At 37.1% G+C, this 288,358-nt stretch overlaps 2 protein-coding genes, 2 long non-coding RNA genes and 5 pseudogenes across 11 annotated transcripts; 5 read left to right on the top strand and 4 right to left on the bottom strand.

Annotated features, from left to right (window-relative positions):
* Positions 1 to 4,444: 4,444 nt before the first annotated feature.
* On the top strand, positions 4,445 to 51,997 carry LOC131150260 (F-box protein At1g67340-like; annotated as a pseudogene).
* LOC131161654 (F-box protein At1g67340-like) lies at positions 6,553 to 7,823 on the bottom strand (annotated as a pseudogene).
* LOC131159254 (uncharacterized) lies at positions 15,397 to 18,949 on the top strand. The gene is made up of 2 exons (XR_009137763.1): positions 15,397 to 18,711; positions 18,801 to 18,949. It is a non-coding gene; the product is annotated as an uncharacterized LOC131159254 (long non-coding RNA).
* LOC131159244 (ATP-dependent zinc metalloprotease FTSH 2, chloroplastic-like) lies at positions 44,956 to 64,144 on the top strand (annotated as a pseudogene).
* Positions 49,806 to 51,260, bottom strand: LOC131161644 (F-box protein At1g67340-like; annotated as a pseudogene).
* A 43,691-nt stretch (positions 64,145 to 107,835) lies between the features above and the next one.
* LOC131150241 (urease-like) lies at positions 107,836 to 111,916 on the bottom strand (annotated as a pseudogene).
* Positions 111,917 to 112,610: 694 nt separating this feature from the next.
* On the bottom strand, positions 112,611 to 141,549 carry LOC131168567 (uncharacterized). Its single transcript, XR_009140348.1, has 7 exons — positions 137,248 to 141,549; positions 132,556 to 132,717; positions 132,081 to 132,454; positions 131,886 to 131,994; positions 115,185 to 115,256; positions 114,629 to 115,047; positions 112,611 to 112,927 (listed from the first exon to the last, which is right to left on the bottom strand). It is a non-coding gene; the product is annotated as an uncharacterized LOC131168567 (long non-coding RNA).
* Positions 141,550 to 152,342: 10,793 nt separating this feature from the next.
* LOC131150232 (uncharacterized) lies at positions 152,343 to 153,107 on the top strand. The gene has a single exon (XM_058100840.1). It carries the CDS (start codon positions 152,343 to 152,345, stop codon positions 153,105 to 153,107), a length of 765 nt encoding a protein of 254 aa, XP_057956823.1.
* Positions 153,108 to 170,376: 17,269 nt separating this feature from the next.
* On the top strand, positions 170,377 to 280,715 carry LOC131168533 (peroxisome biogenesis protein 5). 8 transcript variants are annotated; one of them, XM_058128038.1, is made up of 15 exons: positions 170,377 to 170,789; positions 171,384 to 171,515; positions 171,606 to 171,786; positions 190,813 to 191,006; positions 191,679 to 191,930; positions 200,336 to 200,449; positions 211,432 to 211,605; positions 215,152 to 215,345; positions 239,388 to 239,634; positions 275,129 to 275,213; positions 275,468 to 275,577; positions 278,252 to 278,476; positions 279,505 to 279,570; positions 280,120 to 280,214; positions 280,294 to 280,715. In XM_058128038.1, the coding sequence occupies exons 1-15, from the start codon at positions 170,670 to 170,672 to the stop codon at positions 280,370 to 280,372; spliced, it is 2,268 nt and encodes a 755-aa protein (XP_057984021.1). In that variant the 5' UTR covers positions 170,377 to 170,669; the 3' UTR covers positions 280,373 to 280,715. The 8 variants fall into 8 exon arrangements, with proteins under 8 accessions (XP_057984021.1, XP_057984030.1, XP_057984036.1 ...); XM_058128047.1 differs by having other exon boundaries at positions 170,448 to 170,789; positions 211,432 to 211,599; XM_058128053.1 differs by having other exon boundaries at positions 170,448 to 170,789; positions 190,813 to 191,045; positions 191,724 to 191,930.
* The last annotated feature ends 7,643 nt before the right edge of the window (positions 280,716 to 288,358 follow it).

The raw sequence follows: 288,358 nt of genomic DNA, 5'->3' as shown, positions 1-288,358 counted from the left end.
ATTCAAAAATGGATTCAAAGATAAAAGCTTGAGAATCATGAGAGCATGAGGATTAAAGAAAACTTGATGAAAGATCAAAGAAAGATGAAGCAAGCATAAAGACCTCAAAGAATTCAAGAATTGAAAATTCGAAAGAGTCTATAGGAAATTTCATTTAAGTACTTCAAATAATTTCAATATGAATACATGAAACTTTTAGGTTAATTTATTGGACCTAGATACCTTTTAGCATATTTGGAAAATATTTTTATAAGGTCACAAATTATTTAAAAAATGTTCGAATCATTTTTGGAATGAAAAGCACCAAAAAGAGGATTTTCCAAATGTTGTTAATTTTTCTATATACGCATTAAGGTGCATTTTTCTTTATAAAAAAATATTTATTTTGAAAAGTGTTCAACATAAAAGTTGTAGGCGTTTCTCTTAGCTTTCATTTTACACCAAGATCATCAAATTTGGAGTTACACAGAAAACGTTACGACTGAAACACTGAAGGGTACTTGAAGCTGACCACAGCTTGACAGCAACCTGACAGCAGCCTGGGTGGTCAAGCCAGGCGACTGGCTATGTCCTGGTAGGTGACTACCACCCTATTGCCCTTGCTACCCCTTTAAAAAAAACATGGCAGGCGACTGCCCCGAACAGAATTTTAAAAACAACCTCAACAGAAACATTTTTTAAATGGTTTGCTTGGGGCTCAAACTTTGTGAAAACGTAGGGGATACTCCAAGTCACTTAGGGACCAAGTTACATACCTTTTAAAGTCTATAAATAAGCCTCAAAGATCATTGAATCAATGCACCAAGAATTCAAATTCAGCAAAAATTCAAAATTTCTCTCAATTGCTCTTAAATTCTCATGGCTCGCTCTTGCTCTCACTTGCACAAATTCAACTAAGTTTTTGCTGATCTTCTTCCATAAGAATTGTGCTACAAATTCTAAATCTTTTAATCATTGAAAGAATTAATTAGAGATATACTTTATTGAGCTTCAAGTTAATTTCCATATTGTTATTTACTTTGAAGTATATTATAGTTTTGAATTGTTGTACTAATCAGCTCTTTTAGGAGCAAATTCTTTGCACACAAATATTTGATTTGTATCTTGTAGAATGATGATTCCAAGGGTTGTTTGGATTGTTGGCTAAGTAAGGGGATATTGTTTAGAGAGGCGGGCTCTAGCCTAGTTAACGAGTGACCGAATGAGAGGACATCGTTTGGAGAAGGCGGGCTCTAGCCTTAACCAAGGAGTGTTGTAAAGGTTTATTCCGCCCATTAAAGGAACATGTTTAGTGAATCCTTTGGTGGTTTGCCAAAGGCGAGGACGTAGGCTGGGTATAAGCCGAACCTCGTAAAAATCTCCGTCTCACTCTCTCTTTCCCTTACTCTTTATTTTCAGTATATTTAAATTGCGTGGATGGTTTAATTGATAATCATATATACTACATAATATGGAAATCAAGTAAACTTGAAGTCTAATTTTAATTTGGGTTGCGAAAACTGAAAGGGAGTACATTGGTTATACCATACCTTGCGGAAACCACATGGGAGTAGGTTACTTGGTTAACAGCCCAAGGATAAATTAACTGAGAGTTTAGTTGCATTCTGAATATTGAGAAGAGTGTAGATATTGTGTTTGGATTTTATATTACACATCATGTTAAAGAGACAAATTCATTCACTACAGGGCTTAATTCAATTTTATATCCAGGACTGATAACATAAGCTATATTGTGATTAAATGGTTTAAAGTTTGATATTGAGTGGTTTGTGTTTATCTTCCAAAGAGTGTTGAATCTTCCATTATTCAAATAGTGTTGTGGTTAACTTATACTTGACAAATCATTTGGTTGTTTGGTTTAAACATTGTGCTTGATTGATTTGGTTGAATGATTGATTACTTGTTTGGCTAAGCAATAGTGTTGTTGATTAGATAAAAGAATCTAAGTTTTTTGTGATTAAAGAGTTAAACAAACAAGTCAAGAATTGTTTAAAAGAAATAAAAGAAGTTTAAGAATTCTCAAAAGGAATTAAAAGAAAGTTTTAAAATCCAATTCACCCCCCCCCCCCTCTTGGGACTACACCTTACTTTTCAATTGGTATTAGAGCGGGGTTATAGAAAATCTTAATTAGTAGTTATAAAAAGATCTAAATGGCTCAATTAGGCGTAGCTCCCTTTGGAGAGGGACAATCTTCAACTAGGCCACCAATCTTTTGTGGTTTAAACTACACCTTCTGAAAAAAGAGAATGCAAATATATCTTCAAGTTATGAATTGGAAAGCTTGGGAGGTTGTTATGGATGGTGACCAAACTCCCCTTAAATTAGTTGATGGAAAACAAGTTCCTAAGGAGAAAATTGATATGACAAACTTAGACTATAGGATGCTGCAAGTAAATTCTAGTACCATGAATGCTCTACATTGTGCTTTAGATGCCAATGAATTTAATAAAATAATGGCTTGCAAATCAGGTAAGGAGATATGATACAAACTAGAAGTAGCATATGAAGGCACTATAGATGTTAGGGATAATACGATTGATATGCTTACAAGTGAATATGAAGTGTTTAGAGTGAACCCGGATGAATCCATAAGTAATATGTTTACTAGGTTCACTCATAAAATCAATTCCCTAAATGCACTAGGAAAAACCTACACTACTTGTGAGATGATAAGGAAAATTCTTAGAGGGCTGCCACCTAAATGGGAACCAAAAGCCACTGTTATAACGGAAGGAAGAAATTTGAAAACCATTTCCTTAGATGAACTTATAGGTTCTTTACTCACATACGAAATGACAATGAATGAAAACAGTGGTAAAATCCAAGAGTCATCAAAGCCTCAAAAGAGAACTTAAGTAGTGAAGAAGAAATGGATGAAGATGAAGTAGCCTTTATATCTAAAAAACTAGCATAAATTCTAAGAAGGAAAAATAAATTCAAAAGAAAATCCAATTCTAAATCAAGATGAAGAAGAAAGAAGAAGTTAGTAAGAAATCAAAGAATAAAACTCCTACGTGTTACAATTGCAACAAAGCTGGACATATTAAACCAGAATAGTCCACTACTAAAGAAATATTTAAGAAGAAAAAGAAAAAGGTCATGAAAGCCACTACTTGGGACATGATGAGTACAAGTAGTTTAGAGAATGAATCAAGTGACCAAGAGGTTGCTTATACGTGCTTTATGGCTTGAGACAATGAGGAAAGCTCCTCATCTAAATCTTTAAACAATTCTTGTAGTGATGAATCCGATGATGAGAGCATGCCATCTTATGAAGAACTTCTAAATAATTTATTCAAAGTTCACAAGATGCTAATTAAAGTAACTAAACAAAATACTTCATTGAAAAATATGAATGAATGAACAATGAAAGAGTTAGAATTCCTTAAGGCTACAGAAAGAGAAAAGAATTCTAGAATCAAGAAAATAAAAAGTAAGAATGAAGCTACAATAAAGTAGTTAGAAGCTAAAAATCTTGGTGAAAATGAAAAAGATTTGAAAATTAAAGAATTATAAAGCAAGAATGAAAAGATGATAGAAGACTTTGATCCCTATACTCTATAGAGTATAAGAAATATATATATATATATATATATATATATATATTTCTAAATTAGAGGATAAGATAAGAAAATTATCTCTAGAATAAGAAAAATCACTAAAGAAGGTTGACAACAAGAAAGAGATAGAGTTAAATGATCTCAAAAATTAGATTAAAGATAAAGAAAAAAAACATTTATAACTTTACAAAAGGAAAAGCAAACTTTGACAAAATGGTAGGCTCCCAAAGAATGTATCTAAACAAAGAAGGCATTCGATTTAATGAATTTGAAAATATAAAAAAAAAAATGAATCTTTACATGGATTATTTCTCAAAATCCTCCAAAGATAATGCAAGCACATCCTTTAATGCTTACATGAACACCATATGCTATCAATGTAAGAAAAAGGGGCATATAAATTTTGAATGTCCATTTAAGAGAAAATGTGTGAAAACTAAACAAATATGGAAAGTTAAAGAAACATCCTTTATGAAACCAACCGGACCTAAGAAAGTATGGGTATCGAGATGATAGACTAGTTTATAAGTGAAAAACTCCATGGATTAAATCATTCCCCTTTAGAAATTGAGAAAGTAACTTAATTCATGATCAACAATTGAACTAGTTGAAATATAAGAACTTAAAGATGAGTTTAAGATGAGTTTGAGAATGAATGCCTATACAAGATGCTATATGCTACATGATTACATGCCTATATGATATGCTATATGCTACATATATGACTTGACTTGACTTATATTGATAATTTATGGCTCACTATGTTGAAAATTTGAGTATGAGATTATTGAGCATAAGCATGAATTCTAATATGAGATTAATTCTTGATCATGTATGCTATGTCGAGTTGCTCTATATGGGCATTCTTGCCGAGCTGCTCTATATGGGCATTCTTGTCGAGCTGCTCTACATGGGCATTCTTGTCGAGCTACTCTACATGGGGATTCTTGTCGAGCTACTTTACATGGGCATTCTTGCCGAATCGCTCTTCATGTGCATTCTTGTCAAACTGCTCTTCATGGACATTCTTGTCGAGCTGCTTTACATGGACATTCTTACCGAGCGGCTCTACGTAGACATTCTTGCCGAACTGTTGAGTCGCTCTTCATGGGTATTTTTGTCGAGCTGTCTCTCGTGAGGAATTCTTTTGAGCTGCACTTCTGGTGGCATTTTTGCCGAACCACCGAGTTGCAAAGCTGCTCTTTTGGTGGTATTTTTTATAAAATTATTAAAATTTTTATCAAAATTATTTCACTTTTTATAACCTTTGAATTATCGAAATGATTGATTTTTTTTTCTAAAGTTCAAATTTTATTTATTTATTTATTAAAAAATTAGTAATATTAAAGCAATATTTATTTCATAATATTTTATTTAAGAAATAAAATAAAATACACACACACACACACAGATAGATATATATATATATATATATATATTAAAAGAAAGAGAACTACAGTGAGTAGTGGAACTTTCGTCCACTCTATTTTTGTTTTTTTGGCAATTTATTATTTTGACGAAACTTGCTTTTCAATTTTGTTGGTATACAATGGAATTTTTTTTGGAATACAATGGAATTTCGCCTTTTATTTCTTAAATATATAATTGTTAGTTTTGTAATGTGTGTCTTTCTTTTTTGTGAACTTTTATTTTATTTTTTGTTATTTAATTTTTTCAAAAATTTAGTTTAAATATCGCTGGATGGTCCAGCGAAATTCGAGAAAATGTCATAGGACCATCTAGCGATATTTTCTCGTGATGTGTCAAAACTCGAAATGCCCTGACCCTTTAAATCTCGCTAGACCATCGACGAGATTAGGTAAGCATTAAAATGAGAAATGTTTTCCGAATCAAACTATTATTTAATATTCAATTAAAAAATAAAATTAAAATTGAAAAAAACTCTAATAAAGTCAGTCTTCTCGGGACTAATTAATTCTCTAACACGCATATTTATTGATTTTACATGTCGGCCTCCGTCGCTGTTCTTGTTACCTTAATGTGCTCTTTTGTATAAGTTCTCACTTCGCTTTTCTTCTCTCTGCGTTGCTTTCTCAAATCTCTCGGAAATTGGACGAGAACAAGGAGAGGCTTTTTTCTTTTGTTATCTAGAGAAAGTACCCATGTATAAGAGAAGAGCGGATATCACCGGCAATTCTTTGTACTGCTGGGAACGCCTACCGATCATCTCCTTCCTTGGCGATGGCGGAGACAGAGGCTCTGACTTTTTTGACGGCTTGCCGGACGATCTCGTCATTCTTATTCTCTCCAAGCTCAGCTCCACAGCAGGGTGCCCCTCCGATTTCGTCAGCATCCTGATGACGTACATCGTGTTTCCTTTTCTGGGTCGTCGGGAACTGGAAGATATCGGCCATCTCGCCGGGTTTTTCAATTTGGGGGGTTGAGGTTGTGGTCTTCGTGCCCACTGATTGGGGGTTATTTTTGGTTGTGCATAGGGTTGTTGCAAATAACTGTAAATCTGGTTTTTTTTTTTTTTTTTTTTCAAAACTTGAGCGAAAATAAAAGAGGGAGAATTTTTCTTTATCTTTTTTTTTTTTTTTTGAAAAATTGTGGTGCTGAAACGGATAAGATGCTCTCTATGTGTATCATTTGAATCTGATGTTGTTGATTATTGTAATAGATGTAAGAGATTGAACGAATTGGGTCTCCATTCGCTAGTACTGTCTGAGGCATCTCCGAAATCTTTCCCTTTGAAAGCCAAAAACTGGTCGGATTCCGCTCACAGGTTCTTGAAGCTCTGTGCCAATGCTGGCAACGTCGAAGCCTGTTACACTCTCGACATGGTAAATTACACTTCAATTTCATCAAGGCGAATTAAAATTTAAGTAAAATTTCAGCACTTTTTATGATTCTATGATCTTATGATTTTGTTCACAGATTTGTTTCTACTGTTTGCAAAACCGCGGGAGCGGAGCTTCAATGATGGGTAAGGCGGCGTTTGGTTAGCACTCGCACGCGCCGTTAATACAGTTAAACGGTAGCGACGCCTCCAAGACAGAGGAGCGCCTCCATGTCAGCTTCACTCTCTGCGAACGCACCGCTTTCCTCGACCACGTGGACGCCCTTCGAGAGCTTAGCCACTGCCTCAAGGACGGCGTAGGCATCCGACAGAACGTCATCAAGGGCAACTTTTTCCTCGCCTAGGCCAACGCGCACAAGATATTTGTCATGCTCTCTGACAAAGATCTCGCGCACGTCAGCCTAGGAAAGGAAAAAGTTTCCCTTGACGACGTTCTGCCGGATGCCTACACCGTCCTTGAGGCAGTGGCCAAGCTCCCAGAGGGTGTCCACGTGGCCAAGGAAAGCGGCGCGTTCGCAGAGAAAGAAGCTGACATAGAGGCGCTCCTTTGTCTTGGAGGCGCCGCTACCGTTTAACTATACTACGGCAAGTGAGTACAGCGACGGCGCGTGTGAGTGCTAACCAAACGCCGCCTTGCCCATCATTAAAGCTCCACTCCCGCGGTTTTGCAAACAATATAAACGAATCTGTGAACAAAATCATAAGATCATAGAATCATAAAAAGTGCTGAAATTTTACTTAAATTTTAATTCGCCCTGATGAAATTGAAGTGTAATTTACCATGCCAAGAGTGTAGCAGGCTTCGACGTTGCCAACGTTGGCACAGAGCTTCAAGAATCAGTGAGCGGAATCCGACCAGTTTTTGGCTTTCAAAGGGAACGATTTCGGGGATGCCTCGGACAGTACTAGCGAATGGAGACCCAATTCGTTCAATCTCTTGCATCTGTTACAATAATCAACAACATCAGATTCAAACGATACACATAGAGAGCATCTTATCTATTTCAGCACCATAATTTTTCAAAAGAAAAAAAAAAAGATAAAGAAAAATTCTCCCTTTTCTATTTTCGCTCAAAACAACCCAGATTTACAGTTATTCGCAACAACCCTATGCACAACCAAAAAAAACCCCCAATCAGTGGGCACGAAGACCACAACCTCAACCCCCCAAATTGAAAAACCCGGCGAGATGGCCAATATCTTCCAGTTCCCGACAACCCAGAAAAGGAAACACGACGTACGTCATCAAGATGCTGACGAAATCGGAGGGGTACCCTGCTGTGGAGCTGAGTTTGGAGAGAATAAGAATGACGAGATCGTCCGGCAAGCCGTCGAAAAAGTTGGAGCCTCCGTCTCCGCCATCGCTGAAGGAAGGAGATGACCGGCGACGTTCCCAGCAGTACAAAGAATCGTCGGTGATATCCGCTCTTCTCTTATACATGGGTACTTTCTCAAGATAACAATAGCAAAAGCCTCTCCTCGTTCTCGTCTAATCTCCGAGAGATTTGAGAAAGCAACGCAGAGAGAAGAAAAGCGAAGTGAGAACTTATATAAAAGAGCACATTAAGGCAACAAGAACAGCAACGGAGGCCGACATGTAAAATCAATAAATATGCGTGTTAGAGAATTAATTAGTCCCGAGAAGACCGACTTTATTAGAGTTTTTTTTTTATTTTTTTTTTTTAATAGAATATGTCGCGACGTCTCGACGTGCGGGTGCCCCGGGCGGCGAAATAAAAAATGGGGTTTAATATTTTCAAGGAAAAATAATAGGAATATTGGAGTCACCACTAACCTTTTAGTGTGGTTAGAACACATGATTACTACCCCGTTAAGGATAGAGTGGGTCTACATTACCAGAGTTAGGTTGGGAGTTCAGTTACGCGAGGGGAAAGTACGAGCACCCCCTACGCACCCGTTCTTACGAACGGTACCTAACTAATTTGAAATTATCCCTAAGTTAACTTAAAAATTCTTTAAAATTACTTCTCTAGTGAATTTACTAATACACATGCAAAATGAACAAATAAATGAATAAATAAATAAATAATACAAAAATATACATAATATATAAATATTTACATATTCCCTTAAAACTAAAGGTACGTGAAGACCGAAGGCTCATACCCCCCGCATAAAAATCATAGGGATAAAATTCAAAAATATTTAATAACAAAAATATAATAAAAATAAAAATAATAATAATAATAATAATAATAATAATAATAATAATGATGATGATGATGATGATTATGATAATAAACATAATAATAATAAATAACAATAGTAAAAATAATAATAATAATAATATTAATATTAATAGTAGTAATTCCATAATGATAATAATAAATAATATTAATAGTAACAATATGCACACATTAACAATAACTACATATTCTGAATATCATAATAGTAACCTAATAATTTCACACATGCTAATAATAATAATACCTAACATACACTATAATAGTAACAAAAGGTGATAATAATAATTTTCCTAATGATACACACCTCTAATATCCTATAAATACCTTTACACCCATATGGAAATAATTAATAAAGGAAATAAAACCAAATTTAGAATTAAAACATGGAAACCAATGTAAAGGTAAAGAAATAATAAAATTATGGAAACAAGATATTGCTGAAAATAATATATACCGATGCAGCACGGTCACCAAAATTAATATACACCTCTAAACATATAAATGTTAAACATTAAACATATATCATAATAACAAACACCCTAAATATATACCCCAAAAATAATGTATCCTAACATATATTCATCATTTAACATACATAGTCAGTACCCTAAAAATAAAAAACCTGAATAAATATTATCACCGAAAGAAGAAAAAACCTACAATAAAAAAAACAAATTGACGTTAGACATATATATAAAACCTAAATAAAAATTATTACAAAAAGGAAGAAAATACTGCAAAAAAACAAATTGATGTCAGATAAACATAAAAAAAAAAAACACTGATTAAAAATTCACCCTTTACAACTCAAATAAAATCAAAATAAATAAATATGTATATGTATGTATATGTATATAAACATAGACTTACCTTGAGTTGCCTGGGCAGAAGTGAGTGTTCGGCAACGGTGGTCTGATGCAGCAGTCGGCTGGGTGGAAGTCCTCAATGGTGGCTGCTGGTAGGAGATGCTCGGAAGGTCGCTGTGCTGGGTCTGGGATTTGTGGCGACAGCAGCAGCTTCGGAAGACTTCAATGGTGATTGCTGGTGTGGACTGTTGCAGAGGACCTGGAGGAAGAAGAAACTGAGGATGCTGGAGGCTCGGGCTGTTGCTGTAGGAGGTAGATTGGGGTGACGGCAGTGGCTGGAAGCTCTCGGTTGTTGCAGACGGAATAGGGGCTACTGTGGGTTGATGTTCAGGCCATGGTGACGTTGGGTTCGGAGCAGCGGCTGGGGAAGGGAGATTCAGATGGCCATGGAGTAGGGAGGTTCACTGCGGAGTAGCTCGGGGACGGTGCAGGAGTTGAGCGTGGACCAACCGTGGGGTGGAGCAACTGGTGGCTAGCCTGGAGTCATGGAGTCCTGTGGTGGCTGCCGGAGCTGCAGAGAGGCTTGCCGGAGAGAGAGAGAGAGAGAGACAGTGAGGGTGATGGGGGAGAGCAGGCTGGCCAAGAGAGGCTGCGGGGGCTTCCAGAGAGAATCAGAGAATGAAAGAGGGCCGGAGATGAGGTAGAAGAAGAGCAGAGGGAGGCTGGGGAGAGACAAAGGCGCAGAAGAGAGTCGAGGGACAGGGTTTTCTTTTTGTTTGTGTTTCCGTGTTCCGCCCCCTTTGGCTGTGGGACGGAGCCTTTAAATAGGCTCCAACCCCAAAACTTTAAGCCAAAATAATAATAATAATAATAATAATAATAATAATATTTCAAAATAATGACAATATTGGGCCTATGTAAAAATGAGATATCTACAGAATATTAAATAATAGTTTGATTCGGAAAACATTTCCCATTTTAATGCTTACCTAATCTCGCCGATGGTCTAGCGAGATTTAAAGGGTTAGGGCATTTCGAGTTTTGACACATGACGAGAAAATCTCGCTAGATGGTCTAGTGAGATTTTCTCGAATTTCGATGGACCATCCAGCGATATTTAAACTAATTTTTTGAAAAAAGTAAATAACAAAAAATAAAATAAAAGTTCACAAAAAAGAAAGACACTCATTACAAAACTAACAATTATATATTTAAGAAATAAAAGGCGAAATTCCATTGTATACCAAAAAAAATTCCACTGTATACCAATGAAATTGAAAAGCAAGTTTCGTCAAAATAATAAATTGCAAAAAAAACAAAAATAGAGGGGACGAAAGTTTCACTACTCACTGCGCAGTTCTCTTTTTTTTAATATATCTATATATATATATATATGTGTGTGTGTGTGTGTGTGTGTGTGTGTATTTTATTTTTTTCTTAAATAAAATATTATGAAATAAATATTGCTTTAATATTACTATTTTTTTTTTTAATAAAATTTGACTTTAGAAAAAAAATCAATCATTTCTATAATTCAAAGGTTATAAAAAGTGAAATAATTTTGATAAAAATTTTAATAATTTTATAAAAAAATGCCACCAAAAGAGCAGCTTTGCAACTCGGCGGTTTGGTAAAATGTCACCAGAAGAGCAGCTCGGAAGAATTCGCCACGAGGGACAGCTCGACAAAAATGCTCACGAAGAGCGGCTCGGTAGTTCGGCAAGAATGTCCACGTAGAGTCGCTCGGTAAGAATGTCCATGTAAAGCAGCTCACTAAGAATGTCCATGTAAAGCAGCTCGGTAAGAATGTCCATGAAGAGCTCGGCAAGGATGCCCATGTAGAGTGGTTCGGCAAGAATGCCCATGTAGAACAGTTCGACAAGAATGTTCGTGTAGAGCAGTTCGGCAAGAATGCCCATCTAGAGCAATTCAGCAAGAATGCTCATATAGAGTAGCTCAACAAGAATATCCATGTAAAGCAGTTCAGCAAGAATTTCCATGAATGGCAGTTCGGTAAGAATGCCCATGTAAAGCAGTTTGGTAAGAATACCCATGAAGAGTAACTCGGCAAGAATGTCCATGTAAAGCACGCTCGGCGAGAATTTCCATAAAGGGCAGCTCGGCAAGAATGTCCATGTAAAGCAGTTTGGCAAGAATGGCAATTAAAAGCAGTTCGGCAAGAATGCACATGAAGAGCGGCTCGGTAAGAATGCACATGAAGAGTGGCTCGGCAAGAATGCACATGAAAAGCGGCTTGGCAAGAATGTCCATGTAGAGCTGCTCGGCAATAAACACCATAAAGAGCAGCTCGACAAGAATCACCATGAAGAGCAACTCAGCAAGAATGCCAATAAGGAGCAGCTTGACAAGAATGCCCATGAGGAGTAGCTCAGTAGCTCGACAGAATTCCTATGAGGAGCAGCTTGGCAAGAATGCCCATGAGGAGTAGCTCAACAACTCGGCAGAATTTCCATAAGTAGCAGCTTGACAGCACAGCAAGAATGCCCCATGAAGAGCAACTCGACGGCTCGACACGAATACCCCACGAAGAGCTACTCGGCAAGAATGCCCCACAATGAGCTGCTCGACACAAATGCTTTATGGAGATCTGCTCAGCACAAAATGCTCAATGAAGACCTACTTGACATGTCGGCTCAGGTGAGCCAAAAAAACCCCACTCGGCATGACTCACACACAAAAGCATCGGCTCAGATGAGCCAGTATGTTAGTACATTTGGTTCGACAAGCTACACCCAAATCTGTCTCGGCAAAGTCGTGTACGCCTACACATCGGCTTGGACTAGCTGACTCCCCCTCGAGTTCGGATCGACAAAGCCAAAAGCGCCACAAGATAAACTCGGGTAAGCCGAGCACGCCCCAAATCCAACTCGGTACTAAGCCTGAGTAAGAAATCTTTCATTAAGAAACCACGCATCATTACTTTGGATCGATTCATCACCCAAATCAAACACAACTAGGCTCCACAAAAGCCTAACATGAACAACTTTCGAACTATGGGAACATGGTTCAAAACTTTGAAATTAAGGGGAGACAACTGATACACCCCAAATATATCACCTACCCTAAAAAGAAGACGTGTACCCAACATTAAAGGGGGAAATCACCTACAAAGTTAATCACTCTACTAGAGCCATTAACGTTGGCCATATATTGACCAAAGTGATCCATGCTCACGCTATAATGATCAGCGTGATCCATAACAAGCGCTATAAATGACATATCTGCCAGGGTTAAACCTGGTCAGTATAAAAAAGGTACTATAGAAAGGCTAAGGTATCTCATTCTAAACTCATCTTTACTGTTACTTACAACCTCTCTGAAGCAATCTCTTACTTAAGCATCGAAGTGATCCCCCGGAGTACACTACGGGTCCTCCAAGCTACGTTTATTTTCTTCCTTTTTAGGTGATCGGGATCGAAAAGCTCGTCGGAGGTTAGATCAACATTGTTGGCAGCAACAACAGATTATTTAAAGGCAAATTAATGCATAAGTGATGCCATGAATTGTGCTTTTGAGTTAAAAATTCAAATTTAAAAGGCACAATTCATGGCATTAATTATGCATTAATTTATTTTTAAATAATCTATAATTTATTTCCTCAAATCTCATTGGACCATTCAGCGAGAAAACCATGTGTCAACACCTGAATTGCCCTAACCCTTTAAATCTTGTTGGATGGTCCAGTGAGATTACTTATGTAACGCCTCAACCCTCTAAGTGGGCCCAGAGTGCTACTAATCCATTCATTTACCTACTAACCGACCTAATAGTATCATTTATGCAATGGAAAACATAAATATATTCCTCAACCAATATAATAACAGAGTTTTCTAAATCTATCTACACACCATAATAAATCATGTATCCACCTGTATCCACATATACATATATCTCCAAAAATATCTACAACTTCCAGTATTCACAGTCATCTATTTCTCAGAAGATTTGAAACATAAAACATAAAACATAAAATATTTACATCCCAAAATATTATCAAAATTATACCATTTTCTTTCTATAACCCAAAAATGCTATAACTGTTGACCTCATAGGTCACACTCGGTTTTGATAATGACAAATACTATGATTTAATGACTTTCAAGTTTGTGTACAGGATCATACTAACTGGATTATATTGATAGCATGCGACAACTTGAAGAAAATTGAAGACCCCAACATATTTGTTTATTGTAATTTATATTTATCATTTTGGATCTATAATAATTTATGTCGATCTACAATAATCTTTACATGTAATGCATGTAGGTAATTGTAAGCTCAAAATGACTGTAAACTGACTATAGGAACCGAACGTCATTAGGGCACCTTTCGGTCGACCTTCGGTCTATCGACGCCGGATTTTTTCAGTGTCCTCAGTTGACCTTAGTGAGACATTAGGTCCCAACACTTATAAAAAAATAAGTCCCCACTATCATTCACAATCAGGGGATCAAAATTGAAATAAACTGAACTTAATTGGAAACTTTGTGAGAGGTCGGGCGACCGAACCTGGGGTGTTCAAAGCACCTCGGGTGCCCAAACCATTGGGAAGTCAATGAGTTAACCGGGTTTCAGGCGACCAAACTAGAAATGAGCATATCATCTTCGGGCGACCAAACCCTTGAAAGGCAACTTTTCACCAACTTAGGCCACCGAAGGTTTTAGTTCAAAATAGGCCCCAGGCGACCGAACACTTGAATTTGGTTAACCAAACTTAGCTTCGGGCACCCGAACCACGGACAGAAAGTTTCTAACTTTTGTTCAGCCAACCGAGCTTGAACTCGAGCACCCGAACCTTAAAAGATGGCTTTTTTAGCTGAGTCTATTCGGGCGACTGAACCATAGTTTAGTCACCCGAAACCTTTCGGGTTACTTAATATTTTACCGTGGTTAAAAGGGTTAAACAGGGTTAATTTGTCTAAATTGATTTAAAACAAATCTAATAATGCCCTATATGTCCTAAACGATCATAATTTGTCCTTGGTCTATATATATGAACTCATTTTTGAGGATTAGCAAAAATCATTAGCAAAAATCCTCTTTATTTTCAAAATCCTATTTTATCCAAATACTCTCATTTCTTCATTCCCTTGATACGTTTTAGCATTGTGAGAGTTCCTTTGATTATGCTAGTGCTTATTAGACATTGCTAACACTCTCATTGCTTTGGTTGATTATTGATATTGATTTTGGGGCGTTTAGTTAAATTTATCCCACAGATTTGAATATAGTAAATCTTGTGTTGGGATATACACACAAGCTTAAGGATTTTTGCATTGTCATTGTAAGATTCCTATAACTTTATTTTTTATGTGTAAATAATTTTTTACAAACTATAATATTTTCAAACTTCTCTTGTGCTTGTTTCATTGAAGGAAAATATTTTGAGTTGGTTTGAATATTTGATTAGCATCTTTGAAACTCTAATTTGTTATTGAGATTTGATATAACTTGTTTCAAAGATATAACTTGATTAAAACACTCTTAAGCATATTAGTTGTCGCGACATCCCGGAACCTAACCCAAGTGTGGGTTCTCGGCTAGCGAACATTGGGAAAATGGGTGTAATGTGTGTGATTTTGAAAAAGATATTTTCGTGAGAAAACAATGTGAGATTGAGTCGACCCTAACCTTTTAAAGTACGGTTAGAACACTTGATTGCTACCACATTATGGGTAGAATCGATCTGCACAACCAGAGTCGAGTTTGGGAGTACGATTACGCGAGGGAAAGGTATTAGCACCCCCTACGCGTCCGTTCTTACGAACGATACCAAATTAATCAATAATTATCCCAAAATAAATTGAATAAGCCTCTTTAAAATTACTCCCTTTCAAAAAATCAAAAGAAGGAAAATACAATATAGGTATTCCCTCATAACCCGGGCAAGCCAATACTCCGAAGAGTCCATACTCTTTGTTTCAATCATTAGGAAGGAAAATCGAAATAGAGTACAAAATACTCTCCCGGGGGTTTTTGAAATCCGTAGGTTTTTCTATATAGGAAAATACTATTCCGGGAGGTTTTCAAAATTTGTTTGGGATGAAAATGATTTTTTTTTTTTTTTTGTTCCTAAAACAATATTTATGTGATTTTTCCTAATTGTGAAAGTATTTTTGTGATTTTTTGTGATTTTTCCCGAATTTCAAAAATAACACAAATAAGATCAATTGAAATCAAAGTACGAAAATGTTTTTGAGATTTTTGAAAATTTTGTGATTTTTATGAATTTTCTAAATATCAATAAGAAGAATATGAAATGGAGAGAACCGATGTGAACCGGTTTGGGAGAGGACGAATCGATCAAACGTTGACCGATCTGGGGAAAACCAGTTTAAGGTCTTGATCGAGACCAATTTTGTAGGTTTTTTTAATATCTCAAAATTTTGAGGCAAAAACCAAAAAGTTTCGAGCTTGAAGACATGACTTGAAATTTAAAACTTATTTGTGAAATTTTTGAATGTAAGAAAACAACTCCAATTTTGAAAAACATTTTGAAAATTTTACTATATTTTCTTCACAAATTTTCAAGTGAAATCAAGTTTCAAAGCTTTAATATTTTTTGAATTTTTCTGAGAAATTTTCCTCAATTTTTTTGTCCTTTATGAATATTTTATGATTTTTATGGATTTTGCTGAATTTATTGGAAATTATTTGTGAATTATTGAGGTTAAACCGGTTATCTACCGGTTCAACGGACCCAACCAGTTCGGGAATCCGAACCAGCCAGCTCGAGTCAACCCGGTTTAAGGCCTGGGGCAAGGCCAGATTGCCATGTGGCGCGTCGTGAACTGGGCAAGTTATAGTGGCACGGATTAGGGACATGGCGCAATCCACACCATCCCTAAGAAACACGCATTGTGTGGTCTAGAATCGTCCACATGAGGCCTTGAACCCGCGGAGGAGAGAGCGCCACGTGTTGCGCTCTGACAAAGTCATCATACAAAAACCAAAAATTTCCCTTCTCGTCCATTTTGTTCTTTCATTTTTCTTCCCCTCTGAAACGTCCATGTTCCTCTCCATCGCTCTGCTCTTTGCATCCTGCCGCCGAACGAGCCTCCCATCATTACATGTCCGCTTGATCACATCGTTTTGGTTGCAGATCTTCTGTTGGTCGTCATCCTCGCGCTACACCTCCGGCCACCACCGTCTTGGAATCTCACGACATACACGGCGATCCGAGCCCTCGATCACTCTCTGCCTCTCCCTATGACCATCCTGGCTATTCTACGAGCTTAAGCCCCAAGATCCTGCCTTCAGATTTTCCTCGTTCTTCAACAACTGATAATCACCATGACCGCCGTCAAGCTCAAACGCTGCAACTCCACGGCCGCCTATCACGCCTGCTCTCCAGCTCCACGCCCTCGCTCTCGCCGTTTCTCTCCATGCGCCGGTGTTCCTTTCGTTGGCCTCAAGATCAGCTCCCGTCGCGTCACCAGAGCCGTCGTGCCCGCCTTGGTTCTCGCGGTGATGTGTCGATCGCTACACGCGGAACCGATGCCGCGACTTCAACCGCCGCCCCGGAATCGACCGCTGCATTTCTCCGTGGCCGAAGCTTTTCACTTTGTTCTTTTCTAGTCCACGCATTTTCGCTTCTCCGATTTTACCAGAGGAAACGGCGAGGACGGGAATGCTGTGTAGTGGCAGCGACGGTGATGGCGGTGGAGTAGGGAGCGGAGAAGGAGTGGTTAGGGGGAGACAGGAGATCTATTCTGTGCTTCGACGACTACCCAGATGAGTTTCCTTGCTCTTTTTTATATTTGTGATTTCTGCAGACCGAGGTGGGTGAGTGAGGTGTGTGTGTGGGCGAGTGTTGTGAGATCGGTGAGTGGGTGAGGCTGTGTGTGGAGGTGAGTGCTTGTGAAATTGGCTTGATTGAATCTAAGGTTCGGAAGATGTAAGTGTTGTGTGTGTGAACCTGCTGAAGTTAGGGCTGCGGGGGTTTGGGGGGGCGAGGTGGGAGACGGGTGAACCCGTCTCAACTCAATGAGTTGGATCTGAGTCAGGTTTTGAACGTTCAGTGGGCTACGTGGTGATTTTGGTGGGCCTTTGGTGCTCTCTTGAGTTAGGCTTTATTCAAAAATTCAAAATGGGCTTTGGACCTAGGACTCAGACTGGGCTTGGGGCTTTGCAATTGAAATAGGGGTAGTGGGTTTTCAAGGTGGCTTGGTGAATTTTGAAAACAAAAGCCGGGCTCTAAGGTTTGTTCGTCAAAAATGGGCCGGATGGTTTTCAAAGTGAGAGTGGGCCTCATTTTACAATGGTAGTGGGCGGGCCTATGCTTGTTGAAAATGAACCTGGCCTCGTTTTAAAACATGAGTGGGCTGGGGTTGTTTAAAATGGGAGTTGGGTTGGTTTTTTTTTAAATGGGTTCTGTGTGGATGGAGTGCGTGGCTTTGGGTTAAGAATTGAAAATGGGGGCTCGGGGAAATGCCTTGGAATGGGTTAACTACTCGAACCTGAACTCAGATTCGGGTATGTGATTCAAACATGGGGGGTTCAATTTGGGTTAGATCGGGAACTCGTGTATGAAAGTGTAAACAAATCAAGATTCGGAGGATCCGAATTCGAGCTCGAGTTTGGGTCGGCATCGGCCATGGGGTGAGTTAGAATCCATGTTCGGGTGAGAACCTGAAGCTCCCAAAGAATGGTACCTGCATCTATTGCTCACATATAGTCACTTATGTATTGAGACAAGTTCAGAAAGAGGATTTAGGAATTTACCCTCCCTTGTACTCCTCCGGTCTTCTTTTCCTGTCTGTGCGTGTCCGATTGGTCTGGTAGTCTGAATCTGAATGAGCTTCCGAGCTCTACCTTTTGCTTTCTCTTATAAACTGGTAGAACCTTCGCCACTGCTCTCTGTTTCCAGACAGTCCTCTCTCTAAATCAATCTTTTTTGGAGCAGCACCTCCCCTCTTTTCTTTCTCTCAATTCTCATGAAATGTTTATGTGCTCTCCCTTTTTTAGAAAAATAGGCAGAACCTCCCCTCTTTTCTAACTTCCATCTCTTTCTCTCTCTCCCCCAATTCTTGCAGGGTTTCCCTTCGATCTCTCCCCCATCTCTTCTACAGTGCGAGCCTCCCTATTTATAGGGAGGCCGTGGGTGTGTTTTGGCGCCAATTCTCTCTGCTAACTGATTTCCCCAATAACAAACTGTGTCAGGGAATAATTTTCTGGCACGCGTGACTGATTTCCTTTTTGATTCCCGGCTAACAAATTCCTCCCCTTCCGTGCAGGTGACTTTTGAGGGTCTACGTGGCGAACGGGAAATGGAGGGCATTTTGAGTGTCTCCTGGTGGGCATGGTTTCTCTTATTTGATTTTATTTTTGTAATTCCTTTTTCTGCTGCTAACCAATTTCCCTCGGTTTTGCTGGGTGATCCAGGTGGCAGTGTAGGAGAGGACTCGGAATATATATTTTGTGTTTTCCTTTTTTCGTAATTTCCCTCTTATTTTTACTTTTGTAACCTCAGTATGTACCTCCGGGAATTCTCTCCCTCAACATTTAACTTGTATATTTTATTAACTTGTATATTTTACCTGGGATTCACACATGCACACACTCCTTGTGGCATTTTTCATCTTATGTTTTGACTTTGATTCATTTAGTTGGCCCAATTTGCCCAAGAAACACCTGGCAATAAAGTATGATTTTAAAATCCAATCAATAGACTCGATTTTGACAACTAAAATTTTGAAGAACTCAATTAAAACTTGACTTAAATTTTGAAGGGCTCACCTCAATATTTTAGGACTCAAACTCAAATTAAGGAACTTGATCCCCATTTTGAAATTCGACAGAAAGCTTTTGAATTTTGGCAATTACACTTGCAAGGAACTCAGACTGTAGAACAAAATCAAATCCAACAATTAGAACTTGAAAGAATTAGGAGACCCTGTTCATGATTTAGAAACCTCAATTGGAAAGACTCAATTTTTAATATGGCTTCGCCTAATTTGAAATTTGACTTGGGAATCGTCATTCAAATTTAAGATCATGGTAAAAAATGACTTTCAAAATTTCAAAAGCTCTCTTGAGATAAATAGGATTTCATAATAGGACTCCAGTTGCAAATAAAAATCGAGGGCTCAATTAGGGTTAAAATTAACTTTATTACATCAAGTCTTTCCAAAAAGGTTTCGTAAAAATTAAGGTGTCTACGTTAGTTTTCACATCTTGCTGAGTGTTGCTTACATAAAGATACATATCACTAAGCTTACATTTATTGATATAGTTTATGTGCATTTGATTGATTACATTTGGTACATATCTGTTTGACTGAAAAGCATAATTACTATACCTTGTTATATTGTGAAAAATGCTGTTGTATTCCAGGCGTGACTTCAGGGGGCGGTATTCCAGCCTGGTAAAGATTTGTTGTAAAAGTTGAAGTTAGTCTTATGTTAATTGACTTGGTTGTAAAGGTTGAGATTAGCCCTATGTGCTAATTGACCTGATTGTTTAGGTGTCGCTCCACCCGTTAAGTGAGCTTATAGTGGTAATACTTGTGCTTGTTAGCCAAGTTATGGACATAGGCAGTTTGTCGAATCTCAATAATATTTTTGGGTGTCATCTCTATTTATCGCTTTGTTGTACATGCTTAGTGTCATGGACCCCCAAAATGGGACTCAAGTAAGGGCCGTGTGGCACTCGTTGAGAGCTCTCCCTCGACAAGTTAGCCAAGTCTCACACGTTCAAGCCTGCAATCATGAGCACCTAGTGAGTCTCAATACTTAAGAAAACCAAGGAACCATAGGATATCACACGAGCAATATATTCTTATACACCGAATAAGACTATAACAATCAGAGACAACACAATCCAAGGTAACAAAACACCACAATCAAAGGGACTACTTATATTATTCAACAACAAGAGAATAATCATACAAACGATCACATAAATAATCATATATTCATTCCAAATCCCTGAAAAATACAATTATAACAGTATCTCACTCCCTTTTTTCCCCATTACATTGTCATACCCTAACACCCTCCCCCACTCATTTTATCGACGTCCTCGTCGATGTGTTGTAGAAGGCCTTCTCACTCTTCTGATGTCGAAGTAGATGTCGTTGACTACAAATTTCTGAAATCTTCAATCTTCTATATGGTATGCTGAAGGTTGTCTGCTATTTCCCAACTATTCTCTTCTTCCCCCAGTCCTAACCACTGAACCAGAAATTGTTGTTGTTGATGACCTTCTAGATTGACGATTCTGTCTGCAATGATCTCCTAGATTTCTTTGGTGTCAGGCTGCCTTCTGGAAATTGTGGATCTTTTTAATTATTGTCGGTGCAGATCTGCTTCATCTGTGTGGAATGACTTTAAATTGCTTACATGAAACACGGAATGGATTGGACGTCTCTGGCTTTTCATCCACACGGGTTGCTCAAGCTGATAAGATGCATGTCCCACCTTTTTTATTACTCTGATTGGACCTTCGTAATGACGTAACAGCCTTTTAGTCGCAGAAGATTTCATAGAATTAAAACAGAATAGTGTCGTGTCCAGTAAAGTAACCCAATTCTTCTGATTGGAGTGAACAAAATGTCGCAAGTATTCTTCCAGCATCCCATTAAAACGCCCGGTTTGACCATCTGTCTGTAGGTGATAGCTCATGGAAAGATTAAGGTTTGAACCTATCAAACGAAAGAGTTCACCCCAAAATCCCCCCGTGAATCTTACATCTCTATCACTAATTAAGTTTTATGGAATACCCCAATATTTCACCACATGCTTGAAGAATAACTGAGCTATCTTCTCTACTGAACACGGCTTCAAGACTGGTACGAAAGTTGCATACTTTGAGAACCGGTCAATCACCACCAAAATTGTGTCAAACTCCTCTACTTTTGGCAACGAGGAAATGAAATCCAAAGAGACACTCTCCCATGGCCTGGAAGGAACTAGCAATGGCTCCAATAAACCTGAGGTCTTCTTTCTTTCTACCTTGTCTTGTTGACAGATCAAGCACGTTTTTGTATAACTCATCACATCATCTTGCATATTCGGCCAACAATACCCCTGTGTAATCAAAGCATAAGTTCTTCTCCATCTCGGATAACCAGCCCACAACGTATCATGACACTCTTTCAATAAGGTTTTCCTTAAGTTTCCAACTTTGGGCACATAGACTCTCCTGCCTTTAGTCATTATCAGTCCATCTTCTACTCATAATTTTCGTGTCTTCCCTTCTTCTATTAGTTTGGTTAGTGACTGCGCCTGTTGGTCTATACTTAAATGTTCCTTGATAAGATTCTTCAAAGGTAGCGCCACCCTACTAGTTGATAGATGACTGATGATTTTCAATGCTGCCAATTCTGTTGTTCTTTTGGGGCAGTTTTTGGGGCTTCGATTTCCCCTCGAAGGGCCTTTATAGCATTCAAAGCCTTACGTTCAGGGCACTCTGCCACTCGATGCGGACCCATGCAAAGAAAACATGAGATCAGCACTTAACGCTCTCCACCCCCCGTTCGTCCGCCCCTCCACTCCCCATTCATAGGTGCTCTTTTATCTTTCCAAGAACTATTTGTCTCCCCATCCCTTCCCCCATTTGTGGGCTTATACACTTTACTGGAACGAGAATCAGTATTGGCGGATGTAGGGAAATTTTGCTTCCCAAAATTGTCTGAAAAGTCATCCAACCGTTCAGCAGCAGCGAGGGCAGAAGAGAGATCACCAGCACCTTGCCGACGTATTTCATTTCTTGGTCATGTCTTTAAACCCCGAAGAAAATGAATCAGTTTATCCGATTCAGTCATGTCTACAATGTCCAACATCAAGGCTTGGTATTCCCTTACATAACTCCTTAATGAGCTCGTCTGTTGCAATTCCATTACTTTGCACTTTGCTATATACTCCACATTTTTCTGGATAGAATTGGGTCTTCAAAGTCTGTTTCAACCCCTCCCATGTGTTAATGACACATCTATTGTGCTGAATATCATTCCATTTAGTTCTCCACCACAATTTTGCATCCCCAACCAGGTATACCGTTGCCATATTGACCTGGTCCACTTCTAAATCCACTCGAGAGCACGTGAAGTAGTGTTCCATATCAAAGAAGAAATTGTCCAGCTCCTTTGCATCTCGTGTACCCCCAAAACTTTTAGGTTCCGGTACCTTCCATTGAGAACTCTCATTTGGATTTGCAACTGGCCATCGGGCTAACTGTGCCACTGCATTCACTTTCGTAGTGATCTCTTGTAAATCCCTCTAGACTTGGACCACCGCACTTTGGACATTGCCCATTTCCTTCAAATCTTCCTTCAAAGCAGTAATGGATACTTTAACATCTTCTGCAAGAAAATCAAGATTATCAGTTAGCTCCTGTAAGGAGGCCTCAAGCTCTATTGGCTCTCCCCGTTGGGACGAAAGAGATGGCAATATGCCCTCAATATGTTGTAGCCTGCTCTCAAAGGTTTCTAACTACTCGATACTCTTCTGGAAGGCCTCAAGCTCTCTTGGCCGTTTCTCCAGGGATTTCACACTTGGAATGAATTTTGCAAGTTCCTCAAGTCTCTCTACCACTTTTGATACCCCATAGAGATTTTCTCTAGGGTTTTCTTCGGCGGCCTCAAGCTCTGTTGGCACGCCTTTCTCTTTTATCAATGTTGCCACCAACCCTTGGAGGTCACCGCACGTTGTCTCCAGGGTTACAAGTTTTGTCTCAAGCGCCTCAATGCGCTTCACTCTTTCTGACTTATTTCTCATATTCCCACGCATGGTGCTCGCACACACTGTGCTCTGATACCAACTGTCACCGACCCCCAAAATGGGACTCAAGTAAGGACCGTGTGGCACTCGTTGAGAGCTCTCCCTCGACAAGTCAGCCAAGTCTCACACGTTCAAGCCTGCAATCACGAGCACCTGGTGAGTCTTAATACTTAAGAAAACCAAGGAACCATAGGATATCACACGAGCAATATATTCTTATACACCGAATAAGACTACAACAATCAGAAACAACACAATCCAAGGCAACAAAACACCACAATCAAAGGGACTACTTATATTATTCAACAACAAGAGAATAATCATACAAATGATCACATAGATAATCATATATTCATTCCAAATCCCTGAAGAATACAATTATAACAGTATCTCACTCCCCCTTTTCCCCATTACATTGTCACACCCTAACACTTAGCTAAATTATTTGTGCAGTTTAATTTTCGCTATATATTTAAATTCATTTACTTATCTGCACTAGATTGACCCTAGCGTTGTGTAATATTGCTGTTAGTTATTTGACTTAGGGGAGAAACTTTTAGAATACCAATTAACCCCCCCCCCCCCTTTTGGGATTACACCAACACTAACAATGGGTATCAAAGCCTCGTTGTACTAGGTTTAATAGCTTTTGTAAAGATCGCAATTGCTCAAATTAGTGTATCCCAATCGTGTGGGAGTAGATTTTTTGCAAGCCCCCCCAATGTTTTCTGGTGAAAATTTTTTTGTTTGGAAATTTAGAATGATTATCTTTATAAAATCATTGAGTTGAAGGACTTGGAGAGTTATTTCTTAAGGGGATATCGTGCCTATGAAAACTCTCAATAATGTTGATATTCCTAAATCTGAAATTGAGATGAATGAGAATGACATGAATTGCTTACAAATAAATTTTGACGCCATGAATATTCTATTTTATGCCCTAGATGCTCATATTTTTTGTGAAGTAAGGGCATGTAAAAACGCTAAAGAGATATGGGAGGAACTCGAAAAGAAACACGGAGTCACTAAGCAAGAAAAGGTGATCACTTCTTGTGACTCAAGCTCTACAGATCTTGAAGGAGGTAAACCGTGCTTCATAGCTTTAACCGACAATGAGGTAATCTCGTCTCCTACGCTATTAGATAACCTTGGTGATGATTCATGTGATGATTTGAATGATGCATTTGATACTGAATCATGTGATAGTTCTAATAGTGAAAGCATGCCTACTTATGAAGAACTGCAAATTGAATATGTTAAAATTCATAAGTCACTTGTTAAAGCTAACAAAAGATATATCGCTTTGAAAAATAAGTATAAGACATCCATGAAAGAATGTGAGTCAAAAGTTCTTGTTGAAAGGGAAAATTATTTCAAAATCAAGAAGTTACTAAACAAGAATGAAAAGTTGGAACAAGAGTTAAATGTATTAAGATCTCAAACTTCGAGTGATAATAAGAAAGATTTTCTCGTTTTAGAACTAGAATGTAAAGCAAACAATATGACTAAAGAGTTTATGAATCTTCAAAATGTTTGCAAAGGTTTAGAGAACTTAAAAATTCAAGATCTAGAAAAGAAAATAGAAGACCAGTCTAAGATCATCCATACATTCACTAAAGGTAAAGAAAACTTTGACAAGCTCTTAGGATCACAAAAGATGACCTTAGATGAGGAAGGTATAGATTTTAATGGAATTGAAACTAGGAAAAGGAAGAACCTATACATGGGATACTTTGTAAGAGAACCTAAACATTATGCTAGTACCTCCTTGAGTCTATACACTCACACCACATGCATCTTATGTAAAAAAAAATGGGGCATATAAAATTTGATTGCCCATTTAAAAGAAAAGGTGTGAAACCCAAACGGGTCTGGAGAGTCAAAGAACCATATTATCCTAACCCATCAAGAATCAAAGGTAGAAAAATGGTATGAGTTGTCAAAAAGGGAAACTCCTTAGGACTTAAGGATGAACAAATTCAAATTGGAATTACATAAATGCTTTCCTTAGGTTCTAGGTTTTGGAGGAGTATGTCTATTAGCCTACAAAGTGGTCTGTTCCTAAAATGTCAAATCTTAGCATATTCATTCCACCTTTGGTATACTAAGATAATTTGAGAATCAAGTCAATCTGCAAATCCAAGCATATAACCAATCTGAACTTAATGCATATACCGTCTTCTGCTGTTAGGTTGTATAAATGAAATGACTTTTTACCTGGTACCCAATGCGGGTCGAGTCATATGAGTGGTAACAGGGTTGTTGATGTGGCCGATTGGCGAATATTGTTGGTGATGAGTGAATATTTATCATTGTTTATAAAAAAAAAAAATTGAATGAAAATTGAGGCGTCACAGTTTGGCATCAAAGCCTAGGTTGCTAGGTTCTGTAGATTTTAATAGACAACGGAATACAATTCTAGAGTATAGGAGTGGATTTTGAGGGAAATCGGAGATGGGTAGATTGAAATGTGAGTTAGTGATTGTTAGATGATGAGGTGAGAATTTAGGGTTCTATCTTGCGGCCTAGAGATACGAGTACCGGGGTTGTTTCTGTGTTTTCCCTGTGGTGATGATTTCAGAAAAACCATGGATACTATTGTGGGTCTTGTTTCTAAGTGGTAGGGTTGAATCCTAAATGAGGGTTAAGGATGTGGAGATAAATGGTCATAGAAGAGTAATTTATGAATTATAGCAGTGTATTGGTTGGATGATAGTAATTGTATGCTGAGATTAGTTGCTCCCTTTGCATAATGGATCAGGGAAACAGTAACACGAGTGCGGGAGGTGATGGAGTAAAACCTTCCAGTATGGGTGGCAGAGACCTTGACGCAATATTGTGTAGCGTCACCCAGTAAGTGATGGCGGAGATGGCCAGGAGTTCGGGGGAGTGGAGCTGCATAATCGAGCAATTCACGCGTATGCGACCCCCATCTTTTGTTGAAGGAGCGGACCCACTAGTAGCAAAGAACTGTGTTCAGAACATAGAGAACATATTGGTAGTTCTCTTATGTACAGACAGGCAGAGGGTGTTATTTGCCACATTTAAGTTAACTAGGGAAGCAAAGCGCTGGTGGAGGTCGATGAGATTATTGGAGGAGTAAAGGCCTGACCCTATAGCGATGATGTGGAGTCGTTTCAGGGAAATTTTCTTCGAGCGGTACTTTCCTGCTATAGTCAGGAGTGCAAAGGCACATAATTTTTGTATCTGACACAAGGGCCTTTGATGGTGTAGCAATATGCAACGAGATTCATTGAGCCATCCCGATTCGCCCCGTATTTGGTGTCAAATGAGGAGAGGAAGGTAAGGAAGTTTGAGGAGGGCCTAAGGCAAAACCTGTATGAGAAGGTGGTAGGTTTTCGAGCTCAGACCTTCTTAGAGATAGTAAACAAAGCTGTAGTGATTGAGAGTGACCTACAGAAAGGCGCAGCAAAACAGAGCCAGAGGAAGAGGCTTGTGCCTTCTGATTTTTAGGCAGGGTCTAGTCGAGGGCCGTGGAGGAGATATGATAGCAGAGGGGGACGATGACAGGGAGGAGGAGATCGAGCAGTACAGCGCAGACAAATGCCCCCTCCTTGTCCCAGATGTTTTAGGAGACACCTAGGAGAGTGTCGAGTGGGGGAGGTTGTTTGCTATCAGTGCCACCAGCCTGAACATATCCTGAGAAACTGTCAGGCACCGCCAGCAATAGCGGCTGCTCCTTAACCATGTAAAGGAGGCTATCAAGCACCTCGAGGCAGATAGCAGAGGAATACTGCTCCAACATAAGTTTATGCACTGACGCCGAGAGATGCTGAGGCTGTAGGAGATGTGGTGACAAGTACTGTTTCAATATTGTCATTTAAAGCTACTACCTTATTTGATTCATGGGCGACTCATTCTTTTGTCGCTCGGGAATATGTTAAGTTGTGTGGGTTTGAACCTCAACAGTTAGATATTAGTCTATCTGTTGGTACGCCGACTGTGGCTGTAGGGATATGCATAAAGGTACTCATAGATTGTCCAGTGGGTATTTAGGGGAAATCTTTGTCAGCTAATCTAGTGGTTTTAGATATGCATGGGTTTGAGGTAATCTTGGGAATGGACTGGCTAGCTGCCCACTATGCTAGCATTGATTGCCATCAGAAAGAGGTAGTATTCAGACCCCCATGAGGACAAAAGTACAGATTCATGTGATCATGTGTGCGCACTCCACCTTAGTTACTATTTGCTATTCAAGCGTGTAGATTGCTATTAAAAAACTATTAGGGATATTTAGCCTATGTGAAGGCAGTATCAGAAGGGAAGCTGAGGGTGGAGAAGATCCCAATGGTGAGGGATTTTCCTTATGTATTCCCCGAGGATTTGTCGGGACTACCTCCTGATCGTGAGGTAGAGTTTGTTATTGATCTGGTTCCTAGGACAGCGCTAATTTCGAAGTCACCGTATAGAATGGCACCGATAGAGCTGAAAGAGTTGAAAGAACAGTTGCAAGAATTGTTAGAAAAAGGGTTTATTCGGACCAGTGTGTCACCATGGGGAGCATCGATTTTGTTTGTGAGGAAGAAAGATGGGTCGATGAGGTTGTTCATTGACTACAGGGAAATAAATAAAGTAACTGTTAAGAATAAATATCCGCTCTCACATATTGATGATTTGTTTGACCAGTTAGAGGGGACACGGATCTTTTCGAAGATAGACTTACGCTCTGGGTACCATCAAGTGAAAGTCAGGGCGGAAGATGTTCCGAAGACGACATTTAGAACACGGTATGGACACTATGAATTTCTGGTTATGTCGTTTAGGTTGACGAATGCTCCTGCATTATTTATGGATTTGATGAACATGGTCTTTCACTAGTATTTGGATCAGTTTGTGGTAGTATTTATTGATGATATACTGGTGTATTCGAAGACCCTGGAGGAGCATGAGGAGCATCTGAATATAGTGCTTCACATGTTGCGAGAGAAGAAGCTATATGCGAAGCTCAAGAAGTGTGAGTTTTGGCTGGAATATGTTACCTTCCTTGGACACATTATATCCAGCGGTGGTATTTTTGTTGATCCGAATAAGATTGAGGCGGTAGTAAACTAGGTGAGACAAAGAATGTGCACGAGATCAAAAGTTTCTTGGGATTGGCTGGATACTACTGCAAGTTTGTTGAGGGTTTCTCTAAATTGTCAGACCCATTGACCAGATTGACCAGAAAGGGAGTGAAGTTTGAGTGGTCTAATGAATGTGAACAGAGCTTCCAAGAGTTGAAGCAACGACTCATCTCTGCGTTTGTGTTGACTATTCCTTCCAGGAAAAGGGGTTCATAATTTACAGTGATGCGTCCCATAAAGGGCTTGGATGCGTGTTGATGCAGCGAGGGAGAGTGATAGCCTATGCCTCACGACAGTTGAAAGAATATGAGAAGAACTTCCCTAGCAATGATCTAGAATTGGTAGCAGTGGTTTACACGCAGAAGATTTGGAGGCACTATCTATATGGGGGTAGATGTGAGATATTTACTAACCATAAGAGCTTAAAGTATTTCTTCAGATGAAATTAAATATGAGGCAGAAAAGATGGCTGGAGCTAATAAAGGATTACGACTGCACTATCAGCTACCACCCAAGAATGGTTAACGTGGTCGTTGATGCTTTGAGCCGAAAATCAGTGGATTCATTTGTGTCTACAGTGGAGATTCAGCATTCGATTCAAATGGATTTAGAGAGGCTCGGTGTGGAGTTGGTAGAGGGTGATCACCAGACATTTATTGCTAACTTGGTTTTGCGGCCAACTCTATAAGAGAGAATTAAAGTAGCTCAGAGGAATGATGAATAACTAGTAGAGCTTACCGTGAAGGTACAAGATGCTTAGGAAACAGAGTTCAGCATCTCAGATGATGGAGCCTTGAGGTTCCGTACCAGGTTATGCGTTCTTTCCGATCTTGAGATCAAGAAGGTTATTCTGGAGGAAGCACATCGGTCCTTGTATATTGTACATCCAGGTAGCACTAAAATGTACAGAGATCTTCGAGAGTCCTTCTGGTGGAGCAACATGAAGAGGGAGATAACCCAGTATGTGGATCAGTATTTCACATGCAATCAAGTGAAAGCTAAGCATAAGAGACCGATGGGATCATTGTAGCCACTCCACATTCCTGAGTGGAAGTGGGAGTGTAATAACCCAAGAAAAAAAAAATGAATAATAATAATAATAGTTAGTATTAAAAAAAAAGAAAGTGTTTCTCTGTTAGGATCCTTGATTCCATGTTTGATGCCTAAGAAAGACCTTGTCTAAGCGAGTGCTCAGAGACCATTGCGGCTCAGTCGCTCCCTGGAGGTCGGCCTTGTCAAAATGGAATTTCATAGGATAAACAGGGTAGACACTGTTTATATACGTAAATAAGTACATAAAATAATGTTTTGACTGACATAATTTGTAGAAATATATGATAAAATAATAATAATGTAAGTATCATATGCGGGGCCCACAAGACTGTGTGGGGCCCACATGAGTCCCGAAGCCGTATGGAGGTTTACACGAGTCTCAAAGCTATTTAGGATGCATAAAATCGTATAAGAATTATTCGAGTTACGTTGGATCCATTCGGGTCTCGAAGTTGTGTGGGGCCCACATGAGTTTTCAAAATTCAAATTTAATTCTTGTTCAAAAATAAATAATAAAATAAATAAATACTCAAAATAGTTTAAAAGTAATAACAATGATAATAATAATGATAATAATGATTAAGAAAAATAATAAAATAATAAAATAATTAATTAACTAATTGATTAATTAATTAGGTAAGTGATTAATTAAAAATTTATTTAATGGGAATGGTGGCAAGCACTCTCACATGGCCTCCATCCCCATCCCATACTCAACCCATACCTTGCCCATCCCTTGCCCATTCTTTAATTTTAAAAAAATTATAATTTCACCCATCTCCCCACACTTTTATAAATTCCATTTCTTCCCCAAAATTTTCCTATAAATAGGGAGCTCTCAACCTTCATTTTTCACAACAATTTTCTAAGGAAGAGAAGGATTAGTGAGTGAAAGAATTTGTGGTGGAGTGAGAATTTTGAGTAAGTTCTCACTCACCCACTCTTTCCGATCTCATATCTTAAAGATAGTTATTGTGTTCGTAGCACACGGTAAAAGAAGAAGGTAAGTAAATTTTGATTATATTAGTTTCTTTTTATTTTAAATTCATGCCCGAGTTTATTTTGTACGTAAATTTTAATTATGTCAATTAGTTCTACAAAATTTTCATGAGTTTATTTTCACGCATATTTAATTATACCAGTTCTATCTTTAATATACTTGCATCTATTTTTGGGTTAAGAAATGTTCCAATCCCCTCGGGTAAATTTTCAGCATTTCTTTCTATTCAAAAATAAAATTATATATATATTTTTAACACAAAAATTGTGTGGCATGAGTTTATTTCTACGTTACATTTTTTTATGTAAATATGAGTAAAGATGAGATTTTCACGATGTTATTTTAAATTGCATAAATGATAATAAGATGATTTTCAAACCCCTTATGGCAACGAAAGTTCAAAGTTACAGATGCTCGGTACCGCAGCTTAAAGTTTATACAGATCAGAGTGCACCCACACTGTTTACAGAGTGGTTATTTATGTTAGTGGATTTCTCCTGAGTGCACACCTGGTTCCGGACCAGAACTTAATAAGGAAAATCTCACTTAAAGTTTACGTACGTTGATTTAGTTTGGTCGGCCAGCCAGCTAAGTCCAGTCTTCGGACCGCACAACCCAGTCATAGGGGTAAACATGACTTACGGCAAACAGGCCTAAGGGTGGTTTTTTTTTAATATATGTTTATACATTTAATTACGTGTACAAAGTTACTGATGATTTGAAGGAAAAGTGTAAGTTTACGTGAAAAGACTCATTTTGGTGCTTAAATGACGATCTAAGGAAAACGTATAAAGAAAAGTATATGTGTGTTTATCATTAAATATTTTTACAGTTAAAAGTTTAATTTAACAGTTATAGTATATGATTGTAAAAATTTACTGCTGAAATTGATGACAAAAGTTTTATGCAGAAATTTTTAAACTTATGTTTATTCTAAAAGCAGTCTTGAAGTTATAGTATTAAATATTGTGTTACGAAATTCTTTAAAAGCTCATTTTGGCCACACACTAATAATAATCTTATTTACTTACTGAGCGTTGTCTCACCCCAATCATATTTTATTTCAGATAATTCTGAAGGACATGTCGGAAATCAGGCTTAGCAAGCATGCGGGTGGGGATTAGAAAAATAAAGATTGATTAGAAATATTAGTATGGTTTCAATATTTATGTTTGTGTAATTTTTCTTCTTTTGAAATAAATGATTGTAATATGGATGATTAGCGCTCTGGTTTAATAAAAGTTGAATTTATTTGCTTCCGCTGTAAATTAGTAGTAAAAAGTTAATATCCCAGGCCCCTCGGGGTCGGGGTGTTACAGGGAGCATATAGTGATGGATTTCATCACAGGATTACCACCGGCATTGCATGGATAGGACACTATTTGAGTGGTGGTGGATCGACTGACAAAGATTGACCACTTTTTTCCGATCAGAGTTAGCTATTCCATGGAAAAATTGGCTGAATTATATATCCAGGAGATAGTTAGGCTCCATGGCATCCCAGTGTCCATAGTTTCCTGACAGAGACTCATGGTTCACATCTCGTTTTTGGAAGAGTCTACAAGGGGCCATGGGTTCTCAGTTGTCGTTCAGCACAACTTTTCATCCTCAGACAGATGGGCAGACGAAGTGGACAATATAGATTCTAGAGGATATGTTGTAAGCTTGTGTTCTGAACTTTGGAGGTCATTAGATATAGTATTTGCCACTAGTCGAGTTTGCATATAACAACAGCTACCAGGCTAGCATTGGGATGACACCGTATGAGGCGCTGTATGGCAGGAGGTGCCAATCCCCTTTATACTGAGATGAGATTGGGGAGAGACAGATATTGGGGCCAAAGCTGATACAGCAGACTCATTAGAGATAGGATCAGGACAACACAGAGCCGACAGAAGAGTTATGCAGATGCTCACCGGCAAGAATTGAAGTTTGACGCAGGAGATCACCTGTTCCTGAAGGTGGCACCGATGAAAGGGGTTATGAGGTTCGGGAGGAAGGGTAAGCTGAGCTCTAGGTATATTGGGTCATTTGAGATTCTTGAAAGAGTGGGTCCAGTTGCCTATTGATTGGCATTACCACCAGTCCTATCTAGGTTCCATGACGTATTCCACGTTTCTATGTTGAGAAAATGTGTCTCAAACCCCTCCCATGCGATCAACTATGAAGCACTGGAGTTGGGTGATACTTTAGCTTATGAGGAAGTGCTAGTGCAGATTCTTGACTAGAAGGAACAGGAGTTACGCACGAAGAAGATTCCACGAGTAAAATTTTTATGGTGCAATCATGCCGTTGAGGAGGCTTCTTGGGAATTAGATGATCAAATGCGCCAGAGATACCCACACTTATTCAGTAGAGTTTAGAGTTGAGTCAGTCAAAATAAAGGGATTAATACTGTGTATTTTGATTTGTATAGTGTAACGTAGGACAGACAAAATTTTAGTTTTGGAACGTGAATGGCTTTGGGAGAATTTTTAATAGTTGTAATCACTCAGAACCCTCGTTGTAACCACGGTGTTCCTCTGCCGTAAATGAGGGTAATTAATAAAATTGGAAGTATTTTCTTTAAGGATAAAAAGGTGATGAATAGCAAATTTCGAGGACGAAATTTTTATGAGGGGAGAATGTAATAACCCAAAAAATGGCTATACAAGATTAGTGGGGTGAAAACCAATTTAAGGTCTTGGTCGAGACCAAGGAGTCAACACGTGTTGCCTTACGCGTGGACTGTGTGTGTTCGAGTGTAGGTTAGAGCGCACGAATGATATACGGTGCATGAATGCCTACATACGCGTGTTTGTGCGAAATGACACGCATGCATATGCATGACCACGTGAATGTGAATGTGTATATATGTGTGAACGCCCGCATACATGCGCGGGAACATGAGTGGTGCGCCTATGTGAAATTGCATGCATATGTATACGTGCACATGGATGGTGTGGGTGCGAGTTCACGAATGAATGTAGCATGCATGTGCATAAGCGTGTGAACGTGTATGACATGCACGTGTATCAATGTGTACATGCATGAAGTGTGTGAATGAGTATATGCATGCATGTGTACACGTGAAAGTGGGCATGCATGTGTGTATGTGTACGTGAGAAATTAAGTGCATGCACGTACATGTGAGGGTACATGAATGCATGCGCGAATGTGTATATGAGGAGTGGCATGCGTGCGTATGCATGCATGTGAAGGTGTGTGTACATGTGTATATGTATGAGTGCGTGAGTGAATGCATGTGAGTGCATACAAATATGCATGCATGTATGTGGGAAATTTTAAATTAAAGGGTAGTGGTGTATGTGTTGGTGTGTGGCAGGACTGCAGGTGCTTTATTGCGCAGGGGTGTGTGCATGAGTTGTCAAAGCCGGTCACGTGCATGTGTGTATATCAGTGACACTATTGTTAGCGGGTGTGAATGGTGTGTGTAGCAGTGAGTGTAAATGTAAGTGTATTAACAGAGTGTGTGTGAGGGTGTATTAACGGTGTGTTCAGGTGTGCGTATGTCTGTGTGCGTATGGGAGCAGTGTGTATGTGTTTCTATGGGTGAGTATTCTTGTGTGTGTGGGTTACTGTGTGTATAGAAAATAAGAAACTCCAATATATAAACAATATATATATATATATATATATATGTGACAAAACAGAACAATATGAACAAGCAAAAATGTAAACAGACCAAATGTATATATACTTATATACACATATGAATATGTGTGTGTGTGTGTGTATGGGTGTGTGTGCTCGGGGAAATCACAGTAGAGAGGGAGAGATACCGACGAGTGCAGGTGCAGGTCGAGGTGTTGTTGGACTGAGGGACTACAGTGGTGAGAAGAGAGGCAGTCTGCTGGTGTTGGGGTTGTGCAGCAAAGGTCTCAGCAAAGTGGCTGAAATCAAGGCGATTTTCCAACCTACTTGAGGTTTGGTCACTTGACTCTAAGTTCGGTCTGCCGAACTTGTCAGTTTGATCGCCCGAGGGTATTTTAAACATGAAGTTCGGGTGCCCAGATAGTTGGAAAAGTTCTTAGTATAAGTTCGATCGACCAAGAACACTCAGTTCATTTTGGTTCGTTTGCCCGACCTTCAGTTAACAATTTGACTTTTTCTAAGTTCAGTCGACCGAGGCATTTTCAACGCCAAGGTTTGGTCACCAGAATCCCTTACAATTTTAAGCTAAGGTCCAGATTTTATTTTAAATACATCCTTGATGACATGTGAGTTTATGGGGAATCTGTGCAATTAATGTGTAGGGACATAAGGGTCTTTCTAAGGTCTAGACTTTTTAATTTTAGCCTAAAAACTTGGCATCGGTTGACCATCTTATCTAAGGTTTTTGAGCATTTAAACCCTATCATGCATACAGTTGCATTATTACAGACCATATTAAATATTACAGACCCAAAAGAATAAATGCAAATACAATAAGCAAATGGTTTTCATTCTTTTGGTTCCTCATTCTCTTTGCTCTTCAAATGTCATATGTGATGTGATCTTTGCGTTCCTTATGACTTCCTTGTGTTCCTACCCTCAGTGCATGCAAAGGATGATCCTGTTTCAAGAGCTCAGTGCACAAGTAAGAACCATTGGATTTGTTATAATCAAAACAAGAAGGACTCATAGAGTCAACATTCGCCCCCTTAGCAAAATTGGGTACCTTGGGGAAATGTTTGAACTTTTAAAATCTTTAACATTCTCATCATGCATATTGTAAGGGGGGGCTTTCTTGGTTGTACCCACTTTTGCATGATGTATATGTCATCATCAAAAACGGGGAGAATGTTGACCTTATAGGTCATACCATGTTTTGATTATGACAAATACTCTAGTATTTAATGTCTATCAAGTTTGTATGCAGGATCATATTAGCGAGATTATATGACGGTATGCGGTGACTTGAAAAAAATGCAGACCCAACATATTTATGTGTTGTAATTTATACTAATTTTATTTTGGGTTTGTAATATTTAAATTAGAATCGGACTGTAATAATTGGTTCACATCATGCATATAGGAACCGTAAGCTCAAAAATGACCTTAGAAAGACCCTAGGTCCTTGCACTTGTGCTTAGGGAAGTCCTCATTATCACATATGCTATCAAGGGAACTTTTGATTTTATACCTAGGAAGAAATAATTTTAAATTTCCAATTCACTTCCCCTCTTGAGAATAGACCAAAGTCAACAATTGGTATCAGAGCCTCGTAGCATTGACTTAAACGTTTTTGCAAAAGATTGAGATGGCTCATTTTGGTATATCCCCATTCGGCGAGGGATAGTCACCTTCTAGGCCTTTTGTATTTTGTGGTGTTGATTTCACCACCTGGAAAATAAGGATGAGCTTATTTATAAAATCTATAGACTGGAGGACCTGACTAGTGACTGCTAAAGGAAGATGTGCACAAATAAATGAAAATGATCTTAATATGATTAATTCAAACGCCATGGATATACTATACTGTGCTTTAGAGTCTAATATTTTTCTTGAGATTGTGGCATGTGAAAGTGCATAGGAAATCTGGGAAGAACTTGAAAAGAAATATGGTGAATCCCAGGAAAAGATGACCACATTCCCAAAAATGTCAAGCTCAAATGATCTGGATATGGTAAATCATAAAGAAATTGCATTAACAGTAAAGGAGGTATATGATTCTCACTCTAGTTCAATTAATGATTCTTGTGTCAAATGTTGTGTTATATCATATGAATCATCTATTGAGTTTTGTGATAAATCTGTTAATGATGCATGTGACGATTCTCGTGAAAAATATTGCGATATATCCTTTAATGAATCATCTGATATTCCTTGTGATAAATTTGTCGGCAAAGCATGTAATGATCTACATAATAATTGTTTTAAATCTAATAATGAATCATGTGCTAAAATGAATAACGCTAGCATGTCTTCTTGTAACAGACTAGAAACTTAATCATTTAAAAAGCATAAAATTCTAGTCGTGTTGTCTAAAAGGAAACCATTTCTAAAAAATAAAACTAAATCACCAAAAGGCACTATTCAAAGAAATTCATGCTCTTTACTCAAGCCTGGACATGATCTCTAGCACGGAATTATCTTGAAAAATGTCCTCCTTCACCAAAATACTCCTTTGAACATAATAGAAATTTAATCTTTAAGAGTATTCATCCTATGCTTCTTTCACAAGCTCTCAAACCTCAAGACAAATGCTTTAGAGCTTTATATCTTAAGTGAAGTTGAATGGCTAAACTAATTGCACTAGGTTTCAAATTAAAAGAAAATTCATATTCCAAAAGAAACCTATGCACATATTGAAATTCATAACGCAATCTGATTCTTATTTTCAATGAGTTTTTTGTACAGTGGGGAGTCTTCATGTTTAACCTCGGCCTCACAAAGACTTGACCCTTTCAAGTAGATTTGTTTAACCCATTTGGACTAGAGAGAGTCTTTTTAGAGTGGATATTCCAAAGGGTTTTTGTGAGCAAGGAAAGATTCCTGGCTTTCAAATCCATCACCCCCAAACCACCTTCTATTTTTGGTAGACACACTTCCTTCCAACCAACCAAAGGCTTCTTCCTCCCACCCCAAATAAAGGCCCTGCATAATTTAACAACATGCTCCAAAACTTTATTAGGGATTGGGAAAATTGATAACCAAAAGCATTCAACACCCTGAATGACAGACTTAATTAACTCTAGTTTCCGTGCATAAGATAAAGTGAAACCAGGCCAACCCTTGAACAAATTAGCAATCTTATTTATCAGAAGGGAATAATGACTTGAGTTCAGTCTGGATGTAGTCAAATGGATCCCAAGGTATCAAAAAGGGAAAGATCCAACATTGAAGCCTATAGCCTATTTGATGCACTCAAGGTCGTATTCTTTTATATCTGCATGAAATTTGTTAGATTTCATACAGTTAGCTATCAATCCAGAACAATTTGAGAATCCCTCCAAACAGTCCATAAGGGCTTTAACCGATGCAACATCCCCCCTAGAAAAGAGTATCAAGTCATCAGCGAAGGCCAGGTGATTGATCTTGAGGCTTTTACATCTAGGATGGAATTTAAAATCAGGATTAACCTCCAAGGATTTCAGCATCCTTGAGAAATATTCAAAACAGATCACAAATAGCAATGGGGACAAAGGATCACCTTGGCGAAGACCCTTACCCCCTTTAAAGAATCCAAATATACTCCCATTAATGGATATATAGTAGGAGGTGGTGGAGACACATTCCATAATCCAATTCACCATAGTAGGAGGGAAGTTCAGATGAGTCAGCATTTCTTTAAGGAAGCTCCATGAAATAGAGTTATATGCCTTTTTAATATCTATCTTCAGCAAACATCTTGGAGAGATCCTTTTCCTTGCATATTTCCTTACTAGTTCCTGGACAATATATATGTTTTCAACCATGCTTCTTTTCTCAATAAATGCTAATTGTGCATAGTTTATAATTCCTTCCAATGCAGGCTTGATTCTTGAAGCAATGATTTTAGCTATTACCTTGTAAAAGACATTGCAGCAGGCAATTGGTCTATAGTCACCCACATAATTAGCATGGTTGGATTTAGGGATCAAAGCAATCACAGTGTGATTCACTTGTTTCAATAGCTTTCCAATGGTAAAAAATTCCTTTACTACACTTGTGAAATCATTCCCCACTATGTTCCAAACTTTTTTGAAGAAGCATCCCGAGAAGCCATCAGGACTGTGAAGAAAGTACTTACTGTGAACATGCGTTGTAAATGAATTGGTGGGTCACTACATTAAGATCTATATAGCTAAAAACATTAAAGTTTCACTAAATTCACCAAATTATAGAAGTTAGCTACAAGTTTATGGAGTAATTTTATACGAAACTTGTTAAATAAACCCCCTTCCCCCCCCCCCCCCCAAAACAAAAAAATAGGTTTAACTTAATTTCATTTAATAAACTTATCTCAAGATGTACTAAATATCCCTTTCATATTTGAATGCACGACATTGTAACTCATATTCAAATTTATTATCCGCTTGAAACACATATATGCAAGTGAGTAAGAGGTTTTGCTTGAACTCTCTCACTATGTAGTATCATATTTTGAGTTAGTGCATATCTTGATATTATACAATACTTACTTGTAATTGGGCTCGTGCATGAAACATATCATTTAAATTCTCAAGAAAATATCATTTTCTTAAATTAAACACGAAGTATAATGCTTAAATCCTATTATATGTATAATTGGACACTCAAATACATTCATTGTCTAGTTAGATACTTAGAATTTATTTTTTCCTCCTTTCCTCTAAAAAATGGTGAAGCTCAACATATTTTTATAATTTTCAACTGCTCATTTTTTTTTTTTTTATAGATTGCTATATTTCTTGTGTGTAGAGACCTGAAGAAATAAGTAAATAAAAGAAAGGAGAGGAAAGGAGTTTTCAAAAGGGACTCAATAGGGTCTCGTCGACGAACGCAGAGCGCTCGTCGACGAGTAGCCTTCTTGGTCTCGTTAACATAGACTCGTGTCTCATCGATGAGAACTTACCGAGAGGGGTTTAGCGGAGCCTGAATTTCATCGACGAGGGTTACGAGTTCGTCGACGAACTCCCTTCATGGACTCGTTGACAAGGTGACGTGTCTCGTCAACGAATTCGTGCCTTATAAATATGATGAACTCGGGGTTTTGCGAGAAATCTCATGCAAACTTCCTCTCTCTCTCTCTAAACCTCGTCTCTCCCTCCTTCTCTCTAGATTTACGCCTTTGTCCTTCACCAGTTTGACGATCGGAAGCCAACACGCTACTTCTAGGAAGATTCTTTACAAGTCTGCTGGAGTAGTTTATTGGTTAGGCCAACTTGGACACCATCCCAAAATCTGGGTAAGTTGGTTATTTTGAGTTTTATAAGATATTTGGTATTTCTGGACTGAGAAAAGTGTAGTAGATGGAATAATACTGAAGTTTTGTTGGGAAAAATGTAAATTTTAGGGTGTTGAGCTAGGAACACCACGAGTGTAGATTTGGGTTTAACTGTGAGCTCTCAGTAAGCCAGGTAAAGGGATAAATTAAGTCAGCATTTTCCATGAAATTATTTATTGTCATTCAACATTCATTTTCAGAAAAATACATATTTTATAGAATTATGTTTGGGAATACTATTGTTGAACATGGAAGTGGTTTTAACACATTTTATAAGAAAGTATGATTCAGAACAAATTATGAGTTTAGTAGGCTACTTACATTTGTGTGGCATGAGTATAATATTTCCATAAAAATTATGTTATATTAAATATTATTGTGTTTTCCAGAATAAGCATGTTATGACATTTCAGGAAAACCATTAAAATAGTACATGAACTATGGTTTTAGAATATTATGTTAAATAGTGTAAGAATTTCATGATTTTTACATTATGAAATATGCCGAAGTAAATTTCGTGATTTTTATGTTATGAATTATGTAGGCGTAAATGTCGTGATTTTTACTTTATGAATTATGCTGGTGTAAATGTCGTTATTTTTTTGTTATGATTTGTGTTGGCGTAGACGTCGTGATTATGTATGTTATGTCAGAATTATGAAAATATGATTATATCAAATATTACTCTGAAATACAAAACAACTATGTTTAATATTATGAAATGTATATGTTATCAGAACCCATATGACATAGTTTAGTTTTACGAAACACGGTACCGTAGCTATATGATTACAATTATGTTTATGTTAGTGCTACCACACATCTTAAATAGAGTGTGGGAGATAGTAGTCGATGTGGCTTTATAGGAGTGTCGTAGTTCCCCTAATAGTCTGACATAGGTGAAACAGGTCCATCGTACTTACACACCTATGTTGACTTACCATGGTCAGCCAGCCATTGTTAGGTCTCACCTACGGGCCGCACAACCCTGTCATGTGGGAGGTAAGACATGACAACAACTAACTATCTATCATAGGTAATATTTCAGTATGGTATGGTTATATAAGATGATTTTCCTATACAAAAATTTAGTATGTTAACCTATGTTATGACAAATCATGTTTTATTCAGATATGATACGAAATTTTTTTACCAGATATGGACTATGTACTGTTTATATGTATAACCCAAAATACTCATGTTGCCACACACTGATATTAGTTTATCTCCCTTACTGAGAGGTGTCTTACTCTAGCCATACAAACATTTCAGGAAATCCAGGTAGAAGGGCGGATACAGCTCCGTAGCAGTAGGAGTTGACCAAACTACCCTGTTAGAAGGGTAAATAGGTGAGATAGGGTCAGATGGATATTTGTGATTATGACCCTATGATACTTTTTGGGTTTTTTTGTGGATGACTGTATATATATGACAAATTTAGCAGAACTTTGGTATGATTTCTAGTATTGTATGACATGTATGTAATTTTATGTTTTCTACTGTTTAGGTATTAGAGTTGTATGATAGATATATCCTTGGTACCCATAGGTTCAGGTTGATCACGACTATGAAAGTTTAGTAGGATTTTATGTATGTTATTATGTGAAATATATATATATATATATATATATATATGAAAAAATAGGTAGGTCGTTACATGTTGACTTTTTGAGTCTGATCCCTGTTTTGATGCTAAAAAAACATTTGTATCTCATGTGTGCATTTAGTGTGTGAACAGGTCTATATCTTTACATGTACATGAGGTAAAGGAAAAATGGAAGCCAGAAGGACCTCAAGATCATACATCTTGGCGTATTCCATGAAGTATGAAGAGTAAAGAAGAAGACGTGTTCATCTCTATTTGTATTGCATTTAATCTTTGAGTTTGTAATAATTTAAATGGTCTGTAATAATGCTCTGCATGCATAATAGGGATGAATGTTCAATGACCATAGATTGACCCATAGGAACCAATACTCTTAAGATAAAATGTCACAGCTTATTCACACAGGGTTAAAAAAGTTAAAGGGCCAAGGTCAACCGACGCCAGATTTTTTGGGCTTAATTTAAAAGCTTAGGCCTTTGACTGACCTTAGGTCCCCAAGAACTTCATGAAAAATCTCCTATAAACTCAAAAGTAATACCTATGTGAATAGGGGTGTCTTTCTAATCAAAATTAGGATCTAACTTAACTTTGAAAGAGATTCGGGCGACCAACCAGAGGGTGTTATAAATGTCCTGGTTGACAAAAGTGGTAAAAAGTCAATTCTTTAACTTGGCTCGGGCGATCGACCCATATTTGAACTAAATGTCCACGGTCGACCGAACCTTATTACAGTCTCTTTTTACCAGCCCTGATCGACCAAACCTCTAGGTTAAAATCACCCAGGCGACTGAATAGCAAGAATCGGCAGACCGAATCCTAGATCGGGTGACCAAACCTACGAAGGTTTGATTTTTTGCCTTGGCTTGCCCAACCGGTTCTATTTTCAACCAACCGAACCCAATATGAGCTTTGTGTTTGTTCGGGCAACCGACCCTATGAACCGGGCGATCGAACCTCTCAGGTTCACTTAAAATAACTGCGGTAATTAGGGTTAAAACTTAATTAAACTTTTTCTAAAATACCAAATGAGTCCCCAACAGTTATATTTTGTGGAGTACCTATATATACCACTTCATTTGCTTTAATTAGGCATGAGATTAGCAAAATAAATTAAGAAAAGTCTCTCAAATTTTTCATACTTCCATTTCTCATACTCCATATTTTGCAAGCATATTTGTTCATACTCTCTCATTTTCTTACTAGATAAAATCATTTTCAAAAGGAAGAGAGTATCATTTTCTTATTCTCCTTTTTTGCAAGTTTAATTGCAAGATTGAAGAGTAATTTCTATATTGCTGCGTGTATTTCCATACACTACTTTTAAGCTTATACTCTCAAATTTCTATACTCATTTGAAAAATCATTTTTTAGAGTTTGCTTGGTAATTTTCCCATATTATTTTCTGATTGATTTGCATTGATTGGGAAAATTATTTTGTTTGTTTATGAGTTTTGCATACTGATTGCAAGACTTGAAAGCTTGCTTTCCATATTTGATAAATCTTTTTCAAACTTAAACCTTGAACATATATTGTGCTACATCTTTGAAAATTATTATTGAGATATCTACTTAGGGTTGTTGAGATTCTGTGATTGATTATATTGTGAATACACTTTCTAGAATCAAAGACCATACTCACTCACACGTATACATATTGATATACATATTATTGTGAGTTGATATATTGATTAACCTAATGTCACTTGAGCATTAATTCCTTATCATACTTGAGTATATTTCTGAGCATATTGTTGTACACATCTGTTTTTAAGAAGCTTCCTGATTGTACAAAAAATATTTCATTTGAATATTTGTTGTATTCCTAACGTGTGGTCGGAAGTGGGAAACTAGCCCTGTGAATAGTCTCGAACTTGCTCAAACTTCGTTAGGAGTGTACCGAACTGGTTCAGAACCGGTTAGGAGAATTAGGTGCACCATCTTGATAAGGTGTTGTAAACGGTGTCGCTCTATCCACAAGTGAGCAACTTAGTGAAATCCTCTTACTTGTGAGCTTGAGGCGGGGACGTAGGCAGTATTGACCGAGTCTCGATAACATTTTTTGTGCTTGATTTTAATTTTCACAATTTATTTTCCGCACTTGAATGTTTATGTTTTTATTATTGTGAATGATTGAAAAATACAAAGATTGCTTTAATTGTTTAAATATTTGCTCAGTTAATTACCAATGTGATTGAGATTACATAGACAGATCCTAAGTTGCGTAATACTATTGTCATCTGATTTAACCTAGGCATAAATTTTTAAATACATAATTCACCCTTCCTTGGGAATACACCAATTCCAACATTTCCCATAATTTCCTCCTTATTTCTTAATATTCTCTCAAAGATGTCCCCTCTACTACATTGGTTTTGATGGAATCTAACATTAACAATAATTTTTTATATTTCAAAAAATATATTTTATCCAAAAAAAAAAACAACTCTTGCTCTTAAACAAGTACTAGTAGCAAAATATGTAAAATTGCTTAAATAATTAATAATTTGTTATTACTATGAAAATTTAGATTCTAATAAGTTTTTTACACACATTATAAATTGTCATGCTTGTTCAAATGAATTCATACAACTTCAAATGTCTTTAGGGATGATTATTATTTTACTATTTAGAGATAATTATATTAGTTGTTAACATTGGAGTTTGTAGACACCGGAAAATGTGGGTGTACGTATTACTTAGGTGATACTAGGTAGAAAAATTAAGGAGAATATATTATGTCAAATATGGAAAGTGGAAAATAAAATATACATACAAATGATATAAGACGAAAAGTGTGAAGTGACTAAGACAAATATAATTTGTTCATATGAGACTAAATAATGGGAAAAATGATAAATAGACATATCAAAACAAAAAAATATCTCCATGCTTAAAATTCCTAATGCTAAAAAAAATATGGCTACATTATCATTCATCGGGTTTCAATGCATTTACATAACAGTTGCAAACAGTAAAAAAAAAAAAGAGCCTAAACCTTTTCTTCCCTCCTATAAGCCCACACCTCACTGCACAATAGTTTAATTACCATCAAAATTAGAACATTGTTAGGTTACTGGTTGTAAAGTGTTTTTTCATAATTTGGGCGGGGGAAAATTAATTACATTGACCAAACAAAAATGATAATTGATTTGGAGAGGATGTTGTTAAGGGGCTCCGCTAATCATTTACATGATGGATCCAAATCATTTGAAGCCTAAAAAAAATATACAATACATGTTGCCCAGAAACCAAATAAGGAAATATTTACATGACTGAAGTTGCTAAGGAGAGAACCTCAAACTGTGAAGAAAACAAACCCGAAATATTTGGAGTTATTTATGGTTAATAACTTTTAAAAGAAATGATTAATAACTTTCTGGTGTCATATAAAATTTTAAAAATTCTTCTGATTTTACTATTTTAGCCTTTAATTAAACCCAAAAATTCACCAACGGACCAACCGTGCATATATTGAGCTCGAAAGTATCAGAATGCCCAAAATCAAGAAGTTGGAAAAAAACCCTTCATTGTAAATACTCAAGGAAAGGAGGGTATATTCGAAATTATACTTCACCAAATAGTCTTGTGCCTAGAAATCTTGAACATACACCGTCGGATCAACATGGTGATCAATCCGACGGTTCTAATGAGCCGTTGGACTGATGTACAAATTGAGGCGGGAATGATAAGGACTTTAACCAAGGAAAAATCAAAAATCAAAACCAAAAAGGACATCTGCAGAGCTAGAGAGAGAAAGTGGAGAGGCGTTTACGTTGAACCATGATTCTATCCATGTATAATTTCATTATTTTTTTAAGACCTGATAAAGTGAATAAAAATCCGTTTATCCGAACCGTATTCAACCCGTTTTAATCGACTTATAATCAACCGCTTGCTAAATGAGTCGAATATGATTTTCCATTTTCATATCCGCCTCTTTAACGGATCGGGTAGGGTTTATCTGGCGGGGATCCGCCAAACTGCTTAAAAGCCTATTAGTAATTAACTCATAGAAGCCCAACAACCCACTGCCCAAGTGCCAAGGCCAAAGCCCAGTGCCCACACGGCCCGTAGGCCATACAGACACAACTGACAGCTCCCAGCCCCGCGCGGCCCCTCCCACTCCCAGCCCAAGGCCAGCCCAGTCCCACTGATCCTCAAATAGCCAGGCTACATAGCCCAGGACGAAACCCTTCTTCTTCAACCCTATTCCCGCACGAAACCCTTCGTCTTCCACACTTCGAACCAGCATGAGCCCTTCGCCGCTTCATGAGTTCGTCAGGAGCTTACCCTTCGAACTAGCAGCAGGAGCTTCGTGAGTTGGTCTTCCACACTGCGATCTAGCAGGAGCCCTTCGCGAGTTCGTCAGGAGCTTCGTGAGTTCGTCGTCGACATTTCGAACCAAAAGGAGCTCTTCGCCAGCTCGTCTTCAAGTCTTCGTGAGTTCATCTGCTTCGAAGTTTGAACTCGTAAGTTTCTTCTTCTTCTTCTTCTTCTTCTTCTGCAGCTCTGCTTCTCCCGCTTCGCTGTTATTGCATATTAGGACATTACATATTTCTACATAATTTTCTGCTTCTACACAAACAAGAAGGTAGGGCAATGAAAATTAATTTTTGTGAGAAGGAAAAAAAGAAAAAAAATACTTCTGTATTTTGTTACTGTTGTGTGTTTTACTTTCCACTACGGTATTCCTGTGCAATTGCGTGCAGCTGGTAGCTTACATCCCTTGAGCAACAGATAGAGAAGCCTTTGACTTGTGCTTGGATGTCCCAATTAATAGAGTAATTATTATGATTTTTAGTTTAACTGTTGAAGCTTCATATCAATTTTGTTTTGATTTGGTGTTTATTGGTTGTCGGCTTTTGAGTTCAACCTAGTTGTCAGGTGATTTTATTTACCCTTGGGTGTGGGGGCTTTTGTTGAATTCTCTCTAGTCAATTTGATTATGATGTGGAAAAATAAGGAATCATCTGTAGTTTAGATCTTGAAATTATTTATGTATTTAAAAAAAATTATAAAAATTGAAATTTAAGTCATGAAATTCATGTTTCACCCAAAACCGTGCAAGGCGTTCGATCATCTGCCTCAAGTCCACAGTTGGGCTTGGGTGTCAATAGTTTTGCCTCATTGCCCATCATTTGTCAGTAGTTTTGCCCCCGCTTCGGCACTTTAGACTTCCTGACCAAACCAAGACACTCATTTTCTATTTCCCATTTGAAATTCTTTTTGGGGTTACCTATTGACTGCTACTGTTTAATGTAAATTATTTATGTTTAAAAAAGTTTTGGTTAAACTCATTTTACCTGCCATTATACCCTTTATATTAATCTATGAATTATTTTATTGTGTGATAATTTGTTTATTTTTATTTTTAATTATTTTGATGCTTCAAGAGATTGCGTTCTCTTCTTTAAATATCTCTGTTTGAATGATTCCTTGCATAGTTGCATTCTCATTTAGTGCACTACACGAGGAACTATGCTTCATGGTATGAAATTGAATCTATTTTATTGCTATTTCTTCCTATTTGGTTAATGTGTCTTTATTTTTGTAAAATAATTTGTAAAATTCATATTCATTGAGTTAAATGCTTTGTTGTTATTGGTGTAGTTAAATTCTTTTTGGGGTTACCTATTTACTGCTACTGTTTAATGTAATTTATGTATGTTTAAAAAAGTTTTGGTTAAACTCATTTTACCTGCCATTATACCCTTTATATTAATTAATGAATTATTTTATTGTGTGATAATTTGTTTATTTTTATTTTTAATTATTTTGATGCTTCAAGAGATTGCGTTCTCTTCTTTAAATATCTCTGTTTGAATGATTCCTTGCATAGTTGCATTCTCATTTAGTGCACTACACAAGGAACTATGCTTCATGGTATGAAATTGAATCTATTTTATTGCTATTTCTTCCTATTTGGTTAGCGTGTCCTTATTTTTGTAAAATAATTTGTAAAATTCATATTCATTGAGTTAAATGCTTTGTTGTTATTGGTGTAGTTAAAATTTCTTAGCTACCTAAATTTGGAAAAAATAAGATTCTTTTTATTTTTTATCTCCCACTTTTATGATTTTTTTCCTCCTTTTTTATTTCTCACTCACACAATCAATTAAATTTTTTTTTAAAAGCAACTTTAGTTAGTTGTTTCTGGCTTGTAAATTTGATGCAAGTTGTTTCTTGTTTTTTTTGCTCGGTCAATTTTCAATATAAAAATTGTGGTCATTTGACTCATTTCATTATGTTCAATGCTTACAGTTGTACTTATATGAATCAGGAGTTGCTAATTAGTATGAACGATTGAATGATTGATATATTTACTAGAAAAGTTAATACACAAACTAATCGCAAGTTGTTGTATACAACTTAAATTAATATGACACAAAATAAATTATTAATAAAATTATATTTGAAAATGATGGATTATACGTCCATCCGCCATGAATTATCTGACCCGAAACTGCCTAATTCGCCATTTAAACGAGTCGAATATGGATTATGATTTTTTCACTCAATAATCCGCCTTATCCGCCATGGATTATCCGACCTGATCCGCTTTGCCAGGTCTACTTTTTGTGATTTCAAAGGTACTTCGTATGGCTGTTTTATTTATTTTTTCCCTGGAGTGCATTGCAAGATTTAATTTTAGGCCTCTGTGTATGTTCGTTTTTTCAGATTTCTCTCTCCCCCCCCCCCAGGCTGAGGGTTTGGTCGCTGCTTCGGATCTTGCAGCGATCAGAATCCGCACAGGCTTTTTTGGTTTCTGTATGGTGTTCTCAGATTAGAGACTCAAGACTTTAATCACATCTGCGGATTGTGTTTCAGATCTCTAGGATTCGATCTAGCTACCATGGCAGCTGCAAATGCTCTGATTGCCATGAAAGAGGCCTTAATGGTGAGTCTTCTTTCTCTATGTCATCCCAATTGTCCCCATCCTTTCGTTCAATTCATTTCAGATGTCTATGGCCTAAGCTGACTTTACAATGGATGCCTGCGTTTGGGGGCTTGCCTATCTTATTTGTTCAGATTCTTTTATGTCCTTACTCTGCTTGATTTGTTGTCTCAATACCGCTACCCTTGGTTATTTGTGTGACAATTCTCATAGATCTGATATACACGGTGCCTGTCTGGATCTGCACGCATTACGTAATATTAATATTTAATGGTGCACGCTCTATAGTTTTGATATTGAGAAGTTTTACTACTTATTGTGTGCGTGAAGTAGTGTAGGTATACTGTTTAAATAAGAAAGAATGGATTTGAGGGGTAATTCTGTTTGATCTTATATATATTTGCAGCTGCCAAGCGTTGGGATTAATTCGCAGTTTATCACATTTACACATGTTACAATGGAGTCCGATAAGTATATGTGTTCGGGAAACAGCACCACAAGAAAGTGTTGTTATCATCTATATGAGCATGCCAATGCAGCCCTCGAGAAGATCCATCACTGCGGACTCTGCTCTGATGAACCCTAATTCCAGAATTCTTGCTCTTAAAGGTAGGATTATTCCAGGTTTTTGTGGCTCTTATGTGCATTCACTTGTTTTCAGTCATTTTTAATAGCTCATTGATATATAATTTATACATAATAGTTTCTGCTTCAAGCTAATTACTAATTATTTTTAGCATTTTGAGTTTAACTCAAATGCACTTTTTTTTTGTGAAAATCATTTTCTAAAGCAATTATTTAATGTTACATGGATTTGAGGACTCTAAATTTGTTTCATTTGGCTCACTAAGGTGTTCTCGCTGCAGTGATAAATATTGATTCACTGAATTTTGTTTACCTTAGGATTGCATGTCCATTAACACTAGTTGGAGTAAAAGTGATAATCCTGTTGTCTATACAGGAAATAATGACTAAAATGACAAACATACATTGATATGACTGCGCTCTTTCATCATATGCATTGTTGCCTCCTGGATTCTTTTTCTTCACGGATATTTCCTTCTAGGCTGAATTTTAATTGATGCATTTAATGCAGTTGGTTGAATAGCACTACTGCATAACAGCAGTTTCCAAGTGATCTCACTTTTTTAGGAGAGGGATAGGTTGGATGCTGTCAAGCGTCAACTCTTGTGCATATTGTTCTATATATGCTATGTTTTGCGATCCAGTCTTTTCTCTATTGAATATCGAATAGACTATCCTATTAAAAGAAATTTATAACCGAAAGGACCTCGATCGCGTCCTTCGTGCAAAATCCTTTTAAACACAAATGACAACATTAACACCCACATTTAAGACTTTGTTGAAGAGGTGATGCATGAACACATTGAATCCAAATAAAATAGATCATGTAATCTTAGTCCATATAACAATAGTTTTATTTTTATTTTTCAAAGAATTACAAAAAAATAATTTATTTTTTAATTTTAAGTCATTTATATAGAAAAATGAAAAATTATAAGAAGCTTTGGCACAGCTCAATTGTGAGGGTCATTTTTTTTTTATATTTTTTAAAAATTAATTACAAAAATTCTAAATTCGTATAGTAATGCAAAATGCTTTATTATTATTTTCTCTAATTTTTTATGAAATTTTTAAAAATAAAAAAATAATGCATCTTTTATAATTATTTTGAAATTTTAAAATTATTTTTAAAAGAAAAAAACCTTTTATTTACTCTATCTTCAATATAAATCTCAACTTTTATAATATTTAAAAACTAAAACATAAATAAATAAATAAATAATCCTTTAAATAATTAAATGAGCCGAAGTCATTATAAAGTGCAGAAAGATCCAGCAAGTGTGAAAATTTCTGACAACCAACACATGAAAATGCAAACATTTTAATGAATAAAATAAGCTCTCACATATTCACATTCACATGTAAAACGAAAATGTTGCAGTGCTACAGCACCACCTAAAATTTTATTAATTATATTATCTTATTAACCGAACATAAGGGGAATAAAAAAAAAAAAAGCCAAACAAAGCCAAAATAGAAATAGGAATTTAAAAATGATAACTCTAATTTTTGTCCCCCACCACGCAACTCACGTGCCGTTACTGTCACCCCGCCGTTAACTCTCAACGACGCTGTCCTCCCCGTCGAATTCACCCTCCTTGCCGGGCTTTTCCTCCACCCACTGCTCCACCGGAATGCACCCCGTCTTGTGCCACCGCTTCCAGCCCAGAGACTAGCACGCGTGGGAATAGTAGCTAACCTCGGTGCAGCCGGAGCACCGCCGGAATTCGTTCCGTTGCTTCTCCGGCTGGCCGAGCAGGGGTAGCACATCCTCAGACCGGGTCCAGGCGATCCGCCCCGGATCGCAAACCACTCCCCAAGGAATCGGTTGGCCAGGTGAGCCTTCGGCGCCGGCACGATGCACCCGAAGTCGCTCAGTAATGGACATCCTGTGCTGTTCAAGTGATCGGACTGGATGTTTCGCGCGTCAGAGAGCACGACAAAGATCTCGCGCGCGTCGACCTGGGCGAGGAAAAAGTTGCCCTTGACGACGTTCTGTGGACGCCTACGCCGTCCTTGAGGCAGTGGTCAAGCTCCCGGAGGGCGTCCACGTGGCTGAGGAAAGTAGTGCGTTCGCAGAGAGCGAAGCCGTCGCGGAGGCGCTCCTCTGTCTTGGAGCCGCCGTTGCCGTTTAATTGTATTACGGCAAGCAAGTACAACGACAGCGCATGCGAGTGCGAGCCAAACGCCTTCTTGCCCATCATTGAAGCTCCGCTCCCGTGGTTTTGCAAACAGTAGAAACGAATCTGTGAACAAAATCATAAGATCATAAAAAGTGTTGAAATTTTAATTAAATTTTAATTCGCCCTGATGAAATTGAAGTGTAATTTACCATGCCGAGAGTGTAGCAGGCTTTGACGTTGTCAGCGTCGGCGCAGAGCTTCAAGAACCGGTGAGCGAAATTCTACCAGTTTTTGGCTTTCAAATCGAACGATTTCGGAGATGCCTTGGACAGTACTAGCGAATGGAGACCCAATTCTTTCAATCTCTTGCATCTGTTACAATAATCAACATCAGATTCAAACGATACACATAGAGAGCATCTTATCTGTTTCAACACCATAATTTTTCAAAAAAAAAAAAAGATAAAGAAAAATTCTCGCTTTTCTATTTTCGCTCAAGTTTTGAAAAAAAAAAACCTTTGTGCATAGGGTTGTTGCGAATAACTGTATATCTGGTTTTTTTTTTTTTCAAAACGTGAGTGAAAATAGAAAAGGGAGAATTTTTCTTTATCTTTTTTTTTTTTTTGAAAAATTGTGGTGCTGAAATAGATAAGATGCTCTCTGTGTATCGTTTGAATCTGATGTTGTTGATTATTGTAACAGATGCAAGAGATTGAACGAATTGGGTCTCCATTCGCTAGTACTGTCCAAGGCATCTTCGAAATTGTTCCCTTTGAAAGCCAAAAACTGGTAGAATTCCGCTCACCGGTTCTTGAAGCTCTGCACCGACGCTGGCAACGTCGAAGCCTGCTACACTCTCGGCATGGTAAATTACACTTCAATTTCATCAGGGCGAATTAAAATTTAAGTAAAATTTCAGCACTTTTTATGATCTTATGATTTTGTTCACAGATTCGTTTCTACTGTTTGCAAAATTGCGGGAGCGGAGCTTCAATGATGGGCAAGGCGGTGTTTGGCTCGGACTCGCCGTCGCTGTACTCGCTCGCCGTAATACAGTTAAATGGTAGCGGCGGCTCCAAGACAGAGGAGCTCCTCCGCGCTAGCTTCGCTCTTTGCGAATGCACTGCTCTCCTCGGCCACGTGGACGCCCTTCGGGAGCTTGGCCACTGCCTCAAGGACGGCGTAGGCATCCGACAGAACGCCGTGAAGGGTAACTTTTTCCTTGCCCAGGTCGACGCACGCGAGATCTTTGCTGTGCTCTCTCACGCGCGGAACGTCCAGTCCGATCACTTGAACGGCACGGGATGTTCGTTACTGAGCGACTTCGGGTGCATCGTGCCAGCGCCGAAGGTTCACTCGGCCAGCCGATTCCTTGCGGAGTGGTTCGTGATCCGGGGCGAATCGCTTGGACCTAGCCTGAGGATGTGCTACGATTGGCCAGAGACGCGACGTCACGAGTTCCGGCGGCGGCGAGGTTTGCTACTTCTCCCGCGCATGCCAGGCTCTGGGCTGGAAGTGGCGGCACAAGACGGAGTGCATTCCAGTGGAGTAGTGGGTGGAGGAAGAGGCTGGCGAGGAGAGTGAATTCGACGGGGAGGAGGAGGACGGCGTCGTTGAGAGTTAACGGCGGCGGGGCGACGATAATAGCACGTGAGTTGCGTAGTGGGGGACAAAAATTAGAGTTATCTTTTTTAAATTCCTATTTCTATTTTGGCTTTGTTTTGTTTTTTGTTTTTTATTCTACTTATGTTCGGTTAATAAGGTAATATAATTAATAAAATTTTAGGTGGTGCTGCAGCACTGGAACATTTTCGTTTTACATGTGAATGTGAATATGTGAGAGCTTATTTTATTCATTAAAATGTTTGTATTTTCATGTGTTGGTTGTCAGATATTTTCACACTTGCTAGGTCTTTCTGCACTTTATAATGACTTCGGCTCATTTAATTATTTAGAGGATTATTTATGTTTTAGTTTTTAAATATTATAAAAGTTGAGATTTATATTGAAGATAGAGTAAATAAAAGGTTTTTTTTTTTTTTTGAATAATTTTAAAATTTCAAAATAATTATAAAAGATGCATTATATTTTTATTTTTAAAAATTTCATAAAAAATTAGAGAAAATAATAATAAAGCATTTTGCATTACTATACGAATTTAGAATTTTTGTAATTAATTCAAAAAAAAAAAAAAATGACCCTCACAAGTGAGCTGTGCCAAAGCTTCTTATAATTTTTCATTTTTCTATATAAATGACTTAAAATTAAAAAATAAATTAGTTTTTGTAATTCTTTGAAAAATAAAAATAAAACTATTTTTATAACTAACTATTTTATTTTTATTTTTTTTCAAATTACATGAATTTTTTTAGTTATGCATGAAGAAAAATAGATTGAAAATAACATAAATCTAGGTGTCTCATCTGTGCCTCTTAAAACTGGCTTGCCTTTAGCTTTAGGCCAAAGAGAGCAATGGACTATTCTTTTCTCATATCCCAAAGAAAGTAAAAACAAAATATTTTTGAGAATTCTAAAATTTCAAATGTTCAATGTGGAATTCGGCAAAAGAGAAAGGCAATCGGCCAGTGGAGGAAATGGGTAAAAAAGAAAATTAATAAATACGGCAAAAGGAAGCCTTCCCCCATTTGTGGATTTCGGAATGCACTTATATTTTTTTTTCTTTTTTTTTTATTATTATTATAGGGATAGTACTGACTATTATTAGTATGCTTTGTTTGGAAATCTTTCCTATATTGGGCAATATATATTTCTTAATCAATCATATATTGGCTATTTAATATGGACTAAGATTACATGATCTATTTTATTTGGATTCAATGTGTTCATGCATCACCTCTTCAACAAAGTCTTAAATGTGGGTGTTAATGTTGTTATTTGTGTTTAAAAGGATTTTGCACGAAGGACACGATTGAGGTCCTTTTGGTTATAAATTTCTTTTAATTATTCGATATTCAATAGAGAAAAGACTCGTAAGTCCTATTCTTTAAAATTTTACTAAATAAGTAGTGTGACCCCACATAAACTACTGCGTGACACGTTTTGTGGATCAAAGTTTTTTCCCTCTTAAATGTTAATAATAGTAACATTAAATCATGTGCCTACTAACATAAATGGAAAAATAATATGCTAGTGTCTAGAAACCTGAATTTCATATCGTTGATTTGAATTTGAATTTGAATTTGTATAGATTTCAATAGAATGAATATGATTATCAATTATGTTTTGTCGAAATCCACACAAATTCAAAATCAAAGTTCAAAAGTAACTCTCGAAATTCAATTTTTTTTTATCGGTGCATGTGTATAAATATTTATTAATGTTAAATTTATTAATATTACTAAAGATTATAGCAAGTGAATAAAAAAAGTTTTGAAGCAAGCAAATAGAAATTTGAGGATTATATTATGTTAAAAAAATTTAGGGATGTAATGTTATTATTAATTTTCTCAATTAGTTGTTTAGGTATTAACTCTTTTGAGTTTTGAACAAGAAAAGATTGAATCGTTTCAATTACTTGACAAAAATGACAAAATAGTCATGTTAAAACTAAGAGAAGAAAGAAAGAGTTGTAAATAACTTTTGTATTTTTGTATATATAAAATTGTATAAGGGTCATCCTTTTATAGGTGAAGGAGGCAAGCTCACAAAGGTAAATCATTAATGCTAATTACACAAATCATGGAGATTGACCAAATCATGGAGATTAGTCAATCAACTTAATTAGGGAGATATGCTAACCTCCCCCCTCAAACTCAAGGTGGTATCAAAGATGCCAAATGGAGTTTGCAAACTAAAGCATGATGGCGATCAGGTGGATGAGCCTTCGTGAAGATACCAGTCAACTGATCAGCCGAATGAACTGACAAGAGGCAAAGTGCCCCCTCCTGAAGATGATGACACACAAAATGACAGTCGATCTTGATGTGTTTGGTGCGTTTATGAAAGACATCGTTATGAGCGATCTGGACAGCACTATGATTGTCACAATAAAGCGGAGTGCTCGAGGGCCGAGGAACACCCATATCTTGGAGAAGCCAAAGAAGCTCAGAAGTAGTATCAGCAAGGGCCCGATACTCAAATCTCAGTGTTAGAGCGAGCAACAATAGTCTGCTTTTTGCTCCGTCAAGAGATAAAAGAGTCACCAAGCAGAAAAAGGAAACTAATGGTAGACTGGTGATCAGTAGGGTCCCCTGCCCAATCAATATCAGAATAAACCTGCAATGTCTAGTATAGTGATAGTGAGAAAATCCAAGCTCCCAACAAGTTGTTGGTAACAAGTGGCATCGAGAAGGAGCTCCCCATCAGTAGCACGGAGTTTGATGTTGGATTCCAGCGAACTATCAACTATCTTACAATCTGTGAGACCACCACGTGTGAGAAGATGAGAAGCATACTTGGCTTGGGTCAAAGAGTAGCCATCAGAGGTAGGGGACACCTCTAAGCCGAGGAAGTAGCTAAGAGAATCGAGGTCTTTCAACTCAAATTGCTGACACAAAAACTCTTTAAGCTCATGCATACTAGAAGTATCATCACCAGTAATGATCATATCATCAACATAAAGTAGCAGGATAGTGATGCTAGTATCATTGTGACGAGTAAAAAGAGCTGAATCATAGGGGTTAGAAACAAACCCAAGCTGTGAAACAGTGGAGCTGAACTTGGCAAACCAAGCACAGGGAGCTTGCTTAAGCCCATATAATGCTCGTCAGAGACGACAAACCTTACCAGGAGGATGAGGATACCTTGGAGGAGGCTGCATATATACCTCCTCAGCTAAATTATTGACTTTACTTTAATCTCATGACACCAAAAGGCTTACACAGAGCCCCAAACTAGCACAGTTCTAACAGTACCAAAAAACCATTAACAGAGTGCTCCGAGTGAACAATAAAAAAAGTTGAATTCTTTGAAGGAAATACATGACGAACAACTTGATATTATGATGTATGGAGGTATTTAGAACATTCTGGAAAAATTGGAGCAGAAATCTTGCTCAAAACACTCATGCGATGGTGCGTGGAGTCAGAGCTGTCAGCTTCTGGTCGCCGCGTGGCGGTGTTGGGACACTCTTCAGCTGTGAAATTTCACAGAGCAGCAGACTGGCAGGTTCTTAGGGTGGCTATGCGGTTATTTTTTTGCAAAATATAATGTGTTTTTTGAGTTTCTGATAGGAAAGCAGCGCCCAGGACTTTTCCAGTAACTACAGCATTTTGTGGCAGCTCCTGGAATTTGCTTCTGGTCTTTTGGTGGTGTGGATAATCCTTCTACAGCAGCAGGTTTGAAGTTTAGGATTTGGTGTAGGGTTTGGTTGTTTTGTTTGAGCTTAGGATTTAGGTCAGATCTTGCTTTGATGCATGTTGAATAATTGAGCAAAATGGAAGACCTAGCACAATGATAGGTCTCTCCCTCTTTTTGTAACATATGTCAATTTCATGTCAGTGACCATAATATCCTCACTAACTCTCACTCATTAACATAACACTAACACAATAATCCTATATAGACCTCAAAATGATAGGGAGATGGTGGAGTTGTCGTCCTTGTTGCCCGTATTGAACAATTGCAGATTATCCTTGGGCAGGGATTTTCCTTCTTGGTGTCTGGATCATTTGGGGGTGTTTCTTGTAAAACATTCTTTGAATTTTGTCCTATTCAAACTCTCCCTTTCCTCTTTTCCCTGTTATTTGGAAGGTTAAAGTTCCCCCAAAAATTAAAGCGTTTACTTGCTTGGTTGTGCTTAACAAAATTAATACCAATAACTTGCTGCAGATTAGGAGACCTTTGAAGGCTCTCTCTCCAGATGTTTGCCTTTTCTGTTATAGAAATTCCAAAACAGCCTCCCATCTCCTTTTGCATTGTGATTTTGCATGGAGGATTTGGAGTAAATTGTTTGGTTTTATGGAAGAGTTTTATGGAAGAGAGTTGGGTATGCCCCTGTTCGATGGAACACTTGTTAATCACTTCTTTTGCTGGCTTTGGAAGAACGAAGGACGGGGCAGCTCTATGAAAGTGTAGCAAGTATGCAGTTTTATGGGGTTTATGGTTGGAATGTAATGTGCGGATTTTTTTCTGGGAAGAAGTTGAATGCATATTTGGTGTGGGAAAAGATTCAGTTTTTGACTTCTTTATTGTGCATCGGGTTTGGAATTTTCAGGGAAGCTAGCTTTCAGGATTTAAATAGGGATTGGAAGAACTGGTTGGCTTGATTTCTGATTTTTGTTGTTTTAGTTAATAAAAAAAACGAATAATGCTTGATAACTAAAATGACCATTAACAGGAAAATAAAACTATTTTCACAAGCAAATAATGCCAATTTTTTTTTTAGTTTTTAATACAATGTTGTAAAACTTCAAAATTAACTGAATTTTTTTGTAATTTTTTAGAAAACTATAATGGAAAGTGTTAATTATTTTTTGCAACAAATGGGCCCTAAGGTTCTTTCCAGAGTCGAAGCTTATATTTGACCTGCGATTTTCAATAGAATTAATACCAATGATTTGTTGCAAAAAAAGGCCTAGTAGAACTTTAAGTAGAATTTTACCATTATATTTCTTTGGTCAAGTATAAGGTCTGTAAAAGAATCCTTTTTGTTGCAGCTTTATTGGATAGTTTAATAGGACTTTCTTTTGCCATCAATGTTATATTGTTATCTCTCTCTCTCTCTCTCTCTCTCTCTCTCTCTCTCTCTCTCCATATAGATTGTTTCTTTTTTTGTTTTAGCATTTATTCTATTGTTGATATTCTTGATTCCATTCAAAGTTGAAATTTTGCATCTTGTAATTTGATGATCAGCGCATTCCAACCTGTTTTTAATGCCGATTGCAGTGAGTTTGCAGATCCTCTTGTTGCAGAAGCAACACTTGATTTTCTGAATGCAAACAAGCAAAAACTTTTGAGTGCTTTCCCTACCCTACTGCCCTAGGTATGCACTGAAATTCTCAATGCCTGTCTGCTAATATGAATGAAGGAGGCCATTATTAAAGACGTCTTATCTGTAGAAAATCTGCAAACCTGATGAAGGGGAAATTTGTTTCAAATGGCATAAATTGTTCTAATTATTATGTTTGAACTGTTAATACTTGAACATGATATTTTCTGGACAGCAAGTGGGAGGATTTCTTAATATTACTGTCAGCGTATCTGGTGTTTGATGTTAATTTTATTGCCAACAAATCTAATTAATATGTGTTGGCAAGCTTAACTATGAGTTTGTGTGTGTGCATGTGTGTATGCATGTGTATAACTGATTCTAAACTACTTGCATGCATGCATGCTCACACATGCCTTCCTAAAGCTATATAAGTATGCAAAGACAAGCCTAGGCTGGCCCTTAAAGTGTGATTTATGCCCAAGCTTTTCCTTGCCCAACTTGACATATTTGAAGATGTTAGGAGTAATAAGAGGAATGATCTGGTGTTTAAGTGAGATTTTGAGGTTGTTAATGATTGGGACAATTGAAGATTTTTGGATGGTGTTTTGGATAGGAAGAGGTTTCGTTCGAGATGGAGAGGTTGTTTTTCTTTATTATGCCCTTTTTATTTATTATTATTTTTGAGTTCTATGGAGAACCAACACTTGGTTTTTGGCCTCTAGGGAATCAAGGCAAGGGGCTCTTTTGTCTCCTTTTCTCTTAATTTTGCTTGCTGGTGTTTTGAATAGGAGGATTGGATGGGGTTTTTCAGTGAGGGATGATGTGGTAGTTTTGCATTGCAGTTCACTGATGACACCATTTTGGTGCCTGATGATAGGTTCACTTTCTGCAATATTTTTGGCATAGTACATGATTTTTAGTTAGGAAACACAGAATTGTCTTGGTGGACAATAATTGGTAGTGTTGGGTTGTTTGGTATGGTTGGCATAATGGGATTGGGATCCGCAATGTAGTTTCAGATGAACAAGAAGAAAGGGAAAAAAAATTTTGATGGTAATTTTTGGGTATGGGCTTCAGAATACGAGATTTGGTTCATGTTAGAGAGTTCTCTTAAGATTAGAACTGCTCTGATACCATGTTAAACAATGGTGTTTGTGGATAATTCTCATACTATTTTTTTTTCTAGTTGGAGGCAATATATAGATACAATTGCATCCTACAAAGCAGGAAACAATCCTATTCTAAGAGAAACTAAATATTCCTATATTTAATACACAAGATTGGTCAACTAACCCGATTCCTAGGATTAATTACAAAATCAAGCTAATAATTACACCACACATACAGCTCATGCTGACAGGTTCTGCTGATTTTTGTCCATGCCACTGGCGCAAACCCCCATTAAAGCATATATCTCTCTTGCTTCTTGAAGTTAGCTGCCATAGTTCTTATCCTTTTAGTCTAACATGAATCAAGAAATTTTCTGATGAAAGAGTTGGGTTTAGTCACTGGTGTCAATAAGGAGTTTGATACCTAGTAGGACTATAATCACTTTTATGAGTATTATGTTAATTTGAAACCTCTAGAAACAAAATGAATAGGATCTAGTTTGTCTTTACATTTGATTTCAATTGATGCATAGGTATCAGCATGATTGGAGTTTGATAGTTGACACTTATAAGTTGCTGGAGTGAGCATGGAGAAAATGAAGTAGGATTTTGGGGCTTTGAGGATTGGGGGAGCTGGGGAAGCAGGAATTAAGCAGGAGGGGAGAAGAAGTACTGGAAGAAGCAGAAATAATCAAGAAAACAAGAAATGAGTGATATAATCATATTAGGAAGCAATAAAGCAAAGTTCTAAGAATGACGTCCCTCTCTTTGGAAATAATGATTCTAAAATATGATGAATAATCTAACTAATAAAGGTGAGCTTTCTGTAACGTTTATTATCCAATGAGGAAATTTTGTGCATGTCAGAAATAGTTATTAGTGAATGCAGGTTACTTTACATAAAAAAATTTGAATTTACTTCTAATTTATGTACTATGTCTGGAATTTTGTACCTGTTCTGCAGGTAATTCTGTTCTATATCATAGATGGCAGCTTCATCGGGCTGCCTTTCCGGAAATGGTATATCAACTCTTAGGACTAAACCGGGTTTGAATAAGGATTTTTATGGCAGGCGTCTTTTTCCTTCATCAAGCCTTCTTTCAGTTGGTAGGTCATCTAAGGTAGTTCTCACAAAAGCCTCTTTGGACCGGGAGAAATATGAAGGGAGAAGAGACTTTCCAAAGTTGCTGGTTGGAAATGTGGGACTTGGTATGCCTGCTTTAGTGGGCACTGGGAAAGCTTCTGCTGATGAGCAGGGGGTTTCTTCATCACGGGTGTCATATTCTAGGTATTTAGAGTATTTGGACAAGGAAAGGGTGAAAAAGGTAGATTTGTTTGAGAGTGGAACCATAGCTATTGTTGAGGCTGTTTCTCCTGAGTTCGGTAACTGGGTGCAGCGAGTACGCATGCAGCTGCCATGACTCAACCAGGAGCTTCTTCAGAAGTTCAGGGAGAAGAACATTGACTTTGCAGCACATAATGCTCAAGAGGACTCCGGTTCTTTATTATTTAACCTGATTGGGAACCTTGCTTTCTCATTGATATTAATTGGTGGTCTGTTTCTCTTGTCTCGGCGCTCATCTGGAAGGTATGGGTGGTCCTGGTGGGCCTGGATTCCCCCTTGCCTTTGGTCAATCCAAAGCCATGTTCCAAATGGAACCAAACACTGGTGTGACATTTGATGATGTTGCTGGAGTAGATGAAGCAAAGCAGGACTTCATGGGTGGTGGAGTTTCTGAAGAAGCCAGAGAGATTCACTGCAGTTGGTGCTCGAATTCCCAAAGGCGTCCTTCTTATTGGTCCCCCGGGAACTGGGAAGTCTCTTTTGGCAAAAGCAATTGCTGGCAAAGCAGGGGTTCCATTTTTTTTTTTCTATATCAGGTTCTGAGTTTGTTGAAATGTTTATTGGTGTTGGCGCCTCTCGAGTTCGTGATCTTTTTATGAAGGCAAAGGAGAATGCTCCTTGCACTGTGTTTGTTGATGAAATTGATGCTGTTGGACGGCAAAGAGGAACCAGAATCGGAGGAGGGAATGATGAAAGGGAGCAGACTCTTGACCAGCTTTCGACCGAAATGGATAGTTTTGAGGGAAACACTGGTATCATTGTGATTCCAGCAACTAACCATGCGGATATTCTTGATTCTGCCTTATTGAGGCCTGGACGATTTGATAGACAGGTTATTATCTATTTGTTTATTTTTTACTATATTGACTCTGACTGAGAAAAATTTAATCCGATGTATTGGTGCAGGTAACTGTTGATGTTCCAGATATGCGGGGAAGAACAGAGATCTTAAAGGTTCATGGTGGCAATAAGAAATTTGATGGTGATGTATCTTTGGATGTGATAGCAATGAGAACGCCTGGTTTCAGTGGGGCAGATCTGGCAAACCTCTTAAATGAGGCTGCCATATTGGCTGGTCGTCGTGGGAAGACAGCAATCTCATCAAAAGAGATTGATGATTCAATTGATAGGATTGTGGCTGGAATGGAAGAAACAGTTATGAGTGATGGGAAGAGCAAAAGTCTGGTGGCATACCATGAAGTTGGCCATGCTATTTGTGGGTAAGAGAGAACATTTCTGCTGTTAATGTTTCTAGAAAATTCAGATACTTAAACCTTTCTAATATTCTATCTGCACATCCAATGCCATGATGCAAATATTATTCAATGGTAGATAATTGGGACATTATATTCCTTTAACTTGGTCCAGCCCTTTTAAAAATTTTACTCACCTGCATAATAGTACCAGGAAGGTTTGATTTAGCTGAAGATTGTTTTTTTTTTTTTCCTTTTCTAAAATCTTTTTATGGTTTTTGGGAAAGTTGGATGACAGTCCAAAATCGAGTTTGGAGAACAAAATCAATCAATTGAAATTGGCACTCTAATTGTATTTGTGTAATAGGTAGGATTATGCATTCTTGGCAGGGACATCTGTGTGATATTGTCAAACCTCATATTGTCAAATGCACAAAACCTGCCCATTTTTAGGATATTTTTTTTTTTGGGGGGTGCAAATTACAAATTTTTTTTTTAATATTTGATGTTCTATAATGTCTGAGCAGCAATATTAATTGCACAAAACCTACTAAGACATGTCCGCTTTTAGAGTTTTATTTTATGCAAGGTATAAATTTTTTAATATTTGATGATCTGTAAAATGTGAGGCAGCATTCGATGGTTTTGTCTAGGTATCATTTTGTCAATGCATTAAGTTCTAGCCTGCGAGTACATAATCTCATTTTTCATCCAACTCATTTGCCCCAACTTGCTTCTAATGACAACTGCGCCCACCACACCAAAACAAAAAGGAAAAACAAGGTTTAAATACATTATTTTTATTTTTTCTTAGCTAATGCTTTATGTCTTGGTTATTGCAACAATCATCTCTCTCTCTCTCACTCTCTGTTTTTCTTTTTTTTTTTTTTTTGGGGGGGGGGGAGGTGACAGTTCTTCATGCATGGTGCTGAGTCATTATAATTAAGTAATAGAACCTGGATTTGCTTATTTTCCAGCCATCAAATATCATAGATGCAATGATGATGATGCATATTCTTATTTGATATATGCACTGGTGCATCTGGGGCATGTGCTTAGCATCTTTGTGCCAAATGCGAATTTCGTTAGTCTGATAATGAACTTATATTTGACAGTGGTAGAAGGGAAAGTGAATTTAGTAATTGTGGCCATCAAGAATTTCCACTGCATTCTATCATTAATTTTCATCATTGTAGCAAGTTGTTTGATCGTATTAAATTTCTGAAGTTTGATCTTCCTCCTCAAATGTAGCTTTATGACTAATAAATAAATGATTATCAATCCAATTATATTCTCTCTTTTGTTAATTAACCGCTTTTTCATATGTTGATTGTTTTAGTGTTTTTGTAGTGCAGTGACATGGTATATTTTTGTTAAGATGATTCGCTTCATGAGTTAATAAAATTACTTCTGCTTCCTTTTTTGCTGTTCTGCAGAACATTTTCTCCAGGACATGGTGCTGTTCAAAAAGTCACCCTTATTCCCCGTGGTCAGGCACGGGGTTCAAAAAGACTCCATCGGCCCCGCTCATAATTCATCCGTGACCACGATGACGCAAAACCGAGCGTCACGAGAAAGCTCCAGGACCTCTTTGATCGGGAGGCTTCAGAGAGCACCGACCGTAGTAAGAGAGGTATTGAACCATGACCTGAGAATGAAGATGAGAGTCCTTCCTGCGAAATAATTAGGGTTTCTTTCTTGGAGATTTTTTTGGGTAAAAAGTTTTATTTGTGTGGATGTATTGAGAAATATTTCATGTTGATTCAACTTGCTGGTTTTGCTTGTCCTTTTTAAATTCAAATGCATCAAATTTTGATATTAAAGCTTTTTAATATTTTCCCAATTAGAAGCTGGGAAGAAGAAGAAGAAGAAGAAATAGTGTTGCTTGTAGATGATAGAACATTGAACATCTTCTTTATGCTTCAATCTAGCCCTCTTGTGCCTCTAGGGTCGGAAATTTTTTGTTTATATTATATTAATCATGAGTAAATGTGAGTAAACCAACCCTTTTATTGTACGGTTTCCCTTGCTATGAGATTCAAAATTATCAAAACTCTAGATTCAAATAAATGTTTTTTCTAGAGAAGAAAATTGCTCAAGTCGTTACCAATGTAGGTTGGCTGCGCTCTTTTCTATTGTTAGGATAGGCATTGCCAAGACGATGACTCCATACTGTAGAAATGAAGTTGAAACAGAGAGAGGAGGTGACGAAACCAGGCCCAATATGAAGATATGCTATTGCTTTTTATTGCCTACAAAGTGTATGTTGCAAACCATAGTTGCAACGGTTCATAACTTTCCAAGAAATTGCATCCTAAATGCTAACCCAAAAAAAAAAAAATCTATCTGCAGTTGAAAAAAAAAAAGGAATCGGGAGTCTTGATAATTTTGATTCCTATAGTAAGGGAAACCATACAATTAAAGGTTTAGTTTACTCACGTTTACTCATGATTAATGTAATATAAATAAAGAATTTTCGATCCTAAAGGCACAGGAGGGCTAGATTGAAGCATAAAGAAGGTGTTCAATGTTCTATCATTAACAAAAAACTATTTATTTTTCTTCGTTTTCATAGCTTCTAATTGGGAAAGTATTAAAATACTTTAATATCAAATTTTGATACATTTGAATTAAAAAAGGACAAGCGAAATCAGCAAGTTGAATCAACATGAAATATTTATCTGTACATCCACACGAATAAAACTTTTTATCTAAAAAAAAATCAAAGAAAGAAACCCTAATTATTCCGTAGGAAGGACTCTCATCTTCATTCTCAAGTCATGGTTCAATGCCTCTCTTACTACGGTCGGCGCTTTACAAAGCCACCTGATCAAAGAGATCCCCGAGCTTTCTCGCGACGCTCGATTTTGCATGTTCGACATCGTGGTCACGGATAAACGAATGCATCTTCACAATCAGCGGGGCCGACGGTGTCGTAGTATGCCCGGGGACAGAGTCCTCCATGGTAGGCGTTCTGTTGATGCGGCGCGGCGGCATGTTGGCGTGGGGGCTCTCTCTCTCAATGAGTACTCTAAGGGGGTTCTCTCTCTCTCTCTCTCTCTCTCTCTTAACGAGTACTGTAAGGGGATTTATCTAATTTCGATTACGCGGGGAACAATCGAATTTTGATTTTTTTTTAATCTTTAACTGTCCCATTTTATTTGAATTTTTAATCAATCGTTAATAAATGACGTAATCCTTTGCTTTAATTAATTTTAAGCCTAAATATTTGATACTTTTAATACTTTGCAACTCTTTAATTTAGAGATCATTTTCATGGTTAAATTATTATTGGTTTTTTTCATTGTAATTATTCACCATTTATTGTAAAAAAATTTCAAGTAGAGTCAAATCTTGGGAATAGTTTTGTAAGCTTTTGGCCATTTCATTGAGTCTTTTTTTATACTTTATACAAAAAATTAATACAAGACACATGAAAAGAGTGTCATTTTGGATTCATGTCATGCATTTAATGAAAGGAAGGCATAAAGAAGAATAATTATTTTTAGACCAATTAAATTTAATATATTAATAAATTTATTGTAAATTTCATACAAAAATATAATGTGCTATGTAAGTTACTTTTTTCATCATCAATTTATAATTTTGTCAATTTAATTTTGAAAAATTCAGTCACATGATTGATTGGAATTGTTAAAAAAAGTTTGAATAATTTTAAAAATTTTGTGCACCTTTCATGAAGTTTTAGGATTTTCATAGCCATCTCTTGAGATTTATAAAAAAGACATAAACCTTATTTTTTATATATATTTTACGAAAAAGGTAAGACTTTGGAGGGATTAAAATTTTTAAAAAATTAGAAAGTAGGAAATGTCTTTGAAATTTTTGAAACCAATAAATTTGTATCTTTTTTTTATCAAATCTCAAAAGGTTTTGTCCAAAATTTTTCATACCTAATTTAAAAAAGTTATTTAAAATTTGACACAAGATTGTCGAAAAAACCAACGTGGAATTTCTATTTTTTTCACTGATGTCAGATCAGTTTGTTCAGACTGCTGCATTCAGTCAACTAAGCATAAGCCTCAGACGCCTGAACACCCTGAAATTCAATGTTTATTTTATTTTTTATTCCACAACTCATTTGTATCCTTTTGAAAAGATATTTGGACTTTGTAAATATATTTTCCAAATTATTAAAACAGGTGTCTAGGTCCAATAATCCTAAGAGTTTCACAACAAACATAAGTTTGAGAAGTACTTACACGAGACTTATATTACGATACATATGGATTACTATCTTAGTCTTCGTGTCTTTAAGCTTAATCTTCATCCAAGCTTCATCTTCAGTAGTCATTCTTCATTTTACATGGGTTCTTCATGACTTTACACTGTTCATTGTATTTGTAAGCTATAATACGCGTAAGTACACTTGATGGCACAATTAGATTCCTTAGTTTGTCATTATTAAAATGGGATTAAGCCTTGTTAGGCCAACAATGTCAGACCACATTGTTTAAATTTCTTTATATTTTAAATTCCAAAAACAATTTAAATCTTTTGAAATAATATTTGGACTTTGTAAAAATATTTTGCAAAACTTTAAAAGGTATCTAGAGTCCAAATAAATAAACTAAAAGTTTCATAACAAAAACCAATTGAGATGTACTTACATGAAACCTAGTTTACAATACACGTCGTTAGCTTTGATGTATTCCCAGGAAAAAAGGGGGGGGGGGGTGAATTGAAATTTAAAACTTTTCCTAAGTTTGACCTAAATAGCAGCAATACATTCACAACCTAGGGTCTGTCTATGTAGTTCCAAATGCGCAGATAAGTGTAACGTGTGAAAATTAAAATCATGCGCAACATTTACCAACTATAACATATACGTGTAGGAATGTAAATTGTAGAAAGATAAACAGTGCATACAAGATATGTGATCAGGGTTTGGCCAATACTGCCTATGTCCCTGCCTTGGCTACACTAGAACAAAGATTACCACTATAATGTTCACTTAAACGGGTGGCACGGCACCTAAACAACCAGGTCAATCAGCACAGGGCTGACCTCAACCTCTACACAATCCTTACTGGGTTGGATTATCGCCCTCTCAGGCCACGCCTAAAAATACAACATTATTCTCTCAATCAAATGGTACAGTAATTATGCTTTCATGTAAAGTAGATATGCACCAAATATGTCCGGAAATACAACATTATTCTCTTAATCAAATGGTACAATAATTATGCTTTCAAGAAGATTTTCCTCAATGAAATAAGCACAATACTAGTTTGAAAATCGTTTTCTTGCTGAAAAATCTTTGCACAACAAAAATCAAATCTATTGGACACTTGCAATAATAATGCAAATATCCCAAGTTCACTTAGTTTATCCCAACATAAGATTTATAATATCAAAATCTATGGGATAAACCTAAGCTAAACTCCCCAAAAATAATATCATACTCAATCAATCAAATGGGAGTTTCTAACAAGGTGTAGCAATCATAAGCACTCTTAATATGCTTTAACAAACTTAGAATATATCAAGTGAAGATTTGAGAGTATTTGAAAAAAGAATGTATTTTGAAAAGAGAGGATTTTTTGACTAATCAACTTGCTAATTTTTGCTAATCTTTGCAAATGAGCCTATATTTATAGGCAAGGTAAAAAATATAACCGTTTGGGACTTTTTGAGAATTATTACAAAAGATTCAAAATGTTCAAACACACTTAACCCAACTTAACCCATTTTTACCGCAGTTAAATTAATTTTAACTCGTCAAGGTTCGGGTGGTTGAACCATGGTTCGGTCGCTCGAACAGACATGGTAATAAAATTTATTTAAATAGGTTTAGTCACCCTTGTCATGCCTCGAAAACCTAAACAAAAGTTAGTAGCCTCTGTTTGTAGATTCGGGTGCCCGGTCGTAGGTTTGGTGGCCCGAACTCATGTGTTCGGTCGCCCGAGGCTCAGTTTGAAATATATTGCTCGGTCACCTGAGTTGGTGGAATGTACCTTTCAAAGGGTTCGGGCGCCTGTGGATAGTGTGCACAAATATGTTCGGTCGCTCGAGAGCCTAAGTCAACGGTTGACTTATCAACAGTTTGGGCGCTCGAGGAGTTTTGAACTCCTGGGGTTCAATTGCCCAAGCTCTCTCAATGTCCCTAATAATATTCAATTTAAGTACATTAAAAACACTCTTGAATTTACTATGATATATGTGAGAGTGTTGGGAACTAGAGTCATATTAGGGTATTACTGAGGCTGTTTTAAGATAGTCCCAAAAATTCGGCGTAGGTCGACCTGTGCCCTAAGGTCATTCGGTTCCTATGGTCATTCTACGGTCATTTTAAGCTTACCATATATCCTATATACATGATATGCAGGTAAGTAATACATACCATATTCCTAGTTACTATTACAGACCCATATTACATTAATTGAATTGGTAATAAAAATTAAAATCTTCACGGTCTTCATGTTGTTTCAAGTGTCATTCCTTGCGATGCTCATCTAAGTCTGCAAAAACACTTGAAAACCATCAAATACCTAAGTATTTGTTATTATCAAAACCGGGTATGACCTATAAGATCAACACACGTGATAAACTAACTAGGTCTTCATATCCTTAAGCTTGGTCTTCATCCAAGCTTTTATTCAACAACCATCTTTCATTTATTTGTGTGCTTTATGTTCCAATTTGCATCTTCATTGTACTTTTATAACATAATACATGTATACACGCTTAACAACACAATTAGAAGCATTGGTTTGTCATTATAAGTCTTGTTAGGCCATGACAAGATATCAGCTACTTACTGCCAGCTGCCTACTAAGTGTCTCCTTCCAAGCTAGAAACATGACAAGACTATCATAGTCAGTGGTGACAAGGGTCTTGTAGTGCTTCCATTTGATTGTTAGGTGCCGACTACTAGTCTACAAAGTTAGGAGGTGGTTGTTGGTGGTTTGTTGTGTTGCCAAGTGTCACACCTAGTTTTAGCATGCCCCAACTCTCTCTCTCTCTCTCTCTCTTTGCCCCATCGAGCATTGATCGCTTAGAACTGGTGTTGTTGAGGCATATTTCGATACCACCAAAAAGTAAAATAGAGGGGCAAGGGAAGGCAATATTGAGAAAGAGAGAGGTGGGCAAGCTTGCATTCAAAATTATTTTCAAAAGCTTGTTAAACATTACATGAAGAGGCATTATAAAATTATGGAAAAATTCAATTGGTTACAAAATTTGAGGGAAATACATTTATGTCAAAAAAAAAAAAAAAAATCATATGTAAGACATGTTAATAAACAATCTTATGGGAACCCGATTGATTCTAAAGATCCTAAGGGAAGGACTTATTAATAAACTAACTTGTGGAAAGTCGATTTTGAGCTGACTAACTTGTGCTCGATGATTTTACATATGAGGCATGGGGGCTCTCTCTATACTTATCTCCCTCTCTTCTTCACCCCTCCCTCAAATAAATAAAAAAAAAGAGATCTAGCTTAAATAAACGCTTCATAAAACAAATAAAATATAATTCAATATTTTAAATTCAAATAACTTACTGAACATAGTTCTAAAAAAAAAAAAAGATAAACTAAATATTTAAAATTTATTCTATATAAATTAAAATTATAAAATTAGATGCTTGTTTTTCTGTGTGAACAATATGTGTTAAATGGATAAAGAAAATTTGAGAAAATTTACACGATTTTTTTTGTGTGTAAATTAAAATTTTAATTATTTAATAAATAAGGAAAAATATTGGTGACTATTGTTATGTATTTTTAGTTATATTTTTAGTCATAAACTATTTATTATGAAATAGTTTATGACCTGAACTCATCTCCAATCATGTGTCAAAGCGAGAGAGAGAGAGAGAGAGCGAGAGAGAGAGAGAGAGAGAGAGAGAGAGAGAGAGAGACCCAAATTCAGGTCTCGAATGCATGTCTCAAAGCAAGAGAGAGAGAGGCCCAAAACCCTCCAACCTCCCTTCAAGTTGGAGGGTTTTGGGTCTCTCTCTCTCTCTCTCTCTCTCTCTTTTTCTCTCTCACTCGCTCATGCTTTGATACATGCATCCGAGACCTGAATTTGGCTCTCTCTCTCTCTCTCTCTCTCTCTCTCTCTCTCTCTCTCTCTCTCTCTCTCTCTCTCTCTCTCTCGCTTTGACACATGACTGGAGATGAGTTCAGGTCATAAACTATTTCATAATAAATAGTGTATGACTAAAAATACATAACAATAGTCACCAATATTTGTCCTTATTTATAAAATAATTAAAATTTTAATTTATACACAAAAAATTCGTGTGTAAAAAAATTATCAAAAATTAATTTTAAATACAATTGATTAAATAATTAATAATCAATATTTTATTAATTCCCATGATAATCATTATTTACATTCACAAATTATTTAAGTTCATATATTTCGACATAATCAAATCATATATATATTTATAAGAAAATCATTATCCCATGTTTACGTCTAATAAAATGGCTCTCAGCAAGTGTCGACATCATCAAATAGAACTTTCATCCATAATTGTTACTCCAATTAAAAATTGCATACAAAGTAAAATAAGTATGTGTCATAAATATATATATCTCAAATGGGAAAATAATACATAACTATTAATAAAATAAAGAAGTGTTGAGTTATGTTAGATAGTCTTTTAAATTTTTCATTAATGAAATTCAAACACATTAAGCAAATAAAGCCGCCATACACTACAAGAAAAATGCATTTTAGAAAGAACCACAGATGGAAGTATGAGCCTCGAACAAGGTAATGTCCATAAGATGTCTCAAAGTAACTTAAGACTTAAGGCATTTTAGAAAGAATCAATTACACAATTGGTACTATCTATTGAATGTTTTTCAACACTATTTCTTAAATTTAGAAGTACACTCAAGGGCACAACGCAAACCTTATGCCTTGATTTGCAATGTCATTAGAACAAAATTATAGCAGTAATCCCAAAGAATGTTTTTAGTTGAAGGAAAAAATATTTTTTAAATTAATTGTCCCAAAATTGGTTCTTCCATTGATATGTACAATTATCACTACAAACATGACAAACCATACTCTCATTTAAATAATTACTAACTCATTTTAGCAACCAAAAAGTTCCTCAAACTAACTGTCAAGGCATAAGAGTTCAACTGACTCATCTCAAACTTAAATTTGGACAACAATGACCAGAAACGGTGAAAATCCAGTAGCAAAATTCTCTTCCACAATTCTTTTTTGGGGGGTGGGGGGGCATTTACAAGGGGGTGTGTAGTGACTCGAAGAATAACAACATTTTAATTATTAAAGAGGGAGAGAAAATAGAACCAGAAACAGAAGGAGGCCGTAGACTTCGTCGACGACATTGCATTTTGGAGAATAAAAATAATTTCAAGGAAATTGCCCAACTTCGTTGATGAACACAGGGTCTCGTCGACGAAGGTCTTTAGAATTTCGTCGACGAACACAGGGCTTCGTTGACGAGAAAATACCGAGAGAAGGTTCGGGCTGCTTTGAATTTCGTCGACGAACACAGGGTTTCGTCGATGAATTTTGTGAAGGGCTCCTCGACGAATGTAACCCTATAAATAGTGAAAATCCGGGATAATTTTCATTTTTCTCACCGCTCTCTCTCTCCTACAACTCCCTCTCCCTTCTCTTTTCGATTTCGGCCCCACTAGTCGCCGTATTGACGATCCGAGGCTACCACGACGCTCCTGGCGGAGTTCTCTGCTTATCTGCCGGAGCGGATCGTCAAGGAATCGAAGTTGGATTTCATCCCAAATTCAGGGTAAGGTCTTTTATCCAGTTTTGACTTCCTGGTAGTTATAAGAAATGATGTAGGCAAAAAAATACTGATGTTTAGTTCTGGCAAATAATTTTTTCAGGGTGTTGTAAAGGAGGCCCTGCGGGTATCGGGCTAGAGTACCGTAGGGGCTTTTCAAAGTTAAGGTAAGGGAAATATGCTATGCTAGGAAATTTCTAAATATTATATAGTGTATTTATTTACAAAAATTCTGTATGAAATTATGGTGTGACTTGCGAATATGTATGTAGTATGGGGATATGTTTTACGAATTGCAGTTTCATGATTTTTATGAATTTCAGTACCATGATTTTACGGATTTATGTACTATGATTATGTGAACTTCAGTACCATGATTTTATGGATTTCAGTACCATGATTACATGAATTCCAGTATTATGATTATGGCAGTTCAATGTTATGATTATTCAGTTTTCAGTACTATGTATGAATTACAGTTACAGTCCATGCAGCATCATGATTATTTCAGTACTTCAGAATCATGACAAATCAGATAGATATATATATAGAAATATATTATATGGTATCAGACCCTATTGGACTTGCAGCTACAGAGCACGGTACCGTTGCTGCAGATACTATGTTACTATTTAGTGCAACCACCTATTCAGATAATACGTGGTAAGGTCGACCACCTAGGCCCTTGAAGAGGTTAGGCTCCCCATCCAAATATTGGTTGAGGTGGGCAGGTCGACTGACGGAGTTCAGTGATTTATTCCTGGTTGACTAGACAGGGTAAATCCAGCCTACGGGCCGCACAACCCTGTCATGAGGGGGGCAAGTCACGACACACAGATAGTCACAGGGAACAGTTTTAGTTACTATTATATATGTATGGATTTACAGAATCAGGGTCCATACTTATGTATATTAGAATTACTTTGAACTATAAACTATAACACTGTTATGTTAAGCAACATGAAAAGGGGTGGTGTATTTTATTATTGGTACTGTACGTTGTATTCAGTTATTCATGTTTATATGGAAAAAGATTACATGATATATATATAGTAGCTCATATGCCACACACTAGTAATAACATATTTCTTCTTACTGAGCGTTGGCTAATCCTAGTGTTGACCTATTTTTCAGGTGATTCAGGTAGGCGAGTAGATCAGGCTCACAAATAAAGGGGCGTCTGTAGTGCCCTGTTAGCAAAGTGAGTACAGTAGAGGATTTTTGGTATTAACCCTAGCTAGTTGAGGGTATTTTTGGGGAAGAAATGTATGTATATATTTTGGGAAACACAGTAGTACTTTGGTATTAGTTTTGTATTGTATATAATGGTTATGTTTGTATGACTTCCGCTTCTTGCTGCTTAGGTTTTGGTTGGGTTTACCCCCAGCATGGTATTAGAACATGTAGAATATTATAGTATAAAAAAAAAAAACCATTTAATTAAGTAGGTCGTTACAGGGTGTCTCATTAAATAAGGAACTCAAAAGAAGTAATGAACAAGAGGAAAGAATGTACCGAACGAAGTGCCAAATAAGATTGTCATGGGTGTGGTAAGGCCCAATACAGATGAACAAGCGACTATCTAAAAAAATAAATAAATAAAAAGATCCATTGTGGTCTCCTTTGTGCACCAAGCTGTCCTTTGTCCTTCTTTTACTAATGAGAAGTACACATTAGACATATAAAGCACCTTCCTAATTTTTCCAAGATCTAACACTTTTATTTTGAAGATGACCTCTAGGAAGAAAACATTACGTACTTTATAAAGTAAGATATGCAGATCAATACCATCTGTGTGGAAACAATAAAATGCATGTAGAAAGCCTTTTTGAGTTGTTTTATGCTCTAGATGAACGTTAGAATGCCTGAAATGATGTGTACAATAAATTTTTAAATGCTCTAGGAAACTAACACCCTTTGCATCCAAATTCATTGAAATTATATATAGTTAAGCTAAAATATAACGTATCCACACTCGCAAATCTAAATCATTCCATCATGAAAATTAGAAACTCAATCGCTCCAATCCAACATTGATTTTCATGAAAAACTACAATGACTTCTATTAAAAAAACAACATAATACATTTTGATATGCCCAAAATAAACTGGCCAACAAGAGCAAGACAACACCTAGCCCGTAGTCCTCCCCAAAGTCAAACAATATGACGAGAGCAATCAACTCCAACTTAATAAAGAGGAGGAGAGATCTACGCCAGCGGATTAAATGGCCGAGTGATGTGCGCAAACACTTTATGACCCGGGAGCAATTCAAGCCCCGCACAATAAAGGCAAATCAACCAAAGGGTCAACTCTAACTCCTATAAGAAGGGGGCAAGGAAGAGGCTAAGGTAAGTGACTCAACCTATTTTACTCTTGCATTCAGCCTCTCTAGAGCGTCCCTCTTACTTAGGCATCGAAGTGATCCCCTAGAGTACACCTTGGGTCCTCCTAGTCTTTCTGTTTTCTATCCTTTTCAGGTCATTGGAGTTCTGGGAGCACCCCTATTGGTCGTCACCGATCTTTTCCCCACAATAGTTGGTGCCGTCTGTGGGAACCACTCTATAGAGGCACTTATCTTGCTCCGCTCCCATTAAAAAAAAAAATGTCAACCTCCCACGGCTTTAGCTCTGGCCCTGAGTCATCCCAATCAATCCACTCTACACCCGCAGAACCTTCAGGAATCACCAGGGAGGAGTTCCTCGCCTTTTAGAAAAAAATGGAGGACATGCTCAACCTGCTCTTACGCCAAAAGAGTCAGGAAGGGTACGCCCCACCTCAATAACAGGTGAGTCCGGATCCACCCCGAAAAACAGATCAACCAAAGGAGAGCGAGGAGAAAACTTTCCCTACCAAAAAGGTGGAAGACGCGAATAGTGTGGACATCAACCAACAAAAAAGGTCCTCAGAGTTAGAGGAGAGGATAAAAAAGATAGAGCAGATAGAAAAAATAAGGAAGGAAGGAAAGACCAAAATCCTCTATGGGGAAGCGTCTCTACAGTCCTCGGATCCAACCTTCACAAGAGAAGTGATGGAGGTCCCGCTGCCAAGCAGATTCAAGATGCCCACCTTTGAGAGGTATGAGGGTCTCTCCGATCCAGTTGATCACTTGGATACCTTCAAGGTGCTGATGCAGCTATAAGGCGCTCCCGATGCCATTATGTGCTGAGCCTTTGCAGCAACCCTCAAGGGTACCGCTAGAGACTGGTACCGGACCCTACGACCCGGATTAATAAACTCCTTCTTGGAAATGGAAAACCTATTCACCGCCCATTTCCTCACCAGTCGGAGGATTGTCAAAACAACATCTCACCTAATGAGCATGGTCCAGGGAGAGGAGACACTAAAGAAATTCATGCATCGCTTCAATGCCGCAACCCTGGAGGTCCGCAATTTAGACATGGGAGTGGCATTGGTAGCCCTGACCATAGCTCTCCAACCTGGAAGCTTCCTGTACTCATTAGGGAAAAACCCACCGGTTGATATGGGGGAATTAATGGCCCAAGCACAAAAGTACATCAACTTGGAAGAGATGATAGACAATGGGGGAACCCGCATTGAGTTAAAGAGAAAAGGGAATAGCCAAGAGATGGGAGAATCCTATAGATCCGCGAAAATACAAGAGACTAGTACACTACACGCAAGCCCAAACATAAGAGGGCAACCCAGTAAATTCTCCACCTACACACCCTTGAATGTACCGCACTCTGAATTACTGATGCAGATCAGAAAGAAGGAGTATGTCTCGTGGCCTGAACCCATGCAAACACCTCTTCACAAGTGAAACATGTCTAAGTTCTGCGCATTCCATAGGGACCATGACCATGACACAGAGGAATGCATCCAGTTGAAGAAAGAAATCGAAGCCCTAATAAGAAGGGGATACCTGTCAAAGTTCATAAAGAAAGAAGATCCACAAAGGGAACCTCTTGAGCAGAGAAGGCCTAGTGTTAAAGAGAAGGAAGAGCAGGTCGTAGGGGAAATTGCGGTGATCTTCGGAGGATCTGCTAGCAGAGGAGATAGTGGGGGTGCTCGAAAAAGATGTGCTAAACAGGTGCTCTCGATGGAGAAGGGGGAAACAAGCAGCAAAGGAAACAAAAAATATGACGACATAACCTTTGACAGCGGAGACGAAGAAGGGGTACAACAACCACATGATGACGCATTGGTGCTCTCCCTACTGGTGGCGAATTACAGAATCAAATGCGTATTGATAGACAATGGGAGCTCAGAAAACGTCATGTTTTGGTCAGTCCTGGTTGGAATGAAAATCGGTAAGGAACGACTCAAACCAATATCAACTCCCTTGATCGAATTCGGTGGAGACGATGTTCACCCCTTGTGTACAATCACGCTACCGGTGACAATGGGGACAACCCCACAGCAAGTTACTACGTTGACAAAGTTTCTTGTGGTCGACCGACCTTCGGTGTACAATATCATATTGGGCCGCCCTTTGCTCAATGCAGTTTGGGTTGTAACGTCAACATACCACCTCAAAATCAAATTCCCTACACCACACGGGACAGGGTTTGTCAAGGAAGATCAAGCAGCTACTTGGAGCTACTACCTAATGGCTCTGAACGGGAAGATGGAGGCAAGAGAAACCCTAACAGTGGAGGACCTAGAAGTAAGGGGCGAGTATCCTCACATTAGTACAGTGGATGAAGACATCATGCACATACCCCTAAAGGGCCACCAAGAGAGAAGTGTGAAGATCGAAAATCCCCTGCCCGACACCTTGAAAGCGAAGCTAAGAGAATTGTTGAACAAATTCGCTGATGCGTTCGCTTGGTCGGCTGCAGACATGCCAAGCATCGATCCTACAGTTATGGAGCATAGGCTGTAGGTCGACCCCAACCACCGACCTATGAAACAGAAAAAAAAGGAGTTTCGAAATGGAGCTGATCAGGATAATCGACGAGGAAGTGACGAAGCTGGTGCAAGCCAAATTCGTCAGGGAGGTAGACTACCCGGAGTGGATGAGCAATGTGGTTCTAGTAAGGAAGCCAAACGGAAAATGGCGCACTTGCATAGACTTCACGGACCTGAATAAGGCGTGCCCAAAGGACAGCTTTCCTCTCCCCCGAATCGACCAGCTGGTGGACTTGACCTCTGCACACGAACTCCTCAGCTTCATGGATGCCTACTTAGGATACAATTAGATCCCTATGAGTCGAGCGAACGAAGAAAGAACATCTTTTATCACCGAAAGGGGCCTATATTGTTACTGGGTAATGCCCTTCGGGCTAAAAAACACAGGGGCCACGTACCAAAGATTGGTAAACAGGATCTTTAAAGATCATCTTGGAAAAACAATGGAGGCGTACGTGGACGTTATGCTAGTAAAAAGCTTGGAGGCAGGGAAGCACCGTAAAGACCTGAGGGAAACGTTTGAAATCCTTCGCCGGTACCAAATGAAACTGAACCCTTCGAAGTGTGTGTTCGATGTTTCTGCAGGGAAGTTCCTTGGCTTTATGGTGACCCACATAGGCATAGAAGCCAACCCGGACAAAATAAGAGCACTGCTAGAAATGGAGGCCCCACGGACGAAGAAGGAGATCCATGTTTTAACAGGGAGGATAGCCTCCCTCAGCAAGTTTGTCTCCTGCTCAGGAGAGAAAGGCTTACCTTTCTTCAGAGCACTAAAAGAGAAGGGAGGATTCGAATGGGGGGAGGAACAGGACAAAGCTTTTGAACAGCTCAAGTAGTACCTCGGTTCCCCACCCCTTTTAACGAAGGCGAAGACAGGAGAAGACCTCTACCTATATATAGCATCTAAGAAAAATGTCGTAAGCTCGGTCTTGGTCCGGGAATAAGGTAGGAGGCATCAGCCCATATACTATACTAGTAAGGTGCTGAGTGGAGCTGAAAAGAACTATTGTATGGCGGAAAAAGCGGCCTTCTCCATCATCTGTGTGGCGCAAAAATTGAGGCTTTACTTTCAGGCCCAAAGGGTAATTGTGTTGAAAAACCTACCAATGAGACAGATTCTACAGCGGTCGGAGAGTTTGGGAAGGATGATGAAGTGGTCAGTTAAATTAAGTGAGTTTGGCATACAATACCAACCAGGCTTGCTATCAAGGCCCAGGTACTCACTAACTTCACAGCCGAAAGGCTCCCCGAGTTAGCTGCTAAGTCAGAGGTATGGGTACTACATGTTGATGGGTCTTCTAACGCAGCTGGAGGGGGAGCTGGATTCATCCTCTCAGCCCCGGACGTATGAAGCTACTGAGTATGAAGCTTTGTTAGCAAGTCTACGCTTGGCAGAAGCACTAGGGGTGGCACGGATCAAGCTACCGAGTGACTCCCAGCTGGTGGTAGAGCAGCTGAAAGGAGAATTTGAGGCTAGGGAACAAAAACCAAAAATATGCAAAAACGTTCATTCATTTCGACATAGAACACGTACCAAGGGCCAAGAACAAAAAAGTCGATGCACTCGCGAAATTGGCCTCAGCAATTAGCTCGGAATGGAAGGATGCTATTTATCTGGAGCAGATAGGGAAGCCCTCATATAAGGAGGATAGCATTAACTTGTTGGAATCTGAAATCAGCAAGGAGGATTGGAGGGCACCTCTATTCTTGTTGTGACATCCTCAAAATTCATACCATTTATATATATATATATATATATATATATATATATATATATATATATATACATATCCATACCTATTTGCCATATATATATATATATATATATATATATATATATACATATATAAATAGTACAGAGGGTACTATTTGCCACATATAAACTGACTAGAGAGGCTAAGAGATGGTGGTCGGCAGTGAAATTATTAGAGCAGCAAAGGACTATACCTGTAGAGATGACATGGGGGCAGTTTAAGGAAATATTCTTTGATAGGTATTTTCTAGCCTCGTCTAGGGAGGCTAAGATTGAGGAGTTCCTGATTCTAAAGCAGGGACAGCTGTTAGTACAGCAGTATGCGGCGAGGTTCATCGAGCTATCTCGCTTCGCCCCGTACATCATTCCAGATGAGGCGGAGAAGGTACGACAGTTTGAAAGAGGCCTGAGTAGATAAATATGCAAGCAGGTATCGATTTTAAAGTTGCAGGATTTTGCAGAGCTAGTAGATAGAGCCACTATAGCAGACATTGGTGAGCGATTGGAGGCTGAGGAGCAGAGGCAGAAGAAGAGGTTTACACCTTCTGGTTCCCAGCAGGGAGTCGGCCGTGCTACGTGGAAGAGAGGTGGCTATTATAGGGACCGGATACAGGAGACCAAGAATCGCGGTTTCCAGGGTGTGCAGCCATCTCCGGCTTGCCCATATTGTGGGAAGAGACACCTGGGGGAGTGTCGTGCCGAGTGAGGTGTTTGCTACAGGTGCGGGGAGCCAGGGCATATGATGAGGGAGTGTCCAACACAGACTGGTACTGCTCCTGCTCCTAGAACTGCACGAGGAGGTTACAAGGCACCACGAGGAGGCCAGTAGAGGAATACGGCCCTAGCCAGAGTTTTCTCTTTGACGTCGAGAGACGCTGAGGCGGCTGACGACATGGTGACAGGTATTGTTAGTATGTTTTCATTTAAAGTTATTGCACTTTTCACAAGTCTAAGCCTGTTTCGTCACACTGACACGAAAGTCGTTAATGTTCTGCCCAACCTTTACCGGAATCGTCATCCTAGGAAACAAGGAATACCGCCGACAAATCTTGGTCTAGCAACAGAACAACCCTCAACCAATACTACCCATTTCCTACATCCTATACTCTGGTATGTACACATTAACACTCCTAACCAAGTCTACAAGACTTAACAACCTGGTCAGCTCTAATACCAAGATGTCACGCCCTGAACCCGGAAATACCGGAGGTGAATTTAAGTAACCTAACCTGTCTCTGTATCAATTAAAACATACATGATACAACATACAATGAGGGTCCGACCTCGTGGGGTACACGGTTGCCCTGTATACATACACTTACCAATTCATACTCATAAGATACACAGCGAAATACAGTCTTTTATACACAAATAAGCTCATACCAGAGTCTATACAAGCTAGGACATACATTCCCATAATTACAACACATACCCTAGGTGTCTACAAAAATTTATCTTGACAACTTGGATACCAAAACTCGTACCTAAAAAGGTACTAGCAGTAGCTATGACACCCTTGCTTCCAACACTAGGATGCTACTTACCGCAACCTGAAGGCCCTGAAAAATATTGTACGTACATTCGAGGTGAGACGCCTCTCAGTAAGGAAGAAAGCAGTTTATATCAGTGTGTGGCATACCAGTGTTATGTTACATACTTCATAACACTATACATACGATACAGTTTGAAACAATTCATACAGTTTCATGCAAATACATACAATTCCAGTATTTTCACAGAAACCATTCCAGTTCATACGATACCTAACATACATACATACATACATACACACGGTCAGTGTCATCACACTAGTTTGTGACTACACTAGGTCAACCCGTCTCACAGCGATTATATTGCTACATACGCAACTACGCTGTGACGATCAAGGCCCAATGGTGAATCCATTGCATCATACGCAACTACACAAGGTCACCTAGTCTCACAGCGATTACGTTTCTACACATGCAACTACGAAGATCTGCGAATCAGGCCCAATAGTGAATCCATTGCTACATACGCAACTACACAAGGTCACCTAGTCTCACCCCGATTACATTGCCATATGACAACTACGTTGCGATGACCTAGGCCCACTGTGAATCCATTGCAACCTACGACGTAGCATATAGCTCACACCACTTCGGTGACCAACCAGAATTAGACTGGTGATATTTCACACCCTCGGATATAGAGCCGGTCACTCTCGGCGTACGGTAATTAGCTGCCACTAGCCAATTTCACAAAACCTGGAATCATTTTGGAACTCACGTCCCTATACATTTCAACGTACGATAATTAGCTGCCACATAACTATTTTACAAATACCTGGAACAAATACATACATCCATACATACCACACTTATTTGGTTTACCTCAAATCATATCATTTACAATTTCAAGTATACAGTTTATGCAAATATGGATTACGCTCACCTCAATAATACAATTTTAACTCAAACAACAGTTTTCCAAACAAAATAGAGATGATACCCGAAATCCTCAATTTTCCCAAAAAATGGTAACTTGAAAATCCCGCATTTTTACCCGATAGATTTCCCCAAATAAGTAGTCAAAACACACATATGATCGTAGCCTACAAGCTTACCGATCCTGATTTCAAAAATGGACTGATATAAACAGAATCCCCTTACCTTAACCCGAAATCCAACTACGAACTCTACGGTCCTCAAAACTATGAACCAAGAATCCGAAATCTACAAAACATACTTACAATTCGTACTACTATACACATACCGAATCAGGAATGAAAATCGAACCTTACCTCGATTTTGGCCCAAAACCCGAAAATGCCAGAAACGGAATTCCGATCCACTAGAAACGTAGAGAATCCTTCGCTGATCCTCGCAGTAACGTTGGATTCATGAATCCGGCAACGATCGGTAAAGAAAACTAGAGAGAGAGAGAGTGGAGGGAGAGCTCTAGAGAGAGAGAGAGCGCTTTTGGGTAAACTTAGCAATGAAGCAACCCAAAAGATACTTTTATAGACCTTTGACCCAAGGGATTTCGTCGACAAATTGGTCTCCTCGTCGACGAGGTCTTCAGGGATTTCATCGACGAGGCAGCGATTTCGTCGACGAGCCCTGATATTTAAATTTTCTTGGACCCCTCGACTTTTTCTCGTCAATAAGGCTCTGAATTTTGTGGACGAGAAATCTATTTCCTTCGTTGACGAATTATGACCTCGTCGACGAAGTTTGCAGAATTCCCATTTTTACCCCTCTTTACATACTTAACCCGTACACTACAATTTGGGTTCTTACAATCTCCCCTCCTTACAAAAATTTCGTCCTCGAAATTTGAAATCTCTCATTACGAATACATTCATACTACTCCTTACATACCTACTCTGAGGTGAAAACGGTGACTATCAATACACAGTCCCTCTACGATACATACATACTCACTCTAGAGGATACGACGACTATTTATACGTAGCCCCATCACGATACATATATACATTCTCTAGAGAATACGGCGTCTATTTATATGCAGCCCCCTTACAATACATACATACATGCTCTTGAGAATACGGCGGCCATTTATACGCAGCCCCGTTACAATACACACATACACGCCCTCACTTATGGTGGAGGAATACCGTGGTCACATACATACACGGTCTCAGGAGCTCACAATACTACTGGACTCTCTCTGAGACTAACCACTAAATACAATACGATAACAAAGGATTACATACATACATACATACATACTCATATCACCCTGCTATCCAAATACTACTCAAACAACTATGGATACTTCTGACGTATTTCCGTCTCTAGTTCCCAAGAAACTTCCTCAATCTCGTGGTTCCGCCACAATACCTTTACTAACGGTATCTCTTTGGTATGAAGCTTCTGAACCTTATGATCCAGAACCCGAATAGGTATCTCCTCATATGCTAAAGTATCCTCAAGTCCCAAAGACTCGTAACTGATAACATGCGACGGATCCAATAAGTACCTCCTCAACATGGATACGTGAAATACATCATGGACCCTCGAGAGTGCTGGGGGTAGTGCAACTCAGTAGGCTACCGGACCCAATCGCTCAAGTACCTCGAATGGTCCAATATACCTCGGGCTCAACTTGCCCTTCCTTCCAAATCTCATCACTCCTTTCATCGGAGCGATTCTCAGGAATACCTTACCCCCCACCTTGAACTCCAACTCACGGCGGCGAACACCCTCGTAACTCATCTGCCGACTCTGAGCCGTTCTAATCCTCTCCTAAATCAAACCTACCTTCTCAGACGCTTGCTGCATGAGTTTAGGTCCTAAAACCTGACGTTCACCGACCTCATCCCAATACAAAGGAGATCGACACCTTCGACCATACAAAGCCTCGAACGGTGCCATCCCTATACTAGCCTAGAAGCTATTGTTATAGGCAAACTCCACTAGTGGTAGAAATTGAATCCAACTACCACCAGAGTCTAAGACACAAGCCCGTAACATATCTTCCAATATGTGTATCGTCCTCTCCGACTGTCCATCAGTCTGGGGGTGGAACGCCGTACTGAAAGTAAGCTTCATCCCCAATGCTTCCTGTAAGCTTTTCCAAAATTGAGAAGTGAATCTCGGATCCCGATCTAAAACAATTGAAGTAAGCACTCCGTGCAATCTCACTATCTCATGCACGTACAGGTCCGCTAACCTACTCAAAGGGTAGCTAACCTTCATCGGTACGAAGTGAACAGATTTTGTCAACCTGTGCACAATTACCCAAATAACATTCTTCCCGTGAAGCGCTGATGACAATCCAGTAACAAAGTCCATGGAAATGTGCTCCCATTTCCATACCGGAATAGGCAAGGGTTGTAACGGTCCTTCCGGCCTCTGATGTTCAGTTTTGATCTGCTAACACATCAGACATTGCTCCATAAACCGGGCAATTTCCTTCTTCATACCAGACCACCAGAAGGACTTGCGCAAATCCTGATACATCTTTGTACTACCCGGATGTACCATATACAAAGAGCGATGCGCTTCCTCTAGAATCGTCTTTCTGATCTCCTCATCGTTTGGAACACACAGCCTGGTCCTAAACCTCAACACACTTCTGTCAGCGACGTTAAAATCCGTAGCCAAACCCTGCTACACTTTCTCCACAATCTCAACTAATTCCGCATCATTTGCCTCCGCGGCTTTAATACGATCAAACAAAGTCGGCTGGATTACCAAGCTAGAAACAAAAGCCTGATGATCGCCAAATACCAACTCCATGCCAAGGCTTTCCAGATCTCATCTAACATGATTCCGAGTTACAACTACAAACACTGCTGCATGTTCTAACTTCCAACTCAACGCATATGTCACCACATTAGCTTTTCCTGGGTGATAACTGATCGTGCAATCGTAGTCCTTAATCAACTCTAGCCACTGCCTCTGCCTCATATTCAGCTCCTTCTGGGTGAAAAAGTATATAAGGCTTTTGTGGTTAGTAAAAATCTCACACTGAACACCATACAAATAGTGTCGCCAGATCTTCAAGGCATAAACAACAACAGCCAACTCTAAGTCATACGTAGGGTAATTCTTCTTATACTCCTTAAGTTGTCGAGAAGCATAAGCTACCACCTTGCCCTGTTACATTAGCACACATCCCAAACCTTTTAGAAACGCGTCGCTATAAATCACAAAGTCCCCATCCCCCGAAGGAATGGTCAACACTGGAGCAGTAACTAGACGATGCTTCAACTTGAGAAAGCACTGATTGGAATCACTAGTCCAGTCAAACTTCACCCCCTTCTTAGTCAATCATGTTAGAGGTCCGGACAATTTAGAGAATCCCTCTACGAACCGACGATAGTAACCCTCCAGTCCCAAAAAACTCCGAACCTCCTACACACTCTTTGGTCTAGCCCAGTCGACCACAACTTCGATCTTGCTAGGATTGACAGAGATACCGCGCTCAGACACCACATGGCCTAAGAACACAACTTGATTCAACCAGAACTCACACTTCTTTAGTTTAGCATACATCTTCCTTTCCCGCAGAATCTGTAATACTAACCTCAAGTGTTCTACATGCTCTTCCGTACTCTTCGAGTATACCAGAATGTCGTCAATGAATACCACTACGAATCGATCCAGGTACTCATGGAAAACCTGGTTCATCGGATCCATGAACACTGCCGGAGCATTTGTCAACCCAAAAGGCATGACCAAAAATTTATAGTGGTCGTATCTGGTTCGGAAAGCATTTTTCGCTACATCCTTCACTCTATCCCTCACCTGATGATATCTTGACTGCAAGTCGATCTTTGAAAAGACATGCGTTCCTCGCAGCTGATTAAAAAGATCATCTATATGAGGCAAAGGGTAACGGTTCTTCACCGTCACTTTGTTGATCTCACGGTAGTCAATGAATATACGCATCGACCCATCCTTCTTCTTCACAAACAATACTGGAGCTCCCCAGGGTGAGACACTAGGTTGAATGAATCCCCTGTCCAGTAATTCCTGCAATTGCTCCTTCAACTCCCGAAGTTCTGCGGGAGCCATCCGGTACAGAGCTTTAGAGATCGGTGCCTTACCAGGCAGCAACTTAATCAAAAATTCCACCTCACGATCCATAGGTAAACCGGGTAAGTCTTCTGGAAACACATCCAAAAACTCGTTGACCACTCGAATGTCCTCGAGTCTCAACTCATCCCACGTCGGTTCCTTCACGTAAGCTAGGTACCCCTGATAACCATCCAAGAGTAACCTCCTCGCCTGTAAAGCTGATACAATCTGTGGCGTAGAACGCACACATGATCCAACATACTCAAACTCTTGCTTCCCAGGAGGTCTGAACACTACCACCTTCTTCCGACAGTCAATCACCGCATAGCTGGAAAATAACCAATCTATTCCCAGTATGACATCAAATCCCGACATGTCATATACTACAAGATTCGCTGGTAGCAGTCTCTTCTGAATTACAATTAGGCAGTTTCCTAACATCTTACTACAAATCGTTACACTCCCAGTTGGCGTAGTCACATACAACACCTCATTCATCACATCGGTTTCAATCCCACATAATTTCACAAAACTAGCAGATATGAACGAGTGGGTTGCCCCCGAATCAAATAAAACAATAGCTCTATTCGAAAGCAATAACATGGTACTTGTCACCACATTCCCAGTGTGTTCCACATCTACTGGAGTAAGTGAATATACTCTCGCTGGAGCCATGGTTGCTTGGTAATTCACCTGAGTCACTTGGTTACTTCCACTGCTCTGACTCGGTGCATGTTCGTCGACGAACCTGCACCTTGTCGACAAGTTCCAGTCTGCTTTAAACCCTCTCTCGGTATTTTCTCGTCGACGAGATGGGTCTTCGTCGACCAGATCTTAAAGAGCCTTCGTCCATGAAACCCTTGTGTTCGTGGACGAGTCCTATAGAAATTCTTGGGTTATTATATTCTCCCCTCCTTATAAAATTTCATCCTCGAAATTTACTATCTTTAATATCTTCTGTCATCCCATAAAAGCAAATGATCTACTTATTTTATTATTTACCCTCACTTATGGTGGAGGAATACCGTGGTTACATACTATGTTCTGGGAGATTACATGTAGAAAAAAAAAAACTAAAACTATCAACTAACTAAATCTGTACATGTACCAGCAAAAGAAACTTATTTAACTTTTGTACTTTACGTGATTACCTTTATATCTCTTGGAACAACTGCGAGTATCTTTATTTGATCTGCTCCTTGATTTCCCAAGAAGCTTCCTTTATAAAGTAATTCTTCCACAAAACTTTTACTAACTGAATTTCGTTTGTGCGTAATTCTTGTGTCTTTCTGTCTAATATCTGTACTGGTGCTTCTTCATAAACTAATGAACTCTTAAGCTCTATCTCTACATAGCTAATAATGTGGGAAGGGTTTGGGACATATTTCCTCAACATAAGAACATGAATCACGTCGTGTATTCTTGATAAAACTGGCGGCAAAGTTAGCCTGTAGGCAATTGACCCTATTCTCTCTAGTATCTCAAAAGGGCCAATATACCTAGAGCTTAACTTGTCCTTCTTCCCAAATCTCATAATCCCTCTCATAGGAGCTACTTTTAAAAATACTTGATCTCCCACTTTAAATTCTAACTCCCAGCGGCGAGTGTCTGCATAACTTTTTTGCCGACTCTATGCAGTACTGATTCTTTTTTTAATTAGTCGGACCTAAAATTAGGATAGCTTCCCAAGGGGGGTGTGAATTGGATTTTAAAAATTATTTCAATTTTAATACTTTGTTTTATATCAACAATCACAACAAGTAAATACAAAATCAATTCAACCACAACCAATCAACAAGATAATCAAAATCTTGATCTTTGTATCAATAGCCTTGTAATAAATTATAAAGCACGCTGAATTTAGGTAAGCTCTATGTTATTCCAAACTCACACTTCCTATTTGTGTTTAGTTTTTAAACAGACTTTCAGATTAATAAGTTTAGGATGATCAACCAACGTAGTCCCTTTCAATTTTCGCAATCAATGTTGATCAAGCAAAAACGAATTATCCTCCGGTCTATTTAACAACCATACACTCAAAATTTAATAATTTAAAGCATACACGCAGGTTGTAAGTATTGTTGAAAAATAAACAGTAAGGAAGAAGAGAGAGACACAAGGTTTTACGAGGTTCGATTTATACCCAACCTACGTCCTCGCCTTTGGCAAACCATCAAAGGATTCTCTAGTTCAGTTCCATTGACGGGTGGAACAATACCGATTACAATCACTCCTTCCTTTAAGCTAGAGTCTGCCTCTCCAAATGATATTCCCTCATTCGGTCGAACGATTCTACAACCTTAAATCTTCTATAAACAAGAAACAAGATAAAGAAAAGTTTGTATACAAAAGACACTCTCACAGCAGAGTAGGTTAGTATAACATTCAGACTTTGAAGGCTCTACTTCAAAATTTGTATTAGCAGTAACTTAGTAGTTGAAGTAGGATGAACACAAAAGAGTTTGAGAGCTTTTTGGGAATTTTGATTGCTAGAAAATTTCTCGGTGTAAAAATCTTTGAAGTTTGGGGCTATTTATAGAAGTTTAAAAGTAATTCCTTATCCCCCAAGTTTACTTGGAGTACTCACCGAGTTTTTCAAAAGAGTAGTGCCCAAGAAATTCATTTAAAAAATCTTCTCGTTGAAATTTTTTAAACAAACGTTCGAGTGGCAGTCGCCCGCCATAGAAGAATTATAAAACACAGAACACTGGCAGTTGCCTGCCAGAACCCAAGTAGTCGCCTAGCATGACCACCTAGGCGCCTGGTTGTGCTTAAGCAGTCGCTTGGCACCCTACTGCCTCTTTGAAAATTATTCATTTAATTTGGGCAGTTGCCTGGCAAGTGGAGGCAATCGTCTAGCCCTTCTATTTTTTTAAAAAAACTTTTATTCTTTAAACCCTTCTTTTCTTTGATTTGAAAAACATACTTTAGGGTTTTACTAAAACTTTATTTCTAAGTTTCTTTTGATTTTATGAGAGCTTCAATTCAATTTATATTTGAAGTTTACTTGAAGTACTTACATACAAACATCCTCAAAAACATATTCTTTTGATCTTCAAGTAATTCCTTGTTCTTCTATTATCTTTGAGCTTCTGATCATCTTTATTTCTTGATCTTTTTGAACGGTACTTTATCATCCTTTTGAGCTTTGAACTTTCTCTAAACTTTGCCACTCTCTTTAAACTTTGTCTTCTTCCTGAAAAACTTTCACTTGAAATAAACCATATTAAACCTATCATGATTTGTTAGCATCAAAATAAGAATTGTAAGCCTTGTTAGGCCAACAGGACCTTGTCACAAGCCTGCTGAACGGTCTCTGGACCCAAAACTCGCCTCTTGCCTACCTCATCCCAGAAGAGAGGAGAACGACATCTCCTACCATACAGTGCCTCGTATGGAGCCATGCCAATACTAAACTAGTAGTTGTTATAATAGGCAAATTCAACTAGTAGTAGAAACTGAGTCCAGCTACACCCAAAATCTAGTACGCACGCACGAAGCATATCTTCTAAGGTCTTGTTGGCCTTACAAGGCTTAAAATCTTGTTATCTTATTTTGATGCTAACAAACAAGTGGAATTTAACATATTTGTGTGAGTAATGTTATTCAGGGCTCATATATGAGAAAGTAAGGTCAAAGTACTCACAAGGATCAAATGAAGCTTAAAATAGTCAAAACATGAATTTAAAGATGATATATTAAACCTTGAAGAATATGAGGACATGAATGAGTTGTTGAAAGCCAAGGAATATAAAAGTCAAAAGAGTCAAAGAAAGGTAAAATGAGAAAGCTCAAAGAATATGAAAGCTTGAAGAAAAGATGGGCTCAATCCAAAGACAAAGCATGAAGACTCAAAAACCTAGAATGAGAAAAGTCTTAGAAGTCTTTATGTAAGTACCTTAATGTTTAAATATCGTTTGAAATATTATGAAACTCTTAGGTTAAATTCTTGTACCTAGATACCTTTTAAAATACTTGAAAAATATTTTTATAAGGTAAAAAATTATTTTATAAAGGTTAGAATCATTTTTGGAATGAAAAGCACCAAAAAGAGTTTTTCCAAATGCTGTCAGTTTTTATACATCCGCATTGAGGTGCATTTTTCTCTATCTAAAACTCTTTATTTAAAAAAGTGTTCAACATAAAAGTTGTATAATTTTCTCTTAGATTTCTTTTTACACCAAGAAACCTAATTTGGATTTATACAGAAAAAGTTATGAGTAAAATACTGAAATGGGGTCACAGTTGTCAGCCAACTGAACATTGTTCAAGGGAGGAACTTCAGCCGACTGAACAGCAGATAGAGCCACTTCAGATGACCAAAGTAACTTCAGATGTTTGAAGAATAACTTCAGATGACTGAAGATTAAGTTCAGTCATTTGAAGATTTTTTGCTAAATTTTTTTTAGAGGCAGAACCACCTCAGATGACTGAACCCGAGACTTTAGTCATCTGAACACTGTTAATGGGCAGAAATTTCAAAAATTTTATTTTTTAAATATTATTTGCTTGGGCTCCAAACTTTCTAAAAACTTGGGAAACACTCTAAGGAAACTTTAGCAACATGGAAACAAGTCTAATTGCCTATAAATACATGGTTTTGCAAATCAAAATACATCCATGAATTGAAAAATCTGTTTTAGAAGCTGAAAACACTCTTATTCTTCCAAAGCACTCTTGTTCTTCCAAAGCTCTCTTGTTCACTCATTGCAAATCTCTTTTGATGAGATATTCTGAAGTGCTAATCCTTCCTTCTCTAAATTCCTACTCCTAATCCTCATCTAAGAATGATATTGGTGAATTCTACACTTAAGCATCATTATATTTCATATTGATATTTTACATTCAAGTATATAGTGCTGAACTTGTACAAACTTGCTCTTTGTGAGAGTATATTTGTACACATTTTATATCTTGTTTCTTGTAGTTCTTTGACGTTCCAAGGATTATTTGGATCATTGGCTAAGTAAGGGGATATTGCTTAGAGAGATGGGCTCTAGCCTAAAGGAGTGACAGAATGAGGGAACATCGTTTGGAGAGGCGGGCTCTAGCCTAGTGAAGGAGTGTTTGAGCATGGGGTATCGCTTGTAAAGGTTTTGTTCCACCTGTAAACGGAACAAGTTTAGTGAATTTTTTGGTGGTTTGACAAAGGCGAGGACATAGGCTGAGTATAAGCCGAACCTCGTAAAAATCTCCATCTCACTCTCTCTTTCCCTATTCTTTATTTTCAGTACATATTTAAATTGTGTGGATGGTTTAAATTTGAAAATCATATAAACTACGTATATTTGGAAATTAAGTAAACCTTAAAGTTTGATTTTGATTTGGGTTGCAGAAGCCGAAACGGAGTACGTTGGTTGAACCATTCTTTGCGGAAATCATACGGGAGTACGTTACTTGGCTAAACATCCCAAAGATAAACTAACTTAAGAGTTTATTTGAATTTTGAAGTTTGGAAAGAGCAATTGGATCTTATATTGAACATCACATTGAAGAAGCATTTTCATATATAAAGGGCTTTGTTCAAACTCGCATTTACTATAGGGTTGAATACAATACAAAAGTTGAAAGTTACATACACCATTAATATATTGTCATTGTATGGTATAAAGCTTGAGATTGAGTGAACTGTGTTTATATTTCAAAAAGTGCTAAATCTTGAATGATTTCATCAATTTAATAGTGTTGAAGTGAATTTATATTTGGCAATCAAATTGGTTGTTGGTTTGAGCATTGTGGTTGATAGGCTTGACTAGTTTAATTATTTGTGTGATTAAAGATTGAATGTTTTATTAGCAGTCTTGTTTATTGTTTAAGAGAAACCAAGTTATTGTTTGATTGAAAAAATAGATAAACAAGTCAAAGAATTGGTTAAATATTAAAAGAAGTTAAGGACTTTAAAAAGAACTAAAAAGAAAGTTTTAAAAGCCAATTCACCCCCCCTCTTGGGAAGCTATTCCTAATTACAGGTCTAAATTTTCCTCTCAGTCTGACCATTTGTATGGGGATGGAAAGCAGTGCTAAATGCTAACTGTGTACCCATAGCCTCTTGAAAACTTTTCCAAAATCTCGAAATAAATCGAGGATCCGAGTTTGAAACTATGGATACTGGTACACCATGGACGCGAACTATCTCCTAAACATATATCTCTACCAATCTGTCCATAGAATAGCCAACTTTAATAGCGATAAAATGGGCAGTCTTCGTCAAACGATCAACAACTACCCAAATGACATTCAATCCCTGCCGCACTGGTGGTAACCCCATAACGAAATCCATAGAAACGTGGCCCCACTTCCACTCTGGAATAAACAACAGCTGCAACTGTCCTACTGGTGTCTGGTGCTCAGCCTTAACTTGTTGGCACGTCCAGCACTGCTATACAAATTCGGCAATTTCTATTTTCATCACACTCTAGCAAAAGTACTCTCGCAGATCCCTGTACATTTTAGTACTACTCGGATGAACAGTGTATAGGGATCTATGAGCTTCCTCCAATACAGTTCTTCTGATCTCAGTATCTGCAGGAACACAAAGCCTGGTACAGAACCGCAGGGGTTCGTCATCTGATATGCTAAACTCCTCTCCCTGACCATCCCTTACTCTAGCCATAACCTCCGCCAACTCTACATTATCACCGTGAGCTACTTTAATTTTCTCATATAGGGTAGGTTGTATAACTAGGCTAGCAACAAAAGCTTGTGGACTATCCTCTACCAAATCTATACTGAGTCTCTCCAAATCCATTAGGATCAGGTGCTGAATCTCTATGGCTGCTAGTATTGGTTCTACTGACTTCCTGCTCAGAGCATCTACCACTACATTCGCTTTCCTTGGGTGGTAACTAATAGTACAGTCATAATCTTTGATAAGTTCTAACCACATTTTTTGCCTCATGTTCAATTCTCTCTGGGTGAAGAAATATTTCAAACACTTATGATCCATGAAGATTTCGCATTTCCCACCATACAGATAATGCCTCCAGATTTTAAGAGCATACACCACTGCAGCTAACTCCAAATCATGCACAGGGTAATTCTTCTCATATTCTTTAAGCTGTCTAGAAGCATATGCAATAACTCTAGCATGCTGCATCAATACGCACCCAAACCCCTTTAGGGACGCATCATTGTATATCACAAACCTATCCTCTCTAGATGGAATAGCCAATACTAGGGTTGTAACCAACCTCTACTTCAACTCTTGGAAGCTACGCTCACAGTCATCAGTCCATTCAAACCTTACATTTTTCCTCGTAAGTCGCATCAAAGGACTTGACAAATTGGAGAAACCATTCACAAAGCGCTGATAATAGCCTGCTAAACCTAGAAAACTCCTAACCTCTTGAATATTTCCTGGCCTCATCCAATTTACCACTGCCTCTATCTTACTCAGATCGAGAGATACGCCTACCTCAGAGATCACATGGCCGAGAAAAGAAACTTGTTTCAGCCAGAATTCACATTTCTTGAACTTTGCATATAACTCTCTCTCTCAATGTTTGCAATACAGGCCTTAAATGATGCTTGTGCTCCTAAAAAATCTTTGAGTAATCCAGTATATCATCAATAAATACAACTACGAATTGGTCTAAGTATTGATGGAACACGGGGTTCATTAAATCCATAAATACCGCTAGTGCATTAGTCAACCCAAATGGCATCACCAAGAATTTGTAATGCCTATATCTCGTATGAAACGCCATTTTCGAGACGTCCTCTGCCCTCACTTTTACCTGATGGTAACTTGACCGCAGGTTGATTTTATAATAAACCTGGGTCCCCTGGAGTTGATCAAACAAATCATCAATTCTGGGAAGAGGATATTTATTCTTAATTGTCAATTTATTTATTTTCTTGTAATCTATACACATCCTCATGGTACCATCTTTCTTTTTCACAAATAAGACTGGTGCTCCCCATGGCGACACACAAGGTCTGATGAATCATTTATCCAGTAATTCTTGCAATTGATCCTTCAGTCCTTTTAACTCAGCTGGGGCCATCCGATAAGGAGTTTTAGATACTGGCGCTGACTATGGTAGAAGATCCACGTAAACTCAACTTCACGGTATAGTGGCAAATCAGGTAATTCTTCTAAAATACATCTAAAAATTCTCTAACTATAGGGACATCAACTTATTTCAATTCTTATTTTGGCGATTCCTTGATGTAAGCAACAAATCCCTGGCTGCCATATTGGATCAATTTTCTCACCTGAACAGCTAACGATAGCTGTGGCGAAGAATGTACCCACGAACGAAGAAATCTATATTCTGGCTCGCTTGGATGTCTGAAAATCACTTCTGTAATGACCTGGCCCTTTATACGGACCTAGGTGTCACTTACATATATCACATACCTATACCTGTTCAAGATATGAAAACAACTCGCCCTAAACAGGGACATACGGGTGTAAAACATACATAATAATGATGTAAATATCGCGGAAAAACATAAACATCCATTGTGATTTCTACTAGACTTATACCAGAGTTTACTAATACATCCATAAATTACATAATTCGGACTTGAGTAATTGTCATATTACAACCCTCCAAAAAGGATCTTCCTTAAGTTTAATACAAGATTTAGATGCTTACGTAAGCTAACCAAAATAATCTCGCCAGTCCCTTTAGCTACTAGGGTGAAACACCTCTCAGTAAGGAAGAAGGAGTTACAACAGTGTGTGACTGCATACATGCATATTTTCATTCAACATCTGGAATATAAATCAAATATTTCCAATACAGTAATGCATCAGGTATATCATTATTCATATTACGAAATTCTCACATCTGTCTTTCGACCATTAATGATTTATCAGATGACCAACAGCAAAATATCCCTATAACCAATTTTATCCCGTGGCCCAGGTTGTGCACTGGTACTCGTCCAATGTCCTGTTCGTGCAGACACTGTCGAGTACCTACTTACGATCCGACTGCCTCCATTGACCCAATATCAGCCAATGGTTTCACCCTGCTAGCCGACCATCTTGGTACCCACATCGTTTAGTACGTGTGGTTGCACGTGTACATCTAGCTACAATATCGCGTCGTATCATATGGCGGTAGTTTATTTCAACCCTGCAAAGAAGGTATTTTTCAACCCTCTCGGGACTCTCAAGTTGTGGTTCTATGTATCATAAATTCAATTTATACAAATATGGTAACCTGCGCAATTCCAGTATTTTTCACAAATTCAAATAATAGCATTGGGTTCAAACCGGCGTCTTTCCACTCAATTTACCCCTCTTTGTTTACTGATTCAGTTCGGTGTATCACCGACCTCCGTTTATCACATTCTCAGTATAATAAATTTGGAACTTTGTTCCCATATTCTATATCGGTAGTATAGAAAATTCCATTCATTTCCATTTCAACATATATCACACAAGTTTACTTAAAAACCCGCTAAATGATAGAAATTCAATATAAATAGTTTAACTAAATAAATAAAGGATTTGAGCCTATCCTACTATAGTATAAACACAAATAAATGATGTTTGTAAAATTTGGAGATCACATGTCGAAATCCTCGTTTTTACCAAAAATCGTAAAATCATCATACTGGCATTTCTACTTAGTAGAATTTCACAAACAAACAGTTAAATCATACATAATAACATAAACTAACTTTTTAGCGGTTTAGTTTTCCAAAATAACTGCGGTAATCAAGTTCCCCTTACCTTATACTTGAAATGAAATTTCGTACGAAAATGGTCCAAATCGACAACTTGAGATCCCGAAAACCTAAAATCACAGAACATAACCTTACTATGTTTTCTATTGCTATCCAAATATCCAATCAAAACTAGGATTAGATTCCTACCTTGATTTTTGGAAAAATCGAAACTCTTTAAAACGACGATTCGATCCACTAGAAGTGTAAAGTTTTCTCTTCTAATGCATGCAGTACCCTCCGTTTTTGGAAACGGACGACGAACAACGAAGAATCCCAGAGAGAGAGAGAGATTCGCAACTTAGAGAGAGAGGGAGAAAGCGTTTTGAATGAAACTTAGCCTTTAAGCAACTCACTAAGGATATTTATAGGGCCTTTGACCTGGTCCAATTCGTTGACGAGGCGGCATTTTCGTCGATGAATCCACCACAAAATTCGTCGACGAGGCCCTGAATTTCATCGACGAGGATTTCCCGAGAACCCCTGAAACCTCTCAGCATTTTCTCAACGACGAGGCTCTGAATTTCACTAACGAGGCTCTTAAGGAATTCATCGATGAATGTGATCCTTCGTCGACGAATCCTACTTGTGCAGGTTTGGGTCTTTACAACTTCTTTCAAATGACAGTCAATACTAGCATGATTATCTGTCAACCAATCCATACCCAAAATGATGTCAAACCTCCGCATATCTAATATCACCAAATCAGCTGGCAATATCTTTCCCTGAATAGTTACTGGAAATCTCCTGAGACCCTTCTACATCTCACCACTGACCCAATCAGCGTGGCTACAGCCAACCCTATATCTAGCAATTGTGCCTCATACCCCGTTAACTTAGCATATACCGCAGAAACAAAAGAGTGGGTGACACCTGTATCAAATAAAACAATATCTATAAATGAGAAAGCAGTAAGGGTACCTGTAACTACGTCTCCAGCTGCATCGGCGTCATCCGGCATCAATGCATACACTCTCGCCAGTGTAGTATTGCTCTGCTGTCCTCCATGGGGCACCTGATAACCACCCCAGTATGGTCTGAGAGCTGGTGCCTGAGCTGGCAATCCCTAACATGACCACGATCGGTGCCCAGGTCTCCCACATCTGCAGTAGACGTTCTCACCCATCCTACATTCACCTTGATGTCTGCGGCCACATCTAGGATAGGTAGGAGCAGCCCGTCCACCCTGAAAACCACCATGGCCCGTCATCCGTCCCTGACCACCTCCATAGCGATCTCCTCTCCATGGCCCTCTGCTAGAGCTCACCTGTAAATCTTGAGGCGCAGACCTTTTCCTCTGACCTTGAGCTGCAACACCTCTCTACATACCACTCTTAATGATAGCAGCTCTATCCACTACCTCAGCAAACTTCTAAGCTTGGAAGCCAATAACTTGCTCAAACAAATTCTGTCTCAGGCCTTCTTCGAACTTTCTGGCTTTCTTTTCTTCATATGGTGCTAAACGTGGGGCGAAACGTGATAACTCAATAAATCTGGCAGCATACTGGGACACTGTCATTTGCCCCTGAGCTAAATGCAGGAATTCGGCTGCCTTCGTGCTCCAAACGATAGCAGGGAAATATCGCTCGAAGAATAACTCCTTGCACCGACTCCAAGATACTGGCACTGGATCTGGCCTCTGCCCCTCAATCAAACGCGCTGACCTCCACTAGCGCTTTGCCTTTCCTATCAACTTAAATGACACAAACGCCACTTTTTGCTCATCTGTACATGCCAGTACTACTAAAATCTCCTCAACATGTTGAACCCAATTCTCAGCCACAATCGGGTCAGGTCCTCCAGAAAAAGAAGAAGGCCTCATCCGCATAAACTGCTCGATCGTGCAGCCACCCTCTCCTCCACTCTTTGCCATCTCAGCCATCACCTACTGGTGATGCTGCGCAGTACAACATCTGTATCTCCACTTCCCATACTGGAGGGTCCTGGTTTGTCACCTCCAGGATTTGTGCCACTGCTACTCGGATCCATCTTGAAAATACACAAAATGCTATTTTAAAATCCTATACAGATCTACTTTACTTCATCCAACTGAAACCTCAAATTCACTGTCAACTATTTCCCTTGTTCCTACCCCAAAATCCAATCCTGCGACCCAAACACACGACTTGTTGATAGTTTACTATGATTTTCCTAAAATCGTCATCCTAGGAAAAACACAAAAACTACCACGATAATCCGATATTCGGACCACAAAACAAATCCTCAAATACTTTTCCTATTTTCTAGTATTGTACCCGCTGCATTCTAGAGTCTACAAAAACTAGCAACCTAAGCTCTGATACCAAACTGTAACGACCTGCTATTTATTCAACATTTTTTTTTATATTTTAATATCATCTGTCTAAAATACTACTAGTAACATCCCAGGCCCAAAGGAGCACTGGGGAATACTTTGTATATCATACAAAACTAGGTAGCGGTAAACAACACTGGAAACTGCTATATATAATACAATACCAAAAAACTATAGAACTCTAAAATATATTTACAATGCAAAATACCAAGTGACGTCTCTATGATCTGAAAACTATCCCAAAACACTGTTATCTCAAAAATACCTAATCTTCCCACAAGGCAACTCAAGTCAACCTCTACCCGCGAGCCTAATCTGCTCGCCTAGCTAGATCTCCTAAAAAATGGTAAGTCACGAGGATGAGATAACACTCAGTAAGTGAAAATATGCTATTACTAGTGTGTGACAGCTGAGTTAAATAGTTAAAATACTAAAATAATACTGTAATATAAGAAAACTGATAAACTGTACAGAATATATCTATCTATCATGTAATCTTTAAAATATAACTGTGTATCTGAGTTTGCTATCTGAAGGTACTGCTAGTATAATAACATAAATTGATGTTGTGTGATATATCTGTACATAGGAACTTCTGCTATACCTTGGGATCTGTATATCATGATATATCCCCTCATGATAGGGTTGTGCGGCCCGTAGGCTAGACTTACATTGGTTGGCCTACCAGGCAAGTCAATCTATATCTGTACATCTGTCAATCTGTAATGATCTATGAAGATCCTAGCCCACTGCAATCTCTCCGAGCTGTATCAAACCTCTGTCATCGCCTAACCAGCTACCTCAACCCAATGTGTTGGGGAGACTGCAATCTCTCCTAGCACAGTTAGATGGAATCCACATGCTATTTGAGTCATGTGGTTACATGTGTCTGAAACTAGCAACGGTATCATGCTCTACTGTATATCTATGTCTATAATATCCACAGGGGTCTGTAATTGTGTAATATTGTATACATATATAAATATATAATAATCTTGCTACTTTTAACATGATTTCAAAAACAACCATAACACTATATTTCTTAACTATATTATCTAAGATATCTGACTGAAATATATATATTATCTATCTGTATCATCTGTGCTTTCTGTCTGTACTATCTAAAATATCTGTATAAAATATCTATATATAATATCTTTATATTTTGTATATAATATATGTATGCTCTATATATAGTATATGGGTGCTCTGTATATAATATCTACATACTCTGTATATTTGTTGTAGCATCTTGCTATCACTGTATAATCTGTCTGAATAAACTGTCTGAATGTTATGGTTTAGAAATCATGTTTTCTGAGAAATACTGTAAGTCTCATTCATTTCTAATATTATGAAATATCTGAATATCTGTATATCTGTAATATTGTAAAATCTATATATATTGTACTGTAATAAACTCATGCCACACATTTGAATAAATACAGTCTCATGCTCAATTTCTGTAATTCTGCTATAAAAGTAATATTCATAATTCTTTGCAAAATAATATGATATACATGCTTGTAAATACACTTTCATAATCTTCCGTATACATATTAAAAATTGCTAGCATAGCATATTTCCCTTACCTTAAATTTGAAAAGCCCCTATAAAATTCTGGCTATATACCCGCAGGGTTCCTAACTCAACATCTTGAAAATAATATCCCCCATAGCAAAACATCAGTATTTTCTTACCTATAACATTTCTTATAACTACAAGGCATCATCTGAATAAGATACCTTACCCTGGATTTAGGATGAATTTCAAACCAACTTTCCCCACGATCTGCTCTATCAGACTTATAGAGAACTTCGCTAGGAGCATCGTGGTGGCCTCATATCTTCAATCCTGTGAGAAATGGGGCCAGGATCGAAGAGAGAAGGGAAAGGGGTTATAGGAGAGAGTGAGAAGGGTTCTACGTTGAAGATTTTGGTTAAAAATTCGAGTTTCGGCTATTTATAGGGCGGGATTCGTCGACGAGACACATCACCTCATTGACGAGTCCTATAGATAGTTTGTTGACGAACTTGCACCCTCATTAATGAGTTCCAGTCTGCTTTAAACCCTCTCTCAGTATCTTCTCGTCGACGAGATGGGTCTTCGTCGATGAGATCTTGAAGAGCCCTCGTTGACGAAACTCCTGTGTTCGTCAACAAGTCCTGTAGAAATTCTTAGGTTATTACAACCAAAGTTTTTCTGAATAAATTTAAAACAGGCAGCATGTCTTCAGGCGCCTGACCCTGTATCTTCAAGCTACTGTAGTGACTTCAAGAGACTGAAGTTGCACTTCAGGCAACTAAAGTTCGGCAACATGCAGATTTTTTAAAAGTACTTGATTTTAAAATTAAATTACTTGAGCCCTATTCTTTTTGGAAACTTGGGGGGCACTCCAAGTAAACTTGGGCAGCACATTGAAGAAGGATTTCAAGTCTATAAATACATGGTTTAATCTTCAAAAACAACAACAAGCATTGAACAATCTTTCAAAAGCTCTCTCACTCAAAGCTATCTTGCTATATGCTCTAAGCTCTGACTTGCTTGCGAATTTCATAAGAAATCTCTGAGCTTTTCACATCTTCTCTAAACCTTACAAACATAATTATTGATTACATTCAAGAGAAGGAAACCGATGATATTAATATTGAGCTTCCTGCTTCATTCCTTTGATGTTTTTTAATTGAAGTATATTAGTTTTTCAATTGTACAAATCAGCTCTATCTGAGACCATTCTTTGCACATCTATTTGATTTGTTTCTTGTAGATATATACGGTTCAAGGTTATTTGGATCGTTGGACCAAGCGAGGGGATATCTCTTGGAGAGGCGTTGCTCTAGCCTAGTGAAGGAGTGTTTGAGCATGGGGTATCGCTTGTAACGATGTTGTTCTGCCTGGAAAGGAATTGGTTTAGTGGAATCCTTTGGTGGTTTGCCAAAGGCGAGGACGTAGGCTAGGAGTGTCGAACCTCATAAAAATCCCGATGTCACTTTCTTTCCCTCACTCTCTTTAATTTTCAGTAAACATATAAACTACATGGATGATTTAATTTTCATATTCATATACACTACGTGATTTGGAAATTAAATCAACTAAAGTTTAATTTGTTTTTGGGCTTACGAAAACCAAAAGGGAGTACGTTGGTTGATCAATACTTTGCGGAAACCATAAGGGAGTACATTGATTGGTTAACAATTCAAAACCTATTAACTAAAGGTTTATTTGAATTCTAAATTTTTGAAAGAGTGCAGTTGTTATATTGATTATCAAATTGAAAGGCCAATTACATTCACTACAGGGCTTGAATCAAATAACCATACACACAGGGCTGCATACAACTAAATATCTTGAATTCTTGGAAAGCTGAGAATTGGCAAAAGAATTGCAAAGCATATATTGATTGGTTACTTATATTGTGATTGATTGGTTTGAGTGGTTGATTGATTGCTTATTTGTGTTGTCGTTTTGGATTGAATAAAAGAATTAAGCTTTTGTTGTGTATTGAACAAATCAATAAAAGGTTAAAACTTCATTAAAAATTAAAAAAATTAAAAAAAATTTTAAAACCCAATTTACCCCCACTCTTGGGACTACACCTTAGTTTTCACAAAGAAGCAATCTCTCTGCATAAAAGTATAAGTAAGGTTGCATATACTATGATAACTCTTCTCCTACTTTCGCAAAGTAGGAAGTTTTATGATCAAGGGACACCCTTTATATTTGGGAGTATAGTTTTGAATCCTTAAATTTGGATCGGTGAAAACTGAGTGAAATTTAGTAAGCCCTACTACCAAACACAATCTAAAATTCTTTTTTGGTTCGCGAAATATGATAGGATGAGAATATAATAGCAAAGTTTATAATGATAGGATGAGAATATAATCACAAAGTTTATAAAGTATAATTGTAGTGACCCAAAAAAATAAATAAATAAATAAATAACAGCATTTTAGTAATAATAAGAGGGAGAGAAATAGAACTAGAAACAGAAGGAGGCCGCAAACTTCGTCGATGAACGCTTCGTGTTCGTCGACGACATTGCATTTTGGAGATAATATTAAATAATCATAATTTTCAGAAAATTGCCAAGCTTCGTCGACGAACACAGGGTCTCGTCGACGAAGGTCTTTAGAATTTCATCGACGAACACAGGGCATCGTCGACAAGAAAATACCGAGAGACGGTTTGGGCTACTCTGAATTTCGTCGACGAACATAGGGTCTCATCGACGAATTTTGTGAAGGGATCGTCGACGAACACAGGGAATCGTCGACGAACCTGGCCCTATAAATAGTGGAAAGCCATGATTTTATCACATTTCTCTCGCTGCTCTCTCTCTCTCTTCTCTCTCTCTCCTACGACTCCCTCTCCCTTCTCTCTTCGATTCCGGTCCCACCAGTTGCCGAATCGACGATCTGAAGCTACCACAACGCTCCTGGCGGAGTTCTCTAGGAATCTGCCGGAGCGGATCGTCGGGAAAATAGAGTTTGATTTCATCCCAAAATTAGGGTAAGACATTTTAGCTAATTTTTGGATTTATGGCAGTTATAGGAAATGATATAAGCGGAAAAATACTGATGTTATGTTCTGGCATATGTTGGTTTCAGGGTGTTTTGTAGAAGGCCCTGCGAGTGTTAGGCTTGTATTCCCTAGGGGCTTTTCAAAGTTAAGGTAAGGGAAATATGCTATTCTAGGAAATTTCTAAATATTATACAGTTTATTTTATTTACGAAAATTATGTATTTTAGTATGGTGTGGCTTGTGATTATGTGTATGTATGGGGATATGTTTTACGAATTTAGTTTCCTGATTTATGAATTTCAGTATTATGGTTATACGAATTTCAGTATCATGATTTTGTGGATTTCAGTACCATGATTTTACGATATTTCAGTACCATGATTTTATGAATCTCAGTACCGTGATTATATGAATTCCAGTATTACGAATATGCAGTTCCATGTTATACTTATTCATATTTCAGTACGTTATGCAGCATCATGGTTATTTCAGTACTTCAGAATCATGGTAAATCAGTTAGTTATGTATAGAAATATATTATATGATATCATACCTTGTTGGACTTGCAGCTACAGAGCACGTTACCGTTGCTACAGAAACTATGTTACTTTATGAGTACAACCACCTATTCAAATAATATGTGGTAAAGTTGACCACCTAGGCCCTTGAAGAGGTTAGGCTCCCCATCTAGATATGGGTTGAGGTGGACAGGTCGACTAACGGAGTTCGGTGATTTATTCCTGGTTGGCCAACCAGGGTAAATCCAACCTACGGGCTTCACAACCTCGTCATGAGGGGCATGTCATGACACAGATAGCCACAGGGAATAGTTTCAATTACTATTACTTACGTATTGATTTACAGAAACGGGGATCCTACCTATGTACACTAGAAGTATTTTGAGTTATAACTTACAATATTGTTACATTAAGCAACATGGAAAGGGGATGCATTTTCTTACTTATACTGTACTTAACATATCCAGTTATACATGTTTATATGAAATCAGATTTAGCATAATATTGTTAGCTCATTTGCCACACACTAGTAATAACATATTTCTTCTTACTGAGCGTTGGTTCATCCCAGTGTTGAAATATTTTTCAGGTGATCCAAGTAGGCGAGCAGACCAGACTCGCAAATAGAGGGGCGTCAGTAGAGCCCTGTTAGAGAGTGAGTATCATTTTTTAGAATGTTTTGTATTACCCTAGCTAGTTGAGGGTATTTTGGGGAATTCAGACATATGTTTATATTGGGGAAAACATGTAGTACTCTGGTATAGAGTGATATTGGCTCTATATTGTATATAATAGTTATGGTTATGTTTATATGATTTTGCTTCTCGCTGCTTAGGTTAATATAGTGGTATCATAGTATATTAATTGCTACAGTGTTTTAAAAAAAAAATCAGTTAATTAAGTAGGTCGTTACAATAATAATTTGTCAAAAAAAAAAACACTCAAATAAGTACTTGAAACTCATACGCGTAGTTATTCATTTTATAATGACAATACATTTCTTTTTTGCAAGCAATTAAGCTAACTTATTATATCTCTATAAGATGTCTTTCTTTATGCTGTCATTTTTCATTCCCTAAACAAATCATAAAACTAATTGTGTGAGAGAAAAACTTGTCCATAATTAGATTTGGGCCGGTTTAACGAAGCATTTGTCCCTTAAAGTTTTAGTTACAATATGATGTGAGTGCATGTTTTGCATGTTAAGGTTCTATAAGATTGAATTAAGCAGAATAGTATTGAAACTAATAAGATAGGATAAGTAGTATCTCGTCTCATACTTGGTCTACAATCTATAAAGAATAAGTTAGGCATTGGTATCCTCAACTTAAGTTGATCAATGGGGAGTAAAGGGGAGATCACCTAATTCTACCTCGTGGTTGGCATTTAAGAAGCCTCTCCCAAGCATGTTAATCAAGACTAACTCATAAACAAATGCACCCTTAAAGTCTTGGCAAGTTTGATTGGGTGGGAAAACTCATTATAACTTGGCCCAACTCAATTCAAACTCACCTAGATTCGAGTATGTGTAAATTTGAATAAAACATAATATTAAAATATTAAAATTTTATTAAATTTATTCTAAATTCAAATAAATTCAAATCTAAATCCCAAAATCCATACTTACAAACATAAGGTGGTTCTTTTATCAATTTGAGGCTTATCTTAAATTTTAAAGTTTGTACAAAAAGGTCAAAAATCATATTTTAATTGTTTTTAGATTGCTTATGGGTCCATTTAATTGCAATTTTTTTATTAGTTTTAGATTTTTAGAGAATTATAAAAATTTTAGCTTATCTTTTAGCTTGAATTTCTATGAATTTAAAATAACTTTTATATATAATATTCACAAATTGAAATCTAGTATTCAAATTCCATACTTCAATATGCAAAACAAGAGTTAGAATTTATAACAATAATGAAAATATGACTTTCGAGTTTTCAAATTCATAAAAAGAATGTGACATTTTTATAATTAAAAACACAAAAAACAAATTCTGAGCAATCCCAGACACATACCTTGAAGGCTGGATCCGGCGGTTGATCTCCTCGGCGAAGGTGACGAACCCAGAGCGTCGGCAGCGGCGACAAAGAGATGGAGAGACTAATAGAGAGAAACCGAAGAGATTGAGGGATGGAGAGACATACAGAGAGACCAAAGAGAGGGAGAGATTGAGAGATAGAGAGACAAAGAGAGAGACCGGAGAGACGAAGATCGGGAGAGGGAGAGATTGAGAGATGGAGAGACAGAGAGAAAAACTGAAGAAACGAAGATCGAGAGAGGGGGAGATTGAGAAATTGAGGGAAATAAAAACCTTGGAGGGAAAGCAATCTGCAGATTGGGGAATCCGCATGTGATTTTTCAGTGTCAAACTTAAGATTCGTCACTAATAGTGTTTAATAAATTTTTATTTATTTTTAAATAAGGGAAGTATTAGTGACGGTTCTCAAATTCGTCACTAATAAGGGGTCAATATTGACGAATTTGTATATTTGTCACTAATACTCTCTAACAAAAATTTTTATTTTTTTAAAATAAGAGAAGTATTAGTGACGGTTCTCAAATCTGTCACTAATAAGCGGCCAATAGTGACAAATATACAAATTTGTCACTAATAATCTGAAACAAACTTTTTTTATTTTTTTTAAATAAAGAAAGTATTAGTGACGATTCTCAAATCCATCACTAATAAGGGGCCAATAGTGACGAATTTGTATATTCGTCACTAATATTCTGAAACAAAATTTTTTATTTTTTTAAAATAAGGGAAGTATTAGTGACGGTTTCTAAATCCGTCACTAATAATCGACCAATAGTGACGAATTTGTATATTCGTCATTACTACTCTGTAACAAATTTTTTTATTTTTATTTTAAATAAGGGAAGTATTATTGATGGTTCTCAAATCTATCACTAATAAGGGACCAATGGTGATGAATATACAAATTCGTCACTAATAGTTTGAAACAATTTTTTTTTATTTTTTTTAAATAAGGGAAGTATTAGTGACGGTTCTCAAATCTGTCACTAATAAGGGGCCGATAGTGACGAATTTGTGTATTCGTGACTAATACTCTGAAATAAAATTTTTTATTTTTTTTAAATAAGAGAAATATTAGTAACGGTTACTAAATTCGTCACTAATAATCGGCCAATAGTGACGAATATACAAATTCGTCACTACTACTCTATAACAAAATTTTTTATATTTTTTAAAATTATAGTAGTGATGGTTATTTAGTCGTCACTAATGAATATCTTTTAGTGACAAATTTAATTCGTTACTAATATCGCAGAAATCGTCACTAGTATTTTTCAGGGATAATTTCTACACGAAAAATGTTTTCTCGTGATTTTTTTTTTTCTATTTTTAGTGATGAATTTATTAGTGACAGATTCATTTCGTCACTAATAGTATCATATTAGTAACGGTTACTAAAATCGTCATTAATACTCACTTTTAGTGACGAAATTGATCTGTCACTAATAAATTTGTTACTAAAAACTAGTTTTTTTGTAGTGATTGTCGTAGTAAAAATAAGGCAACCCGAGAGTTTCGGTCGCCCGAACACTCATAACAGGAAAAGAAAATTTTGAAGTTCGAGTGCCCGGTGAGAACTTCTGGTGGCTAAAGTCAAGGTAATTTTCCAACCTGCTCGAGGTTCGATCACCTGACTTTAAGTTCGGTCTGCCAAACTTGCCAATTCAATCGCCCAAGGGTATTTTGAACATGAAGTTCGGGTGCCTGGGTAGTTGGAAAAGTTCTTAGTATAAGTTCGGTCGACCAAGAACACTCAATTCATTTTGGTTTGGTCACCCGAACTTCAGGCAACAATTTAACTTTTCCTACGTTCGATCAACTGAGACGTTTTCAACACCAAGGTTCGGTCATCGGAATCCCTTAAAAGGTCCAGATTTTATTTTAAATACATCCCTGATGACATATGAGTTTAGGGGGAATTTGTGCAATTAATGTGTAGGGACCTAAGGGTCTTTCTAAGGTCTAGATTTTTTTAATTTTAGCCTAAAAACTTGGCGTTAGTTGATCATCTTGTCTAAGGTTTTTGAGCATTTAAACCCTATCATGCATGCAGATGCATTATTACAAACCATATTAAATATTACAGACCCAAAAGAATAAATGCAAATACAATAAGCAAAAGGTTTTCATTCTTTTTGTTCCTCAATCTCTTTGCTCTTCAAATGCCATATGTGATGTGATCTTTGCGCTTCTTATGACTCCCTTGTGCTCCTACCCTCAGTGCATGCAAAGGATGATCCTGTTTCAAGAGCTCAGTGCACAGGTAAGAACCATTGGATTTGTCATAATCAGAACGAGAAGGACTCATAGAGTCAACATTCGCCCCCTTAGCAAAATTGGGTACCTTGAGAAAATGTTTGATCTTTTAAAATCTTTAACATTCTCATCATGTATATTGTCAGGGGGAGTCTTTCTTGGCTGTACCCACTTTTACATGATGTATTTGTCATCATCAAAAAGGAGGAGACTATGACCTTATAAGTCATACCCTGTTTTGATTATGACAAATACTCCTGTATTTAATGTCTGTCAAATTTGTGTGCAGGATCATATTGACGAGATTATATGACGACATGCACTGACTTGAAGAAAATGAAGACCCAACATATTTATGTGTTGTAATCTATACTAATTTCATTTTGGGTCTGTAATATTTAAATTAGAATCGAACTATAATAATTGGTGCACATCATGCATATAGGAATCGTAAGCTCAAAAACGACCTTAGAAAGACCCTAGGTCCTTGCACTTGCACTTAGGTAAGTCCTCATTATCACATATGCTATCAAGGGAACTTTTGATTTTATACCTAGGAATAAATAATTTTAAATTTCCAATTCACCTCCCCTCTTGGGAATACACCAAAGTCAACAATTGGTATCAGAGCCTCGTAGCATTGACTTAACATTTTTGCAAAAAATCGAGATGGCTCATTTTGGTGTATCCCCATTTGGCGAGTAACAATCACCCTCTAGGCCTCCTGTATTTTGTGGTGTTGATTTCACCACCTGGAAAATAAGGATGAGCGTATTTATAAAATCTATAGACTGGAGGACTTGGCTAGTGACTGCTAAAGGAAGATGTGCACAAATAAATGAAAATGATCTTAATATGATTAATATTAACACCATTGATATATTATGCTATGCTTTAGAGTCTAATATTTTTCTTGAGATTATGGCATGTGAAAGTGTACAGGAAATCAAGGAAGAACTTAAAAAGAAATATGGTGAATCCCAGGAAAAGGTGACCATATTCCCAAAAGTGTCAAGCTCAAATGATCTGGATATGGTAAATCATAAAGAAATTGCATTAACAGTAAAGGAGGTATATGATTCTCACTCTAGTTCAATTAATGATTCTTGTGTCAAATGTTGTGTTATATCATATACTGAATCATCTATTGAGTTTTGTAATAAATCTGTTAATGATGCATATGATGATTCTCGTGAAAAATATTGCGATATATCGTTTAATGAATCATCTGATATTCCTTGTGATAAATTTGTTGGCAAAACATGTAATGATCCACATAATAATTGTTTTAAATCCAATGATGAACCATGTGCTGAAATGAATAAAGCTAGCATGTCTTCTTGTAACAAACTAGAAACTGAATCATTTAAAAAACATAAAATTCTAGTCGTGTTGTCTAAAAGAAAGTATTTATGAAAAATGAAACAAACAGGGTAACTAAACAATTAAAGAAATTAAAATATTTTCATGTTATCCTAGAGAAGAAAAAGATTAAGAAAATATTGAAAATTTTTTGCCTAAAGGGAGATGATTCAGAATGTTCACCAAAAGCCAAAGGTGAAAAGAACAATCGTAATAAACTCTTTGGAGATAAAAAGAAAAATCTTTTCAAAAAGGTTTCAAGATCATCCCATAAATCTCTCTATCATTTTCATGCCTTATCAAGCAAACAAAAGATTAGTAAGCACATTTGTTCACGAATATACAAAACATGTTTATTTTGTAAAATAAAAGGGCACATTTGATGTAATTGTACACATAGAGGTGCCAACGGCATGGACAAGGAAATGATATGGGTTGTCATGAAGGCAAACCCTTTAGGACCCAAGGAAGATCAGATTCAAATAGAAATAATATAATCATTTAAGTCTTCCTTAGTTCCTAGGTTTAGGGGGAGCGATGACTACAAGCTTGGGAAGTCGTATATGCCTAAAATGAAATATCTTAGTATACACATTCATCACATTCTTCATTATACTAAGAATCTTAGAGTTAATCAAGCCAATATGAAAATTCAAGAAAGATATACAATCCAAGTTTAATGCATTTATGTCACGGTGATTGGATAAAATATGAAAACTTTGGCTATTGCATATCAAAGTAAAATCCACTTCCAAATGGACAAGACTTCTTGCTATAATCAAGATTAGAGGCATCCATTAAGGAATTTAAGCTTTTCACTTAATTATATTAAACTACTCCCTTTGTGATTAAAATATAAAAATCGTCTAATTTTGGTTCACCTTCCTTTCCAGAGGAAATCTCTACAAAACCATGATCATATCTAAGTAGAGATTCTTCCTCTCAATGGTTCGTATTCCTGCTTTAATTTATGATCATATCGAGAGGATACCCTCCATTCTTGGAAAATCTAAAATCACCAAAGAGCAGTATTCAAAGAAATTCATATACTCCTTAATGCTCTTTACTCAAGCCTGGACATGATCTCTAGCACAAAATACCTTTCTCATGCTGCCTTCCAGCAAACATAAACCTTATTACCCTTAAATCTATCAGAATTAAAAACTGAAACATCATATCTCCATCCTCCCTGAACTAGCTTATTCTCTTTTTTTCCTTTTTTGTACCACCTTGCAATCCCACTTCAAAACTAGAAACATTTCTAGCACCACAATCTTGTTTCGAAACGAAGCACTTTTCATAAAAGAAAGAATAAATAAAAAAATTATAACTTCATAAATGTCTTTGCTTAAATTAATAAGGTCATGTACAAAATAAGTAAATGTCTATGTAAAAAACTAATTAGACATATCTTGAATTTACAGAATTAAATTTTGAATACAATCAAAATTTTATTCACTGCATCTCATGACCTTGCCTTTCTTCTTGGGCGACTAATGACGTGTCATCCAATTTATCTAGCTCAAGTGAGGATCTACAACGGTTTGGCCTTCTAGGGGCATTCGAAATTGTCTGAAATTAATTGCATTCAGGAGGTGGCGTTCTGTAATGCATTGATTGTGCAATCAAAGCAGCTTCACTGATGGATTTCGAAACCTGGAAAAGCTGCTTCACATTAGCAAAACTGGTCACATAAAAAATGTTAATCAAAAGGTCCTCCGGAAAGATTTCAAGAAGAGATAGGCGAGGTGTGGTCGTCATTCTTACTCTCCTACCCAAAAAACCCGACGCCTTCTTCTGCCTTCACCTTCATTTAAACACCTTGTTTAGTATATTCTTAAAACGGAGAGGTAGACGGACTAAGTCGGTGCTCGCGTTTTCCTTAATCTGGAATTTCAATACTTGGGATCCAAGATGTCTAACGTTATAAACACGTATCTGCACAAGTCGGTGCTCACTTGATATTGCATCATATGCTTGATGAGGGCATAAAAAGTGCACATGACAAGCTATGGCCCCAGCAGTTACTATCATTCCCTCTCCAGCAATAACCTCAGTGTTAGCCTAATTAAGAAGATTATTAATAAGTGACGTCAAGAAGATGCAACATATATACTGCCACAGCTACCGCATTGTGAGATAGAACTTACCCCAATGATCATGTTAGAAGAAACACCATCCATGACATCTAGATTGCCTTCTTTTCCAAGGGGAAAAATAAGACCATTTTTAATACCAATATCTGCTATAAAAATCCCAGTATAATCATCACAGCATTTGTAATAACGGTATCAAGACAGTCATGTGATGCGTAGCCAAAAGCTTGCCTCATTCCATCCCTTAGAACTTTTCCGCCTCCAAATACACATTCATCACCATATACAGCATAATCTCTCTCAAATCTGCAAACAGGTAAGTGTCACCAAGCCGAATTTTGTCACCAGTGGTAGGTCCGTACTTGTTGGCATATTCCTCACGAGAAATTGTTTTCGGGAAATCAGGATCTCCTCCACTGATACCTTCTCTGCAAAAAGCAATTCCATAGTAAGCATGGGAATATTTTTTATGATGTGATATATAGTAGAAAACAGGAAGCACAAAGATGCAAGGCCACAAATACTAAACCTAGCATCTGTTTCTCCAGAATTCCCAAATCTTCTTGTGCGGACAGCTTCAATCACTGTTTCGATATTGGCATCATCAACAGGACCATGAACAATACCATTTCCTCCCTTTATCTCTTGCTTGCCCCCAATCCTAACAAATTGTACTTTTTGTTTCGCCTGGCTGGATAAGCAATACAGTTTGTGGATGATTTTCATAATGCATATGAGAGAAGATTCCAGTGCAAAATATGCATAACATAAGCCAGTCATGTTCCCTCGAAGAATTAACTTTTCCCACAGAACATGATAAGGAGACTACAGGAAGCCCTAAATAGGAGACAAGCATTTGAAGAAACGATTCCAGTAGAATGTATATCAACCTTGACATTGTTAAGCTAGTTGGAGTGGCTACACAATACTGCAACCATTTAGACTAAAAATCGTTTTATTTTAAAGTTATATCATATATAACTATATCTACCTCAATACACTTATCCACAACATTAAATATGTCAAATCAGATCAATTTAACATCAACATACACACCAAAACTTGCCTGCCCTGCTTCTTTGGTTGGCTGTGGTATTCCTTCTTTACATTGGGCTTTATCCAGGGCCGTATTTCCTCTGAGCAATAGCTTAACCATTCATCCACTTGAACTGAAGGGCTTTATGCACTAATTATAATTGTATTCTCTCCCATCAGAGGCTTTATTTATAAAATCCTATGTGCTATGTCATGTTTTCCTAACATCTTCCATTAGCCTTCTACATAATAGTATCTAATCACAAGCCATTTCAATATTTAACATTTATGGTGTGTTAAAGCTGGTATTTTCAATGTTTTTTTTTTTTTTCAGGGTGGCATTTTCAACGTTATTAACTTCACTCTATCTAGTCTGTTCTCTATCGATGAGCAATGTCAAACCTGTTTTAGAAACTACATCCTTTCAAAGACAATGTTTCTACAACCCAAATTGCAAAGCAAGGGGTGATGCCTTTTGATTAGCTTCATCACCTTGCTTGTTAATGAAATTTGAGCACCAATGCAGCAAACCATTTTAATATACAGCACAAATGTAAAAACACACCACCACAGCCAACCACACGCCTCACCCCCCCCCCCCCAAAAAGAAAACAAAACGGAAGGAACCAAGAAGAAGGAAAAAGGGAAAAAATAACAAAGAAAGGAGGGTAAAGAAAGAATGGAATTCTTTAGAGGATATGATGCTATAACACCCATTAAATTTTGCTTCCAAAAAAAAAAGAGAGAATACACCTGCTAGGTAGACTATTTATGTCCTACAGGAAAACATGATAAAACATATACATCATTCATAACTGCTTTCAGCGCCCCCTCACTTCCCGCCCCCCAAAAAAAAGCAAATAAATAAATAAATAAATAATCCTGACAACATCATATTTAGGGTGATAAAAATACAAATGAAAAGACATTCAAGGTAACAAAGTTCAACCTCAAATCTTGTAGCTGTGCCTGCTGGTATGTTCAGCCACATGCCATATGCCTTCCTCCGGTCAAAAACCAAATAGGGGTTCACCTCAATAAAGTGATAGTAGCTGCCACAAAACCGTCATCTTTCTAAATAAAATTATAATGAAAAGCAGTGTATTAGACATTGAACAATTCAACAGTTAGAAACATCAAATAATTTCAGTTGATAATTAACTGCTCATTTATGACAACCTCATATGCCAATCAACTACAGACAGATGTCATGTTGCCTCAATGAGATGACCCAAAACCCTTTTTGCAGAGAAAAGTAAAGGCCGCAAAAATAAGGATAGTTAAAAAAATTAAAGGGCAGTACCTGAATTGGCCTGTCTCCAGTGTTCGTTACTCTTAAGGATTACTGCTTTCCACCCAGGATTTAGGACTATATCTCCACTTCCAACTATTAATTCACCAGGAATTGCACCATCTTCTATTGGGGGAAACTTGTCAGGCGAAGGAACTGCAGAACTATTTGTGTTTCATCAGAGACTTTCAAATCTAAGAACCTAACGAAGTCAAGTGTATGGTCATACAAATTACATCCAAATTTCATGATGTCTGTATTTGTGGAATGCTAGGGCACAATCATACAATGAGAAGTACTAAAAGGCACTAGGGGAGCATAATTACCATATACAAAACATAAATTACAGAATTCAGCATATGCAAAGCTTATCCATGTGAACTTCAAAAAGATGGAAGAAAGAAGTTCATAAGGAAACTTGACAAAAATGGTCAAAGAGTTCAACCATTTTGTGCAAGATGGTACAGAGTTTGACTTGGGAAAAAGAACAGCTGAGTAGATATTTTTTAAACCAATCAAACAGTCTCACTTAAGAAGTTCAAAGATATTTTCATGGAAGTTCACGAAGTTGCCTCCTAAGGCCAACTTGTGAGAAAGTGGATGAACAACCCACATTGTTGGTCGGGATTCAAATCTCTGAGCATCATCTGAACTTGCTGGAATAAGGCAGGATCAATTAAGGCATGAACTTCATTATTTGCAGTCAAGCCCTGAGTTTTCCCATAAAAAAAACAAAACAAAACAAAAACACAAAAAAAGAAAAATAACAAAGATTAGTTGCTTCAGATTAAGCATGAACTTCATTATTTCCTGCTTGAATTTATGGATGTAGAAGCCATCAAAAATCCATTTGATTCTCAAATGTATCAGAGTTTCAGAAGTTGAAGGATGCCTTGGGATCAAACTGACAACCGTGTTCTTAAATTTCCATGAAATAGTTAAAATTTCAGCCGAAAATTTACACTTTCCATCACCTTCAAAATTGAAATGGCAGTTGCTTCTCTCTTGCAATATTTCCATCAAAATTTCGATGAATTATCCAAAATTTATCGCAATCCTGAAATTTTAGCAAAACTTGTAGAAATTTTAACTATAGAACAAAATTTGCTTGGAATTCAAATGTATGATTTAAACACAATGAAAATTTTCTATTAATGATCTTTTGTTTTAAAACAAAAGATCATTACAAGGGCTTTTGAAATTATACAAAAAATTAAACTTAGATATAGCTATATTAGCAATAATATTTCATTTAATCATTTATTTCAAGATTAACTTTATTTGTATAACAAATACAACTTAACCAATTTATGAATTACATTTATATTAGTTGAATAATGTTTAATACACTTTATATTACAACAATGGCACCTCATAGCTAATTTATAATATATTAGCTATGAAACTTGCAATATTATGTCCATCAAACATTTGCAAAGTTTCATAACTACATTTTACTGGTAATTTCCATCATTTATTCAAATCCAAATCAAAATTTCCATAGAAACTTCCATACTCATAAAGCTTCGAGATTTCAATTGAACCCGAAACTTAAGAGCTTCATCACAACCACGAAGAACCAGAAATGAATATGAACCTCAACCAACCTATTGCTCGACTTGCTTGAAATCACGCAATTATCATCGCTGCATTAAATGCATTTCATACTCAAAAAAAGCTACCCAAATTGACTCCAGAATATGCTATGAGTTTCTATCCTAGTTCGTCATATTCCAATTAAAACCCAAGGAAAAATACAGTTAGTATGCGATTTGGATACACAAAATAAATACTAAAGTCCAGCACCAGTGCCAGGAAATTTCACATTGATGGTACATATCCAATGTCTTCTTTTGTATTTCTAACCTCAAAATATCTCACTTCAACACCACGGGTGACCATGATTAACATGATCTCTTCCAGATGTTGGGAAGCTTAATTGGAGAAGAGCAAATCTTGCTCCATAAAGATCATATGCATCCCTGGAAAACAAACAATAATGAAGTAAAAAATTAACAGTGTTGTAACTTGCAAGACATGTATTAAAATAATGTCCAAAGACTGAAACCTCATTGGAGACCGCAAATTAAAACAGAGACACAAGTTCTCATTAGTACATAAAATATAAACTACGTAGAAGAGTAAAGATATGTGGGCATTTACTCCATGTGACATTCAGGTGTACAACATGTAGATGGACACCACGTCATTGAATAAATTTTTTGCATTAGTAAACTGGTTAAATACATATAAATTCACAAGTTTTGATCCAAGAATACAACACAATAATGCTTTAAATTATCTTACAAAATTATAATCAATTTAAATATAACATATACTACAAGTATTGGATGTCATTTTAGTTGCTTTTGCTGCTATTGGCGAGAAAATGCATGCATGCATTTGCAATTTTAACTACTTTACTGATTATAAATTTAAATGATGTTATGCAAGGAAAAAATTTATTCACTGCACTAGCTGCAGCTTAAAATCTCATCGCTACAGCCAACCGACATAGTTGGCATGAACATATTTAAGCCTTCAACTCTATGAGATTACAGCATAGAAGTTTTTGTCTCCCAACGAAGAAATTTATCTAAAGAAGATACAAAAAAGAAGTACAAGGCATCCAAACTTAGAAGTATGTTTCTTCAGAATTAGTTCAGGTAGAACTTCACACTGCACAATAAACTAATGTCTAGTCCATATATGCACGTGCATGCATACAGCTCCAATGTGCTTGGCTGGCTTGAGGCAACAGGTATAACAATCGGGAACCAAGTGCAATGTGCACCTAGAGGTCTTTGTCACTCTTCTTGTGTGTACAGAAAGACGCTCTCCTCAACATATGGAAAAAAAAAATTATATAAACCCTGAATTGCAAGCTGTGCGACTCAAATTAAGCTACAACAACAATAAAACCAACCCTTAATTCCCACTAGGTGGGGTCAGCTATATGAATCCTTTTCCGCCAATTTATGCGAACTCAAATTAAGCAAAAAATGAATATTTTGGGGAGCTAAAAAGATGGGCCAAGTAGTCTTCAATCACTGGATTAAGTGAAATGAAAATCATTTGATAGAGTGACGCTGAGGCTCCAAAGGAAAATTTAGGCCTAAATTACAAACATTTGTATAACAGATACCAGTAATCTTTCTCCAGAATAATTTGAATTCTCACGCAAACAAAAAAATATAAAAAGGAAAAAATAAAACAAAAAACAATAACAACAACTGAGAAAACGTAAACAAATATAAGAAAAAAGCACATGTGAAAGATAAATCAGTCGATACATCATTCGTAGCTTCTTCTGTACTTCATCATTGGTATATATAAGGATAGGAAAGCCTATGTGAAAGATTTTGCTAGAAAAAAGCCTATGTCTCTCCTAGTTGTTCATTCCACACATCATTCATAACTTCTTCTTTACTTCATCATTGGTATGCACAAGGATAGAAAGGCCTATGTGAAAGATTTTATTAGATTACCACTTCACCAAAAATCTTAAGCTGTTAGGCTGAGGTCCAACAATGTGTATCAAGCCTTAACAGAAGACTTCAGCTGAAACTATGGATGAAAAATAATATTAACTCCGCAACATCAAGAGGAAGATAAATGTACATAAGGCAGAGCAGACCAGTCTATAAAAATCAACCTAATATCAATCTAAATTCATCCCTTACCTGGAAGAAAAGAGCCATCAAATGCCTGCTCCAGATTTACATCTTCAGAGGAAATTGGTTCAAGAATGGTGATTAACTTGGTCCCATCAGGAAAGGTTCCCTCCACCTAAAAGATATGATTAGCAGTTAAAATTTTCTTACCCTGTGTTTGGGAGCATGGCATTCAGAGCTTGGATTTATAGTTGTGTGGAGATGGACAAAACATAGTACAAACAAAAGTGGTTTCCACTCATTCGAATGCTTTAGCTTCTCCATCTCCAAACTGATTGGAACACTGCTTGATGAATGGAATCTCAGGGATCTCGTTTCCTGCACTTAAAATCCCTCCAAGCCAGCAGCCCTTTCCCAAATTTTTCTGCTGCGTGTAGCCTTTTTCCAATCCCAGGGTAGGACAAGATGATTCGCAGATTCTCCTTGCTCTGTATACATCAAAGATCTATTAAATGTAAACTGGCTTCTTTTTATTAGACTATCTATAGTAAGAAATCTGCATCATACTGCCACCTAGTGGAAAAAGTTCAAAATTAATGGACCTTCATTTTTCATGGAAAATCACCTGCTCCAGTCTCCCTTCCCTTTTTAGGAAACTAGGAACAACAAGACACAGCAGGAAATCGCACATTTTTTCCTTGACAAAAAAGAAGATATATTAGATAGAGAGAAAAGAAGGTACAATGTGCAGGGACAAGTAGTCCACCAATTAAAAACAAAAAATACACCAAAAGCAAAAAGAAAAAAGAAAGAAACAAAAAAAAAAAAATTCCAGAGCCTTTCCGTCATAATTTACAACGCTCTTCAACTTTTCTAATTCTCTTCGACCCTTCATCTTTTGACATTTTCTATCATCCAAATGCAATTCTTTTACACCAATATCATTCATCTTTAAATTCATTTTACCCAAAAGATCTTGAATTGCTAACTCCTCAGGAATCTCCTCCATGGGTCCAGCCAGAGTTTCATCCTTACGCTGTAAATTATTAATCAAGTCATTCTTATCAAAAATAAAAGCTCACTCCAACTCTTCCAAGTTCCAATGGGGGTGGATGAACATAAGTTAAATCCCCAAGTTCCTCACAAGAATCAGAAATGTAGCCATATTGTTCTTGAATCTCAACCACCAAAACAACCCCCCTGCGAAAGTCAAACTCACTAATATAATCACTTTCCGAATCTGAAAGGTTCACCCTTTTCTTTGACTCCTTTCCTTTACTGGGTTCATTACTAAATTGACCTTCTTCTTAGCATGAACGTCATCCACAATACTTAGCTCTCCTTTTGAATCTCTCCTTCATAACTTTGGAACTGACAGACCAAAATTTTCTCCCATATCTTCAAAGTTCAAATACCTTTCTCGTGCTGCCTTCCAGCAAGCGTAACCCTTACTACCATTAAATCCATCAGAATTAAAACACGAAACATCATATCGCACTCTTCCCTGAACTACCTAATTCTTTTTTTTTCCTTTTTTATACCGCCTTGTACTTCCTTTTCAAAACTAAAACATTTTTTAACACCACAATCTTATATCAAAATTAAGCATTTTTCATACATAAAAAAAAAAAGAAAATCAATAAAAAAATTGTAACTTTATTAATGCCTTTGCTTAAATTAATAAGGGCATGTACAAATTAAGTAAATGTCTTTCTAAAAAACTAGTCAGACATATATCTTGAATTTAAAGAATTAAATTTTGAATACAATCAAAATTTTATTCATTGCACCCCATGACCTCGCCTTTCTTCTTGGGCGACCCCTGACGTGTCATCCAATTTATCGAGCTCAAGTGAGAATTTGCAACAGTTCGGCATTCCACGAGCATTCGGAGTAGTCTAAAATTGATTGCATTCAGTAGGTGGGGTTATGTAATGCATTGATTGCGCAATCAAAACAACTTCTCCGATAGATTTCGAAACCTGGAAAAGCTACTTCAGATCAAAAAAACTGGTCAAATAAAAAATGCTAATCAAAAGGTCCTCCGCCATGCTCTCAAGAACAGATACGCGAGGCGCGGGCCTTATCCTCGCTCTCCTAACTCCAAAAGAAACGAATCCTTCTTCTGCCTTGCTTCACCTTCCTTTAAACACCTTGTTTAATATATTTTTAAAACGACAAGGTAGCCGGACTAAGTCGGTGCTCGCGCTTTCCTTAATCTGGAATTTCTATACTTGGGATCCAAGATTTCTAAAGCTATAAACACGTATATACGCAATACTTGTGTATACTTGCGATAAAGGATTTCTAAAGTTTTAAACACATATATACGCAAGTATACTTGGGATCCAAGATTTCAAACCCTATAAACACGTATATATGCAAGTATACTTGCATATATACTTGGGATCCAAGATGTCTAACGTTATAAACATGCATACACTCAAGTATACTTGGGATCCAAGACTTCTAACGTCATAAACACGTACATATGCAAGTATACATGAAATCCAATATTTCTAACATTATAAACACGTATATACGCAAGTATACTTGCGTATACTTGGGATCAAGGAATTCTAATGTTATAAACACGTATATACGCAAGTATACTTGGGATTCGAGATTTATAACGTTATAAACACATATATACGCAAGTATACTTGTGTATACTTGGGACCCAAGATTTCTAACGTTATAAACACGTATATACGCAAGTATACTTGCGTATACTTGGGATCCATGATTTCAAACGTTATAAACTTATATATACACAAGTATACTTAGGATCAAAGATTCACAACATTAAAACCACGTATATACTCGGCATCCAAGATTTCTAATGTAATAAACGCGTATATATGAAAATATACTTGGGAAGAAGGGCAGAAAAAAGGTTAGGGTTTTTTGGAGTAGAAGAGCAATGATGATGTCCACGTCTCGGCTATCCCTTCTTGAGAGCTTGTCAAAGGATATTTTGATTATCATTTTTTATTTGACCAGTTTTGCTAATCTGAAGCAGCTCCTCCAGGTTTCGAAATTCATCACAGAAGCTGCTTTGATTCCGCAATCAATGCATTACAGAACGCCCCCTCCTGAATGCAATCAATTTCAGACGACTCCGAATGCCCCTAGAACGCCGAACCGTTCTAGATCCTGACTTGAGCTCAATAAATTGCATGACACGGCAGGGGTCACCCAAGAAGAAAGGCGAGGTCATGCGATGGAGTGAATAAAATTTTGATTGTACTCAAAATTTAATTCCTTAAATTCAAGATATGTCTAATTAGTTTTTTACATACACATTTACTTGATTTGTAAATGTCTTTATTAATTTGAGCAAAGACATTTATAAAGGTAGAATTTTTTTATTTATTTTCTTTATTTTATGAAAAATGCTTAGTTTCTAAACAAGATTTTGATGTTAAAAATGTTTCTATTTTTCAAGAGGGACTACAAGGCGGTACAGAAAACCGAAAAAAAAGAATAAGCTAGTTCGGGGAGGAGGGGGATCTGATGTTTCATGTTTTAATTCTGATAGTTTAAGGGTAATAAGGTTTCTGGTTGCTGGAAGGTAGCTCATATGACTGCTGAGATGCGAAAGGTATTTGAACTTTGAAGATAAGGGAGAAAATTTTGGCCAGTCAGTACCGAAGTTATTTAGGAGAGATTCAAAAGGAGAGTTAAGTATTGTAGACGAAGTTCATGCTAAAAATAGAGATTGTTGAGTCACGGCTCAAACTTAGAAACGATACCCAGGGTGGACGATGGCATGTAGATAGGGCGCGATATCATTAAATTGTTGTATGAGGGTACTTTGTGGTTTTCTCATGGGGCTATCCACACACCCACTTCTAGCCTAGGATTGAAAACCTAAGACAATTTCCATTCTAAATATAGTGCAAATTATGCAGTCTCCACGGACGTAGGCACCCTGCCATACCATATAAATTGTGTTTGCGTCAAACCATAAAAGTTGTTGAGTTCTTATATTCTTATGCTTTTTTCTCTCTAGACTTCTTGTGTGCGTCTTAATTAGCAGAGAGTGCTTCACAACCCAACCAGATATTTCATTTCCTTCCCTATACACAATTAACTTTAACTGAATCAAACTAAGGCACTAACTTCATAAAATCTCCATAAATGGTCAACGACCTCAAGATAGGGCACTAAGGCTTGCATTTAATCATCAAGAAATCCATAACATGCTTTGAAACTTCTTTTGCACAAAACTTGATAGTTCATTTTTTTTTTCTTTAGACTTGATTAGACATGCATGCCAAGCTCAGCATTCCACAGCAGGAACTATTGTTCTACCTAGGGGGTCTGAAGCTCCGCAAATAATCCTTTTTAATAAAAGTAGAAGAAGATCAAGCTCCAATGCCTCTTGCAGATACATCAAAATAAAGTTCAAAAAACTCAGCATTACGTGGTTTTTAGCTGAAAGGGGGATCCAATCTGCTCAGCAATTGCTTTTGTTACTGAATTTTGTGGGGAAAACTTGAAAATTCATTGCTCCTTGCAGCATTTGTCCCGATTCATCGCCAGAAATTTTAAAAATTTTAAACAAATGAAAGTAATTTTATAATTGAACAAACTCCAAGGGGGAGTCATCCCTGTACAAAAGAAGGTACTTATAGACCATTATACCCCACAACCATCAAAGGAATAAACAGTATCACAGTCAGAACCTCTGTGTAGGACAGAGATCCTCTTTTCAGTTTTTATGAAGTGGTTTCCACTCATTCGAATGCTTTAGCTTCTCCATCGCCAAACTGATTGAAACACTGCTTGATGAATGGAATCTCAGGGATCTCGTTTCCTGCACTTAAAATCCCTCCAAGCTAGCAGCCCTTTCCCAACTTTTTCTCCTGCGTGTAGCCTTTTTCCATTCCCAGTGTAGGAGAAGATGATTAGCAGATTCTCCTTGCTCTTTATACATCAAGGATCTATGAAATATAAGCTGGCTTCTTTTTATTAGATTATCTATAGTAAAAATTCTGCATCATACTGCCACCCAGTGGAAGAAGTAGAAAATTAATGGACCTTCATTTTCCATGGAAAATCACCTCCTCCAGTCTCCGTTCCCTTTTTAGGAAACTAGGAATAACAAGACACAATAGGAAATGGCACATTTTTTCCTTGACAAAAAAGAAGATATATTAGATAGAGAGAAAAGAAGGTACAATGTACAGGGACAAGTAGTCCACCAATTAAAAACAAAAAGTACACCAAAAGCTAAAAGAAAAAAGAAAGAAGCAAAAAAAAAAAAATTCCAAAGCCTTCCATCACAATTTACTACGCTCTTCAACTTTTATATTCTCTTTGACCCTTCATCTTTTGACTTTTTCTATCATCCAAATGCAATTCTTTTACACCAATATCATTCATCTTTAAATTCATTTTACCCAAAAGATCTTGAATTGCTAACTCCTCAGGAATCTCCTCCACGTGTCTAGGCAGAATTTCATCCTTACGCTGTAAATTATTAATCAAGTCATTATTATCAAAAATAAAAGCTCTCTCCAACTCGTCCAAGTTCAAATGGGGGTGGATGAACATGAGGTAAATCCCCAAGTTCATCAATAGAATCAGAATTCTAGCCTTATTGTTCTTGAATTTCAACCACAAAAACAACCCCCCTGTGAAAGTCAAACTCACTAATATAATCACTTTCCGAATCTGAAAGGTTCACCCTTTTCTTTGCCTCCTTTCCTTTACTGGGTTCATTACTAAATTGACCTTCTTCTTAGCAAGAATGTCGTCCACAATACTTATCTCTCCCTTGGAATCTCTCCTTCATAACTTTGGCACTGACTGACCAAAATTTTCTCCCATATCTTCAAAGTTCAAATACCTTTCTCGTGCTGCCTTCCAGCAATCATAACCCTTATTACCCTTAAATCTATCAGAACTAAACAATGAAACATCATATCGCCCACTTCCCCGAACTACCAAATTCTTTTTTTTTACTTTTTTACCCCGCCTCATACTTCCTTTTAAAAACTCAAACATTTTTTAACCCCACAATCTTATTTCAAAATTAAGCATTTTTCATATATAAAAAAATAAAAAGGAAAATAAATAAATAAATTATAACTTTATTAATGTCTTTGCTTAAATTAATAAGGGCATGTACAAAGTAAGAAAATGTCTTTATAAAAAACTAATTAGACATATCCTGAATTTAAAGAATTAAATTTTGAATGAAATCAAAATTTTATTCACTGCACCCCATGACCTCGCCTTTCTTCTTGGGCGACACCTGACGTGGCATCCAATCTATCGAGCTCAACTGAGGACCTACAACAATTCGGCATTCGACGGGCATTCGGAGTGGTCTGAAATTGATTGCATTCACGAGGTGGGGTTATGTAATGCATTGATTGCGCAATCAAAGCAGCTTCTCCGATAGATTTCGAACCTTGGAAACACAGCTTCAGATCAACAAAACTGGCCAAATAAGAAATACTAATCAAAAGGTCCTCCACCAAGCTCTCAAGAACAGATAGGCGAGGCGCGGGCCTCATCCTCGCTCTCCTAACTCCAAAAGACACGAATCCTTCTTTTGCCTTGCTTCACCTTCCTTTAAACACCTTGTTTAATATATTTTTAAAACGACGAGGTAGCCGGACTAAGTCGGTGCTCGCGCTTTCCTTAATCTGGAATTTCTATACTTGGGATCCAAGATTTCTAACATTATAAACACGTATATACGCAAGAATTCTTGCGTATACTTGGGATAAAGGATTTCTAACGTTTTAAACACGTATATACGCAAGTATACTTGGGATCCAAGATTTCTAATTATAAACACGTATATATGCAAGTATACTTGCGTATATACTTGGGATCCAAGATGTCTAACGTTATAAACACGTATACACTCAAGTATACTTGGGATCCAAGATTTCTAACGTCATAAACACGTACATACGCAAGTATACATGGAATCCAATATTTCTAACGTTATAAACACCTATATACGCACGTATACTTGCGTATACTTGGGATCCAGGAATTCTAACGTTATAAACACGTATATACGCAAGTATACTTAGGATTCGGGATTTATAACGTTATAAACACATATATACGCAAGTATACTTGCGTATACTTGGGACCCAAGATTTCTAACGTTATAAACACGTATATACGCAAGTATACTTGCGTATACTTGGGATCCATGATTTCAAACGTTATAAACTTATATATGTGCAAGTATACTAAGGATCCAAGATTCCCAAGATTATAAACACGTATATACTCGGCATCCAAGATTTCTAATGTAATAAACGCGTATATACGCAAATATATTTGGGAAGAAGGGCAGAAAAAAGGTTAGGGTTTTTTGGAGTAGGAGAGCAATGATGATGTCCACGTCTCGGCTATCTCTTCTTGAGAGCTTGCCGCAGGATATTTTGATTATCATTTTTTATCTGACCAGTTTTGCTGATCTGAAGCAGCTCCTCAAGGTTTCGAAATTCATTCGAGAAGCTGCTTTGATTGCACAATCAATGCATTACAGAACACCGCCACCTGAATGCAATCAATTTCAGACGACTCCGAACGCACCTAGATGGCCGAACCCTTGTAGATCCCGGCTTTACCTCAATAAATTGAATGACACGGCAGGGGTCGCCCAAGAAGAAATGCGAGGTCATAGGATGGAGTGAATAAAATTTTGATTGTACTCAAAATTTAATTCTTTAAATTCAAAATATGTCCAATTAGTTTTTCACATAGACATTTACTTGATTTGTAAATGTCTTTATTAATTTGAGCAAAGACATTTATAAAGGTAGAATTTTTTTATTTATTTTCTTTATTTTATGAAAAATGCTTAGTTTCTAAACAAGATTGTGATGTTAAAAATGTTTAAATTTTTCAAGAGGGACTACAAGGCGGTACAGAAAACGGAAAAAAGAGAATAAGCTAGTTCGGGGAGGAGGGGGATCTGATGTTTCATGTTTTAATTCTGATAGATTTAAGGGTAATAAGGTTTATGGTTGCTGGAAGGCAGCTCGTATGACTGCTGAGATGCGAAAGGTATTTGAACTTTGAAGATAAGTGAGAAAATTTTGGCCAGTCAGTGCCGATGTTATTTAGGAGAGATTCAAAAGGAGAGTTAAGTATTGTGGACGACGTTCATGCTAAAAATAGAGATTGTTGAGTCGCGGCTCAAACTTAGAAAAGATACTCAGGGTGGACGATGGCAGGTAGATAGGGTGCGGTATCATTAAATTGTTGTATGAGGGTACTTCGTGGTTTTCTCATGGGGCTATCCACACACCCACTTGTAGCCTAAGACAATTTCAATTCAAAATATATTGAAAATTATGCAAAGTCTCCACGGACGTAGGGCACACTGCCATACCATATAAATTGTGTTTGCGTCAAACCATAAAAGTTGTTGAGTTCTTATATTCTTATGCTTTTTTCTCTCTAGACTTCTTGTGTGCGTCTTAATTAGCAGAGAGTGCTTCACAACCCAACCAGATATTTCATTTCCTTCCCTATACACAATTAACTTTAACTGAATCAAACTAAGGCATTAACTTCATAAAGTCTCCATAAATAGTCAACGACCTCCAGATAGGGCACTAAGGCTTGCATTTAATCATCAAGAAATCCATAATATGCTTTGAACCTTCTTTTGCACAAAACTTGATAGTTCATTTTTTTTTTCTTTACACTTTATTAGACATGCATGCCAAGCTCAGCATTCCACAACAGGAACTATTGTTCTACCTAGGGGGTCTGAAGCTCCGCAAATAATCCTTTTTAATAAAAGTAGAAGAAGCTCAAGCTCCAACGCCTCTTGCAGATACATCAAAATAAAGTTCAAAAAACGCAGCATTACGTGGTTTCTAGCTGAAAGGGGGATCCAATCTGCTCAGCAATTGCTTTTTATACTGAATTTTGTGGGGAAAACTTGAAAATTCATTGCTCCTTGCAGCATTTGTCCCGATTCATCGCCAGAAATTTTAAAAATTTTCGACAAATGAAAGTAATTTTATAATTGAACAAACTCCAAGGGGGAGTCATCCCTGTACAAAAGAACGTACTTAGAGACTATTATACCCCACAACCATCAAAGGAATAAACAGTGTCACAGTCATAACCTCTCTGTAGGGCAGATATTCTCTTTTCAGTTTTTATGAAGTGGTTTCCACTCATTCGAATGCTTTAGCTTCTCCATCTCCCAACTGATTGGAACACTGCTTGATGAACGGAATCTCAGGGATCTCGTTTCCTGCACTTAAAATCCCTCCAAGCCAGCAGCCCTTTCCCAACTTTTTCTCCTGCGCGTAGCCTTTTTCCAATCCCAGTGTAGGAGAAGATGATTAGCAGATTCTCCTTGCTCTTTATACATCAAAGATCTATTAAATATAAACTAGCTTCTTTTTATTAGATTATCTATAGTAAGAATTCTGCATCATACTGCCTCATAGTGGAAGAAGTTGAAAATTAATGGACCTTCATTTTCCATGGAAAATAACCGGCACCAGTCTCCGTTCCCTTTTTAGGAAACTAGGAATAACAAGACACAATAGGAAATCGCACATTTTTTCCTTGACAAAAAAGAAGATATATTAGATAGAGAGAAAAGAAGGTACAATGTACAGGGACAAGTAGTCCACCAATTAAAAACAAAAAGTACACCGAAAGCTAAAAGAATAAAGAAGCAAAAAAAAAAAATTCCAAAGCCTTTCCATCACAATTTACTACGCTCTTCAACATTTCAATTCTCTTTGACCCTTCATCTTTTGACTTTTTCTATCATCCAAACGCAATTCTTTTACACCAATATCATTCATCTTTAAATTCATTTTACCCAAAAGATCTTGAATTGCTAACTCCTCAGGAATCTCCTCCATGGGTCCAGGCAGAATTTCATCCTTACTCTGTAAATTATTAATCAAGTCATTATTATCAAAAATAAAAGCTCTCCCCAACTCTTCCAAGTTCAAATGGGGGTGGGTTCATAAGGTAAATCCCCAAGTTCATCACAAGAATCAGAATTCTAGCCTTATTGTTCTTGAATTTCAACCACCAAAACAACCCCCCTGCGAAAGTCAAACTCACTAATATAATCACTTTCCGAATCTGAAAGGTTCACCCTTTTCTTTGCCTCCTTTCCTTTACTGGGTTCATTACTAAATTGACCTTCTTCTTAGCATGAACGTCGTCCACAATACTTAACTCTCCTTTGGAATCTCTCCTTCATAACTTTGGCACTGACTGACCAAAATTTTCTCCCATATCTTCAAAGTTCAAATACCTTTCTCGTGCTGCCTTCCAGCAATCGTAACCCTTATTACCCTTAAATGTATCAGAATTAGACCATGAAACATCATATCGCCCTCTTCCCCGAACTACCTAATTCTTTTTTTTTCCTTTTTTATACCGCCTCGCACTTCCTTTTCAAAACTCAAACATTTTTTAACCCCATAATCTTATTTCAAAATTAAGCTTTCTTCTTACATAAAAAAAAAAAGAAAATAAATAAATAAATTGTAACTTTATTAATGTCTTTGCTTAAATTAATAAGGGCATGCACAAAGTAAGTAAATGTCTTTATAAAAAACTAATTAGACATATCTTGAATTTACAGAATTAAATTTTGAATACAATCAAAATTTTATTCACTGCACCCCATGACCTCGCCTTTCTTCTTGGGCGACACCTCACGTGTCATCCAATCTATCGAGCTCAACTGAGGATCTACAACAGTCCGGCATTCGGAGTGGTCTGAAATTGATTGCATTTAGGAGGTGGGGTTATGTAATGCATTGATTGCGCAATCAAAGCAGCTTCTCCGATGGATTTCGAAACCTGTAAAAGCTACTTCCGATCAACAAAACTGGTCAGATAAAAAATGCTAATCAAAAGGTCCTCCGCCAAGCTCTCAAGAACAGATACGCGAGGCACGTGCCTCATCCTCGCTCTCCTAACTCCAAAAGACACGAATCCTTCTTCTGCCTTGCTTCACCTTCATTTAAACACCTTGTTTAATATATTTTTAAAACGACGAGGTAACCGGACTAAGTCGCTGCTCGCGCTTTCCTTAATTGGGAATTTCTATACTTGGGATCAAAGATTTCTAACATTATAAACACGTATATACGCAAGTATGCTTGCGTATACTTGGGATAAAGGATTTCTAACATTTTAAACACATATATACGCAAGCATACTTGGGATCCAAGATTTCTAACCTTATAAACCCGTATATATGCAAGTATACTTGCGTATATACTTGGGATCCAAGATGTCTAACGTTATAAACACGTATACACTCAAGTATACTTGGGATCCAAGATTTCTAACGTCATAAACACGTACATACGCAAGTATACATGGAATCCAATATTTCTAACGTTATAAACACCTATATACGCACGTATACTTGCGCATACTTGGGATCCAAGAATTCTAACGTTAGAAACACGAATATACGCAAGTATACTTGGGATTCGAGATTTATAACGTTATAAACACGTATATACGCAAGTATACTTGCGTATACTTGGGACCCAAGATTTCTAACGTTATAGACACGTATATACGCAAGTATAATTGCGTATACTTGGGATCCTTGATTTCCAACGTTATAAACTTATATATACGCAAGTATACTTAGGATCCAAGATTCCGAACATTATAAACACGTATATACTCGGCATCCAAGATTTCTAATGTAATAAACGCGTATGTACGCAAATATACTTGGGAAGAAGGGCAGAAAAAAGGTTAGGGTTTTTTGGAGTAGGAGAGCAATGATGATGTCCACGTCTCGGCTATCTCTTCTTGAGAGCTTACCGCATGATATTTTGATTTTCATTTTTTATCTGACCAGTTTTGCTGATCTGAAGCAGCTCCTCCAGGTTTTGAAATTCATCCGAGAAGCTGCTTTGATTGCGCAATCAATGCATCACAGAATGCTGCCTCCTGAATGCAATCAATTTCAGACGACTCCGAACGCCCCTAGATGGCCGAACCCTTGTAGATCCCGGCATTACCTTGATAAATTGGATGACACGGTAGGGGTCGCCCAAGAAAAAAGGCGAGGTCATGGGATGGAGTGAATAAAATTTTGATTGTACTCAAAATTTAATTCTTTAAATTCAAGATATGTCTAATTAGTTTTTTACATACACATTTACTTGATTTGTAAATGCCTTTATTAATTTGAGCAAAGACATTTATAAAGGTAGAATTTTTTTATTTATTTTCATTATTTTATGAAAAATGCTTAGTTTCTAAACAAGATTGTGATGTTAAAAATGTTTCTATTTTTCAAGAGGGACTACAAGGCGGTACAGAAAACGGAAAAAAGAGAATAAGCTAGTTTGGGGAGGAGGGGGATCTGATGTTTCATGTTTTAATTCTGATAGATTTAAGCGTAATAAGCTTTATGGTTGCTGGAAGGCAGCTCGTATGACTGCTGAGATGCAAAGGTATTTGAACTTTGAAGATAAGGGAGAAAATTTTGGCCAGTCAGTGCCGATGTTATTTAGGAGAGATTCAAAAGGAGAGTTAAGTATTGTGGACGGCGTTCATGCGAAAAATAGAGATTCTTGAGTTGCGGCTCATACTTAGAAAAGATACCCAGTGTGGACGATGGCATGTAGATAGGGCGCGGTATCATTAAATTGTTGTATGAGGGTACTTTGTGGATTTCTCATGGGGCTATCCACACACGCACTTCTAGCCTAGGATTGAAACCCTAAGACAATTTCCATTCTAAATATAGTGAAAATTATGCAGAGTCTCCACGGACGTAGGCACGCTGCCATACCATATAAATTGTCTTTGCGTCAAACCATAAAAGTTGTTGAGTTCTTATATTCTTATGCTTTTTTCTCTCTAGACTTCTTGTGTGCGTCTTAATTAGCAGAGAGTGCTTCACAACCCAACCAGATATTTCATTTCCTTCCCTATACACAATTAACTTTAACTGAATCAAACTAAGGCACTAACTTCATAAAATCCCCATAAATGGTCAACGACCTCCAGATAGGGCACTAAGGCTTGCATTTAATCATCAAGAAATCCATAATATGCTTTGAACCTTCTTTTGCACAAAACTTGATAGTTCATTTTTTTTTTCCTTTAGACTTGATTAGACATGCATGCCAAGCTCAGCATTCCACAGCAGGAACTATTGTTCTACCTAGGGGGTCTGAAGCTCCGCAAATAATCCTTTTTAATAAAAGTAGAAGAAGCTCAAGCTCCAATGCCTCTTGCAGATACATCAAAATAAAGTTCAAAAAACGCAGCATTACGTGGTTTCTAGCTGAAAGGGGGATCCAATCTGCTCAGCAATTGCTTTTTATACTGAATTTTGTGGGGAAAACTTGAAAATTCATTGCTCCTTGCAGCATTTGTCCCGATTTATCGCCAGAAATTTTAAAAATTTTCGACAAATGAAAGTAATTTTATAATTGAACAAACTCCAAGGGGGAGTCATCCCTGTACAAAAGAAGGTACTTATAGACCATTATACCCCACAACCATCAAAGGAATAAACAGTATCACAGTCAGAACCTCTGTGTAGGACAGAGATCCTCTTTTCAGTTTTTATGAAGTGGTTTCCACTCATTCGAATGCTTTAGCTTCTCCATCTCCAAACTGATCGAAACACTGCTTGATGAATGGAATCTCAGGGATCTCGTTTCCTGCACTTAAAATCCCTCCAAGCCAGCAGCCCTTTCCCAACTTTTTCTCCTGCGTGTAGCCTTTTTCCAATCCCGGTGTAGGAGAAGATGATTAGCAGATTCTCCTTGCTCTTTATACATCAAGGATCTACGAAATATAAACTGGCTTCTTTTTATTAGATTATCTATAGTAAGAATTCTGCATCATACTGCCTCCCAGTGGAAGAAGTTGAAAATTAATGGACCTTCATTTTCCACGGAAAATCACCTGCTCCAGTCTCCCTTCCCTTTTTAGGAAACTAGGAATAACAAGACACAATAGGAAATCGCATATTTTTTCCTTGACAAAAAAGAAGATATATTAGATAGAGAGAAAAGAAGGTACAATGTACAGGGACATGTAGTCCACCAATTAAAAGCAAAAAGTACACCAAAAGCTAAAAGAAAAAAGAAAGAAGCAAAAAAAAAAAAATTCCAAAGCCTTTCCATCACAATTTACTACGCTCTTCAACTTTTCTATTCTCTTTGACGCTTCATCTTTTGACTTTTTCTATCATCCAAATGCAATTCTTTTACACCAATATCATTCATCTTTAAATTCATTTTACCCAAAAGATCTTGAATTGCTAACTCCTCAGGAATCTCCTCCACGGGTCTAGGCAGAATTTCATCCTTATGCTGTAAATTATTAATCAAGTCATTATTATCAAAAATAAAAACTCTCTCCAACTCTTCCAAGTTCCAATGGGGGTGGATGAACATAAGGTAAATCCCCAAGTTCATCACAAGAATCAGAAATGTAGCCATATTGTTCTTGAATCTCAACCACCAAAACAACCCCCCTAAGAAAGTCAAACTCACTAATATAATCACTTTCCGAATCTGAAAGGTTCACCCTTTTCTTTGCCTCCTTTCCTTTACTCAGTTCATTACGAAATTGACCTTCTTCTTAGCATGAACGTCGTCCACAATACTTAACTCTCCTTTTGAATCTCTCCTTCATAACTTTGGCACTGACGGACCAAAATTTTCTCCCATATCTTTAAAGTTCAAATAAATTTCTCATCTCAACAGCCATACGAGCTGCCTTGCAGCAAGCATAAGTCTTATTACCCTTAAATCTAGGGCAATATCCTTGAAACTTGGAGGGCTGCTAAGTACTATTTGACTATTTCAGGTCAAGTCATACTTTGTCTACCTTTCAATACACCCTACCCAGCCACTGCCACTAAAATTAGGTAGCTCACTCCTCACTGCTGCATTATTTTGTTTGCATGTGCCTAAACCATCTTAACCATCCTTCTTACATCATGTCATGTACAAATGCTATGTGCAACTTACCATGAATGTATTCATTCCATAATTTGTCTTCTATTCGTCCACCTTACCTTTCTTATTTCAACATCTTCTACTATCTTCTTTTTTTTTTTTTTTGACATTTTAGATCCTTAATTGGCCAATATTATAATCTACATCACACAGTTGGTCTTGTAACCATCCTATAAAACTTTTGTTAAAAAAGCATAGATGAAATGCCCCAAGTCGCACAGAACACGGTTGACATAGCATAGTTGGTCTTATAGCCATCCTATAGAACTTTTTGTTAAAAATTGAGTAAATTAATTGCTCCAAGGTATGCAGAAACATGCTCACTAGCCTTACGATGAAATTTGCCCACCACAGTGTGCAAACAGGTACTGCAACGAATTGTCTCTAGCATACAATAGAGCCCCTCCAATGCTGGTGATTGTTTGCAAATTGCACACTCAAAAACAATCCTAATATACTACTCCAGAAATAAGACTTTCAAGAACTAAGAAATTTGGAATACAATTTTTCAGAAAGTAGTTTGAGAAGAAATAAATGCAAAGGGATAGTACAGAAGGAATGGGAGGAAAAGTACATTTTCCCATTTGTATGCAGGTGTTTGACGTAAACATAAAGACTACTCCAATGATGAGAGGGAGTGCATAGTATGCTTCTTGGGCCAACAAACTAATCCTAGCACACCTTGAGCAACAAACGCAAGTGATTGCTTTATGTAGACCTCCTCCCAAAGATCACCCTGTCGGAAGGCCTTCAAATGATGCAAAGGCCAATCACATATGGAGGCTAAGAAGATGAACAAACAAATTGAGGCATGTTTCGCAACTAAGGAGGATATTCAAATCCAAATTGTACACCTTTGGGTACATCCCTTAGCATCAACATGGGCCTTCTAAAGAGCAATGGAACCATTAAGATTGACTTTCACAATAAAAACTTAGTAACAACCAACCATAGGCTTATTAGGAGGAAGAATTACCAATTTCCAAGTGTCATTATCCATACATCTTCTCAACAATTGTAGTGTTTTACCTTGAACGGATAAGGCTTCAGAAGTATATTTAGGAAGAGCAATAAAAGACAGAGTACAAACAAAACAATAATTTGAGGGCGACAAGAATGCATGAACACTTGAGAAAAAAAGTATGTGATCATTTTAGGTAGAAGTCAAACTAAAATCGATTTACAGACCAAGTAACTAAGGACTGAGAGCAAGAAACAATTTTAGTGGAAGTCAAAACACCTCAAAGAAAAAAAAAAGACATATGATGTTGGGCTAGAAGTGAGTATTTGGATGATCATTTTGACACAATTTTGAGGCCTGTGTCAAAGGATAGGGTCAACAGATTATAGGGTCCTAAACCCAAATATGCTTAGATAATTCATGGTATATTATGTGTGTTTAGTTTTCTTGTAGTAGGATTATCACTTGTGTACTTTTGGAGTGTGTTAATAATTTCATGTGTCGCTAGGGGTATATATGTAATTTTTCGTATCATAGGCTTTTGTATGAATGGTTTGTGAAAGCCATGTAGGAGGTCGTTGTTGTTGAATTTGAATTAAGAAATTATCGTGTGATCTCCCCTCCCCCACCAAGTGTATCTCCTTCTTTCCCCTCTCTTCTACTTCTTCTTCCCTTTCCCTTCCCTCTTATCAATTTCTTCTAATTTCTCCCTTGGCAGCAAATCCTTGATGCTGCCTGCATGACCATTTCTTTAACAACGATAGAAAGTCACTAGAGGCAATTCTTCAATCACTTTTACCCTTTCCCCTGGTCCTATGCAAGGTGTCTTAAATTTCAATTTCATCTAAAATTTCAATGCTACAAAATTATGGAAATTTCGATATTGATGTCAATTTTGATTTCAATTTTGGAAAATGATGGAAACTAGGAGCAAAACGTGGAATCCTTTTATAAAGCTTTATGAACTATTAGTAGACATAATAATGCATGATTTAGAACAAAAATACTAGTAGACATAATAATGTATGATTTAGAACCAAAATACATCAAGGATCAGTACTGGGGTATAAGGTACAGTAGCTGTAATATAATAATCATATTAAGCATATTCAATTAATAAAAATGAAATTTACAAATCAGTTAAATATTACGTATCACAAAAACAGTTTCAGATATAAAAGGTCGAAAATGTTGTAGCTAATATCTAAGTTAGTTTGTGCACCGGGCTGCCCTTTTTATTGTATTAAATTAGATTTTCCCAAACAGTTCACAGCGAAGGAACATTTTGCTTAGGAAAGAACAAACTTAAGGTACCTTTTTCTTTTTTGGCTCAAAACTAGCTTAAGTACTGACTGCTGAATGAAAATCTTACCACTTGATATTGCATCATATGCCTGTTGAGGGCATAAAAAGTGCACATGACAATCTATGGCCCCAGCAGTTACTATCATTCCCTCTCCAGCAATAACCTCAGTGTTAGCCTAATTAAGAAGATTATTAATAAGTGACGTCAAGAAGATGCAACATATATACTGCCACAGCTACCGCATTGTGAGATGGAACTTACCCCAATGATCATGTTAGAAGAAACACCATCCATGACATCTGGATTGCCTTCTTTTCCAAGGGAAAAAATAAGACCATTTTTAATACCAATATCTGCTATAAAAATCCCAGTATAATCATCACAGCATTTGTAATAACCGTATCAAGACAGTCATGTGATGCGTAGCCAAAAGCTTGCCTCATTCCATCGCTTAGAACTTTTCCGCCTCCAAATACACATTCATCACCATATACAGCAAAATCTCTCTCAAATCTGCAAACAGGTAAGTGTCACCAAGCCGAATTTTGTCACCAGTGGTAGGTCCGTACTTGTTGGCAAATTCCTCGCGAGAAATTGTTTTCGTGAAATCAGGATCTTCTCCACTGATACCTTCTCTGCAAAAAGCAGTTCCATAGTAAGCATGGGAATATTTTTCATGATGTGATACATAGTAGAAAACAGGAAGCACAAAGATGCAAGGCCACAAATACTAAACCTAGCATCTGTTTCTCCAGAATTCCCAAATCTTCTTGTGCGGACAGCTTCAATCACTGTTTCGATATTGGCATCATCAACAGGACCATAAACAATACCATTTCCTCCCTTTATCTCTTGCTTGCCCCCAATCCTAACAAATTGTACTTTTTGTTTCGCCTGGCTGGATAAGCAATACAGTTGGTGGATGATTTTCATAATGCATATGAGAGAAGATTCCAGTGCAAAACATGCATAACATAAGCCAGTCATGTTCCCTCGAGGAATTAACTTTTCCCACAGAACATGATAAGGAGACTACAGGAAGCCCTAAATAGGAGACTCGCATTTGAAGAAATGATTCCGGAAGAATGTATATCAACCTTGACATTGTTAAGCTAGTTGGAGTGGCTACACAATACTGCAACCATTTAGTCTAAAAATTGTTTTATTTTAAAGTTATATCATATATAACTATATCTACCTCAATACACTTATCCACAACATTAAATATGTCAAATCAGATCAATTTAACATCAATATACACACCAAAACTTGCCTGCCCTGCTTCTTAGGTTGGCTGTGGTATTCCTTCTTTACATTGGGCTTTATCCCGGGCCGTATTTCCTCTGAGCAATAGCTTAACCATTCATCCACTTGAACTGAAGGTCTTTATGCACTAATTATAATTGTATTCTCTCCCATCAGAGGCTTTATTTATAAAATCCTATGTGCCATATCATGTTTTCCTAACATCTTCCATTAGCCTTCTACATAATAGTATCCAATCACAAGCCATTTCAATATTTAACATTTATGGTGTGTTAAAGTTGGTATTTTCAATGTTTTTTTTTTTTCAGGGTGGCATTTTCAACATTATTAACTTCACTCTATCTAGTTTGTTCTCCATCGATGAGCAATGTCAATCCTGTTTTAGAAACTACATCCTTTCAAAGACAATGTTTCTACAATCCAAATTGCAAAGCAACGGGTAATGCCTTTTGGTTAGCTTCATCACCTTGCTTGTTAATGAAATTTGAGCACCAATGCAGCAAACCATTTTAATATACAGCACAAATATGTAAAAACACACCACCACAGCCAACCACACGCCGCCCCCCCCCCCCCCCCCCCAAAAAGAAAACAAAACGGAAGGAACCAAGAAGAAGGAAAAAGGGAAAAAATAACAAAGAAAGGAGGGTAAAGAAAGAATGGAATTCTTTAGAGGATATGATGCTATAACACCCATTAAATTTTGCTTCCATAAAAAAAGGAAAATACACCTGCTAGGTAGACTATTTATGTCCTACAGGAAAACATGATAAAACATATACATCATTCTTAACTGCTTTCAGCGCCCCCTCACTTCCCGCCCCCCAAAAAAAACAAATAAATAAATAAATAAATAACTAATCCTGACAACATCATATTTAGGGTGATAAAAATACAAATGAAAAGACATTCAAGGTAACAAAGTTCAACCTCAAATCTTGTAGCTGTGCCTGCTGGTATGTTCAGCCACATGCCATATGCCTTCCTCCGATCAAAAACCAAATAGGGGTTCACCTCAACAAATGACCATATGAATTTGAAATATAGTTAAACTAAAAATATTCAAAAAACTTTGAAAAATTTGAAAAGAAAAAAATTCACTAAAAAAATCATTAGTACACCTCTTCAATTGTCATGTGCAGCAGGAGTGTAGTACTATTCTTGGAGCACTCAAAAGTGATTTTAAAAAATATAATAATTATATAAAATAATAATTAGTTTCTATTTTTGTTATAATATTTTCTAATTCATATTCTTTTTTATTTTATTATTTTCATCGTATTTTTTTAAAATATTATTTGATTCAAAGATACAACTGATAATGAGTTAAATGAGGGTGTTTAATTTGTTTTAATTTTGGAAATATTAAACTAAACTGATTGTTGGTTTTTGGATTTTATTCTGGTTTTAATTTTCATAATTTTTTTACAGTGATGCCAATGGCCCCCGAAATTAGAGCGGGTGGCTGGGGGCATAGTCAAATCACCATAATTTTGGGGGGCAATTGTTAAATTCACTACGCCTATTGCTTTTCTAACTTCAATTTGTGGCAGCTGTCTCCACTCACTTCAATTTGGGTCCACTGCAGATGATATGAATTCTGATGCTGTCCTTCTCTTTCTTCTTCTGTATGGCATTCCCTCTTTTTAGGGTAGCACTGCAAAGCAAGATGGGTTCCATGAAATAATCCAGGCTGGAGCGATGGGACTGAAGCTGCATGAGGACTGGGGAAGTACTCCTGCGGCTATAGACAATTGTTTGGCCGTTGCAGAAAAAAATGACATTCAGGTGGCTGTTTCTTTTTCTCCCAAAATTTTTTCTAGTAGTACAATAGTTGATTATTCTTTCTTCTGTTAATTTTGATAGGTTAATATTCACACTGATACTCTGAATGAATCTGGATTTGTGGAGCATACAATTGCTTCATTCAAAGAAAGAACCATTCATACTTGCCACAGGTATGACCGGGATCTCCCTTTCTCTCCTCCTCCCCATCTGCGCTTCCCCAAGTTTACAGTTTGATTTCTCCATGCGTATGTTGGACATGATCTTAAGGTTTTAAATACTGTTTCTTTCATCTAGCTCATATTGCCTTATCTAAAAAATTCTCTCTACTTTATTCCTCCTAATAACTGTTGGTAATTGCGAGATCAATGGATATGGTATTTTCAAGGGAGAAATGCTACCTCCAGTCTAATACTCTAGTTTGAAACATGAAACCAGGGGCTTCTTTTTTAACTTGGTTCATAATTTGAAACCTCAATAGAAAAGGGCAAGGTAATCCAAGTCATCATTTCTCATTTCTTGATGCATTAAGGAATTTCTTCTTCACATGATTTTTGGCCCTAAATAGGGTCTTGATAATTGTTTTAAAGCATGGTCTGACATGGCTTATCAGACCAGGTTCAACTGGACCTTGTATCTTGGTTGGTCCCAATCACCTATCTCAACTCAATTTTCTTAACTAGGAGTCAAGCTCGCTGAACTTGGCAGGACCTGGTAGTTTTGGTCAAGTTGACCCTGATTACTTGGCAAAAATGTTGTAATTTGGGCCTGTAAGGTTTGAACTTTGAATTAGGTAGATTCACTAGTACATAACATATAAACTATGTAGAAGAGTAAAGATATGTGGGCATTTACTCCATGTGACATTCAGGTGTACAACATGTAGATGGACACCACGTCATTGAATAAATTTTTTGCATTAGTAAACTGGTTAAATACATATAAATTCACAAGTTTTGATCCAAGAATACAACACAATAATGCTTTAAATTATTTTATAAAATTATAATCAATTTAAATATAACATATACTACAAGTATTGGATGTCATTTTGGTTGCTTTTGCTGCTATTGGCGAGAAAATGCATGCATGCATTTGCTATTTTAACTACTTTACTGATTATAAATTTAAATGATGTTATGCAAGGAAAAAATTGATTCACTGCACTAGCTGCAGCTTAAAATCTCATCGTTACAGCCAACCAACGTAGTTGGCATGAACATATTTAAGCCTTCAACTCTATGAGATTACAGCATAGAAGTTTTTGTTTCCCAACGAAGAAATTTATCTAAAGAAGATACAAAAAGAAGTACAAGGCATCCAAACTTAGAAGTATGTTTCTTCAAAATTAGTTCAGGTAGAACTTCACACTGCACAATAAACTAATGGCTGGTCCATATATGCATGTGCATGCATACAGCTCCAATGTGCTTGGCTGGCTTGAGGCAACAGGTATAACAATCGGGAACCAAGTGCAATGTGCTCCTAGAGGTCTTTGTCACTCTTCTTGTGTGTACAGAAAGACGCTCTCCTCAACGTATGGAAAAAAAAAAATTATATAAACTCTGAAGTGCAAGCTGTGCGACTCAAATTAAGCTACAACAACAATAAAACCAACCCTTAATTCCCACTAGGTGGGGTCGGCTATATGAATCTTTTTCCACCAATTTATGCGAACTCAAATTAAGCAAAAAATGAATATTTTGGGGAGCTAAAAAGATGGGCCAAGTAGTCTTCAATCGCTGGATTAAGTGAAATGCAAATTATTTGATAGAGTGACGCCGAGGCTCCAAAGGAAAATTTAGGCCTAAATTACAAACATTTGTATAACAGATACCAGTAAACTTTCTCCAGAATAATTTGAATTCTCACGCAAACAAAAAAATATAAAAAGGAAAAAATAAAACAAAAAACAATAACAACAACTGAGAAAACGTAAACAGATATAAGAAAAAAGCACATGTGAAAGATAAATCAGTCGATACATCATTCATAGCTTCTTCTGTACTTCATCATTGGTATATATAAGGATAGGAAAGCCTATGTGAAAGATTTTGCTAGAAAAAAGCCTATGTCTCTCCTAGTTGTTCATTCGATACATCATTCATAAGTTCTTCTTTACTTCATCATTGGTATGCACAAGGATAGAAAGGCCTATGTGAAAGATTTTATTAGATTACCACTTCACCAAAAATCTTAAGCTGTTAGGCTGAGGTCCAACAATGTGTATCAAGCCTTAACAGATGACTTCAGCAGATTTGTGGATGAAAAATAATATTAACTCCGCAACATCAAGAGGAAGATAAAATGTACATAAGACAGAGCAGACCAGTCTATAAAGTTCTCAACCTAATATCAATCTAAATTCATCCCTTACCTGGAAGAAAAGAGCCATCAAATGCCTGCTCCAGATTTACATCTTCGGAGGAAATTGGTTCATGAATGATGATTAACTTTGTCCCATCAGGAAAGGTTCCCTCCACCTAAAAGATATGATTAGCAGTTAAAATTTTCTTACCCTATGTTTGGGAGCATGGCATTCAGAGCTTGGATTTATATTTGTGTGGAGATAGACAAAACATAGTACAAAATTGTATAGAGTTTCTACCAAATTTACACAAATCCAAATTCAAGCCCCGAAATCCACACTTCCAAACAATATATCTTAATAAATCAACAAGAAGAAAATACAAACATTGCATACTCGGTGAGGAAATATTGCATACTCACGTTGTGTCCATGTGTGCCCAATTGTGTCCGAAAATTTAAAACAAAAAACCTGAAATTATTTTGCCCAACACATAAGAGGGTCATATCAGGGCATGTTGGGCACATGTCGTCATGTTGGAGTCCAACACACGATGGATACAAACACTTGGGCCTCTTAGGAGTGTCGTTTTTCCTAGGTAGGCGTCCAAGGACTAAAATCAACAGTTTCAGCATGCACATGTGTAGGTAAGCTTGGGTTAAATTATTAACAAAAAAAAATTTAAAAATTCAAAGAGCCACAAGTCACACAAGGCAGCAATACCACTGGCAGGTGCAATGCAATTGTTAGTTTCACTACAGCAGATCCTCACCGAAGATTGAAAAGTACAGCATATATACAAATGCCCGAGCATAAATCACATGAAAATATAATTAAAAAGCTCTATAACATGTCATACCATAATACAAAAGATGGATGGAGAATCTGGCAGGTTGACAGATAGACATGAAACATGGCTCAGATATAGTCAATTTCCACATGAGGGTGCATTAGTCATCAATAAATATGAATATGAATATGAAGATCGTGTCATACCAGAAATGTAAAAACCCCTGATGCAGCAAGAAATATTGCCTTTCAGGAAACAAAAATTGTCCATACACATTTTAAAAGTGCGTACAAATCCCTTTCATCACCGGTTCTTAAATCAATTCAAACTCCAGCCCAACACACTTAACAGTATAAGTTCTTCAATACTTCATTGATTTTTAGGTTTTCATATTTGCATTTGCAAAAAATGTGTTCTACCATAAGTGCTAAGGTATATTCTCAGAAAGAATTTTTGCATCAATTTCTTGGTGTTGCAAAAAATGTGTCCTACCATAAGTGCTAAGGTACATTCTCAGAAAGATTTTTTGCATCTATTTCTTGGTGTTGCAATCAACAAGGTGCTTGGGGAAAAAACGTAATCATTATTAATGAGCAAGAAGAACATATGGTCTGTACGGAACATATCACTTCAGGAATTCCATAGATACAAATTGTGACCCAGACCAAGCAGCTATTTCAATTCCAAAGAATAATGATGAGATAGCTTCAATTCTGTTTATTTCTTAACAAATTAGTATTCGCAATTTGTCAAGGTAATTCTAGCTATATAAGTCAATAACAACAACAACAAAATCAAACCTTAGTCCCACTAGGTGGGGTTGGCTATATGAGTCTTTTCCCGCCAATTTATGCAATCATGTACCATTTCTTTTGATAGATTCAAGGATATTAAATCCTTACTCACTATCTCCTCCCAAGTTATTTTAGGTCCACCCCTACCCCTTCTACTGCCCCCCCCCCCCCACAGTAACTAAGTCACTCTTCCTCATAGGTGTGCTATGTGGCCTACGTTGCAAGTGTCCATACCATCTAAGTCGTCCCTCCCTTATCTTCTAGCTATAAGTCATGAATGAAAAAATATTAATAATAGGATAAATAAATTACTTCTGGAACACCTGCAGAAAAAGATATCGATGAATAGGATATTCAGCAGCAATCAATTTCCTGTCAAATTCTTGATCCAAGTTTTCTTCTCCATCTTTGATTTTCTTTCCTCCCTCCTCTCTCTCCCACACCTTCCCTCCTCGATTATACACTTAACACTGCTAATTGCAGAACTGTTCACCGCACCATATAATAACCAGAAGCATACTGTCACTGCCCTACACTTTCGTAATCTACTTTCCAAGTAGGGTTAGCAACAGCTACCACAGACATTGCCAATCAGCCCCTTCCCCAAATTTCATTGCCATCCAACAACATGTGTAGCCCAGGGCACCAGCTAAAGGTTCCCCAGCCATCTGCCCTTGAAAATCCCAAGTTTTCTAGCCTGTTTCTCCCCAACATGTGGCGTACATGTGACTGAAATCCTACATTTGAAATTTTGATTTGCAGCACAATAACTTGATTCCAGTCAAAATATTTTGTATTCATGTACAACATTTTGATCTGAATTGCTAGAAATTGGACTGCCTTGTACCATCAGCATTTTGAAGAGTCAACTGCCAGTGCCAGCATCAAGAATCAGATTCCATTGTTTCATATGGTGAGTTTTCTAATTGGAATGTTTAGTTTCTGCATGATACTCATTACTCAAGGTTAAAGGTGAATTAGAGATAGATTTAGAGAAATTGAAAATTCTGGGGCAAATTGTGTTAAAGGTTTGGTGATATATAGCTGCAATATATATTTAAAATTTAAAATAAAAAATAAAATAAAAAAAACTAACAAACAAACCAGCAACATGGTGACAAATTATTGGAAAAAGGAATGCCTTTTCCCATACCTTGGGTACATTTCCTACCTCAAGTGTGGAGAAAATGTATGCAAAAAAAGTCACAATTGATGAGAGGTGTCCTGTGAATGTGTTTTCAAAAAATGATGTCACTTGTATGCAGCTTTAGAACCCCACCCACAGCCTTATATGAAACATTAGGCTGATAACACTGCTTTACATGTTAGTGGAAGGTGTTTCAGTTCCTATCCAAATGGATGATTATTTTGATCATGTTTGGTGACATATCATACCCATTGGCCATCTGCTGCTTCTACTTGGTTGGATCATTTGTGTGTGACTCAAAAGACATGAGAACATAGATGCATTTCACTATAATAGCAAGAAGAATAATTTGGAGCCTGCTACCAGCAAACCAAGCATAAAAGAATATGGCAATATTATTCGTGTAAAAGTTACTCAACTTGAAGACACTACGAGCAAGGGTAGGCATGTGCTAGAAGACATCCAAAGCCTTCAAAATTTATTGAAACTAATTCCCAATTAAGCTCTTCACTTAGTTTGGTGCTGCAAAAGTTCGTTGCTGTCTATTTTTAATCCTCCAACATGTCAATTTTGAAGCTATAAGAGATTTGATTTAGAACAAGAAGCTAATCATGGTAGACCCTTTTTTGAGATTAATTCAAAAGATTTGGATCAAAAAATTGTTGGTACTAACCCCAAATGTTTTTAGTTCAATAAGAGCAGTTATTGTGTGTGCTCCAGTTTAATTTGTGTAGATGGCTTATGTGTATTTGGGGCTCATTTGTAAAATAAGTGTCCTTTCAGGTGTGGTTTATTTGTAACTTTTAGACAATATAGGCACAGGCCATTGGTTTTAGTGCCATCATGGAATCCATGATTTTTCCGAGGGTAGGGGTTCTTCATCATGAATTCAAAAACATATGACCATTATTACTCCATCTAAAAAACTGCTGTGACAAATCCCATCTGCTTGTGAAAGAAAATGCAATCGAGAAATACTCTAAATTACTAAACCCTAAATTATAAATCCTAAATCCTAAAAGCTAAACCCTAAACCCTAAAACCCTAAACCCTAAACCCTAAACTGAATAGTCAACTAGTACTTTGCAGCATTCCAAGTTTCAAGGATATTGCCCTAGATGGTGCGTAACAGCAGAATAGGATTCATGTTCTGGCCTAGGGGTGTAATCGTTCCATAACAGTTTTGTTATGGGTCAAACATAATACTGAACTAAATTTTGCGGTTTTTAATCTTGGCGAACTGAAACTGAAACCAAACTGAACTTATTATGCGCTAGAGAACTGAACATTGGGTGGTTCGGTTCCCATTTTTTCGGATTTTAACCGATTTTTAACCAAACATTGGAGTCGTGCCGTTGCGGCGAGTGGGGACTGGAGGGTGGCTGAGTGGGGAGGGAGGCAGAGCCGCAGTGGCGGCAGCGCAGAGGCAGAGCTGCAGAGGGTCGGGGACTGGAGAGTGGCCTAGTGGGGAGGGAAACAGAGCTGCAATGGCGGCAGTGCAGAGGCGGAGGCGTAGGCAGAGGCAGAGGCAGAGGCAGAGCCGCAGAGGGTCGGGGACTGGAGAGTGGCCGAGTGGGGAGGGAGGCAGAGAGCCTCTGCGGCAGCAGCGCAAAGGCAGAGACAGATTGGGGACTAGAAGGTGAGGGGGGGTGGGGGGGTTGGTGGTTTCCGTTGAGATTGAGAATTTGAGAAAAAACCCTAGAAAAACTTCAGTTATATTAAGGGAGCAAATCCAATGTGATGCAGCCTACTACAACTTGGATTATGGACCAATCATATCTTAATGCATATTAATTAAGTTAATTTTAATATATGATTTGTATTAAAATCAGTTTGTTGGTTTTTTGGTTCAGTTCTATTAATGAGACTGAAACTGAAACCGAAGCCAAAAGTTCCCATTTTGTAGAACCGAAATCGAAAACCAAATTGTTTGTGATTTTAGTCCGATTTCAGTCCAATATTCGGTTTTTTGGTAATTTTCTTACACCTCTATTCTGGCCCTATCTTGTAAGATTTAAGACTTAGTTATTGTTTTTATTGTACAGTCAAATGATGGTAAATTTCTCCATGCATAGTTTTTAATCTCAACTTGCATTGGATGTATGTTTCAATTTTAGCACCTTTTTAGAATTTATTTTGTTTCAATCTTCATTTGAGTGAATATGGAACATAACAGCAACTATTCTTGCATCTTATAGACACTGTCTGGAACAAACTAGTTCATGCTGATACGTGCACCGGTTAGTGGTAAGAAATATCTTTATCGTGATGGTCATTGCATCAATTAATAGTACGGAATTTCTTTTGATTGCATCCGCATGATGCATGGGGAAGGCATTTTACCCATGTTGGTTATATTCTTTCATTTACTTCTTGACATAAATTCCAAAAATTTATTTGTGTTTAAAGTTCATGTGTAGCTTCCTTTGCACTGAATATATGTTGGTGCATTGAACTTTTTTTTTTTTTTTTTTTTTCGCTTAATGAAATATATGGAAAATAAAAATTAGCCAAATATTTCTTTTTAAGATGTCGTATAACTTTTTTCCCTTGGTAACTTTTTGAAAATAGGTAGGCATTACAACATTAATTGGTGGTGGAACTGGACCTGCTGTTGGGACATGTGCGACTACTTGTACACTTGCACCATCACAAATTAAATTTATGCTGCAAGCTACTGATGATCTTATCCGCAATTATGCTATGTGTTAGGGAGTGACAATGTAATGGGGAAAAGGGTGAGAGAGATACTACTTTAATTGTAGTTTTCAGGAATTTAGAATGAATATATGATTATCTGTGTTATCGTTTGTATGGTTATTCTCTTATAGTTGAATAATACAAGTAGTCATTTTTATTGTGGTATTTTATTGCCTTGGATTGTGATGTTTCTGATTGTTATAGTCTTATTCGGTGTATAAGAATATATTGCTCGTGTGAAATCCCATTGTTTCTTGTTTTTCTTGAGCATTGAGACTCATCTGGTACTTGTGCTTGCAGGCTTGAACGTATGAGACTTGGCTGACTTGTCCAGGAAGAACTCTCAACGAGTGTCACACGACCCTTACTTAAGTCCCATTTTGGGCGTCCGTGACACTATGCAGCTGTCCATGAGAGGAATTTTATTTCCACAACCGCTATTTAAATTGGAACTGCTGGAATTGGAAGTTTATCGATGCTTAAAGAGTTTGAAAACGATAACACTATTAGTTAATAGCAGGTTTTAAATTTAGCAGCCGGTTTTCAACTTTCACTAGAAAGGGATAATTTTTTTAAGAATTAATGGAAAATATGAATCTAGTTTTCTATTTGCATTCGACTTTATAGGGCAACAAAGATTTGGTGAGGTGGATAAATAATATGGATGTTGGAATTTGGGGAAAATATGAATCTAGTTTTCTCTCTTTAGATGACTTGTGCGGGAATGGTGACTTGATGAATGGATAAAGAATGTGGAAGCAGGAGTAAGTATAGAAGATCACTTACACTATCAAGGACTTTGAGATATTGGCAATCAAGAACTTCTTATTTATCCATTTTAAATTCTCACTGAAGCTTGTCTGTAGAATATTTCTCCTTATGGTGATGTTCATAAAGTAGGCTGAGATACTTCTTTTGTAAGGCCAAGGTACCTTTTCTTACAGGTAATAAGCAGAACTTGGCAGACTGCCCACAAGATAAAGTTAGTGCGAGGACCCATTAATACCAGTGGAGCAGAAAATGACAACCTTCGGATCAAACGATACATTGCCAAGTACGCCATAAATCCTGCAATAGCAAATGGAATTTCTCATTGTGTTGGATCTGTTGAGGTATGTTAATGATAACCTTGTTATGACACCATTATCTCACAACTGCAACTGCAACTGCAAAAAGAATAAATTATAGTTTTCACTAAACCAAATATTTTTCTAATTTTTCCTTGTCTCTCAAAAGAAGACGTTAAATGTGATTATTAAATTGTGTCGCTTTCTGTCATTATATTGGTCTTTGATGGGTTCTATAAAATGGTAGAAATATTAATTTGAAAAAAATGTGTTGGCCATTTAATTTTAGGGCAAAAGATGCTCACCTCCTTTTCAAATTTGTTAAAAAGACAAGGACCTTCCCTATGATTTTTAAAATCCCACGGACCTCCCCTCAAGTTTGAATTTATGGACACTCAAAACCTCTTATGTCAATTTTTCGTTAATATTCGAACGGACGTTAAAAAAAAAAAAAATCAATTATATCATCAACCCTCAGAAGCTACTAGCTTCCTACACATGATACGGCTGAAAAAAAAAATTTCCTACTTTTTGCCTTTAATTACATAATGTGTTTAAAAATTGTTTTTTTTTTTCTTATTTTGCCCTTACTTATATGCTCCCAACATGGTATAATTTTCCTTTAAAAATATTTTTTCCCTTTTTGCCCTTAATTACATACTGCAGCATGGTTTATTTGCATTTGAATTTTTTTCCCTTTTTGCCCTTAATTACATTTTGCAACATGGTTCATTTGTCATTCAATTCCCAACCCCACCCACCCCCCTCACCCTTATTAAGCCCATTTTGTGTTGCCTAGCATCAAAACAAAAGAAACATTTTTATCAAATGAAAATCAGCCTTCCATTTTGCTTTCATATCAAATTGAAATAAAAATAATAAAATTTTCATTTTCATTTTCTTCAATATTTACATCTCCCATCAAATTTCCTACTATGTTAGCTAAGATAAAAACAAAATATGTAAACTATATTTCAAATAATAGAAAAAATAAATCCAGCAACCTGTCCTCTACCATAAGAAACCATTCAATCTATATTTTCAAGTCATCATATTCAAAAACCATTCAATCTACATGTCCTCTAGGATTCTCCGAAACCCAGAATCCCAAATTGGTGAGAATCTCAGCAGTAGAACAAATCCATCTTTGTGATTCGCTTAATTTCAGTCAAATCGGCAAGCTACTTCACCCAACTCACTGTACAACTCTGAAATGTGTCTGGAACCCAACCTGGTGAGATCAAGCACTAAATAATGAAAAATATCACTTTTGCTTTTTAATGAAAATAATATAATACTCTTTCTAATTATCTCATAAGACACTGTATATGGTATGAGCATGATTGTGTGTCACGGTCACAATTAGTTTTAATTTCACTCCATATATATATATATTCTAACTGTACTCTGTTTTTTCCTTTTTTTTTTAAATATATATATATATATATATATATATATATATATAAAATTTAGGTTTGGTTCATTCATCCAAGATTGACCATTGCTGTTGAAATCCGATGGTGTACAAAGAAGCACAATCCTGCACCCAAAACCTAAAAAAAAATTAAAAAAATTAAAAAGAGTGAGAGAAAAAGAAAAATGAAGAAAAGGCCAAAGATGTGGGCGGGGGGGGGGGGGACCCAACCCCATGAAGAGCCCAACTAAACTCCAGTGTACAGTGAATAGCCCAACGAATTCCATGAGCTACAATGCAAAATCAAACTTGAGGTACATACCCCATTTGGGGAAAAAAAATCACCATATTTTATTAGTACGAGGGTATTGTGGTTACCTTGAAATGCAGGATGAGAAGTTCGATCTGGCCACACAAGACCATTGCCCAATGCTTGCTGCCACACTCCATCTTGAAGTCCAATTCCCCTTGCCTAGTGAACACAGTGACCTCAAAATCCATGACTCATTTGACCCTGTACATAGAGTTGAACTTAAACTTGAAGTCAAACTGTTAATTGAGGCAAACATATATTAAACTTACCAATTGATCTAGGGCCACACTATAATTTTCACCAATGTATCTTAAAAATCTCTCTTCCACGGCAGCCATCGATTAGAGTTTAAAGTTTTGCTTCAAAAATTAAAGACCTACAAACAACTTAGATAATAGATTGCCATCACAACCAGAACTAAATTCCTTCAACCTCATTCAGTTTGTTTAATTTGTACCAGCTTTTCTCATTCCACTTAGATAATGGATATTATATACTCCAAAAGAAAATAGAGTGAGCAATCAGCAATGAAGCAGTCTGCTACCAACAAAAGGCTTAACCTTGCTGTTGGGGTCACAAAGAACCATTTGCACATTGAATCACTGTTAAAATCTCAATCCGAAGTATCATTGTAAATAATATACAAATTAGGAAAGTGGGTAAATATGGGGGATTTGATATGATTCAGTAAAGGAATTGTTTCCTTGTTTAAAATAGGTAATCGTATTATATATTGAGATGTTCAAATGAACAAAGTAATGTAGAAAATATTCAATAGCTTTTGCTTACATGGTATCAGAGCTAAGTTTTCTCAACCGTAGCTAAACGATGGCCAACAGCACCGTCAACAGCAGAGGCTCTAATTCTTCTGCACATATCAATGGTGACTTAGAAGCCACATCCGTTGGGGGTTCGAATGGGCTAGATAACACAACCTTTCCACTCTCATTGGAGAAATTAAACGGAAAAAATTTCCGTGAGTGGGCTCGATCCATGAAATTGGTGATTAAGGGAAAAGGGAAGCTAGGTTATCTTACCGGTGAACGAAGGAAACTAGACCCTACCGACGTTGTAGCCTTACAAAGATGGAGCTCCGAAAACTCCATGGTCACGGCTTGGCTCGTCAACTCGATGCAGCCATCAATCGGAAAAGTCTTCTTGTTTATGCCAACGGCGAAGGAAGTTTGGGAAGCTGTACGTGAGACATACTCCGACGTCGAAAGCTACTTGCAAATCTTCGAAATCAAGACTCGATTGTGCCAGATGAGGCAAGGTGAGAGAGGCGTTACTGAGTATTTCATGGAGATGACTCATCTCTGGCAGGAGCTTGATCTGAGCATCGACAAGGAGTGGGAGTGCTCCGGTGACAGTACACGATACCGAAGGAGGCTCGAAAACGAGAGGGTCTTCGAGTTCCTTACTAGACTGAACCGAGAGCTCGACGACGTGAGGGGACGGATCCTTGGCCGGTGACCTTTTCCTTCAATCCGAGAGGTCTTCACAAAGGTTGGGAGGGAGGAGAACAGGAGGTGTGTGATGCTGAGGCCTCAAAATGAACCTGTTGGGCTGGACCTCCTTGTACCCGTATCAGAAAAAAAAATTAGATGGACATGCTGGGCTGGATGTTTCGGCTCTTGTATCAAAAGGCCCAGGGGGACCTAGTCAACGACCACAAAAAGGTAAATTATGGTGCGAACATTGCCAAAAAATAGGTCATTTAAAAAATACCTGCTGGGAGATTCACGAAAAACCGGCAGATTGGAAGCCGATACAATACAAAAAAAATTGTGGGTACTAGGCCAGCACTGACGGATCAACTGAAAGAGTACAAGGAGAAAACACCAATACCTCTCCCAGTATTGCATTCAGTCCTGAACAGTTGGATCAGCTATATAAGATGATTTCGTCAATTCAAATATCAGGTCAGTCTTCCTCTGGTTCCCTGGCTCATCGAGGTAATTATCTGTCAGCTTTAAATACTACATCCTGTTACAAATCTCCATGGATAATTGATTTGGGTGCATCCAATCATATGACTGGGTCTTACCAATGTTTTTCATCCTACTCACCATATGCCGAGAATTTGAGGTTAAAAATTGCAGATGGCTCTCTCTCACTAGTTGCTGGAAAAGCAAGTATTTGCATATCTGATTCTATAACTTTACAATCTATCCTACATGTCCCCAAGCTATCTTGCAACCTATTATCCATCATTTAGTTAATAAAGGACTCAAATTGTTTTGCTAAATTTATTTCCTCTTATTGTGTTTTTCAAGACCTATCATCGGGGAAGACGATTGGCACTGCTATAGCGTATGAGGGACTCTACTACTTTGAGGAGGCAAGTTTGAGTGAACTATGTAATACTGCAATTTGTGATTTTGCATCTACTTCTAGAAATAGTGAACTTTTGTTATGGCATTCAAGGATGGGTCATCCCAATTTGTTCAAATAAAATGGCTTCTGAGTTTCAATGTGAAGTGTGTGACCTTGCCAAACATCGTCGTACTTCTTTTCCATTGTCCATACACAAACCATCTCGCCCATTTACTATGTTTCACAATGATGTATGGGGTCCCTCACGTTCCCTCAATCGCACAAATACAAAATGGTTTGTTACCTTTATTGATGACCATACTCGTCTTTGTTGGGTCTACTTACTGAAAGACAAAACTGAAGTCCGCTCCATTTTCATCAGTTTCCATTCCATGATTCATACATAGTTCCAGACTTATATTCAAATTTTATGTACTGATAATGGTACGAAATATTTTAATACTATCCTGGGAACTTATCTTCAACAAAATGGGACTGTTCATCAAAGTTCTTTTGTGGATACCCCTCAACAAAATGGGGTTGCTGAACGAAAAAATAGACATATACTTGAAGTAGCTCGGGCATTAATGTTTACTACCAATAGGAAACATTATTTTTGGGGTGATGCCATCTTAACAGCCACACATCTCAATAATCGAATGTCGAGTCGAGCACTTTCATCTGTCACCCCTCTTCATAAATTCTAGGAACCCTTTCCTACCTCTCGACTCCCCTCCAGTCTCCCACTTAAAATCTTTGGTTGTATTGTTTTTGTTCATGTTCATGCACACCATCACGATAAATTGGATCCCCGTGCCATTAAATGTATTTTCCTTAGTTATTCGCCTACCCAAAAAGGCTACAAATGCTATAATCCGGTCTCAAAACGACTGTTTGTTAGTCTCGATGTTACTTTCTTTGAAATCACTCCTTATTTCTCAAAGCCCTCTCTTCAGGGGGAGAAATTGAGTGAAGATCGGTTCTTTGACCTCTTTACTACTAAATATGTGTCATTCCCTCCGATTACTCCATTCCCTGACCCATCTATAGAGCCTTCCATTGCATTACTTCCTGACTTGCCAAACACAACAGAACACTTACCCTCAGGGGGAGATACAGGAGAGCAAAATGATGCAAACATACTCATTTACTCAAGAAAGCCGAAAACAAAGGATAGGGAGAATCATATACCTGAGGCACCAAGAGTGTTGGAACCGATGATGGCTTTGAATAACCATGAGCCCATGCCCAATCCCGATCTGGTAATTGAGTCTTCCTCTGATAATCCTGCACCTAATGATATCAATTTACCTATTGCAATCAGAAAACAAACCAGGTTATGTACTCAAAACCCTTGGTCTAAATACATGTCTTATAAAAGTTTGTCTATAGGATATCGTGCATTTGTCTCTAACCTTGATAGGATGAAAATGCCAAAGAACATTCAGGAAGCTCTAGAAATACCGAAATAGAGAGATGGAAGAAGCCAGCGGATTGTAAATGGGTCTTCATAACGAAATATAAATCTGATGGAGCAATTGAAAGATATAAAGCCAGACCTGTTGCAAAAGGTTTTGCACAGACTTACGACATTGACTATACTGAAACATTTGCACCAGTGGATAACTTAAATACAATTCGGGTTCTCTTGTCCTTGACAGCCAATTTAGATTGGCAACTACAACAACTTGATATTAAAAATGCTTTCTTAAATGGAGAATTAGAAGAGGAAGTATACATGACTATACCACCAGGATTCAGTGAAACAGGTGAAGAAAATAGAGTGTGTAATCTCAAGAAATCCTTATATGGCCTCAAACAATCTCGTAGAGCATGGTTCGACAAATTCGCAAAAGTACTAAAGAACCAAGGTTATTGGCAAGGGCAATCAAATCATACACTGTTCTTCCAACAGTCTGAAGGAGGTAAGAGAACAATTCTAATAGTGTATGTTGATGATTTAATCCTTGCTGGTGATGATACTGTAGAAATAGAGAGATTGAAGAAAGTTCTGGCAGTTGAATTTGAAGTTAAAGACTTGGGACAGATGCAGTATTTTTTGGGCAAGGAAGTGGCGAAAACGAAAAAGGGTGTAAGAACCCGATTTGTGTCGTACGGGTGAATTATGTAAAAGAGGGATTAAAAAGGGAATTCGGTGGACTTCGTCGACGAGGCCATAATTCTTTGACGAAGGCAGAAGGTTTCTCATCGACGAAATTCAGAGCCTCGTCGACAAGAAAAAGCTGAGGGGTTCAGGAAATTGGAAATATTAGGCTTCATCGACGAAATCTCCAATTGCTCAACGAAATCCCTGACTTTTCGTCGACAAAGGCACCTTTTCGTTGACGAAATCCCTCGGGTCAAAGGTCTATAAAAGGATCTTTTGGGTTACTTCTTGGCTAAGTTATGGATTATCTCTCTCTCTCTCTCTCTCTCTCTCTCTCTCTCTCTCTCTCTCTCTCTCTCTTTTTGATTCCTTCACCGTTTGTCACCAGATTTTACAAATCCACAGTTACTGTGAGGATCAGTGAAGGATTCTCTACGTTTCTACTAGATCGGAATCTCGATTCAAGAGTTTTCGGGTTTTGGGCCAAAATTGAGGTAAGGGTCGATTTTCATTTCTGATTCGGTATATATATAGTAGTACAGATTGTAAGTATGTTTTGTACTATGGTTTGTAGGTTTCGGAGTCTCGGTTCGTAGTTTTGAGGACCGTAGAGTTTGTGGTTGGTTTTTGGGTTAAGGTAAGGGGATTCTGTTTATATTAGTCCATTTTTGAAATCGGGATCGGTAAGCTTGTAGGCTATGATTGTATGTATGTTTTGACTTCTTATTTGGGGAAATCTATCAGGTAAAAATGCGGGATTTTTGGGTTACAGTTTTTCAGGAAAATGGAGGATTTCGGGTATCATCTCTATTTTGTTTGGAAAACCATTTGTCTTATTTAAACCGTATTATTGAGGTGACCGTAATCCATATTTGCATAAACTGTATACTTGAAAATGTAAATGATATGATTTGTCGTAAACCAAATAAGTGTGGTACGTATGGATGTATGTATTTTGTTCTAGATATTTGTGAAACAGCTATGTGGCAGCTAATTTCTGTACGCTGAAGTGTATAGGGACTTGAGTTCCAAAATGATTCCAAGTTTTGTGAAATCGGCTATGTGGCGGCTAATTACCGTACGCTGAGAGTGGCCGGCTCTATATCCAGGGTGTGAAATATTACCAGTATGATTCGGTTGGTCACCAAAGGTGTGATCTACACCGTATGTAGCAATGGATTCACAGTGGGCCTAGGTTGTCGCAGCGTAGTTATCACATGGCAATGTAATTGGGGTGAGACTAGGTGACCTTATGTAGTTGCGTATGTAGCAATGGATTCACTATTGGGCCTGAGTCGTAGATCTTCGTAGTTGCATGTGTAGAAACGTAACCTCTGTGAGACTGGGTGACCTTCTGTAGTTGCGTATGATGCAATGGATTCACCATTGGGCCTTGATCGTCACAGCGTAGTTGCGTATATAGTAATGTAATCGCTGTGAGATAAGGTGACCTAGTGTAGTTGCGAACTAGTGTGACGACACTGACCGTATGTATGTATGTATGTATGTATGTTGGGTATCGTATGAACTGGAATGGTTTTCTGAAAATACTGGAACTGTGTATGTATTTGTATGAAACTATACGAATTGTTTCAAACTGTAGCGTATGTATAGTGTTATGAAGTATGTAAAATAACACTAGTATGCCACACACTGATATAAACTGTTTTCTTCCTTACTGAGAGGCGTCTCACCCCGAATGTACGTACAATATTTTTCAGGGCCTTCAGGTAGCGGTAAGTAGCATCCTAGCGGCTGGAAGCAAGGGTGTTGTAGCTACTGCTAGTACCTTCTAGGTACGAGTTTTGGTATCCAGGTTGTCAGGATAGTTTTGTAGACACCTGAGGTATATTTTGTAATATGGGAATGTATATCCTAGCTTGTATAGTATAGACTCTGATATGATACTGGTTATGTATAAAAGACCGTATTTCGCTGCGTATTTTGATGAGTATGGCCGTATGTGTGTATGTATATAGGTCATCTGTTCACCCCACGGGGCCGGACTCCCTCTTTGGTATTGTATCATGTATGGTTTTAATTTATACAGAGACAGGTTAGGTTATTAAATTCACCTCCGGGTCCCATTTCCGAGTTCGGGGCGTGACAAAGGGAATTTGTGTTTCTTAAGGGGAGAAAAGATTACTCCCGAGATCATTAATGAGTGTGGTTTTTCCCGAAATCCTAGACAAATGATTGTCTAGGTTGCATCGCATGCATCCATGCATAAGATTTCATCCCCAATGGGCCGGTAATCACTTTCCAACTTCTTATCAGGCCAAAGTAAAATTCAGAATTCTAGCATTGAGCCCACCTCTTCCCACCCTTACAATACTAGAAGCAAAGCAAAAATCATGGCGGAATAACTAAAAAACTGAGTCTTGGGCATAGAGCAAGGACAAGAGGAACTAAGCAATCAGATGAAAAGAATATTGGACCTACTGCTAAAAATAGGAAAGACAGTCCAGGATCAAGATCATAAAGAAGAAATAGATCCTATCCATCTACCAGGCTTCATGTCGATTCATAAGCAGTCATTAGGACCGCCACCATTCACTCCAGAGAGACCATCGCTTGGTGTGCCCCCTTTTGTTCCAGTAGTGACAACTCCGGGAATAGAAATGCCTTCGTCGGCAATGGCAGTTGTGGGGATAAGTAAGACTAAAATAGAATATCACTGTGATGAGCTTGAAAAGCGGTTAAAAGCTATAGAAGGGACCCGAACCTCCAACACTACCCGACCCTCAGATTATTGCTTGGTGCACAATGTAGTGCTCCCTCCGAAGTTTAAAATGCCCGAATTTGAGAAGTTTGATGGGACTACATACCCCCAGACCCACATGCGCCTATTTTTCAAGTCAATAGCATCTTATGCTGACAATGAGAAATTGATGATGTATTGCTTTCAGAGCGGTCTTACGAGAGCAGCGGCTAGATGGTATGTCCAACAAGACAGGGCCCGAATCTGCACGTGGGGGGATTTGGCAGATGATTTTGAGGAACAATACCGCCATGTTATGGAAATGGCTCCTAACAGAATTACTCTCTTCAAAATGGAGAAAAAGCCCACAGAGACCTTTAGGGAGTACGCCTATAGGTGGAGGGATGCGGTGATCCAAGTGGACCCCCCGATAGGCGACCGAGAAGCTATCATGTTATTTATAAATACATTGAAAGACCTCTACCACAGGAATCTCTTGGGAGCAACTCCCCATGATTTCATGGACGTCGTGGCAGCTAGAGGAAGGATTGATGCCAACATCAAGGTAGGTCGCGTCTAGGATGGTAATGCTGAGACTGGTCCAAGCCATAAATGGACTGGTAAAAGGAGAAATGAAGAAGTTCAGATGGTTCAAGGGCATCATTATCAGAAAGGTCGAAACCAGAGGCCTAGGAAAAAATTTGTTTTTAGACCCACCGGCACAAGTCCCCAGACCAAGCTTGCGCCCGCCCAACCGAATGTTTGGGCACAAGATAAAGGTGTCTAGAGAAATTTTTGGAAGATTGATCCCATCTCGATGCCACATGCTGAGTTATTCACGCAGTTGCTTGAAAGAGGGATGATCTCAACCATCCCTAAGGATTCTGTTCCAACCCCTACTCCACATTGGTACAACCCAAAGGCTCGATGTTCATATCACTCCAACTCCATTGGCCCTACCATCGACCATTGTTGAATATTTAAGCACAAAGTACAATCAATGAGAGATGCTAGATGTTTGGTATTTGACGGCAAGGAGCTCGGTATGTAGGAGAATCTACTGCATAATCATCACAAGGGGTACAATTAAGGCTGTCAGATCGAAGGACTGATTAGAAATTATGTCGAAAAATGAATCATGTACTAAGAGGGATGCTTCTATTAGTCATTTCTGTTTTAATCATTTTGAAATTTGAATTAAATGAAATGAATTTCAGTCTCATTCCCATCACCTTGTTTCCAATTTTGTCCACTTTTGCTTGTATTTTTGTGCTTTGACACAGGAAATGATTTTTACCAGGGGCTTGGGGCATGTAATTAGCTGATTTTGTGAATCTACTAAAAAAAAAGAGTGGGAGAAAAACAAAACAAAGCAAAACAAAAAAAAAAAAAAAAACAAGAAAAAAAAAAGAGGAAAAAAAAAGAAAAAAGGAAAGAATGAAGCAAAAGCCTCCAAGTTGGAATTTAATAAGGACCCCACTACAAGATATGGTCCAGGAGCCATTTTAGGAAAGGCCAGCAAAAATGACCCATCAAGATTTACATTTGTTCGACGAAAGCAATGAACAAAGTCTCCTGTCTTCATTTTCCGAATCATGATCGGTGTCTTAGGAGTATAATGATTATATTATGATCAAATGAGGGGTGGCCATCTTTGGTCGATCAGTTTTTCCATAAAGAACACGACAATGATTTATCATTTGTTAACCAAGTTAAGCCTAAATGTTAAACCAGATTTTTCTTCAAAGTCAGTTTTCCAAAATTCAACCTATGTTTGAGTCTCTTAGGGTTTGACAAGTCATTTGAGGAGAAGGTCACAACCAAAAGGATGGCAGACCATATTTCTTCTACCTAGAGGAAGATCGAAGAAGAAATCCTTTGCGAGCCCTCTTGAGCCTAAAAGAATTCAATTCTTGATTTACCCATCAAATGATCACACCCCACACTGGGGCAGTTTTTTTTAAAAAAAAGGATTAGTCCCAATTGAGCTCCCAATGAACATGATGTTAAAAAAATCCTCCATAAAGGGAAAGCAAAAAAGAAGAAAATGCATAAAAAGGAGAAAAAAAAAAGAAAATGAAAAGGGACATGCTTAAGATGTGATCTTTGACCAAGAATTACCCCTTTTAAGATCAGCAAAATTTGAGTCGTATTGTACCCTTTTCTTCTCTAACCAATACCCTAAGCCTACATTACAGTCCAAATGAAAGACTTGACCAAGTTGGTACACGCACTGTTGTTTCAAATGAATTGTCAGACTCAATGTTGAGTCTGAACTACGTAATGACCTAATCTTGAAAAGGTATGTAGGCAATTTGTTCAAATAACAAGTTCAGTCGACACTTTGCGAATATGGCGTCCCAAATTGGGGCAGAATTTTTTTGTTATGGGATGGGATTTTTGAGCCTTGGTTTCCTTTTTCTTGTTGAAACCTAAATCCTAGCCTACATTTCATCCCGTGTCTTAAAGTTCACCCTGAGGTTGGAATATTGATCAGATTATTCAATAAGACACTAAACATAAAGTTGACATGAGCAAGAAAGGATCTCTGATTACGGGTTCAATAAAAAAGAAAAAAGAAAAAAGAAAAAGGGAATTTGCTCACTGATGTGATTCCCTAAGTCAATAGCGAAGCTACAAAATATTGGTAAAGTTGTTTCCTGTTAAGCAAGCACAGAAGGGAAAACTCGAGCATTCCATTCATACCCCTAATGAGATTGAGGTATTTGATTGCATGTTTATTCATCTAAATTTCAAATCAATTTTAAAACATTAAGGATGCAATCCAAAGAAAGCCCTTGTTTGGAAAATGCAAGATGAATAGGACCCGTCACAAAAATGCATCAACTGGGGCTGATTTCATGTCAAGTTTCAGGAGAGCCAATTCAGAAATTTGCTTACTCAAGTGAAATTTGAAAATACAGCCAGGGTCAGCTACAGATGCATGTAACTGGGGTAGATTTCATGTTAATTCTCATTGAAGTCAGGTCGAGTACCTTCATGACTGAGTAAAATTTGAAAACATGGCCGAAAGTAGGCACAAACCAATTTAACTGGGGCACATTTCACATTGAGCTTCTGGGGAACCAATTTAGAGACATTCACCTTGGATTGGAATTCAAAGATATAACCAAGATTAGAGATTGGGTTCATGATTACAGGCATTAGAAAAAGAAATCTCATACATGCAGTTCATGCATTGCATAGGAAAGAAAATGCATGCATATTGCATTAACATGCACACTCATGTCCACATTTATGCATTCTCAGTAGCAACATGCATACAATGGAGCACCATTCATACGTGTCTGGTTGAATGAGTTTGAATGGTCATTTGGCATACTTAATTGAGCAATATCTGGAAATTGGGGAAACTTACCCCAGGCACACAAAGAGTTACCTGGAAACTTGGGCAGCTCACCCCAAGCACAAATTGACATACTTTGAAACTAGGGCAGCTGGCCCCAATAACAAAGGGAATAGTTTATTTTGAAATGTACTTCGGCACTTGGGTTCTCAAACCCTGCGCAAGTTATCACAATGTACTTCGGCACCTAGGTTCTCAAACTTGGTGCAAGTCATCATAATGTACTTCAGTACCCAGGTTCTCAAACTCGGTGCAAGTCGTCACAATGTACTTCGACACCTAGGTTCTCAAACTCGGTACAAGACATCACAATGTGCTTTGGCACCCAGGTTCTCAAAACCTGTGCAAGTCATTTCCCTGTGCTTCAGCATTCGGGTTCACAAAAAAAAAATCATGCATTACACATCATGTAACATGCATCATTATCATGCAACATGCGCCCATGCATCCCAGCATGCATACATATAGCAGCATACATACATCATTTAACAATGCTTATCTGGCTAGGTAAGATTTTGTGCATCCCTTTTAATATTGGTGTGAGCAATTCTTGTTTGGAAATTAGGGTAGTTAACCCCAGACACAGAATGACATCCTTTGAAACTGGGGCAATTGGCCTCAGAAACAAATGAAATCATTTACTATGAAATTGTACTTTGGCGCTCGGGCTCTCAAACCTGGTGCAAGTCATCACCATGTACTTCGGCACCTGGTTCTCAAATCCAGTGCAAGTCATCACTATGTGTTTCGACACTAGGGTTCTCAAACCCAGTGCAAGTCATTTTCATGTGCTTCGGCACCAGGGCTCTCAATCCCAGTGCAAGTCATTTTCATTTGCTTCGACACTAGGGTTCTCAAACTCAATGCAAGTCATTTTCATGTGCTTCAGTGCTTGGGTTCTCAAACTCGGTGCAAGTCTTTTTCAAGTGCTTCGGAATTTGGAATCTCAGGATTTCATTCACAATTGATCATCCCCAGTGGAGTAACTTAGAGCCCTACATTGGAGGATATTTTCCCAAGGATCTCAGGATTTGATCCCGTTTGATCATCCCCAGTAAAGCAACTTTTTCGGGACCTAGAACTCTACACTTGAATGCTCATGGCCCAAGAGATCTCGGGATTTAGCTTTCAATTGATCATCGCCAGTGGAGTAACTCTGAGCCCTACGCTTGAGAGCACTTTTTAAGAGATCTTAGGGTTTCATTCCCGATTGATCATCCCTAGTGGAGTAACTTAGAGCCCTACATTCGAGGAAATTTTCCAAAGGATCTCTGGATTTGATCCCGTTTGATCATCCCCAGCAGGACAACTATGGTTCAAACCTAAAAAGACATCCTTTCCAAAGAACACCAGGGTAGCCTATGCCTGAATGATCATCTATCACTCATGGCATGACCCAAGATACCCTCCTGAGGCACATAAGCCCGGATTGAATATTCTGAGGCCCGTTACCCTTTTGTGACGCACAAGCCCAGATTGAATATTCCGAGGCACATCATCCCCTCCTGAGGCGCGCAAGCCCGGATTGAATATTCTGAGGCCTATTACACTCTTATGAGACACAGGCCCGGATTGAATATTCCAAGGCACGTCATCCCCTCTTGAGGTGTGTAGGCTCGGACTGAATATTTCGAGATACGTTACCCTCTTTTGATGCACAAGCCTAGATTGAATATTCCGAGGCACGTCATTCCCTCCTGAGGCGCGTAAGTTCAGATTGAATATTCCGAGACACGTTATCCTCTTGTGATGCACAAGCCCGGATTGAATATTCTGAGGCTTGCCATCTCCCCCTCGATGCTCAAGCACAAGTTCGACATTTTGAGGTGTCCCCACCCTTATAACTTGGATTCCTAAAATTGCTAACTACTAACTTCTCTAGAATAAATGCAACCTTCTCATCCAATCCTATCTACCATCTTCCCCCTTCCCTGTTTGACGAAAATGACACATGATTGACCCATAGGCACTAAACAGTGGCGTGACCTGGTTAAAATAGGTGTCTTTTATCTTTGCAAGCTTGTTGCTACAAATAGCATAGGAAAGTTCCTACTATTATTTTGAAACAACAAAGCCTACAAAGAGGAGCAACTGTCGACACTCCAATTTTAACCAGGCTACCCCAAAAAGACCCAGCACAAAAAGTTGACTTCATGCCCCAGAAATTGGAGAACCCTTCTGATAGACCCAATCGAGTCTTGATTTGTTTTCAACGAGTCCCTGTGTTTTTGACGAGTCTCAGAGTTTCAATTGAATCTCGTTGTGTCTATTGAGTCTCGGTTTGTCTTCCATGAGTCTCGGAGCATTAGTTGAGTGTCAGTATGTTTTACCAACTCCTGATCTATTTTCAATAAGTCCCAATTTGTTTTTTCCGAATCTCGATACCTGTACCGACTTTTGATTTGTTTTCGGTGAGTCCAATTATTTTTACCGAGCTCGGTGCCTGTACCGATTTTTGGTTCATTTTCAGTGAGTCTAGTTGTTTTTACTGAGTCTCGGTTCCTGTACCGAGTTTCAGTTTGTTTTTAATGAGTCCAGTTGTTTTTACCGAGTTTCAATTCGTTTTCAGTGAATCCGGTCATTTTTATCGAGTCCCAGCGTGTTTTACTCGAATTCTAGACATTTTAGAAAAATGAGTCCCGATCCTTTTTTTTCCGAGAAATCAAGTTTAAACTTTCGGCCACGTCTCTCTTTTCGAAAAGATAAGGGTCGTTGAAAAAATATAAAATAATAAAAAATAATAATAATACAAAAAAAACACTGTCATTAGTAGTGTATTATTATTATTATTATTAGTCTTTTATTATTATTCTATTATTAATATTATTATTATTTTCACTACAAAACAAAAACCATAAAAAAATAAAACAAAACAAAACAAAAACAAAAACGACCTGTAAAGATCGTTCACTGTTCACACAGGGGGGGGTTTAGATTTTATTTTTTTTCATCTCTCCTTCGACTCTCTCTCACAAAACCTCACCCACAGTAGACACCCTCTCTTCTCACATCTCTCTCCCTGAAAACCAACATCCCCAGCTGCTCTCACCATCTTCAACCCCCATCTACGCAGCCCCCACACTCGGCATCTCTCCCTTTCTCGTCCTCATCGAACCGCCGCCAGCCTGCAACCCCTTTGTGCTTCCCCCATTCTCTGTTAAATCCAACCACCTGCAGTAGCCACCGCAACCTAGAACCCACCATCTCCTCACAGAACCACCATCCGCCCCTTATTCTCTCCCTGGTCTTCTTTCATTCCCATTGCACCACGTCTCTGCTCCATACCAACACAACCATAGCCTTGAGCCAGCTCTCCCAGATCTCCATCTCCATTTCTCCCTCATCTCCCTCTCTCTTTGCTCCATACCAGCTCAGCCACATCCATCTTTCAGACCAACTGCTTCAACCTCTCCTCCCCCATCTCTCTAAGAAGAAGGAATTGGGAAAAAAAAATATCAAAATCTTGTTTTAACATTGCCAAACATATCGTGTTTTGACAACTCCGATCATTCGAGGTCTTCACTTGAAGATTAGACTTCAAGTTTTATAGCAAAAAACTAGTACATCTTAGCTTAGAAACTCAATTTCTAAAATGTATAGAGCAAAAGGGTGTAGAAATTACTAAACCTAAGACTGCCTCGAGTGCTTTATCTCGCTACAGATGTTATGATTTTATAATGGTTCTGTAACATTTCTTGGGAACCACAATGAATGATATCATGCAAATTTTCTCATCTCTTACACGCCATTTTTTCTTTAATATGTAATGAATGATATCATGCGAATTTTCTTATCTCCTACACGTCGTTTCTGTCTGATCATATTTTGATGCAATGTTCAATACATAACAATAAATTTGGAATCTATATTCTAATTTTTCAAAATTATTCATGGAGTGGAAAAACTAAAGCGACTAATGGCGCATGTTTGCATAAAGAATTTCGTTTACGGAAGAAAAGGGAAAAAGTAAGTAAAAAATTTATTTTCTATTATATTTTCTCTCTATATTAAACTTTATTATAAAATAAAAGATTATTTTAATATGATTAAAAATTAAGAATAATCAAATGTTAATGACGTATAAAATCAAAATTTTGTTCATTCATTTGACATACTTTTAAATTTTTTCATTACTTTCTTTGATAATTAAATATGAAAAAGTAAGTTCATTAATATTTTCCTTTTTTTTCAATGTTTTCCAAGTTTTAAACAAAAACTTAATTAATTGGCACGAATAATAGTTGTCAAAGAATTGTAAAATCTACAATTCACATTTTTCAGGAAAAAAAACAATTCATTGCAAGATATTTGTCATTATATATATTCAATTGAGTTATTCATTGAGTTGAATATTGCTATTAATTGAAATGAATGTTTGTGGTTCATGCGTCAAAAAATTAGTATTTTAAATTTTGTTTATCACCTAAAATTTTTGAATGAGCCTTTCAAACTTTTTTAAGTGATATCAAATCGGGGCAGGATGTGACCAATCTCACAGTTCCCTCCGAATAAATTAAGAATTGACGTTTGTGTGAAATCAAATTTAAGACCTCTTATTACCCAAAAACATTGATATTTGGATTTTGATGGGTGAATTCTTATGCTTTTTGCACATAAATGATAGATTTGCTTATTCACATTAAAGAAATATGTATATAATTTTTTATTTTTTTAAAAATGTAATGGTTTTAATTAATGTAAATCATTTTTAAACATTTATTAAATTACAAATTACCACCCTTAAGTTTGTGTTTAAAATTAAATATAGTAACTATATACAATTAATTTTCTTCTCTAAAACATATAATTATTATTTTAAAAAACCTATCTTAGGGTGAAAAGTTGATCCCCCCTAGGCGGTACCTTTTCCCCTAAACTCCTCATTTTTAAAGTTAGAAGTATAATACATTTGGTAAATAATTTTTTCAACTTTTGAACAGTCAATTTTTAAGCTTTTTTTATAACTTTTAAAAGTTATAACTTTTTCTCAATAAATTATACTATTCTACTGCTATCCTCATTTTTTCACAAGTATTACAAAATTATTAATTAATGCATTAATTATATTTTTTAGTGGTCATTTTAGTCATTTAAAATACGTTTAGGTATAATACAATAATTTTACCAATCACTTAAAGCCAAATATTTCTGTCTACCTAGTCATTTTACACAATGGGTGTAGCGCCCCAAACCCAGTGGGGCCCGGAGTGCTAAAATTTCATAAATAACCCTATAATACTATGATACCGCAATATCAACATCCACGGACCCAATGGGGTCCAAGGTCATACCATTCCATTATTAACACAAACATACAATCAACGGAAGCGAAACATACTTATACATTCATACATACCAGAGTACTAACTCCAGCCAGTCTTACAAAAAATTTCTCAAAACATTATACAACCCATAATGTTCAAAACAACTAAACATCACAAAATAGTATCCTACTATGCCCACTCTCCTCTAGATCATCTAGGTCCCGCCCTGAAGCTCCTAGACTCGGTTTCCTGTAGGTCCTAAAAAGTTGATATATTTAATGGGGTGAGACACTTCTCATTCAGACATAATAGATTATATTAACGTGTGGTTGATATGAGTTTTAATGAAACCAATAAAATCTTTAATGTAATTTCTCTAATAAACATAGCATTTGTATAATATAACTCACACTTATACAGCTGAGAAATGCACATTTCTTTGATAATATAAAACAGTTTGATAAATCACCACATTTACATAAATCCACATGTATGCGTAGAAGAAACCCCCTTTTGGACATACAACATCATCATGTATAAACCACTATGATCAAGTTATTCGGTCCGAAGACTGGACTTAGCCCTAATTAGCCTACCACCAAGCTAAGTCAAACCTCATGTGTTCAAGTCCGATTTGCCTACCTAGCCTGGTCTAGACTCTAGGGGGGTACACAACCCTTCTGTGGCCAAATTTACTTTTCATTACCAACACTTCTATCCATAACAGTGTGGTTGCACTATCTCAATCACTAGCAACGGTACCGTGCTCTTAATACATTTGGTCTTCAGGGTTCTTAAATCATATAATGCAACTTAAGTAATAAAAACAGTGATATAAACTCGTTTTGTAACCTAGTATAAAACCTGTCATATCAAACCTAGCATTTAGTTGTCATATCAAAACCCCGACATTTAGTCATCATATCAAAACCCCAGCATGCATCCGTCATATCAAAACCCCCGACATGCAGCTGTCATTTCAAAACCCGGCATACAACCGCCATGTCAAAACTCGACATTCAACCATCATATCACATTTCCAATAATTCCATAAACTGTATAAATGACCTTTTTCACTGAATAATACCATAGTAATACGTAGATTCACTTATACAATAAATTGGATTAACCTCACGCCACACGATTTGAATGTCATATCATAACATAATAACTTAATCGGAGAAATCATATCATATTATACTCGGTATAATTTAATGAAAACCAGCATATGATCACCTCTACAACTTTAGTTTAATTCAAAACATAGGGTTTACAGAAAGCAAAAATGATCAACCCTACCCACTTTAGCTTTCTTAGATATACTTATAATAAACCAAAATCCTCATTTCTATATGCCTCAATCATTCAGAAAAATCATACGTAGTACTTCTGTAATAACACAATTAGTTTTAAATAGTTCAATTTCTGAAATAAATTGATATAATCTGATTTCCTAGTTAAACTCAACTTTAATCGGTTGGTTTTTACAATAAAACTATCATAGTATTCATATAATCATATACTACAGTTCAATCAGTTCAATTCATAAAACAACCTGACATAATCTATTCCCTTTACACGTTCCTGAAAAATCGCTTATCCTGCTCCTTGGAACAATTCCGAGGTTCCCGAATACGATGAAGAGAAGGCTGCCGGCAAGCCAAGAAAGACAAGGGAGATTATCGAAGGGCTAGTCGGAACCTCGGGATGATTTAGGAGAGAGACGCACAGGAGACAGAGAGAGAGAGAGAGAGAGAGAGAGAAAGCCGAAACCCTAGCAGAGAAAGAGAGAGAGATTTCAAAATTTTATAAAAAAAAAATGACTTAAGTTCTATTTATAAACAAATTGGCCCGCACAAAACTGTCGATGGTTTGGCCATTTACCAAACCAAACTCTCCCTCAAAAACCTCTCGGTAGTTGAAACCGTCGACAATTTTGTTGAGATTTCCAAAACCGTCGATGGTTTGGCACTTAGAATGCTCATGGTTGTTTTAACTGTCGACGGTTTTCTGAGAGTTCCTGAAACCGTCGACTGTTTGGTCCTATTCCAAACCATCTCCTTTCTTTTCTTTTTCTTTTTCTTTTCCTTTTCTTGCTTTTCTTTCCCTTTTATTAATTTTCTTTCCTTTTCTCGTTTCAGGTCTCTACAATGGGTCAAATAATTTTTATAACAATCTCAATTAATTCCTTTTTATCAAATCCTTTTTTAAAATATATTTTTTTAAAAGGTCATATGTAGTCAAACTAAGCCTTAGCAAGCTTAAGGGTCATTTGGTATCATTGTCAAAAATTAGAGAAGCGAAAACAAAAAAATCATAAATAGAAACTAAAAACGAGAAATTAGCAACCTGTTTAGCTAAAATTTATAAAACTAATGCAAATTAAGGACTTAATTTAAAAATGCTCATTTTCATCTTTAAATCAAATAATATTATAAAAAATATAATTAAAATAATAAAATAATAAATAATAAACATAAAAAAATTACTATAATAAAAGCAAAATTTATTATAATTATTTTACTTAATTGTTCTACTTTCAAACTTTGCGTTACAATGAAAATTTTATTGGACAGGATAATTAAAAAATAGTAAAAGTATTTTGTAATTGGCTTTATTATTATTTTTAAAAAAATTTAGGTATATATTTATTTTTATTATATTTTAATTCATATGATCGTTCAAATTTTGATTTTGATTTAAAAGTGTATAAAATGAATAATTTAGCAAGAAAAAATTATTTATAGATATTAAAATTTCTTACAATAGGTTGCCAAAACTATTCAAAATTATAAAATCTGGTTTTCCATTTGTTGGCAAACAATTGAAAATCGGCAACAGTAATAGAAAATTGATAACATTAACAAACGCATTTTTATAATCCGTTTCTTCACTATGAAGAAACAGACATAGAAGACAAAAACACAAAAACAATGATACCAAATAGACCCTTAACTTTTGACTTCATTTTCTTTTCTAGTTTAATCACAAAAATTAAAAAGAATCAAGACTTCAGCTGTGTCCATCTTATGTTCACATTTTTTTCCCACATCTCATAGTGTAAATATATAGAGTAAGTGTTACCCAAACAAAAAGAAAAAACAAAAGGCAAAAACAAGGATTTAAAGTTTGTATGTTTTTTAAATATATATTTTGGTGTGGAACAAATAAATTTTCATCCCTAGTGCAAAAAGAAGGCAAGGAAAACTCCAAACACAGTCTTTTAAGGAAAATAAAACAAATTAAAGTAAAAGGCAAAAAAATAAAAATGACATATTAATTGTATTTTAAAATTTTATTTTTTTGCAAGAAAAATATTTTTTTCATTTTTGTGGTGAAAGATGATGAGGAAAATTCAAAATTGTCGTCTTGTACTCAAAACCAAAATTAAATTAATTTTTTTTTCAAAACCCTTAGAATAAACAAGTCACATGCTTGTGTGAAGGATAAATTATCAAATTTAATATTTTTAAGAAAAAATTATAGATCTAATAATTATATATAATTATTTTCCCTCTAAAATAATTAATTATTATTTTAGAACATCTAGTGTTGGTAAACTTATTTCTGACTTTATTGTATTTTAATTTTTAACCATAAAAGTTAAAGAAGAATCCGAACTCTAATTGAGTCCATCTCATGCTGACATTTTGTTCACATATCATTAAATAACGACGCAGGGTAAGTGTTGCCTAAATAAAAAAATAAAAAAAAAGCATAAAAAAAGAACAAAAACAATTGTGCATTGATTGTATGTTTTTAAAATTTATAATTTTGAAGTGAAACAAATAATTATTTCAATTTGAGTGCGAAATAAGAAAGGGAAAACTTCAAAAATAGAGTCTTCCAAGGAAAATAAAAAAAATAAAAAAATAAAAGACAAAAAATAACAACACATTAATTTTATTTTTTTTAAATCATTTTTTCTACAACAAAAATATATATATTTCCATTTTTGTGGTGAAAGACGATAACAAAAACAAATATATTTCCATTTAATAGGTAAAATGGTTGTGGTACAAATTAATATTTTTCAAAAAATATATATAAAAGGTATTTTAGTGACTACTTTTTTGGCTACAAAATTCTTTTAAAAAGTGTGCAAGTGCATCCTTTTTTTCACCGTTATTATTATTATTATTATTTAAAGATGATGTCCTACCCCTCTGAACACTCAACTAATCCACCGAAATAATAATTTCTCCCCTTTACCCTCCTCCAATTAAATACTGAGAATTATATCAAATAGAAGGTCAGTCCCACAAGACTCAAACCCTACTCATTAATTTTTGTAAACAATTATTTTGTGACATAATCTTTTCAACATTACTAACTTTTAAGAACAATTGTATAGCAATAAAGTTTCTTCAATATTATCAACTTTTGCGAACAACCACAATTACTTACCCTTTATAAAATATCATTCTGTAATATTAAAGTAAGTACTTGTGCTTAAAGAAAAAACACATAAGTTGCAAAATTTGTGTTTAGAAAACACGCTTGCAATTTTCACGAGTAGCCTACATATTCACTTCAAGAAATGAGCTCAATCCAATCCCTTATACCCTAAACCCTAAACTCTAAACTCTAAACCCTAAACCCTAAACCATTGACAGGTGGTGTAGTCTACACCACATAACAATGGAGGTCGTGAAAGCGAACAATCCTCTCTAAACTGGGATGCACCAAATTGAGTCATTGCAATCTTTATGCAAACGCGATTAAGCTAATTGCAATCGGACTCTAATGCCAAATGTTATTTTAGGTGTAATCCCAAGAAGGGGTGAATTGGAGAGTTTAAAATTTCTAGGTCATACTAAAATCAAGATCAATATTCCCAAACCTAGAGTCATTCTAATCCAAAAATTAATCCAGCACATATATGAATATTTAAATAATTTATGCAAGTATCCATGTTCCAGTATTTCCCAATTAATCACAATGTAATATTTAAGTACTCAAGCAATTATATCAATAGATGAATATAAGCATGCAAATACAGGAATGTAAAGAGAATAAGGAGAGAGTGACACAGTGTTTTTATCGAGGTCGGTTATTACTACCTACGTCCCTACCTTAAGCCAACTCACTTGCGGATTTTACTATATGGTCACTTAATTGGGCGGAGCAACATCGTTTACAAACTCTCCTTACGAGGCAGAAACTCCCTAATTCAATTATGAAGCTGAGCCACAACCATTATTCCTTGCAGGGTGGAATCTCCCTGGTTCACTTACCGGGCGGAACCAAACCAGTTTTCCTTAGGAGGCGGAGTCACCTCAGCTCAATTACTAGGTTAAGCCAAGCTGGTACACCTTATAGGATGGTGACCTCCTCTTCCGACGATACCACATGCCGAGAATACAAAGATAATAAAATATTTTTTGTACAAATAAAATGCTTATCCGATAAGCAAATGTGTACAACAATAAAACACTATAAAAACTCTCAAATGATTTACAGTTGAAACTCCGTAGTGTATGTAATTTTTCTCTCAAAATTATTTTTCAAATAAAGACTGAGAGTTTTGGAAGATGCCTTTCCTCAATATTGACCTTGAATAAAACCAAAATACAAGAGACTTTTCAAGCAAATAATCTATGAGTTGATATATTGTTCAAGCACTCTTGATTTACTTAAAGATTATCTCCACAAACAATTTTCAATGATGAAGCGTATAGGATATTTTGATCTTTGAGGTTAACCACAAAATACAATAAAGACTTTCGAGCTAAGTATATTAAACTTGAATACAAGCTAAAGTTTTTTTCAAGAACCCAAAAGAAATTTTTTCCAAGAAAGTATTTTTCAAAACATAGAATTTTGGAGAAAAGATTTGCCCTTTAAAATTTTAAGAACAATAGGTTTTTCAAGCAAGATATATAACTTGAATAAATGCTCAAAGCCAACTTGTATAAAACTCAAGATTTCGCAAAAATATTTTTCAAAAAGATAGTATGGGAAAAATGGATTTGATATTTTGATATGGAGTAGAAAATAAGAAAGAATTAAAGAATAAACAATATAACTTTCAATCCGTTTTTCTAACATTCAAAAGATGTTTTGGCCAAGTATTTATAGACTTTTTCAGGATATGGCTGTTATCAGACCGTTGGGCATTAAAATAATATTAAAATTATAATTTTTCAACCGTTAAATACCTAGAATTTTGAACTTCCATGAGGTTCGATTGACTGATTAATAGGGTTGGGTCAGTCAATTTCAAAATTTGCAATAATCAGTCAGCTGAGAAAAAGCACTGGTCAATTGAGGGAATAGTGTCGGTCGACTGAGCCATTTACGTTTTAACAGGGTCGGTTTGCCAAGCTTATAGGAATTACAAAATTGACCTTAAGCACTCGTCAGTCGACTGACCCAGATACAACTATTGGGAGGTTGGTTAACTGACCTTATATGAAAATATCATTTTTGCTTTTTAAGGACACGTCGGTCAACTGAGCTTAACTGGCCGATCGAGTAAACTTAGCAAAAATGAATTTTTGGACAAGTCTTTAATTCCAAAAATAGTTTAAACCTTTTATGAAAGTGTTTAACTTTAAGTAAACAAGGTTTTAGTCCAGTTTAGGGTTCCTATAGTCAATCTATGGTTTTAGTAGAGCTTTAATAGAAATCAAGTGAAATGCATGCACATCCAAACCCTAATTATTATTACAACACAAAATTGCATGAGCCTTCTATCTTTGCTCTCTGATGTTCTTGGAATATGCCTTGGAATATGATCATGTAGGAGCTTTTCAAGGCTTCCATATTGCAGCATTATCTGTGCTTTTCTAGGATTTAACATGTTCAACACTAAGCACAAACATGAGATGTTGTTATTTGTCATAATCAAAATAGGGATATGACTAAAAAAGACAACATATTTATAACAAATGCAATGTCGGGTATTGTACAATTGGCAAGATACTTTAGAAAGTCGATAGCACTTAAATATGGTACTTCAAAACCAAGTAATTCCTCCCCCTCATCATGAGATCGAAATGGATCCTTCTTAGTATCAAGTGATCACACCATCATTGGAGATCCCAGAGGATGAACTTTGTTTATATAGAATTGCCTTTATACCATTTCGGTACATTTAGATTGATGAACAAGAATTCTGTCATTTACATGTTAAATCTGTAGGCCAAGACAATATTTTGTCTTTCATAAATTTTTCATCTCAAATTCTGCCATTAAATAATTAGCAGCTTTAGTGAGCTCTTCAAAAGTCTCAATTAAATTTAAATCATCAACAGAAACAGCAATTGTAGCAAATCTGGATTATGATCTTTTAATAAAAACGCATGGACAAATTGGATAATTTATGAATCATTCTTTCACAAGGTACTCACTCAATCGATTATACCACATGCGTCAAGATTGCTCTAATCCATATAAAGAACGTTGGGGTTTAATGGAATATAAATTTATGGGTTTTGCTTCAGGAAATTTAAATCATTCAGGGATTTTTATATAAATTTCATTATCCAATGATCCAGATCCATACAGGTATGCTGTTATTGTGTTCATAAGATGCATGCTCAGTTGTTTAGCAACTATTAGACCAATTAAGAATCTGAAAGTGATTCCATCCATTACAAGAGAATATGTCTCCTCATAATCAACTTCGAGTTTCTACGAGAAACCTTGTGTCATAAGCCTTGCTTTATATCGAGTAATTTCATTATTTTCATTTTGATTGCGTATAAATACCCATTTGTATCTCACGGGTTGGACATATTATGGAGTCTCGACTACATGTCAAAAAACTTCTATTTTTAATATAGAGTTTAATTATGATGTGATAGCCTCTTTCCATTTTGGCCAATCATTTCTATATCGACATTTATTAACAAAATTAGGTCAAGGATCCTCATTATTTATGATAATATCAGTAGCTACTGCATATGCAAATGTGTTGCTGACAACAACTTTATTTCTATCATACATTTCTCATGTGTAATTAATTGAGATCTCATTTTTATTTTCAGGTACCTGTCCCTTTTCAAAGGACGTCTCTTCAAGAGTTTTCTCTTCAGGAGATTCCTCTTCAGGAGGTTCCTCTTCAAAATGTTCCATAATAGGGATTTCATTTTCAGGAGAAATAAGTTTTTGAATGTCGAATGGATTATCTACCTCTGTAACCTTTTCTGGAGTAATTACAGATTCAAAATTTCTTCTTCTCGAGTTTTATCTTTTACACCAATAGACCTTCCACACTTAACTTGTAGTTTATGTTCATTAGCCGGCTGTTGTCCTTTACGGATATCAATACGTACTGAAATATTTGCAGTTGGTATATAAAATTTTGATATGACATTGGTATCTGCAAAAAAAATCTCGTAATTGATGTGCAATTCCTTGCAAATGTATAATATTTTGAATTTCAAGTTTACTTTGATTTGTGCGATAATTTAAATGAGATAAACTCGTGACATTCCATGTGATTTCACATTGTGCTTCAAACACTAATTTTGCTCCCACTAATATAGGGAATACTGTTTTATTAAAATGACAATCTTGAAATGTGCTTTAAACAAATCACCCGTTAAAGGTTCAAGATATTTAATAATAAAAGGGGATCAAAACCAACATAGATACCAAACTTACATTGATGATCCATTTTAGTTAGTTGAGGAGGGGCAATAGGAACATATAAAGCACAACAAAAAGTTATTAAATAAGAAATATTAGGTTATTGCCTAAAAACTAATTGAATGAATGAAATATTACTATAAGCAGTTGACCTTATACAAACTAAACATGCAACATAAAGAATAACATGTCCCCAAACAAATAAAGACAATTTGATTTTCAAAATCATAGGTTTAGCAATGAGTTGAAATCTTTTAATAAAAGATTAAGCTAAATTATTTTGTATATGGGTATGAGCAACGAGATGTTCAACTTCTATTTCAAGTGACATGTAATAGTTATCAAAAGTTTGAGATGTAAATTCACTAGTATTATCCAAATGAATTAATTTAATTAGATAATCAAGAAAATGAGTTCATAATCTAGTTAGTCGAGAAAGAAATCTAACAAATATAATATTACGAGTAGAAAGTAGAGAAATGTGTGACCGTTTAGTAGATGTATTGATTAAGACCACGAAGTATTCAAATGACTCATACGGTGGATGTATTGGTTTGTATATATCATAATGAATTTTTTGTAAGAAATTGTAAAATTCAAGATTTACTTTTGAAATAAATGGTTGCATAATTAATTTTCCTTGACAGTACAGATGAAATATAAAAGAAACTTCTATATGAATTTTCAATGATTTATGTCATTACATCTGATCTGCATATGTTCAAGACGAGCCCAAATGTAAAAAGAATGGGATGAATTTATGTGAATTTTCGCTTGAATGCTTTATTTGGCTCATTGGCTGCAACTCGATGCTCAGACAGAATATTTGCAGATTATAGAATTTTAGAAGGGCGGACACGGGACAACTAGGGTGAACGGGGGATAATAGAGGAAGAAGAAGAATCGAACGAGTATGGCGATGCGCGAGCTAGTCACGGGTGGGGCGGCCTGTGCCGTTCCCGACTCTTCTTCTTCTTCAAATCCTCTTGGTGTTCTGGCGAACGCTCTTATTGGCTCCTCTTCAAAGGCGCAGGTAGTCCTCCTTCTTTCACTTGCCGATTTTAGTAACGTTCGTCGGCGCCCCAATTATTTGTATTATAACTATACTCGCAAGACTGATATGGGTTCGTTTTCTTTCTACGATTTTGTATCGAAGTGTTTCTCCTCCTGGGATAGACTCCGATGCACACGCAGACTAATTCTATTTGAAGCTTATGTAACTGCGGTTATTGTCGATATCCCCCTAATTTGGAATTCCTATAATTTCCCTAAGTTGCTCATATTGGGAGTCTGGGACTGCTCAACTGGTTCAAGGTGTCCTGTTTTGAATCCCAAATCATGTCAACTTGCTCAGATATTTCTTTTCAATCAGCAAATGTTTCCGAAAATACTAACTTTCTGCCGTATTTAGGGAACATACGTTGAGTTACTTATTGATACTCAAAGTGACTAGCTCCCCACCCACCATCGATGTTTAGTTCGATGGCTCTTTGTAGTTTAGCTTTGCACTTTTTATTTTTTATTTTTAATATTAAATATACATTTTTTATTCACTTGATTGGTTCTGCATTGGTTACAATCAATGTTTCAAAGAGTTATTTATTTGATATATTGGCTATCCAAACAGGAAAGGCTGAAGGAGATTCCTTCGTCAACACATACAAAATCTGATCATATCTACTCAGAGATTGATGAACATTTGTCGGCCCTCCCAGGGTCCGAGTTGGATCAGCAGCTATTTCTGCATCCCAACATACAGGTCTGATCTTTCTTTTTCCTCTTCATGTGTATGTAAAAATCTCTGTTGCTGGTTGGTTTGGGTCCACTCTAATCATATTCGTTTATACAGAGTTCAGAATTTCTTCGTGGCTTCCACTCTGCTGATCAGGGTGGACTTGCAGATGCTTGGGATGAGATACATCATCCTAAAGTTTCTCAATCTCTGGGCAGCCAAGGACAAAGTCACTTTGCTGAGTTAGAGCACATACATGATCATGGAGTTGGTCCTCAACTTCAGCCAACTTTGGATGGTAATACTGAATCTTCTATCTCTGAGTGAATTTCACATAGGAATGTTAAGAGAACTGGCATTTTACTGTGCAAGTGATTTATTCTGAATTTCAAGAGTCAGTTAACTGCTGCTACAGCATTGAAGCATCATACAAGTTTCTGTTCTAATTAGCCTTTGGGAATTGTAGCAGATTTCATGATGTTGGATCCTAGGGTTCAACATGATATGGAAAGCAAAATTTGGAATTAAGTTTTGTAGTTGGGGATGTAATTTAGGGTTTGTTTGGTATCGTTGTTTTCTTTTTTTTTGTTTCTATTTTTGCACATTGAAGAAATAGATTATAAAAATGAGTTTGTCATGTTGTGAGTTTTCTATTTCCATTGTTGGTTGTAGAAAACTGAAAACCAGATTTTATGGTTTTTTATTGTTTAAGCAACCTATTGCCAGAAAATTGTAATATCTAAAAATAATTTATTTGGATTAAACCATTCATTTTATACATATTTTCTAACTAAAATTAAAATAAAATGATCATATGAATTTATATAAAATTTAAATAAAAATATTCATAAATTTCGAAAAAGAAAAAAGAAATTGTACAACATATTTTTACTATTTGTTTCAATTGTCATGTACTATAAAATTGTTGTTGTAAAGTGAATGTTGAAAATGTAATAATAAAGTAAAAATAATTATCATAACTTTATTTTTATTGTAGTATTTTTAATTTGTATTATTTTGCACTTTTATTAATTAAACTCATATAGTTTAAAATATTTTTTGATTTGATTATATAAAGAGCATATTTTAATTAAAATTTCAACTTGATTTTGCTTTACAAATATTAACCAAACAAGTTGTTCGTTTTTGCTTTTTGTGGTTTTTATTTTCATAATTTTTGATAATGATACCGAATGGCCCCTTAGGATTTGTATTTATGATTGAGAATAGGATAGAAATATTGATTTGGAGACTACAAGGTTGTTGGGAATAGATCAATGAAATGCTAAAAATATTCTTGAAGGCAATTGAGTTACCAAGAATTTAAGGTTAAAACTGAAATTCAAAGAAATTGGGGATTTGAAAATTGTTGGGGTTTGATCCGTTAATACCATGGTTGTTTTTGGCTTATTTAATTGGAAAGGGACACAACAAGAAGGAAAAAGGGAAGAAATAAAATCTAGGCAATCACACCTAGTGTTACCTATTAATCACACAGAAGGGCTAGTACTGGTTGAGTTCTGCGAACTTAGGTATTGGGTCTGCTCGGCCAATGAAAGCATGCCTATGAGATGAAAAGACTCGACTAAGCTCTATCTAGCCATACTCACTTGACTAGATGAAAAATCTATTTAGTGTTATGTGTGGCAACTCGTCCCAACTAGAATGGTCGTTGTGGAAACATGTCCAGAATGGTTAAAGAGGTTGTGCTCATCCCACAAAGAGAGGTTCTCCTGCCCCCAAAAGCACAATCTTCATCCAAGCAATGCACCACTAAACTTTCATAGGCTAGGGCCATCCATAAAGTGGCATCTTGCATTGCTTGAGTCAGATATACAATGTTTTGAGTATCCTCGATAGCCCCATGGGTACAAGATGGCATTGCTTGGTGTAAATCATGCACTTCTCACCTTTGACAATGTGCGACACAATATTCCATTGTTTTGCTATTTATTAGCCTCCCAACCCCACATGGAAAATTGGAGCACCCATCATGGATTCCGTCACAGGGTCTAAGTTCTCATGCCTCTCCTTGACACTGTGATGAGACCAATATTATAGGGGTAACACCTCCCAACCTTACTTTTATTCAAAGACAAGGATTACACCATTGTCAAATGTGCTAGAACACCATGCACGAATTCTCCCTGATGTCCCATGCCACCCACGTCATATTTATACAGTTGACGCCTCCAATTGTCTAGGGTCAACAGTTGACAAACCCAACTGCCTAGGTTGTGCTGGAGGCAACGAGCATTTGCCAACATGGCATGATCGATTATGTCTATTATTATGTGGCTAGAAATATTGCCGTATGTCAACCAACAGGTTATCCCTTTAGACAAGCATGCATGTTGGTCCCTAGAGGGAAAACTGTCACGTAACCGCCTTGCTTGGTTAACATGTCAACTTTGCAGCCTTTGTCGTTGACACATACATCTTAAATGGGTGGGTATAGGTCAAGAAGGCTAGGGTCGAAATGAGTGTGCTATCTGTGATGCATTTATTCATTTATGACCTATTTATATAAAATATTTTGACCATTTATGATCCTACCCATTTAGACATGGGTCAACCCATTTACCCATTTAATTTTAAAGCATGCAAAGCCAAACAAAACAATTAGAATTAGGCTCGGTCAAATGGAATGTGTATTATGAGAATGGATAAGAGGCTCGTGGGATTGACATGAGGGGGTAGGGATGACTATATTTCTAGGAGCGAGCTACATGGATTCAGCAGCAGTTCAAAAGGTTGACTCATTCGGTAATCTTTGGATCCATGCTTATTTTCAACTTGTTGAATACTAGGTGCAACTTATAGCTTCAAACATTATCATTACCACATCTTCCCGCCATCGTTGAGAGTTATTTTATCTATTGCTTAATTGAAAAATATCCGAATAATTAGTAATAATTATGCACGTGTAATTGCATTGTTGAATTTTAAATAATAGGTGCAGTCAATATTATAATTATGTATGCATACAATTATGTACATATCTAAATTGAACCAAATCAATTATGTGCATATGTAATTACATAATTACGTGCATGTTCGAACACTAAGTTGTCCATAATTACAAAATTATGTACATATATCTCTGAATTATTATATAGTTTAATTTCAAATAACAAGTATAGCCAATACTATAATTATATACCTACATAATTATGAATATATCTAAACTGAACCAATTACATGATCACATACATGCATGCATGCATGTTAATTGGTTTGCATAATCGAATTGAACCAATTGCGTAGACTTATAATTGCATAATATTTTTTGATAGTAGAAGAATATTTCATTATAGGAAGAGAATTTACACGAGGGAGAATGAGACATCTCCCAAAAAAGGCCTGGAAAAATCTAGAAAAAGTCAAATAATAAATGCGAAAAAGTAAAAGATCAACATGCCAAAATGTTACTCCAATCTCTATTTAGCTTGTTGAAACTAATTCCTCTAATAAAACCCAAATTAGGCACTGCAGTGGGGCCAAATACTGAATTTTATCCCAAACCAGCACGCAATTGAATTTTTGCCCATTGAATATCCTTGCATTATGCTCCAACCATAACCCTCATAAAACTGCAAGTATTTCACACTTCCGAAGGACTGCCTTATCCTTTCTCCTACTAAAGCCTGTGAAAGAAATAGCTAACGATTCACCATCTGAAGAAGGGCAACCCAACTCTCTCCAGAAATACCAAAAAGCAAATTCCAAATCCTCCAAGAAGATTCATAGCGTAGGAGAGGATGAGAAGCTATCTCAGAATTTTTGTAACAGTGCACACATACATTAGGAGAGAGTCTTCAAAGGTCTCCTAATTTTCAGTGTCGACATGCGTTGACATGCTGTGTGCATTGTCGACATTCGGATTATCATCGTTGGGCATAGTGCATGGTGACACTAAACCACATATGGCCTTACACACGGTTGAGATTCAGATTTGTTTTCATAATTTTCTTAATTTATTTGCTCTTTTTCCTGAATTTTACCTATTTTTAATTCAAAAATTAAAAATAATTACATGACATGTTGTGTGCAGTGTTAACATTCGGATTGTCATCGTTGGGCATGGTGCACGGCGACACTAAAGCATGCGTGGGCTTGGTGTGAGCATTGTTGAGATTCGGATTTGTCATCGTTGGGCCATGCGGTGACATGCGTTGACATGTTGTGTGTAGTGTTGACATTTGCATTGTCATTGTTGGGCATAGTGCACGGTGACAATAAATTACGCGTGGCCTTGCGTGGGTGTGGTGTGGGCATTGTTGAGATTCAGATTTATCATCGTTGGGCTATGCGGTAACATGCGTTGGCATGATATGCTGTATGCAGCGTTGACATTCGGATTGTCATCGTTGGGCATAGTGGATGGTAATACTAAACCACGCGTGGCTTTGCGTGGGCGTGAGGTGGGCATTGTTGAGATTCGGATTTGTCATCGTTGGGCCATGCATTGACATGCTGTGTGCAATGTCGACATTCAGATTGTCATCGTTGGGGCATGCGTTGACATGTTGTGTGCAGTGTCAACATTCGGATTGTCATCGTTGGGCATCGTGCATGGTGACACTAAACCACGCATGGTGGGCGTGGTGTGGGATGTCATCGTTGGGCCATGCGGTGACATGTGTTGGCATGCATTGACATGCGTTGACATGTTGTGTGCAGTGTTGACATTCGGATTGTGTATAGTGCACGGTGACAATAAACCACGCGTGGCCTTGCTTGGGCGTGGTGTGGGCATTGTTAAGATACGGAGTTGTCATCGTTGGGCCATGCGGTGACATGCGTTGGCATGCGTTGACATGTGTTGACATGCATTGCCATGTGTTGACATGCTATGTGCAGTGTTGACATTCGGATTGTCATCGCTGGGCATAGTACACAGTGACACTAAACCACACGTGGCCTTACGCATTGTTGAGATTCGGATTTGTTATCGTTGGGACATGCGGTGACATGCGTTGACATGCTGTGTGCAGTGTCGACATTTGGATTGTCATCATTGGGCATAGTGCACGGTGACACTAAACCACCCGTGGCCTTACACATTGGTGAATCTCTGGAAAAGGATTGACTTTGAGTGCTGGGCACAGGGGTCCCAGTCTCGAAACAGTCAGCTGTCAATGGACTGCTTGAGTTGCTCTCGCAGCGAGAGCGGGTCGTCGCGTGTTGCTTGGGGGACAGATTGGGAACGACTCCTTTGAGGGCCTTCCTCGGGTGTCGAACAGTCAACTCAGAACTGGTACGGACAAGGGGAGTCCGACTGTTTAATTAAAATAAAGCATTGTGATGGCCCCTACGGATGCTTACGCAATGTGATTTCTGCCCAATGTTCTGAATGTCAAAGTTAAGAAATTCAACCAAGTGCGGGTAAACGGCGGGAGTAACTATGACTCTCTTAAGGTAGCCAAATGCCTCGTCATCTAATTAGTGACGCTCATGAATGGATTAACAAGATTCCCACTGTCCCTGTCTACTATCTAGCAAAACCACAACCAAGGGAACGTGCTTGGCAGAATTAGCGGGGAAAGAAGACCCCGTTGAGCTTGAATCTAGTTCGACTTTGTGAAATGACTTGAGAGGTGTAGGATAAGTGGGGGTCGGAAACGGTGCAAGTGAAATATCACTACTTTTATTGTTATTTTACTTATTCTGTGAATTTGAGGGGGGGTTATCGCCCCTTATTTTGGACCCAAGGTCTGTTTCGATGGGCCAATCCGGGCGGAAGACATTGTCAGGTGGGGAGTTTGGCTGGGCCGGCACATTTGTTAAAAGATAACGCAAGTGTCCTAAGATGAGCTCAACAAGAACAGAAATTTTGTGTGGAACAAAAGGGTAAAAGCTCTTTTGAAATTGATTTTCAGTACGAATACGAACCTTGAAAGCGTGACCTATCGATCCTTTAGATCTTCGGGATTTGAAGCTAGAGGTGTTAGAAAAGTTATTACAAGGATAATTGGCTTGTAGCAGCCAAGCGTTCATAGCGACGTTGCTTTTGATCTTTCGATGTCGGCTCTTCCTATCATTGTGAAGCAGAATTCACCAAGTGTTGGATTGTTCACCCACCAATAGGGAACGTGAGCTGGGTTTAGATTGTCGTGTGACAGGTTAGTTTTACCCTGCTGATGATAGGGTTGCAATAGTAATTCAACCTAGTACGAGAGGAACCGTTGATTCGCACAATTGGTCATTGCGCTTGGTTGAAAAGCCAGTGACGTGAAGTTGCGTTGGATTATGACTGAATGCCTCTAAGTCAGAATCCAAGTTAGAAGCGATGCATGTGTCCACTGCCTGTTTGCCGACTCTTAGTAGGGGCCTCATAGCCCCCAAAGGCACGTGTCGAAGGTCAAGTCCTTGTGGCAGATGAGTTGTGTAGGCTGCCTTGAGGTAAAATTTCTATCGAGCAGTGGGTAGAATCCTTTGCAGACAACTTAAATATGCGACGAGGTATTGTAAGTGGTAGAGTGGCCTTGCTGCCATGATTCTTTGAGATTCAGCCCTATGTCGCTTTGATTTGTTCCTCCCCAATTCAAGCAAAATCGCTAGAGGCTTGAAACTTAAATGAGAGCGCATAATGCTCTAAAGTCTACCAAGTATAAAAAAATGGTATCGAGAGTACATGGCTATGCGTGGCGATGCGCTGACATGCTGTGTGTAGCGTTGACATTTTTGCGTAGCCATGCGGTGATATGCGTTGACATGCTGTGTGCAATGTTGACATTCGGATTGTCATTCATTGGGCATGGTGCACGGTGACACTAAACCACGCGTGGCCTTGCGTGGGTGTGGTGTGGGGCCAAATACTGAATTTTATCCCAAACCAGCACGCAATTGAATTTTTGCCCATTGAATATCCTTGCATTATGCTCCAACCATAACCCTCGTATAACTGCAAGTATTTCATACTTCAGAAGGACTGCTTTATCCTTTCTCCTACTAAAGTTTGTGAAAGAAATAGCTAACAATTCACCGACTGAAGAAGGGCAACCCAACTCTCTCCAGAAATACCAAAAAGCAAATTCCAAATCCTCCAAGAAAATTCATAGCGCAGGAGAGGATGAGAAGCTATCTCAGAATTTTTGTAACAGTGCACACATACATTAGTAGAGAGTCTTCAAGGGTCTCCTAATTTTCAGCAAGTTATTATATTAATTTTATTAAGCACAACCAACCAAGTGAAAGCCTTAATTTTTGGAGGAGCCTTAGCCTTCTAGATGAAATGATAAAGTGGGAAAGAAGAATTGGAGTGAGTGAAGAATTCAAAAAAGGATTTAAAAGAAAACACTCTCAACTGATCCAAAGACCTAGATTGAACATCCCTCTCTGAAGGAAAATTACTCTCATTCAATAGAATAACAAAGAAGACAGCTGCACCAACTCCCTATCATTAAGAGGTCTCCTAAAATGGAGATTCTAGGAAACCAATGGGCTACTCAAATCCCCAACAAAGAAAGATACTGCTCTATTTTGCTTGTAGCTCAGTCTAAAAAGACGAGGGAATGAAGAGGATAAGGATGCATTACCTAGCCAAGTGTCTTTCCAAAAATAGATTTGTAAGCCCCTCCCCGCCTCAAGTTTAGTATGAGGGATGAAAGAAGGATGAATCTGAGAAATGGACCTCCACAAACTACACAAAGAACATCTTAAACTAACATTAGTACCCCACCCATTCTCATCCAACCCAAACTTACTTCTTATTACTCTATGCCAAAGGGAAGATTCTTCTAGAGGGAAGTGCTATGTCCATTTAGCTAAAAGAGCCGTGTTTTTAGACACCAACTTCTCTAGACCTAATACTTCTTCTTTTTTTTGACCTACAAACCTCATCCCAACTAAGTGGTCCCCATGATCCCCCTTACTAGACCACCAAAAGTCTCATGATTATTTGAAGCTTGCTAGCAATACCCAATGGAATCCTAAACAAAGATAGGAAAATATAACAGAGTGCAAGAAAAGGTTATTTTATCCCCTAAAGAGAAAAGAGCCCTATTCTATCCGCTTATCTTCTTAGTTGCCCTTTCCACTATCAGATTCCAAAATTCCATTACTCTAGGATTTAACCCCCCCCCCCCCCAAAGGAACCCCTACGTTGTTCGTAGGCTTGTCCAAAATGCCACACCCCACTTTAGTGGCCTTTTCGCTCACTCGCTCCACTAGCACATTCAAAGATGGTAATCCACTCTTTACCATATTAATTTTAAGGTGCGACACCATCTCAAAAATTGAAGAATACCCAATATTATCCTAAAGGAAGGACTATGATCGCCAAGGAAGAAAGTGTTATCATCAACAAAAAAATGCAGGTGAGAAACCACCATAATGGAAGATTACTTGGCGATATATTTTGATTGGCGTTTGGTAGGAAGAAGGAAGGAATTGCACTATGGAATTGTGCTTTATTTGTAGTGTTTTGGGGTTTGTGGCCCAAATTTCATTAAAGTGACGTCTTCTCTATTGATTGTGCATTCTTTGTCTATCTAATGAATTTCTTTTTCTATTAACTAAAAAAACCACCACTCCCTCTTTGCCTATTTCTAGACCTTTAACCTCCCCCTCTTCACAACCCTATCCACCATCCTACTTGGCACAACAACTGCAAGGACAAATAAAAGGGGGATAAAGGGTCTCCTTGTTTAATGACTCTAGAAGCTCTAAACCAAGATTATAGTTCATCATTAACAATTACCAAGAACCACACATTAGACAAACCCCTAATCCATCGATGCCAAAGCTCGCCAAAACTCTCTCTCGAGGACTTTATCCAAAAAGCTCCAACTCACTCTATGATAGGCCTTATCAAAATCTAATTTAAAGATAAAACCCCTCTTCTTATTCCTAAGAACATCCTCCACCACCTCATTGGGCACAAGTATAGCATCCACTATTTGCACACCCCCCCCTCCCAAACACACTCTGGCTATAGAAATGGTATCAACAAGCACCTAACTGATACCATTAGTTAAGAGTTTAGCGATTATTTTACATACACTAGAAACAAGGTTAATAGATCTAAAATACTCAACCTTAATAAATCTAGACTTTTGGATCATTCGTGGGTTTACTCTTGTAATTTTTTTTTTTTGAGTTTTTGACCTGTTCTAATTCTTTGTTTCCCTTTATATTCTTCTATTTGGAAGGCAAAAGCTTCCCCAAAAATTAAGGCTTCCATATGGATGATTATGCTTTGTACAAAATCAACACAAATAAGCTATTGCAGGTCAGGAGACCTTTGAAGGCCTTATCTCTAGATGTATGTGTGTTATGCTATTTTAATTTTGAAACGACACCTCATTTATTTTTACGCTGTGACTGTGCCTGGAGAATTTGAAATAATTTATTTGGTGTGATGGGATAATCTTGGGCTGTTTAGCGTCAGTGGAGGAATTGTTATCTATTTCCTTTGAGGGGTTTGGTAAAAGGAAGGAGAGGATGAAATTATGGAAATGTGGTATTTTTGCAGTGTTGTGGGTATTATGGCTGGAGTGTAATGCTTGTATTTTTTCAGGAAGAAAATTGAATTGGCAGTTGGTTAGGAGAAGATTCATTACTTGGTTTTTCTATGGTGTGTTGGGTTCAGTTGCTTTTAAGGAGTTAGTTTTGCTATGATATGTTTTTTCTAGTTTTTGTTTTATAATTTATATTATATTTTTTTTTTCCAGAATTTCGACGGGAGAAGTCTTTTTCTCCTTTTTGTAATCTTTTGCTAAAAAAAAAAAACTAGACTTTTCAGGCACCAAGGCAATGAAAGAGGTGTTGATGCTTTTGCTCAAAATTCTATTCCTAGAGAATTTAGTAAAATTTTTTAGCAAAATTGCCCTTAACAACCTCCCAACAATCTTAGAAGAAAGCTATGTTAAGCCCATCCAAGCCTAGGGCCTTATCCATATCTATGCCATAAACCACGCCCTCACTTCCTCCTCTCAAGAGAGTCTCACTAACCAACTGTTCTAAGCAATAGAAATAGTTCAAATAGGATTCCAATCCAACCCCTAAGTTGGTCTACAATATTTTTCCTCCAAATTCAAGTTCTGAAAGAAGTTGTAATAATAAAGGCAATCTGACCTTGCTCCCTAGTGACTATCCTTCCCCCGACATCTTACTCCCTAATAAAATTTGTATTTCTCTTGCCATTAGCTAACTTGTGAAAGAAAGAAGAGTTATAGTCACCTTCTTTAACCCATTTGTATTTAGTCTCTTGCTTCTAACTACTCAATTCTTGAAATTCACCTCTTCCAACTCATTCATCAAGGACACTCTTCTAGCCTCCTCACTCTTTGAGGAAATAGACTCCTCCTCCTTCCTATCCAAGAGAGCCAACTCTCCCAATATTCTAGATTTTCTAGTTCTAACATCGCTGAAAACCTCCTTGTTCCAAACTTTTAGCTTCTCCTTCAAACGTTTCAATTTTTTCATGAATCTAAAACCTTCCCAGCCCCTTTCCATATCCTCCCTGCCAAGTCTCCGTGACCAAAGTCTGCAGCCACATGTTCTCAAACCTACAGGGGGTGGGGTCCCACACCACCCTTACTAAATTCCAACAATATAGGAAAATGATCTGATGTGGTCATAGGGAGAGTAGGTCGAGTGAGATTTTGAAACTCGTCCTCCCACTCCCTACAAAATTGGAATCTATCTAGTCTACTTGCAACTGCTCTAGACCTCTTGCAGACCTGGCAAAAGAAGTGTTATCCAAGGGTAGCTCTCTCAAATCACAATCCCTAATTAACAAGTCAAAACTTTTGCATGCTTGCAAATCCCTTGGAGCACATAACCTATAAATAGAGTAAATTGTATCCCAAAAAGCACTCTTAAGAGTTGGTCTAGAAGGCCTGTTCATTGACGAAATCCACTGCTGACCCCTCCCTTTCACTTCAAACAACATTGAAAGGGAAAAACCCCTTTTAATTCGCTCACTGTGGATATATTCTCAGAATCCCACATGACAAGGATGTCACTAGAGGCACCATGCGAGGGTAGATATACCCAATCCCTTCCACGACCACCCCAGATACTCTTGATTATCCCCCTTTGGCATCTATGGTTCCCAATCCTTACCACGATGCTCTCCTCTTGGCGACCCTGCTCCTTGAGTCCTCGAGCATAGGGAAAATATCCCCGAAACTCTTTCCCCTTCGCTTCCTAGTTCTCTACGCCACCAGTAAGATCATAGAAGTGTAGCTCCTGCTCTTGAAGTCGAATCCTAGCTGACTGTTCTCTCGTTGAAGCGAAATCTTCCTTGTGATACATTCTTCTTCCAGCTCTCTATTATCATAGCTGAAACCTAGTTGATTGATTTGTAATTAGCTCTTCTCCGACAATCATCATTCTTTGAGTTCTATTGCTTGACCATTGGATTCCTATTGAATTCCTAAAATCATTCACAAAGGCTGCTGCTACAATAGTCACTCATGAGAACCGGCCCTACCCTCAATTTTTTTAGCATCGTGACCCTTTCATAGACTTGACTGCCGTCCTTTTTAATCAGAGAGGCTGTGAGCTCCTATACTGATTCACTCTCTCCCTCAATGTCTTTACTCATCCCTTAACTTGGTGTGCTTTCAATGTTCTAGCCACTCTAATCTGTCTTGCTTGTACTAGACACAGGGATGGGCAAGTTTGCTACATTCAAAAGTAAGAGGAAAATGATCTCAATCATACGTTTGGACTTAACCTATTGCATCACGAAATACGCGGGAAGACACGTCTCATACAACTAGGCCTGATCCAAGATGGTTTTCATACTAAAGGGATACGGGGGTGGGGGGTTTGGTGGGGTGGGGTTGCGTCCTAATAGGTATCCTAACACCATATGAGAAATTGGTTAGGTCGCAGGGGAAGCTTGCAAATTTATCGAGAGGTCCTTCAGGAGGAAGAAAGGATGTGATAAGGTTGGATCGGACACTTAAGGCCCAAAAACACGGGAATAAGATATCAAAGTCAGTGTGGGTTATCAAAGACAAAACTATTGTAGTAATAGAGGATGGCCTGAAGAGTTTAGTTCAAGAAATGCAGCAACCAAGACCTGTTGAAGAAGTGGGAGGGGGTAGAGTAGATTGTGCAAGTCAGTCGGGCCTGCGCACTGCATCAATTTCTAGGGAAGGCAAAGGTACAGATACCATTTGCAGCGAAGTAATAACCCCCATGATTAGCAGGGAGCAAGCAAAAACTTGCAATAAGTTTCTTCTTCTGTTATCAGTTACAACAAATCATTTTTGACATTAGAAGTAGGTGTTCAAACCTTAAAGGTTTTGACTTTTGCCTACTTTTTTATTTATAAGCTCTTAGCCTTGTTTTGCTGCTCTTTCATCTGTATTGTTTTAGGCTTTGGCCTCTCTGCAATAAAATGGGTGCTTAATCCAAAAAATAAAAAGCTATGAGGGAGGTGAAAGGGTTGGGGAAGGGGGATAAGCGTGTTAAGTTATGAAGATTGTTAGTTGGAATGTTAGAGGGCTAGGGCCCTAGGAAAAGGATTTTGATTATATTGCGCAATTATGTCCATATTTGAAACGAGGTATTTGTAATTACAAGACTATGTATAGATTTCCAAATTATAGTATTGATTATGTAATTAATTATATAATTTAATTTCAAATGATAGTTGTAACTAATATTATTACATATCTTTATAATTACAGGCATATCTTAATCGTACCAATTACGTCATTAAGTACATGCATGTATGCATATTATTTTGTTTGCACAACTGAACCAAACAACTCTGTACACTTATAATTGCATATTTTGTGCATATTCAAATTGAATAGGTTCTACTTTGAGCTCTTATCTTTTCGCCTTAGTGGAATGAACACACTACGGTATCCAAAACGAGATCCGTCGGTGTATCTTGTTTGCAAATGATATTGTTTTGATTGATGAAAGTAGGTGTGGAGTGGAATCTAAGCTAGAACTTTGGAGAATCGCTTTAGAGCCAAAAGGTTTTCAAATAAGTAGAAATAAGATAGAGTATATATGATTTGTAATTTTAGAAATGATAGGAGCATTGAGATAAGATTAAATTTGATAATCGAGAAATTAACAACACTAGTAAATTTTGTTACCTTGAATCCATTATGCAAGTGGAAGGAGAAATTGAAGATGATGTAATGCATAGAGTTGAAGTAGGATGGATAAAAGGGATTAGTGTGTCAGGTGTGTTGTGTGATTGTAGGATATCCTTAAAATTAAAAAGAAAATTTTATAAGATGACTATAAGATCCATGTTTTATGGATTAGAATGTTAGGCAACTAAGAAACAACATATACAAAATATCAAAGTTTCTGAAATGCGAATGTTAAAGTGGATGAGTGGCATAACATTAAAAGATAAATTAAGGAACGGACATATACACAATAAGCTAGGCATAGCATTTGTTGAAGACAAGATAAGGGAGGGGCAGCTTTCTTAGGTGGTTTGGACATTTGAAACGCAAGCCAGGCAGCACATATGTGAAGAGGAGTGAGGTGGTTCTTGTTTCTAATAGTAAAAAGGATAGGCGTAGACCTAAAATAATTTGGAATGAGATAGTGAAGAAGGACTTCTGAAGTTAGCAAGGGGCATTGCCTTTGATGGGGTGAATTGGCGGAAAAGGATTTATGTAGCCAACCCACCTAGGGAAACTTAAGACTTCTTCTCGTTGTTGTATTTAAACAAAAAAAATTGTATAGGCATGGATGCATATTAATTGGTTTGAGTCACCAAATTGAACTAATTGCGCACATTCATAATTGCATAATTACGCACATATTTGAACCGAGGTGTCCACATTATAAAATTATGAATATAGATTTCCAAATTATAGTATTGATTATGTAATTATGTAGTTTAATTTCAAATGATAGTTGTAACAATACTATAATTATACTTACATTTTTACATAATTACGAACATATATAGACTGTATCAATTACGTGTAAGTACATGCATGTATGTTTATTAATTGCTTTGGATAATCGAACCATACCATTTACTTGTATTCATAATTGCATAATTACATACATATTTGAACCAAGGTGTCCATAATTATAAAGTTATGTATATAAATTTCTGAATTATAGTATTGATTGTGTAATTATGTAATTTAATTTCAAATGATCATTGTAACCAATGCTATAGTTACATGCTTATATAATTATGAACATATATACAACTAAATCAATTACGTAGTTATGTATATGTATGCATATTTGTTGGTATGTATAACCGAACTGTACTGATTACATACATATATAATAGCATAATTACGTACATATTCAAACTAAGATGTCCATAATTACAAAATTACTTACATTGATTTATGAATAATAGTACATTAAGTAATTATGTAGTTTAATTTCAACTGATAGGTGCAGTCAATGCTATAATTATATACCTATATAGTTACAGACATAGCAAAATCGAAACAATTATGTAGTTGCATACACACGCATATTAATTGGTTTGGATGATCCAAATCCATTGCGTACGTAAATAAGTAGGTACTTACATAAATATTCAGACTGAACTATCTATAATTATGTTAGATGTACACAAAGATATTCAAATTATAATATTACTTAATCATGGTATGGTTGAATTACGGTGCATTTATGGATTACTATTTACTATTATAAATAATTAGGTTGAAAATTTAAATGGGTTAATGGGTTTAGTGGGTTTGCACATTTAATTTTTGGGTCTAATTGGGTCAACCATTTATTTATGGTTGTTATGGTTGAATTAATGGGCATGAGTTTTTATTGCCACCACTATTAATACTGCATAAAAATGCTGGTCAACATGTTGTGTCATGCATGATTTCCCTTTAACTGTGACATATCCCACATACAAGAGAGCACCACATGTCTATGAGGCACTTGACATATACTCGAGTTAACCATCAGACCATGTCAACCGAAATACATATTCCTTGGAATAATATGAATACGATGTAATAGTAGGGAGTAGAGGGAATAGCGCGATTCCTTTGTATAATCCTAATTAGTTCATTCAATGTGCGATTGTAAAGGAATAGACATCCCCATGATGAAATTTCGGGAATAGTTATTTCTTTGCATGTTCCTTATTATGGACTCATAAAGAGTTTCACATTATTATTTGCTTTATAGTTACAACTTAATTTTTTGTATACATAATTGTCACTGACCTATTACAACTAATCTATTCCTATGAATAGGTATTCTGCAAATCAAATGCAGTGTAAGAGAAAAGGGATATAATTATGAGCAGGGAGAATAAGACATCCTCCAAAGAGAACTTCACAAATAGTTACGATAAAGCCCCCCCTTACAATCCTGTTGGAGATTAGTCAACAATGTTCCCTGAAAGAAACCCAAAGAATGCACCTTGAAAGATGCAAGTAAAATTGCTCTACCCCACAATAAATGGACAGAAGTAGATTTTTGTGGAAGATTCTAGCATTCTTCTCAACCCACAAAATTCAAAAAAGATCAAACACTGCAATTCCTTTCTTTCTCCTACCAAGACCCCCAAAACTAGGAATGCCTCCCTTGTACGTGGCAACACAGCCTCTCCAAAAATAGGAAAAAATATTCCCTCAGAGCTCCTCAGCCATGCAACAATGAAGAAAAAGAGGCACTCACTTGTTTCATCAGAATCTGAGCGCATGATGCAAAAAATTAGACCGATTGCCTTAAAAGGCCTCCTTGTAGCAGGGCATTAGTATTAATCCTATTTAGAGCCAAAGTCCACATATAAAGCCTGATTTTGGGAGTGAACCTTAGATTTCCAATATTCAAAAGAAAAGAAGGATATCTAGAAGGATTCACCAAATGGGAAAAGAAGGAACTTGTACTATGTCTACTAATTTGATTTGGAGCAGAGTGACTTATCTTTCATCTTTGTGGGTGTTTGCAAATGTTTTTTTTTTGCCACATCTCTTTGGAGGACATGCAGTGGGGCTGGTTGGTTCTCTTGTATTGGTTTTTAGTTTCTGTGCCTGGAATGGGAAGTACTTACTTTTATGTAAAGGGTTGATTTTATTCTGCCTGTTTTCCTTTTTGTTTTTTGTTTTTTTCCCTCTTGTACATTCTGCCCTCTCAAATAAAATTTCTTTGTTTGTCAAAAAAAAAAGAAAAAAAAAAGAAAAAAAGAAAAAGAAGGATCTTGTTGCCAAACAATCTAAACAGTCCCCACAAAAAATCCAATACTGTCATCAAAATAGTGGATTCATCGACCTCTCTTTTGTTCCTCTCAATCCACAAAGTCCAAAAAGTGCAAACACTTTACACCTCCACAACACAGTTCCTTTCTTACTCCCACAAATTTAAAAACTTTAATGCCTCCATTGTGCATGGCAACACCAACCCCCTCCTGAAATAGAAAAAATATTCCACCAAAGCTCCTTAGCAATGTAAAAATGTTGAAAAAGGCACTCACTTGTTAAACCGGAATCTGAGCGCATAATGCAAATATCCAAACTAGCCTTACAAGGCCTCCATACTTTTAGCAACTCATTAGTATTAATCCTTTTTCGAGCCAAAGTCCACAAAAAAGCCCAAATTTTGAAGGGATCTTAGCTTTCCAAATCACATTATTCAGAAGAGAAGAAGGATGTTTAGAAGGATTCACCAAATGAGAAAAAAAGGATCTTATAGTCAAAGAATCAGAAGTATCCCCAATTTATTCTCGAATCATTTCATAGGAGGAACAAAGAACCCAACACTCTCATAAGGATACTGGATTCATTTATTGCTCTCTCATATTATATATATATGGCCTCCAAACACCAAACTCTAATTTCTTGTGATTTTGAATTAAAAAATCAGATTAAATTAGCATAAACAATCAAGGTTTTTTTGAACAATTAAATAATAAATAATAATACATTTATTATAATGCTCACACAATTCTAAACATGCAATTACTGCACTCATTTCCCATAAATCTTGCACTCATTTTTATTATAATGACCCACATAGTTAAGATATATATTTATTGGACTTCATTAAAAGAATGGGCATGTATAAAATATTCATTGCATGTTTTATTTAAAAGATATCATAAATAGGTCAATTAAGTTTCATATTCTTCATTCAAATTTAAATTTTCTAAAGCAGACGCTATTATTAACAATGTGATAACAACATATTTTAGTAATAGAACTGCTAACATTCTCAACAACTTTACAAATATAACAACGACGACTATAATTGTCAAATCGAGATTCGAATTGTGAATCGAAATTCCACTTTTGGGAATCGAGAATAGAGAATTGAATTGAGTCGTAAGATTCGGTAAAATTTTCCAAAATCAATTCTAAATGACATGCATATATTGGTCTACAAACAAGCAGCAAAAAATACATTTAATTTATGATAATAAATGAATCATATTTCATGTGTATGCTTTCCCTAAACAAATGAAAGGTGAGAGAATGACTGATAAATTAATAAATTATTGCAAAAATAGTGAACTTTCTGCTGTTAAGAGAAGGAATCAAGAAAAAATAATAAATAAATGAACTTTTGGTGTTCATCAACAATCAAAAAAAAATATTTGATGCATTTATTTCTCGAATTAAAAATAAAAAAATAATTAACCTAAAATATGATAATAATTGAACAAACTACCTAACTTCTGAATCCTAACAATACAATGAAACATGGGTGTCACTTTAGCTAGTGAGTGTTCTGCTCCTTCTCAATGGCAGAGCACTATACTCCTAGAGCGAAGAATGGTTTTATTAAAGCAAGATTTGACCTAAAGTTCTATTTTGCCTCTTTTTAAGCATAAAGCTGACATGGACCAGAAATGGAAGGTAATCATGTAAAAATAAAAGCGATAAAAAAGAAAGGAATGCTGTTTTTTGGGTTTCAAAACTAGTCGGGTATGTCAAAATATGATAGGTCTAGAATCGTGTGAATCGATAGATTCGGTGGCGATTCAGTTGATTTTAGATTCGCTAGTAAGATTTGAATTGATTTGGTGCAGAATTGATATGAATCGTATGAATCGAATTGTGAATCGTAAGATTCTAACAAATACGACAGCAACAACAAGCCTTAAGTTCCACTAGGTGAGGTCAGATATATGAATCCTTTTCCGCTAATTGACCCAATCGAGAGCATTTTTTTCTATTAGATTAAAGGCGCTATTAAATCCTTCATCGCTACCTCATTCTATGTTATTTTAGGCCTCCCCTACCCTTTTTCATGTTAGAAACAACAACTAACTCACTCCTCCTTGGGTGCTCTACTAGGTTTGCGTTTGAAAGGCCCAAACCATCTAAGCTCTCCCTCCCTTATCTTATCTTCAACTGGCGATATGCCTAAATTATTGTGTATATGCTCGTTTCTTACTTTATCTTTTAATGTTATACTTGTCCACCTTAACATTCACATTTGAAGGCATTTCTAACTTGGGGAATATTCTAGAACATCCTGTAATGTGTGGCTCAAGGTGCTGGCTAATAAGGGCATTTTTTTCACACGCCAGCCTGAAGATAGAAGGGTAATTATGGCTGACCCATGAGTCAATTGATAATTCTGATATGTTAATGGAACTTTTTTAACGAGAGATGGTTCCAGTAGCTTTCTTTTTGGAGACCCTGATTGATCGGAGGGTGGGATTGGAGATGGTTAGGTGGAGATTTATTAAGGACAAAAAAGAAATGGGGTGATGAGTCTGAAGATGAGAGTGACTTTGATAGTGAATTTGCATGTGAAGGTGGATTGTTACTGTATGAGTCTCATGAACAAAACGGGTATGCATCTTCAGATTTAGTTGGTGATATTTCTCATGTGCCAGCTCAGTTAAAAAGTTTATATGTATCCTTATTTTTGAGGATAATGGGGTAGGTAATGATTTGCAGGTTACTGATAACAAGAGGGATGTTATTTTGCCTGCCCCTACCTCACATAAAAAGGAGATTAATGGGAAGGGCATTGAAGCTCAACAATTCCTTGATCAGATGAGCAAGACTGGCAAGTAGTTATCTGAACCTGGAGTACAAATAGTTTGCTTGGATTGTTGTAGGAATAAGGAAAAACAAAAGGCCAATGTGAGTAAGATAATTTGACATGTTGAATAAATTATAATGGAAAGCTAATTAAAGGTGGTTTTTGGAAGTAGATTTTGTTGGGCACTTTTTTTTTTTAAATTATTATTATTTTCTTTTGAAGCCTTCTTCTCATCTCTGTAGTTGTAGATTCTCTCTCTCTCTAGTTGTAGATTCTCTCTCTCTCTCTCTCTCTCTCAATATATTTCTTTTGCTATACTGTATGATACAGTCTACTTGCCAGTTGCCTTGTGAACTTACCCTTCAAAAAAAAAATTAAAAAAATGCAGGGCCACCTCAGACAGTATTGTCAAGTTTTTTGCACTCTTTTGTTGAGAGTGGCCGTGATGGCATTCCCTTCCGTCCGACTCCACTTCCAGTATTAGGGCTATCTGAAGGTGACAAACGATGCATACGTGATCGTAGCAGCATAATGGCCCGACACTTATTTGCTGATAAGAGTGAGGACTTTATTAATGCACAGGTTTGGTGGTCTGTCTTCTTTAAAAGCAAGCTGATTTTGGTGATTTCCCATTTAGATTTTGCAAGTTCATTTTTATTATCTCAATCATTTAACAAAGGCCATATATTTGATTGATCTATATTCCTCTTTTTTCTTTTCATTTGAATTGACTTAGTCCTGAAAAGGTCAGCCCAAGTTAAAAAGGGAGAGCATTATCAGAATCACTAGTGTTTTGGCCCAACTATTTGGGTGGACAACCTTAATCCCATTTCTACACATTTTCAATATTTTTTGCATTATTTCTCGAAATTTTATAGTTGAATTGAGCGTGGGCTTGTGGCCTGGTCCATCCCCTTGCTACTCATAGGAGGGGCCTGCATTTGATTCCCTTAGGAGAGGTCTGTGTGGTGTTATGGAGTATGCTTATTTACTCATTAAAAACAAAAAACATAGCAGAACAACCTTCTTGAAAAATCTGAAGACTAATTTCTTTAGTAGAATTAAAGTTTTTTGGCACTTGAGGGAACACTGAGGTGGTGTAATTTCAATTTCCCAAATTTCCATGCAAAAACTGTGATCTGTGGGGAACTTGGACTTGACCGAGGTCCTTCTTGTTTTCTTTGCATACACGAATTGGTTATTCAAGTGCTTGGGACTTTTGAATTGTTTTTTTTTTTGGCATTGTTCCTTCAGGTAAATGCACTACTATGTTCTTTAGATATTGACAATGATATCCAGACTAAGGGACCTTTTCCTGGGAGATACTGGGAGTTGGAGGAGTACTGGAATGAGTCCCAACGTACTGTGAGAGCTGCAGCTGGTGCTGAAGACAGATGGGTTGCTGAGTATGGGCAGCACAAAGCAGAACATGGTGACTCAGATGCTTGGGTTCACTCATTTGAGCAACAACATGGTGCTAATGGTTGGGTGTCTGAATTTGAGCAAGTAAGACATTTTGACTGGTGTATATAATTATCTGGACTTTTTTTGTGGGCTGCTTGAAAGAAGTATGATCTTTAGAGGACCTGGGGTAATGTTATTATTATTATTATTTTAGTAATCTTGTGCTATGTGTTGCAATCTGATAATTGCATGTTACCTTAGATGTATTAGTGTTGGACTTGAAACCCCTATGTTCACTGGAAATGAGTACTGAGGACCTTTAAAGCTTGTATTTGTTAAAACTTGGTACATGGTACCATGATAGGCCTCTCAATTTTGGTCATGTTTGAATATGGTATATTGTTGTTGAACTTTACTAAGCATAAACTATCATGCAGCTGTGACCTCCCTTTTCAAATTTAAATTCTACATATATTTGTGATTCTCTTTTTCGTAATGCAATGAATTATCGCTTAAGATGTGGACTAGAATCTTATGGTGTTCGTTTGGATTGCTTTCTCTAATAAAAATCAAATCAATGCTTTTTATTAGTTGTTGATGTGGCCTTATAAGGCACTATGTCAAATGGGTGTGTTCGTTGTTATTGTGGTGGTGAGCGTAGCACTTAATTTTTTTTGGATTCCCCTTTTTCCTGGTGCATTTGGAAGGTTCAAAGTTTTCTCTTGGTTGGGGTGTGGGGGTGTTCCCTTGGATTGCTGTTTATAGAAATAAAATTTGTGATTAGTTGTTGATGAGATAGCCTTACAAGGCATTATGTCCAAATGGGTGTTTTCATTGTTATAGTGTTGGTGATTGCAGTACTTATTTGTTTTTGGATTCCCCTGTTTCCTGGTGCCTTAGGAATGTTCTACATTTTTTTTTGGGGGGGAGGGGGATGAACAGTGAGTCTTTCTTCCTTGGTAGGTTTTTGTTTTTAGAGTTTCAAGGGTTTTGGAGGCAGCGCCAAAATTATTGGATGCTGTGCAGTTATTTTCTGTGTTTGGTTTGATCAATTTGCAGGAGTTTTCACAGGGTACTACGTCTACTGACAATTTGGCAAGCAGGATAATTCTCCTAGCTTGTTTTTAGCATTCAGATTTTGGAGTTTTTAGATGCGGGCACTTGACTGACATGCAGATAAAATTGGAAGTCATCACTCCATTAGTTTGCTTTTCTTTTATTTTAATTTTTTTCCTAGTTTCTCAATGGGTAATTTATCCATTTTTCCTGATCTCCTTTTACTTTAGTAAATTTCTTCTTTGTTACCGAATCAAAGGAATGTAGGCTTGAAGCATGTTTTTTTTTTTTTTTGCTGTCACATGCTCTAAGCAGATTCAATTCTTGTTTCTTTCTTTCTTTCTTTCTTTCTTTTCTTTCCCTATATGCAAGGTTTTAGATTTTGGTTTCCTCTAAAATTTGAGGCTTTGAAGTTATCCTCCACTTAAGCAAAAAGTAACAACTTAAGAAGGACAAAATAGGGAAAATAATTAGAAAAAAATTCTCTCTCTTGGTCCTCGTTCTTTTCCAGTTTTTAATTGATAATGGCGACTGTTCTCCATAGGAGAAAGTGGTGCCTTCTTAGTACTGCTCAAGTTTAGGGGAAGTCCTTTGATCTGATTCTCCAATATTCAGAAGGGAGATATAAATCTGAGGTGTAGCGAGGTAAGGAGAAGGAAAAAATGTGGCGATGTGTCGGATAAAGATAGCGATAGTGTTTGTGAGTTTGCGGAATATGGTGTTTCGCTTTTGGATGAGATTTGGGAACTGTGGATTTAGGAAGTGTTGCTATGTTTCTAAATCTTCTCATTTACTTTGGGATTTTTCGTATGTGGCACCATTTCCCCATTGGTGATGGAAGGCTTAGAGGGTATTTTGATATTAGAGGGGGATGGAATGGGTAAGGGGCAACAGTGTGTAGGATGGAATTTGGCCTACTCCTTTAGGTGAGGTTAATGTGAAAACTTTAGAAGCTCAATAATTGTTGAATGAGTGGTGTTTGTGGCTATCTAGTCTTGGACACTTGTTTGGATGGGGATAAAAGGAAGTTGAAGAAGGGTCAGCATAAATTGGCAAATTTGAAGTGCTAGGTGAATTATGATTCAAACGGGTTTTGTTGGGGGGAAGGTTCCTTATTGGAATACTTACATAGGTTCTTTCATTTTTTTTTCTTAAATTTATTTGAAAAAAATTTCTTTATCTTGATGATTGCTTTCCCCTTTTTAGGTTTAATCTTTTCTCTTTTAATATATCTTTTTTTTTTTTTAGTTTCTTGATGGATATCTTATCCATTTTTGGTATTTTCTTTTTACTCTTCCTATTAAACTTGATGATCAAGAAATTATTGGCATTAGTAAATACCTTGGATCTTTTATGTAAGCTGGATGAGAAAGTGAAGAAGATGTCGTACCTAGAGTTAAAGGAGGTTGGTAAACTGAATAAATGCTTTAGTGTAGAATACCCTTAAAATTAAAGATAATGTCCTGTTTGATGAGTATAAGATCATTTATGCTATATGTATTGGGCAAGTAAGAAGCAACATATCCTAAAAGTAAAGGTTGCCAAAATGAGATTGTTTAGGTGGATTAGTGGTGTAATTCTAAAAGATAAATTAAAGAATGAACTAGTTTGTGGTAAGTTAGGAGTAACACTTGTATGAACAACTTGTGGTAATGTAGGCGGAGTAGTTTCAAAGATAAGGAACAACAGTTAAGATGGTTTAAGCACATGTCCCATAGATCAAATAATGCACCAATGAAGAAGCTACAAAGATAGCAGAGGTGGCTAGGGTTGTGCTTGGAGAAGATGAGACAATGAATTTAGGGCTGGGATGTTTGGTTTTTGTTTTGGACCTAGGCCAAGTAATTGAAAAAGGAGGAGCTTCTTTTTTAACCAAGTTGGGCCAATTAATTGAACATGCTCGTAGTCTTGGTAAAAAGGAGTTGGGGGGCCATTTTTTGGAAACAAAGGAGGTTTCTTCTTAGATGGGTCATTCTTAGTTGGGCATTATTTTAAATAGGCCCATTGTTTGAATAATGCTGATAGAGCCCAACAGGTTGATGCAAATATTCTAGATGTTCAGTTTTCAAATAAGGCACAAGAGGACACTTTTGCTGGTATTTTTAATTACCAAGACTCTGCATTTGGGAGTGAGGGATTGAAAAGAGCACACTTGTGAGAAGATGTAATAGAAGGAAATTCTTAGTTGGAAAGTAGCTAAGGGACTTAACAGATATGTTGTCTTCCAAGCAGAATCTAGGTACAAACCCTATCTTGTAGTGTTCATTTCCTAAGCAGAATTATAATGATCAAGATTGTTCTCAATCTTCATTAGAAAGAAGCAATAGTACCAAAGGGATTAGAGGGAAAGTGGCGGTAAAGGAAACAGGCAGTTTTGGAATTTTTGTTGATGATTTTTTTCTCTTAGTGGGACAAGAGATCCTAGTAGTCAAAAAGACCTTCAGTGGGTTTTCTAGTGTGGTTAACAAAGGAAGGGTGAGGTTGACAGTCAGGGGAACAATGTTGGTTTGGGGGGAAATCAAATAGTAAGAAAGAAACTTCAGATACGTTTAGCATTTACAATTATTGAAAAGTAGAACTAATAGGTGCTGAAATGAGGAAAACGTTTGAAGATAAGTGAGCTACTTCTGCTGAGATAAAAAGAAAAGTGTTAAGAAGAGATGCAAGAGGTAATTTTAGCCTAGTGGAAGAATCACTTGGTAAAAGGGTGGGACCAGTAATAGGTTGAGTAGTTGCAAGGAAAAAAGATTTGGGGATTTTTCTGATAATGACAATGTGGACATCATTGATTTTGATTGTGATGGGGGTTTGATTTTAGTTGAAATTCGGGAACAGTATGGTTTTGTTTCTGATGCATCTAATAAACTTGGGGATTTTGACATATGTGCCACCTACTCCATTGGAAGGATTGAGGGGAATTATTATTTTTTGAAAATGATGGTACGAAAGAAAAGCAATTGGGAAAATATGGAATTTTGTCCTTACCAATAGAGGAGGTTTTTGAGGAAAATTTTCAAACTCAGAATTGGTTGGATGAATTCAGTCTACACTTGTTAGATTACAAAGGAAATGAAATTTGGATCGATGTTGGTAAATCTAAGGTTAAGAAGGAGCAAAGGGAATTAGCAAAATTGAAGTGTTAGGTGAATTATGATGAGAAGGGTTTAAAGAGAGGTTGTCTTGGATAATGTCTGTGTAGTTTTAATTTTAATTTTATTTTTTATTTTTGCTTCTTTTATTTTTATTCAGGAATTCTTATCCTCACATATGATGTAATTTCTCTCTCTCTTAATACATTTTCTCCTTTAATAAAAAAAAATCTGGACAGATAGATTTATATGGCCTCATAAGTTGCTACAAATTGTTTTATTTTCTGATAACACTCTTGCAACAAAGCATTTGTGTTAAGCCTATTAACAACCTCAATCCACGTAAAGGCCTGGAATTTGAGGGGAGCCGTAGCCTTCCAAATAAAGTGGTTTGAGTGAAAATAAGAAAGGCTTGGTATTTTCAACAATTAGGAGAGAAAATTTGTGAAAAAAGAACCAAAAAAATCCCCAACAAAAAATTCTCATACCGCTCCCCATTTGTAGAACAAAGGGCTCCAACACCCTTGAGGCATATCTTCAACCTCTCTCTTATGGAGATTTTTGAAAAAAATGAAAATCCCGAGAGATCCTCTCAAAAGAATAAAAAGCATTGATTGGTGCATTTTCGAAGTAAAAGCTTGAATAAAATGATGTCTTGCATTAAATTTTGTTAAAGCTTGACATGCACACTCCCAACTTAACAACTTAATCTTTTAGATAAATTGGTAATCTAACATGGTATCAAAGCTGGTTGGTGAGATCTTAGGTTCTAGTCTTGTTGTTTGCGTTAATTGTGTGGTGTTTTAAAATTATTGTATTCCTTGTAATGGGTGATTTGTCGTGTGTTAGCTTATCTCTCCATGTGCTATTGGTTGCATGTGTGCGGGAGTGTTAAAGCTTGATATACATTGTTGGCCTACAACTTGACTTTTTGGTAAAGAGGTAGTCTAACAAATTTAAAAAAACTTCTAAAACTATCTTTCTTTAGAGTCCCTTAGATTTATTTTCAATAAAAATATGAAGATTTATTAGACGAAAATTTCAATTTGTTGGTTGTTGAATTTCAAATTTTAGCCTAAATGAAATTATGTTAACCAAACATGTTTTTTCATAATTTTTTTTTTGTTAAAATTGTATGATTTTGATAAATTTTAGTTGATTTGTGGAAATTATGATGAAAATTTTGTGAGGAAAAAATTGTGATTGTGGTTGATAGTGGAAATTTGGATAGAAATTTTAACAAATTTGTGGAAGTTTAAGACCATACTTTTATGTGGGCGTGAGAACATTGCCCTTGTACATATTTTATTGTGATTTGTGGCATGTGACATTATGCAATTTGAACTTGTTTGCTATTTGTGTTCCAACTTCCATTTAATCATGGTGATTTATGATTTGTCTCTCTAATGCTTAATTTACTGTGTCCATTGATGGTAATATGTTAGTGGCTGCTTGGATTGATAAACTTCTGTTCACCATAGATTGCGAGGATGCATACCTTAACCAAAGAACTGCTTCCTAGAGTGATTTCTAATCACTACCTTTTTGGTCTTGAGTCTAATCTTGTGAAGGGGGCCCAACTTCGATTAGAATTTAAAACATGTCGTCGACAGATCCTCGCTAAGCTACAAATAGAAGGATTAGATTTTAAGAGTTGTGTCGTCAGTTTGGACAAGAGCTATAGCTGAATGAACCTAGTCGTCAATTTGTTGGATTTGACCGATAGGAGCGAGACAGACAGTAGGGTTTCTGCATGGAGTAGAGGCAATCAAGGAGACGGTTAGGGGAGAAATCTGATGATTGCCGTCTTTATATTGATAAATTTGAAGGTAATAAGGTGAATACTCGTCGAAAGGTGGCTTGTTTGGGTTCTGAAATTAAGAAGATATTTGAAGATAAAGGAGAAAATTCTGGTGAGTCAACGACAAAGTTACTAATGAGAGATTCTAAAGGAGAGTTTAGTACTGCGGAAGCACCTCACATTAAGAAGAATGATAGAGGTTCTAATGTGACTAGAAAAGGTAAGGAGGTAAAGAAATAGGGGGATTTTTCTGATTTAGAGAGTGATTATAATAGCGATTTTGATTGTGGGGGGGGGGGTATTTGGATGAGATTCGTGAACAATACGGGTACGTTTCTAACTCTAGTGATGAAATAGGGAATTTTTCTTAGGTCACCCTTGTTGGAAGGTTTGAAGGGCATTTTCGATGGTTTCATGAATAAGTTGAGCACAAGGATGGAATTTGGCCAACACCAATGGAGGACATTCCTTAGGAGTTATAAGTGTTAGATACTCAATATTTTTTTGAATAAAATGGATTTAAAGCTCAGGAAATGAAGCATGTTTTGGATGGTGGCAAAAATCAGAAGGTGAAGGGTCAAAGGGGAATTAGCGATTTGAAGAGTTCAGTAAATTATGATGAAAAGGGGTTTCTTGCTTAATTTTGTTTTGTTTTATTTTAAGATTTTGCGGTTTTTTTGTTTTTGTTTTTTTCTTTTTATATGGTGAACACCTTGCCCCTACGTGTTGTACCTTCTTTTCTTTCTATTTAATATTTTGTTATCAAAATAAAAAAAAATACAAAAAAATTGGGTAGTAGGAAGGAGTTTGAATTCTACTTTTACCACTTTGGCGCCTAGCCAAGATTGTGTAGTCAAAGACAAGGATTTTAGAAATTAGCTTGGTGATTAGTATCTATAAGATTTTGACTAAAGTTTTATCCAAATGATTGGCGGTTCTCTTGGAGGATACATTTCCAACACTAGAACGCGTAATTGGTGGTAGACAAATTCTAGATGCATCTTTATGGTGAATGAGGTGGTTGATAAAGTTTGTAGGACAAAGAGGGGTCCAGTTTTGAAATTGGACTTTGAAGAAGTCTATGATTCGTGAGTTGGAGTTTTATGGATAGGGTTTGGATATACAAGATATGAGGTTTGAGATGTAGGAAATCAATTAGGGTGTGTTTATCTTCTGTTGTTTTTGTCAATATTAGTGAACAACAAGGCTATGTCTTGGTTTCATGCTTCTAGGGTTCTTAAACTTGGAGATTTTCCTCTCTCTCTCTCTCTCTCTTTTATTTTTTATTATTGCGCTTGATGCTTGAGTATGATGATTGATAGATGAGTTGAGAGGGTTGGTGGCTTATGGTAGGCCACAAGGATTTGATCACATTGCATCTTCAGCTCGCTGATGATACTGTTCTCTTTCTTTTGGTGGATTTGGGTTGCTTCTTTTATTTGATGACCATCTTGGAGGTGTTTGAGAAAATGTTGAGGTTAAGAGTTGACTTTTCTACTAGTGGTATGGTGGGTCTAGGCTTTGATACAGATCATATTTGCTAGGTTAGCGGGTTGTGCCAGTTTGAGTTGGCCTATTTTCTATTTAGGTGTTTGTTTGGAAGTTATCCTACTGCTGACTTTTTTTGGGAGGTGTTTTTTGAGATAGTGGCTATGAGACTTGGTGTGTGGAAAGGAGTGTTCTTTACTTTAGGGGATCCAACTACTCTTATTGATACTTGTCGGTCCTCCATCTCTTTGTATTATCCTTCCTTCTTTAGAATTATTGTGAGTGGCACGAAGGCTAGAGAAGTTGATGAGGAATTTTTTATGGTTGGGTATTGGTGTGCTGGGTAGGAACCATCTAGTAGGTTGAGTGATTGTGTGTAGATCCAAGAGGGAGGGGGTTTGGATCTATGTAATTTGGGGTCTAAAAACATTTCCTTTCTCTTTTGACTTGCTTCAAATGAATAGACCTAGTATGGCCTTACTGCTTGACATTTGTGTACTTCGTTTGAGGAGTGAGGAGACATGTTCACATCCATTTCTGCATTTTGTCACTGTCCCTTCACTTTGGCTGCTTGGAATGAGTTGTTTCGTTTTTTTTGATGAAAAGTGGGTTTTAACTTTTAACCCCATCATCGAAGGCTTTTTGTACTGTTATGTTTTGGAGATTTGGCAAGGGAAAGAATACGAGCTCAGTGGTGGTGCACTGTTATGGTGATTTTTTCGTGTTTTTGGTTCGCGAGGAATGCTGTAAAAGGTGTTTTTACTTATAATAATTTTCTTTCGAATAAAGTCGGGTTTCTTGTGTCACTGTGGGGTTTATTAAATGGCCTCTTTTGTTTTGTTTCTTTACAAGAGTTACAGCAGGACCGGCCAGCTTCGCTTCACTGAGTTTGTTTTTTTTTGTTTTTCTTTGTTCCTCTAGTTTCTTTTTGTAAAGGGAGACCATCTTGTTTTACTTGTTTTTATTTTTTTCTCTCTTTGGTTGTATCTTCTTTCCTTTTCTAATATAATTATTTGTTTATCCAAAAAAAAGTCAATCGTAGTTTTGACTTGATAATTGTTTGTTATTTACAGGACCAATCTCAACTGGCATCAATAAACCAAGCCAATGTCTCAAGCTTAGCTGCAATGGAGCAGACTCGTATGCTTGCACATACATTAGCTCAAAATGACGACCCTAAATTTCAGGTTCATATGTTGTACCTTATCATAAATATTTCACTAAATATTGGAAACATTATCTCCTCAATATGCATGTGCTTTTGTTGTTTTTCCAAATTCATTAAATCATTTTTTAAATAAAAAAATATATAGAGAGAGCATAAAGAATGTACGAGTGGGAGAATGAGGCATCCTTTGAAACAAATGAAAAAAAAAAAAAAGGAAACAAAAAAAGGATTTGTAGATAGCTAAAGAATACCTTTAGTCTTTTTGCAAATTAGTCGAAGTAGTTCTGTGCAGTAACCATTCAGTGAAACCCAAATTGACATCAAATATATATATTTTTGATAGAAAAAAACAATGTTTTGAAAGGCGAAGGCGTAAGGCGAGGCGTAAGCCTTAAGGTGTTGGGGCGTAAACCTTTTGAGAATTTGTTTTTTAAGATAAAAATTTGTTAAATAAATTATATATATTTAAAATAAAGTAAAAATTAAGAAAATCACAAATATAATGTAAAAAAGAAAAACTACATGTACCTCGCAAAATACTTGTTGGCCATTCAAAAATTGCTAACTTGAATACATGACATAAATCATGACAAGAGATATAGGCTATACCATTACAAAGTTCAAACTATTTTCATGCCGTAAGATGCAATTCCAGTTATTTTGGAAAGGTTGAGGTTCAAGAGGTTTAGAAATAAACTCATATTATGACATTCCTTTTGTACAAACAAGTTGTTAAAATTTTCTAACCAATTCTAACTTGAGAATCACACACCCAAAATGCGTAAGCCTCGACTAAAAGGCGCGCTTTTTGTAAAATTGCGTAAGCCTCAGCATGTAATGTGTTAGCCTTTTTGGAATTTGGTATTTTAGATTGAGCCTCAAGGCTTTTTAAGCATGTCTTGCCTTGAGGCGAGCCTCGATTGAGCCTTTTAAAACATTGGAAAAAAATTTTATTAAGTTAGAAGTACGGAATTTTTTTTTATACATCTGCACTCTCCATCATGCCTTTGGAGTGAGGGTTTTTCTTGCAGAAGCTGATTCTGAATCAGTCAAATAGATGGTTCTTAAGTGATCGATGGCTCATGTAAGATCCCTTTCTCTATATTTCTCTCTCTTGTGAAATGGTCTGCACTCTCCCGTATGTGTTTAGAGGGAGGGTTTTTTTGTGGAAGCCTCTACTGAACTGATCGATTCAGATCGAAGGAAAATCCTTCGATCTGCAAATAGACAAGTGGGGGAGGGGGGGGGGATCCTGCCCTTTCTTGTGGTCAAGAATAATGCCTTTTGCAGCCGGTGGGTTAGATTTTCAAAAGAGTTCACGGTTTGGTTTGCTGAAGGGTTTCAATGAGGCTTAAGATCTGTTTAATTGGGTATCACGAAGCTTTGGATGTCAATTAGATGGATGAAGGTGGGTAAGTATTTGGAGTTAGGGTGAGGGTGGAAAGGGAATGGCTTCTCAATGTTCATTCCGGGGGGTGGAAATGGAAATGGCTGGCAATGTTTTTCAAGGGTTTTTTGCAAGATAGTGAAGGGTTTTCTTGAGGATGCTGGGAGTGTAGAAGCAGTCAACTCTTCACGACACAGATCATGGAGTCAAGTGGAGGTGGATGGCATGGTGATGTTGTTGGACGATGCAGTCAAGTTCAATCTGAAAAGCTAGGTCAGAAGGCATGGGAACAAGGGCTGTGTCATTTGTATGGAGTTGCGATGGAGATGTTTGAATCTGGGGTCTAGGAAAATTGGCTGGATTCAATTGACCGGAGTGAGAAGGAAGCTAGGTTTCCGGATAATGCAGAGGTGGTCACAAAGGCAGCTAGGGCAGCATTTGGGGAAGAGGCCATGCAGAGAATTGGGCCGGGGTGCATATTTCTTATTCTATACTTGGCCCAGGTATTTGAAAAAGAAGCTATTTCTTTATTGACTAAATTAGGCCAATTAGTTGAATAGAATCAATGTTTGGAAATGCTGATTTGGGCTTCAGTTTGGATCCAAAGGGTGATTTGGGTGGTACTAGATTCATGATTTGGTAACTAGGGACCCAAATACCACCATTTTGGTTTTAGAAAAGGGCAGGCCTAAGTATTGTCCTTACATCTTGAAATACTATTATAGGGAAGGAGGAAGCTACTTCATCTGGTAATGGAAGCTCTAATTAGCCTCCAGTTGTTTGCAATATTACTCAGCCTTGACTTTTTGGAAATCTGAAGGGTATTCATTAGTTATTTGAGGAAGCCTAGGATGTTTGTGGTTTAGATTTAAATCAAGACTGTGGAGTAAAAAGTTTGTCTAGTACCGTAAATATTTTATTAGGTGGTGTGGATAAGAGTAAAAAAGAAGAAGTGGGGTTGGGAGAAATATGATGATTGTTGTCTTCATATGTATATGCTCGTCAGAAGTTGATTTCTTTGGGTGCTGAAATGAAAAAGACATTTTAAGAAGAAAGAGAAAATTCGAGTCAACATCAAAGTTACTAAGGAGAGATTCTAATGGAGAGTTCAGTATTGTGGAAGTCTTTAATGTTGAGAAGAATGTCGGATGTAGGCATGACTAGTAAAGGTGAGGTGGTTAAGAAATAGGGGGTGGATTTTTAGACTCAGAAAGTGATGATAATAGTGATTTTTATTGTACAGTGGGGTTGTTGTTGGATAAGATTCGAGAACGATATGAGTACATTTTTGATTCTTGTGAGGAAATAGGGGATTTATCATTTGTCCATCCTCATCCTTGTTGGAAGGTTTGGAGGGAGTTTCTATTTTTGATAATAATGCAACACCACCACCACCAAGCCTCAAGTCCCACTAGGTGGGGTCGATTACATGAATCCTTTTTTGCCAATTTATATGATCATAGAAAATTTCCCTTGACAAATTCAGGGCTACCTGTACCCCTTCTACTGCCCCTCACGGTAACTCACTCACTCATCCTTACTGGTGCATTATGTGGCCTATGCTACTAGTGCTCAAAGCATCTGAGTCGGCTTTCCCTTATCTTATGTCCTACAGGAGCTACCCCTAACTTATTGTGAATATGTTCATTTCTTAATTTATCTTTTAACGTTATACTAACCATCCATCTTAGTATTCTCATCTTGACAACTTTTACTTTTTGGATATGCTATTTCTTAGTCGCCCAACATTCTGATCCATATAGTATAGCTGCTCTTACAGCCATCCTATAAAACGTCCCTTTTAATTTTAAGGGTATTGTACGATCACAGAGCACACTCAAAGCACTTCTCCATTTTGGCCAACTTGCTTTAACTCTATGCATTACGTCTTCTTTCTTTTGTCTTATTTTTGCTTATCCTAAAGCCTCTAGATTCTAAAATTTCTCTCCGTAATTCTAACTTAGATTCTACATTACCCCTAGTTTCATCAATCAAGGCAATATCATCTGCAAAAAACATACACCATAGATTCTCATTTTTGATACTCCGAGTCAATTCATCCATCACTAAAGCAAAAAGATAAGGTCTTAAAGTAGATCCTTGATGTACACCTATTGTGATTGGAAATTCTCGTCTTTCCACCTATAGTCCTAAGTCTTAACACTAGTCATTACTTTATCGTATATATCCTTAATGACATCAGTATACCTATATACACTTTTTTTTTTAAACCCACTATAAAACTTCCTTAGGTACCCTATCTTACGCTTTCTTTAACAACAACAACAACAACAAACCAAGCCTTAGGTCCCACTTGGTGGATCGGCTACATGAATCCTTTTCTGCATATTTATGTAATCATGGACAATTTTTTTAGACAAATTCAGGGCATCATACGCTTTCTTTAAGTCAATAAACACCATATGCAAGTCCCTCTTCTTTTCCCTGAACTTTTCCCTTAATCTTCTTAAAAGATATATAACTTCTGTAGTAGATCTCGTATGCATAAAACCATATTTATTTTTTGAGACCTTCATTTCTAGCCTTAATCTTTGCTCAAAAACCCTTTCCCACAGTTTCATTGAATGACTTATAAGTATAATTCCACTATAGTTATTACAATTTTGAATATCTTTTTTATTTTTGTGTATAGTTATTGAAGTGTTTTTCTTCCATTTGTCTTACATTTTCTTAGTTTTTATATTTGTGTTAAATAAATTTGTTAGCCATATATTTCCGTTATCACCTAGGCATTTCCAAACTTCAATTGGGATGTTATCCGACCCTATAGCTTTTCTGTTTTCCATATTTTTTAGTGCAAACTTAACTTTGTTAACTCTAATTTTGTGAATAAATCTCATATTTTTAGCCTTTTCTTCATTTTTCAATCATAAGTTTAAGCCTTCTACTTGGTTTTCATTAAATAGCTTACTAAAGTAACTTCACCATCTTTCTTTTATGTCCTCTTTCTTAACAAAGACAATATGGTCCTCACTTTTTATACATTTTACATTACCTAAGTCCTTGCTCTTTCGTTCTCTAGCTCTAGCAAGTATAAATATGTCTATTTTTCCCTTCTTTTGTATCTAATGTAGCTTACAAATTATTAAATGATCTATCCTTAGCTTCACTAACAACTCTTTTTGCATCTTTTCTCGCCTCTTTATACTTTTCAAAGTTTTCCATGTTTCTACATTTTTGTTAATGTTTTATATCAAATTCTTTTTGTCTTTACAACTTCTTGGACATCTTGATCCCACCACCAACTTTCTTTGTTATCCAAGAATCTTCTTCTTGATTTACCTAAAATCTCTTTTGCTATTTTTTTAATAGAGGTTCCAAAGAGTGTTTGTGTCTACACCATCCTCAATTGTCCAATCACCATATTTGATAATTTTATCTTTAAATTTTACTATATTTTCTCCTTTTGGGTTTCACCACCTAGTTTTCTTGCACTAAATTGTATTATTCTTTCTCTTCCATTTTTAATACACATATCTAACACTAAAACTCTACGTTGTGTGGTGAAGTTTTTACCTAGGAAAACTTTACAGTCTTTACATGATAAACGATCTACCTTTCTAGTTAAGAAAAAATCTATTTCACTTTTCTTTTGTCCACTTTTGAAGGTTATTAAGTGTTATTTTCTCTTTTTAAAGCAAGTATCATTGTAATAAAATCATATGACATGGTGAAGTCTAAGATCATATCCCCATATTTATTTTTATTGCCATATCCATATCCTCTATGTATTCTCTTATAACCTTTTTTATCTCTTCCGATGTGTCCATTCAAATATTCTTTTATGAATATTTTTTTAGTCCATGATATCCTTTATATAATACTATCCATATCTTCCTAAAATTTTCTCTTAAGGTTTTTGTTAAGCCTATTTGAGGAGCATAAGCATTGATGACATTTATTATTTCTTAGTCTAAGACCATCTTGATTTTTATAATTTTGTCCCTTACTCTTTTGACATCTACAATGTATTTTTTTAAGCCTTTGTCTACAATAATTCCTATCCATTTTTTTGTTTTTTTTTTTTTCCAGTGTACCAAAGTTTAAATCCTAATTTTCAATTTTCTCTAGCTTTCTCCTCCACTCACTTTGTTTCTCGAAGGCAAATTAGATTAATTTTTCTTTTAATTAGTGTGTCTACAATTTCCATGCTTTTACTTATATGTGTCCCTATATTCCAAGTTGCTTATCTAACCCTAGTCTTTTGAACTAACTTCTTTGCCTGCCAATGTCTAGAATAATGCAGGAACTCTTACATATTTGACACTATACCTGGGTGCCAACACGGTGCGTCGCTTCGGGCGATGACCTCACTCGCCCTTGCCCACTTTTCACTACACCCGAATGGTACAAGTGTCACGCGTCGCTCGTAGGGTATGCCCTAACAAATAATCAATAAGGATTCATAACATAGTAATCTGATGAGTTTTATGTTGGCTGTCAGCTACCTAATGCAACCCTCCTCCTTTACCAAAGCTTGGGATTAGCTATGTGTGAAGCTCAAATTCTTCTGGATAAAATGGATTTAAAGTTGAGTGATATTGGAGGAAATGAAGTGCGCTTGTATGGTAGAAAAAATCGAAAGGTGGAGGATTAGAGGGACTTAGTGAATTTGAAGAGTTCGGTAAATTATGATGAAAAGGGTTTGAGAAGTGGGGGTTCTTGGTTAATTTTGTTTAGTTTTATATTTTGATCTTGTGTTTTTTTTGTTTTGTTTTTTCTTTATCCCTTTGGTAAGTGTCTTTATATGGTGTATTTCTTGTCCCTGCACACTATACCTTCTCTTATTTCTATCTATTATATATTTTTTGTTATTAAAAAAAAAATAAACTACAAAGAGGATGAGCCTCACAAAATTAAATGAACAGGACAAATAGAGGAAGAGCCCCGAAGCTAAGACAAAATAGCAAGCCCATCCTGTTGTAAGACAAGAAAAATTGTAATGGCGAAATGCCTTGTAGAATATGCTCACAAGGATACTGTTAACACTATGCTATCCCAAAGCACCTGCACTAAAGATCTACAATCTCAAAAAACCTGCATTTCTCGTGAGCCACGCAGCCCAACTAGTAGCAAAAGTTGAACACTTGAATAAAATTGTTGATACATTTATGTCTTCCAAAACCTCTTTGATAATTTGTCACGAAAGCTTCCAAAGTGTGGGACTCACCCAATGCTCTCCTAACAGACCAAATGATTTATTCTATAAGCACCACGCTAAGGGGCTCACAAATACTTTCCTAAGTGATGCCAAAAATGTTCCAGCCAAATGCACTGTCACTTTGAACATTGCATACTTCTAGAGTGCCTTACCTCCCCTTTACCATAATCTTCAAAAAAAGTAGGGCACAATTCACTAAACTGTGGTTTTAAACACGGGACTGAATGGTGCAATTGGGTCAAATTGAAACTTGTCACTATAGTTGTTCGAGTGATGCCGTGAAATTGAAAATGATGCAAACTTAGGTTCTTAATCTATTATTGAAATATCTTCTTTTGCTATATATAAAAAAATGATGCGAACTTGGGTCAGCCCAGCTAGACCTAGGCAACATAGCCTAAACTAATGAACTTGCTTGGTTGGCCTAGCCTTATGGAAAAAAAATAATTTTGCTGCATAGGAGGTTAGGAATCTAGAATTTGGAGACTTACCAACACAACCATGTCAACTTTAATCTTTAACTGAACAAATCATACACAAAAGCTATTTACTCCGCATCTATATCAACTGTATCAAATGTGTACACACTTGCACAGATGGACAAGTATATATGAATTACTCAAATTCTGAACTCTTTCTCTTAATTTTTAATTGAATCAAACCCTCTCTTACCCCAAGTTTGGGAGCTTGGAATTTCGACCTTGGATTTGGATTTATGTGAATTTGGATAAAATGAAATACAAAATTGTATTGAGTTTTGTCCAATTACTTATCAAATATTAACGCATTTTTTCGCCATTCTTTTGACATTTTTTCTTGGTTTTTATAATAGTGTTGAATAGATTAGTTAAACAAATATTTCCTTTATCCCCTAAACATTTCCAAACTTCAATTGGTCTTTTATTTGGTCATTTTTTTAATGCCATCTTAAATTGAAGAACTCTAATTTTGTGAATAAATCTCCTATTTTTAGTCTTATTCTCATTTGTCACATCCAAGTTCAATCTTTCATTTTGGTTTTCATTAAACAATTTATCAAAGTATCTTCACCACCTCTCTTTTTTGTGTTTTTCTCTAATTAAGACATTATCATTCTCGTCTTGTATGTATTTTACTTCACCTAAGTCTTTACATTTTCTTTCTTTAGCTTTAGCAAGTCTATAAATGTCTTTTTTTCCTTCATTTTTGTATCTAGTTTAGTATATAAAGTATCATAAGCTCTCTGTTTAGCTTCACTATTAGTATTTTTTTTGCATTTTTTCTCATCCTTTATATTTTTCAAGATTTTCTATATTTCTACAATTTTGTCATATTTTATGTCAATTTCCTTTTTGTCCTAACAACTTTTTGGACTTTTTGATCCCACCACCAACTTTCTTTACTACCTGAGTATCTTCCTTTGGACTCGCTAAAGCCTCTTTTGCTATCCTTGTGATAGAATTAGCCATTTTATTCCGAATAATATTTGCATCTACCTTACCCCTACTGTCCAATCACACTCTTTGATCATTTTATCTTTAAATTTTTACTATATTATCTCCCTTTAAGTTCCACCATCTAATCCTCCTGTGTTGATTTATGATACTCTTCTATTTTTTAATATGTATATCTAATACTAAGATTGTATGTTGTGTAGTGACACGTTCACCTAGGATAACTTAGCAATTCTTACAGGATAGACGATCCCCTTTCCTGGTTAAGAAGAAATCTATTTGGCTTTTATTATACCTACTCTTGAAAGTTGTTAAGTGTTCTTATCTTTTTATAAAACAAGTATTCAATATAACCAAATTGTAAGACGTGGCAAAATCTAAGATTGTGTCACCCGCCTCATTTTTATCTCCAAAACCATGGCCTCCATCTATCCTCTCATATCCTATATTGTCCTTTCCAATGTGACCATTCAAATCAACTCCTATGTATGTCTTTTTAGACGGTGGTATTTCTTGTAAAATATTATCCATATCTTCCCAAAATTGTCTTTTAAGATTTTTTCCTGAGCCTATTTTGGGGGCATATGCACTAATGACGTTCACCGTCTCTAGGCCTAAAGCTATCCTGATTTTAATGATCCTATCACCTATTCTTTTAATGTCTACTACATAATCTTTTACGTGTTTGTCTACAAAAATTCCCACCCTGTTTTTCTGTTTCTCTTTACTAGTGTATCAAAGTTTAAATCTTAATTTTTTCAATTTCTCTAGCTTTCTCTCCTACCCATTTCGTTTCTTGAAGGCAGATTATGTTAATTTTCCTTCTAAACATTATTTCCACTATTTTTCAAGTTGCTATATTTCAAGTTGGTAATCTAATTTTAGTTTTTTGTGCTGACTTATTAATCCTCTCTCTTCTATACTGACCCGGTCTATTCCTTTGACCTGGGTGAATTTGGTAAGAATTCATGATAATAAGATCTGACAAAATTTTATGCTAGCTGTCAGCTACTTAACACAACCTTGCTCCTTTGTCCGGGCTTGGGACTGGCTGTGTGTTCAAAAAATTTGTGTTTTACATGCGAATTGCACGTGTGAGTATTATTTTTTTTGCAAACTTATTTCACATAGATAATTTTCTAAATCACACCCTCTCTATGTTGTTCTTTCTACTGGGACATCTGGTTGTAGGCTCTTTGATGTGTTTAGGGAGTCTTGGGTTTTCCCAGCTACATGGGAATTTTTTTTTTCTCTGAAGTTCTAGGAGTTTTGTCTCAGGTTGGAACAAAAACTATAGTGGAGATGCGGTATTTCTGCCATTTTGTGGTTTGGTTGGAGTGTTAAGTATAGAATTTTCAAGGGGATCGTGATGCATTCCGGAGATGTTGTGGAGTAGGGTTTCTTGTCTTGGAATTTTTTTCAGTGTTACGCGTTGGTAACTTGCAGGTTTAGCTCATGGATTTGCAATGTAATTGGAGAGCGTTGCTGCTTTATTTATTCAGTTTTATTGATTGATTATTATTATTTTTTCTTATTTTCTTTTTCTTTGGGGGACTATTGTTTGTTCTCGTAAGTACTGTAATATCTTTCCTTTTAATATTTGTTCTTGTTTTTATCTGAAAAAATAGAATCAATAAAAAGACAACAAATTCAAGCTAGCAGATCCAGCCAATCTTGCTGAATATTAAAAAACTTGTTCCCAAAGCAACTGGACAAAAAAACAAATGTGCAGTGAAGCAAAAAGGACAATCCAATCCCATACCAAAATTCAATAGATGAAATCTGATCCCAAAAGACACGGGCATCTATCTCAGGTCGAAGCACTAAAAAGACTACAAAAGCTGAATGCACCATAATGTCTTCACATCCTTGCGCCTCCCAAACTCTCTAAAAGCAGTCAACAATCAAGAAAGTCGTCCAAAGGACCAGTACAAATCCAACACTCATCAAACAGAAGCTTCTTCCCTAAAATTCAGGTCGCAGGATAATGAAGAAAGTTGTGAGCCTTGAAAGGAGGCCAAAAAGCTCCCTTGTAATTGTCCAACCACTTAGAAATCCTCTCCATTACTGAATCCCAAAAAGCTGTAGAACATGAGTTATGTGTGGAAGGAGCAATGTAGGTGAGAAAGAGGCTACTCCAAATTGCCAAGAAGGAAACATTGCAAAGTTGGCCAGCCTCTCAAGCTCCATAAGAATACCAGAAACTTTACACTTTGAGAAATCTTTAACCTGAAATCTTCCCAAGAACTTGTCATATCATCAAGGTATCTATTTTTCAATCCTTCGAAGTAAAATTTATTACTGTTTTACAGTCTGTTGGCTAAGAAACCTGGAAACAACCAGCAGGACTTAAAAGACTATCCCTCCGAAATACATAAAGAACTGAAAAGCACCTAAATGAGATGAAATGTGTCCAGAAAGCCTGTGAAGGAAGTTTTCTGGAATCGTCTGGTTGGACTTCAGAGGGTTGGATGAAAGGTCTGGTACGAAGGTTGGAGTCTGTATATGATCTTGGTTCCAACGGAGGAACCAAGCTTGCAGCACTCACCTTTTTAAACATATTTTTCTTTGAATATTTTCATCTTTAACTACAAAATAAGACTAATAGTTATAAACCTATCTCATCGAAACGGGTCTGTGCTGTGCAACATGCTGCAGATGCGTCTGTATTTGCTGTGCTACACTAATATTGACAGTTTAAATGACCAATTGCATAAGCTTGCATTTGTCCAGTGTCCACAATATTATACAGTTTATACCATGTTTTAGAAGTAACACTAACTTGTTTCTGCACTAGCAGATTAAAAAATTTCTTAGAGAACAACAGCAGATAGGTGCAGGAATCAGTCTGATATGATCCTCCCTGGTCCAATGAGTAACTGACCTAGATAATCAGTCTCCTCATGTCTTTGGGCAAACAGAAAACGTCGTACTCCACTCTGATAAATCAATTCACTCTTTTCTGTTCTGCCTTCTGATTGCAGTTTTTGGTCATGCAGAATTCAAAGTTCCTTCAATTTGTGTCAAAGATGAGTCGTGGTGAACTTATTATTGATGATAATCAAGTCAAGACTTCTGCATTATCTGCATCCAAGGACTGGGCAGCAGAATATCAGAAACAGTATAGTGGGGGTGTCGCCTGGGCTGACCAATTTGTACACGATGAGGCAAGTGTAAGCTTGGTTTGTTGTTGTTCTTGTTGTTTTGCTGCTGATAATTTTAGCATTTCTCTTTTCCCTTCTATTCTCCTATCTAATGAGATGTAGGATTTTCATTGTGCTTTATTTGCTGTCTCCCATAGTCCTTGTGAGATGCAAAATGAGAACCGCTGGACTGTGGATAGTGTTATATAACATGGACGATATTTTGGTGTTCTTTTGGCTTTATATCTTATATTCACATATTTTGTGCAGAAAGAATTTTTCTATGGGGTACTTTTTTTTTTTTGGGGGGGGGGGGGGGTTGGATAAAAGAAGAATTATATTAGAAAAGAGAGAAGGAGAATGTACACAACGGAGAATAAGCATGCTCCAGTAACAAAGAGAAAAAAGAATAAAAACAAGATAGCAAAAATGAAAAGCAGGAAAGTGATCGAGTAGGATGTAATGTGGAAAGGTGCCTTCTTTGCAGTGATTGGTGCATTTGGTGGAGCTTAATGCAGCAACTTCTATTGATGTGTTGTGGTGTGAGGTGGTTGTGTTTGCATTTTATGGTGTTGCTTTGTTGATGTTTTTTTGGGGTGTCTGTCTTTGAATGATCTATACAAGCATTAGAGAGCTGTTCTAGACAAGTATTTTTTTTGATTTAGTTTCTTCTTTTGCTTCTGTTTAGTTACCGGAGGGTAACTTCCTTTTTGTGTTTCTATTATTTATTTATTCTCTTAATAAAAAATTATTTGTTTATCCAAAAAAAAAAAAAGGAAAAGATTGTACTAGAAGACGTTAGATGAAATAGGTTAAATTGTTCTACACATCATGCGAATAATGTGATGGATACTTGTAGATGCACCTGTAAGAGTGATTTGCTCGAGTCTGGAGTAAAATATTATTATTTAAGGCGTAGCTGGAAGTGAGAATGAGTGCAGAAAAAGAATAGATATAGCCTACCCCAAAGAGTTCGGATAAATGCTCAAATGTGTATTTGTTTGTCAATAAATACTGAACATGGATCCAAACTTCTTGGGGTTCCTTTGATTGGTAATCCTAAGTTTGATGGTTTTTGGGCTTCTATAGTGGAGAAGGTGACTTAGTGTTTGGGTGGGTGGAAGGGTGCTCTTTTTTCTCTAGGTGGTATTATCATCCGCTTTTAAGCTTCTCTTTAGTATGGCTCTGTATTTCTTGTCCTTTTTTAGAGTACCGGTATTGGTAGCTAGTAGTATAAAGAGAGTCATGATGGGTTTTCCTTGGTTTGGGGTTGGGGAAAAGAAGCATTATTTGGCTAGTTTGGAGGTGGTTTGTAGGTTTGGGAAGGAGGGGTGTTTGGGTCTTTGTAAGTTAGTGACTAAAAACATTGTCCTCATGTGTAAATAGCTATGACCCCTTAGAGGAGAATTCCCTTTGGCAAGAAGTTTGAAGTGGGCATAAGATGATCCTTTGAGAGCCCTTGGAGGGGTATTTCATAGCTTTATTCTCCATGTATTCCTTGTTAGATTACTGCTTTACCTAAAAATTTAAACTATTAAGAACATAATAATTTTTAAACACCACACAATAAATGCGGGCAAAAAGACTTTAACCTAGGACCTCCTGGTAACTAGCTCTGATAGTATGTTAGATTACCTAAAAGCTTCAACTGTTAGGTTGTGGGGCAACAATGATATCAAGTTTTAACACCCCTTACACCAAATTTGTTGTGGGTAATGGGTTTTTTTACATTCGTTTTTGGAGAGATATTTGGGTGGGTGTTTTTGTGTTTAACATTTCTTTTCTTTGTCTATGTTGTCTTTTCCTCTTTGTACAATGGAGTTATTTCCATTTTTCTGATCACTAATGGGGGGTAACTTCTTTTGGGATGATCACTAATTGGGACCATGGTTTTAAATCGCGGTAGTAGGTAGTGTAACGTAACGGTAACGGGTGTAATGGGAAGCGAGAGTAGTGGATGTTAAATAACGGGAAGCGGGTGTAACGGCCGTGAATTTTTTTGAAGCATGCACAACCTTGTGCATATTAGCGTACTTGCTTTTTTAAGCTTTTAGCCCTTCTTAGAAAGAGTTTTAGTGTATTTTGGATCCTTTAGTTCGAGTTACTAAGTTATTTGGTAAGGGTAACAAGTTTACATTTGTTTTAAACCACCATTGATAAAAAAATTACATGTGTGTGCGTATTTATACTTCTCATTGTTCTTATCTATGATTAATTCTTATGTGTGCTAAATCAATTAATAAAACAAAATACATTATATACTTCATTAATCTATTAGACACATAGGACATACGAATAATACAAATATAAAATAGCTAGAAAAGAAAGAAAGTTGAAGTTGAGAAATATAGAACATAAATATCACATTACTAATATTATCAAAATAAATTTTTTCCTAACAAGTTAGTATATTCAAAATGTTAATTAATGCATCTATTGTGAGTATTTAAAGATATAGTAAATTTTGTATCATTGTCATCCTCTTTATAATCTTTTCCCCCTCTTGCCACTTGGTATATTGAGAATGATATATGAAAGCTAGGGAAAAAGTGAGAAGAAAAAGTAAAAAATAGAATAATTTTTTGGTGTAACAGTCCTTTAGCGGTTACGTAATGGCCGTAGCGGCCGTTACGTAATGGTCGCGGTCCATAACAGCTGGTACAGCCGTGATTTTTCTTCCCACTGATTTCGCGGTGTGTAACGGTATCGGTAACCAAAAAACCGTTATGTAACGGTCGCGGCCTTTATTTAAAACCATGATTGGGACAGCTTCTCTTGGGATTCCCATTTTCATAGCTTTTTTAATGATAGGGGCTGGAGGAACTCTCAACTTAGTTGTGTTTTTTGGAGGATTGCTATCCTTCTTATAGGAAGGTTGCTCATTTGCGGGTGTGATTTTTCTTTTAAATATATCTTTGAGCTGTTGATAAAAACATGCACTTTTCTTTAGTATATGGTTTTATGGGCTTTTGCTGCAGGTTGCTTTAAATGGGTGTGTTTTTTTTTTAATTTACGATGTGGTTGGATGGCTCTATTAATTTTGAATTTTTTTTTCTTTTTAAATTTATCTTTTTGTTGTCTTCTCTTCTTAGGAGGATTTCTTGTGCTCCTTTTTTTTGTACATTCTTTCCCCATTGATGAAATATATTCTTTTTGTATCTAAAAAAAACTAATTTCTTCCCATAAATTCAAAGGGATACTCAATCCAACTTTCTCAACTAGGCTCTTAACTCACCTGTCTCTTAACCTTTACGGACATATCCTCAACTTTAAGGCAGATCAAAGGGACTGGGGAGCAGTACCTTCGTAGTTATTTTTAGCTGTTTACCGGAGGATGTTTTATCCTCCAAAGCTTGTATGCTTGTTTCTTTTCTTATAAACACCTTTTTTCTTATATAAAAAAAAATTGTTCCTCTCATTTTTATCATTTATTGTTTCGGTAATGCCTTGGCACAAAGCTAATCTGCATGCAACTAATTATCTTATTGCACTGCATAGTATTGACTTTGAAGTAGTCTAGTAATAAGTACTCTTTCAATCATAAAATTTATGCTATTTAATCTTTATGGTTTTCAGCATATCCAAGGACCGGATAGATGGGTGAATGAGTTCAGTACTGGACGTGAGCAACATGCATTGGCTGATGATCAGTGGGTCAGTGAATTCTCTAAGTTGCATATTAAGGATTGGGTGGAAGAATTTGGGCATCAGGTTGGTGAAGGGGCTCTGGGAGAGAATTCTGCCGATAGCTGGGCAAATGCGTATGATGAGTATGTCTAGCAGACCTTCAATATGAGCTTACTTAGTAATACAGTTTAATCATGGAATGTTCTTTTTTTTTTATTTTTTATTTTTTCTCTCAAATGTTAGAAATTATGACTTTTGAAGGTTTTCTATATATCTTTTTTCTTCATTTCTTGTTAGTTATGATGTTATCTAATTGAGTACCTCATGGAGCAAGTGTAAGCGGTACTTGTACTGCTGTTTATTTTTATGGTACCTAAATATTGATCTTACTTGTCTATGAAATTTTCATCTCCATCCCTTCTTGATCAAATTGATCCAAATAGGGACACATCCCATGTACCCTAGACCCAAAAAAGGGGGGGTGGGGGGGGGGGGGGGGGGGGGGGGGTTTAAAAAAAACGAAGTAAAAAAAGTAACCATGCAATAAAAAATTTTTTTAAATGAATCAAACGAAGAGGGACAAAAATCATCGAAAAAAAAAAAAGCACTGTTCTATGAATCATTCTTTTTAAGTTATCATAGTTAAGCTCTTACCCTTGAAAGAACGCCGGTTTCTTTCCTCCTAATATCCCCACACAATTCAAGTTGGTAGAATCTTGAAAACATTTATTCATCTCCTAGTTGTACAACCCATTTTCCTAGCTATCTGTTACTTTTAGGCATGACCCAAGAGCAAGCTAACTTAGAGTCGAGTGGATAGCTCAAACTTCTCTAGCTACTGAACAATGCAAAATAAGATCCACTCCACTCTCTTCCATAACTTTGCACTAGAAGCATATATTGACTAGCCTAACCCCCTTTTCTTTAGTTTTCATGGTTAAGAATGGCCCTCCAAACTTATGTCAAAATTAAAAATGACACCTTTGGTGGATCTATTAGTCACTTAGTCTCCAAGCAGTGCTACAAAGTTGAAGCAGGATAGAAGTAAAAAAGTTCTCTATTGTACGGGTTGAGAAATGGCCCTTTCTCTCTCTCTCTTGCAAAATAGATCTTCTCTCCTTCTTATCTGTATACTATGATGAATACTGGTGTACAATATGATGAGCCGAGCAACTCATATCGAAGGAAAAATCCTTCTATTTGTATTCGGATAAGGTGAGGGAAGTTCATCTTTGCTCGTGGTCGAGAAGAATGTCGTTTATAACAAATGGGTAAGGCTATCAAAAGGGGCTATATTGTGGTTTGTTGTGTGTTGTTGGTTTTGGGTTGGACGAAGAGGGGTTTTGGGAGCTTTTGCAAGGGTATTATAAACTAATAGCTATTGATCAGGTGGATAAAGGTGGGAAAGTTAGGGTTGGGCTGGAAATGTTACAAGTTTTTTGTGTTCATTCTCGGGGCATCACAAAATGTGACAAATGGCGAAGCTTTAGAAGTGTATTCTTTGACGTATTAAAAGAGTTATTGAAAGATTTGGATGGTGTAGTTGTAGATGGTCATCCACGTTTGAGATCGTGGAGGCAGGTTGTGTTGGAAGGCAATCAAGGTGGGGGCAAGGGTCGTGATTGTTGAGCCCTTTTTGGAGATCGAGTTATGGTGTCTAAAAGTGAAGAAAGGTGTGGTGGTGTGGTTCAGACAAACAAGGTTGAGCTTTCAAAGTTAGCAATTGCTACTAATTAGCTGGAACTGTTTGAGATGGAGGCTAGGGTTTAGATGAAGAACGTTGGATTTTCAAAGACTACAATCATCGCCAACTAGTCTAAATTGTTTGAGAAGGTAGCTAGGGTTCTGATGGAGGATACACTCTTCTCAAAGGTTGCTAGGGCTGCACTTAGGAAGAAAGATGCAAAGAGACATGGGCAAGGAGGTATGTTTCTAGTTTTTGACCTTGCCCGTCTAATTGATAAGAAGGGTATTTCTTTTTATATAAATTGGCCATTTACTTGAGCAAGCCCAAGACTTAGGTGTATCTGATTTGGGCTCTAATGAAGAGTCTAGGAGGGGTCCTCATTGCTTGGGCTCTATTTAGAAGTTAAATGGTGAAAGTCAGAAAGTTGGGTAGGGAAATGGGGAATCAAATAGGGGCTGGGTTTCAAGAATTGGAAAGACTAGATTTCAGTCCATAGAGCTCAAGAAACGAGTAGTTGGAGGCGGAGGTTAGACTTCATGCCCTGTTTCCGGCACTCCCAAGTGTTGAATCGGGGTGATTGCACTGTGGAACATACCCAGATTATTAATGGCACGGGGCTAGAATTAGACTGTGGTATTAAAAAGGTAACTAGCCTGGAAGAGAGTTTAGAAAAGGGGAGGTAAAATGTAAAAGAGAAAGAGCAATTATGAGTGAGATTGATGTTATCTTGCGTTCGAATTTTGACAGACTTGAGGGTAGTAGGGTGTATGCTCTTTGGAAGGCAGCTCCTATGGATGCCGAGATAAGGAAGGTGTTTGATGAGAAGAGAGAAAATTCTAGTGCGGCAGCAACAAAGATTTAAAGGAGAGACTCTAGAGGAGAACTTAGCATAGTGGAAAACTCTCTTACAAAGAAAGAGGTTGGGTGTAGCAATGGGGAAAGGAAAGAAAAGGAGGTTAAGAAATAGCGGGATTTTTTAGATTAAGAAAATGATGATTTGAGTGAATTTGACTTTGGTGTGTGGGTTGTTGTTGGATGAGATTCAAAAACAATAAGGGCACATCTTGGATTTTTGCAACGAAGTAGTGGATTTATCTTATGTTCACACTGCCCTGTTGGAAGGTTTGGACGGAGTGTCTATTTTTGAAAATGATGGTTTGGTAAACAATTTACAACGTAGGGATGAAATATTGCCTACTTCCGCGGAGGAAATTCCATGGAGGACTTAGAAGCTCAAGATCTTTTGGATAAGTTGGATTTAAAATTGAATGATATTGGACGAAATGAGGTTCACTTGGATGGTGGCAAAAGTCGTAAATTGAAGGGTCAAAGAGAATTAGCAAATTTGAAGAGCTTGGTTAACTATGTTGGAAAGGGTTTGGGAAAGGGTTTTCTTGGTTAATTTTATCTAGTTTCATGGTGCGATTTTCTGTGATTTTGTTATTTTGTTATATTTTGTTTTTATTTTTTGGGTGGACTTGTCCTGCACGTTGTACCTTTTTTTATTCCTTTCTAATATACTTTATTTTATTATAAAAAAAAAAAAAAAACAAAAACAAAAACAAAAACAAAGTTGAAGCAGGATCTATGTTCTCATTCACAGAGGGGTAAACCCTAAAATTCCAATCCCATTCATCATATGCATGTCAGTAAAAACTCTACTCTTGCAATCTTATATTTATAGGTGCATGCATTGTCTCTGGATGTACGGAATTTGCATCTCATCTTTTTCTTGCATTGCTCTCTCGCTTGCAGGATATGAAGTAAGTTGTTTGATATATTTGGAGAGAATTGGGATGGTCGAGGATTTGTTGGCTATTTTGTTTACAGGTTTGGGAAGGATGAAGACAGGTTTGCTAGGCGGAGATGTGGATTTTTCACAATTTTGTGGGGAATTTCATTGCTGTTAATGGTTATTTAGTCATTTAGCATTGTTGTTATGTGTTAGGGTTATGTTAGTGTGAGTTAGTAAGTGCATTATGGCCATTGGTGTTGTACTTGACATATATTATAAATAGAGGGAGAGACCTATCGTTGAAGTTAGGCCTTCCATTTTACCCAATTATTCAACGTGGTATCAGAGCATGATTCTGTAATCTAAACCCTTTTTGTTACAAAACTGAAGCCTAAAACTCTAAATCCGCTGCATGTCTACCATTATAGAAGAATTTCCAGCAACATTATAGCCCTAGAAAACAGCCAGCAGCAGCTGAAAGTCAGACCAATTGCTGGAAATTTCCTAGGCGACATTGCCAGTTCAAGAACACAAAATTTACTATAGATTTTGCAATAACAACACCATAGTCACCCAAAGACACTGTGGGTCTGCGCCCCCCCCCCCCTCCTGAAATCCCATCTCTAGGAAGTGCCCCACGCGCCGGTTGAAGGCTGCCAGGGCTGTCCCCACGCGCCGGTTGAAGGTGATCCAGCAGTGATCCAATCCTTCAATTAACATGTTGATTGAGTGTTTTGTGATGTTTTTTTTTCCAAAAATCTCACCTTTTTTAATTGCTTATGTGCGGCACCCAAGGAGTGGCTGTTTGATGCTTCGTGAAGCAGTTTATCAATGGTTGTTGAGTTTATTGGGTCTGAAAAAGTGGGAGTTACTGTTTTTTTTTCATTCAATGTTCTAATATCTTCCATATACCAAAATATCAAGCTGCTGGGCATGTATTTTCCTCAAAGATCCAGTCTTTGTTGTGACCATGCACTCATGGTAATTCAGTTGTTGTTCGGTGTTAGTAAAGGTCATTGGTGAGTGGTGACTCTCTTGGAGCAGTAGTAGTGTTCATAAGAAGTTTTTTGAGGCTGTGGCAGTTTATATAAATTTGTTGGTGATTTGTCCATGGTAGTTTTGGTGGTTCACCTCTTCAATTGTTCCAGTGCTATGTGTTGGTTTCTTGTAGTGTTCAGAAGCTGTTTTTGTGAGGCTGCGGCAGTGTAATATAAGTTTGTAGGTGATTTTTCCATGGTAGTCCTCTCCAAATTTGCCAGTGCTGTGTGTTGGTTTCTTGGGGTTGCGTCTGAGTTTCTTGGTCTTTGGCAGCTTCGTACTGATTTATTTGTGATTCGTTCATGCCGGCTCACCTTTTTGGTGGTTGTTCCAATTGTTCCAACAATTAATCTTGTTATCATTGGTCTAAGTTTGTGAGTGTTGTGATGGAGTTTGCAAATCGCAAAAGTAATGGTTCCCTCAGTAATCACTAGGCATCTTATCACATTGCATCTTTTGCCCTGAAAGGTAATCCTACAGTCTATATGTCATCTGGTATCTTTCCCACTAGACCTTGGGTTATTGATTCTAGTGCCACTGACTATATAACAGGTGCAGCCAACTTCTTTTCTGCCTTCCAGTATCCTAAAAGTCTACCTTAAGTTACCCTTGTTGATGGGTCCATTATTGCTAAGAGCATAGGAACAGTAAATCCTACTCCTTCCATCTCTCTTTCTTATGTTTTGTACATTTTTAAATCCCCTTTCAATCTCATGTCAATTAGTAAGCTTACAATGTCGCTAAATTGTTTTGTCACTTTCTTTCCTGATTTTGTGGTTATTTAGGGTCTGAAGACGAGAACGACAATTGCAATAGGACGTGAGGCTCATGGGCTTTACTACTTTGAGTCGTTTTCTCCTCCCATTGCCTGCACAGCCACAGCTACACCACTTCAAACCCATTGTCTCCTTGGTCATCTGTCCTCGAAGAAGTTGACAGTAGGTTAATATCATTGTGTTCCCTTTTGCTTGCTGGGTCGACAAACTGGTTTTTAATCCTTTCATGCTAGTCCGTTATGATATTTGGGGTCTTAGTCGTGTCACATCAAAGTTAGGGTTTTGGTACTTTGTTACATCTGTTGATGACTACTCCAGGATGACTTGGTTATATTTAATGAAAGACCATTATGAGTTGTTTAATATCTTTTGTGCCTTTTCTTCTCAAATAGAGACTCAATTTAATATGCCACTTAGGATACTTCGTAGTGATAATGCTAAGGCGGACTTTAGCACCCAATTCACTACCTATATGATTAATTCTAGTCTGATCCATCGGTCCTCTTCTGCCCACACTCCACAATAAAATGGAGTTGCAGAGCGGAAAAACAAACATATTCTTGAAGTCACTCGTACATTATTATATCAAATGAATGTCCCCAAAGTTTTTTGGAGTGCTGCTGTACTCACATCTTGCTCCCTCATCAATAAAATGCCATCCACCAAATCCCTATCATTACTGAAATGGGGATACCAAGAAGCCACAGGACTACTCAAATTGCCAGAAAAGAAGGAAATAACAATATTTTGCACTGAGCTCGATCGGAGGCGACGGGGAAAAATGTGGATAGAACACCATTGTCCAATCATGTGTCTTTCGAAAAACAATTCAGAGGACCCCTACCCACCTCAAAGAACTCCTATCTATCTCTCATCAAAGAAATCCTATCTATCTCTCAGCAATTAGGTTGTGTGAGTGGCGGTATTTTTGTCCATAAGACCTTTATTGTTATTAAAATATAAGAGTGCAGAACTGGAGCTGTAAGTCTCTAGAAACTGCCGCCTCATTCTTTTCTCCTGCTTTCTTCTTCTTTTCTTATCTTCTTATCATCATTTCTTCTTTTCTTATCCATCTTTAACTTTGCAACATGGTATTAGAGCATTAATCACCTCTAAATCTGATTTATTGCAGCTGTTTCTTCAGAAACTCTGTTTTTTGTTTCACCTAATTAATTCTCAAATCTGATTTTCTGGTTGGTTTGTCAGTCACTTGGGGACACTTTTTCATTGTGGTTTGGCTTTGCAGTATCCTTGATAGATGATGTCTGTTTTTGGTGGTTCGCTGATGTGAAGCAGTTATGCTCCGTTGCGGGTATGCTGCCCGTGCTGCTCTGCTATTCTGGCTCGTATTGGCATAATGAAGCTGTTCTATTTTTAAATATTCATGATTGGACTCTTGCTCGCAATCTTGTTTTAGTTGCTGCTGGTTTTGATTGGTGTTTAATGACTTTGCACCTTCTTTTAGTTGCTGTCAGCAACAGTTCCTGCAGCTACTGTGCTACAATGTAGTTTATTTAGTGCCCATTGTGCTTGTGCATGCTGCCTGATTCTCCATATTTACTGCATTATTCATTCCAAATACTGATGTGAGCTGATCATAGTGTATAGGGGATGGTTTTGATGTCCTCTCCAGAGAGAGCTTTGGCTGATACTGTTAATGTTCAGATCACAGCCATGAAATTGGTTGGGTTCTCGAACTACTTGTGGGCTCAGGCGGTGTGCGTGTATATTAACATGAAAGGGGGGTCCAAGAATTTGTTGCATTCTCCTCCGTCTCTAGACTTCAAGGATTATGAAGGTTAGATGAAAGAGAATGATATATTGCTTGTGTGTTTGTGGAATAGCATGGAGTCATGAATTGATGTCAACATGATGTTTCATAAAACAGCGAAGGCTTTATGTGATGATCTTCGTGAAAACTTCTCTCAAGATAGAAATCAAACGTATTTTTGACCTATATGAAGAGTTTTTCAAATATGACCAAAAAGGTGGGTCCATTAGTGAGTATTATAACACTTTGAAATGGGTTTGTGGGAGGAACTAAACATTCAACGGTTGAGGGTGGTCTTTGTCTTGGAGAATCTTTGTGCATGGCTTTGATGATGGACCAGAATAGTGTTCGTACATGGCTTCGAGATATCTTGAGTTGAGAGTGGTCTCTGTCTTGTGTGAGGCCACTCAATAGTCAACGGTTGGTTAATTTAAATAAATTGAGAAACACATAATAAAATTAAAACTCCGCTTGTGATGCACTTAATGTCCTAATTTTTTCACACACAGCTGGTCCCAAGTTCGGGTTAAGGAGGAGGGTTGCATTAGGTAGTTGACAGCTATCGTAAAATTTGTCAGATCACTATGATATGAATCCTTATCGAATATTTGCTTGGGCGTCCCTACGAGCGACGCGTTGCACTTTAATCACCCGGGTGTAGTGAAAAGTGGGCAAGGGTGGGCTAGGTCGTCGCCCCGAAGCGACACGTCATGTCGGCGCCCGGGTACGGTGTCAAATATGCTAGGGTTCCTGCATCATTCTGGATGTGGGCAAGTAAAGATGTTAGTTCAGGAAACTAGGATTAGATTTGCAACTTGGAATATAGGGACACTTACGGGTAAAACCATGAAAATTGTGGATACAATGATTAGAAGAAGAATTAATATAATTTGCCTTCAAGAAACTAAGTGGGTGGGGGAGAAAGCTAGAGAAATCGATAAATCAGGATTTAAACTTTGGTACACTAGAAAAGCAAAACATAACAATGGAGTAGACATTATTATAGACAAAAACTTAAAAGATGCATTGTGGATGTAACTAGAGTAAGGGATAGAATTATAAAAATCAAGATGGTATTAGGACAAGAGATAATAAATATCATTAGTGCTTATGCTCCTCAAGTAGGCTTAGCAAAAAATCTTAAGAGACAATTTTGGGAAGATATGGATAGTATTATACAAGACATACCAGGGACTGAGAAAATATTTATAGTAGGAGATCTAAATGGACATGTTGGAAGAGATAATAAAAATTATGAGAGGATACATAGAGGATATGGATATGGGGACAAAAATGAGTCTGGGGAGATGATCTTAGACTTTGCTATGTCATATGATTTTAGTATAATGAATACTTGCTTTAAGAAGAGAGAAGAAAGCTTAATAACCTTCAAAAGTGGACAAAATAGAAGTCAAATATTTTTTTTTTAACTAGGAGGGTAGATCGTTTATCATGCAAGGATTGTAAAGTTATTCCAGGTGAAAGCCTTATCACATAACATAGAGTTTTAGTGTTAGATATATGTATTAAAAAATGGAAGAAAAATGATAAAATAAACTAGTGTAGGAGAACTAGATGGTGGAACCTAAAAGGAGAAAATATAATAAAATTTAAAAATAAAATGATCAAAGATGGGGATTGGACCTTAGAGGATGGGATAGATACATATACTCTTTGGAATAGATTAGTTAGCTCTGTTTAAAAAGATAGCAAAAAAGATTTTAGGTGAATCAAGGGGAAGATTCTCGAATAACAAAGAAAGTTGGTGGTGGGATAAAGATGTACAAAAAATCATAAAGACAAAAAGAATTTGGTATAAAACGTGGCAAAAATGTAGAAACAGAGATAACTTTGAAAAATATAAGCAGGCAAGAAAAGATGCAAAAAGGGTCGCTAGTAAAGCTAAGTATAGATCATTTAATAATTTGTATGATAGATTAGGTACAAAACAAGGGGAAAGAGATATATTTAAACTTGCTAATGGTAGAGAAAGGAAGAGCAAGGACTTAGGAAATGTAAAATGTATAAAAAGTGAGGATGATATTGTCTTGGTTAAGGACGAAGATATTAAAGAAAGATGGCGAAGTTACTTTAATAAGTTGTTTAACGAAAACCAAATAGAAGGCTTAAACTTAGAATTGTCAAATGAGGAAAAGACTAAAAATATGAGATTTATTCGCAAAATTAGAGTTAACGAATTAAGTTTGCACTAAAAAAGATGAAAAATGGGAAAGCTATGGGACCAGATAACATCCCAATTGAAGTTTGGAAATGCTTGGGTGATAACGGAATTATATGGTTAACTAATTTATTTAATACAATTGTAAAAACTAAGAAAATGCCAGATAAATGGAGTAAAAACACTTTAATATCGATATACAAAAATAAAGGAGATATTCAAAATTGTAATAACTATCGTGGAATTAAACTGATGAGTCATACGATGAAACTATGAGAAAGAGTAGTTGAACAAAGATTAAGGTTAGAAACGAAGATCTGAGAAAATCAATTTGATTTTATGCTTGGGAGATCTACCTCAGAAGCTATTTATCTTTTAAGAAGATTAATGGAAAAGTTTAGGGAAAAGAAGAGGGACTTGCATATGATATTTATTGACCTTGAGAAAGCATATGATAGGATACCTAGGGAAGTTCTATGGTGGGTTTTAGAAAAAAAAGGTGTAAGTATTAGGTATACCGATGTCATTAAGGATATGTACAATGGAGTAATGACTAGTGTAAGGACTATAGATGGAGAAACTAGAGTATTTCCAATTACCATAGGTGTACGTCAAGGATTTGCTTTGAGTCCTTATCTTTTTGCTTTAGTGATGGACCAATTGACTAAAAGTATTCAAAAGGGGGTTCCATGGTGTATGTTGTTTGCAGATGATATTGTATTAATTGACGAAACTAGGGACGGAGTAGAGGCTGAGTTAGAATTATGGAGAGAAGCTTTGGAATCTAGAGGCTTTAGGATAAGTAGAAATAAAACAGAATATATGAAATGTAATTTTAGTAATGATAGGAGGAATATTGGAGATAAAGTTAAACTTGATGATGATGAAATAAATAGCACTTGTAGATTTCGATACCTTGGATCTATTATGCAAGCTGAAGGAGAAATTGAAGATGATGTAATGCATAAAGTTAAAGCAGGTTGGGTAAAATGGAGAAGTGCTTCAAGTGTTCTATGTGATCGTAGAATACCCTTAAAATTGAAAGGGAAATTTTATAGGACAGCTATAGGACCAGCTATGCTATATGGATTGGAATGTTGGGCGACGAAGAAACATAATATCCAAAAAGTAAAAGTTACTGAGATGAGAATGCTTAGATGGATGAGTGGTAAAACATTGAAAGATAAATTAAAGAATGAACATATTCGTGGTAAGTTAGGTGTTGCTCCTATAGAAGATAAGATAAGGGAGGGACGACTCAGATGGTATGGACACTTGCAATGTAGGCCTTATAGTGCACCTGGGAGGAAGAGTAACTTAGTTACTGTGGGGGGCAGTAAAAGGGGTAGGGGTGGACCTAAAATAACTTGGGAGGAGATAGTGAGGAAGGATTTAATATCCTTGAATCTATCAAAAGAAATTGTCCATGATCGCATAAATTGGCGGAAAAGGATTCATATAACTGACCCCACTTAGTGGGACTAAGGCTTGGTTTTGTTGTTGTTGTTGTACAATAAAATTAATCCAACGGTGGATTTTGGAAGTTATGTTTGTGCATGCTTTTGGGAATTTCAAGGTGAGGATAGTATTTATACGTCCAAGGCTGCCAATACTATAAAGGACAGTAAATGAGTAGCAAGGAAAGTGCTATATCTTGGTTGGTTTATAATTTGAAGTTAATCCTAGGCTAATTAGGTACATTTATGGGTATATAGGAGCGCTAGTACTTTCCCATACATAATTGTACTCTCAAACTTGACCTGATTGTGTAGACTGTGGCTACATGATCCTTGGACTTAGGTGTAGTTAGAAGATCATTGAAATTGTAGTGTAATAAATTAGGGGATCTAACTGCACCAAGGATATTATAGGTTAGTGGTGACTTCGTAGAACCTAAAACGACAAAATCTAGACCAAAAATATGTTTGGATTGCCATCCTAGTTGAGGTATTGGATATGTGGTTTGCACGTTGCTGCAACCATTTTGTTAAAACTCTACCTATTGGGTGCTTAACCTTAGTTTGCCTCTGAAGCATTGTACCATTTTCGGCGAAGGACGGAAATTTCTGAAGACGTGTGCATTACAAGATATTGATATTTTTTTCCGCATTAGGTCTGTTGTTGCCTTTTTTTGGGTGTATAACATGAAGGTCAGTCATGATGGTTCTGGCCTACCTTGTTGCTACACGATATTCTAATACATGCGTATGGTTTGGATTTTTCTATTACATTTTCTTCAGTTCCCAAACTTTGTTCATTAGTTTAGCTACGACTTGTCATTGGCCTTTGCATTTGTTAGATGTGAAAAACGCCTTCCTACATGGTGATCTATAGGAGGTGGTGTATGTGGATAAATCACTTGCATTTGTGGGTCAAGAGGAGTCATCAACGTTGGTGCCTTATTTAAAAAATTCTTATATGGTTTGAAGCAATCTCCTAGAGCAGGGTTTGGTAGGTTTAGTGCAATCAAACTTGAATTTAGCCTTCAACAATGTGCAATAAATCATCGCCGATAGGATTTTGATGATTATGTAGATGATATTGTGGGTACTGGTAATGATGACCTCTACATTTCATTGAAATGCTTCTTGGGTGTAGAAGTATTTGGATCTCATGGAGACTCTCTTGTCACAAGGGAAGTACGTTCATGGTTTAAAATAATAGTAATGGCTAGCAATAACTTTTGCAGTGTTACAATAACAGCCATTGCGGTTTTATGTAACGGGTAACATTCCCTGCGTTTGTGAATTTATTGTTTGCATTAGCATACTTGTGGAAAACACATATATTCAAGTGTTTGACCCCATGTCCTTAAACACTAATGTTTTAAATGAATTTTAGTAAATTTTAATCAACTTACATGAAACATATATCACAACTATTGCGTGTCAACTTGGTTTCCAAGTCACTTTTGATGAAAAAATCCCTACATTGGCTAGTTTTCATTATTATATTTGATTATATGGGTAAGATATCATAATACAACGAAAAAACAAACATCATAACAAGTTTATTGCTCATAATTCATTGCTCCGTACTTCGAACCGTAGTTCAACCATTCAAGTTTCATATTTCATATGATAGAAAATACATAAACATGTAGACATAAACCAAGTAGCACATAAAACATGGTACAATCACATAAAAACATAAAGAATGTCTCACTAGTCACTCTAGCCCCTACTCTCAAGTGCAAATGTTTTCCTTCTTTCCCCCTGAATCGCACCTCGAGCTTCCAAGTTCCAAGTCCAACTCCCAAGTCACCCCCATATAGAATGATATGGAGGATCCTCATAACTTGCATCTCTATCATCACCATGAGTATGGGAGGTGCTACTATGGACACTTCCAACTACTTCAAATAAGTAATAAAAGGAACCAATATTATAAGCATCTCTAGTTTGCTCTCAATATTGTTTAGATGATGAAGAGGAATATTGAGAAGTCTGAGATGAGGGAATTGATTGTTGGCTTGACTCATTTCCTTCATGGAATTGTGGGTGCCTAGGTGGGATGGTGGTGGTGGATAAGGGTATGGATATGGATAGTGGGCGAGAATAGTAGGGTGAGCATATGTAGGATATGGATAACCAGGAATTGAATAATAGGGTGGAGGTGGGTAATAGTGTGGGGTTGTGGGGGTCGTGAAGGATAATATTGTGGATGTGGAAGATGCTTATATGTCCCATATGGATTATAGGTCCTCTAGCTCTTCTCACTATTAGTGTTGCAAGAATATTACTCTCCAAATGCCGAAATCTGCAAAACTTTGTCCAACACCAACGTGACGGGGGTCCTTGTATGTTTTATGTTCATGTCTACTAGTACTTTGTTTTTGACAACTACTACTTGCCCCACTAGCATCGCTTCTACTTCCACTACCCCCATGGCCATGCCTATATTGTGAACAACAAGGAAATCCCGTAGGAGGTGGAGGCAAATCACCTATATCAAAGTTATTGGATAAAGATGCAAATATGTAATCTTGATCAAAGTCATGGCTTGGATGAACTTGCTCACCTTCACAAAAACCACCACCACCACCTTACCACCGCCACAATCATCAGATTCACCACTTCTAGGAGTATCATGTTACCATTAGGAGGAGAGAAACAACCAACATCATCATTTGCTGAGGGACTAGTAAGCCACAACGCTTGCTTGGTAGCCTTAGCCACTGCCATGTACTCCGACTCAGTAATAGATAAAGCTACAAGCGACTGCACCATAGACCTCCAACAAATAGGTCCTTCCACAAGGGTAAATACGTACCCTGTGGTAGACCTCTTGTCATCCAAGTCTCTTGCGTAGTCAGCATCCACATACCCTACCACTGACGGATCACTCTGTTGTCTATTGAACATGATGCCATATTCGGTTGTACCCCTCAAGTACTTAAAAATCCACTTGACCTCATCCCAATGCTGTCTATTGGAATTCGAAAAGAACTTGCTCACCATGCTGACAGTATGTTCTAGGTCTGGCCTTATACACACCATGACATACATCAGACACCCCATTGCACTGGCATAGGGGACCTTCTACATATCATGAACGTCATCGTTTGTATTTGGACATTGGGCGGTAGACAGCCTGAAATGACTCGCCAACGGTGTGCTCATCGGATTACCATTAGTCATGCTAAACCTCTCTAGCACCTTCTCCACATAGACGCCCTAGGATAAGCATAGTCTCCCAGAGCTCTGTCCCTGCGAATCTCCATGCTAAGTATCCTCTTGGCTGCACCCAAATCTTTCATGTCAAACTTTATTCCCAACAGAGTCTTCAACCGATTCACCTCGGTCATTTCTTTAGCAGCAATCAACATATCATCAACATATAGCAATAGAAATATGAGAGACTCGTCCTCAAACTCCTCACATGGATGTAGCAATCGTACTCATACCTCCTATAGCCAATAGGGGTCATATAGGCGTCAAACCTCTTGTACCACTTCCTCGGAGACTGCTTCAGCTCGTACAGTGACTTATTCAGTTTGCAGACTAAGTGTTCCTATCCAAGTTGGCTAAACCTTTTTGGTTGTTTCATGTAAATCAGTTCCTTCAGATCACCATGGAGGAACGTCGTCTTTACGTCCATCTGCTCTAGATGCATATCATGTTATGCCACCAGCCCCAACACTACTCTGATGGAAGTGTGCCTGACTACAAGGGAGAAGATTTCATCATAATCTACTCCCTTCCTTTGCGAGTATCCCTTTGCTACCAAGCGAGCCTTGTACTTCTCTCTTTCCTTTTCTGAAACTGCTTCTTTTTTCCTGTATACCCACTTGCATCCAATCGCTCGCTTCCGAGCTGGAAGCTCCACCAAGTCCCACGTTTGGTTCTTATGCAACGATTCCATCTCCTCCACCATTGCGCCCATCCAACCATCCTTCTTCTGGCTGTGCATGGCCTCCTAAAAGGTAGTAGGATCCCCACTGCTAGTGATAAGCGCATAAGACACCAGATCGTCAAAACCGTACCTAGGGAGTGGCCTAACGATGCGTTTGAGTCTATCTACAACTATACTGTGACACGACTGCTGGTCATCTAAGCTTGAACTACCTGTTTCTTGAACACCGTCATCTCCACCTTGAGTTTCTGACTCCACTTGCATCGCCGATTGATCTCTTGGGATAGGACTCCCTGAATTTTTGCCCTGAGTCTCAAACTCCACCTGAATTGCATGCTTGTTGTTGTTGCGATTTTCTGACACCGGTTTTTCTATTTCCTCTTGAGTATGCCGCAACATGGTTTCTCATTGAAAATCATGTCCCTACTGATCGCTAACTTGTTTACCACTGGATCCCACAACTTGAACCCTTTCATGCCTTTCTGATATCCCATAAAGATGCACTGTCTAGACTTCGCCTCAAGCTTAGATCTCTCCTCACCACAAATGTGCGCATAGGCTGGACACCCAAATACTCTAAATCTGAAGTAGTCTACCTTGTGTTACTGAACCACATCTCTTAGCAACTTTCCCATCTTGTGATGCCCTTGGTGATCTGTTTAAGAAACAAGTCATACTAACTGTCTCGGCACAAAAATTCATAGTGAGTCCAGCATGCAACCTGAGACACCGAGCCCTTTCAGCTAGGGTTTGGTTCATCTTTTCCACCACACCATTTTGTTGCGGTGTCCGGCATACTGTAAAATGCCTCCTTATGCCATGCTGCTCGTAGAACTCTCTGAAACTTGAGTTTGTTTACTTAGTTCCATTGTCTGTCCCAATGAACTTGATTTCTCTCTCGGTCTGATTTTCCACCTTAGTTTTCCATAGTTTAAACTTGGCAAACGTCTTCGACTTGTGCCGTATGAATAAACTTAGACCTTCCATGAGTAATCATCGATGAAGCTCATGAAATACACATGTCCCCTTTGTGATGCCACTCTCACTGGTCCCCAAACGTCCGAATGAATGTAGTCTAACATTCCTTCTATCTTGTGCGTGGCTATCATGAACTGAACCCTATTCTTCTTCCCATGTGCACAGTACTTGTAGAACTCCAGTTTACATGATTTGACCCCCTTTAGAAGATTTTTCTTGTGAAGTTCCTTCATTCCATGCTCACCCATATGCCCTAAACGCATATGCCACAAAACGGTATTGTCAGATTTAGACTCTGCGGCAGTAGCTCCACCTATAACCGTTGTACCCAGCAGTGTGTATATGCTACCCGACACTCTCTTCCCCTTCATCACGGTCAGAACGCCCTTGCTCACCTTCATTACTCCACCTTCAGATTTGTAACTAAACCCGTTACAATCCAAGGTGCCTAACGAAACCAGATTCTTCCTCAACTCCGGTATGTGCCTCATATCACATAACATCCTCTCCACACCATCGTACATCTTGATTATGATATTCCCCATCCCGATCACTTTGCACGTAGCATCGTTCTCCATCAGAATTAAACCAGAATTTACCAATCTGTACGTAGTGAACCAGTCCTTATCAGGCATCATATGATAAGAAAATCGTGGAGTCCAAGATTCAAGAATCTGTGAACTCATCCGACCCAGATGAAACCGAGAGCATATCACTGTCACTGCTGCCAAAGTCTTCTTCTACTAAATTCTCCATGTTTGACGAACCTTCTTTGGTTTCGGCAACCCCGTTCTTCCTTTCCGGACACTTGGGTTTATGTGCCCCTTTTTCCTGCACTTAAAACACCTGACGTCCTTCCTCTTCTCAGATTTGGATCGAGCTCTATGGTTGCTCAATCTACCTTGGAAGTTGCTACTCCCGCGATCATGATTGCCATTCGCCACGAGCCCTTCACCATGTGAACCCTCATTGCTGGCCTTTTGCCTCTGATGGAACCCCAGCAATGCACTTGTGATGTCCTCCAACTCCAGGGTTTCTTTCCCCCAAGTCAGCGTCGTAACTAGGTTCTCATATACAAGAGATGTCAGTAGGGAATTCAGCAACCTTGCTGCATTAGCAAGTCTTTCACCCTTCTTTGTCAAAGTCTGAAATTCCCCGTTCCATCGAACTTATTAACATCGAACTTCATTGTAGAGACCCCAGCCAGTGTGAACCGGTAGCTCTGATACCAATTTTTGTTCGCAAATGTGCAGCGGAAGCCTCGCACAAATTCACGAATCAAACACAAAACAAGAAATCCAATTACTTAATGATGAGCAATACGAAAGAAGCAATCACTCAGCAATGAGAATCAATGAAAGCAATAATCAAAGACACAAGATTTATGTGGTTTGGCAATTTGCCTATGTCCACGGGTGCAGCAATTGATTTTCACTATCAATAGTGTCAAGCTTACAACTAGGGTTACAAAATGTGATTATATACAAACCTTAAGCATTTAGGAACCTTAGATCCTATCTAAATCATCCTTGTAGCAATCCACGGAGGAAAATCCTCTGATCCCCCCAATCTACTGATCCCCAAATTCAAAAATCATAACTTGCACCAAACCTTCGACGGTTACCCCTCAGTTCTGAAACTATCGACCACACCGCTGCTGGTTTTCATCTTGCAAACTTCTCTTTTGTTCTTCACTTCACAATGCTTTTCCGGTGCATGTGTTCCACTCAAAATATGTGCACATTTCCAACATGCGGTCTTCTCCCCTAATCTGCCCACTTCTTCATCTACTTAGAAGCTTTCTCTAGATACGCTAGGCCAATCTCTGCATTCTATCTCCTATTTATGGTGAAGATGTACTCCCTGAGACTTTTTCCCCTATACGACTTGCCCATTGTGTGAGGTAACAACAGCTGTTGGCCTGTAACAAGCTCAAAAGGGCTTTTGTTGGTTGTTGAACTCCTTTGGGCATTGAAACATAACTGAGCCACATCAAGTAGTTGCACCCAATTCTTCTGGTTATCGTTGATGAAATGGTGAAAGTACTCTTCCTGTTGCCCATTGAATCTCTTTGTCTTTCCGTCTGTCCGTCGACGGTAACTCAAAGAGATTTCAAGTTGTGAACTGAGGATTTTGAAAAGTTCTGTCCAAAAGTTGTCGGTGAATCTTGAGTCTCGATCACTAACAATGTCTTGGGGAACACCCCAATATTTCATAAGTTTCTTAAAAAACAATTGTGTCGTCTCCTCTACTGAACAGTACTTTGGTGCAGCTATGAATGTACCATATTTCGAAAACCTATCTATAACCACAAGTATAGACCCTGCATCTCCCACTCTGGGCAGGTTGGTGATGAAGTCCAGTGAGACTTTCCCACGGTTTGGATGGCACTGGTAGGGGCTCCAGTAGCCCTGCACTCTTCTTCTGCTCCACCTTGTCTGGTTGGCAAGTGAGATAAGTCCGGGTGTAATCAACCACATCATCACGCATGTGTGGCCAATAATACCTCTGCTTCAGTAGTTCTGTCATCGGAGTCATTCTCTGTGAATACCCCTCTATGAACTTCCTTGCCAAGGCCAAGAAAGGAACGCAACTCCTTCACTGTCGTGGGGATCTTCCATTCTTGAATCGCCCTTACCTGTCCTTGCTCAATCTCATAACCAAGGAATTTGATGCTCCGCTGAGCAAAAGAACACTTCTCTTTCTTCACATACAGACTGTTCCCCCTCAGCCTATCAAACACCTTTCGTAGATTCTCTTCATGTTTCCTCTGAAACAACACCAATGCTCCGAATGGTGCTTTGGAAGGGCGAACATATCCCGCTTCCAACAACTTATCAAGTTGTTTCCTCCGCTCTGATAGCCATGGAGACGCTGTCCGAAATGGCCCTTAAGCAAGTGGTCTCACTCCTAGCTACAACTGGATCTCATGTTCCACACCCAGTCGTGGAGGCAAGTTATGAGGTAGCTTATCCGGCATCACCTCCTTATACTCATCTAACACCACTTGGATGGTCGTAGGCACCAGCTCTTGGCCTACTTCTTCATCTACCACCACCGTGGCTCAACGTGTTTGCTCACACTTTCTTAATCCCTTCTTGAGTTGTATGGCTGAAAGGAACTTCCCATCGTATCCTTTCGTTGCGATGATTTGTATATGTGATCTCCCATTAGACATAGGGAACCAGCAGAAGGCATCAACACTGCCTTTGTTCCCCTCAGGAATTCTATTCCCAAAATGACTAGAAAGTCATCCAATGGCACTGTTGTGAAATTCGCATGACCTTCCCACTGTCCAAGCTTCATAGTCACTTGCTTGGCTACTCCTAGAGTAGGTTGGGCTACAGAATTAACTGCTTTCATGCGTCCTATATCCTTCTCCAAGGATATGTTGAGTCTCTATGCTTCTGGCTGCAAAACAAAACTATGAGTAACCCTGGTATCCACCATAGTGCGGGTGCTCTTCCCATTGATCCCCAAGTCCACAAATATCAGTCCTTTTGCTTATGTAACTTTTGGTGTCTTCGCTTGCTTTTCTGAGGCGCTCACCCGACACATTGCACCCACCCTCGGGGTATCATCCTCTTCCCCATTGCTTTCCACTACCTGTCCGAAGTGGAAGCTTGTAAGGCATTGAGTGCTTCCTTGTGTGGGCACTCACTAACTTTGTGAGGGCCTCGACATAAGAAGCGTGAAATTTTACCTTTCTATTGGGTGTGTTGAACCCTCGAGATGATGAAGCTTCCTTTGAGGTTGATACCTTATAGTCAGCTCCCCCACTTTTGGGTTTGCCCTTCTTGAAAGACTTTCCACTGTTTCCCCCTTCGCCAAACTCCTTGGACGAAGTGGTGTTATCACCAGCGTAGTCAGTCAAGCGTTCCATGGCAGCTTGTGCGGTGGACAAGTCTTGAACTCTTTGCCTATGAAGTTCTGTTCTTGCCCACGATTTCAACCCCTCAAGAAAATAAAATAGCTTATCGTTTTTAGACATGTCCCGAATATCCAACATCAAAGCAGAAAATTGTTTTACGTATTCCCTAATTGACCCAGTATGCTTGAGGTCTCTCAGCTTTTTCCTAGAATTATACTCAACGTTCTTGTGAAAGAATTAGGCCTTGAGCTCTCTCTTCAAGTCTGCCCAACTATCCACTACACAACGTCCATTTTCAATTTCATTGTACTTGCTACGCCACCACAATTTGGCGTCACCAACCAAGTACATGGTTGCAGTATCCACTTTCACTTGTTCTGAGGTCGTCCTCACTACTTGAAAGTACTACTCCATATCAAACAAGAAGTTCTCCAACTCCTTGGCATCACAGGCACCCCCATACGTCTTGGGTTTTGGTACCTTGGTCTTGCTAACTTCCTGAGTATCAAAGTTTCCCATAGCAAGAACAATCAAATTGATCTTTGCATCTAGATCAGCTATACGCGATTGCAAAGTTTTCAAAGTATGGTGAAAGTCCTCTGACATTTCACCTATCAAACTTGCTTGATGCTTTTGTGATTCCATCACTTCATCAACAAGTCCCCTCAGTTGGGCCACCTCTACGGCCACATTGTTGGCTGTTGTCTCAACCTGTACTTCTAGCACGCTGATTCTATCTGCATTGGTTGGTGCCATGGTCATGTACCAAAGCTTCCCCAATCCCACAATGAAGGTAACTGAATTAATGTTGCAACTAACTGAGCTCTGATACCAGGTGTCACGGGGCGACTATTTTCACACTTGTGAAAGGACCGTGTGGTGCTAGCTAAAGCACTCTTGCTTATTTAGCCAGCCTATCGTTTACCACAATTCATCCACGAAAAATTTTCATTATCATTCAATCAAATATCAGCGGAAGCAGTAAGCAATTATGAAAGCAGTGGCAAGCAAGCGGTAAACATTGAAGCAGTGTAATTCATTAACAACACCTCTGTTAACATTGTGTGTTTTGCGAGGGAGGCAAATATGCTAAACACGTTGACAATAGCTAGTGAGCTTTACATGCAATTCTCATCTTGACACTAGGAAACATCAAAGTGACCAAGGAGTCATACTGCCTTATTTGGCATATAGAGAAACAACAAGTAGAAAATAAACCTACACTAGTATTTACATGATGGAAACCCATCCCCAACGCATGAGACAAGCGGTCATAGGCAAGCGTAATGCCTTGAACAAGCTTGGCTCATGCTGGGAGCAAGGAGTTGCAGGGCTTCAAGCCTGAAGATGCCCCCCCTCCTTTTGTTCACTACCTACTATGGTTGCAAGGGACAGAGAGCAAGGAGTTGTTGGGTTTGAAGCTTGAAGAGGGCAAGGAATTGCCGCTTGCTAGGGTTTCTTTGGAGTTCTGAGGAAGAAGATGAGGCATGGTTGATTTAGGGCTTAAAAATTCCTTCTTTTTTTTTTTTCTTCCAATTTTGGGTCAAAGTCTGAGCTACAATATAGAATTACTAGAATTTTCAAAATTTTGATCAATTTATAAAATTCTTAAATTTGGGTTGAAAATTTTGAAAAATGGATGTGAAAGTGAATTTCCATTTGATACCCTTCGAAATGTGAATGTTCGATGTTTCAATCGACATTTAAGTCCTCTTATTTTCATCTAACATGAGATTCACAATAGGATATTGTGTTTTTGTTGTTGGTAATCTAGTATTTGGAAGAGTAAGAAACAAACTATTGTGGCTTGAGTGCTAGTTTGACTATAGGGCCATGGCACACGCTACATGTCAGCTGGTTTGGCTGAAGAACAAGTTCAAAGCTGGTTATGCTGAAGAACATGTTTGAAGAACTTGGTTTCCCATAGTCACAGCCTATGGAGTTGATATGTAATAATCAGGCTGCTATTTAGGTTGCCTCCAATCCAGTTTTCCATGAGAGAGTGAAGCATATTAAAGTTGATTGTCATTTTGTCTGGTTGAAAGTTGTGCAGAAGCTCGTTGAAACTCACTCATATGAAGTCTGATCCCCAACTCGCTTATCTGTTTACTAGTGCTTTTTAGGAGGTGCTCAACAGCTCAGGTTAAATCAATTTGTAACAAGCTAGGGGTGTGTGATATCTGTGCTCCAACTTGGGACGGGAGTATTGTTGGTTAGTGGTTATTTGGTATTATTTCCCATGCTTGTAACTAGTTAGTGAGGGTATTGTGGTCATTGTTATGTATTCAATACATATTATAAATACCGGGATAGACCTATTGTTGCATTTAGTTCTTCCAATTTAATGTTATAACAGGAACTACTCAGACAGTGAAAAGTCGGGCAATAGTGCTACTATGGAGGCTTGAAACTCATGCGTATTGGAGCGATGACAGTTGGTGGTTTAGAAAATTTTGGGGCTGCTAGTGCTTGCAAAAGGAGGGGGATGATAATAGGTTTAGGGTTCTTAAGCATCATACTGCAGCACTTGGGTCAGCTTTTGGGAAATAAAGGGCTCTAGTAATACTGTGGGTTACCCTTCCCTTCCTATTAGTCAAGCCCATCGTTTGAAACTCGCGCTTGAGCCCAATATTTTGCCTCAAGGTTATGAGATGGTACAATCTGATGGCCGGGGAGCCTTAAAGGATAGAATGATCCATTTGGGAAAAAAAATGTTAATTGTAGTGATAAGTCCCAGATTAAAGAGGAAGCATTGGATTAAATTGTCAAAGGCCACTTCAAATAAATAGCAGTGATGGACTAACTGAAAGAATTATTTGAGGCAACGACTATCAATTCTAGAGATGAACATGAACTGTGAACAGTAGTGATGAATAGTGTGTGAATGGCAGTGAAGAACAGCACTCGTGAACATTTAAAAAAATTGAGCATGGAGGATCAAAGTTGGCCTTGATACTGTGTTGTGAACTTGAAAATCTGATTTGATTGAAGAAAAAAAAACTAGTGTTAGGGAAAGTTACATGGTAGAGAGAATGAAGGAGAGGCATATCATAGAGTGGAGAAAGATGAGTGATTGCTAGACTTGGGAAAGGCATTCAGCTCTCCAGATCAGCTGTCATTATATAAATAACTAAAAAACTGGAGGACATAAATACCCTCATACAGACCACCCAATTACTAATCTATTCCTTTCTAACAACTTAAATCTGATTATTTTGATCAGGCTATGAGCAGAAGGGAGATTAGGGCTTCTCAATCAGTTGGCAAGGGGCAACCAGTACCTGCAATTACAGAGAGGGATATCAAAGTGTTTCTTGGGTTCAGTTGCAGCAAAAAAGTGGAATCTGGCAATAGCAAGAAGGCGGAGCTAGTTGTTGATAATCAAATATTCATGTCATGGATCTATAATTGTGTTCTCATGGCGAGGGTTGTGGTGACAATTCATGGACTTATTTGACAAAAAGAACTGTAGCAAAGGACTACAGCAATAGTGTTTGTGTTGCCCTTCTCCAATGCGGCTGAGGTCCGAGGTCCGAGGTCCAAAGGGTAGTTATAGGGGAGGCCTGCTTGAGGTGCGAGGCTGTAGGCTGGTGCTTGGTGGTGAAAATATGTAGGGAAGATCTGAGTTGGCTTCTCCTTTGAAGAAGAGAACAATGGCTTGGTCGTCTATGGGAAAGATGACAAGATTGTAGATGTTTGGTTGGCTATGATGATGCAAGAGTGAGTGGGAATATGTCCTTTCTTCAATAAGGAAGAAGGATGAAACGCAGGTGGCATGAGGCTCTAGTAAGGCATACATCAGTGAAAGAAAGGGTTTTAATGGTGGAACAAAATAGTAACTCATGGTTGTTGATGAAAACATGAGACCAAGGCTGGATCATGGCAATCAGCTAAGGGGTGTGAGGCTCTGATGCTCTGGTAAGATGGGTATCAGTTAAAAAAAGGGTTTGAGGGGTGGAGCAAAACGGCAACCCCAGGTTGTTGATGAATGCATGAGACCAGGATTGGGTCTTGGCTACTAGCTAAGGGGTTGTGTGCTGGTGGAAGTATGCACCGCCAGCCGTGGTGCTGTTTGCAAATGTTGGGCTTGATGATGATGTGGGAATGGTGCAGCAATAGCCTGAGCTCTGCACTACAATACTAATTGACATTGGATCGATGACCTCACATGCAAAGGGTGGAACTCTAAAATTCCAACAGCTTGCACTAACAACTTTATGGTATAGTTATAGGTTTAATATGCTTGGGAATCAAGTGAATAAAATTAGGGAAGATGAATAATTTTAAGATACTACTTTCTTAATGAATAAAATCGTATAGTCTACTCGATTATTACCTAATAAAATACTACTTTAAAAATTGCTACAAAAATAAGAAAATTTTGGAAAACAATAAAATTGTGAAACTTCCCAATAAGCTAAAAAATTACAATCATGATGATTTTAAGCTGTAGGCCTCAAGCTCATACTGCACCAAAGGTATTGGGGGTTGCTGACTTGCCTAATCATCTCTTTATTTTGTGGCATAAAGTGTTGTGCTGAACACAACTGTGTCCTCATTTACTGCATTGTTTGCCATCTACCTTCTCGATTTTTTCCTCTAGTTCTTATAACCTAACAAATATATGTTTGATTTCTTATTTTTCATTGACATGAATTTTATTTTTACAAATCAAAAATCCTAAAATTGACTGAATGTCTCTCTCACTCACTCTCTCTCTAACATGCGTGTGCGCGCGCACACACACACAGATTCATATACATGCATGGCTATTAACTACTATGGACACATATAGGTATCTAAGTGAACAAGTTGCTGCCAAGCAGAAGTCAAATAGTTCAAGGGGGGTCTATGCCTTTTCTGATATGAATCCTTATGTTGGCCATCCAACTCCCTTGAAAGAAGGCCAGGAGCTGTTTCGCAAAGGCTTATTGAGTGAAGCAGTGCTTGCTTTAGAGGCTGAAGTTTTGAAAAACCCTGAGAATGCAGAAGGTTGGAGATTACTTGGGATAGCACATGCAGAGAATGATGATGATCAACAGGTACTTGTTTAAAATCCTCTCCTATCCTTCTGTAGCAATTTCTTTGTTTAATTTATTGACTTCTTGCAGCCTGTGACTTATATTGCTGAAAATGATTAGATTGTCAGTGCCTTTTTAATATTTTCACAGATGAAAAAAATGGCAAAAAACAAAGCATTCATTCACATTTTATATCTTGTCTCTCTAGTATCTATAGTATTTTTACCCTGGCGGATCTCTCTCGCATTTACTAAAAGTCTAGAATCTTGGGTTATTAATGGGTGGAATACTAGACAATCCAAATTTTTTTTGAATGATATTCTAGAAATGAGAAATCTAGAAAAATTCATAGAATTAGGGGAACTCTTCTTGTTGGACGAAAATCCCCAAATAATTTCTAGACACCTTGAGGTCTGATGGCTTTCTTAACATATAAGCCCTTGCTGGTTGTTTCTTTACATAAGAATTTTGGCATTAATCTGGGAATATCACTTCGTTATTTCAATTGTCTCCCTCTATTTTGCAACATCCTTTGTGGTTCGTCTTTTTTTCTTTACTTTTTTCAATATATTTTTTTGGTTAATTATGCCTGGAAATTTTGAGCACTTCTTATTTTGGCTGCCTTCATTTTGCTAGTTGGGCATCGAAGGCACTTTGGGGTAATTATGATCACGTGAGCATCAAAATCTATGTGATTTTCAACATGATTTTGAAGGAAAAATTTTCTTTGGGTTGAAAATAAGGTGGTGTTTCATAATTTAGGGCCTTCAGGAAATTTTCTTGGAATTTTTTTATTTTGCTTTCAATATTATTAATTTTTTTTTTTATTTTATATTTAGAAAAAGGTATGACCTTGGAGGTGCATAGTCTGGCCAAAAGGTGACTCTTAAAGTCATTCTTTTTCCTCTTGGGGGGAGACTACATGCCTCCAAAAGATATGTATTTTCATTGTGGCTCAACAAGCGGTATGAAAGCGCAAGCACGTGTCAACCCAAGCTTGGGTGCCAACCCCACTGAAAAGGAGAAAACAGCAACAGCAAAAAGCAAAATCATTATGTCAAAAAACTCAAGCCAACCAAGAGTCAGGCATTAAATTTCTAGAACCACAAAAATATGTGGTTGAGTATTCTTAATTTGAGTACAAATTGTTCTAGAAGTAGCACATAGTATGTAGGAGGAAGCTTGCCCATGTAAGGTTCAAAATGAAAGCTAAAGGGATATTTGGTATCATTTTGTTTTCTTCTTGTTGTGTAGTGAAGAAACAAATTATGACAACACGTTTGTTTGCATTGCAGCTATTTTTTTCATTACTATTGTTTGTTTTCAGCTATTTTTCAAAAAAACTAAAAATTGGATTTTGTGGGTTTTCAGTTGTTTTGGCAAGACATGTTTTCGCACTACTCTAATATCTAAAATTAACTTTTGTGGATTAAATCTTTCATTTTATATATGAATTTTTATTAAAATTCAAGTAATATGTCCTTGTGAATTTAAAATAGTAAGATAAAGATATGCAAAAAATTTCTAAAAATGTGAAAAAAGAATAAGTTTTACTAATTTTCAATTGGTGGGTAGAATAAGATTGTTCTTGTAGCACTACAAAGTATAATAGTTGAGTAAATAGCAACAACAACAAACCAAGTTCTAAGTCCCATTCGATAGGTTTGGTTACGTTGTCTGCCAGTTAACGTGATCATAATAATCACAGAAATTAATCTTAATAATATCTATTTTTTGTTATAATATTGTAAGTACTCTTTTTTTTATTTTTTTTATTTTAATCATGTTTTTAATTGTGATTTGATTCAAGGTAAAAAAATGAGCATTTGTTCAATCAAGTTTTTAGTTTTGATGCAAATAGGTGTAGGAATAAAGGACTAAATTCACAAATAAATATTGAGATTTCAGAATAGTGTTTTAGAAAATTTTTTTTATTCCAATAACTAATGAATCCTTAAAATGATGAAGAGATGACTGTTGTTTCTAGGCAAAACAGAAAATGAAGCAATTTCTAGGCGCCACAGCAAGATAATCCTCAGATTAATATCTGTTTTGGCACTGTTTCAGAACCATAACAGTGGCTTTCTGCTAGCCTCTCACACCTTTAGCAGTGGAGGTACTAGTAGGCACTGTAGGGTTGAATCCTTAAAACCCAAGCCTCCAAATCTTCAAACCCTAGCTGGTATGGGGCTGAGCTCTTGAGAGAAATCTTCTCAAAGATAAATGCCAAAAAACAGCTTCTGGAGAAGTGGCTGAATGCTCCTATTTATACCAACCCCAAGGTTTCCAAGAGAAGCCAACTCCAATGTTGCACATAACCCCCTCTAAAACCACGTATCTTCTAAAGACCCAACAAAAATAGATCCCATCACAAAAGTAACCCGGAATATTAAAATTTGACCCTCAAAAACTTATTTACCAAAATAAACCCTAACATTCCTAAATTGTAGAAATACCCCTAGCACTCATAAATAGTAACACTTAATATATTTTTAAATAAAGATTGCCGATTTGCATCATTCCCCCCTTCTTAGAAAGGACTCGCCTCCGTGCAAGTTGTCATCTTGGCTTCCCAATGCATTTCAGGGTCAATCTTTATGAACTCCTCCTCACTGATCCATGATTCTCATAATCAGGTTTGCCAGTCCAGTTTACCCTAGAATCGAAAATAAATTCCTGCCCTAGTCTTCCCCTCTCGCACATGTATGGCAGCCTCAATTTTTCTTCCTTGCTAGAAGTGACTTTGGTGGAGTTCTTGCGCTTAAAACCTTCTATATGACCATGGAATGGGTACAAGTCAGCCACATCACATTAAAGATTTGTGGTATATCTATGCCACGAGTGAGTTCTACTTCAAAGGCATTCTCAACAAATCTGTGCGAACTCTGCATGGCCCAATCTTCTGGCTTTTCAACTTGTGGTAAAGAAAAAAATCTCTCTTTTTTGAAGGAAATCATCGCCCTGTCACCAACCTGATACTCCTTGAACCACCTATGTTGATTGGTAGCTTCCTTGTAGAGTTGGTTCACACATCTTGACATCACTCAGCATAAGCTCCTACTTTCTTAACTAGGACTTTTGATGGTCAGGCTTTCCGTTCCACATGACTAGAGATCTGAAGTGATTATCATTTTCTATTTTAATTTCTTGCACCTCAATTGCCTTTTTTGCCACATCTTCTCCTTTGCAGGTAACCATTTTTAAATTTTCCTAGTTTGAAATTCATCTTTATGACTGCAGTTGGTAGCACAAGTCTTCAATTTATCCTTTCTAAACTTGCAATGGTGATCAACCAATTCTTTTTGGCTTGTGTGAAAATATTTCCCTTGAGCTAGAACATCCACCACATTTCCAGCATTCTTGGACTCCAGAACTTGTTTTTGATGGTGTCTTACTCTTGATTTGGCTTTTGTAGTAGCATTTCTTGGACTCCAGAACTTGTTTTTGTTGGTGTCTTACTCTTGATTTGGCTTTGGTAGTAGCATTCTTATCATTTCCATGTAGAATATGCTGATCATCAATAGCCTTATTATTGCAGCAATCATTCATGGGAGTGGGGCCAACATTAGTTCTACAATTTTCTTTTATTGTAAGACCACTCATATGATTAGGTTGAGTAAATGTACCAAGAGCTTCATGTGCAATAACTTGATTTTTCAGTTCTGGGGACATCTGCAAATTCCATCACGCCCTTCTCATTTTAAGTGACATGTTGATTTCTTTTATCAAAACTAATGGCCTCCATTTCATCTTCTCCTTGTTTGTCTCATCAACATATTTCACAGGCTTTAAAACTAGCTTCTTATTGTCACCATTTTTGACATAGAAAGAGTAGGTTTTGACGTGCTCATCATGGATAACACTTTGATTTCTTTGCCAAGGACGACCAAGTAGAATATGGCATGTTTGCATCGGTACTACTTCACACCAAACAGATTCTTTACAAGAGATTCCAATTGAAAACTCAGTCATGCATCTTGTTATCACGAATTCTTCCTTTTCTTTATTAGACCAAAGAATGCGATACAGTTGTGGGTGTTCCACCACTTCAAACTTCAATTTTTCCACCACTACTTCAGCCATAAGATTTTTGCAACTTTGTTGCCAATTACTAACTTATAAAGATTTCTTTTTTCTATGCATGTTGTTCTAAAACAAGTCACCTAGAGCCAGTCATCTTTCGTATGATTATTTTCTTAGTCTTTTAACTCAAGCCTCCAAATTTTCAAAATCTAGCTACTCTAGGGGTGAGCTCAATGCCTAAAAAAACCTTATAGAAAAGTGGCTGAAGGCTCCTATCTATACCAACTTGTAGGATTTCAAGAGAAGCCAACTCTAATTTTGCATGTCCCACCTTCTTAATACCACTTGTCTTCTAAAGGCCAAACAAGTATAGATTCCATCACAGAAGTACCCCTAAATATTAAATGAACTTGCAAAAGCTAATTTACCTAAATAAACCCTAAAATGTTATAGTACAAAAATATCCCTAGAAGCCGTAAATAACAACTCTCTTGGTATAAACAGAAAATTAGATAAATATTGCAAATTTGGATAAATTTTATTTAAGTTCGAAAATATTAACTAAATAGGTCACTAGTTTTTGTTTATGGTTTTTACTTTTCATTTTTGGTTTTTGTTTTGATAATTTTTCACTGTGATACCAATTGGCCCCTAAACTGGCGTGTGGTTGTGGAGAAGACCGAACTTGATTTAGCCACTATTTGGGAGCAATTTTAAAAAGTGCATATACTTATCACCAAGGACTTAAATTTTGATTTTAATGGTCTCAATTTACGGAAATTTCGATGGAAATTTAGATTTCAATTTCGATTTAAAGAAATTACGGAAATTTATAGTAAATGATGGAAATATACAATAGAACTTTAGGAAATATTAGAATAGATGATTTTGCTTAATATGGTATCAAAATACATTAAAAAAAATGCATATATGATAAGTTTCTAGTGTGTAGGATATTAAACTGCATATCGCGAAACAAACTATGAACTGAAGAACATTCAAATGATTATAAAGTTTTGAAGTTATTCCTTTAAGATTTAAGGCAACAAATTATGATTTAAACAACTACATTTTCAATAAAATTATACATTTAATGATCTAATACAACATGGACATTCTTGGTGGCTCAAAGTCATCTCTCCTATCCTTGTCATTAGGATTTTGAGATGACGTATATTGTTTACAATAATCACTTCATGTCATATAATTTCCAAAATATTGAGTATAAGTGTACATGTGTTGTTCATACTCCTCCATAGCCATCTGGTTCATGGCAGTTTCTACTCGGCCAGAAGATCTTCGTGTGCTAGAATTTCTTCTTGCAGGTTCTACTTGTTGTGTATGTCCATAGGATGGTTTTGCATTTGCATACTGTTCATACTCATACCCATATTCTTGACCTGTTTGTCCATACCGATAGACATGTGGTTGCCAATTTCCATATTGTTGTGCCTGCTTATTTGCATATGAAAACGATTCCATATGTAGATTGTGAGGAGCTTATCTGTGTAGATTCATAACCATCATAACTATTAGAGTCGTGCTCTGTTCCTATACTCATAGATTCCATACTAAGGGAAAAGGTATCCTCTTCTATTTGATGCATCTTCCCTTTTCCTTTTCTACGACTGTACTGCCTATCAACTGGACATGTTTCTCTTTGTGGACCCTCATCTTCTAGTTGGGAAGGACGTGTATATTCTACTTCTGGTCTATAACCTTGCCATCCTTCATTTCCTCCATAGTCCCCACCATCACCACCTTGTCCACTGCTACCGCCGGGGTTAGATCCATCACCACTAGCATCATCATTGTCATTATCATCATCACCACCAGAGGGCGTAGTGGATGAAGTTCCATATCTAGATCCAAGATTCATTTAAGAATCATCACTACTAGATATTACTTCTTCTACCATTACCTGATTAACATCAATGCCAAAGTCATCTTGTGCATGCTTGACCATTTGTGGATGGGGACTTCCGTCTCGTTCATCAAGATGAGATGGCCTAACCCATTGAAAAAGTGGATACTCATCCTCATCACCCAATTCAACTGATATGTCAAGAAGGTCCAGGGGATCTTGTTCAGCCACTTTGTCCATTTCGGCCTCCATATCTCTTATTTGAAGTTTCGTGTTGTAATAACAAAAACAAGCTGCTGATGTCTGGTGTAGGCTAGTCTATTTTTTTGCTTTGTGTGAATGAGTGCAAATGTGCTCCAATTTCGTTTACAAGCTGATGAAGATGCGGTTTGTGACAAAATGCGCAATGCTAGCTTTCTTAGGATTGGAACACTTGATCCATACATCATCCACCAATCAGCTGTGCAAGATGTTTTAAGAACACAAGTTAGTATTTACTACTTAGTAGATTGTACTTAAAGTTTGTAACTTTGTATTGTACATTTATATAAAAATACTTACCAGGTGCCATAGTTGCCCTAGCTGCTTTTGCAGTTGCTTCTCCAAAGCTTCTTTTAGCATCTCTAAATATAATAATCTAAAAAAAATATTGTTATTGAATAATTAAACATGGATTAAAACTTATTTTATTTTAAAAATATTCCTCATTTCCAATTTGATCTAGGCCCGAGGAATGTGGCTTAAGGGTGTTAAAAACTTTGTGAACTGCATCAAGAAAGTAAGGATCTTCCCCAACACCTTCTTTGTATTGACATTTTGGATTTAAGAAATAAGCTGCCAATCAAATAAAGTAAAATATAAATATGTAATAAGTATTTTGATATAGGAATTTCTTGAAATTTATAAATATTTTATACCTTCTGCATGAAGAGGATGTTCAAGGGTTCTTTCCCACCGGTCATTGATGACTTTGAGAACCCATCTTGCACTTTTTGCACCTATTTCAATGGTTTCTTTCATGAGTCTTATTGCTTCAAACACAACTCTTAATGTTGGCCACACTTCACTATCAACTATATGCAATACTCGATATATAGGCTCATAAATGTTACAAACTTTTGCCACTCTATCCCAAAATTGATGGTTAAGAACTGTACTTTCAATTTCTCTACCCATTTTTGTTCAACTAAGAGCATGCTCAGCCCATTCATCAGATGTGAATAGAGATTTTAAACATACTTTTTTTTTTTGTAGGCTATCAAGTGCAATGTAGTTTGTAGCAAATCGTGTGGCTCCTGGACGCACAATATCTCCTTGACAGTGCTCCCTCATTTTAGCAAGCAACCATTCATGATTATATATAAAATTAATGATTTCTCTCCCCTGCAAGATCACTATGCTTATTGCCTCTCTTTTTCCGATCTCTTCAAAAATGAGATCAATACAATGAGCGGTGCAAGGAGTCCAATACAAGTTGAATATTTTCATTAATTTTAGACCAACTTTCTTGAAGGCACGACCATTATCGGTCACCACTTGGACAACATGTTGCTTTCCTACCTTTTGCACTACATGTTTTAATAGGAAATATATGTATTCATGGTCTTTTATTTTGTCAGAAGCATCTACCGACTTTAGAAAAATTGTGCTTCCTTTCAAGTAAATCATGAAATTTATGATGGATAATTTTGTAGGGCTTGTCCATCCATCACAGATTATAGTGCAGCCATACGTGGCCCACTTTTTCTTCACTTCTTCTACGTATCCTTCTATTTCTTTTACCTCTAAATCAAGGCATTTTGTTATGATTTCATAGGGTGTCAGTGGATCCACTTCTGTTCCAGCTGATTGGCAACCCCATACCATGTTTTTAAAATGAGGTGATTTTGCCTTCTCAGGTGGAACATTATCATATATAAAAAATTTTGAAATCAACCTATTCATTTCTTCTTTTATTTTACCTCATTTGAATAAATTTTTCAAGTTTCTTTGTTTTGCTGCATCTTACTTGTAATATTGAGAAGACTTTGAAATATATGACTCTATTTCTGGCGCTCTCACACTTTGAGATCGTCTCATCGGAGGTTGCCCTGCACTACTACCAGCCCTTGAACTGCCTCCTTGTTGGCTACCTGCAAACCTACGAGATTGGTCTCTTTCCCATTCCGTCTGTTTTGAAGCATAGAATGTTTGACGATATGCAGACCTTTCATAGGAAGAAATGTCAGGCGGGTATGCAATATCATCAACATCATCAACTTCATCAATTTGTTGTGATTGCATCAAGTTTCCACGCAATTCATTTTTTTTTTATCCATTCTTTCTATTTTTTTGGCCTTAGCTGTTGTTTTTCTTTCTAAAACAATTCTCATTTCCTGCTTAACTTCTGGAGGTACTTTGTCGCAGAATTTTATATTATGCTGCGGGTCGTAATTTGCTAGGTGCATTTTTAACTTTGTTGCACGACCACTCTTCATTTGTATTCCGCAGTATCTGCAAATAAATCCATTCTTGACATTGGGTATCGGGTATCCATGTTCCCATGCTGGATCTTGTTTTCTTCCTTAAGACATTTTTGTAGATAATTTTACTTTCCTACAAGGTAACAATGAATCAAAAATTAGGTGTTAAATTAGTCAACAATTTTAAAAGAAAATTATTTGAGATGCTTTATTATCAATATAATATTAATAAATAAGACAAACATTAAAATATTAAATTAAATTTACAAAATTTAATGATATTGTACAAAATTACCAATAAATTATGGGAATTAAATTAGTCAAATAAATAAAATAATTTAAACTATATTAAGCTAATAAGTACTTTAATTTATTTAATTACTTGGCTATACTAATTAGGTGTTAAATTACTCTAAATTTGTAAAAAAAAAAAAAAAAAAATTATTTGGATGTTACTCTACAATTTTAAAATAAAAATATTTAGATGCTAAATAAAGATAAATTAATAACTAAGAGAAATATTAAATTATTAAATTAAAATTACAAAATTAATGATAATTTTTAGAAAATTATTATTAAATAATAAATTTTTAAAATGAATATATTTAAATAAATGAAATAATTTATTAATTTATACTATAATAAGACAATAATAGTAAATTATTCTAATTTTATTTAGTTATTAAAATTACTAGTTATTAACTAATTAATTATTATACTAACTTATTATTTAGTATACTAGCAAAGTAGTAAGTAGTAACTAGTAAATTAGTAACATTAACTAAGGGGTAAATAGTAAATGGGAGAGGAGGGCATTGCTGTAAATATATTGGGGGCAAGGTGGATTTTGAGTAAATAAAAAAACTTAAAAGTTAAAACATGTTATTTAAAATATAAACCAACCTTTAGTTTGTAGCCCTTTTATTTTGTGGAGCTGCTGCTGCTCGTGGAGGGAGGGGCGACAGTGGCTCCAAACTCTCGTCCCTCGTTTCTCGTATCTCTTCTCTTAGTTTCTTGCTCGCAGCTCTGCGAGAGCCTCGGCAAAAAGGAAGATTTCTGGCTGGAGTTCTTGCGGCTGGCTGCGACTGTGTGCGACGCCGACAACGATGGAGGTGGTGGGTGAAGCCGAAGGCTAGAGGCAGAGGCTCGAAGGGCTGGAAGGAGGGGATTCGAAGGCTAGGGCTTTTCGAAGTTCGAACTTCAAAGATGGAGGCAGGAGGTAGCAGAAAATTTGGAATCTAGGGTTTTTTTTTTTTTTTTTACGTTTGAAGATGGAAGAAAGAAGAAGGGTTTGAGAGTTTGAGCTTGAGGTATGTATTTGAATGCATGTTAATTTATACAAATAAATTGTGTAGTGGTTGATGGAATTATTGGGTTGAATAATGGATCTGCAGAGTATCTCTGCGAGATTTTTGTTTTTCACTGTATAAGCTTACGGGTTGCACAATGTGAGCAATCACGTGGGAAAAGCAAAAAAAAAATCTGAGAATACTCAGAATAGCGCTGAAATTCCTCCCTCCAATTTTTCTTTTTTTTTTTTCCACATGATTTCTAGAAAATTTCAGAAAAACAGCCGAAATTTTCGAAATTTGCCGAAAGCTCGAAATTTCGGTTGAATTTTTTTAAATCCGAATCTGTCTCTCAATTTCCTTTCAGGACTCCTCGAAATTCGAAATTTCGATCGAAATTTTGACCGAAATTTAAGCCCTTGCTTATTACTTAAAATAAAATGATCTCACAAAAAAAGCACGTTGAAAATCACTTCTTAAATAACTTTTTAAGTGGATTTTGCAAAACAAATGAAAATGGCTCTTTGGCCACTTTAAAGTGCCATTGTATCTATATTATGGCTTTTTTTTTTTATCAAATTTGGATAAAACTGGATGAATGTGTAATTTCGCCTGCTTTTTATCTCTCCATCTTACTCATAGTACTTAAAAGCACGCTTGAAGCGCGCCTAGTGCAAGGTGCAGAGGGGTGACAGGGCTAGCACCTTACCAGGGCGGAGGCTAGGCGACCTTCAAAAGGCACTATGAAGCACAGTGAGGCTCAAGGCACAATCAGTTGCGCCCATGGTCTTAAATTTCCACGAAATTGTCGAAATTTCCATCAAAATTTATGATTTTTCATCACCCCCGAAACCGAAATGGTAGTCGATTTCCATTTTGCATAATTTCCATCGAAATCTCAACGAATCATTCGAAATTTATCAAAATCTCGAAATTTTAGCTGAACTAGTCGAAATTTTAACTATATAATGAAATTTTGTCGAAATTCAAATGAGAGATTTAAGAGTTAAGTGAAATTTATCTTTTAATTTATTTTATTTATTTTGTCAAGACAAAAGATTATTACTAGTGCTTTTGAAATTATATGAAAAAATAAACTTATAGTAACATTTTATTTAACCATTCATGTCTAAATTATCATTATTTGTATAATAAATAATATTTAAATGATTTATGAATTTCATTTGTATTAACTGAATATGTTTAATGTAACATTATCTCACAAATATGTTTGATACAAATACTACTTTACAACTTTTCCATCTCATACAAAACATAGATGTATTTAATTTGTTATATATTAGCCCTAAAACTTATATTATTATGTTTGTTAACCATTTCTAAGTCCATGCTTTACTACTAATTTTCTTTATTTTTTCAAATCGAAATTGACATCGAAATCTAAATTTCCGTACTTTTGGAGCTTCTAAATTTGAGTCAAAATCGAAATTTAAGACCTTGGACTTGCGCTTCACTATATCTGCCCTTTAACCCCCTTTTTTTTTTTTTCACCTTATAAGAAAATATTTACTTTGAACCAAATCTAGCAAAAGAGACCCCAACCTTAGCGCAAAAGAGGGACTTGAACTAGCACGACAGACCTTTGTCTTTGACTTCGTGCCTTCAAACGAGCACGACCGACCTTCATCTTCAAGTCTTCAAGCCTTCACCACCAAGAGGGCCTTCGCTAGAGACTTAAAGCCCTCACAACAGACCTTCGTCTTTGGGCCTTTGCTAAAAAGAGAGCCTTCGCCAAAGCACTTCATCTTCGAGCCTTTGAACAGTCTTTGAGCCTTTGCCAAAGCGTGAGTCAAGCCTTTGAATAGTCTTCGAGCCTTCACCAAAGTGTGAGTAATCTTCTTCTTCTTCTTCTTCTTCTTCTTAAGGAGGGCAATGAGTTATTGCCTGACTTTGATGACATAGATCATTATGGTGAAAATGAAGAGGATGAAGTTTAGGAAATTATACCTCGTGGCAAGAGAGTGTTTAGTAGTGGATGTTGAAGTTCTTCTTCTTCTTAGTAAAGGAGGACAATGAGTTATTGTCTGACTTTGATGACATAGATCATTATCATGAAGATGAAGAGGATGAAGTTCAGAAAATTGAACCTCATGGCAAGGGAGTGTTTAGTAGTGGAAGTTGAAGTTCACACCAATCCACCTTGAAGGAACCATAACTTTTTCTTCTCCTTCTTCTTCGAAATTTTGAAGAAAGATACATAAAAGGAGGACAATGAGTTATTGCTTGACTTTGATGACATAGATCATTATGGTGAAGATGAAGAGGATGAAGTTTGGGAAATTGAAGTTCATACCAATCCACCTTGAAGAAACCAAAACAAAAGGAGTTACGAAGGCCTACAGTTATAGGATTTTCAATTGCCTTCATTCTTCATTCGATACACCTTCAAAAGAATAACTTGAGGAAGATGTTTACTTCAGAAGATTGGAATGTTGGTTAATGGGCAGAGGCAGCTAGCAAAAGGGCAATTAGTATTGTTTTGTTGCCTACTTTTTGAAGTACCATTGTCTATGCTGCTAAATTGACAGACCCACTTGTATGTGTACTTTGTTTTGTTGATGGGGAAAGAAACTTGCAATGGGATATATTTATGAAGCAATGGATTGGGCTAAGGAAGTCATAGCTAAGGCTTTCAATGAGAGAGAGGATAAATTCAAGGAGGCATTTGAAATTATTGATACGAGGTGGAGATCAAGCTTTGCATGTGGCTGCGCACAACTTGGGCCCGAAATTTTACTACTCAAACCCCCCACATTTTGCAAGATGAAGAAATCATGACAACTTTGTACAAATGCATTACAAGGTTTGTGGCAACCTTTGAATTGCGAGATAAAGTTTCAAATGAGTTGGAAAATTATATTAGCGCTAGTGGTGTCTTTCGAGAGTGTTAAGATTTGATTAAAATGAATTACCTAACTTGAAGATAGGTCTCTCCCTCTATTTATAATACAAATATTCTAATGACAATAAAACCCTTACTAACTCTCATTAATTAACATACTAATGCACTCAATAATAATAATACTAAAACACATATATTACCTCTAATACTCCCCCTTAAGCTGGAGCATAAATGTCATATGCTCTGAGCTTGTTACAAATGAATTTAACATAAGCACCCTCCAATGCTTTGGTGAACAAATCATCAAGCTGCATGTCCGACTTCACATAGGCAGTTGTAATGAGCTTCTACACTAGTTCCTCCTGAACAAAATGGCAATCAACTTCAATGTGCTTAATTCGTTCATGAAAGACCAGGTTGGAGGCAATATGAAGAGTAGCTTGATTATCACAATCAACTTCATAGGCTGAGAATGCAAAAAAACCCAATTCTTGCAACATGTTCTTCAACCAGAAAAGTTCACAAGCAGTGTGAGTCATAGTTCTATATTCTAATTCAGCACTTGACCTTGCCATCACAGTTTGTTTCCTACTCTTCCAAGAAACCAAATTACCACCACCAAGATACAGTACCTAGTGGTGTATCTTCGATGGAAGGCGATCCAACCCAATACATCTGTATATCCATGGACAGAAGTGTGACCGTGATCTTGATATAAAAGACCTCTCCTACATGCACCTTTAAGATATCTCACGATGCGAATTACTGCGTCCCAATGATTTGTCCTCGGAGAATCTAAAAATTGACTTACAAAACTTGTTGCAAAAGATATATCGAGCCGAGTAACTGTGAGGTAATTCAATTTTCCAACAAGCCTCTAGTATTGTCTAGGATTAGGTAGCAAATCACCCATATCTAACATTAACTTGTAGGATCCATGGGTGTATCAACTAGTTTAGGTCCCAACAAGCTAGTTTCATCCAATAGATCAAGAACATACTTCCTCTGTAACTCAACAGTTCTCATACGAGATCTAGATACTTTTATACCCAAGAAGTATTTCAACGGTCCCAAATCTTTGGTCTGAAACTTAGTTTGTAGAAAAGGTTTGAGACTCTGAATACCTTTATCATTATCACCTGTAATGACAATATCATCCACATAAACAACAAGAAGGATCCTACTCGACAAAGTATGACAGTAAAACATGGGATGATCCATAGCACACAGTTGAAGACCAAACTCAAGCACTACAACGCTGAAACAACCAAACCATGCTCTGGGAGGCTGTTTTAAACCATATAAAGCCTTCTTTAGCCGACACACTAAGTCAGACTCCCCTTGAGCAACAAACCCAGGTGGTTGCTCCATAAAAACCTCCTCCTCAAGGTCACCACGCAAGAATGCATTTTTCACATAAAGTTTATGCAGGGGCCATTGACAAGTAGTAGCCAAGGAGATGAACAAACGTATTGATGTAAGTTTGGCAATCGGAGAAGAAGTATCAGATAATCCTGACCATGCACCTGAGTGTATCCCTTAGCAACAACCAACCACAGACTTGTCAAGAGGAAGAGGTATCAAGTCCCAAGTATCATTGTCATGTAAAGCATTCATCTCTTCAGCCATAGCATCCCTCCACCCAAAATGGGTTAAGACTTACGAAACAAATTTAGGAAGGGTAGTAGATGATAGAGCAGTAACAAAACAATAATAGGAAAGTGACAAGAAGTGATAAGAAATATAGCTAGAAATGGGGTATTTAGTACTTGTGCGTTCAACTTTCCAAACAACAATAGGAGGATCAACATTATGGGAAGTATGATCATCAGACAAGGAAACCAAAGACTTGGTACTAGAAGCTAGAGGGGACTCTCTTCCTTGGAGCTGCCATCGTGAATACACCTGCAAATTAGGATGGTAAAGGCAATGAGAACGACTCGAACTACATGGAGACTTAAATGGTTTGTTGGGCAAGGATAACAACGTAGAATCTAGAAGATTAGGCAAAGGAAGAGACTCATTGAGCTCAGAATCACTCAGTGATTTGAGTGTAGTAAGGTGTAACCCAAAGAAGGTAACATTGGCAGAAACAAAGAAGCGATGCAGCACAAAACTATAACAACGATAAACCTTTTGAGTATATGAGTAGCCCAAAAAGACACATTTTATAGCACGAGGATCCAACTTATCGGCCCCAGGAATTAGTTGATGAATAAAGGACACACCCCCAAATATACGAGGAAAAAATAAAGGTGAATTCGGAAAGAGAATAGAGTAGGGAATTTCCCCACTAAGAAAAAAGGATGACATTCTGTTGATTAGATAACAAGCAGTAAGTACAACATTGCTCACTCCAAAAAACTTTAGGTACCTACATTTGATAAACTAAGGTGCGAGTGATTTCAAGAAGATGTTTATTTTTCTGCTCTGCAGCCCCCCTTTTGTTAAGGAGTGTGGGCACATGATGATTGATGAACAATAGCAAACTGAGTCATATAAGTAGTGAATTGTGCAATGAAAAACTCTTTAGCATTATCACTTCGAAGTATTCAAATTGGCAAGCTAAATTGAGTCTTTATTTCAAACCAGAAGGCACAAAATACATGAAATAACTCAGAATGATCTTTTATTAAATATAACCAAGTCATTCTTGAATAATCATCCATAAAGGTTACAAAGTACAAGAAAGCCAACTTGGACACGACCTTATTAGGACCCTAGACATCTAAATGAACTAACATAAAAGGGCTTGCAGCCCGTTTATAGACTCGAGAAGCGAAAGAAATACGATTGTGCTTTCCCAAGTGACAAGACTCACAATCAAGACTAGACACAGGACTCAAACTAGGAACAAGACATTTTAACTTTTCCAATGAAGGATGATGTAGGCGACAATGAATTTGGAAAGGTTTGGCAGTAGTAGTGCAAGCGGTAGAAGGAGATAGCTGCTCAAAGTGATAAAGTCCACCAGCTTCATGCCCTCCACCAATTGTCTTCCTCGTCTTCAAATCCTGAATACGCACAAAATCTAGAAAGAATGTCACTAAACAATTCATGGACTAGTAATTCAGCTAACGGACATAAGGTTGAAAGGAAATTTGGGAAAATATAAAACAAAAGGAAGAGAAATAGAAGAAGTGGGATTCACAGTCCCAATTCCTTTGACTGTAGTAGTGGATCCATCAGCAAGAGTAATATAAGGTAAATTTGTAGGGTATTGAAGAGTATAGAAAAAGCTAGGTATACCTGTGATACGATTAGTGGCAGTTGAGTCTATGACCCAAAGATTAGGACAAGAAGTTCTGGATGATAGGCATACTATTGTGATTACCTATTTGGGCAAGAGATGCAATGGGAAGAGAAGCTTGTTGTGATGCTTGATACTGCTGGAACATGGTATACTCATCCTCTGACATAGATATAGTTAGTTACCCCCCACTCGACCCCAAAGATGAGGAGTCGGTGGTGGCTGCATTGGCTGCCCCCAAAGGTGTGAAGCCAGTGGTGGCTGCAATAGCAACACGTAAAGGTCTTCTGTGAAGATCCCAACACTGCTCAATAGTATGATTATTCCGTCCATAATGAGTGCACTTGCGGGGAGTACCTCTGTGGCTCTACATCATTTGTCTCTACCACTACGGCCACTTGAACCACCGCAATAAATTTTGCAGTTGTTTGGTGGAGAACTAGAATCACCCTGTGTAGCAAAGGTTGTGCTCTTAGAGCCAGATGCAAGAGCATGAGAATGCGCGCTAAAGGAAGCATGAAGTACATGAGAATAAATATCGGCAAATGATGGCAACTCAGCATTATCGAGTATCTAGGACTGAATTACCTTAAACTCGGGTCTCAAGCCTGCTAGAACACGAAGAATTGTCATCTGCTCCCGCTACTTCTGCATCTCATGAATGTCGGCAGTTATAGGTTGCACAATGTTAAGTTTCTCATGAATACACTTCATCTCTCCAAAGTAATCTGCAATACTCCTATCTCCTTGTTGTACTGAAAGTACTCCTAGGATAAATCATAACATAATCCCAAATCTCCTTGCACATATCTAGATGCACACACATCCGTGCAATCTGTGCCTCCATCGAGCAAGTGGAGCAAGTGGTCATATTTCCTTAATCCTGCTAAATAAATCCGAACAACTTTAGACCATTAAACATAGTTCTTTCCATCCCACTTTTGAGTTGTTATTCGTCGCAGCGATGTAGGAAACAAAACTAATTTTTGGAATTCACAGGTTGCATCCCAACACTCACAAATCAGCAACCACGCCAAAAAACAAGAAGAACAATCAAAACTAATCGGGGAAATCACACACTATGTGAAGCACCGACACAACGATGGACAAGCTGAACAATTCACTGACAAATATAACACTGCCACAGTACTTACAAATGAACATATGAACACTGCCAGGCTCCAAAAAACTCACAAAGAAGCCTTCGCAATCTTGGACAAAAATTGACAGGATATTGCGAGTGCATGGTCGAAAAAGGTTCAATTTTTTAGCAAAAACTGGCCTAACAGCTTGATAATATAGTCTAAAGAATGAATCAGAGTACGGCAAAGAAAAAAGAAAAAAGTTGTCAGAACTTCAATCATGCGCCGGAGCGTGGAGTTGGCCCTGCCAGCGTTTGGCCAGTGTGTGGGGTGTCCTCTGGCGGTGCGGTTGTGGGGTGGGTCATCCCGCCCCCCCGGGGGGGGGGGGGGTTGTTAAAGGATGTGTGGTTGGTTTTGTGAAATAAAATGGGATGGAGGTGGACCTGGGAAGGACAGCTGCGAGAATGGTGTTTTCCAGCAATGACTGAGGGGAATAGGGTTTAGGTTGAATCATGCTCTGATACCATGTTAAAATTTGATTAAGTGAATGACCTAACTTGAAGATAGGTCTCTCCCTCTATTTATAATACAAATTAAATACATTTTAATGACAATAATACGCTTACTAACTCTCACTAATTAACATACTAACACACTCAATAATAATAATGCTAAAAGACATATGTAACCTGTAACAAAGACAAAGGAAGACAAAAGCACTACGTAAAGTGGCATCTTTACTACCTCTTTCTATCCAAAATTATTTTTTCTACTTAGCTAGTAGGTATTTATTTGAAATTTATTTAATAACAGCACAATGGTGGATATCATTTGGATCATCAGCTCCAAACTTGCAAAAGTTTGCTTTGAAAATCCTTAGCCTCACGTGTAGGGCTGCCGGCTGCAAAAGAAATTGGAGCATATTCCAACTTGTAAGTCATTTGGATATAATGGATTGAAAAACATGACCTACTAGTCTACTACTTTTTAGAATCATTATTTGCTATATTACTTTAAACTTCTTCAGCTTTAGAGCAAAAGGAGAAATAGGCTAGCCCAGCAGGAAAGCTTGAATGATTTGGGATTTGTGATATATAATCAAACTTTGAAGCATCAATACTATAAGTGTGACATCGTTGATCCCATCCTTCTAAAGGACATTGATGATAGTAATGAGTTGATTGGTAGGATGGATGGCGATTCCGATGAGGTTGATGAACTTGTGTTTCAAGATGATCTTTTGACATGGGGTTTCATTGCCAGAGTTTCTGGAGTATATAACCTCGTACATCGCACTAGATCAAGAATAAGTGCGAATGTGTCCTTATCTTATAGAGGAAGAGCTTCATCTAGCACTACTAGGGGTTAGACTGCAATGTTGGAACTTGTAGATGAGGATAAGATCCAAGTGGGTAGTGCAGAGAAGACAGAAGGGGAAGATGTTGGAGAAGTAAATTCTGATGATGAAGAGGAAGATGATATCTTGGCATACTTAGTTGACAATGAGTGATGAATGAGGAGGATTTTTAGATTTTAGACTTTGGAATCTTTTATTTTACTCTTTTCTTTTGATATTGAACTATGTTGATTCTTGGCAATTTCATTTCCTTTGTAATTTGTAGCTTGAACTCCTGCATACTTAATTGCTTATGTTGAACTATGTTTGTTTCATTTTGAACTTGGTACCTGGTAGTCATAATTTCTATGCATTTATGTTTTGTTATTGAATAGTTTGGCATTTTAAATTGTAATATTATTGTTGATGTGTTCGTATATCAATTAACCATCAAATAGGCATTATACACAACTTTAATAATTGTGTGCCTCGCCTTCATGAGGTGCACCTTGCGCCTTGGCTCCAAGTACCCATTGTGGCTCGATGCACCTTGCACCTTTGACTACAATGATGTTACTCCTTCCTTCCCCCTCCCCCTAGCCCTTTCCCAACTATGGTGATGCATAGGTTGCTGCTCCTCTGCTGTCTCTACCTTATCCGCCTCCCTTGGCCACCCTCATTGACCTCCTCCTCTATGTGCCGCTGTTGTTGCTTCCTCTTCCTCTTTCATTCTTAGCCGCCTCTGATGACCTCCTCATCGTACCACCACGACCACCTCCTCATTTGCTGCCAGCTTCTTCCTCTGCCCTCAACGGCTAGATTTGGTTATGCTAATCTCAAATTTGTTTAATTAATTAGTAGTTATTATGTGTGTTTAGTTTAATTAGTAGTAGGCTTATGTGTATTTATGAGTTTGTTTGCAATAGATAGTTTATTTGTGAATTGCTTCTAATTTAGGCTTTCTTACAAAGGTGTGGAAGAAAATTGTATCTCTGCCTTCCTCTCTTTTTTCTTCCTCTTCATTTCTCCTCTCTCTATTTCTCATTTTATATTTCAATGTATTTCTTGGAAATAATTCCTCTTACTGTTTTGCATGATTAGCTCATATTCAATCTCTTTCATCCTCTCCTGATTAGCCCAAATTCATCTTCAGGTTCACCTTTATTGTTTCCTTCCTCTTCTTCTTTCTGTTAATCTCCCATATTCTTCCCTTGTTTCATTTAGAGTTCCCTGCAAGGGTACAAACTACAGACAGTAGCCCAGCAATCCTAAACAGTTTCCCAAATAAATTTAAAAAATAAAAAGAAACTCTGTAACTCTGTATCTATAGCCTTCCGGGGTTTTTTTTTTGTCTAACCCTTCAAGGTCTCTACTACACACATCACCACTACCATCAACATTATAGAGTACCAATTGACCTCTCACAAATGTTTCATCACTGTTTCACAACCTGAGAGCTCCAATGTGTGGGCCAAAATTTTCTAGTTGTTGCACCCTAAAACCACACCTTTGCTCAAGTTTTCTTGACACACTATCACCACCACTAGATTCATCACCTCTCAATCTACCAGCAGCTGAAAGGCCCCTCACCACAAATGCATCTAAGTGAAATCCAGCACCTGAAATCTTTATTTGCAACTCAATAATTCAAACTCCAGACATGATATTTAGATCTGAACTGCTATAAATTGGATTGCCATTGTGTTATTAGCATTATTGAGAATCAATTGTCACTGCCAGCATCAAGTATCAGACTCCTTTGATGCTATATATTTGTTGGAAAAATGAGTTTGAGGAGGTTTGTAACGGAAGAAGGATTATGGGTTCTCAAAGACAGGTTCCAGCATTAACAATCTGGAATCCACCAACCAGAATGCGAAGGAAGCTAGGATTCCATCGGGAGCTGCGCTTCTCTCTGAGGCAGCTAGGGTTGCTTTTGGGGAGGAGATTGTGAAGGGGAGTGGGCCGGGTGGTTTTTTTTCCTTGTTTTGGACCTGGCCTAAATAATATAAAAAGGAGGTGTCTCTCTCTTGTCTAAACTGGGTCAATCATTTGAGCAGGCCCTATGTTTAGGTAAGTCTGATGTGGGCAGTAATATGGAGTTTAAGGGAGGACCACATCTTTTGGGCTCCACATAGAAGGAACTAGGTGATTTCGGTACTTTCTTGTTGGGCCCTAATATGGGCAGGCCCAAAACACCGTTCCTAGTATTTAGGAGTCAATTAGTGGGAAGGAAGACTCTATGCCGTTTCATAATGGACTTCTTTTACAGGCTGCAGCTCTCCAAGATACAAATTAAAGTGAATTGATAAAATTTTGGTACCAACTAGAATATAAGCAAGTTAGTTTCAAAACAAGATTTTGATGTTAAAGATGAGATTAGTGTCAAACAGGGATTAAAAGGTGGGGTGGAAAGGAGTAAAAAATTATAAGCTGCCTTCCCCCCCCCCCCCCCCCCGCGGGGGGGGGGGGGGGGTAGGGGTGGGGGGATCCCAATGTTTTTTTGTCCAAATTCTAATAGATTTGAGGGTAAGGTTTATCCTTGTATGGGTGTGGACATGAGGAAGGTGTTTGATGATAAAAGAGAAAAATCTGGTGAATCCGTGTCAAAGATATTAAGGAGAGATTCTAAAGGATAATTTAGCATAGTGGAAGACTATCATGCAATGAAAGAGATTGGGGGTAGCAATGAGGCAAGTAAAGGAAGGGAGATAAATAAATCGGTGGATTTTCATATTTAGAGAATGACGATATTAGTGAGTTTGATTGTGGCGAGGGTTGTTGTTGGATGAGATTCAAGAAAATATGGTTATGTTTCTGATTCTTGTGACAAACTAGGGGATTTATCTTATGTTCACACCCCCCCCCCCCCCCCCCCCCGCCCCCTCTCCTAGAAGGTTTGGAGTGTGTGTCTATTTTTGAAAATGATGGGCTGGTTAATAATTTGCAGCATAGGGATGGAATTTTGCCTACACCAATCGAAGAGATTCCTGAGGAGGAGGTAGAAGCTCAAGATCTTTTGGATAAAATGACTTTAAAGTTGACTGACTTTAGAGGAAATGAAGTGTGATTGGATGGTGGCAAATGTCAGAAGATCAAAGGTCCAGGAGAATTTGAAGAGCTCAGTAAATCATGATGGAAAGGGTTTGAAAAGGGGTTTCCTTGGTTAATTTTTTCTACTATTATTTTGACATCTTGAGTTTTTGCTTTCTTTCTTTTTTCTTTTGTCTTTTTTATTTGTGGGTCTTTGGTTGTTATTTGATGGACTCCTTGTTCCCGCATGTTGTACCTTCTCTTCTTTCTATCTAATATAGCTTCTTTTATTATCTAATTTTTTTTTTTTAAAAAAATGAGTTTGAGGAGGTGATTTTTAGGGAAATGAGGAGATGGATTTAAGTGGGTCAGGGAGGGGGATAGTAATTCAAAATTTTTCCATAGGATTGCTAAAGGGAAGAGGAGGAGTATGATTAGAGTATAGGAGTTAGAGGGGGTGAGGTTACTTTTCATTCTTGTTAGATTAGTCTTGATGAGATTATAGAGTTTTTTGGTTGTTCATTTATTAAAGAGGACTGCTGTAGGAATTTGTGTGAGGGGTTGGAGTGAAGTCCTATTTCTAGAGACAAGGTTAAGTGGATGGAATGGTCATTTGAGTAAAATGAGGTCAAGGCAATGGTGTTTAGAATGGAGAGGGTAAGCCTCTAATGGGTTTCTTTCGTGATTGTTGGGAAGTGGTTAAGGAGGAATTACTGAAGATTGTATTTTTTAATGGGATTTTGGGCAAGAGTATTAATTCTACTTTTGTCAGTTTCATGCCTAAGAAGAATAAATCTGTTAAGGTTGTAGATTTTCAGTGTATCAGTTTAGTTACTAGTGTGTAAAAGATCATTGCGAATGTTCTAGCTTAAAGGTTGAGTTTTATGATAGGGGCATGGTTTTAAATCGCGGTAGCGGGTAGCGTAACGTAACGGTAACAGGTGTTACGGGAAGCAGGAGTAGCGGATGTTACATAACGGGAAGCAAGTGTAACGGCCGTGAATTTTTTTGAAGGACGCACAACCTTGTGCATATTAGCGTACTTGCATGCTTTAAGCTTTTGGCCATTCTTAGAAAGGGTTTTAGTGTATTTTGGACCCTTTAGTTCGAGTAACTAAGTTATTTGGTAAGGGCAACAAGTTTACATTTGTTTTAAACCATCATTGATAGAAAATTACGTGTGTGCACGTATTTATACTTCTCATTGTTCTTATCTATGATAAATTCTTATGTGTGCTAAATGAATTAATAAAATAAAATACATTATACACTCCATTAATCTATTAGACACATAAGACATACGAATAATATAAATATAAAATAGCTAGAAAAGAAAGAAGGTTGAAGTTGAAAAATAAAGAACATAAATATCACATTACTAATATTATTAAAAAAAAAAAATTCCTGACAAGTTAGTATTTTGAAATTGTTAATTAATGCATCTATTGTGAGTATTTAAAGAAAAAGTAAATTTTGTATCATTGTCATCCTCATTATAATCTTTTCCCCCTCTTGCCACTTGGAATATTGAGAATGATATATGAAAGAGAGAGAAAAAGTGAGAAGAAAAAGTAAAAAATAAAAATTTTTTTTGGTGTAACAGTCCTGTAGCGGTTACGTAACGGCCGTAGCGGCCTTTACGTAACGGTCGCAGTCCGTAACGGCCGCTACGGCCGTGATTTTTCTTCCCACCGATTTCGCGGTGTGTAACGGTATCGGTAACCCAAAAAACCTTTACGTAACGGTCGCGGCCTTTATTTAAAACCATGGATAGGGGATAATATTTCTAAGGCTCAAGGTGCTTTGTGGGGAATAGGCAGATTGTGGATGCTATTTTAGTGGCAAATGAGGTTGTTGAGCATGTTCATAGGAGGAGAAGGAAGGGGATTGTGTTTTAAGTAGATTCTGAAAAGGCTTCTGACTCTTTTAGTTGGAATTTTCTTGATAAAATCTTTATGAATAAAGGGTTTGGTGAGAGATTGATGACTTGGATGAGGGGGTGTTTGTCTAATTCCTTTTTTTCGATCTTTATAAATAAAAAGCCAAAATCATGGTTTAAAGCTTTAAAGGGGGTTACGCAAGGGGACCCGCTTTCTCCTTTTTTGTGTATGTCTTGAGTTGTTTGGTTAATATGGTTACTCGTAGATGTTTTGTTAGGGGAACTAAGGTGGGAATAAAGGGATTATGGTGTCTTATCTTCTGTTTGCATATGATACCATTTTCTTCCTAGAGGATCATAAGGAAACTTTGTTAAATGTGATTACTATTTTTTTGATAATAAAAAGAAGGTATGCTAAATTGAGAAAGAGAAGTTACGACCTAAGGGGACAAGAAGTCCACTCAAAAAATAAAAATAATAAACAGAAAAATTAGAAAATATCAAAATAAAAATAAAAATAAACAAATAAAACAATTAACCAAGAAAAATCATTTTCAATCCCTTTTTGCATAGTTGACTAAGCACTTTAAATTTGCTAGCTCTCTCCAGCCCTCCTTCACATCAAACTTACCCCCATCAAAGCGCACTAGCTTCACACATTTTTAAATCCACACCTCTAATCCTTCCTAGAAATCACCTCCATTGATATAGATAAAATTTCATCCTTGCATTGTAGTTCATTAAACAGTCCATTGTTTTCTAGAATAGGAACACCCCCTCCAATCCTTCCAATGGGACAGGATGTACGTATGATAGGTCCTTGAGAACATCGTAGGAATCTGAAACATAGCCATACTGTTCCTAAATTTCATCCAACAGCAAACCCCCATCACAGTCAAACTCGTGAATATCATCCTTATCGTTACTTAAAAAATCTCCTCATTTCTTAGAACATCATAGGAATCGGAAACATATCCATATTGTTCCTAAATCTCATCCAACAGCAAACCCCCATCACAGTCAAACTTGTGAATGTCATCCCTGTCGTTATATGAAAAATCTTCTCATTTCTTAGCCTCCTTTCCTTTGTAACCCCACCTCTCCCATATTTCATTGAATTTTGGCTAGGATAATTGACCTGTTCTGTAACATGGTCAGACAGGGGAAGGGCTTGATTGCCCATATCCTTACACTAGGCCTTTATAGAGAGAAGGTCCATTTGTGAAAGCCCCTATTAAGAAAAGCCTTTTTTTTGAATCCAAAGAAATGCCTATAACATTCTTGCCTAAACATTGGACCTTTTCTATTAAGTGGTCCAACTTTGTTAAAGGAACAACCTTTCTCTCTTATTTGGCCCAAATCGATGATGAGTACTAGACGAACTGGCCCATACTTCATATTCATAACCTCATCGTCTTCAATTGCAGCCCTAGCTGCCTCTACCAGACTAGCAACAGCCACCAGAACCCTAGATCCCTGCACCTTATGGGCATTCCCCTCCAGTCGAGTGGCATTGTAATCTAGTAACAGCACCCTTAATTCCTTCACCCTCGCACTGAAGACAACTTTTTATTTTTATTTTTATTGCAAATGACTTGAGCAGCCTTCGCATTTTTTTCCTTCTAAAATCATAACAAATTTTCTTGCGAATTTTTAGAAGTCATTAGCAAAGCTTAGCCATCCAACTCTTTTTATGCCTCAAGGAATGAACACCAAAAATTTCTTACCTATTAATGGTTATTTTAGTCTTTTGGTATTATCAGCGTGTTAGTGTTATGTTAATAGGTGTTGGTCTGATTAGGCACCCAAAAGAGGGAGTGAATTGGATGATATTAAACTTTTGTCCTTTTTAAACAAAAATAAATTCAAAACTCAATCTTGCTTGCTTGATAAATGAAGCACGACACAACATTCAGTGAAAGATTTAATCCTTAGAAACACTTGGTTGATCAAGAAACTACATATAACTACAATCAGATTTACCCAATTATCTAGATGGTTGATTCAAGTCTGATTAATATGAGATGCTCAACCACACTGTAAGTTACTTAATGAATAAGATGGTGAACAAGAATGTTTAAAATGAAGATTACAATTACAATCTGATTATTAAGTTGATTGATCAAGGATGTCTGATATGTGATTCACAACCACAATTCAATCATTAATTTGATTAAGGATGTTCAATATGAAGTGCACGATGAAAGTATAAAGTAGAGACAAGAATGACGCAAATTTTATAATGGTTCATTGGTTCGGTCTCTTGACCTACGTGCACTCCCAAACAAATACGCTTGAGATTTTCACTAATACTTATGGTATTACAATTCCAAGATAATCGGCCTACATTGTTGAACACTTATCAACAGATCGTTATTCAGTACCAGGGACAAAAAACCCCTATGGATTCAACACAACCCCAACATGGTCCGTGGCCAAAACTCAGTGCCTTACCACTTTGAGACACTTGTCCTAACAGAGATAACAGCCAAAACATAGTCCCGATGCAGTCTAGGACATAAGTCGTAACCAGGATTATACTCAAAAGTAATAGCAATGGAGTAATGAACCTTTGAGGTCATTTTAGAGTTCACACATGCAGTTTGTTTAACCCAAATCTATGAGTCTAGAGAGCCTTCTTGAAGGACTGAACCTATTAGGTAAGATATGACAATAAGCTTGGAGAGTTACAACAACAATACAACCAGATTGAACAAATAGCAGCATATCAACTAAAAAACGTGAATTCTAAATTCTTGTATGTCGTGTCTCTCTTGTTCTTATAGAGTGATCAGATTCCTGTTTTCCTCTTCTAGGTTCTGTAGTTAATGCATGATTGAGCTGAAGGATCTATGCACATGCAATGAATATTAATGCTCAGCCGAAGAAGGAAACCTCTAGTTGTTTGATTGATACTTGCTTGATTCTCCAATTTGAAATTTGAATGTTAAGAGCTTTAACATGAAGGGTTAGCAATCTGTCTAAGATATTAATCAATAATATAGGAGGTAATTTTAAACACATTAGTACAGCAAATTGACCAAACAAGCACTCTGATCTGCATGTAAGATTGCAGTGCATCTGTGAAAGACTCTCACAGAGTATGCAAGCCTATGAAAGAGTTTATTCGTGAGTTTGATTGTTGGAGCTTAACCATGGTTTTAAACGGTTTTTATATTATGAAAATCAAGGCGCCGATACCGTTTCAGACCACTAAACAATGTGGAGAAAATTCATGGCCGTAACAGCCGTTGTGCTTCTGTTATGGTATGTAAATGGCCATTATGCCCCGTTACACTAGATGCACCTCCCAACAACCTTTATACTCAAACATACTTGATTTCTTCCCAATTTTTCTGCCGTCCCCAAGCTCGTGATCTACAACTGCAAAAATAGAAGGTTGTACTTGAAATTGCTGCCCAGAGGTCGAGTGCGTGCTTCCCCTTCCTTTTGTCTAAAATATTATCCATTTGAGAGGAAATTTGTTGTTGTTTAGAAGTGATTTGGGTAGATCTGAGTGGGAAATCATGTTGGAAGCTTTGGATTTGGGTGGATCCGAAGTGGATTTGAAGAGGTAGCCGAAATCCTCCTTTTTTGGCTTCTGCGAGTGCTACCGCTGCTCTTCATCAATTATTGGGTTTGTCTAGTTGACTCCAGTTTCTTCTGCCAGCATGTATAATTTATTTAAATTCTCCCCCCCTCCCCCCCAACCTTTTCTTTTTTGTGTTTTTTTTTCCACTTAAGCAAGTTAAGCAGCTGAAAGCTGAAGCTTAATACCAAAGATTAATTTTTATTTATTTTAGATAATTATGTTTTTTGAATTATTAATTTAAAATTCTAGTTAACTAAGTTCTAAAATTTACTTTGTTAACTTAGTTACTTGTATTTTTATTTTTTTAAATATTTTAAATTCTTAGTACTTGATGCTTAATTGCTAATATACAATGATTAATGATTCTTATAGTTTAACTACTTAATTTGCTTAACGGGCCTAAATTTCATAATTTTATTTTAAATATAAAAATTTAAAAGTTAAATTTTCTATAAAAAAAAAATACAAAATAATATGTAACTATTAAATACAATGGTTACAATGTAGGAAGACTACTATCTATTTAGTATTCATTTGCTTAATGAGCCTAAATGCCTGCTTGTATCATAATATTATATTGATATTGATGAATCATGTGTGTGTGTGCGGGTGTGTGTATTTACTCATTTTATGTCTCTAATTAATATGATTGTCAATTTCAATTACATTTGTAAATTTTTTAGTCATTAAAGTAGTGAATTGTATAAAAAAATATGATTTTGTATGTAAACAGCTTACTAAAATTGATATAAATATCATGTTACCAATTAAAAAAATGTTTGTAGGCTGATTAGATGCATTCAAAATTCATTGAAAATCATGTTATAAATGATTCCGTCATTATTCTTCAATTTTGACATGGTTGCGCATGCATGAAAAAATTCACTGCTGTTTCGACCACTTCCCCTTATGTAATGTCCACTTCTCCCACATCCCACGACACTCGTAACCATTACACGACGTTACCCGTGGCCACAATTTAAAACCATGAGTTGAACACCACTTTTTTCATTCATCAAAACTAACTTCAACATTCTCTCCCTTTTTGATTGACGACAAAACCTTGTGTGCGCGCTGCCCCTTACTATGTGTGTATCTTTAAAATAACTACTCAGAATTATTAACGAAACTAGAGACGGAGTAGAGGCTGAGTTAGAATTATGGAGAGAAACTTTGGAATCTAGAGGCTTTAGGATAAGTAGAAATAAACAGAATATATGAAATGTAATTTTAGTAATGATAAAAGGAATATTGGAGACAAAGTTAAACTTGATGATGAAGAAATGAATAGCACTTGTAGATTTCGATACTTTGGATCTATTATGCAAGCTGAAGGAGAAATTGAAGATGATGTAATGCATAGAGTTAAAGCAGGTTTGGTAAAATGGAGAAGTGCTTCAGGTTTGGTAAAATGGAGAAGTGCTTCAAGTGTGCTATGTGATCGTAGAATACCCTTAAAATTGAAAGGGAAGTTTTATAGGACAGCTATAAGATCAGCTATGCTATATGGATCGGAATGTTGGGTGATGAAGAAACATAATATCCAAAAAGTAAAAGTTGCCGAGATGAGAATGCTTAGATGGATGAGTGGTATAACATTAAAAGATAAATTAAGGAATGAACATATTCGTGGTAAGTTAGGTGTTGCTCCTATAGAAGATAAGATAAGGGAGGGACGACTCAGATGGTATGGACACTTGCAACGTAGGCCTTATAGTGCACCTGGGAGGAAGAGTGACTTAGTTACTGTGGGGGGCAGTAAAAGGGGTAGGGGTAGACCTAAAATAACTTGGAAGGAAATAGTGAGTAAGGATTTAATATCCTTGAATCTATCAAAAGAAATGGTCCATGATCGCATAAATTGGCAGAAAATGATTCATATAGCCAACCCGACTTAGTGGGACTAAGGCTTGGTTTTGTTGTTTGTTGTTAAGATGTTCAACTTAGAATTAGATAGCCACAGCAAGATATCACATATGTATGTAGAGGCATGTAGGAACATACTTGTATGTAGGAGCATATAGGAGCATAGCAGTATCTATACACACCAGCAGTGGGAAATATATCAGCAGCAGCGCATATAGCAGTATATATAGTAGTACATATCAGCAGCAGCAGTTGTATTTGTACACACATCAGTTTGCCTATTCTTAAGGCCAAGCGGCATGGCCTGCAAAGTTTCATACCTGCACTGCCTGGTCCACTTACCATGTCTAACAAGGTTATTAGGGGTAAAGTTTAAAATTTCAATTTGATAGAAATTTCCAGGGTCTCAAATGTATGGGTGTGTCAATTTGATTCAAAGAAAGCACCAGAAACTTACAAGTAATTATGGAAATTATTAATGGAACTTTAGGAAAGACTGAAAACTGCACGTCTGCACCAATGATATGCTTCAAGATTGAGGATCATACATGCCTTTATTGTAGTAATGAGGATCATGCTCATTTATTCTTGCGCTGCCCTGTAGCTTGGAGGCTTCAAAGCAAACTTTTTGGTTTTCTTGATGGTTGATTTTAGAGGTTTTGGAAGGTGTAAAGATACAAGGACCTTTCGGTGATGTGCTATTTTTGCTGTCGTGTGGGTTATTTGGCTGGAGTGCAATCTGCGGATTTTTCATGATCGTGGGTCTTCTGATAATTGAACAATTGATGGATTTTCTCTCCTCTTCTTGTCATGGGTGAAAAAGCCTTATAAGGTGCTTACTGTAGGTATTTCATATGCGAGTCCCAAGGATACTAATGAGGTGAGAAAATCCATCAATTGTTCAATTATAAGGTTCCTTGCCCCCCCTCTCCAAAAAATACACTACAAATCACTTGAAGTACTCTCAAAAACACATGAAGAAGCCAAGGCAAAGCTGAAGAACAACTGTATTACAGAATACAAATCAATGCCATAGGACCAAATCAATCCTTCAAAATATTTCGCATTCCTTTCAATCCATCCCAGATAACCTCAAACCAAACATATCAACACAACACTAATCCCTTACCAAAACCCAAAAATACTATAAAAAAATCTCCAATAGCAGCTAGAAAAACCATGAGTCACTAAAAACAACAAATAGTTTAATCTCAAGTAATACAATTGGTCCTATGGCATTGATCTGTATTCTGTAATATGGTTGTTCTTCAGCTTTGCCTTGGCTTCTTCATGTGTTTTTGAGAGTACTTCTTCAAGTGATTTGTAGTGTATTTTTTGGAGAAAAGGGGGGGGGGGGGGCAAGGAATTGTTAAAATGTAACTTTCTTCATTTTTCATTTGGTTTTTTTTTTTTTTTTTTGTTAATTTTAGAGAAGAAAATAATTCTATTATTTTTTTAATGATAAATGTACAGCCTGTATATAATGGAAGGAAGAAAATTTCCTTTCACTATATTCAGTAACAAGATACTAATTACCACAAAATCAGGAAACTAGCCAAATGTAGGAAACTACAAAGAATCTCTTTATTCCTAAATTAACGTAGTCAACTAATAATAAAATCAGAATTGCTGCAACGATATCCCTGAAAATCAGGGATCAGGTATTTCCACACTCCCCCTCAAGCTAGGCGTAGATGTTAATCAAGCCAAGCTTGGTGCTCAAATCTTCAAAATTCTTCCTTGGTAGAGCTTTAGTGAGAATATCTGTGTATAGTAGACTAACTGTCCCATTTTCTATCTTCTCCTTTATGAAGTGGCGATCTATCTCCCACATAGTTTGTCCTGTTGTGATGCACCAGATTCTTTGCAATGCTAATAGCTAATTGATTGTCACAAAATACCTTCATTGGTTCAGAAGTGATGATTCCTAGTTCCCTCATTAGTCTTTCCAACCATATTCCCTCCCAAATTCCGAGTGCCATAGCTTTGAACTCCACTTATGCACTGCTCCTAGAAACTATTGGTTGTTTCTTACTTCGCCATGTTACTAGGTTTCCCCACCCATACTTACAATAACCAGATGTTAACCTTCGGTCAGTTATTGATCCGCCCCAGTAAGCATCAGTGAGCACTTCAATATCTTTCCTTGCGTTTTTCCTAGCCTTTACTTGGTGTCATTTTAAGGTACCTTAGTGTCTGGTTGGCAGCTTCCATATGTTCTTCAATTGGATCATTCATGAATTGACTGACAACACTAACCGAGAACCCAATATTAGGTCTGGTGTGCGAGAGATAAATCAGCTTCCCAAAAGGTCTTTGATATCTGCCTTTGTCCACTGGAACACTGTCCTTATTAGCTCCAAGCTTAGTACTTGAGTCCATGGGTGTTTTAGCCAGTTTGCACCCAAGCATTCCTATCTCTTTAAGAAGATCTAGTACATACTTCCGTTGTGACACTGAAATTCTATTTCTTGACCGGGTTACTTCCATTCCAAGGAAGTATTTTAGGCTCACAAGATCCTTGATTTCAATTTCTTTGGCAAGTAAGGTTTTGAGCTTGATCAGTTCGTCTTCATAATCACTTGTTAAGATGATGTCATCTACATACACAATGAGAATCGCCAATTTTCCTTTGGTTGAGTGTTTGATAAATGAAGAGTGATCTGCTTAACACCGAGAATACCCATACTTCACTATTTTGTTGAACCTGTCAAACCAAGCTCTCCGAGATTGCTTCAGTCCATATAGGGATTTCTTGAGCTTACATACCTTATTCATAGTTGCCTGTGTTTCTAATCCAGAAGGAATGTCCATGTAGACTTCTTCTGTAAGGTCTCCATTGAGAAAGGCGTTTTTAACATCAAGTTGGTGAAGAGGCTAGTCAAGATTGGCAGCCAATGATAGTAGTCTCGAATAGTGTTTAATTTAGTTACTAAAGCAAACGTCTATTGGTAGTCGATGCCATAGTGAACCCTTTTGCAACCAGTCGCGCTTTAAATTTGTCCACGCTTCCATTGGCCTTGTATTTGACGGTGAATATCCATTTACATCCTACTGGATGTTTCCCACTCGGTAGGTTTGATATCTCCCAAGTTCCATTTTTCTTTAGTGCCTGCATTTCTTCCCATACTGCAGTCTTACATTCCGAAATTGAAATGGCTTCTTGAATGGAGTTAGGAACCTGCACTTTGTTCAGATTTGCCACAAATTTTTGGAAGCTAGGTGACAACCCTTTATAAGAGACAAAGTTGTAGATTGGATGACTGGTACATGACCTCCTACCTTTCCTTAAAGAAATGGGACAATCAAGGTTATTAGCAGTAGACTCATTAGTGATGAATTCAGAGCTAGTGTTACCTGATGAAGTTTCATGTGTTCTTGCATTTGGCTCAGATTCTCGACTTTGCTCGGGAGGTGCTTGTTGCTCTAAATCTTCTTGAATCTTCTCCTTCTGAGAATATACGATGAACTCACCATTGGTTGTAGGTTTCAGACGTTGGACAGGAGTTGAAGGAGGTGGAAGATTTTCAGATTATGTTTCTCTTTGGTGATTGTGGTTTGGAGTAGGAGTAGGAGTAGTTGAGATAGGAGGGATGGTGACTTGTGGACTTGGGTGGTTGTTGGTTGTTGTGGCATCAATATCCCAAAGCTGGTATTCCTGTATGAGATTCTCCCCGTGAATATTAGATTTGGGGTAGTAAGGTTGATGTTCAAAGAAAGAAACATCCATGAAAGTGTATAGTCTTTTTGTAACCGGGGAATAGCATTTGTACCCTTTTGGTTTGGAGAGTAACTAAGGAATATACACTTGAGTGCTTTGGGGTTGAGTTTATGTCTGTGTTGTTGGTGGACATGGACAAACACGGAGCACCCAAATACTTCCGAGTGGTATTGTTGAGACAATTTGGGTGTTGGGATACGAGTGAAGGAGTTGACAAGGTGTTTGGAAGTTTAAGACACAGGAAGGCATTCGGTTTATGAGATAAGTTGCTGTGAGTATGGCTTCCCACCAGAAGTGTTTTGGGACATGAGTGGAAAACATAAGTGATCTAGCAACATCTAGAATGTGTCTGTTTTTCCTTTCCACTCTCCATTTTGTTGAGGAGTATCGACACATGAACTTTGGTGTATAATGCCTTGACTTTGTAGGTAATCTCCGAGAATGTGTTTGAAGTATTCCTTTGCATTATCAGTCGTAAAGATTTGTATTTTGGTATGGAATTGGGTTTGAATCATAGTGTTGAAGGTTTTGAAGATTTGTGCAACCTCTTATTTTTCTTTCATGAGAAAAACCCAACTGATTCTATGTGATCATCTACAAATAAAATAAACCAACAAATCCCAGTAATACTTTGATACGTGAAGTTCCCCAGACATCACTAATGGATGGGATTTTTTATATTGTTGAATTGAATAAGGGTTACGGGCATGTTTAGAGAAATGACAAACTTCACACTGAAAATCTTTTGGATTTTTATTGCTGAATAATGAGGGAACAAGTTTTTGAAGGTACACGAAATTTGGTTGACCTAGGTTATTGTGCCATAATAGCACATCATTATTGAAACAAGAAACAGTAAAAGAAATTTTTGTAGACTGATTGTTTGCCTTGTCCGAATCTGCCTTGTGAGTTTGTTGTTCCGGAAGATCACCAACCTTGAGGATATAGAGCCCTGAGCACATCTCAGCATTGCCAATCATCTTCCCTGAATTCAAGTCCTGAAATTCACACGAGTTAGGGAAGAATTTTGTAACAGAGTTAAGCTCTTGAGTGAGTTTGCTAATCGAGAGTAAATTGCAATTTAAGTTTGGGACTAAGAGGATGGAGTTTAGGGTGAGGTTCTTTGATATAACCACAGAACCGGTTCCTGACGCCTGTTACTCTTGAGAGAGACCCATCTGCAATTCTGACAAAAGAATTTTCATGACATGGACTATAAGTATTAAAAATCCTTGCATCTTCAGTCATGTGATCAGAGGCTCCTGAATCCACAATCCACGGGCTGATTTTCTCTCTTGTTGTACTGAGAGCGTTTAAAAAATTACCTTTGTGAGCCAAGGATCTGGTTCCAATGAGTGAGGTATTGGAGGATTGTTGCTGGTTGATCAATTTTTGCAAAAGTTCCATTTGTTCTTTGCTGAATAGACTCTGTTCTGGCTGTGTGTGGTTCTCGTCACAGGAGGCCATATGTCCACGGCTTTCTCTGTTGTTGGATGTACGTGAGGGGTTCCAATTGGTGGGTTTTCCATGAATCTTCCAGTAAGTCTTCTTGGTGTGACCAGTCTTCCGGCAGTGATCGCTCCAAGGTCGCCCTTTTTTTCGGTCTGTAGTCTCCAGCTTGATGTTGAGGCCCTTGAACCGAGGGTGCAGATCCTTCAGGGCTGTGAGCCGTAGTTGGTGGTCCCATCATCACTTTCTTTCGATTCTCTTCCATGCGAACTTCTGAAAATGCTTCTCGAATACTAGATTGCGGTTTCAGCCCCATCATTCTTCCTCGAACTTCATCAAAGTCCTTGTTGAGGCACAACAGAAACTTATAGAGTCTTTTCTTTTCAATGATTTTCCGATGTTTGATTCCATCTTCTGGGCAGTTCCAATCGTATTCTTCAAACATGTCTAATTGTTGCCAATTCCGTGTGAAGTTTTGAAGTATTGAGTGACCATGAGATCTCCTTGGCATAGGTTGTGAAGAATACTTTCAACAGCTAACAGTTTGTATGAGTTATCAAAGCTAGAATACGTTTCTTTGGGTGTGTCCCAGATGTCCTTTGCGGTCACATACAATAGGAAATTTTCTCCTATTTCATTTGTCATTGAGTTGATATGCCAGGACATCACCATGTTGTTCTCTGACTTCCATGTTTTGTACTTCGGATCTTCTTTGCTTGGTGGGGCTTCTACCCTGGTGAGGTAGTCTTCTCTTCCCTTTCCGCAAATGAACATCATTACTGATTGTGCCCACTGAAGATAATTCTGTCCATTGAGTTTGTGCCCTGTAATGGGCAGAAGATTGTCATCTTATCCTCCTTTGCTGCCTGTGGCTGAGATTTCAGGATGGGGGGTGGACTTCAGAGAAGGATTGACTTTGCCGATCCATTGTCATCCCATATTTTTTCATCTATCTACGGTTCAGGGGTGGCTCTGATACCATGTTGATTTTAGAGAAGTTAATAGTTCTCTAATTTTTTTAATGATAAATGTACGGCCTATATATAATGGAAGGAAGAAAAGTTCCTTTCACTATATTCGGTAACAAGATACTAATTACCACAAAATCAGGAAACTTGCCAAATATAGGAAACTACAAAATAGGAAACAAACTAATAGAGATATCAGGAATTTTCCAGAATCTCTTTGTTCCTAAATTAATAAAATCAGAATTGCTGCAATGGTATCGCTGAAAATCAGGGATCGGGTATTTCCACAGTTTTCTTAGGATGCCATTTCTTTCTTGTATTTTTTTTTTTTTCTAGAAAATTTCTATATTCAATATATGGAAAAAATTCTTTTACCAGATTTACATTCTAAGTTGAAGAGTACTCTGACCATAGGAAACCTATAAATATCTATGATTTCTAAAAGAAGTTTTGGATGAATTGAAAATTTGTGGTTGCTTAGATCTGTGAGCTTTATGTTTAAGAACTTGTGCAATATATACAGTTTGATGATGATGTCACAATGAATTCTTGGAAAATGAATATATGATACTTTAATTGAGATGCTGCTACCTTGAATTTCTTTATTCAAATTTTGTTTGCTCTTTGCTGTTCCTAGGTGGTGTTAAAAGTATTTCAACTTTATTTTTCTGGAATAAATGTATCAGAACTGCTGAAACCTACATCTTGCTTTGCATGTTAGAACTGTGTTAGAGTTTGATTTTGGATGTTGGCATCGTTTTACAACTTTGGATGTTGTAGCACTGTTACGAGTGTTGTTTCACCTTTTTGTGCTGAAGAAACCTGCTCTTGGTTGCAGGCTATCGCATCCATGATGCGTGCGCAGGAGGTTGACCCAACAAACCTGGAAGTGCTTCTTGCTCTTGGCGTGAGTCATACTAATGGTTGGTTATGACTTCTCTACATACTTATTTGATGAATACGTTTGACTAATCTATGTAATAATCATCATGGCCTGGCCAAAAAGAATTATGTTCGTGTATAAGAATTAATCATTCTGCTTACTCCTTGATGAGAAATATTCTGAATATCTTGATTGAATTGTCTCACTGTTTCTTGCCTGATGTATAGAATAGTTTTTTAAGTATTTATATTATGATGGACATTCAAAATAATTAGTTACCTTGCGCAATATCAGAGTTGGAGCAGGCAGCTGCATTGAAATATTTATATAAATGGCTTCAACATCACCCTAAGTACGGGAATCTTGCCCCTCCAGAGCACTCTGATTCTCTATATAATGCAGATGTAAGTGTCATTTCTTCAATTTTTTGATACCCTATTGCTGTCTGTTGAAGTAAGCACAAGTCACTGGTCAGTGTTTCAAATGCACCTTTTTTTTGAAGAGGAATTAGAAATTTTTTTAGGGATACTTTATTGAATATTATTTGTTTGGTGTGATAGCAGTCTGCACTCAGTATACATTTGTAAAACTATGATGAAGTTGAAAAAGTGGAGCATTTGTAATGTGAAGTTTGAACTCCTTCACAAATCAAAAGAGACTTGCTTCTCAAAACTTGCCCACATCTACTTTTGTGTGCACAGAAGTTGTGTCACTGAATGTTAATACTCCTTCACCACAAATACATCTGAAAGATGACAAACAATTACAGCCACGGCATACAACTCTAAATACTACATCAAGGGTCAAATAGTTCACTTCAGAGTTTCTATTTCGTGTCCCTTGTTTACATGGCACATTTTTCTTTTCATGGTTCTGCTATCATGCTTGCCAGAGTACTGATTTGTTACAGCCTTTTTCAAGGGGGCTCTACTTCTATATGTATAATTTTATATAGTGACTATTGACCAGCAACAGCCTAGGCATTCTTTCTCGATCATTATGAGAGAGGATGACTGAATTTGGTCATACATAAAATTTTCTTGAGGATATGATTTTAAGTGCACTAGAAGGGGAGAATCTCTGGTTGCCTGATTTTGACGGCTGACAGACAATCAATTTTGAAGAATGGGTGTTCAATGGCCCATCAGAGCTGAGTTATCTGGGGAGAAAACATGTTTATCATCTCGGGAAGGGTGGCTATAGATGGCTTGCAGTGTGTACTGAAGAAATTCTGGTTGGGGAAAAGGGAAAATCCAAGCGTTCAAGCTTTAAGGGCTTTGAGGTATCTTTTGTTTCCAAGCCTTTTGGTTAACCCTAATGATGTTTTCTTATTCTTGAAGAACTCCTGCATTCCCGGGTATTCAGTCTGTGAGTCCTAGATGGACAGGGACTTTAGGGTTCTGGAGATTCTTTAGGACTATGTAAACATTGGTGGGTGAAGGTCCATTCAAACAATGTTGTAGCAGAATGAAGCATAGAGATTCTGGATAGCTGATCTGATATTGTTGCTAGGCTCAATTTTTTCCTTTGATTGGAAAATATGTTGATGTGCTGAGATAACATTTAAGTTTTCATCAACTATGGAGATTTTCCTGTGAGCATCATTGGTTGAAAGTTGGAGGAAGAATATCTTTAGGACATCGCATACATTGGAGGCCAGGATTTTCCCAATTTAAGTGGTGTATCTCAATTGAATTTAAATCTGGAGGGGAAGCCAACTATTTAAAAACGGGTTGTGTGTAGATGGGCAGGGCACAAATAGGCCAGACCATGTTATTATGTCTCTTGCACCTGAAGGCGTCATGGTTTGATACTTATACCTGCTTACCCAGTGAACAATGATGGGCTGAGTAAGAAGGGTAAATGGGCTGGGAAAGTCTTGGTCTGAGAAGTAAATTGTAGCAAGCCCATTGGAAGTTGTGGCCTACATTGTCTTCTTCAGCAGGTTGAAACCAGAAAGGTGCGTCAAAGGTGATGAACCAGGATGTTTCCACTAGGCAGGCAGGTCTGAAGAAAATCAAAGGGGTTTCAAGGACTCCAGGGGCAGTGACGCAGTGTGGCCATTTGTCTCAAGTCATCATCTTCTTCGTCAGGAGAACAGCAGGTTGTGACTGGGATGGACTTCGCATGACCAGAAACAGAAAGCAACCAAAATGATTTCTTGTAATAATTTATTGGCATAAATATACCTATAGCGTGTGATGATATTGTATGATAGGGGCATTATGTCTGACCAACCAACCATCATGGACAATTTAGTCCCAAAAAATTGGATACCGATGCAAATGTAAGATGCCCATGGTTGAGCATTGGAATGGGATTCTCATGTTTTGTGGAAATCTCAGGGAATGTGAGATTATTGCCACAATGAAACGTTATCCAAATGAGAAAGGCATAGAGAGGGAATTTTTTATGATTTATTAATTCTTTTTCCTGATAGATGCTCTTTTCATTTATAGCTTCTAATCCAGACATGTGATGTCCTGTGACACCAGCATACTCTTACCCTTTTAGAACTTGGAAAATACAAGGGAAAGGAAAGGAAAACATAAAGGAATCCAATTTCTCATGGTTATCAAGAAAAATGAAAAAGAAAATAAAAACTTTATCAAATCAATGAACAAAAGTTTGATTTTGTATGCCATTCACATTTAATTTTTCTTAAATTTTAATCATATTAGAAAGAAAAATATAATGGAAAATGATTTTTTTTCTCATTTTCCTTTCCTTTCCCCACCTAAATCCTTGATCCAAACGCGCCCTTAAATAATTTATAATTTTTCCACTGAGAAATTACAAGTCTACAGCTTATTTACTTTTCTTTCATTTTTAAATATCAGAATAGTTTTTATTTATTTAGCTGGCCATGACAACTGTGAAAGGTTTGATGGTGGTTTCTCAATTCTCCAATGATGCATCAACTAGTTCTGTTGAGATATTTGCTGTCATCGAATATATGTTTGAATGTGGGACCATTTTTGCTGCTACATATGTTGGAATGCTTTTATCATTAATTGGAGAAGAGCTTCCTTTCTTCTTTTCTTTGTCTTTTTTTTATTTTTCTATTGTGGCGTGTAGGTTGCTAGGATATTTAGTGAAGCAGCTCAAATGTCACCAGAAGATGCTGATGTCTACATAGTTCTCGGGGTCCTGTATAACCTATCCAGGGAATATGACAAAGCCATTGCATCTTTCCAGAGAGCTTTAAAGCTCAAGCCACATGATTATTCCCTTTGGAACAAGCTCGGTGCAACACAAGCTAACAGTGTTCAGAGTGGGGACGCAATATTGGCTTATCAGCAGGTAATCCTAGCACAATGTCAGAGAGTCACCTTGTTATATCTCTGTGAGCATCTACGTAAGCTATTGAAAGTGTGGTTTTCTATATGATGTTGAACATCTTCGCTTCTGCATTTTGTTTGGTTCATTTCATTTTCTTGCTTAGCTGTTAATGGTTATTATTATTCTGTTTTTTGCACATCTCTGGTTCTGTTTTGAATTAGTGTTTGCTATGTCGAAAAAACATGTAATTCTGTTTATGTTTGGGGTAAAATTAGTTGGTCCTTTAGTTTGTATATCAAAATATTTATCAATGTTAAAAATGTGACAACCGGAGCTAAGGCTCCCACCATAGTTGAATTGTGAATCAAAATTCTTTATTTGGGAATCAAGAATTGAGAATCAAATTGAATCGTTAAGATTTGGTACAAATTTCCAAAATCAATTCTAAATGACAAGAAACAAAAAGTAAGAACACTTAAATTTAAACAATAAAAAATCATATTCAATTTGTATGCTTTCCCTAAAAAAAAATGACAGTAATGGAATGAGTCAAGAAATATTAATAAAAAAATGAACTTTATGCTCTTTTTAAGGGAAGGAATCAAGAAAAATAAATAAAAAACAGAACTTTTGGTCTTTTTCAGCAATTAGAAAATAATATTTCATGCAATCTTTCTCGAATTAAAATGAAAAAAATAATTAATGAAAATAGAGGACTAGTGCATGATTTTTTCTCATGGTACTTCTTTTAGCTGTGCTGTATGGACAAATTCTGGCCAGCAACTGTTGGTGGTGGCGTCGCTTACTACTCCACTGTCTGTGATGCTATTACAAGCTTTGGTATTATGGCTAATGTGTTTCCATATTTAACTGAAATGCAGTGTAAATATTTCATTGACTAGAACATGTACCCATTGGTAAACAAACAATTAGAATTGACTGCATTTCAAGCTCACATGAGCATGATGATTGTGTTCTCTCTTTTTCTTTCTAGTTGTGTATTTTCCAAATCAAAATTAATTATGTTTGTTCTATATATGGGTTCCCAGGCATTAGATTTGAAGCCTAATTATGTTCGTGCATGGGCAAACATGGGTATCAGTTATGCCAACCAGGTTTGTTCTAATGCCTGGTTCTTCAGACCTGTTGTCATTTTTGACGTTAGTCGATTAAAATTGGAGTTCACTTTTCTGTGTTTCTTTTTGGCTCTCTACTTATTGCTGGGTGTTGGTTAGTTAAAGTTGGTTTTAGTAATTCATTGTGCAATGATATGTTTTCCTAACATCCTTCAAAAGATATTTGAATTGTCATTAAGTTTTTTTCCATAGCGGAGTAATGAATAGAACAATAATAAAGTAGAAAATTGATTGTTTAATGAGCATATCTATAGTGCAAGCTTTTAGTATTGCATGATGAAAATGATCCTTGCTTCTACATTGATAATTGACTTTTATTACATCAATCAGAACGCGGGATAGGATTCAGGGACTTGTGGGATTGTTGTTACTTTATATTGTTGATGATTAAGTATTGCATTTTGGTTGTGCAGAAAAATAGTATTCCCTCGTTTCTGAACAAATATTTTGCATCCTAAAATCTCTAAAGCTGTGAACTTTTTTGTTGGGCACTGATTTACTCAATATGTGAATGTAAACTATGCTCAGGGCATGTATGAGGAGTCTATCCGTTACTATGTCAGGGCACTCGCCATGAATCCAAAAGCAGATAATGCCTGGCAATATTTGAGAATCTCTCTTAGGTAAGTTGGTGAAAAAACTAAAGAGATTTTTAAAGCCTGTGATGCAATTCAACCACTCATCTCTTTAAATGCTCTACAGCTGTGCTTCCCGAAATGACATGCTGGAAGCTTGTGACTCCCGGAATCTTGATGTTCTTCAGAAAGAGTTTTCACTTTAATATTTGTGACTTTTTGGAAGCATAGCCTGAATAGTGTAATCTGCTGCAAAGATGAGGTAAATTTGGGAACTTAATTTGCAGTATATATGGACATATATTTGGAGTGGGATGATGCAGTCCAAGCTCTTGAATCTTGATAATTACATTTATTTTTAATTCCCATGTTCAATGTACATAATTAGCTGCACTTGGATCCCGAAAATAAACGGTTTTCCAGTCTCAGCACAACTTCAAAGAGACCTAGAATATTTATATGTGACCAAGTAACTCGTTATATCACATTTGTTTAAAGGAATGCTTGATATAATAATATGCTGAACTGCGGCAAGAGTTGGCACGGTTATTTTGGCCAGCAGGTTGATCGATGCTACAAACTTTTTAAATATTAGAATTTAGAAACAGTAGGAATTCTATCTGCGCGTGCTCATAAAAATAGTTAGGATTTTGAATGCAGGGTTGCTGATATTTAATCATTTAGACTTATGCAAGATTTGGCTGAGATTTGATTGTTTTGGTGGAGGGCTGCCATACCAGATGCTAATGCTAACTGTTACGGAAATTTTTTTGGCTAATTGATATAAATCTGCACGGTACAATACTTGTTCTTTGGATTAGGTTTAAGAAGCAAATGGGGAACCCAAGTTCATGTCACTGGGCCCCTCCTTGAAAGAGGGGAAAAAAATCGCTGGGAAGGAAAGAAAATCAGAGAGAAAAAAAAAAAAAAAAGGAAAAGGATGTGCGGTTGGGATAGTTTGGAACTATTTATATTTAAAAAAAAAAAATTTAAAGTGTAAGTTAATAAATGTTGAATTGAAAGTGTTTAAATAAGTGGTATTTTATTGTGATTAAAATAAGCTGTATTTGTTGTAAAACATGTATATTTATGTGGATAACTATCTAGATAATATATTACAACCTTTGGTATACCCACATAATGGTTCATTATGTGGTTAATATTTGTGATGTCAATGTATTTGCCTATATAAGGACATATTTTACAACAAAATAAAATAATGAGATGATTAGTAACATTTAGTTCCTAAAGAATTAGACTGTTGAATTTCTATCGCTCAAATCTTTTTGTTGTATTCCTCTTTTTATTTACAACATGTTATCAAAACGATCAAATCTCTAATGATATAGCAAGTATCGTTGGTATTATTTTAAGGTAAGAATTTTGTTTCTTTTAACATTTGTTAACTATATCTCTTATTTTGAGTACGTGTCCTTAAATATTTTTATGTTGGGATATATGTGAGAATAATATTTTCATTTAATATTTACCTACCTTTAAATTTTTATTTGTTTTTAAAGTGGACTTTATGATGTCAAATCTCACAAAGTTTGAATTCGTTGTCCTTGATATTTCTGGAAGAAATTATCTGTCATGGGTGCTTGATGCTGAAATTTACCTTAATGTTATGAATCTTGAAAGTACAATTGAAGAAGAAAATCAAGCATCCCTCCAAGATCACACAAAAACAAAGATTTTCTTTCGACACCATTTACATAAAGAATTGAAAATTGAATACCTTACTATTAAGGACCCATTAATCCTTTGGAACAACTTGAAGGAGAGATGAACATGGTAATTCTCCCAAAAGCTCGATATGATTAGATACACTTGCGACTGCAAGATTTTAAAACTGTAAGTGAATATAATTCAGTTTTGTTTAAAATTAGCTCTCAATTGAAGTTATGTGAAGAAAAATTATCAATGATATGTTAGAAAAATTATATATAGTGACTTTCATGCTGAATGTGGCTCCTACACAGTATATCAGAGGGAAAGTTAGATTACAAATATTTTTTAAGCTAAGTTTCGTGTTTACTTGTGGCTAACAAAAAAAAAAATAAATAAGGCTTTTGTTGAAAAATCATTAATTGTCCAATGGTTTCATTCATATCATTTCCTGAAAGTGATGAAAATTGACTTTTCCAGGTCGGTGGTGGTTTTTTTAATAAAATTTAATAAAAGAGGGTCGTGGTAGAAAAATTGTTGGGACCCGTGCTTGATCATCCTTCAAAATTTGAAAGCAAAATGTGCTGGGAAAAAGAACTCAAGAAATGGGCACCAAAAAATAAAAAACGTTTTTTTTTCCAAAAACAAATAATTGAAGAGTGTTAAATAATGACCATATTGCTATAGGTGTGGACCCCAAGGTCATTAGTCTCGGAAATATGTGGCCACTCATAAATAAACACTTGTTTGATTTTTACAAGGTATCGTTAAGGGAAAAAAAAAAAAAAAAAAAAAAAAAAAGAGAAAAAAAAAAACCAAAAAAACTGGACCAAAAAGAAACAAAAAAAAGGAAGAAAAAAAAAAAAAAAACCCACGCCACAAAAAACCAGTTCCTTCCGGTTCCTTTACTGCTTCCACCCTTTACCATGTATTGATTCGTTCTTTATATTGGTGATGGTTGGTTAGTTTTTGTTTTTTCTGTCGATGTGGATTCGGTTGGGCCGTGTGTTTCTACTTTGTTTTGTTCGGTGTGTGCTTTGCCTCCCTGTCTCGATTACTCTGGGGAGTGTTATTTTTTCCTTTTATCTTTGGTGTCTTTTTGTTCCTTCCTCTTGACTGCTCTATTTTGTAGTTGTTGTCCTCCGTTTCTGTCTTTTGTTTCCCCCCCTTCCCTCTGTCCTTTTTTTATTACAAATTTACATATACTAGGCTTGGCTAATTCTTTATTATTTCTTAACTTCTTAATCTAAATTTCCTCATTATAGATCTACAAAAAACTGATAAACTGGTGCTTCATTAGTTTGTGTATTTCCTGCAATTCTCTTTGTTTTACCTGCACCCAATCTTGTCCCTACCCCGGGTTTTGAAATAAATGTTCACAAATGCTTTATGCCCCCCCCCTACATCTCCATCGTAATTAATTTTGCCACTTTACCTTTTTTGTGTGTTCTTCTTTTTTTTATACGTTGACGTTATTAGGTTCTTATTTGTTTTTTTCACAATGTTATACTATGAGTGAGTTGATCCTGAGTTACTTCTCTCTTTTTTTTTGTCTTTGTTTTTGTAGCTATTAGTGGTTTTTTTTCTGTGTTGGTGTATGGTGATGATTCTCTTTTTTGCTATTTATGTTTTTGTTAGTTTGTTGGTTTTGTTGTGTGTTCTCATGTGTTTATCACGTTGTGACTTCTTTCAAAACCCCTCTTGCCAGTGGCTTCGGTTTGTTCTCTCGCAATAACATATCGCAAGGTTTGTTTGATAATTCTTCTCCTCCCGGGACGTTTGTTAGCACTTTCTGCACGTTGAGTTTTAGTCCTTTCTTTTTTTCCTTTTGCGTTCTTTTTTTGAATTATCTCCTTCTCGGGGGCTTTCTTCGACCGCTTCTAGTCGTTTGACCCCCACCGTGCCGCCTCTGTTTGTCGTCCCTCCGATTCTGTTTTGACACCCCCTGTGAGGGTCCTAGAGGCCCGCCTTTCTTTCTCGGGCTTTCTTTTTGGGCATTTCTTTAGAAAATTGTGTCTCCTGTTCAGTTTGTTCGGTTGCTTACCATCTCTTAAGACACGTGAAACTTATTCGCTCTAACCTTCTAAGTTTCCAGCATTCTCCGGCAGTTCGTTGGGTCATCATCTATAGTCTTTCAGTGTTCTCAGTTCTCAATGCCATCTTTGTCCCACTTTGCAAACCAGCTAACTCTAGTCGTTTTCTCCGACGATCCCGTATCAGTAGTTTCAATTCTTAGGCGTATTCATCTGCCAGCATTAATCTCAATCCGGCGAAGTCTTGTATCAGGTTGACTCTCCTAAGTCTGACGAAGCAGTAGTCATGCAGCAGATCTTTGGCCTCTGCTCTCTTTTCATTTCTCAGTTAAAATTTTTAGTATGGGCGGGAGAATTATCATCAAAAAAGTTAATTTTATTTTTGTCGCCCCGTGTTTCCCCGTTAATTAAAGGAATTCATATTGGACCCAGATTCGGGTGGTTTTTGGATTCATCTGAAAAAATGAAACTATTTGAAGTTTAGTTTATAGGACGCATTCTGGTTCGTTCAATGGGCTACAAAATATTTGGTCACACAGGTTTTCAAAAATCCCCCCTCTTCTGAAAAGAGCGATTTCTAGTCTCACCAACGAACAAATTACCATTTCAACTGGAAATCTTTTATCGGGCCCTGAACACCAAAAACTCTACAAATTTTTTCCGGATAAACTTTGCTCTTGGTCATTTCTACTTTCTTTTTCTAATAACTAAATGAATGTTGAATTCAGGTGCCTACGATTCACCATGACTTCCAATTTTGTATTCTCTTGATAATATTCAACTTCATAATCAGGTCGTTTTTTGCCTCATTAAGCTTCCAAAAATGGTGGGAACATTGTTTTTCTGTTAAAACTCATATCGGAAACTATGCCGTTTCTTTCTAATTTCTCTCTTCTAATGTTCTTTATGTGCATTCATTTAAATTTAAATTTAGTATTCCATCACCAAAACTTACCAAGATCTCAAATTGAGTTTTGTTATATTTTTTCCCAAACTTTTTGTTGTCTTTTCAGGAAACCTATCAACGAGGAGGCTGATTGGGAAGGTTGTGGGAAGTACGGGATGAAAAAACTTTACCACTATAAACCTCCTTCCAAAACCTAGTTTTCCACTCTCAATGTGTTTTCTGACACTACTCTTTGGCATCAATTGTCACCCTTTCTATTCATGTATTAGGGGAAAAACCTTAATATTTCTTCTTCTTCATTTGTCTTGTGTGGTTTGTTACTAGGAGCAAAACAAATCGTTTACCTTTTCTTTTAAATACAATAAGGAGCCACTTTTGTTTTTTTTTTAATCGGATTTATTGTTGGATTTAATATGGGGGTGGTTATCCTACAAAAAACTCACTTTCTGGGGGGTGAACATTATTTTTTTAACAATTTTTTTGTGACGGCTACTCGCGGTGGATACCCATGGGTCTATCTTATTTATGCGAATGTGAAATCTTGGGATATTTCTTCTTGCCTTACGAATTTTTGCAACATGGTAAAACATCAATTCAATTGCACTGGTAAGCACCGTGTCGCACTATAATAATGGTATATATAGGAAAAATTTTATTCCTTCCATTTTCAAAACCTTGTTTTTTCATGATCAGATCAAGGCGCATTTTATTTTCATAAAGTGCAAACGTGTTGTGGCATAACCTCAACAGGAAATGGTGTTACCGAGCGGTGTGGGTAAACATTGTCATCTTCTTAACTGTGGGCTCGGTTGTTTGCTTACGTTTTACAAGCATGTTTTCAAGCCAATATTCTCATCTATTTTTGGGGTTGAATGCATCTCACAGCCAATTATTTAAATTTTAAAAAAAAACCCATTCACCAACCTCAATCATAAGTCCCCTTTAGAACTTCTTTTTCAAAAAAACCACCATTCATATACACACTATTACATATGAGGAGTTGTTTGGGGTCTTGGCTTTGTGCTCGCACAAACCAAAAAATTGGGGATGCTCGGCAACACGCGGATTAATTTTTTAAGATAAAATTTTATTAAATCTTCTCTCGTGGCTGTTGATGTGTTTTTTTCTAGGTTTATTCCTACTCATCATAAGGGGCTATTCGTGTCTACGATCTTGGGAAAAACAAAAAATTTTCATTCTCCCATGTGGATGTAACTTTTGAAAAAGAGAATCTTGTCCCTGATCATCTCATTATCTCCAACCTCATACATCTTCTCCAGTTTTTTCCCTTCCATCCTTGATATAATATTTCCTACACTTTACCCTACCTCCACCAAACCACACCTAAACCCCAGCCCTCATCTCTCATTCTTTCTCACTTGGTCTCCTCACCCCTTCCCACCAACCCCTCCACCCAACATTTCATGACCCAACGGGACGTGGGTGTTAAAACATCTACTCTTACTTGACTGATATATCTATTCTACGTTACCATAGTCCTCCACCGGCTTCAAGGTTCAAGATGTCCCTCAGGTACGGTTTTATTGTCTCTCCTCTTTTTATCTTAAATCAATTGTTTCCTTAATCAAACATATGGACTTAACTTTCTCTTTTTCTTTTCTTTTCTATTTATATTGTCCAACATCCCGAAACTCACGCTCATATTTCAGGCATGTGCACAACCTTTCCCATTGCGTGATGCCATGAATTCTTGAAATCCAAAACCTTAGAAAAAGAAACCAATAATACGTAGATTTTTCAACACCTTCCACATGGAAAAAAAAAAAAAAAAAAAAAAAGGAAAAAAACCAATTGGCTATTAATAGGTGTTTTCAAAACAAAAACTTTGGGCCGATGAGCCGATGATGCATCCATAGAGCGAGCAAAAGGGCTCGCTGTGGTGGGGGGCAAGGGCTGACACTCAAAGTAGAACGTTTGGGATTATATGACACTTTTGTCAATGTTACTTAACTGTTTTATGTTAGATGTGTTCTTGTGTGGTTGTAGGCTCGAAAATTGGGCCAGCTCCCTTCAATTTGGACCATTAACAATAACTTTTCTCATGGTGACCCTCGATGAGAAGTTTTTATATGATCCCTTCAACTGGGAGTTATTGCAAACAGGGGGGAGGGAGACTCATGTTTGTTGTCTTCAAAAATCCCTTTTTATAGCCTTAAGCAAGCCTCTCGAAATAATTGGTTTTCTAAATTAATCTTTGTTTACTTGGCTGGAGGGCTTCACCCAAAACGAAAATATATACCTCTTGAAACCTCAACTTAATAGAAGTCATCTTGGGTTGGCTCGTCATGCCCACTTTTCCCATTGAAACAAAATTCTGAAAAAAAAAAACTCAATAAATAATAATACTGATGGGTGATTTCTCTCTAATCAAGCTCGTGTGGCTGACTCGTTCTGGACGTTTTGGCCATATCTTCAACCATTCACTCGTCCCGAACATTGTATTTCCAGGTCCAATATTTCTCAAATCAATTATGGCACCCGCCCCCAAACAACAACATTATAGTTGGGCTGTTGTACGTGTTCTTCGATACATATTTTAACGCCTCCTCCGGGGACAGGCTTATTTTTTCCTACTGCCAAACACTCTTCAAAGTCTCAGCTTATTATAATTCAGGATTTTGGCTAGTTGTTCTCCTCCTCGCCGCTCCACTTAACTAGTTTTCATTCAGTTTGGGCAAACTCGTCCCATTTTCCTGCGCACTCAGCAACAAACCTACAGTTGTCTTGCCCTCCAACCGGCGCTGCCTAACTACTGGGCGGCTGCTTCCCTTATAATTTGTGACACTTCCCCCTGGCTCCAACACCTCTTTTTTACCTGATCTTTGACAGTACGCATTCTCCACGGCCTCTGCTCTTTTTTCTCTTGTGGCAACCCTCCAAGCGGCTCTTCCACATTACACCCGACTCTTTGTTTTCCCCACGGAACGTTCCCACCCTATAGCCCTCCTTGTCATCATTTGTTCATGGGCCCCAAAGTTACAGGCTAGGCCTCTTTCTTCCACTAAAGGGCATATCCTACACAACAGTCAGCTTGGCCGATTATCTTCACCAAAGGCTTTGAGTCGTGAAACATTCTTTTAGGATTATTCCCGGGCACAGTGGGCATTACGGCTTCTCCATGCTCCCAAACCTTGGAGGGGGCGTAGGGAGTATTAGAGAAAAGAAATTATACAACTTTTTCCATTCTGTTAGCAAATTCTACTTTCCCCCCCCATTTTTTCTCTTTCCAATTTTTGCATTCTCTCACAGATATGTACACCCGGATAAGAGTCAAGAGTAATATCGAGGAGGAAAAAAGTTCCTTCATTCATAATGAACACTATCTTAGTGGCAATGGAGTCACTTCATTTGTATTCTTGCAAATTGCATTAGACTAGATATAGTTTTTGCTGGGGTAAATTTGTGGTAAGGTTTTAGTTTAACACCAACTCAGAGAACGTTTCTGAGAATGGAGGCGTAGTTATAAATAAAACATGTTCTTCGTTATCTCCAGCGGGCACACATCCTGGTTATGGTTTTTGTTTACCAAAAGGGAGGGTAAGTAAGTAAAGAAGTAAAGCTCT

Source organism: Malania oleifera, chromosome 1, assembly GCF_029873635.1.
Source record: "Malania oleifera isolate guangnan ecotype guangnan chromosome 1, ASM2987363v1, whole genome shotgun sequence".
Taxonomy (NCBI): Eukaryota; Viridiplantae; Streptophyta; class Magnoliopsida; order Santalales; family Ximeniaceae; genus Malania; species Malania oleifera.
This window is presented reverse-complemented; position numbering and strand designations above follow the sequence as displayed.

Bases quoted from the DNA above. Each gene is read 5' to 3' on its own strand.
- LOC131150232 (XM_058100840.1), top strand. From the start codon at position 152,343: ATGTCGATTCATAAGCAGTCATTAGGACCGCCACCATTCACTCCAGAG.
- LOC131168533 (XM_058128038.1), top strand. From the start codon at position 170,670: ATGGCGATGCGCGAGCTAGTCACGGGTGGGGCGGCCTGTGCCGTTCCC. The intron at 171,787-190,812 runs GTAATACTGAAT...AAAAAAATGCAG, and splicing joins ACTTCAGCCAACTTTGGATG to GGCCACCTCAGACAGTATTG. The intron at 275,578-278,251 runs GTAAGTGTCATT...TGTGGCGTGTAG, and splicing joins ATTCTCTATATAATGCAGAT to GTTGCTAGGATATTTAGTGA.